Raw genomic sequence first — 288,358 nt, 5'->3', positions numbered from 1 at the left:
ATTTCTAACACTTGATTACTTGTTAAAATTTTGTGTTGAAGAATCCTGAAATCGCTGTTCAAGGCTGCTAGATCAAACTGCTATCTATCCTCAAAATATCTCTCCACTTTTCATCAGCAGACAAGTCCCATCTCTGGATAGGTTAAATTTTGAACTGACAAAGCTACAGCACAGCACACATTGAAGCAATGTACTTTTTGACTAGTTCCTACATTCAGTAGAAAAAGTGTTTTCCCAGACCTCATGTAACACTATATGAGATTCTTAGTGGTTGCACAAGACAACACAAGAAAAAAGAATAAACAAAATAATCTGTAGGATAAGCATTTATAAAGCAATATTTGCAGAAGTAAATTGTTAGTGAAATCAGTGCTGTAGAATAAAAAGCTATGGTATCACATATATTTCTATTTACATATATACAATCATTCTGCATATGTGTATATAAAAATATATAAACGATTTCCTCAGAGATTAACTGTATTCTTTATACTGTAGATTTTCACAGGGTACACAACATATAATTCATTTATGGATCATGGAATATGTTACTCACTAGACAGTTGGTACAAGAAATTAAAAATAAACAAACAAACAAAGAAAAAAAACCTTTTGTGTATAAAAAGCTGCATGGTCACATTTTTCAGAATAAATTTATATCATACAAAAGAATCCATCTGTTCTTACAGCATGGTTGAGGTAGGTTCATCACTTTTTGAGCGCAAGCAATATATTTTGTGCAGTGGAGACAGAAGAGGAGTATGCCTTGAGAATGTATTGCAAGGAAGAATTTGTGCTGTCTTAAGGCTTTAAAAGTTCTTTTTTTGCCTCCCAGAAGGGGAATCTTTTTAATGGGATTCTGTGGAAAAACACTGCTGGACATGTTGGTTATATGACTACAGGGATCAGTATTGTCGACAGAATGCATTTTAAAAATACATTTTCAATTCTTTTCATTTGTGTAATGGTTTTGGGCCTTCAGGGTTTACAGTATCAAAGGTTTATTTCTACTCCAAGCACTAGAAAGTTTACTCTTTCATGACAGTGGAGATGCTTCTATATATAAATCACTCTGGATGTTTGAAATAAAGGAAGATGTATTTTTGTAGTTTACATGCAAGCTTACACATTTATAGTAGTCATGTATATATTTTAAATAAATGTATTATTATATATATCTATTCTAAATTTCCTAACAGACATGTGAATATAGGATTACAAGTGTATCTATTAATACAAGTATCTCTCTCGGTGATAATTTACTCATCACCATCACTATCACCTTCAGAAATACCCTTGATCTAAATGTCATTTCTTCAAAATCAGTGTAAGTAGTGGTAACAGCAATTTTTAAGGCTTCAATTTTGACAGAAAAAAATATTGATTTGATTTTGAATACTTTGATTTTCAAAGTTTTTATAGCATTCTAAGCTCATATAATTACAAAAGCCTAAGGGCATAGTATAGAACTGTCATAAACAGTTGTGGTTATGACACTAATCATGGCTGCTATTTGACTAAGCTGCCTTCGAGCTCAGCTATAACAGTTATTTTCAGATAAGAATACGTAATTGCTCAACCGTTTTACTACTTCCTGAGCACACAATACAGCTTCCATTATTATTTCTCTTCTTAGAAATTAATATTTTGGTAGGAGGCTTATTATCTTGGAAGAGAGTAGACAGGATTTCAGGAAAACAAAATATTTTCTTCTGCTATACTAACTGAAAAAAAACATAACTAATTACTCATATTTACAGTCTTTTCTTTCCTACATCCTTAAATCATCACAGGTGATACAACAGTTCTATACACTTATATCTTCACAGTTTATTGTGGTTTAACCTGGCAGCTGCTTGACACCACATAGCTGTTTACTCATTCCTCCCCTACAAAAAATGAGGGGAAACAAAATAGAAATGATAGAAAACATAGAAATCATAGAAACTGCAATTGTATGTATGCCTATATATATAAAATATTGCATATTTTACACAAGAAAAATTGATCTTGAAGAAATTCAGAGCAAAAAGGAAAAAAAATAGTATTTTAGTTTTGCTATTGAACCTCCTCAGTAAGAAGAAAAAACAATGGTGAAGGCCATTTAATTACTATGACCTAAAGCAGAAACTATGTATTTTGAAAGAGTTCAGTCATATAACTTTATTTACAAGTTTTAGATTCCAAAAAAACAATTCTTGTTTTCAAACAATATATCTTAGTATCTATCATTACTTAAAAAACAAAAAAGAATTTAAAAAAATCAACAACATTATTTGGGAAAAAAACAAAAGCAAAAATAAACAAACAAAATAAAGAACTCTTCAGTTGGGGGGGAGGAGGAAACATTTGAAGAGTGTAAAACAGATGTTAGATAAATATCAGTATTTTAATTAGACATAATTCAATATACTATTCTAGTCTCAAACTCACAGATGTAGTTATTTTCCTTCCCCACCCCTCTCCTGGCCTTTAAGTAAAGTGTAGACTACTATAATCCCTGTTAAATTGAAATTTGTACACAGACCTTAAATTAATAATAATAATAATAATAATAATACTTTTTTTAAAAGCTAAATATTTTAATTTAATCATTATTCATACTTAGGTGCCTTTCCCATGAAGTATTTACAAGGAAAAGCATCCATTTATAACAAAGAGAACAAAGACTTGCTAATTTTTTGAAGATTAAGCCTCAGATAGTTGTCACAAAATATTTGAGATTTAGGTCTAACTTGTCGTACAGGTAATAGTTGTCCTGTTGTTATTGTTGTTGTTACTAGCTCAAACTTAAACAACAACAACAAAAAACATCAATAAAGCACTAAACTTACAATCTAGAAGATGTTTGATACAGTGGTGAGATATTTCACTTTGGATACCAGATCATTACCACCTGTTTCAACATTTACATTTGCTCAGGAGTGTGTTCTCTAGTAACAGTTTGCAATATCTTAGAAGCAAAACTGCATGTCATTTGTGTTTTATGCTGTTGCTGTTTTTCTCCCCCTTCAGTGGCTTTCAGATAACAAAAATAAACTTACATTAATTTCACAGGTCAAAAGACATTCTGCACTTTTTTTGTACTTGTAAATGTTCAGAGTACACTGAAATGTTCAAAAACAAAAATAAAAATCTCTAGATATTTAAGCGATCTGTTGTTATTAAAAGATGAAATTCCCAGTACTCAATTAAAAACTGTAATCAGAAGTTTTATAACCAATTATTTGTAACCAAATGCACAACAAACAAAACCAAAGAACTGTTTGGACTACTAGAATAATTGCTGTTTACCTTATTAATTCAAGAACAAAGTTAGAAAACTTCAAGAACTTGACTGTGAAGTATATATCCTCTCATATAAATATATGCCTCTAATTTCTTATGAGCCAAATGGAACTAAAAAAGTACAAGTAGAAAATTTGAATTGCACTAAAATAACTTAATATACGGTACTGAACACCTTAATAAAACACAGGAAAAAATATAAATGTTGGCTGGATTACTTTTATGTTCAGAACTATAAAATTAATCAAAGACTGGAGGAAAGTATTGTCAACAAACTAACAGAGCTGCTAGAAACAACCATAAGTTTTCCTAACATTTTGTGTATTTCATAAAATATGAAATATTTTTGTAGTAGTTTTCGTATTTCATAGTAAATAATTTTTAAAAAATGCAACCAAATACAGATGTTTCTAACATAAGTTATTTGGAAGTTACTCACATCTGAAGAAATAGAAAAATAAAAGATTTTAGCTTCCACAGAGATGTAAATTTTGTATGTGCAATTGTCATTGCATATACAATTGAAATTACTGAACACTTCATATTAGAAAATAATAATAAGCTAGGGTCATATGTTACTTTGCTAAGTAAAAGGCATTTATAATGAAAATTTCCAAGTTGCATGTAAGTCTCCATTTGGAAGCAGGATTTCCCTAATTTTGACTGAAGATCTTGATATTTTATATGATAGTAAAGGAGTATTCAGGTACCACTGGCTCTAAGGTCTACCTATTAATGGATGTTCTTTGTTTTTTGCAAAACTAACAACAAGGGGATAAACTTCTGGGTTTATTCTTCAAGGTTAGCATCATAGAGATCACATCTACATTGCTTTCACATTTCCTATTTGCAGTTGAAAAGGTGTGAGGATATTAACAAAACATTTAACAAAATATCTGTGAACTTTTAAGTGATATCTGAATTGAAAATAAAACCAGATGCAGAAAATCAGGTTATTTTTTCCCCCATATTTCCATCTGTCCTGACATTCCAGCTGAAAGATGAAAAATCCTGAATTCAATATAACGGAATTCTTAAGTAAAAAGCATTTTGAAAAGGATGGAAGACTTTTTGCAGGAAGAGCGTAGGAATATTTGCAGAATGCAATATTTATGGGAAAGGCATGAAGGAAAGATAAAAATGTCAATTACAACTAGGTGTGCTGAAGAGAAAATAGTTTAAGAAAACTGCAGGAGAAAAAAAAAAAAAAGATAATGGAAAGGGATTACAACACAAAATCAACAGCTGTAGGTACTGTTTATGCTCCTCAGAATCAAGAAACAATTAAACTCATTGGGAAAAAAAAAAAAAAAAAAAAAGGTAATTTCCTTTTTAAAGGTGTACAAAAAGGAGTTACCAAGTTATCTTTGGCTAAAAATTTAACCATGTTCAGAATAACATTCTTCTATTAACACCGGTTTCTAAGGTCTTAAGGAGAAAACTATCCTGCTGTGATTATTATTTTCCAGTTCCTGTTAGTAAAAGATTTTTCTCAGAGCAGAAAGTTTTTATTTCATTTTTCTGTTATACAAGTTACTTTTGCTTTTGGAAAACAATGTGATAGTAAATGGGTTGAAATCAGATCATAAAGCTTTTGAGGAACCTTACTTAATATTAAAACATTTATTTAACTGTAAGATTTTGAGACACCCTTGTGCCAAATGAAACTTTTTGTACTACAGCTGAAGCTTAAATTGAATAGGGACATACAGTTTATAACAGGGAGTGGAGTGGTCCAACCATAATAGCTGTAGAATGTATCATCTATCTAACCTCCAGTTCTGGCCTCTTCCAGAGACGACATATTGCTGTGAGTTGCAAGAAGACTGACTGCTGTTGTTTGTCTGGAAAACTATCATGGTTTTTAGGTGGAAGAAACAATATTGTCTATGTTTCACTGTATGCGGTGCTAAAATGGATAAGATTGACCTCTAAAAAGTAACAGAAAATAGTTCTGATGTGTCTGGATTCAGTCTGCTTTATAGCAACTTGAGATGATTTGCCACCATGCACTGTAGACTGAATGAAAAATCACACCTCTGACAATCCAAGCTCTGCAAATTAATTATTTATTATAATGTACAGCTCTATAAAACTATTGTTAGCATAGAAAATCTACTCAATTTTTGAACTGATCTGGGTTTGCAGATTTATGAGATATTCGATCAGAATTATAGATGTTCATAGCCATGGATTAGCCTGTAGTCAGAGAAGACTGTAGATGAGAAATAACTTACATCATGAACAGTGACAGGTAGCAAATAAATGTGGGTGCAGATGAATGTTGGAAACTGAACTTTTGAACTCTCAAGCACAAGTTTATCACTTGCTAGCTGCAACCAAAAATGCTTGTTTCTACATTGTGGTAACACCTAGACTGTAAAACTGGAACACAGAGGTCTCCAGTTAATAAAGAGACCACAGATTAGGAGGCTGACCATACACTGTGCCTACATCTACATGCAAGTTTCAAGGAGACAAATATTTGGGATCTCCAAGATTTGAGACTGGAAATTTCAAGTAGCCATGCAGCAAGAACCAGCATAACCTTTTGTCTGACTTTCCTATACTTTCAATGATCTCTACGATAGAGGGCAGTTAACATGAAGCGAATATGATTTTGATTTGGAAAGTGATTGAGAAATCTGACCATCAGGTAGGGCAAAAGTTATAATCAGAAAGAAACCTCAGCATCCAGAGCAGCTGTCATTTACTCTATCTTACCCACAATACTTTGTATACACACTCATTATCTGTTCCAAGGTAAAATTTGTACAGAAAGTAATTAGCACTGTTCACATAGAAGGCAAAGAGTAAAAAAAAAATAATAGTTGAACACCATGGATTTTCATAGATACAGTTATTAAGATTATTTTGTGGATGTATTTATTTAGCAGCACAAATATGATCATTGGAACTACATCGATGAAATGAATTCCATAAAATGACAGACAGAGTACAATAATCAGAGTACAAACCGAGAAAACCTGCTTTGCACAAAATTAGCATACTTTTCTGCCCTGAAACAACAGATCTCAATACAACAACTAGTGAGGGACTCTGAGAGGGGACAAATCCCCAGTGTTTCTAATCAAATGTCTCCAAGAGGGAACAAATTCCATTACAGTTTGCAACCAGAATCTAAATATTAGTATATTTGAAACAGTTTGCACATACCTTGTAAAGATAATATAAACTGTACTCTGACAACATCTGACAGTACACCTTTTTGTCCTGTTTGACAAGGTAGAGAAAGAAAAGATAATTAACTTAGATCAGATTTATTTTACTTTTACAATTTAATGTTTCTTTTTTGGTCTTGTATCATTTCAGGGCTTTCAAACTCTTGCCTGAGCTCTGTACGTTGTTCTTTCTTCTTGCAGCAGAGTAAATCTGAAGAAAAGAAATGAATTCATTAGAGACATGCAGATTTTAAGTAGTATTCCTCTCCAGCTTTGAAGAATGCAGGTCTGGAGCGAAGATTGAATGGACTGCTAGCAGTTGAAAAAATATGAATATTTTTTCTTTCCTATACTAGCACCTAATGGAGATTTATTATTATTTACATTAGAGTAGGAGTATTTTTCCTCTAAAATATAAAATTTTATTTCTTTCTTCTCATTCATCATTTCAGAGACCAAGCTGTCACAAAGTATACTGTCAGAGCATTATGGAGTTGGAGTGAGGATCTCTCTTTAATATTAGATGGAAAAAAATAGTTTTTTTCCTGGTTATTATAGTACATAAATCTATAGTATATTTTCTGATGAGTTTGCTACTTTTCTAAAAATGTATTTCCCCTTGAATTTAACTGCACAGAAACAAATTAGGACAAGCCTTGTGTATTAACCAAGCTGACATTCTACCATGTAGGCAGATCTCTGATGTGCAGCACAGAAAATTGTCCTCCCTTACCAGATATTACCACATTTCCACTTACTAATGAAATATCAGAGATGCAATATCTCATACTGAATAGCCTCAAACTTATTTAAATTTCAAATTTTAATTTGTCAGCAATATTCTATATTGGATGTACAGCAATTTCCAAGAGCATTATGACAAATAAATAAATAAATAAAAAGAACCCTCAAATCTATCCTCTACCATCTTTCCCTTGGAAACATGTTAAGAAAAAATTATGTCTTTTGCATATACCCCAAATTGGGCAGATTATCTATTCCAACATACACCATTGAATTCACTAATATGGAGAATGTGTGAAGGTTAATATATCTTATTTTCTGTCCTTTCTATTGGTATAATATTATTATTGACATACCTTTATTCATCCAAGAGATTAAAAGTCTTGTAGCCATTCATTATATATCTTAAAAGAAAGTATAATATGCACACAAGTTTCACAGAAAGCTTGAAATTCAAGTAAATACTGGCAGCTGAGGAATATGTTATATTTAGTACTTCATTTATCTAATTGAAATGGCATTTCAAACTTTTTACATATAGCTGACATTGCAGCAATAAAGTTTTCTTGAAAATATGGTTTTGCAGTCAAGGAATGCATTTCTTTGATTTTAGTCCTGTCACATCATTTTAAAAAAATAAAGATAACCTATTTCCATTTTCTCAAAGATTGCATAAAGTTTAAATGAAGCTGTCATGACAGAAATGTAAAATGTGAACAACAGTCTAAAATATTACAAAAAACTTTCACTTATGCTGTGTCTCTGCCATCAGAGGCTATTTGTTCCAATTTTCATACTAGTCGATGATGCAGTGCATGTCATTGTGAGTAGAAAAGGGACAAAATAGATATGCAAGTGGACAGGAAGAAGAAAATTGCATAGGATTTATCTGAAAACAAATCAAAACAATACTAACAAGAATAAAGTTGTTATTAACAACAATAAAGTTGTACTTAAATACAATAGCTTCTCTCAAAATAATTATACTTCTAGGAATTCCCAAATGTAAAGAAATTAAATCAAAATGCAAGGGCCTGATTCTGTCATCATTAGTCAACTTTAAAGTTCTTTCTCTTGAAACACAGGATTACATGTTTGACCTGTGCTTGAATGTATTGAGTGATACCTGACTCCAGCATAGTGATACCACTTCCCTTTTGCTCCATTATTGTGCCTTTACACCTTTAGGTACCTCAGTTTCACAACAGGACTAACTGCCCCTCAAAAAAAAAACAAAAAAACCAAAAACCAAAAAACTGGAAATGGGCTTATATCATGCACTGAGATAAGTACAGAACAATCAATCACTAATTAAAATCACAGGTGAAAAACATTTAGCACAAGAGAGATTAATTTTATTACATATTACTAACAGACTACAGCAGCAAGAACAGAAAGCCTCTTCTACCTCCTCCTTCTGAATGATATAAAGGAATGAGAAATGAGGGTTGGAGTCAGTAATAATCCTTTGTCTTCTGCCAATTTGTCACTTTTTTTCTCTGCTTCCATGGGATGTTGTCCTTCCCAAACTGATCATGCATGGGTTTCCCACAGGCTGCAGCTCTCCAAGCACTAATCCTCATGCATCCCCACAGGTGGCAGCTCCCCCAGCCCTCCTGCCCCACTGCAGACTGCTCTCCATGGGCTGCAGTTCTGGTCCACCTCTACCCCATGGGCTCCTCCATGGCTGCACATGCAGATCTGCTCTGTGTAGTGCCCATGTGCTGCAGGGAACAGCCTCCACAAATACATTTCTTTGCATTCTCACATGTATTTTAAGTTCCCTATTCTGCCTTATTTTGTAGCCAAGTAACTGAATTATATGAAGTGGTAGAAATCTCTACAGTGACTTTTTTCCTAATTTTCTTGAGTATCAGCTACTGTGTTGGAGGCAGTACTGCTCAGGAACTATGTGTTGCCAGTATCAGGACTCGCAAAAGGATGTGATTTCTATTGTCTCAATTGTATGATTTTTGTCTTGTCACAGTGCTTCCTGAACTGAGCGTGGAAAGACTACATAACACTGGTAGCCATCAGTGCATTCATTTAATAAGCATTAGAATCCAGTGAAATCAGCTTAGGAGTATGATTTATTCATCAGAGACACTGCTCAAAAGACTATGAACACTACTGTGAGTGAAAGGTTTTATAAAATGTTTTTTCATCGAACACCAATCTCATTGTTAATTCTGAAATTCAGACAAGAGTGACATGTTCTTCATCAGAAAGATAAAAATTTCCATCAGGATGCATCTTAAGCTGAATAAAATAAAATCCATGTGGCTAGATTTCCCTTTTACTACAAAAAGGACTCTCCGTATTTTACTTACTTTTAAAAGGGAACTGGAAAGAAATAACCCTTTTCCCACATGGGAAAAGTATTGCACTGAATAGATTTCATGGAAATTAACTCATAGTGAATCTAAAAATAATCATAATTGGTGTGTTTAGTATTGACAGTAAGACCAGCTAGCTTTGAATAGTCTGATATGCAATTAAATGAGTTTAAATTCTGATATCTGAAACACAATCTGTTATTATAATTATTCCCTCTACACAAAAGAAAAGAAAAACAAAACAAAACTGGCGTATTCGCCAATTAACCCGACTTATCCTGGGACCTCAACTGTCCGGGGGAGAGAGACACAAACATGGATGCCATGATGTCTTCTCTCAATTTATTGCTGTGTCACACTCCTTATATGCCATCCTAAATCCTGCGCAGATGCGTACAACCGCTACACAAAACCTGATGCACGCGAGAGAACCTATACACAAACCTACCTAAACCCCCCGCCCACTAACTCTTAACCTACAGGCCTAACTCAGCTATTCTAGAACACTCCATCTACTCATCTACTGTATGCACTCATAAATTCTTGCAAAGACAGCTTAGTAGCCCAACACTAAACAAACAAAACCAACCAAACAACAAACCTTTCAATATTTCTGAGAATATAAAGCAAGCAGCCCTAAGAAACTTTTGATAAAATTGCAGCTGAAACATACCCAGGGGAAAAATATATATGTGCTGCCTTCCAAATACCCTATTCCTAAACACAGCTGTTAGGCAGTCAGGTATTTTCCCTTTAAAAATAAGGGTTTTTGTTACATCTCTTTGCAGCTGTATGCAGAAAACAGAAAAGCCACCAGACATAGGAACAGTATCCTTTTGACTCATGGTCTCTCACTTTATTATATTTCTTTTATGTAAACTCTGTTTTATTCAGTGACTTTTTTGTATAACCTTTAGCTTATACTTTGGAAATTGGACTGATCAGAAGAATTTTTGTAGCATTTGACATTTCAAAATGCTTTATTAAGCTCTGTATCAGCTATTGAGAAACAACTACTTAGATATTTCCAATGCAAGCCTCTCTATGAACACATGTACAGATAATACCGTATAATAATATGTGTAGATAATAGACTTAAAATATACAAGTTTTTCATTTAATTGATAAAAAAGAGAGATACACATCTGGCTTCCAACATATATTCTTCTACAGATACAGTCTGGGAACGAAAGGGGTAGAATATTGTTCATCTAGCACCCACAAATGCTAGATGTATTTATAGTCTGAATATCAGGTTAACTACTTCACCATTTATTGTTAATGGCAGTCATTAAATTTAAGTCTTCTAAATGCAAGAAATTAAAGAAAAATTAAAAACCAAACCAGGCTGCCTTCACAAATTCCTCCAGTGTGACTGATAAGTTTTACTACCCTCTCCATTGGGTGAGATAACCAGCAGTGACTACATAGCACTTGGACTAGGAGTGCAAACCTCCTCTGCACAAAAACATACTCCTTACAGAGAAATCATTCTGCTGAAGGCTCTCTTTTCAAATCTTTCTCATTATTGAAAAATGAATCTGATATGCATGGGAAAGGTGTGCAACACATAATTTGTCCCTACATATGACCAACAAGCTCATGTCACTAAATACTGCTTGACATTGCATATCTCCAACTTCACAGAGGCCTCTGACAGATTTTTTGCCTACCTGAGCGATGTCATTACCTTAACACAAAGGTATGTAACATACTCATTCTGCAGACCATTAAAATTTAAGAAGGCTGATTCACAGAACTTATGACTTCTCATGCTAAGGTGATCTCTGAGAGATTCTAGTCACAAACTGACAAATTAGTAGAGTGACTAATAGAACATGGTGGCCCATTAGTACTGTTTGCAAAAACACATACTCTTTAACTAAGGCATTGTATCCTGGGATGACATCCTGAAATAGCATGTGCAGAACTCTTGCTGAACCTCAAAGGAGCATGTATTATTAGCTAACTATAACGTAATAGGAAAGAATAAAAAATTAAAGGGAACATTTATAGTAACATGTCCATAATGCTGCATGCTGGTATCTTTCAAAAAAATATTTGCTGTGTAAGTTTTAAGGTCGACCACAACTCACCATGACTCACTGTTACTCATCTTCTTCCTTTAAAACATTCTCTCTATAAATGAAAAATCTTCCACTTTCAAGACTCTGGTGGCTATCTTTCATGCCTCAATTTCTGTATTTTTATCCACTACTTAATATTAGTTCTTATATTTTCTTCTGGACTGTCATTACTCTTCCTTAAGAGGAATCAAGCTGACTACTTTTTCCAGTTGACTAAGTACTGTCTTGTGGCTATGCTATACTCCATTTAAAACATGGATTTTCAGCCACTCTAATGTGCAATTGCATAAATGCAAATACATAGGCATTCTATCTAACTGTCCAAAATAATAGCTCACTTCTTATGACATTGTTTTTCTTCTCTGGGGAGATTACTCTTATTTTCACATTTTATTTGTTATTATGTGTTAGATTTTTGTGGTTTCTTTCTTTTCAGTTCCAATGTAAAAAAAAAAACAAAACAAAACAAAACAAAACAAAACAAAACAAAACAAAAAAAACTTCTGTGTTATTTGTCAGAATATATATATTGCTTCTATCAGAAAATCAGAATTCTCAAGTAAAATCAAAGGAGTAAGTATCTTTTTGTATTATGTACTGAAACAAACAATAAGGTGAGAGGAATGCACTCGCTTGTACCAGAGCTTTTATTTTGCCATTTCCTGTATTTAATCACAACATGTAAACATTTACAGAGCTGGTAAACTAGGCTAACCTGTTCAGAAATTTTTTAAAATGAAAACTGTCTTCCCCCAAACATTGTTTTTACCAATACCATTTAATGCTTCAAATTCCACTTTTCAAATCTTTCAAAATAATTTTACCAGAATACTTTTAACAGAAGCAGAAGTGGGTGCGAAGGCAGTACATGCCAATGCCATGTGATATAGATGAAGTTTCATATCTGTTCAACATTCTTAAATTATATCTATTCCAGGCTGTACAATCTGAAGAACAAAGATATGTTCTAGTTCCATTTCTTGAGTTCTTGTTTAAATACAAACAAAGTAATCAACCAGGTAGGAAATGATTCATTAAAAAATGCTGCTGACAAATGTGTGTCCGTAAACACAATGGTAGTTTAAGTTATTTTTCATGCAACTTTCAGTAAAAGAAGACAGGGTGAATTAATCTGGGACAGAATAGGTGGGAGAGATGAGATGAAACTTATTTAGGAACTCTGCATAACTGTTTCTCTCTTTTCCTGATAGCACCTGTGACAGAAAAGCCTAAGCATACTTATAATAATTCCATCAGCATCAGTGGAGATACTCTGTGGAACAATTTGACCTTCAGAACCTGTTTTCCATTTCCTTACACTTTTTTGATGGCATGCTTTGAATGAACACAATAATTCTTGTGTTTTGATTCTTTATATCTACTTCCCATATGGGTGAAATTAAACTATATGGAGGTGAGATTATTAAGATGTGAGGCGACAGCATCACCTGAAATCAAACCACCCTATGCTACCTCCAGTTTCTCAAACAGCACTGTATATCAAATCGTTATCAGACTTTTGCCTTTTGTATTCCACATTTTTTTTTTCTTAAGTCTGCTATTTGCTCACTTTTACTTTGCTTGATAAAGAAGTGTTGCATTAATTGTTTATGAATATTCTATTCTCAATCACTATGATACTGAGAGTCACTGAGATCTGTGGTAATTCCAAATGATGAAAATCTGTTCAGACTCTTTAGGATATGGTTGGCTAGAGTTGAGAGACTGGATGTTTACATTAAAGTCGGAAATCTAAATTTATAAATCTAAATAAATTGTGATTCACTCACTTTCTAATCTACTTTTGCACAGAAGTAGAAAATTATTTTGGATGCAAGTTATGAAAATAAACTAAGAACATAATGTTTTGTATAGCAGATTCTGTTTATTCAATGGGAGAATAATCAAAGTAAGATACATGCAAAAAATCTTAGCTTGTATAATACTTTGTTCATTCTCTTTTATTTCTCTTTCAAAACGGGACAGTAGGGGAAAAAGTTAAAACTACTGACAGAAAGTCATGTGTCTTAACTCAGGAAATAACAAGAATAAATGTATTATGTGATATGTAAATAATACATAAAATTTCTTGCATCATATCAAACGTCTATTAAGAATTTTTCACACATCCTCAAAATGATTTTATGTCTTTAAAGATTAGAGTTGAATTCATCAAAACTCTGAATTTTGATTTATTATCCGTTAATGACTCTGCTTATTAGCATACCATAACTCAAAACTATGTTACATGGTTTTAAAGAATAAATATATATATATATATTAAAATAGTTATAGAAATACCATTTATGTATCTTATAATTACCATTTCTTGTAAAGGAAAAAAAAAAAAAGTCACACTAAAAAACAAACAAACAAACAAAAAAACCAAAAACTAATTGCAGTTGTATAAATAACATGTAAACAGAAGTATTTTGTTCTTCAGGCCTATAATAATCAATAATGTATTTACAGAGATGCACCACATTATAACCTCCTGATAGTAGATAGTGATTGTGAACGGAAAGACTTTCCAAAATGTTGTTTCTTTTTTTCCTATATACCTTGAAAGTATATTTTAGTATAAGTAATTCTACTAGATTTAAGTACTCTACAATTTAATAAAATTACACAGCTATATGTATATGTTAATTCTAATTAAAATTAATTCTAATTATATAAGAGCTGCTCTCAAAGTAACACGTGCTTCAATACGTCGACTCACAAAGTCAGTGGCAGGTGTTGGTAGTATGGTAGTAGACTGTTACATCTGGCTGCTGTGCAACAGATGTCAGCAGAGGGGCAGCCTGACAAAACAGCATCTGACATGGAAGTGTGTATCAAGAAAAGTTGTGTAACTGAATTACTACAAATGGAAAAAAATTACACCCTTGGCATTCATTGATTCTTGCTGATCATTTATGGAGACCAAACAGTGAATGTTAACAAAGGGAAGGGAAAAAAAAAAAAAAAAAAAAAAAAAAAAGTGAATAGTGCATTTTAGCAGTGACCAAGACTCCTTGTTTATCACTTGCAAAACCACACAGCTAAAGATGGTGACTATGTTGAATACTAGTGTTTTGTACCCGAGGAAATACTTTATCAAATATTAATATTCTTGTTTTACCTGTTATGACAATGGAAATGAAAAAGAGGCATTATTTTTGGAGCATTTCACTCACTATCATTACAGCCACATGGGCTGTGTTTTTATATTAAGACTCTAGCAGCCCAGAATTCATGTTCAGTACAGACTGCAAGAGAAGTCACTTCAGCTCCTGATGGCCTAACACATTTTATGGGATTTGTTATGAAATATCTTATTTCTTTTAAACTATTGCCCATAGACAAACTGACTCCTATTTTAGTTCTGAGGTATCTTAGCAATGTCTATAAGTTCCTGAAAGGAGGGTGAAAAGTGGACAGAGACATACTTTTTCAGTGGTGGCCAGAGCTAGGACCAAAGGCAACTGGCGCAAACTCAAACTTCTGAGGTCACATAAAGGGAACTAGATAAAGTGCAGCCTCTGGCCATTTGGAGAGACTAACATTGTACCTGCTACCAATAAAAGCAGGAGTTGGAAAGTCAGATTGTCAGTAGAGGGCTTTTAGTTAATACATAAATGAATGAATAAATAAATAAGCCAAGTTGACAACAGTCGAGCTATGTTTGATATGTTAAACCATTTTAGAGGAGACTGCACAGAGATTTTCATCCTGGTATTCTGCCTTACAGGTCTGAGATAACATTTGTTAACATATTCAAACTTCAGCAGACTTTTTCAAGCCAAATGGATGCTGTGAAACTTTAGAATATTACCTGTCACTGCTTGAATGTTCTTATTTCCTTGGATTTTGAAACTTCACTACGATAACTTCACATCTGCTATATTTCATATGGTAAATTAAGGCAAACAGTTTGGGTGCTGTCATGTAGCCATATAGCAACACTTAAATTGCTAAAACGTATTCAGCATGTCTGTGGACCAGAGAGATACAGGGCAGAACTAGCAGGAAAATGGTGCCATCTGTGGGTAGCAGGAATCAGGTATGTTTGTAAGCGTATGTATAGCACCCTGGTGCTATATACATTTGCTTTATTCATTATACTCCACTTTTAGTAATAATCAACAGAAAACAGAGGTTAACATCAGTTACTTCCCAAAGTCTCCCTTAATATTAGGATTTCTATCTCTGCAAATAGTGATTATATGAGGATGACTACACATTGACTCAGTGTGCACAAGTTGAACTATAATCTAGGCATCTGCAATATAGTACTAAGAAGATAAAATAACACAAGGTGTGGACAGAAAGCATGCTTGTTTCCAGACTACAAAGACTTGTCTTTAGATAGCTGTTTGGACTTTGTAAACGGCACAACTTCAAAGCCTACAAGATGACCTTTCTAAAATGGCACAGTGTGCTGATGTGCATGACTTACCACACTGTAATTCAGGTGTGATATCACTGAAGTTATTACAAATCCAAGCCACTGACAGAATTAAAAAAGAAACAGATGTCATGACTTGTGCAAAAGCAGCAGTTCTGCTTCAATCAGTATTACTCTGCATTGAGTTAAATGTTTCTGAACAAATAGTTCAAGATTTTAGCAACTGTCTGGATGCACTGCTATGTACTTCCTTTAGTAGAGAAGGTAATTAATTTGTTTAAAAATAGTTTAATTTAATTAAACAAATAAACTATTTTCCATGTCCAGAACTATGTTGAGCAGATTATATGTAATAAGGAAAAAATAGGAGCCAAAAATAACAAATTAGTTAAAGATTGTGCCACTCTCATGATTAATATTCTTACAAAAAGGTATAATAACGTATCATCAAAATATATAACGTTTTGTACTGGCAGTAGAACTATTTTTGGATCCAGGCATTTTATGTCACCTAGATAATGCTATCATTCAATCTTGATAATCAAATGCAGTCTGTTCTCCCCCGACTATTAATGTCATCCATGTGATATCTCCTTAAGACACTAGATTTCCCAGGAGAGTAAGAGTAATGACTCTGAAGATTGAATTTGTCTGGAAAGTTTAGAAAAACAACATAAAAAGAAACACACAGAAAATCAGAGAAGTTTGCCAAGATGTTTTGCAGCTACCCTAGATGACTTAATGATGTTCTTAAACTGCTATATGGAAAGATAAGTAAACAGAATTATTTTTTGTACCCTAAGCCAGGACCAACCACATAGCTTCCATCAAAAGGAAACATAATCAAAAAGTGCATCAAAAAGAAAACATCTTTAATGGTAGGACTTTAGTCTGAAAAAGTAAAGAGTATCTTTCTTCACTAGAGCTTTCATAAAGTTGTAGAATGGTTTGGGTTAGAAGAGGCCTCAGGGATCAGTACCTTGATACTGAATTTTCTCATATTACCAAGGTACATAATTTAGGTTTTACCTGAGATTTCATCTAACCAGGTGAGGTTAACCCTTCTGAGCCTTTGCAAATTCCTCTCTTGGATTTTCCGAGAACTCTATGTCTCAGACTATAAACTATCCGGAAGACTCCTGGAGTGCACTGACAATAACTTCATCTCACTACTAGATAAACTAACCAGAGGTGAAGCACTACTGGATCTGGTACTCACCATGCAGAGATCATTAAAGAGATTAAGATTGGAGACTGTCTAAATTGTAGTGATCACATTCTATTGAATTTCTGAAATCAAGAAATATGGACTTTGCAAAAATCAAAGTCAGGACTTTGAGCTTCAGAAGAGCAAACTTCCAACTTTTTAATGAATTAGTGGGAGAGGTCCCATCAGGGACAAAGAAACTGAGCAGAGATAGCTCATCTTTAAGGATTAATTCCAGAGACTGTAAGAACCCTTTCACAGTTGCTGTATGTATTTTTTAACCATTTTTTAACTGTATTTTTTAACTCATGAGGCACCATCATATCGGCTGCTGGGTTCATCCTCGCTTTGTAGTGGAGTCATTAGAGCCAGCTGGAACTAGCAGCATACAGGACAGCTCCAGCTTTTTCTCTCAGAGGCCACTCATGTTACAAAACCTTCATTAGAAGAGCCAGAAATATACAAGATATCCAGAAGTGGACTAAGTATTTTAAGATGTGTGTTTTACAGTATGTAAAATAAAGAAAGATGCAAATGAACTAAATTCTGATATCTGTTTCATCTGTCTTTCCAGTAAGATACACTGAGACACTGGCTATGCTATCAGTAGGCCTCGAATGGAAACATGGATACGGATTCTGAACATTAATAATAATGATAATATAATAATAATGATATAATAATAATAATAATAATAATAATAATAATAATAATAATAATAATAATAATCATCATCATCATCATCATCATCATCATCATCATCATCATCATCATCATCATCATCATCTTAACAGTTCTGGAAAGCAAGTAGTTTAAACGTTATCTTCACACATCAAATAATAATCTATAATACAAAGTGCATATTTAAGAATCACAGAATCACAGAATTATCAAGGTTGGAAAAGACCAAGAAGATCATCCAGTCCAACCATCACTGATACTTCCCAGTTAAATCATATCCCTCAACACAACATCCAAATGTTTCTTGAACACTCCCATGATCGGTGACTCCACCACCTCTCTGAGTAGTGCATTCCAGTGCCTGACTACTCTTTCTGAAAAGTAATATTTGCTAATGTTCAGCCTGAATCTCTCCTGCTCTTCACTGCTGCAGCTTGGAACCATTGCCTCTAGTTCTATCACTGTCTACATGAGAGAAAAGGCCGACCCCCAGCTCACTACAAACTCCCTTCAGGAAGTTATAGAGAGCAATAAGGTCTCCCCTGTGCCTTCTCTTCTCCAGGCTGACCAATCCCAGCCCTCTCAGCCAGTCCTCATAAGGCCTGTGCTCCAGACCCCTCACCAGCTTCATAGCCCTCCTCTGAACACTTAATATATCATTGTTGTTAATAACCACTTTCAAGTGTTTTCAGAAAGGACATAGAAACTTTCTCAGATATCTGTTTATTATGTTGAAATTGTATTGTTTATGCAGGAGTAAATAATATACTACACCCATTAATGCATTAGGGCATACTGAAGAGGCACTCTAGAATCCAATGCTTGCTCAGAGTTGTCTTCATTTCTGCAGCTGTAAAAAGCAACTAGAAAATATATAGAGACAATGCAGGAAAATAAAGGTTACAGTTTATATTCCATATGACTTAGATGTACAGCCCAGGGAGTTCTCTTAAGTTTACAGTCGTAGACATGGGAAATAAATAAATAAATAAATAAATAAAACAGTGAAAAAAAAAATTCTGTAAAAGGCAAGTCCCTTTTCAAGAGTTGCGGAAGAAGAGCTCTTTACCTGAAGAACAGAGGGACTTGCCTTTTTAAAGTTTGAGTATCTTGATTTATTTGAAGTAGGAAATAGGAACAAAGAAGGTCTAATTCAATCATTTCATTGTCAGAAAGCACTTTCAAAATGTAGAAGGTAGTATTACTAAAATGGTTTGCAAAGTTTTGCCAGTGTTTGGTACTGACAGCTAGTAAGTTGTTACTGTTTTTAATATAAGGTCACATTCTTCATGGGTAAATTCATAACTTTTTTTTCCCTAAAATTCTAACTGAAGTATTGTTGAAAAACTTCAAATAGTTCAATATACGAAAAATAAATATACAAATTGAGAGATAAGTTACAAGTGAATTAATTACAATTACAACTCCCTGTTTACAGATTTTATAGATTTTTGTTTTGTTTTTAAACTAAATGATGATCTTTTATCTTCTCTCCAAGATATGAGCAGTATAAAGCACCACAACACTAAAGTATGGACACAATACAGATATTATTTGAAACTAATTATCCTGGTATTAAGGATATGAGTCTGGTCTTAGAAGTCTATGGATTTTGACAATGGAGTCACTAATCTCAAATGTTATATTTAAAAGGAGGGAAAACAGTCAGAAATAAGGCAATGTACTGTTAGAAAGTGAATCTGTTATAAACTCAAATAGATTATATCCATAAAGAAGGGAGTGAAAAATAAGCAATATTTTTATTATCTTCAAAGAAAACCAAAACAAAATAGCTGATTGGAGATTCAAGATTGAATTTACGGTGTGGAATTTACAATCAGTAAATATTTCATATTTTATGGTTTACAGCTGTGTTTAAATAAATCTATCTAATTACATTGTAGGCAGCTTTGTAATCACAGGCTAATCCTGTTTGCCTGCCTAGAACATGATAACAACAAGCTCCATTGGGTTATTAAGATTTACAAACGTAGCAGACTCTGCATTTATCCTGAAGTTCCTTTCTTTCCTTTTTCTACTAAACGTGATTGACTTTCTGCTTCAAAAGAATTGTGTTTATGACCTTAAACTGAAAGTAAGAAAGATAAGTTAATTCCTGACACCTTCCCACAAAGACCAGGCCATCTGGACACTTTATAACTGGTGCTTCTGGGACTTGGAGCCTAATTCTGGCCCAGACACTGTTCTGTGTGGATGACTCCATCAGTCTGTGCAACTGCGCTTTGCATTAATTGAAGGGACTCAAAAAGGCCAAGTACAGCAATTAGTCAGTTGGTCATGCAGAAAAGAGAGTAGTGGCTTAATGCCACTGAATGCTGAATGCACAGATGTACAGCACCATCAACTTTTGCTCTCTGTGGTACTCTGCTAATCTCTGGCAGGTAGAGCAAAGATTTGTCTTAGTCCAGGTTTTCAGACTCCTGGAAACAACAATATAAATTTTACATCCACCTGGGAGAGAAAATTGTGTGTTTGAATGACCTGAAAGGAAGCCATATCAGCATAAAATTATCAGAATAGTAAAAATGCCAGATGGGCTAATTAGACTTTGAGATTCCAGTCTGAGCTTTTTGTTCTCTCTAACAGGAACTTGCATATACAATAGAAGCTATGATAGTTATATATGGTTTTAATTTTAGATGCTTGCTTTTTAGAAAAATTCTTCTTTACTTTGTACGTGATGAGCTTTTCACATGCCTGTTTATTCTGATGTAGTGATTAGTGAGGCCAGAGATTATCAGAATTGTTATCTAATATTGTCTGTAAAGGTACGAACATGTCTGTTGTGTTCACTATGTTCACTGAGTAGTACATCTAAATTTGGGAGACAAAGGAGTGATAATGAAAAAAGGAATGTTTTGGTGAATGTGTTTTGGTCTGCTTTTGTTTTGTTTTGTTTTGTTTTTTTAAATGCATCTGTGGTGGCTGAAATATGTACCACTGTGCTAAACAGAGAAGGTTGACTAAAAAAATATAGGAAAATTGCATTGCACTGGAACGTGAAATTCCTAGACTGAACCTTCTTTCCAAAAAAACTGAATTTTGGCTTTATGTAGAATCACTGTTATGTTTTCCAGGAATTTTTAAACTGAAATCATGGTTCCGTTAGGCCATCATTTTCAGTATTAAGTTTTAGCTAAATTATCCTAAATTTCACTGAATGTAAAAGCAGTGTGCATCTGTCACATTGCAATACTTCAATAGCCTTCACTCATAGTCCTTACAGAAAAAACTATAATAGTAAAAAGTCTGGAAACCTACAGTTCTAAATTTTCTTTGAAGAAAAATGTTGCTGACTATTTTTGTAGGTAATATTTTAGTCATTTTACTTCAATGATGGTAAAATAATGCTGAAGTTTAGACTGGAGTAAGTCATTGCTGATATAATTCTGTCTATATTGCTTCACTCCAGTTATGGATTGAATTTAGAAAATTCATCTTCAGATTCATATTGTCCTTTCTTTTCCTGTGTAAGCATCTGAGAAATCGAGAGTTTAAGACCCTGGAGAACCTGTGTTGGAAATACTGTCTTATGCAGCATCATTTACTGAAACACAAAGATTTTTCCTACTTGTTGCATTCCTAAATTATCATATGATGCACTCTGTACATGAAAATAAATGATGTTATTTTAAACTTCAAATATTAACATGAATGAACAATCTATAATTTGTTATTGACTTATTCTAACTATCTTTGCATGCTCGGTACAACATTTAAAAGCAAGAAGAGAAAATTAAACAAGTGATCATGATCATACATATAGAATGCCCCAAAACTAATGCCTCCCATTTCTTTCCATGGAAACTACAAGAGACACAAAGAGCGCAATGACTACTGAGCAAATTCTCAATTACAAATCACTAGTTTTCATCTTTCTTGCTGCCATTAGATATGCATTTTTGCCAGCAAGGAAAAAGAGCCTGCATGCTGCACTTGTAAATCTCTGTGTGGCCATACCGGACGAGGTTTGTCTTTCACATTGCTCTCACCAGTGCTGAAATTCACCAACACATTGTACTCACATCCTCTATTTGTTTAGTGTCTGTAAACAATGCAAGCATTAACGAAAGTCAAAGGATGACATTTTTTCTGCATGGAAGAATTCAGTTGTTACAGTTCAATATTAATTCAATGAATTTCAATTGAATTTAGTTCCATTTCAGTTTTTCAGAGGGACCTGGATAGACTGGATTGATGAGCCAAGGCAAACTGTATGAGTTTCTGTAGGGCCAAGTGTTAGGTCCTGCATTTTGGTCACAACAACCCCAGGCAACCCTACAGGCCTGGGGAAGAGTGGCTGGTAAGTTGCCTGATGGAAAGGGACCTTGGTGTGCTGATGGAAAGTCAGCTGAACATAAGCCAGAAGCGTGTCCACATGCCCAAGAAGGCCAATTGCATCCTGGATTGTATTGGGAATGGTGTGGTGAGCAGGACTAGGGATGTCATCCTGCCCCTGTACTCTGCACAGGTGAAGCCTCACCTTGAGTACTGTGTTCAGTTTTGGGCATCTGAATTCAGAAAGGACATTGAGGTGTAGGTCCAAAGAATAGCAACATGGCTTGTGAAGTTCTTGAAGAATATGCCCTATGAGGAGTAACTAAAAGAACTGGGGCTGTTTTGTCTGGGGAAGAAGAGGCCAAGGGGAGACCTTATTGCTGTCTTCAAATAACTGAAAGGCAATTGCAGCAAGAGAGGGATTGGTCTCTTCTGACTGGTGACAGGTGTCAGGATGAGGGGAAATGGCCTCATGTTGCACCGGGGTGGAGCTTAGGTTGGATATCAGGAGATTATTTTCAGAAAGGGATGCTAAGCACTGGAATAGGCTCCCCAGGGGGGTGGTTGATTTGCTACGACTGAACGTGTTTACAGTCTGGATGTGGTGCTCAGGGACATAATTTAGAAATGGGTTGTTAAAGTTAGTGTAGTATGGTTAGGCTGTAGTCAGACTTAATGATTTTTAAGATCTTTTCCAAATGAGCAATTTTATGATTCTATGATACACTGACACAGCTTTCATTCATATGTACTTCCACATCAGACATGATTTTTTCAGACTGTCCCTCTGCTACCATCTGTCACACAGCAACTAACTTTAACAGAATATTGGTGGGAAGGTTCAACGTCTACTACCATACAACCAGCATCCGCCTCTGACATTTTGAGTCATTGTTATGAAATAGGTGGCATTACTGTTGTATTATCCCTCATTTTTTGTTGATAGCTATAGAAGAAATAAGGTCAAAACTAATTCTGTAGAACTAAAGTGACATATACAAGAATTCAAAATACTGTTCCAGTTTGATGCTATAAGCTTTACCATTTCTCACCTGCTTTGCTTATTTAATTTGCTTGAGCAGGATGGAAAATCAAATACCCTGGAGAAAAACATTCATAATGCTCATCATCATGCAAAATTTCAGTGGGAGCAGTACTTATTTATTTCTGAGAATTTCTGGGCATTATATGTTGCATTTTTCGTCCCTATCTTATTAACAGATAAAGGTAAAGGACAGAGCCAAGAGCACAAAGTGCTGTGATATGTGGCGTGATTAAAAAAACACAAAATTTCCACATCTCACAAGCTCTCAGAAATTGAAAGTTCCTAGTCCATCTCTTTTTTTTTTTTTTTCTTTTAAAAAAAAAATATATATATATATATATTTATTTATTTATTTATTTATATCCCTAGCACATAGTGTATGTTTAAGTAAATGTATCAGTTGCTTTGAATGGATAACAAATAATACTGGAAATAAATTTAGACTTTGATTGCAGTATACTTTACCATCAAAAATTCATAAAGAGGGGGCAAGTTATTACTATAATTTAAAATTTACATTAATCTTCAGTAATTAATCCTCTTTATCAAAGTGTAACAGTTGCCATGAAATGCCTGATTTATTTTTTTTTTTAGATGGAAATGAGTAAAATTTTTTTTTTTTTTGTGGGGCAATGAGCACTTAAGGTAGCCTACCATTATATTCTTTTCATTTTTTAATTCTCATTTTCTGTGTATATTTTCCAAATTTACTTTCATGTTTACAGTTCAAAATATTCAACACTGAATCATAGAATATCCCAAATTGAATATCCCTCACCTTGAAAGTCTCCAGGGATGGGGCATCAGCCTCTGGGCAACCTGTTCCAGTGTCTCACCACCCTTGCTGCAAAAGACTTTTTCCTAATATCCAATGTAAATCTAGCTTCCTTAAACTTGAAACTATTTCCCCTTGTTCTTCCCCCCCCCCCCCCCCTGCTAAAGAGTCTGTCCCCTTCTTTCATGTAGATCTCCTTTAGATATTGAAAGCCTTCTATCGGGTCACCTTGTTGCCTTCTCTTCTCCAGGCTAAATTTCTGTAATTTGTAAGTAACTCTAAATGCGGCAACCACAAATTAATGATGAAGTTAATAGGAGGACTAAGGTTACATAAGAAAATATTTCATTGGCAGCTATCAGTCAATACCAGTGACTGTTAAATATAAAGACTATCTTGCCAGGGAATCCTAGCCATACAAATACTTACTTTTCAAGTGACTGGAACTTTGGTGGTCACCAGAGGCATTTTGTTACATCACCCATGCTGTGAGTTCTGGAATGACGTGGCTAACGGATCTGCCACCATATGCCAGATGGCTGAGTGATTCAAGGATAACACAACAGTAAGTGCCATATGATCTCCTTCATTTATCATACTTGATACTCTACAGATACTTACACTCTCAGAACCCCTGGAGATTTCTTCACATCCAGCTTTTCATCCACCAGAACCCCTAAGTCCTTCTCAGATCCAATAAGTTCTTCTCACAGTTTGTATACATAGCTGGGTCTGCCTCAATCCAACTGCAACATCTCTCAGTTTTCACTTATTCTGAGTCTGCTTTGCCCATGACAGTAGTTGCTGAGTAATTTCTCAGACAGAAGAGAGATACTTATTCCCTGCCCCTATGTCCTTATTTCAACTTATGAGTGTTTTTTCATCATATTTTCTTTCTCTTTCCTTTTGAGGAGTGGGAGTGAGAGAGTGGCATGGTGGAGTTTAGCTACTTACTAATGTGAAGCCACCATAGGTGTACAAGGTCACAAAGACTAAATAATAAAGTTCTAGACATGGTTCCTAAATCTCAGAGAGCTGAAATTGCAGGCAACAGGGAAATGATGTTTACCTAGCACCTAAGATAAACAAATAATTGTTTCTTTTTCACTATTAGGAATTAAATTCTGTGTTATTGCTTTAAAAGCCATAGGGGTTTTAGGAAGTTCAATACAGTGCTATGCTAGCTTGAGAAAAGATTCTTCTTGGAAGGTCTCACAAGTGTGTGTGACTGTAAAGATCCCGGAATGAACAAGATGATCCACATTAAAACATGTAGATTTTTTTTTTTATGTGTTCATCCAAAATTTGAGACTAAGACTTGACAAATTTATGATAGTATTATTTGGAAAATGCTGCATTTAGTAGCACTTAGATTAGGGATTATTTCCATTGTGGGTTTCAATATTTATATAGTAAATAAATATAGAGCTTTAATTAGTCTTTATAGTACTAATAACTTAAATTTACTTACACAAATAATTATTTCATAAATATATTAAAAACATTAAAAATAATTGTGTGCAATTAGATACTTCACTTATGATTAATTGGATTAATTGGGTTTTAAAGTCTTGTAAATTAGACATCAGTTTCTTGTGGAAAACTAAATTTCATTGTGACATGAAAAGTGATAATAAATTTTTAGCTAAATGTACATAAACAGCCACACAGTAACTATTGTGTGATGTTGAAGGTCTTGAGTAGTAATCAGAAGAATGAAGATCATTTGAAGGCCAGTCACCGTGTGCACCAAGGATTGATACTGAGGCCAACAGTGTTTAACTTCTTCATTAATCACTTAGACAATGTGGCAGCATGCACCCTCAGTACTTTGGCAGATAATACAAAACTGGAAGGAGTGGCTGACAATGGGTGTGATGCCGTTCAGAGGGACAGGCTGGAGAGCTGTACAGGCAGGAATTTCAATTCATCAAAAGTGAAATGCACATTTCCAGGGAAATTCCTGGTGTGGAATAACCCTGTGAGCCAGTAAATGTTTGCGGCTGATAATCTGTAAATAAATTTCACTGAAAAAGGACGTGAGGCACTGAAGGAAAACAAGTTGACCTGAAACCAGAGATGTGCCTCTGTGGCATGGATGGCTAAAAGCATCCTATGTTGCATTAGAATGGGTATTTCTAGCAGGTCAAGGGAGTTGATCCTTTCCCTCTACTCAGCACCAGTGAGTCCACAGCTACATCGCCCAGAGCACCTCAGCATAAGAAGCAAGTCCAGTAAAGTGCCACTAAGATGATAAAAGAACTGGAACAGGTTTATGAGAAAAGACTGAGAGAACTCTTCATCCTGGACAAGAGAAGGCTCACAGTGATCTGCATGTATAAATAGCTGATTTGGGGGTTGAAGGAGTAAAGAATTTGGAGGAAGACCATTCTCAGTGTTATCAAGTTAACAGACAAGAGACAATACTCAAATTTTAAAACAAAGAAATATCAGTAAAACATAAGAACAAATGAACTGTTTATGATTAATGTGATCAAATGCTGAAATAGGTTGTTCAGTGAGACTATAGAGTCTCTATCCTTGGAAATATTCAAAACCTGATTGGATATTTTCTTGGACAGTCTGCTCTAACTGATAATGTTTTGAGCATGGTGTTAGACTTGAATGATCGTCAGAGGTTCCTGATTAAAGAACTCTCTCTACTATTCTGTAGCTTATTGTACCTAACTTCAAGCTTTCTTTGACGACTATCAGATGCCTTCCACTTAAAAACCTACATCATTTTATTCTCATCCTGAATGGTTTGTTTAGTGCCAAATGCTGAATTTCGATGTAAAGGTGAAGCATGAGTTGAAAATTGTGTTTATGAGTATCAAACAGATTTCCTTGCACTTTGTATTCATTTTTATTACAAAATAACTCTTCAGAGAATGCTTCCAGATGAGAAATGCTTCCATTGCACTCAAAGCATCATATGTGTGGATTGTACTGTGACTAAATGATAGTAACAGTAGACAGAATTTCAAATATTAATCAAAATGTTATGCATCCTATGGGAGACATAGCAGTTCAGACATTAACTCACAGTCCAGTGGCCCTTGAGAAAGAGCTTAGATCTCTAGAAGCAGAATCACAACAGAGATGCAAACAGATGAATGCCTTTCTGTGGGCTTTTACAGAGTGAGCACGATAAAGAAGATGGAAGTACAGCATTGAGAGGAAGACTTAAAGCTGCTGGGGAAGTAGTTAACAAGAAAAGTACAAAAAGATGCTGTAGGAACTGAGACTGTAGAGAGTTTATAGACATATGCATGAATTAAACACTTGTTTTTAACTTAGACAATTTTAAGAAGGTTGCATAGTAAGTTGGTGTTAAATTTACTGTATTTTTACTCACTGGCTACTTCTACTTGAAACATAATGCTAACAACACTTCTAAGTGTGAAAAGTTGGCTAAAATATAAATAAATAAATAAATTATATATAGAGAGAGAGATCTAGATCTATTCAGTTCATATTATTTGAGGAAAGAAAAAAACAAAAAGAAAGGGAAAAAAAAAAAAAAAGGTAAAAAGAAAGTATGATTGAAACATATCTTAGATACTGTGTGCCAGAACAGAAGATGTAAAAAAGTACAATTCTCTTTCAAAATGAGAGGTAGGTCAATAAAAAATATACTTTTAAAGTATATCCAACCTCTCTATATATTTAGAATTGAGAACGGAACTAGACCGAACTAGTCTGTTCTAGAACAGAAATGTATTGTCTTTCAGAATGTTCAATAAATGTTTTCTAAGGAAATGTATACTGTATGTCTACTGTACTGATTTCAATGATTATGGAATATCACAAGCTATATAACTTTTTCTAGTTGAGTGATTCTGCCTGGTATTCAGGAAACAAAAACAAACAAACAAACAAAAAAAACCAACAACAAAAAAACCAAACAAAAAAAACAAGAAAAAAAAGATCTTTGTTATGGAGTGAAGGCTTTTATTTCTAATATTTAGTCATTTATGGTTAGAGTGAAATATCAATTAGAGAAAGTGAAATCTGATGATATTTTTTAGAAAGGGAGAAAACTATAAATAAAGACTTTCCATTCACATGATAAATCCCTCAGAAGACAATGTGTTGAACATTAGTGTAACTTTAAATACGTTCCTAATTACCGTGAAATTACATCATTATGGAAAGACATCTGTTTAAATACTCAGCTAAATTGTGGCCTCCTTGTTCATAAAGGGAATGTTGACAGTATCTGATCTGCAGATTAGAGGTGCAGAAGTTTTTTCTGTGTTACATCAAATGTCAACGATTCTCCATCATTCCTGCTCAAAAGGGCAAAACTACAAATTAATTCCTGTCTAGACAGAAGAAATAATGGTTTTTATCTAAATTGTCTTGGGCCACTGGTGGGACATTCAATGAAAAGCTCTACTATTAATGAATAAAAAGACTTTTTTTTGTTTTTTTTTTTTTTAATTAATGAGTCATAGATATTTAAAGCTCTGCAATTCAAGGACAGAAAGCTATTAGATTTAGAGGAAGAATGGAGGAAAATAATGAGATCAGAACGGTGAGCTATTTCAGTACCTGAGAAAGGCTGCTATTCTAATTCAATATTTATCATGTGGTAGCAACTTTTAAATGAGGAATCTAAAGAAAAGATGCTTGGATTGTGGATACCATCTGGAAAATTCAGTTGAAGAGAACCATACATAAGGAAAAAATAACATTAGTAATTTAAAATATGTCTGTACACACAGATGGCAGAATTCGGAAGTGAAGATTAGAAATTAACATATTAATGGCCAGATTCTGCAGTGACTGAAATAAACAGAGCTCTGCAATAGAATTTAATAAGAGTAGAATAAACTATGTTGTCAGAAGTGGTGAGAAAAGGATGTAAATATAAATGATCACATTCTCCAGCTGATGTAGTTTTCTGCATTGTTAGCACAAATTTTACTTTAGGGGGCAAAGCATAAACACTGGCCAAGACTTCAAATCAGGAAAATAGTTCACAGAGGGAAAAAAAAATAAACAAAACAATAAATAAATAAATAAGTAAATAAATAAAATGAAAAAAAAATGCTAGCATAGGTGGTTTCACCATATTGGATTTCAGTGAATTTTATGGGTAAGACTGACAGAGAGAGATACTCATTTGTACTTGTTCATTCACTGACAAACTAGGATAGCACTGTGTCTGCTTTAATCTTCAACAAATCTATGCAGCTCAAAATGAGAAGGAAGACTTAGCTTCCTTATGATCTTCTGTTTTATGAAGTTCAGTCTGCTTTGTAAAAGGTAAGTTTTCTGCCAGTAAGATACAGTTATTGCTACATCACAGCATTTCACTGGTTTACATGATTCTGTATAAAACATTCTACTGTGCATAATTCTCTGTCACTATATTAGGGGCAGAGAGGTCCTTCAAAGGTCCTAAACATATAAACTCACCATCTCATTACAGTTAAGTTCCTAGAATTTGTAACTGAATTCAAAAAGCACTTACTTAATTAAGGGTTTATTCAGTATAAACATTTTTCTATCAAGCAAGCACATTGTTAGAACTGGAGGTGCATTTTCACATTGAATTGACATAACTCTAAGGATCATTGCACAGTGTAAGTGAATAGTGAGGTTTGAAATAGTAGAAAGATATGACCCTGAAAAAATCTTGGTTATTATTTAAAAAAGAATGTACCTGAACTACATACGTGTTATTTACTAGTTACTGGCTTTAATTAAAAGCAAATAGAAATGTGAGTATAAACGAAATTGAGAATATTTAGATAATTTTACATTATTGTTTATTTTTCTGAAATGCCATAATTAAAGTAAACACTAATTACTAAGACTGCTTTTCATTGTAACAGTGAAAAATGCACTTCGTTCTCACGCAGTTATGTTTTTACAAGAGCTCCCTCTTGTGGACATAACTGTTTCTGCATTGCAAATCAAATATTTGTAGGTCCTTTTTAAAAATAATTTTACACTGCAATTTAAAGTAACAGGAATAGCAAGAACCTAACTCTGTGTATCCATTGATGCATATAATTATAACCATAAATATTCATAAATATGAATAAATCATAGATAAAATCAGGGTATTAAAATGGTTGAAAATAGTTTTGTTTGGTTGGTTTTGTTCCATGCTTGATTGGATTTTTAAGTGTTTTTTGTCTGTTTGTTTTTTGCTAAAAGAAATACTTGAAATGATAGCCAGCTTTAAACAGATGGCAAGAACCAAATTTAGTCAGGACACTACAAGGAAACTACTGCTTCTGCTTCCTTTGTGTAGTAAATATACTACTTTACATCATAGAGTCTGTTCCTCTGGAAAAGTACAAAGCAAAGCAGATTTGGACAAATTAGAGTTTCATGATTTCTATCAAGGATCAGACATCTCACCTATAATGTAAAACTTAGACATCTGGATAATGAGAACTAAAGATCTTTAATAGGGAGAAAATAGCAGTATTGAGTCTAGTAGTAATGGGACTTATGCTCACCAATGTTTGGCAAGCAGATTAATTACACATTATTAGCCTGCTTTCACCAAATGGTGATGAAAAATCTTCAGGCAGGCTATCGGGTTTTCTTTGATGTAGTTTTGCTGCATCATGGAGTTGTGTACTGATATGTTGTTGCAGAAGTACTAAATGCAGCTCTCAGTCTTCCATACCTGACTGATGTTTGGATCCATTTATAGTTTTAGAAATTCCTTGGGATCTTCAGATGGAAGATGTTACATAACAACAGGTTATTTTCTCATGAAAGGGATCTGAAAAAGTGAGAAACCAAAAGCTACTAGTTCAAATAAGTCAAATTCTTTTCAAAATACAACAGTTTGCAGTCCAGGTGCCATTAGAATATGGCAAATGTACACCTACCATCTCAGAAATAAAAACTGTGGCAATCCTAGTAAATTAAGCAGAACTCAGAAACTTTCCTGGGCATGGAGATAAGTGGAAGAACTCACAGGCTTTCGTTATTATTTTTAACTACAGAAAAAAAAAAAACAGCTGTATTTAATCTACCAGCTGAAATTTAGATTACTGGAACATTCAACTTCCTCAAATATACACAATTGCTTGATTGCTTTCTAGTTGGTCTAGGTGAAAATTGCTCAAAAAAAAAAATGATCTAAGAACTTAATTGAACTTAATTCAAGCACAACAAACAACGATTATAATGATTCTCAAAAATAAATTACAGTTTGACAGTAAGCATCAGCAAGTAGTCAACACATTTAAATAGACAGTTTCTGAGGCTCTATATCCACTGATTTAAAACGTTCATATTTCATTCTACACAGAATAAAATACTTCTCATCACTATTTATTTAAAACTATATTAAAAAAGACTTAGCTTTGATGGAAGAGAATAAAGATGGGAAATATTTAAACAAACTGTACATACAAATCCACAGGGCCTGAAGTGATGGTTGAACTAAGGAGACATACACGAGTGATGAAGGAGCAATAATGTGAAAGGTATGACGAGATGTTAAACAGCAGTAGTCCTGCTTGTTTTTCACCTCTTAGGCAGCTGTTCCAAATTGTGCTGCCTATCCAAAGATGCTATATCCACTTTCTTGCTGTCACAGATCTTTGAATACTTAATCATTAGATGAGATAGTATGGGAGGGATTCTTTTCAACTGACTTTTGATTTGTACTGCAGATGTGAGTCTGATCAAAAATGTTTATTTTGGGATGAAATTAATCATGTCCAGCAGTATCTATTACTCCTTCATGATGGGGAGGAAATTTGGTGATCACCATATCTGATCAGGTCAAATCAGATTTGTTCTTACTTTACAAACTAGATCTAAACCAAAATGTCATTGCTCTGATTTTTGAGTTCTTTGATTACTTGAATTAATGGGCTAACACATCCATTTACTATTAATTGTAATACTACTGAAGTTGTCAACGTGCAACTAGGAGCATAAGCATATCTTATCATATTTTCAAGTAGCATTTGCATCCTCAAATATTTTAAAAATATTTTTGTCAGTTCACCTCTAGCAGCCTCAGGGTTCTATGCTGCATTTTCAGCACCATCTACATACAACTTTAAGTAGCATCTTACAAAGTGGTCAATTAGTTCACATTTTGGAGAATGTGAGAAAGCAAGAGAATCATATTATCTTACAGATCAAGTGTTTTAAGGTGTTAAGGTTTAAGTAACATGAAAATATTTTTTAAAAATAGATCACATAGGACTATTTTTTAAAAAGTAATTATAACATATATGTCTCGATATTATGTTTGGCCTAGTACTGGTGTATTGTTGTATTTGATATTGCTTCAACCTAGATAACTGTACTACTAATCCACATTTATTACTGTACTGTTTATTTTATTATTTATTTACTGCTGTACCAGATTATTTCCTTCTGCCTGAACCTGCTGGTCAGCTGTCTGTTGGCATATCCTGAATCCAGAACTCAGTGTAGTTTTCTTATGCTCTTAGTCAATCTACTTACACACAAGGATGCACTGTTCACTCATGTTCTGTTTACCCTACATCAGGATCTTCACACCTTTTTTGGAGCAGTTTCAGGCATGTCCAATCTGCAGCCCACAGGCTGCATCAACGTGGCCCAGCCCATCCTGCAGCCGCCCATTGTGTGGCTCCTCCCCACTGAGCTGCCCAGCCTGGCCCAGGCATTCACTTACCACTTAGCTACAATCAAATGCTGGTGTGCAGTTGGTGCTGACTTAGCTAAAATCAGGACATGGTGAAAGTGCAATGCAGAGTTAATGCACTGTTGTTCTTTCTGATAGTTTCTAACATGGAAATACAAATAACTTTTAAGATATAGAATGCAAATGAGGTTTCTCTGTTTAATCAGTGATAGATGAATTACACTATTGGTGGAAAAGAGCATTATTTATTTACAGATTGTTGGTAGAACGAGGCTGGGAGAGAGAAAAAAGGGAGTGGGAAATAGGAGAATAAGAAAGAAAATTCACATTAAAGTAAGCACTAAACCAAGAAAATGCAGAAGACATTCAAGTATCACCAACACGAAATGATAGTTCTGAGAATTCACACTAGGGGTTATCATTCTGAACTGTTGCAAAGCAAAAGAACTGAACTTTTCTTTACATCTGTTCCATGATCATAGATCCATAGAATCAGAGAATCATAGAATTGCTCAGGTTGGAGAAGACCTTAAAGATCATAAAGTCCAATCACAACGTAACCATACTACCCTAACTTTAACAACCTACTGCTGGAGTATTAACTCTTAAATTACTCGTGCTGTAAATGCTGTTATTATGTGGAATACCAATAGCAAAATTACAAAACCATGAACCACCATGGGGTTGTTCATAGAATCATAGAATCATAGAATCATAGAATCATAGAATCATAGAATCATAGAATCATAGAATCATAGAATCATAGAATCACAGAATCACTCAGGTTGGAAAAGAACTTCAATATCATCAAGTTCAACCACAATCTAACCATACTACCCTAACTCTAACAACCCTCCACTAAAACATCACCCTAAGCACCACATCCAAATGGTTTTTAAACAGTCAGGAATGGTGACTCAAACACCTCCCTGGTGAGCCTGTCCTGTCACCTGTCACCAGTGAGAAGAGAACAATCCCACTCTCACTGCAACCACCTTTCAGTTATTTATAGAATCATTGAATCCTAGTCCTCTCATAAAGATCATTAATAATGATATTGAATAGGAGTGGCCCCATTACCAAACCCTAGGGGACACTGCTTGTGACTCGTTGCCAATTGGGCTTAACTCCACTGTCCACAAATATTTGGGCCCAGCCATCCAGCCAGTGTTTCACCCAGCAGAGCATATGCCCATCCAAACCACAAGCAGCCAGCTTCTCCATGAGGATGTTGTGGAGGACAGTGTCAAAGGCTTTACTGGAGTCCAAGTAGACCACATTGACAGCCTTGCCTTCATCCAACAAGCGGGTCACCTTGTCATAGAATGAAGTTGGGTTTGTCTAACAGGATCTACCATTCATAAAAATGTGTTGACTGGGCCTGATCCCCTGGTTTACATTTAATTGGTCCGTGATGGCTCTTGAAATGATCCATTCCATAACCTTCCCTGGCACTGAGATGACCCAGTGGTCAATGTCTGCTTCCTTGGAGCCAGCACAGAAGAAGCTGCAACAATGAATTTTGAGGTACAGAAGTGTTTCAGCAGTTTTCCTTTCCCTCAGGAAACCCCACTGAGGAGAGTGTCTTGGCAGTGGCTTCTACCTCTTGTGAGAGAGGTTGAAGTGGTGTGGGTGTTGCTGAGGTAATGGTGGGAGCTGTAACTACGAATTTTGAGATACTGGGGGGTTGGGGCAGTTTTCCTTTCCCTGGAGAATCCCAGGTGAGGAGAATAACCTGGGAGCATTTGCCAGCTCTCACAAGAGGGGCTGAAGGGGCATCAGTGCTGCCGAGGCAACGATAGTACTTTTAAGTGCCTGAACCCCAGAACTAGAGCTCAGTAGCCGAGGTCTGCTGATTTGGAGCTGGTGCATCCAGACCCATGACAACAAAACTTGTGTTATGGGGGGTGTTTCAGCAGTTTTCCTTTCTGTGGGGACCCCCAGGAGAGGAGAATAAACCGGCAGCAGCTGCCAGCTCTCACAGTAGTGGCTGACGTGGCATGGGCCTTGCTGAGGCAATGGCAACCACACCCATACCCTTACTAAACATCTCAGGGAGACCCACAACTGTTCACCAGGTGTGGAGGGGAGATGGCAGTGTGTGTGCATGTTGTAGGCTGTTTAAATTCATAGAAACCATTAGACACCCATTCACATGAGTGTATACTATGGAGGCTTGTTATATCACCGTGCAGCAAGTGGTAAGTGCAGAGGCTGGTAAGATGGGCCAGTAATGTGGCAAGAGCAGAGACAGCATTACCAGCAACAGGACAGAGCAGTCACACCCCATTAAGGCCACCCTAGATAGTGCTAGTGAATCTGCTGCTCTGCCATGGCTGCACTCTGGAAGAAACCTAAACTTATTGCCAGGAAAAATTTGGAGACCCAGACAGAGACAATTCTTGCAGACCATCTCATGGGCTAATAGGCAATGATTTATGATGTGGGGTGTTGTTCATTTATTTGTTTATATTGTGTGTTTATTTTGCTCTACTTTTTTTTTTTCTTTTTTTTTTTTCTTTTTCTTTTTGACCTAGCTGACATCTAGCTATGCCATACACTGACAGATTTAAATAAGCAAGCAAATGTGATCATGTCGCCAAATGGTCAGACTTGCTGCAGTATGCATTTAAAATATATATAAAATAGGGCATAAATCTGTTGTTCCCAAACAGTTTGAAAACAAATTTCTTTTCAGTAAAATTGTGAATAGGTTTTTATTTGCTCCCTTAGATGTTCTTGGAAAGAGGACTGAGAACTAATGATAGGAAAACCACTGCAGTACTTCTTTGAAAGTACAAAATATAAGTAGCAGTATTTTCTCTGACTGTTAACCTAAACATCCACCAGATGTCAGTGAATACTTACAGAATCTTAAGATGCCCAAAGTTATGTTTCTAATCCAAATCTATATTTCTTTTACTGCTACAGAAGTGCAAAATTGCATATCATTGATGCTGTTGACAAAATAAAGTGGAAATTGAGGGAAAAAAAAAAAAAACAACAAAAACCACACACACACACTTTATACTGTATAAATGACAGACTGAAAAAAATGGATTTTGATCTTGTATTTTCTGTTTATAACACTATATCTTGCTATTAAATGTAACTCAAAGTTTCCATCTGTGAAAACAAATTGCAGGGCAGAAAAGATATGTGCTGTAGACACTTGGACAATTCAGATTCTTGAATGTGAGACAAGAGGAAAGGAGAAGGGCAAAGTTAAGGAGGCCTAGAATAGTTCAATATTAATAAAAGGTTAAGGGATTATTTTATTGCTAGCTTGAAGTATGTGGCATAATATTGTGGAAGGGTTCAAACTTCTCAGAAATGCAGAGGTGTAGGTTATAAAACAATGGTTTTAAGAATCAAGTTGAGAAAATTCTGATTTGATTATAGGGGGAGAAAAAGGTTAAGTGAAAGTAATCAGACATAGGAATGAGTTGCTCAGAAGTGTGTGGTATCTCTGTCTTCAGAGATGCTCAAGCTGTTAATTAAAATTTTCAACTTGAGAACCTCAAGTGTGAACCGTGAGAACCTCATCAAACTTCAAAGCTAGATTCAGCTTCAAAGTTGATCTAGCAGATAGAGAACCAAATGATGTACAAGCATCTCCTCTGGTTTTATTTCAGTTATATCTCCGTTTTCCTAGAAGCAGGATTAAGTCACTTGAAATGCCATTAGTCTCCTATCTACGGACAACAGAACTATAGATTCCACTAACGTTGTAAGTGTCTAAATTTAAATGTCTGTACATAGGGTTTAATTCAGTCTTTAATTCAGTCTATATTCCTAGGTTACAACTTTATTATCACAGAGAATCACATAGAAAGCTTAAGATTAGTAGGGATGTCTGGAAGCCTCCTGGTCCAAATCTCCCTACTCAGGTGTCATGGTTTTGTAATTTTGTAATTACAAAATCATGACATCAGGGGACACTTAGAGCAGCTTGCCCTGGACAATGTCCAGATAGCTTTTGAAGATCTCAACAGAGACTACACAGTCTCTCTGTGTAACTTGTTTCCTGCCACCTACGTTCCAGTTTGAATTTATGAATTTACTGGGGAATAATTTCATTCATGATTGTTTTTCCAGCCTTTTAAAAATTCTTCAGATTAAAATTAAAATTCTGACAACATATCTTCCCATAATTTCTCAAATGTTGGTAATTATTGATTCCTGACATAATAAATCTTACCATATGTTATATAAAGATAAATGTATACTGGAGTGGTAACATGATTTTTTACCATGGTTTTGAAAACAGTGATGAGTAGACCAAAAACCATACTAGGTCAACAACAGTACTATTTTTTGTTTTATTTCTTTCCTGTCTGTTCTGTGTCATACATGGATACATGTTCTATCTATATATTTTATATATATATATATATATATATATATATATTCTATCTATATATTCTATCTATATATTCTATTCTATCTATGATTCTATTCTATATTTATCAGTGCCTTATATGACTTAAAGATATAAGAACGTACACAACCCTTAACTGAAATGTAGGAGAATCCTACATTTTAATATTGTTTGATTCATAGAAAGGACGCACAGTCTTATGATAGTTATCCCTGAAGTAATCTCCATAGAGGCTGTGAACAACTACAGTGATGTTCACTATAGATTTTCTCTAGAGAGGACAAAAATTGCAAAGAGAAGCCATGGAAGTGCTTAATACTAGCTGATAATGGACTGTGTTCTTCTTCAGGGATGTACTCATTCAGAGTAACAGCTTCTATTTGTACACCTCGGGCAAAACATTAGAGGTATTAGAATAGTATCCTGACAAAACCAGAATGTAATTTTGCATCAGAATAATTGAAATCCCATATGATGACTGTTCCAGTCCTTTTACTGTCTCTGCTTATCTGTATGAACAATTCATAGTCTGCTTCCTTGTTTTACTCTGGAGATATAACAATTTTTGTTTGTAACACCTCTTCAAAATCCGCCCATTTTTAACTTCAGTCCAGACTGTCCTAACAGTTTCCAAGAGTGTTTTGACACATAGCTTTTATTTCCTTTTAATAATTTAATAGAGAAAATCTTACCTGCTGTATATTTATTTTCTACTATATAAATAGTGCTTTACAGAATGCTACATTTGTAAACACTTGAACTGTGAAGCACAATCTAAGACACAGTAATATTATTGTCAGTGCTACCTTATACAACCTATGTGTATTTTCCTAGTAAATAAAAATATATATGTACATTACTTAACACTTCTGTGAAATGAATATGATCCAATGAAAAAGGCAGACCTTTAGAGCTTGATTAATTCATTATATGAGGTATTGTGAAGGCTGATAGCTATAGAAATGTTGGATATTCAGGACTTTTAAAATACTAAACTATAGTTTTTTGGGTTTTGTTGTTGTTGATATTTTTGTTGTTTTTTTAATGATATAAACAAATTCTAGGGATCAACTCATTTAGTTCTATATTAAACATATATTTGTCTTTTATAAATACAAAGAAAAAATGTGGAAATTCAGTCAGTGTTGTCAACAAACTGCTACTTAAAGCAATTACAAATGTTTTTGCAGCGGTCATGCTTATATTCTTTCTTCTTTGCACTAGAAGTTTCAGTTAAATATTTGTGAAAGTTCCTATGTCACTTCTAGTTAAGGGTATGGAAATCTATTAATAACATACCATTGTTTTAGTTGTTTTTTGAGCAGGGCTATACAGAGCCAAGTATATTTCAATTTTTCAGCTTCTTATGCTGTCCTGCCAGTAGGGGGGCTGGGAAAGCACACAAAGTTGGGAGGGGACAGAACCAGAATAGCTGAAATAAGCATGCCAAATGGATATTCCGTACCATATGACATAAGATGGAGGAATTGGCTGGGGCAGGGCAGCCACTGCTTAGAAACTTACACATTGGCTGGCAGGTGATGAGTGACTGCTCTGTGAATCACTTGTTTTGCATTTACATATATATATAAACTTATACACGTGTATTTGTTTACATATTCATAATTCCTGTCATTTCTCTCTTTTCGGTTTTACTAAACAATTTTCATCTCAACCTTCAAGTTCTACTTTTTATTTCCCATTTTTCCTTCCCATCCCTTTGTTAGCAGGGAGAGTGAGTAAAAGGCTGTGTAGTGTTTAGCTGCTTGCTGGATTAAACCACAACACCTCAGCAGGTCCCTGCTCCAACTTCCTGCTCAGAGACAGTCAGCTGTGAGGTCAGACGAAGTTTGCACAGGGCTTGATCCAGAAAAATCTAAAAATGTTCAAGACTGAGTTCCGTGTGATCTCTTTGGACAATCTGTTTCACTACCTAATGGTTCTCATGAGGAAAAAAATATTCTCCTTATATCCACTGTGAACCTCTAGTTTGAAAATATGCCCTACTGTCTGTCTTCCTCTTGCCACACACATCTGTGAAATGTCTGGGCAAGGACTCCAGACGTGACCATCCTGGCTGCCCTCTACTGAACTTGCTCCAGTTTATCAATGCCTTTCCTGAAGTGCTGGACCCTAAACTAGTTACAGTGTTAGCCTTAGTGAGTACCGAGTAAGAGGTAATTATCCCTCCTTTGATCTCCTGCTTGTGCTCCTGTTGAGACAACTTCATCACTGCTGCCAGAGCTTATCGCTGGTTAATGCTCAGCACTGTGTTTCCAAAGGGTTCTCAACATCTTTTCCACAGTTGCTCCACAGTCACTGCCATTGCTGGGGGGAATTCCTTCCCAAAAATAGGAATTTACATTTGTTCTTTTTGAGTTTCATGAAGTTCCTATTGATTTACACCTCTATCCTGTCTGTCCTGAGCAGCTACACTGCCTGTAGGCATATTGACTATTCTTCCTAGACTGATGTCATACACAAACTTTCTGTTACAGCACTGTGTCACTGATAAAGATGATGAATGGGACAGGTGCTGATATGGACCTTTCAGTTACTGCCCTCCAGGGAAACTACAATGCATTAACTACACTTTTGGTCTAATTATGCAGCCAGGATTTAATCCATCTATTTGTCAATCCATTCATACTCTAACATCTTAAATTAGATACAAAAATGTTTCAAAATGGGTTGAAAGCCTTGATTTTCAAGTGATATCTGCTTCTGCTTTCTCATCCACAAATCCAGTCATTTGGACATATAAAGTAATCATGTTGTTCAGATCTATCTTATGTAAATCAATACTAATTGTCATTTTTTCATTCACATTCCCAAAAGTGTGTTTATTATTTTTTCCAAGCAGCAAAGTGAGGCTGCCGAACAGGGAGTAAGAATGAGCAAGAAAATGAAAAATTGCAGTTATACAGTTCACAAACAGGAAAACTTACATTAGGTTTATCTAACTTGGCTTTAAGTGTCTCAAAGTTGTGTAACTAAGTCTGATCCTAAAATCTTTACAATCATTGCCTAGAAATAGAAACTCCAGATGATTTTTTCTCTGTAATGCCTTAAAATGGGATGAACTACCCTCCAGAAGTTTCTGTTTCATTAAATATAGAAGGACTTGATGTGGTCTGTATTAGACAGCTGGAGTTGGATTCAATTCATACAGTAGGTGTCAAATGTACGGTTGCACTTGACTCTGTCTACAGTCAATGAAAGCTTCAGAATTCAGTGTATACCCCTCACATAGGGGTATATTGACAATTATGATGCCCTAGGGTATCTGAGATATCTGTAACCACCTGTTATGCAGGACTTATTGGAGTTATTTTTTTATTCATATTCTTCTCAAGTGGTAATTGAAGGTCAGACAGGATACCCCAAGGCATCTCAGATACAAAATACCAAAGTGTAGGCAACTGAATGAGCCACTAATCAACAGTAAAGAGGTCCAGAGAGACATTAACTTAATCTCAAAAGCAAAATTCTGTATGCAGACAATGAAATTTGTTTCCAAAATTTGAAACTGCAGCTGATGCTTAACTTTTACCCAAGTTAAAGCAGATGTATTTCAACTATTACAGGGACCTCTATGTCTCACATCAGCCTTCAGCAGTTCTCATCATGACTTATCATTAACAATAATATAAGCCATAGAATGTTCAACTAGAGATAAAATTCTTCCCCTGACTTCTCCCTCATGCAAAGGACTAAATTGGGATTCACCTGAATGCACTGCTGCAGCAGTGTCACACTAGTAGGTAGTTCAGCTCCACCACACTGTTCTATCACTCCTTTCCCATTACCTCTTTGTCACTGTTCCAAGCTTACATAGTGCCCTAAACTAAGCTGAAGTGTCATCTGTGAGTGCTAGCTGGCCTTGAAAAAGCCACACGGTGTTGGTGATAATCAATGTAGATGACTTTAGGTCTATTCCCTGACACTCTGTAGTTTATCAGTGTGAATATGATTTATCAGCACTTTGACATTCCATTGTGCATAATTTAATAGGGACACTGATTTGCAGAAAAGATTGTCAGTAGAACAGAGGCAAGAATAATATCTGCAATTCATATGAAATCTCTGTCTGGGAGGTTTGTTCTGATTGACAATGGAAATTAATTTCTCTAAAACCACAATTCTCTACAGAAGAGAAAGCTTGTTGTCTGGGCTATTCTCAGAGGTTTCAGAGTCATTCACTTCCTGGAAGTCTGTGTGGGTCAATGTGTAGCATTGTAATTGGAAGATACACTTCATTTTTAATTCAGGAAGAAGGTCTGCACCTCAGTTATATTCTACAGAGTTCTGAATTTTCTGTCAGCTACTAGAAGTGCTCCTTAGACTGTTTGAAGTCATAGATTTCACATTTCCATCTCATTGTAATATAACTGAAGAGTAATGTCATCTCAATCACAGTAGTTCTAATATCATATGTCCTCTCAGGACATTTCTCTACATGAAGCAAGCATCTTTGGTAGATAAGAACACACATGCTTTTTGCTGAAAAAAAATTCCCTGTCCCCCTCTTCCACCCTCTCTCCACCTACCACCTACCCCCCTGCCCCCCCAAACAAACAAACAAACAAAAAACCCAACACTTTTATATATAATATAAATTGTGAAATAACTAAGAAATAACTAAGAACTATATGCAGCATACAAATATGTTACAGAAACAAATGGAATTAAGGAGTTATATTTGTGTTGGATTATTTCTACAGTGCCAGTTTGTTCCAGAGATGCTAACTTTCCACTAGAGGACATGTTATTCCATACCAAAGAAGCAGTGAAGCAAGCATAATGCCATGGGGCTGACAATGCCAACATAGCTGATATTAACAAAATATTTTTCAGAGTTTGTAGAGGAAAAAAAAAACCATATTTTTCCAGTGAGTTCAACGTAACCTTTTTCATCACATTAAAACATGAGATTTGTCACAAATTTTTAAACACTTTCTATAGAATAAAAATTGCGTACCAACAGTGATGGGTAATACTCTGATAGTACTCATCAAAATTTGTATCAAGTTTTGGTGTTGTTTATGGGACATCTGGCTTGTGGTGTGGTTTATGAGACCTAATCCAAGGTATCCCTTCTTCTCTCCCTCTTTTTAATTTCCATTTTCCAAATAGCCTAGACTATTGATTTTTGGAAATGAAATTGGCTATGCCGATATATTCAAAGGTATTATAATTTTTTCCAGCAGTAATATACATTGTTTAAGTAGTTACTAGATAAAAAGGGCTAGTAATGTTACCTAGCATTCACATATCTCTAAGAAAACCAAAAGAAGGTTATGTGTACAACTTCATCATTTAACAGTGACATTCTAGTACTGCTTTGGCATTCTGTACAATTTTTTGTGGCTTTTATTCACACAACTTCAAATTCTGGTGGTTTTACAAGTAGTGAATGGTACTGGTATAGAAAAAGCAGTACCTACATTAATCATTTACTAACCACTGCCTTTCAGTAGTACTCTAAATGATTAATGAGAAATGCGTGGATCTTTCTCAAGTATAGTAGAATCATTTGGAAGACAGACCTTGAATTAATAACTGAATGTAGGTAAACCCCTCATCTTCCAACAAGACAATGTAGTATTGCACCTGTTCACATTAACCTCAGTAACAATCAGTACTAAAAAGTCATCCCTAAAAAGGACTTTTTCAGACCAGGATACCTGAAAAAAATATGAGGATTATATCACAATTAAATCTTAGGATTAGTATTCCATGTTCTCAGGTGATATTTGACAGCACGGAGTGGTTTGCAAGGGCTTGCACATCCATACAGTAAAGAGACTAAATGAGACTTAATTTATACCTAAGATTTCTGTTTGGAGTGCCTATGGAGTAAACTTGACTAAGAACTATACCTGTGTTAAATCTTAAAGGTAATTTGCTGCTTGAATTCAAAGAACAGCTTTGGAGAAAATGAGCATACACTGCAGCTTATCAGAGGTGAGTGCTGTATCATCAAATTATCTGATGGTATGCATGCATACAAAATGCATCAAATATCTTTTATGAAATGTTGAAGCACAAATAAATATGATCAATTTTCTTTAAATGCTGCAAAATTGTGTGTAATTTCAGTTAAATTATTTAAAAGACCTTTATTTTGCTAGGCTATATTTTGCCTTGATTTCCTACATTTTTCTAGTGTTCAGTGTTCAGGTTTTAACATGCGGCACAGTTTCAAAATGTCCTGAGAATAATTGGTGGACTTCATAATTTATGCTTGAAAATACTTACATTTCCAAGATTAATAACTGGCATGACAGAGAACAAACAAACAAATAAAAAATTCATGAAATTTAATTTAATTCTAAAAATGTTATGTGAACTTTAGTAAATTTTTACATTACAAATTTAAAAACTGTTTTATTTATGTCACTACAACTCCTTATAGTATTATTTTTTTCAATAGCCATAGGGTTTTTCTCCTTGATTACCTTAAATAAATAGATACAACTGATTTCAACAAGTTTCATCATTATCACCCTTATCTGTCAAAGTCTAATTATATACCACAGCAGTAAGTGTAGAAAAAGAAAACTTGTTTTCTTTTTTCAACAAAGATGACAGACATTCAGCATGCCATGCACTCACTTAACCAACTGTAGTGCTAGCAACATTACTGAATGTATTTGAAAAATAGAGAAATATGTATGTCAGAAACACATAGGAGAAAATGCGGTATTTTAACATAGTCTGTTGTTGTCTGTCTGAACCTCAAACAGGTAAGAGTGAAAATTACAATGCTATTGTATAATAATAATAATAATAATAATAATAATAATAATAATAATAATAATAATAATAATAATAATAAATCATCCTGCCTATATATATTACTATACAGTTATAGACTGTCTATAAGTGATAGACTGTAACAGCAAGTTTAGATTTACTACACTGAAGAAAGAAGTATGGAATTTAATAATAAAATTTTAAGTTATATGATTAGATTATAGGTACAGCTATATATTTACATGCAGTGAGTCAAATACTTTTTTTTTTTTTTTTTAATTTCTAAACACAAACTTGAAATAGATAATATGAAATTACTATCACAGTGATGTATTAAAATGCACTAGAAAGTTAAAATGCCGTTGAACTCTTAACCAGACTCCTGTTTGACTGCTCTATACCTGCAGCTCCTTGGGGTTCTCTGATCAGCAGGGAGCCTCTCAGAGATGTAAGGAACTTCAGTGTTTCTGATTTTGGCGTGATGAAAGACTCAGGCTGAACAGATACTGTCTCTATATGTCTTTCCAAGCTGAAGTAAGAGCATCTGACAGGCTGATAACCTATTCCCCTCAAAGACTGTCATGTCTATCTTTGCTAGTTTTAAAATGCTGAAATCCATAAACTCCTGAGGTAAAACTTAAGTAAATATTTTGAAATAATCTCTTGAAACTTTTTTGGTTAGTAATAATAATTGTACATATGCAATATCAACTATTGTTACATTTGTACTGATTAATAGAAGGAAATGACAGAGCATACCCTCTTGGCAGGGCAGTATGGTTGCCACGCATATTTCTCAGGTTTAATCTCTACAGTGTCAGATCATCAAACTGCAAAGCATTTGGTTTTGAGCAATCTTTAGGTCCTCATGGGTCCCTAGGGCACAAACTTCTTAAGTTAGAAATGCCTGCAGTAATGTAGCAGATTTCCTCCTTATCTTTTTCTCCCTCCCTTCTCACTTTCTTATCTTTCTTCCTCTTCAGTTGATCATCTGTCTTTCCTTCTGTCCATCTATTTTTTTTTTTCTCACTTTCTTTCCTATCCTTTCTTTCTTCACGTCCCAGACTGCCTATCTTTTATCCCTTCTTTCCCGTCTTCCCTTTTTCTTTCCCATCTTTCTTTGTGGTATTATTGCCTGAGGGGAAAATTTGTTTAATGTCTTTAATGTTGAGTTCCTTAATACAAGTCTGTTTCTTCCTTTTCTTAGTGACTGTTTTAACTGTAATTCTTGTAAATTGTGGGAAGCATGAACTTTTTTTCATCTGCTTTTAGAGAACATATGCTTGTATTTTTTAATGTGAAACATTCTGAAGTCCACTTCCTTGGTATTTAGTGCACTCCAATAAAGACTACATAAGCAAACTGTTGTGCACATAGTGTGGGCTGACAAGAACCAGAAAGACAATCACCGAGAGCTTATTTGATGTACCTGAAGTCATTGCAGGCTAGTTCCCTTTCATATTTCCCCATGTTATCAGCTGGTGAAGGCTGTTGCTATGATTACAATTACATGGAACACAGAAAAAAAGAAATGGATAATGAACGTAACAAGTCAGGACATTACCAAGTAGAAAAAGCTTTGTTGTTGTTTTATTTTTGTTTTTGTTTTAATGCTTTAAATTGGACTTAACACACAAGAGATTTAAAAATAGAGTACATAAAACATTTTCTTTCCTTATACCAGTATAGCTATTGCAGCTAAAGCAAGCATACTCTTTGAGATATGAGCAACCATTAGACTCAGAAAGAAGGATAAACTTCATTGCAATATTGCTGGTTAAGCTGCATGGTTTTCTGAATTACTTGATCAGTTTTTTAACATGTCTCTCACGTAATGAAGTTTCAGGCAGCTCAGCAGGAAAGGCAGTGTAATGCATTCACCATTAATCATTAAAACTTTGGAAAAGTGCATTTTTTTTACTTACTCTTGAGGAGGGATTAGAAACAGTATTATCAACTCTGCAGATGTCAGACAGTATCCTATTCATACCTTGAAGCTTTCTATCCCTAAAGATACGTTCTTTACAGAAACTATTGATTTCTCCATCTGATGTACAGTCACTTTCACAAAGTATTCTAGTTTTCTGTTTGCCTGCATGACTTTTATGGAGGGAATCATTGATTTTTTTATTTCTTTTCCTTTTTTTTACCCCCCCCCCCCCCTTTTTTTTTTTTTTTTTTTTTTTAATAGGCTTTTAGAATAGTTCTTTACAAATTCACATTCCTTCTTCTTTGGTGTCAGAAGAAAGAACGAAGAAGTATATAGAAAAGGTCTACTTTCTACACCAAATCTCTGAAGAATATGGGATGTATATTTGCAGACTTTATGCTATGTTATACACAGTAGCTGTATTTCTCAGGAAAAAAATAAAATAAAAATAAAAATAAAGCCTACGTGAAATGGAAAATTTTCATAAAAAAGGAAATCAAAGTTAATACTTAGGAAAATATTCATTTTTCTTTTACCATACAAATTTCATAATAACATTCATACACTTTCATAAATATGACTTGCTTTAGTATAGCTAATTTCATAGAATAAGACAGATCTAAAGGATATATTCCCCATGAACTTATGTTTTATATCCAATTCTATGGTAGATAAAACACAAAATTGTAAGCCTGTATTCAACTATAAGTTAGGAAGTGTTCCACATTCTTTTTTTTCTGTTTAGATTGTCTTTATAGAATCGTTAATAACACATTCATTCTGTTGATCTTATTCTCTCTCATTTCATAAAGATTAAATTCACCATCCCGCTCTGCTACACAGGGGCTCAAATCCCGGGGGCTGGACTTGATGATCTCTAAGGTCCCTTCCAGCCCGCATAAGACTGTGATACTGTGACACTGTGTTCTTCTGAAGAAAGCTAATACATGCACACTATTTCTTTTTCTAAGGTCAATATAAACATTTACATAATGTTATCGTTACTTTATTGCAAATGCTTGGATACATGGAGAATTTGTGCTTTGCTAATTATTTCATTTTAAATATTCACATATGATAGTATAACAATATGTTAAGCTAGGTGATAAGAAAGAATGAAAAATCTGTTTTCTGTTTCAAATAGAAACCCTAAAGATTAATAATATAAGCAGATCAAGAATCTACTGAACTTAGCTTTAAGAATACTTAAAAAGGTTTTTAAAATTATTTTTATGTTAAGAACACTATATATATATATATATATATATTTCCTTAATACGACATAAATCTATCCCTGTCCACTCTGAAATACTATATTGAACTTTAAAATTGTGGAAGTGTCACTATAAAACATTTTATCTTGAGAAAAATGCAATTTCAATCAGACTCCTTAGATGAATTATTGTGCTGCAGCAGATGACTGAAATTTGTTACAAGACCCCATTTTTTTCTAAAACATTGCTAGATAGAAACACAGTTTAAACTGAGACTTAATAAGCATATTCATAGCTGAGAATGAAATCTTCACTCACAGATTAAGGTTTTATCTGGGGATTCAACTTAATCCTATGGACTATTAATATGATCTGAAAAATATATATCAAAAACATCTCTTACATAATTTTTAACATTTGTTTACAGAATCTGGAAAGTTCCTTCCCAGCACATATTCTTTATGAAGATGTATCTGTGGAACCCTAAATTCTAAATTCACAGTAGCTGTAGCAGATTCACAGAAAGGAGACATTACATGTAAACTACAACCACTGGCTACTCAGTTTTAGTTGACAACCAGAAGATATTTCTATGATCTACTAATATTACAGTTTTATTCCTTTATTTCTGGACATAAAGATTAAGATACAAAAAGTGTTCTTCATATAATCTCAGTCTGAAACTAGCTTGTGCAGGAGCATCCCAACTCACTTCTTCATAGTGGCTTTATAACATAAAGGCTGAAGGGTCTTCAGTAGGTCACCTGGGCCACCAGTCTCTTCAGAGTAATATTGCCATGCAGTATCACTCTGAGAAGATTTGTTTTGTTCTTCAGTAAGTCACATTTTATTACTTGTTTGTCTGTTTAAGGAATCCTGGCTTCTTACCAAATCTTCAAAATTTCTTGCATATTTTTATGTTTTTCTTTCGGTTATAGGTTTAATTATCTAGTTTTAACATGGAAATTCAAAGTCTATTTAAGCAGGGATAAGAACCTGCAGTAGCTTTTTCCCATTCTGAGTCAGAACTCTTCATTTTGGAGTAAATATATTTAAATGGAAAAAATCTTCTACAAAAGCAATTAGTCCTCTTGAATATATATATATATATATGTGTGTGTGTGTGTGTGTGTGTCCTCTTGTGTGTGTATATATATGTATATATATATACACAATATATATGTGTGTGTGTATATATATACACTATATATATACATGTATATATATACAATATACGATATATATATGTATATATAGTGCATATATACATATACATACATACATACATCTATGTATTTATGTATGTATAGTGTATGTATATATATACATATATATACACACACAAGAGGACACATATATATCCAAGTTAATCTACCTTGAATACTCTCCAGGTACATTTAAATTTTCTATAATCCTTTGGAGGTAAAGAATCAAGTGTTTTTGATGTATAACATATTATTATTTCTATTCAAATTGATAATTAGGTCTACCAAGACCTTTTCCATGTCAAGTGAAGACTTGTATTGGATTTTAATTGCCATCTTATTTTAAGTAATCATTCCATCCACTCAAAACGCAAATAGAGTATTTGTACTTGATATTTCATTAGTAGAACTGACCTACTTCAATATTTCTCTATGAAAAAATTATTCCAAAAGAGTACCTTAGGGTACTCTTTTTAAGTTCTCCAGTGCCCAACCACTCTCAGATATTGGGAAATTTTAGGCAAATATAGTGATTGAATTACATTTCCTTGAAATATTCCCCTTCTCTGCTTAGTTTATAAGCATAACAGATCTGAGCCTACTAGAAGGAGTTTATATTTGCTTGGTTTTTTTTTGCTTGTTTGGAAATGGTGATGACCACAGTCTGGTTAATATGAATGTGTGGTATGTCTGGTAATATGTAAAAACCTGTTAAATGTCACATAGATGGAGGGGAAAATAGGAGAAAAGGTATTTTTCTTCATGCAAAGGAATAATTATTTATTTGGGATTGGTCAGTGAACAATGTAATCCATAACAGAATTTTGTCAGTTAATTGTTTTCATTATCTTCTCCACAGTACCAAGTAAAATATTATAGTACCATATGATCCCAGTGGATCCCAAAATTCACGAATTCTGTCCAAAAGCACAAACTGAAAGAAAAGGTTGCTAATTCCCCTCTGTCACTGAGCACTGATATTCTTAACACTGCACAGAGGAGAGTGGTAAATGTCATCCTGTGATAGCTCGTATCTTGAGTGACAGAAGAAACAGATAACTTAGGAGTTTATTCACACTGTCTGTCTAGGACTACTTTAAACACACAACTGAAATGTGATCAAAATTTGGGAATTCGTTCTTAATTCCCTATGTATCAAATAGAGTGAAAGGTAAGTACCAACAAAAGATTAATTTAGAATAGTAGAACTGGATGATTAAAATGAGATGGTACAAACTTTATAAACTGTAAGGCAAGTCAGTATAAATCACAAACTTCTAAACTCAGTGTCATAGGAAAAAATTTTCTAGCAAATTTAAAATACTACTATCACATCATGTTAATTATTCTAATCGCTAAAAATATGTGCTTACTTTCATATGGATTTGGCACTCACCACAGCTGCCTAACAGTAGTTACAGAGATGTAAATAGTGCAGACGTATTTATTTTGACCAGAAGTATTGGTTGTCATTTGTGTGGGTACATTCAAGGGAGAGCCACAAAACAAATTGGAATGGAGGTATGTCAGGTTATATTTCATTCAGTAATGCTGGCCAATGCTGTAAAACTTTTGAGTCTTTGTTTTTGCTGGAGAAGGGAGAAATTAACTACTCACAAGAGGAAACATATAACATCTAAGAAAACTCATGCAGAGCCAATATGTAATTGTCTGGGAAAGAACTGAAATGCAAGAGGTACAAGCTGAAGTCACAACCTAACACAAGGTCTACTGAAATGGCTGAGAACAGGTTTAGATGAGTAGATTTTGAGACAAAAGTAAATCTAAGAATTGTTTTACACAGATACAGTCAAATATTTAAATGGGTGACACAGAAATCCTTACAAAGTTTATGCATTCAGCACTGTAAATTACTTCTATACAACCGTGTCTACGCATAAAATCTCCCCAGAATTATGCTATTTCTTTTATGGCATTTTAACATGTTTTGTTTGCTTTTGGTTTTAGACAGCATTAATTTTCTTCATAGTGGCTTGAATTGTACTGAGCTTTAGAATTTTAATGAAAGTAGTTTTTGTAACGTAATTAGGTTTAAAATGTTGAGCAGTGCTTTTGCAGAGTTAAGGTCTTTTCATCTTATTGTGATGCTCTAGGAGTGAGGAGACTGGGATGCACAGGAATCTGTAAGGGGTCACAGCAAGGATAGCTGACCCATATTCATCAGAAGGACATTCCGCATCATATGATAGTCAGCAGTACCAGATGGAATAATGAAAGATGAACTTTATTATTCAGGGTCACAGTGTTTACCTTCCCAGAAAACCATTACATGTGATAAAACCTGCTTTCCTGGGTAGGAGTTAAAAACTTGCCAACCAATGGGAAGCAGTGAATGAATTCCTTTGCCAGAATGAACAGCTTCTACTTTGTCTAGTAAATTATCTTTATCTCAGTCCATAAGTTTTCTCATTTTAATCTTTCTGAATCACATTGTTATCCATTGGTGGGGGTGGGATGCGGGGTGGGGGAAGCAAAAATTTTCAGCTTTATGAGACCAAACTGCTTTCTGCAGTTAAATCACAACAGTTTCTTTTCCATTGTGTATACCATGATGGAAATGTGGCTCAGTATAGCTATTATAGTATTTTATGCTGAGGAAGAACCCAAGAAGAAAAAGAAGAATGATTTAATGGTAAAAAAAATATCTAAAATCAGAGTAAACTTTTGCATATGGAGATAAATTGAAGCAATATTTCAACTGTGGTCAAATTTTTACACGGGTTTATTTGGGCCTGTAAAAATATATAGACATTAAATGTCTTGGTTTACTTTTTTCAGATGTCAGTAAGCATCTTTATGAAGCATCACTATTAGAAATGTTATTCCCTTCTCTAAAACTGTTTTTTCTATACATACTGAATCTAGTTAAAATGAGAGGATAAAAAAACAGTTTGATGAGGTAATAATATAAATAATTTTCCAAAAATGCCATTCTTCAGGTCAGCCATATACCTGTGTGTGGAAAGGTAGATTAGAAATCTGGAGACTTTTTATAGGAGGGGATTTAAAAAAACTTGTGTAATTATTGACATTTTTACATGTCCGCTTTTGCAATTTATCTGTTGCATTGGTGATGTTGCCCCTGATTGCATGGGTAACTGATAACTAGTAAATTAGTGACACTGATAAATCAAAAAGCAAGCATACAACTCTCAATCCTGCTTTTCTAATGTTTTTTAAAAATATGAATTGAGTATTTTTTTGTACATCAAGTACATTTGAACCAGATCCTTTTGAAGTACTGCTCAATAAACAGTTTAGAATCCCTAATGTGAAAATTTGGACATCAGTATCTTTACAAGATGAAAATGTATTTTCTGTAACAAAGAGTAACAAAACTAAAAAAAAAAAAAAAAAAAAAAAAAAAGAGCTCTCATAGAAATGAATTTCTGGTTTTGTGTGTGTGAAATAAATTATTTGCTATGTTAATACAATATTTTTAATGCAAGCAAAGATGATATATTTGTAGTTAAAAAAAAAAAAAAAAAAAAAAAAAGAAAGAGAGATAGTGAGAGAGAGGGAGAGAACATCAAAATTTACAATATTTTAAGCAGAGTAGGACAGTGAAACAATTAAGTGATTTAAAACCATGGAGATGGCAAGCGCCCATTAAATTTCAGAGAAGAAAAATTAATGTTCCACTGATCTTCCTTTGCATAGGAAGAATATCATTTAAGTATTTTTACCTTTTGACGCGATAGATGTGACAACAGATGTATAGAAACTGGAATATGTTGATTCTAACTAAATATGGGTGTCATTGTCAGCTCACTGAGAAGATAACATTCAGATCTCTCTCTCTCTTTTTTTTTTTCCCCTCTAATTATAACTTAGAAGCAACCTCATAACCTTATAAATAACTTATCACATGAGAATACTATGTTTGTCAGTCTCAAAGAAATTTACCTCTGCCTATGACATGATCCTTTTCCATATTTCTTCAGTTTGCAATGAAGATTTCTTAAATAGTTTATGGACAGCCCTGATACATCTACAAAACAAATGCAAAACTTGAGGGAGTTGAGCTTGTTTAGTTTGGAGAAGAGAAAGCTCCAAGGAGACCTCACTGTGGCCTTCCAGTACTTGAAGGGAGCTTACAAGCAGGAGGGAGATCAACTTTTTACACATTCTGATAGTGATTGCACAGGGGAATTGGTTTTAAAATAAAGGAGGGAAGATGTAGGTTAGATGCTAGGAAGAATTTTTTTTTCTCAGAGAGTGATGAGGTATGGGAATAGGTTTCCCAGAGAGGATGTGGGCAGTAAAAATAAAATTCAGCCCCCAACATCAGTGACAGACTTTTTGTGCTGTACAGAAGTAATATTGTACTGTTAAAATATGCAAGTCTGAAATGCATTTTAGCACAGAATTTTTTATTATTATTTTTTTTTTCCCACTAACATATTCTGTTGTCTTCATCTGAGAGACTTCTTGAAATACAAAGAATGCTATTCTATATTGTAGCATCTCTGCAGAACTGAAAACAGTTAATTTGTTTGAGTGAATTGTATGCTTGACAGGAACAACTGATAATAATACATTTAGTTTTCAATTTCATCTTTTAAATGAGACTAAAATTACCTTCCTTAAGAACAAAGCAAAATATTTAGTATGCCTGGCTTAAGATTTATTACTTATGAGCCTAGGCTAACATAACTTCCACTCTTGTAAACCCTAAGACTAATTGTAGAAAATTAATACACTGAATATGTGAAAGTAATTGAACACAGGAGAATTTGTTTTTCTAGACGATATATCTACATAACATGCTCCTATATTTCATTAGTATAAATAAAAAATGAATACCCAATGAAAGCAGTAACATATTTATTTACCACGTTGTGCATTAAGCCAGTGAAAGTGCTTTGTCACAGGATTTAATTGCTACTGGTACAGGTAGAACTATAAGCGTCTGTATGTGTTGTTGGAAACACATTACTAATTCCAGAAACATGTCTATATTTCACTGACAACTCTTTTGTCTGTTTAAAATACTTTCCAAATACTGAAATACTATCTAAATGTCTAAAAGTCTCTGTGGATTGTTGTAGCCTCAGCTATCTAGCTTAACTTCTAACTCACTCACCTAATTATGCAAATGCAAAGAGCAGTATCTGTGAAAATCCAATAGACTTCAGAGTCAGAGGGAATGTCTCTTCTATTGTGCTATCCAATACGGAACATGCCCCACCAAATCTGTAGCATCAGTTCATACTTCTTTTGAAACAAGGCAACAGTTGTTAATTTATTCATGTTAGAAATACACCAAGTTCAAACACACGAAGAAGCATTTAATCTTGGAAAAGTTCTTCAAAATATTTCTCTTTCTACTAATTCTTAGTGGAATCTGGAGACTCCTTCCAACCCCTACTTCTGTGAGTCTGTGATCCTGTGATCTATCACTATCCTATAAATCAGCCGGATCTGTAAACATAACCAGGCCTATCAGCTACTAAAAGGATCTCAGTATAAACATAAATATCCCACAAGAATTGCAGCATATTAAAACTCTGTGTAATTAAGGAAGTCTATTTCTAGTGGAGCAGTATCTTCTAAATACTGTGTTCTAAAATGTCATTTCAAGAGGTTTGAATGGACTTGATATTTCCAAAGTTCATTCTTCCCACCACAAATAGTAAAGACTATATTATTATAGCTCCGGTATTCCCAAACAAATAAAATATAATCAAAGATATTTATTTCTAGGTTTTAATTTCTGAGGAAAATAAGAAGTGTAAACCGAACATTTTATTTGCTCACGGCAAGCTTATGAAAACAGCTTCAATCTTTGTGACGTTTCTATTGTCTTCTGATTGGTTTTGAAAACTCTCCAAAATAAGCCTAGGTTGCTATCTCTTGTGTAACTCTCATCATTTGTAGCAATCCCCTCTGAACTGAGCAAAATGATATGACACAACTGCACATGATGGCATTCTCTAGAGAGAAATAATAAGAATGTGCTTCAAAGAGAATCACAGAATCACAGAATGACCCAGGTTGGAAGAGACCACAAGGATCATGTAGTTCCAATCCCTCTGCCTAGCAGGGCCACCAAACATACACATTTACTAGATCAGGTTGCCCAGGGCCCCGTCCAACCTGGTCTTGAAAGGGTAAATTGTAAAATACATGTTTCTTTATATTTAGCATCTGATGTGGTAGCTTTGAGACTAAAATAATTAAAATAATTCTACTTAAATAACAACAACAACAACAAAATCATAATCTTCAGTATTAACTGTCAAATCATTATATAGTTTCAGGATAAGTCTGGTGCAGAAAGGAGAAAAAATTGCCAGTTTACTTTTATCTATGTATAGCCTAACTTTATTTGCATCAAACTTTATAGTAATGTAAATGGATAGTAAATCTGCCTCTTTTTATGAAATTTCAAGGGCTTTACCTAGCTATACTTTCAGCTTGATTTCCAACACAAGTTCAGCTAGTAATGAAGTTCTAATTAACTGAAGATCCTGAAGCGATAAAATGGATTTTTTGGCTTTGTCTGAGGGATATTTTTACAGGGTGAATATTCGATTAAGGGTGTTTGATTCTCCAAAAGATTCTTCAATTAACTGAAGATCCCAAGGAACTGTGACATTGATCAAAAAGAGGTTTTTAGCTTTGTTTGAGGGATATTTTTACAAGGTGAATATTCATTAGAGGATGTCCAATTTTCTAAAAGAACAAAAAAAGGGAAAAAGATTTGAGGAAAAGAGAAACCCCTAAAGTCATGTTCTTTCTTGTAAACTGTCAAAAGTATATATATATATATATATATATATATATAGGAATACTTTTCCAAGAAAAAATTCTAAAGAGACCTGCATAAAATCTCCACTTAAATAATCCACTGTGGCCACTCAAGACTGTGATGCTACTATGGAAGATGCAAATCTGACCACTTGAACAGGTTCAGAAGAAAAAAGATTATTATAATCACAAAGATTGCACTTGCACAAACATAAGCCAGTCTCCTACGTGTATCCTGTCATTGATTTCTCTGATTCAGACATGTATAGCACTATCGTAGTCAGAAGGGGTTACCAAGAGTCAAATGTAAAAAAAGTTTGACCCACTGTAAGGTCAACCGATTTTATCAGAATCTGATAAGCATTGGAAAAGTCTGAAAAAAAAGTTATGAACTTACAGTATACTCTCCTTCAATTACAGATAGATGTTTGTTCAGAACATTCCATCATTTTACCCTTAAAGAAAAAAAACATCCCAGATAAAAGTTCATGAGAAAGTAATATCAGGCATAGTAGTGAAATCCTCTGCAGGAGCATTAATCCATCCCAGAAGTCGAATGTTCTTGTCAAAGTACAATTGTAATGTTAAATCCTTCTTTTGTCTTCTCAGTGAATGTAACAATTGGGGAAATAGCCATCCAGCAATGTCAAAGTCACCGCAGTAGTCTATGCAGGGCGCATTTATCTTTTCTTCTCAGATGTTCAGTGAACTGCAACAGCATTAAATCCACATTTATATGTAAGCCTATGCCCAAGATGATCAGGAAGTCACAGAGACTGTATTCATTTTCACTCCTTATTAAAAAAAAAAAAAAAAAAAAAAAATGAGCTGCTCTACAGAGAAAGGGTGTCTAAAGGACAAATGTGTTAGAATCCAAAATAAAGAAAAATTATATAGAAGCAAATGAAAGGAGATGAGGACAGAAGTGCAGGGAGCCCTTCTACTACAGTTGCACTGGATTCAGTATCTTTGAAAATATGATCAATTTCTGATATACTACTCTGCGGAGTGTAATTCCTCTTCAGCACTTGTACAGTACTTACAGAAAGGAGAATAAAGTCCACAAAATAAACATCATCATAACTGGAAATCAAGTATCCATGTAGAGAAGCATATTAATCTACTATTTGCCTTACTTACTTCAATAAGTTTTGAATGACATGTAAACACTCTTTTGTGTAATTGTATGATAGGTATAGATAAGGAGGTAACCTAGCTGTAATAAAAATTCTGATAAAACCATAGCTGAACAAAGAGAGAAGAATATGCCTGCCAGATTGAAAAACTCACCTTAGAAACCAGGCCTAGGAACAAAGGATATCATTGAAGTGTGGCTGAATACCTCATACTGGAGACATCCTGAAGACACCGATGATTAAAAAAACAAACAAACAAAAAAAACAACCAACCAAAAAAAAAACAAAACAAAAACAAAAACCACACAAAACAACAACAACAAAAAAAACAAGATCCTGATTAACAACTTACTGAATGGGAATCAATGGGAAACAATGTAACAATGTGAGAAATAAAGCACTTGCTTTAAAACAAAAACAAAAACAAAAAACAACATCTTTTTGTAGTCTCAGGAGGAAGACTGATACTGCATCTGTTATTTGTTACCTGAGTGGTGGTGTCCTACACCCTCCCATTTCTCAATAATAATAATAATAATAAGGTCCTGATTTTTACATAAGTTGGAGTTTCTCATTCTGAGAAAAATCCTCTGTTGTACATAATCCTTTTTCAGTACTGTTTTTTTTTTCACTTCTTTTCCCTTCTCAAACACACTAAAACTTTTCTGGAATATCCAGTTAATTCTGTGACACTCTAATGTGAACTTTGAAACTCTGTAATAATACAAATTCTGTAATAGTAATAGTAATAGTAATAACAATAGCAATAGTAGTAGTCTCGTGTGGGTTGGAAGGGACCTTAGAGATCATTGAGTCCAACCCCCGGGATTCGAGCCTCTGTGCTGCAGAATGGCACTTCTACCACTTCTACCACAGGGGATTCGAACACCCGGGCCCTGGTGTTCCAATGTGGCATTCCTACCACTGTGCCACTGGGGCACAGTTCTGAACAACTCTGAAGCAAGACTGTCCTTCACTTTAAACCCCTTATGGGCTCCTGACTGGGGGTGGTCAGTCTATGGAAATTGCTTTTTGTCCCTTTGTGGTTGGTCTCTTCAGAATTTGTTCCTAGATTCATGTAATGGTTTTGAGAGTCATGCAGTTAATTTTCTTAATCAGCACTATGTTTCAAATTTTTGGTGAAAAGAGTCTTAGAGTTTAGTAAGACCAAATACCAGGTCCTGCACTTAGTCCACTCAACGCTACAGGCTTGGGGCAGAATGGCTGGAAGACTGCATGGAAGAAATGGACCTCAGTGTGTTGGTCAACTGTTGGCTAAACATGAGGCAGCAGTGTGCCCATGTCACCAAGAAGGGCAATGTCATCCTGGTTTGTATCAGTGGTAATGTTGCCACAAGGAACAAGGAATTGATTGTTCCTCTGTACTCAGCATGGGTGAGGCCACACCTTGAGTACTGTGTTCAGTTTGGGGCCCCTCACTACACAAGAAAGACATTAAGACTATGGAGCACATCTAGAGAAGGGCAACAAAACTGGTGAGGAGTATGGAGGATGGACCTTAAGAGGAGAAACAGAGAGAACTGGGATTATTTAGTCTGAGAAGGCTCAGGGGAGACCCTTTCACTCTCTACAACTTCCTGAAAGGAGGTGATGGTGAGGTGGAGGTTGGCCTCTTCACTTGTGTAACTAGAGACCGGACTACAGGGAATGTCCTCAGGTTGCACTAGGGGAGGTTCAGGTTGTCTGTTAGGAAAAAATTATTCTCCAAAAGATTGGTCAAGTGCTGGAATGGACTGAGAGGTGGTGAGATCACCATTCCTGGAGGTATTCAATCAACTTTTAGATGCACTAATGGGTATGGTTAGTGGGGAAATTGTAGTGGTAGGAGGACAGCTAGACTAGATGATCTTAGGTATCTTTTTTAACCATGGTGATTTTGCGATTTTATGATTCTACTTTTAGTGCTGTATGTATCCATGTAAGACCTAGCACAAAATGAACTGCGTAACTATCTTATATTTTTGTAAATGTCTATGTAAATTCCATCAAGATACAGTCAGTGCTTATACAGAACTATAAGATTTTCTTTTGCAGAAAATCTTAATTTTTGTTCCAAGAAACAACTAGGCACAATTCTTTGGAAAATATTCTGAAACCACCCACAACATGTAACCTTTGCTTAACTGAGAGAATCATGGGTTCCAATTTCATGATTCAAGGATTCATCTCAAGATAGAATTTTTCTTCTTGCATTTTTTATGGTCAAAGAAATTGAGAGATTAACATCTGCAATGAGGAACATATACTTACAGTTCTTGCAATACTTCAATCGATAAAATAATGCTTTGTGCTCTTTGTATCTATTGTAGATTCAATTGAAAAAAATAGGAGGCATTACTTTTGGAACAGCTTATGTATATGTGTATACGGTATTTCTCAGAGTTGACAGAAGGAGTCATGTAAGACTACTTTGGGACTGCGTCTGCAGATATTCCAGTTTCAGCCAGAAGCTTGCAGTGAGTATAATTTATATTCTTACTTATATATTTATTTAGAGTAGTTATATAAATCTTATATAAGGTTTGTTTTTGGTTTTTTTTTTTTGTTTTGTTTTTTGTTTTTTTTTATTTTTTATTTTTTAATAAAACAGTTGAGTTTATCATGGAACTCCATGGTATTTCAGGAGTGGGAATAATGTTTGAGACTATCAGAAGAACAGAAGTTATGTGTCTTTTCCAACAGCTTCACACAATACCTTTCTCATTCCTGTATTATGAATGATTAACCACGCTTTAAATTCTGTCGTGCTGGTTGTCATCTTAATTCTCTAAATGAAATACCAATCTATTTTAACTGTGGTTTAAATTAAGCTCCAAAGAGAGCCAAAGTTTGAGTTAAGTCTTCAAACTGTCTCTGTGTAAATTAATAATAAACCAATATTTGAGAACCTATTGGGACTCACAACTTTGTATTTTCTAGATATAACAGTCTACCTTTATTGTCAGTCTTACAAAAAGAAAAATGTTTTGGTCCCTTCTCTAAAATAGACATACAACACAATATCCCTAAGAACACAATTATGTAAAAGTAATAATATTGTGTTATAGGCTTATTTTTAAGGTATATGTCTACTGTTCTAATTACTCCATTGTCATGTAATAAGTGGTTCTGTGGCAAAAGATTACCCTGGAGTGCTTGCCCTCCAAATGGAGCAGCTAAGCCATTAATTGCTTGGATGAGAAAATAATGTGAAGGACAGAACAATACTGGGTACAACATATATCACTGTAGAAACACAAGTTTACAAATCATTGCACATAAGTTTCCAGCTCTCATTATCTTACTCTATATAAATTTCTGGAGACTGGTTTTATGACTACCAATTTTCCTTACTGTAAATGACTCCGAATACAGACTCTGCTCTGAGTAAAGAGATTTGCTATCAAATGAAGTAGATTTCATTTCTAACGATAGGCGCTATACTGTTTTAATTTTAACCTTAATATAAAAGTTGACATTTAATTCAGTATTTATCTAATTTAAATTTAGCTGTCTACAATGCAACTGTGTGTGTCTGAGATACTTTATTAAGTTGCCTTTATGAACAGTGAAGGGGGAAAAAGAATTCTAGTCCTATCCGTCTCTCCCTAATTAAGTTAATTCACCTGAAGCAACAAGCCATCCTCAGAGAGACATCAGAGATGGAGATGTGGCTAGAACTTATGAACTTTCTAGTTATGAAACTTCTCCCTTTCCATTCTAAGACAGAAGTTTGCCTTGAAGACTGTAGTTTCCCTCCATGCTTTAACATTAATGGACTAATAATATATGTAAAAATATGTTATAAGAGGAACACTAGAGATAGAAACAAGACAATAAGGGAGAATTACAGTGGAATATGGTGTGTCAGACAACACTGTAAATGGTAGCGCACAAATTTTTCATTTCTATTATGAAACAATTTGTTATATTAATTCCTTAAAACACCTTTATAAAAGCCATAGATCCACGACCAACAGGTGACATCAACATTGTTGTTAATATTTTGCTATATTAATTTCACACATACACACACACAAATAACTACATAAGTATAAATATTTGTTTAATGTTTTATGTATGATAGAAAGAACCACATTTCCTGTTACTCCTGTAACACTTTCTCGACTTTATGTACTCCATGATATATTTTAGAAAGATTCAAAAAGTTTTGAAAAAGATTGTGCAAAGAAACTGGTTTTCTGTCAAATGCATTTACTGGGTGCACAGAAGGTATAACACATGGAATAAAAGATTATAAAAGAAATGGGAAAAAAAGAATACTGAATTATTTCAGTGTGTTACATCTGCTGTGGGAAAGTGTTAGAAATTTGCAACATTGAATTCTTTACTAGGAAGGATCTGTCATTAGGTAAGTGTGATTAGATCTAAGTTCAAGTAAGTAGAGTAAACTCTCATGATGTCCACAAGCAAGTGGTATTAATCCAGAAGGCTGAAGGAATTCAAATACTAAAATATTTTGTGACTCTGAAATCACGTATTTAATTGACCATTTTAATAGAAAATAAGGAAGAACTAACATGGCTTTTTCAAAGAAAGTTCTATAAGGCAAATCAATTAGGAATCTTTGAAAGATGTCCTTGATAAAGTATATCATGATTCCAAAACCTCTTGCAAAATTAAATAAACTAAGTCCTCAAGTGACAAAAATAACGCCCTGGCAAAGAACTAGGAACTGGTTGGATGTTGATGTGGTTTGCAACTGAGAAAAAATTATACTAAGCAGTATAATCTAATCCTAGCTATAAGACTGCTTATACATTGGAAAAAGGGCAGATAAAACTACTTTCTATAGAGACTATGCAGAAAACTACATGTAACTATAAAGTCTTATAAGTTAGGTATTTTTAGGAAAGAGAACTTGCATAAATAACTCATAGTAGTATCATCACAATGTGCATCCACCAGCAAAAACTAAGTAAATTACAGCTTGCCAATAAAATAAAGGAGAAATGAGTAAAAATTCTGATGCCACTATGTATCTCCAGGATATATACAAATATTGAGTAATGAATATAATTCTGAAGCTATGATTTCTAATATGAAATCATATTAGAAAAAGATGTTGGAAAAAGACATCCAAGACCATACAGTCTGGTAGTATCATCAAATGAACAGAGATTGTGAGGATAAAGAAAGATCTTTTGTTTGCTAGTGGTCATTAGTCAAACATAAAATTTGAGGCTTGATGCATCTTCTAAAAATATTGGTGTAGATTCTTTGATATTCTTAAAGGAGTTTTATTGTTCTGTTGTTTTTATTGTAGATTACAGAATATGTATTAGGTGTACATGAGCTTCCTCTGAACAAGTAGTTCTGTGGGATTGTGTTAGAATGCCTTAGAGCTTCTTGTGAGAAATCTGAAAGTTATCTATTTTCTTCCTGCAATTTGTAGAGAAGTTAAAGGAACAATATGTCTTTTCAAAGCAGGTCTAAATGTTAGTTTATGTACATCTAATAACTCTGGATCAGTAATCTAGTTAGTATTGTATTGCACAGAAATTGTCAGTACAAAAGTTAATGAGAATCACAAGAGCTGAAAGAAAATGCTGAAAATGGGATGTTGTAGATTCAGGACTTCATTTCATTGATGGTTACATCGCTTAATATTGTCCTGATCTACAAGGATCATAAACTGCAAAATTTAATCCAGAAAGTATCTTAAGCAAAGCCAAAAAAAAAAAAAAAAAAAGAAAAAGAAATTTCTCATGATGAATGCCCAGATAGATTTAGAAAGTCATTTTCTTTTTCATGCTTGTGCTCATGCTCCAGCCCAAACCTTTCATACTTTGCTGTCTAATGATACATTTACAGCAATGTGGAGGCTGTGTTCTGTGCAATCCTCTAATGATAGCTGCAGCATAAACTGCAAGGTTGATGGACATGAAGTTAAAGCTGAAGTTACTGAAGAGAGAGCATAATGAATTCACAATATAAAATTTCTTCAAATCCTTAGGCCACATGAAATTATGGATTTATATATATATATATATTTATATATATATATATAAATTTATATTTTTTTCTTGCAGTTTTATATTCAGCTTATTTTAAACACAGTTATATATGTTGCTCCAAAAGTAATGCCTTCAATTTATTTCCACAGAGACTACAACAGAAAGAACAAGCACAATAACACTATTGGAGAAAGGAAATTCTTAGCAACAAAACACTATTTAACGACACAGTCATCACTTAAATTAGCTATGCATTTTTGCCAGCAATGAACAGCCTGCATGTCATGCTTGTAAAAATCTGTACCAGTGGAGGTGACCTGCTGTTACTGTCACTGTTGCAGAAGCACATCAGCCAGCAGGGGCAGCAGCTGTGTGGTGGGAGCCCGGAGTTCCTCATTTTCTGTTACCTCTCTGAGATCACCATGTTATTGCTGATAGCTGCCAAAGCCTAGTCCCCCTTGAGTAGCTGTTGGTGGGGATGCAGCCTGGGGGCTCTCACAGTGTGGGTCCCTTTCCACCATGCCCCAAAAGCCTCAAGAGCCATTTGGGCTCTGTCCTGCAAGCCCACCCCAGTCTCAGTCACAAAGGAATCCGGTGTCTGAAACACAAGAATTGCCCTCTGTTTCTGTATTCAACTTGTAAGCTGTTGTTTATATTTGAGAGGTAGCAGAAAAAGTCTGAATATTTTGAAAGCTGGTTGTTCTGTTTTGTTCTACTTGCAACAGTCACTGCTTTTGATCATGAGCACTGGAATAGGCTGCCCAGAGAGGTTTTGAAACCTCCTTCACATTCAAGACCCACCTGCATGCTTTCCAGCAAACCTGCTGTAGGGAACTTGCTTTAGCAGGAGGCTAGACAAAGTGGTCTCCAGAGGTCAGTTCCAGCTCCTATGGTTCTGTAATTCTACCATCCACTGTTCAGTCTCCATAAATGTCTGGCAAGCCTAAATGAATGTGAATGGCTTCAATTTTTTAACATTTTAATTTTATTTATTTTATTTATGACACCAGACTGTCATACTGACCTGTGCTGCCATCTGTCACACAGCAACAAAATGTAAGAGTGTTGGTAGAAAGGTTTGACCTCTATTGCCTTGTCACTGCCATCCACCTCTGACATCATGGGCCAACATAATAAAATAGGAAGCAATACTTTTGGAGAAGTCATTTTATTTTCCAATTATGCATTTTTTGGTTAACTTCTAAGCCTACATGATAGAAGGCCATTACAGACTTTAGTTTTCTTCTGCTTAAATGTGTTTTTAAGTTTCTGACTGCAAACTATTTTTAAACACTCCAGCTGTATTTTTTCCAACCACTTATGATACTTTCAAGAGTGTTGTTTTTTGATGTTTTCTTTTTTTTTTTCTCTTTTCCATTCCATTGTCTTTGCATCCATTGTCATAATCCGTGTCATTCTTAATTTCATTGTGCTAACCAATGATTTGCTTCTTACAATAGATTCTGAATCCTTCTATCCATCCCCTTGCAACAGACCCAGCATGAAATAACACCTCATTAAACATTAATACTGAGACGGAAATACAGAGATACAGTAAAAGTTTGTTCTTTACAGATAAAAGATCTTGGTAACAGGGAAACTAAGCAGTGTGATGTGCAGTATGTTATTTTGAATTATGGAAAGTACAAGCAGGAAAGCAACATAGAGCCTTAATGACAGTTTGATTATCGGTTATTTAATTTGTGTGCATGTGTGTGTGTCACAGATGCAGCGGTACCAAAATAAATGTAATTTTACAATACTTAGAATTATAGGATAAGTGGTTATAATATATGTTTCCAATACAACATAAGCAGAACTTCTTGATATGGAATATATGTACACAACTTAGAGGGGAGTGCAGGAATAATACTGAACAAAGAAAACTATGAGCTGGTGTTTAGTGGCATGAAAAAAACTTTGTAACACAGTATGTAAAGGAGACTTATGGACATGTAAGTTCCCCCCTGCCTGGCAGGGCCACCAAACGTTCATGTTTACTAGATTAGGTTGCCCACGGCCCCATCCAACCTGTCCTTGAACACCTCCAGGGATGGGGCAAGTAGTAGTACTTGCAGTACTTGAAGTAGTATGGAAAAAAAAAAAAAAAGATATAAAAAAGAAAGAACTGTAACAATACTAGTTAATTAATTAAGCAACAAATTACCTTTTTTTTCCAAGTCTTAAGATGGCTTTCTAACATGCTTTCTGTATTCTATTTTGTTCACTCTGCCCCTTGTCCTGTCACTGGGCATCACTGAAAAGAGCCTAGCCCCATCTACTTGGCAGTGTCCTGTCCCATCCATAATAGATTCATTAGGGATGACCTTCACAGACATCTGTGGGTTAGATTTTTATAAGCACTGATGAACAGTCCCAGATTTCTCATATCTCATAAGGGAGATGCTCCAAATCCCTCATCACCTTTGTGATCTATGTGAACTCTTACTGGAATTTCCCTATTTTTAAACTGAGGAGACTAGAACTGGTTGCAGTACTTCAGATGTGGCCTCAACAGGGCAGAGTAGAGGGAGAGAATCACCTGTCTTGACCTGCTGGCAAATGCTTTTTTTAATGCACCCCAGAATAACATCAGCCTTCTTGGCCACCAGTGCACATTGCTGGTTCATAGTCAATCTGTTGTTCACCACAACACTCAAGTCCTTCTCTTCAGAGCTCCTGTACAGCAGATCAGCACTTAACCTGTACTGATGAACACAGTTATTCCTCCCAAGGTGTAGAACTCCACTCTTGCCACTGCTGAACCTCATCAGATTCCTCTTTACCCAGTTCTCCAGCCTGTCCAGGCCTTGCTGAATGGCAGCACAGCCTTCTGGTCTCTCATCACAGCTTCGTATCATCAGCAACTTGCTGAGGGTGAATTCTATCCCTTCATCAAGGTCACCGATAATATATTAAGTTAGAATGGACCCAGTACTGACTCCTGAGAATCATCGCTATCTACAAGGCCTCCAAGTAGACTGCGGTTGGGCTTGATGATCTTCAAGGTCTTTTCCAATTTGTGTAATTCTATGATTCTAAGATTCTAAGTAGGCTCTGGTCGATCCACCTCACTGTGTTACACATTCTAAGCTTACCTATGAGGATGTTCTGTAAGACAGTGTCAAACACCTTGCTGAAGTCAAGGTAGGTGTAAGTATATAATTGTATACGTATGCACAGATACATAACTGTAGACAAGCTGTATAATTATATGTCCAACCTGCACTACAGTGAATAATGTCCATAAACCACTATATTATCTTTGAAAAAGATTATGTTAATATGCCAGTCATGTTAGACCATGTAGTTAATTGTCAAGAAGTGACAAGAATTTACATAGAATGTAGCTTATGGGCACTACCAACAGTCTTCTTTTAACTAATTTGAATCATACAAGATTAGCCAATATTCAACTGTATGCTATTCAAGAGCAATGTGAAACAATGAAAAAGTGATTTTTATTACAAGGATTCCTTTGTTCCAAACATTAAAGTCAGCTGAACACAAAGTTCTTGCTTATTCTGTAATGTTTTTCATAAAACATATCTTTGACACTACAGCACTTAAATAGATTAAGAAAAGAAAGAGATTAAGAGAACATCAGAAAAGTATCTTCTCAGCCAAAGTTCTACAGTTTAACTGTCCACCTTAGAAACTCTCATATCAGTTATGAAAAAGTCGTGCTTCTCAGAGCAGTCATGTCTAGACTATTTGTCTCTCCAAGGAGTTTTAAATCACTTAATTCAAATTCTAGTATACGCATTCTTCATGCTTCAAGAGACTCTATTCAAATATGACTTTGGCAGAACTTCTATCTGTCATGCATCCATCGTTTATCTTCATCAAAATGTTTTAGTATGTCTTCTCATAAATGCTGTATAAGGTATATATTATGATCCACATTTCCCAGCTATGGATTTAAAGATCAGGGAATATGTAATTCTTACAGGTTACACATTTAAAGCTTCACGAAAACAAAGGGATTGAATCTTGGCCAGTCTGAATTATCCATCCATCTGAACTGTCTATGTATATGGCAGAGCATGCAGCTGGATCTGTAGGATGAAGTCAGAATAAATCTGAAGTTCATAAATGGGCCAAAGAAACACAAAGTTATCCTAAATGCTATCATATATTTATTTATCCTGGTAAACATTTCAACTGTGATATAAGCCAGCTGTTTTGCCTGAATATTTTCTTTGCCGCTAAGGATTTTTTTCTTATTAATCAATATCTCAAGTAGCAATCACCCACATGTAGTGTATGTCTCTTACTGTAATTAGATCCTTGACCACAGAGTTGCACATGGAGACTCTTTAAAAATTTGTTTTAAGTGGATGAGTTTTGGATTATGTTTCCAATAGGACTTCAGAAAAGATGAAAAACAAAAGAAAAAAAAAAAAAGACAATTTTTGATGATACTGTGTGTCATTAAATTATAGTGCTGATAGTCTGACTTTAAGGAGAAATCACTTCAATAGCAGTGATTATGATAATCTTGTCAGTTCAGTTTGCATAAAAGAAATAAGGTACAGAGAAGCTTAAAACACACAAGAAAAACCCTAATTTTGGTCCCATGTGAACTTAACAGAATCACCTCTGCAACACATAAAAACAAGCATGTTTATTTTTGCACAGTGACGATTTCAGGTTTCAAATTCCTAAAAACAAGTTGTGTCAAACAAAGTTGGGCTACCACAATTTAACATTGTGCTCTATATTTTCAATTGCATTCTGTACACACATGTTCAAGATATGATAGAACCACGATAAAAGCATTACATTTAGTAAATTTCTTGCAAATATTGCAAAACTTGGCACAGCTTAATTTAATGTATTTACAACTGTAGTTGTACATTTTATAACATATTGATTCTCATACATTCCAAATCATTGTACCCTTATTTTACTCTGTAGTTCCTTACCACACTAAAAACACTTATACTGTAGTATTCCAAGATACCAATTTCAATTTTGGGTTCAGACTTCAAAACGGATCAATTGGATGGAAAATTTGAATAATACATCTGCAAACAGTTGCACTCTCAGGGTGAGCACTGGAAAGTTAATATTTAGTTAATATTTATGACATACTGCTAACCACATTGTGCCTACTTAAACTCATCAACTTGTAGGGAAGACTTAGTCCTCAGTTATGTTAATCTATAATCTTAGGTAACCAGGAGCTGTAGATACAACTTAATGAATGATACTTCTCCTTGTTGGTTAATTAAGAGATATATTTGCTTATACACAGTTGATTTTTGTACTTACGTCCTAAATAGAACTCTTGTCGCAGTTATTTGAAATAAGCGTTTGTGTAATCACTTCCTTCTAATTATTCTTCTGGACTTAACTTAGCCTGGAGAAGATTTCAAGAAGACCTTGTTGCAGGCTTTCAGTATTTGAAGAGACTTTATAAACAAGATGAAAAGCTACTTTTTGCAGAGTCTGACATGAAGGACAAGGGAGGACAATTTTAAAATGAAAAAGGGGAGATTTATGTTAGAAGTTAGGAGAAAATTCTTTACTCAGAAGTTGGTGCTGGAACCAGCCATCCAGAGAAGCTGTGGATACCCCTGACTTGGAGGTGTTCAAGGCCAGGTTGGATACGTGACCCTGGACAGTCTGATCTGGTGAATGATAGCCCTGCCTGTGGCAGGGAGGATGGAACTGGATGGTCTTTAAGCTCCCATTCATCCCAAGCTATTTTAGATGTCTACTGTGTGAACAAGCAAAATTTGTAGAGTCATAACATCTGTCACTAAACAAGTGGCAGAAAAATAAATATATTTGTTTGCAGAAGAAATACTATAACTGCAGCTCAAATGCTAAGAGATTTCAAAAAAACAATATAAAATATTTTGCAGACAGTTTCTTATTAGAGAAAATAATTAAAGTAGCATACTTAGGCTTCAGAACTGATTTTCACTTTGTGTCAGGAAGTAAAGATCTCCATGCATGCTAATGCTCTTAAAAGGATTAGATACATCTTCATTTATGTACAAAGTAGGAGACTCTACATCTTTTTCCAGCTTAACTGGTTTGTACTAGGAAAGCTCTTTTAACTGTAACCAGATTTCTTTCTCAAAATTACTAGTGACAGATTACAATGATATTACAATGTATTGACCAAGAAATGCTTCCTAAAAGATGAGGAAGGATTTAAAAGAAGAGGAATGCTTGATAGTTCTGTTCCCAGAACCTGTGCCTCCCTGAACAGCAGAATTTCTTGTTCTAGTAGTGGCCTAACGAATTTAGCTGAGCAGATAGAAAATTTCAGTGTCAAATCTACTGTCAAGGAAAAAGTGGAGTGTACCATTGCTGCTAGAAATGATCAACTCTAGCAGGAAGCACATAGTATATTACTATATAAATTATTAGATAAAATGGTCTATTTTCCCTAATTCCACTTGCATATATTCTCAGTTCCTTATTAGTAGCTAAGAAGTGGAAAGCAATAAATTGATCAAACTAATCAGGCAAATTAGTTTGAGTGCCAGAAAGAAATAACATGTAGGGTTTTTTTGTTTGTTTAATCCCTTTTGAAATTTCATTGGACATGTCAACTGAAATGAGAAGAGACTCTATAGTGTCTTCTGGTTCACCTGTTACCTTAGGTAAAGAAGAAATAGTATCCATTTTCCATCCATTTATGAGCTTTTAATATACAGAAGGTGCATTAAACAACATGATTAGAACTCACATGTCTAAGTTAATATAAAAATAAGAAAGAATTAGGAAATTGTCCTTTTGATTCCCACATTTGCAACAAGACCCCATCATAGCCATCAGCTTGCTTTGTGTATTATTAGATTGAATACTCAGGTTTTTCTCTCATAGACTCTGTATTAAGATGCAAGGAGGTACCATCTGAACAAAAATATAATTGTAGAGGTTTCATTTTATTTTTTTTCATCCTACTGTAGAGCAAGAGCTTAATTGTTACAAATGAAAATTGAGTATCAAGACTTTTTCTGCACTTTAGTTAGATCTAATTGTTTTCCTTAAAATAACTTCCTGTCTAGATGCAAAAGCCATAACCCTTTTGAAGAAAAGACCTGGATTGTAAAATTGCATTATCATCTACTTTTTGCTTAAAAAAACCTAGTTTGAAAGTCATTAAATATACTTTCATGTTTCTACTGTTAAAACTCTTAAATCCATGAAAGCTGCTATTGAATTCCTTCCAGACTCTTCTGTATAGCTGTCCCTTGATGCTTCTAATTATCCAGTTCTCTGGAACACATCAGAGAGAACACTACAGAATGTTACTGAATGCTTATATATTTATGCCTACGGCAATCTGATTATTATTATTTTTTCTTCTTCTTCATAGAATGAATATTTTTTTCTTATTTTATTGGGTATAAACCCTCTGTATTTCTCACTCCTATGTTTCTTCAAATTTGTGATCAACACAGTATTCACTGAGTAAATGCATGTTCATGTGAAGTTGTTCTTGTCTCAATAGAAAAATAATAATTTCACAGTCAGTAAAATCCTAAGCAGCGCTGACAAAGTCATGGTTGTTTGATGACTACAACACAGGCGCCAGCTCTTCCAATATTTAAGGAAGCCATCTGCATGAAAACAAAACAAAACAAAAGATATTAATAATTAAAAAAAAAAAAGAAAAAGACAGAAGTAAACTGAATAGTCTAGTCACGCAAGAGAGAGCCAAAGTGTTGTGCCAATATTAATATATAATATTTTAAACAAATGGGATTAAATACCAAAAATGTGCTAGTACTGTAGTTTTAAATTACTTAATCACATGTTGTATCCTTCACTTGCAAATGTGAGAACAACAACAAAAAAAGTGATTTTAGGGAAAACATCATTTTTGTGGATTTGTTGATATGTCAGTAGTTTCCATATTCTGTTAGATTGTGTCCTTGTAAGAAAGGTCAAAGTTACAAATACCAAAATTCTGTATTTACAGTATTAATAAACAGAATTAAATTTCCTTCAAATTAAGTTTAGCAGATTTAGACACTGTTTCTAGATTCTGCAAGGATTACTTGCTGTGAGTCTGGATCTCTTTACTTGTTAAGAATAATACATCTGAGGCATTTAATGATTAGAATAGTACATTGTAAGTAATGATACTCTGCCTGCTAAAGCAGAGGCATTTCATATTGTTTAAGTATACGTCCAAATGTATCTACTATGATTTCAAATCTTTTCAACCACTATTATGACATTTTCTTTACAGTAAAACCACCAATTGTCACCACTTTCACTGTGAAAAATACTTCTATTCTTATACAGTTCAGTACCAGGAACATACATATATTTCAAAACTTCAAAAAAATCCATCAAAAAGAAGGAAATTACATTGAAGAATGAAATGAAAACTCAGCTCCCTACATACATTAAGTAAACTGTTTTCACATGAAACATCTTCAAAATGTGCCTGCCAGCAATGAAAATTCCAGATTCATTTTGACAATTTTTATAACATTACTTCCAGAGAAGAAAAAAATAAGATGGAATAGATTTGGTCTAGTTTTACCTGAAAGGTAAAAAAAGATTACATCTCTAATGAGTGTTTATTCTGTCTTTTACTGGTTTCTTAGTTCTCTTTTTCCTATCTGAAGAGGAAACTTTTAACATAATAACTGAAAAAAAGAAGTATTAGGAATACTTTTACAGTCATAGCAATCTAAGATACCAGAATATTTTTTGTAGAAGTTGTGGGTTATTTTCCTGGGAAATTATCAAAATGCATGAGAAAAAATAAGGATCTGAAAAATACCTGTGTCCATTCATTAGTTTGAGGGTCATAGGCTTCCATAGTGTTAAGGTATGTTTGCCCATCATATCCACCTACTGCATACAACTTATCACCAAGGAGACAGACACCAACAGCATCTCTAGGCATACTCAGTGGAGCCACCATTGTCCATGTATCAGTTTTTGGATCATACCTAATGAAGGAAAAGGGAAACTGAATGTACAGTGAGAAGCTAAGCACTGACTCATGCTAATCTCCATGTGAAATACAGCCCTTTTGCAGAAAAATAAAAAATCATGAGTATCTTATCCAAAATATTTTTGTAACAGCAGAAATAAAAGATACACATTTACTGTATTCCTAATATATATATTTTAATGTTGATTAGAAACTTCCGGTTAACTATTTGAAAAAAATATAGATTCCTAAACTACTTATTGTGTAAGATGTCATAACAATATCTTAATATATCTATATATTTATGTATATTTGAATTAAATCATTACATTTTTGTGGAATATTAAAGTTTTTGTATATAATATATAAATATGTTTAATATTATTATGTATATATATATATATATATACACACACACACACACACACACATAATATATAATGTTCACAGACAGAAAATATCCCCAGGAATTCATGTTTCTAATTTCATTACAGTTAGAATCTCTCTTCAAGTAAAGAAATTACTACAGTTTCAAAGACAACCATCGCAGGATTTCTAAAACTGAGAGCAGAAGTACATAATGATAGCCATTCAAAAATTAAATATTTAATTTTTGCTATTAAGTTAGATATTCATTAACAATGTAACATCAGTTAATACTGGAGGCCATTTCAGATTATTTAACATCGGCTATAAAGCTGAAATAAATCTACTGATAGTGCCTCTCAGTGAGTTATTAAGGAAGCCTGGAGTATTAGTTAAACTAGATACCTTATTCTTAGATAATGGATATTTCATTCGGATAACAAAATAGATTATTACATTAAAGTATGATAGAAATAGCTTTTCCTGTCCTTAAGCATCTATAGTATATAGTAGAATCACTTTATAATCACTTGAGAGAAATAAACAGTTTAAGGATGAAATATCTTGCACAGACTTCATTTAGTAAGTGTACACTAGCTCGGACTACAAACTACAAAAAAACTCTTTGATAGGCAATATTTTTATTTACAAATTCTCTGTTGTTATGTAATATCATTACATTATTATTGCTACTGAGACACTCCCCTTATGGATAGAATATGACACTGTCTTACCAAAGAAAAATATCCTTTGCATCCCAATCATATCTTATTCATATCATTGCTTTTTGTCAATACGTACACTTCTGAACAACTGTTTTTAAGAATGAAGAACAGGAAGAATAAAATTCCATCAAAAATCTCTTGACAGACACCTTGAGAACTCATGAAGAATTGCAACCACTTCCACTGAACCAGTCCAGTGCATTACTTTCAGAAAATCAAGGTCCCACTAGATCTCACTAGTATTATGGGTTTGAGGGTTTATTTTATCTTTTTTTTTTTTTTTTTAAATAAAATAGTATTTCAAAATAAGTTTTGTTAGTTAAATACAATGACTATGTTATCTGCAGCCCAAGACAATTCCTCTTCACAAAATGTGGCCCAAGCAAGCCAAAATATTGGACATCCATGAGCTAAACAAAATACTTAAAACTTAATTATATCAGCAGGATAGAACTGCAAAATAATTTGGTCAAGGTGTTTTTGTTCATTTGTTTTGTAATTTTCACAAAAAATCTGAGTTTTCTTATATTTTTTTCTTTTGCTAAAAACAATGTACTTTTTAATTTCACAACAAATATGTATTCCCTAGATTGAGAAAGTTTACAATAAAATTCATTAATGTGGAAAGAAATGAATTTGAAATCAAGGTGAGAAAGGGAAAAAAAAAATAAAAAAATCTTTAGATAATTCACTGAACTTCTCAATAGCTATCACATTTAGAACAAGCAACACTCTTTTTCAAAGATTGCTCCACTGTCAAAATATCACCAAATTTTATCATTCTTAAATAGGAATTACTGATTTTACCTTTAAAAAGAGGCTTTCTCAGCATGTGAAAAGCAGACAAATCTAACTACTACTTTGCTTTTAAATACTCAGTTTCATAAGAAATCCTTTTAAAGTTGCGTCAACCTTAGAAGCTGGGAAACAAACTAGATGTCTTAACTAGTATCGAACAGGATTTAACAGCAGCATTCAAAAACACAAATCTGCTGTCACTAGATTTAAGTAGTGTCAAAAATATTTTTACACAAGGTAAAACTTTCAGGGATTTATAACATAATACATCTTATAATAAACACTTATTAGACTGTGGAATCCTATGTCATTAGAAATATTTTTTTTTTTGGCAGGAGGATGAATTTTCAAATGTAAAAGTAGATGCATTGAAGCCATATTATACATCTGTCAGTTATTGGGAGTCCTTTGAGATACTGCCCATTTTCTCATGGAGACCTAGTCAAAGAACACTATATTGTAATTCAGACAACAGATAGATAAAGTATATGTAGTTAACTCATTGCTATTACACCATCTGCAGATGTAATGGGAAAGAGTTCTACATTAAGAAAGTAGTAAAGATTTTGTATTTATAACTATTGTCACTACTAGCTATTAGGAGTTGGACTCCATGATCCTTGTGGGTCCCTTCTTTATGACCATGACTTCAATACAAACAGAAATTTACTTCACAAAAAAATTCTGGGTATTTTTACTTATAGATAGCTAACCATCAAGATAAAGATAAAATAGACATGGGATTTCTCTGATTAAATTTCCATCTGTTGGAGGTAAGGAGAACATAAGTATTTTGCCTTTGGGAAAACATCTAATCACAAGAAAAGTCATATGGAATAAGTTTCAACTTGGAATTTTAGGATTACTTGTTGAATAATTAGTAAATTCCAATATTAAGAAGAAGTCTGCTGTAATTTTCACCATTAGTTTAGTAAGAAAATGATGCTTCCAGAAAATGTAGTTTTAAAATGCATGTAGTAGATACCTTTCTACATAGTCCAGTAGTCGTGAGCAGTGGTTAGAAGCTGGAGCATCATGACCTCCAACTGCATAAAGAAAGCCATCACATGTAGCCACTCCTACACCTCCTCTTCTCTTACACATCGGAGCACACATATTCCATTTATTTGTATGAGGATCATAGTATTCCATTGAACTCAAACACGAGCTTCCATCTCGACCTCCAACTGAATATAATCTAAGAAAACACACAATGAAATATTAATAAAATAACAGTTTAGAACTGTGAACTCACTGTTTACTCAACTGTTCACCAGAATATACTATGACGATTCAGCTCTGTACAGAAGACCTGGAAAACCTCAGAAAGCATTTTAAATATAAAATGGCAAAAATGTAGTTTTAAATAAAAAACAAAACAAAGCAAAACAAACAAACAAAAAAAACCAGTTCTTTTGTGTTTGTAACTATCTGCAAGCAAGATTCTTGATTCCTTCCTCTTTTTGTAATGCTTCCCAGGAGGAAACCATTCTGATAACTCTTACTATAGCCATGCTGCATCCATGTCTTATATGAATCCTTTTGCAGTCTATTGCCTTTTCTACAGTGCCTGAAGATTAACTAATAGATAGGCTATTTGAAAGTCCAACTACTGAATAACTTGGGATGCAGAAGCAGTCTGTTATTCATTTGAAAGCTTTTACTGTCCTGAACAGTCTATGAATTCAGAGCTACTTAAATGTGCATTCACCATTTTATTTCCTTGGCATGGATTCTGATGGATAAAGAAAGTGTAATATCACCACTAAATATGTCACAGAAGTCATGAGATATTTTCATACTGCCTGACAGATATACTTGGATTTGCCAAAGATTCAAGTAGAGAGGGACATATGAGGGAGAAAGCATTAAAGTGTCTGAATATCCAGACTTGAGATAATTACCTTTGTATACAATTATCATGTATCCACAGGTGGGACAAATTCACAATTAAGACTCCTACATGTAAGGGTTAATATGTCAACATCCGCATTTTAAAAATTGCTTTATGTTCAAGGTGACAAGCAGAGCTTAAAGAACAGTTCAGTTGGCCAACCACTGCAGTACTGCTCCTCTTTATCAGAGAAAAAGAGCTTAAGAACAGCACTAAAAGAACATGTTAGCACTTGATCCAAAGCCATTTACATGAATATAAATCTAAGTGTCTGCAAGAATATTACTGTTATTTGCAGAGAAGATGTGGGACTTGGTTCAGTTGCACATAGACAGTGATCGCTGTTTACTGTATGTAGAAAAAAAAAAACATGCCCTAACAGAGAAGACTGCCAGAGTACGAGTCAGTTCAAAAGGCAGCAGTTTCATGTAATTATGTGAATTAATTCCCAAAAGTGGAGACAGTGGTATACAGGCCTGAGATAGAATTCTAAGTAAATATATTTGGACAAATAAACACTTCACATGATTTTTTAAAAATATGAAGTACTAAAACTTCTGCAAGGCTCAGTGAGAAACATTATATACCTAATTTAACTAAAAGAAGGAAAAACAGTCTATTTCTTCTGGCATGAAATTTCACTGTGAAGCACTGCTTTTCATTTGCCTGCTTCAATTAATACAGATAGTAAAATATATCCAAAAGCATCTCTGAGTTGCCGGTTGCTATCATTTTAGGTTTTGATTGTGTTTATATCTAAGCAAGTAACAATCCAGTATTTTGCTTATCCTGTTTGCCTACTTCACCAACTGCGTCCTACACAATCTAGGAACCTATAGGACTGCTGTATTATAGTTCCAGAAGATATCTGGGAAGTTGAAGTCCACCACAAGAACAAGGGGTAGATACCTTGAGACTTAACACAACTGTCTATAACATGCCTTATCCACCTCTTCATCCTGGTTGGGTGGCTAACAGGTGACAGGAAAAGGAGAAAAGGCCTCAAGTTGCACCAGGTGAGGACTAAGTTGGATATCAGGAAAAACTTCTTTACAGAAAGGGTTGTTAAACACTGGAATAGGCTCCCTGGGGAAGTGGTTGAGTCACCATCCCTGCATATGTTTAAAAACCATTTGGATGTGTTGCTCAAGGACATGATTTAGTGAAGGGCTGTTTGAGTTAGGGTAGTATGGTTAGGTTGTAGCTGGACTGGATGACTTTAAGGTCTTTTCCAGCCTGAACAATTCTATGATTCATTTGATTAGCAATAAAATTTTATTTCTCAAAGTTCAAGTTGAGACAAATAAAAGTTGAAAGCTTAATAATTTTTTTTAAATACTGTGCCTGAGCTTGGATCCTTCAGTAAGAAAACATTTCCACTCATCTGCTAAATTCTGTAATCCAGTTAGTCAATCTAGCTGCAAACAAATGAGAAACAACAGCACTGCAGACAGTGCTGAAGGTCCAGGATACTGCATAACTAACTGAGGTTTTTGAGATACTTATATTCCAAGACATTTAGAAATCTTACTCTTTCTTTTTAGTGCTCTGTCTTATTTAATTAGATGACTTTGAATGATTCATTTTTTTAACTTTACCCCTCTTGGTAATAGTTCAGATATAAAAAATTCTTCACAGAAAGGTATAATCGATTTCTCTCAAAAAGTGTGATTATCTGTCATTACTGTGTTAGGATATAAGCCATGCAACTGCAAGGGCTACTCTCATGTCTCTCAGTTAAAAGATACCACATCCGATTTGGGTGATTTGTCAAATATTTGGGTGATTTGTAAGCAGATTTCCATTTCCATGTGCATATATTTTTAGAATTCAGATGCTGAAGACAATTCAGTGATTGCATTTAAGAAATTAGTGTTCCTCATTGTTTTAATTTTTTTTTAATTATTGTTTTTTATTTTGCATTGTTAATTTACAATCCTACCTTAGTAACTTTACCTTATCTAAACGCTCTGTACTACTACCTGCTCTTTTACTGAACCTTTACCAGTAGGATACAAAGTGCACAATCCACAAAAGGTCTAAATTTGCAACCAACGCATCTTTCCTATTTCTCCCAGACAACTGGCAGCTGTAGACTTCTTGCAGATATCATAACTCCTATTAGATTTCAAGTGCCTACAATATCTCAAGATATTATTTTCAATGTTGTATGATTAAGAAGAAAGCTTGAGAAGTAAGCATAATGATAATAATCACATAGTAAGCATATCTTCATTCACTTCTGAGTTGGGAATATTCTGTTTACTGAACTGTATCTCAGTCTACGGAGGTGCACCCTATGAAAACTTTATGAAAACTAAAATTTATTTTATAATTATCACTATTTACAGGAAAAGGTCAACAAGGAAAAAACAACATTCAGTACTCAGTACTTTATCTCCATGGTTCACAATGAAAGTTTTGACTCTGGAGGTGTTACAAATTTCTATTCCTCAATAGACTAAAATTCTGTTTATTTAGATACTGTGAGTAGATGTGAATTTAGTCTCCTCTGAACTGGAATTTTATTTTGTTTTTCAGGATTTGGTGATTTCTTTTTACATTAAGATGGGCATAGATTCCTAAACATACATATATTTTTATATATGTGCATACACCACATACACACTTAAGTCAGTCCAGAAGTAACATCTCCTCTTTATTTCTGTGGAAACTAGAATATAAGAACAGTATTTTATAGAGCAAATTCTCGTTCTCGGCTGCAACACATTTTTTCTTTTCTTTTTTTTTTTTTCCCCAGCAAAGTAGGAGAAAGGAGAAATCATCACTAGTTGGATCAAAAACATTTATCTCAGTACTATCGTTACAAACCTTTGATAACTAATCAGAAAAGACATTTTTAAATTCAGTTTGACAAACCAACCTCAGAAGAACAGAGTGCCTTTGATGTGAGTTTCTATAGCTTGTGAAAACAGTCGAATCATGCCTTTCCAGTATTTCTTAATGAGGTTTGCCTTTCAAAATTCTTTCACCAAAAATATCAAAGACCTTGTCTGGTCTTTTGTTTAGGTCCCTTTGCACCCTTTTCTACCTTTCAGTATGCCTGAAAGAGCAACAGAGAAATACTTTGACAGAAAGGAAATCTGCCATGTGGAAACAAGGGGAAGGCTGCAATTTTCATCAGTGTTAGCAATCCATATCTGACCAAGGAGACTGTGTAGATGAAATCTCTCTATCTACACTGCCTTGGATAGGTCAGCTGTTCACTGGCAAAAGTTGAATATAACAACTTTCTGAAAGGAAAACATTAATGAAGACAGTTCTATCTGTAAACTTGGAATGGTACTTCATGCATTTGGTAACACAGGAGTGGGATACATTAGGAATAAATACAGTTCTGTTTAAGACAAAATGAAGGAAAAAAAAAAAAAGTCATAGAATAAGTGCCAACAATTAAAGAACTATTAACTGCCAGAATCTGAAAAGACTCTGAGAGAAATACCTTTATATGAATAATATAATTATGGCAAAAAAGAAGACTATACAACCACTCTGGGCAGCCTGTACCAGTGTTCTGTCACCCTTACTGTGAAGAATTTCTTATGCACATTTATGCTGAACTTCCTATGCTTCAGTTTGTGGCCTTGTTTCCCCTTGTCCTATTGCCACACACTGCTGAAAAAAAAGTCTGGCCTCATCCCTTTGTCTCCTGCACGTTAGATATTTATAAACATTGATCAGATTCTCTCTGAGTCTTGCATGGCTGAACAGACCCAGGTTGCTCACCCTTTCCTCATAAGGGAGGTGCTCCGGGCCCTTTATCATCATCATGGCCCTCTTCTGGACTCTTTCCAGGAGAACCCTGTTTGTTTGCTTTTTGTACTGGGGAGCCCAGAAATGAACACAATCAGGGCAGAGTAGAGGGTGTAGGTCACCTCCCTTGACCTGCTGGCCACTCTCCTTGTAATACACTGCAGGATACCATTGGCCTTCTTTGCCACCAGGGCACACTGCTGGTTCATGGCCTACCTGCTGTCCACCAGGACACCCAGGTCCCTCTCTGCAGAGCTCTCCAACAGATCATCTCCCAGTCTGTACTGATGCATACGGTCATTCCTCCCCAGATGCAAGACTTTACATTTGCTTTTGTTAAACCTCATCTGGTTCCTCTCTGCCCAACTCTCCAGCCATCCAGGTTTTGCTGAATGACAGCACAGCCTTCTAGTGTGTCAGCCATTCCTCCCAGCTTTTGTTGAAGTTTGAAGTTTGTATCATCAGCAAACTTGATGAGGGTGGACCTCATCAAGGTCACTGACGAAGATGTTGAACAAGACTGGACCCAGCACCACCCATTGAGGAGCACTGTTAAATACAGGCCACCAACTGACGCTGCACCTCCAGGAAAACAAAACAAAACAACAACAACAACAACAAAACACTTTTGTAGATTCTGCAGCTAAGGAAGATGATTTTCAACAAGCTGTCCTTTTCCTCTGGAAAGAAAAACAGTCTAATTTTTTATTTTATTTTATTTTTTGAGAAGAGCTTGATTAAAAGCACCAGTTCACAAACAGAAAACATGAAATATCAGCAATTTCAAAACCATCATTAAGGAGACTGAAATAACTTCTGCGGGATTTAAGATCATGCAGAAATTCATCTGTAGGTCAAAGTACATTCAGAGCAAAATACATTTGGAGACAAGAGAGATGAGACAAGATTTTAAATGTTTCTACAAAAAATATTCCTAAGCTGACAAGCTGTGTTTTAGTATCAGGTAATATATTCATGTCATTCATAAAATATTGATTTAAAAGTATTTCTTTGTAGTCAGTGAGAATACTGTGGTCAGAAAACATGCAGTATGAAACATATTTTCTCTTTACATGGCTGTAATTATGTATGCCAGTACAGTACTTTTCTAGTTCAAATGGATTTGCAAATCAGTAAATGGATCATCAATAACACACAAAGAAACCTGCAAACAACATCAACGAAGAAAAAAAAACAACACTGATGGAGAACACAGTTTTTTCAATTTTTTATTTTTTTTTTTATCTTGTGTTGGCATGAAATTTTGAAGTGTTACTTCAGCTCTAACAATCACAATTATAGCATATTAATATTTAATTTATTAAAGAAAATTGAGCCAATTTCTCATTTATTTTTTTACTGAAGTAAGAAAATTATTATTGCCCTGCAATTATATGGATGACTAGAAAAAAAGTCTTAGATCATTTAGTCTGCGACCTTCATAATGAACAAATCCTTCTCAATTCACAGAATTCAATCAGTAACAAAATACTCAGCTAAAGCTGTTCTACTGATTCCAAAGAAATTTCATTTTATCTCAATAGAAGCTATTGAGAAGTTGATCTAGTTTTAAATTAGAAAGAAAAATAGTTAGCAGTGGATATGACATGAGATTTTGTTGCTGAAAATAGTAGATGCTTCATAGCTTCTGAAAGATCTGTTGAAGTTCATGAAGATACATATCAAATTACATTGGCTTTGTAAAAAAAAAAAAAAAAAAAATATTTGAATGTTTACATATCCTACTTGATGTATAAATATACATTTATATGTACACGTGAATATGGTATCCATATATAGCATATATATAATTACAATGGGATTCTCATTACATTCGAAAATTTAGACTAGGCAGTATGAGCAGATTGCTGCCTTCTGCCATGTATTAGGCTGGAGTGGTGGGCTGACAAGAACTTCAAGAAGTCACAGAATCATAGAATTATCAAGGTTGGAAAAGACCTAGAAGATCATCTAGTCCAACCATTTCCAATACTTCCCAGCTAAATCATATTCCTCAACACAACATCCTAACGTTTCTTGAACACTCCCATGGTGGGTGACTCGACCACCTCCCTGGGCAGTGCATTCCAATGCCTGACTACCCTTTCCGAGAAGTAACACTTCATAATGTCCAGCCTGAATCTCCCCGTGCGCAGCTTAAAACCATTGCTTCTAGTTCTATCACTGACTACATGAGAGAAGAGGCCAACCCCTAACTCACTACAACCTCCCTTCAGGAAGTTATAGAGAGCAATAAGGTCTCCCCTGAGCCTCCTCTTCTCCAGGCTGACCAATCCCAGCTCCCTCAGCCACTCCTCATAATGCCTGTGCTCCAGACCCCTCACCAGATTCGTAGCCCTCCTCTGAATACGTTCCAGGGCTTCAAGGTCTTTCTTGCAGTGAGGGGCCCAAAACTGAACACAGTACTCAAGGTGCGGCCACACCAATGCCGAGTACAGGGGGACAGTTACCTCCCTGTTCCTGATAGTAACACTGTTTCTGATGCAAGACAGGATGCCTGTTGGCCTTCTTGGCCACCCAGGCACACTGTTGGCTCATGTTCAGCCAAGCATCAATCAGAACCCCCATATCCGTTTCCTCAACACAGTCCTCCAGCCACTCCGCCCCAAGCCTATAGCGCTGCCTGGGGTTGTTGTGGCCAAAGTGCAGGACCTGGCATTTGGTCTTGTTGAACCTCATCCCATTGGTTTCAGCCCAGCTCTCCAGCCTATCCAGATCCCTCTGCAGAGCCTTGCTACCCTCAGGCAGATCGACACTCCCAGCCAATTTGGTGTCATCTGCATACTTACTGAGGGTGCACTCAATGCCCTCATCCAAGTCATCAATAAAGATGTTGAAGAGGACAGGCCTCAGCACTGACCCCTGGGGAACACCACTCGTGACTGGTCTCCAAGTGGATTTAACTCCATTTACCACCACTCTCTGGGCCCGGCCATCCAGCCAGCTCCTTACCTAGCTGAGAGTGTACCCACCCAACCCAACCAAGTCCAACAAGTAGAAGTGCTCAGAGTAAATCTTATCAATGTCATGAACACCTGAAGGGTGCGTGCAAAGGGGACAGGTTCATATCAGTGTCATCCAGTGCCAAAAGCCAATGAGCACAGATTAAAACACAGAAGGGGTCAGTCTAAACATCAAGAAGCACTTCACTGTGTGAGCGACTGAACACTGGAATAGGTTGACCAGGCTGTGAAATGATCTTGAAGATCTTCAAAGGATGACTGTACATGGTCCCAGGCAACCTGTTATAGGTATCTCTGCTTGAGAAGAGGAAGTGGATCAGCATGTTTTCTAACAATCAAGGCAATACATACAAACTGCAATTGTGTCGTGCTTTTATGAATGGGTTATCAATATTCCACATCATAACAGCATGAAGTGCACTGAGAGTTAAAGAGTTAATACTCCAGTTCTGGGTACCTGTTGCTAAAGAGAAGCTCTACATCTCCCATAGGACTGTGCACTGTTCTGTTACTGTTTTCCACTCAGAGGAAAAGACAAAAACCATTCACTGATCACGAGATGCCCCTTTGTTTGATCTTCCAGTTTGTCTCTGTTGCGGGTGCTGTACTGCCTCAGCTTACTTAGAGTAAAGCTTTTGGTTTTCAGATACTCTGATTTTATTTGATTTATTATCTTCAACTCAAATTATATTCCATTATACTGTATTATATTGGTTTATATCGCATTCTGTTATCTTACTTAGTATATTAGTTTGTTTCTCCTCAGATGGTTGATGCTGTTTTGTTTTTACGTCCATCTTCCTACCCTTTCCCCTTATCCCCTTTCCACTTTCCCAGGGTGTGGGTCCGTGGGCCCCTCCACCCTGTTTGTTATGCCAGCCCATAAACAATTAACAAAATGAATCTTACTTTTCACTGTGAAAAGTCGCAGATTTACTTAAATCGTACCTACTCTAGTTCTCTTTAGAGCTAACCTAGCAACATGAAAAGAAGCAGAATTTGCAGAGATTCCTCTTTAACAGCCTGAATGTAAAATGCCAAGTTAAATCTTTCTTGAAAAACTGAGAAGATATGATGCATATTGAATTACAATAGACATTCACTGAGCTGTATGGGATCATCACATAGGAAATAAGAATTTGTGTGTAGAAAAGTACAAAAGATCAGAGCAGGGCACTGAATTAGTAACAAGCCTTAATGATTCTGCTACGATAAAATGCCACAGATAGTTTACTATATGAGGCATGAAAGGCAAGGAAGCAGAACTCCTGGAGGAGACTATAATCAGCCATGCAATCACATTTTGTAGGTGGTTATATGAATGCAATACATTACAAATTCTCTTGTGCCAAACACTGAACTGCTATTAAGGACTTAGTGGAATTATTAACCTATGCCTTTCTGAGGTCATTACACAATAAATATATCCCATATGTGTGACTACAAGACAATTTTGAGAACCTTTCATATGCACATGCTGATTTGGATTGGATTTTGCTATTTTCTTGAAAATGAAGGTTCAGTCAGCTAACCTTTCTGATACTCAATTTGCAGTAATGTATAATAGTTAGAAGGAACATATGAACCAAACACAACTGCTACTTGCAACAGGCTCGATTTTAATTTAAATAACACAAGACTTATTTTAGGTTTGTTTCATTATAGGACATGAAAACAAAATATTGCCCTGCACATAAGCCAATATCTGAATTGGCCTTTTCCCTGTTTCTTACATAATATTAAAAAGCATAGAGCTGGAAAAATACTGCTATTAAAAATAAATAAATATATAAATATCCAATTTGTGAGAATACATTACCAAATGAATCCAATTATTGTAAAGCCAGTGGAATTCAATATAACTGAATGAATATACATTATAACAAATATTTTTAAACATTACACTTGATTTCATCAAAGCCTTTCCACAAAGCACTAATTTATCTGAAAATCTAAAACATAAATTTGCATGTGTGTGAAAGGATAAAATAGTAAATATTTATATGTAGTCTTCAAAAAAATTTTAGTATGTTCTATTTCAATGAATGCTTAAGTAGAACTTCCTTCTGGTATCTAACCTAAATCTCCCCTGTCTTGGTTTAAAACCATTCTCTCTTGTCCAGTCACTATCCACCCATGTGTCATACCTCTCCCTGTTTATATGCTCCCTTCAAGTACTGGAAGGCTGCGATGAGGTCTCCCCAGAGCCTTCTCTTTTCCAAGCTATATAAGACCAGCTCTTTCAGCCTTTCTTCAAAGGAGAGGTGCTCCAGCCCACTGATCATCTCTGCGGCCCTGCTCTGGACTTGTTCCAAGAGCTTTGTGTCTTTCTTGTGCTGGGGGCCCCAGGCTTGGATGCAATACTCCAGATGGGCCTCAGAAGAGTTGAGTAGAGTGGGGACAATCAGCTCCCTCTCTCTGCTGGCCACCCAGCTGAGGATATAATTGGCTTTCCAGGTTGCAAGCACACACTGCTTGCTCATGTCCAGCTTCTCATCCACCAGGACCCCCAAGTCCTACTCACACCTCTTCATTTATTTTCAATTGCCCATAAAAGCGTAAATCTTCTTCATTTAAGATATCAAAAAAACAGAAGTCACAATCTGAAACAGAGTTCCCAGGTATCCTTTACAACTGAGGGAGAAAAACAGGCACTTACAGGACATAATTCATGCTGTCCTAGCATAAGCATCTGGACTAAGTAAGACAGACATATGATAACTTAAAAGTATTATTTCTTCAGCTGATCATAAGGTGAGCTTAAGAGGATGATTGACTCAGTTGAAGAAGTCTATCCAAAAGTTATGAAGTTATGAAGTTATGTGTGATGAATCCCTCTCCTACCTCTAAATTTTACAGTTCACATCATATATATATATATACATATATATATATATTTATCAATTTATAAGCAACAAGTAATAATCAGTGTAGGTAAATTGCAAACAGCATCTTATACTATCAGATGAAGAGAACCTTTTTCAAACCCCATGTCTCTAATTTCATTTCAGAAAATTAGATACTCAGAATTTTGCATAAGATAACTGTATTACTGGGATGCAATTTGGCCCAGGTTTCTAGCTTTCCTGCAAATAGCTCCTTAATAAAAAGTGTCAGCACAATATCGTGTTATTGTGTTAATATAAAATGAGTTTTACTGAGCACCACTTAATATATATGTATATATAATTACTATATTATTATATATTAGTATTTTATATATATATATGCATATATATATATATATATAAATGACATTTGACATGAGTGTAAGAGCCACAAGATTTTAGGGAGTGCACAATGTGACTTGTACTTATTTTAAAAGGTACCCTCAAGTACTATAGAAGTTATTTACTATTGTGTGTCACAGTTATTTATCCTTCTAAGAAATGCATTTGAACTGTAAAAGAATACCCTACTCACTTGCCATTTAATGCTGCTACTCCAACAGTGCTTCTGGCAATTGACATACTTGCCACAAATGTCCACTGCTGACTTTGAGGGTCCCATCTCTCAACTGTATTCAAATAGCTCCAACCATCATGGCCTCCCACTGCATAAATAGGCCCTTCAAGCACTGTAACTCCTAAAATGAAGGAGAGAATGAGAGAATTTGAAAGTATTATTTCTCTGGAAATAATAATAAATGTTTTCCATAATAGCAATGCATAAACTTGCATACTCAAAGTGAAAAAGGAAACACTGATTTGAAATTTGATTAATTAAAAGTTAACATATGGAAATAAAATTAATGCCAATAAGCATGGCTTTACAGGGGTCTTGTCAAACAATCCTAATTTCATTCTTTGTGAAAATTGTTTCCTTCATATAATTATCTGTCAATGATGTAAGCATCTTAAGATTTCTGTAAACTTTTTGACCTGCGGCATGTAACTTTCTTATTATTAATTAGCTTTTAGAATATAAGCAAATGACATAATATATAGACTAGAGACTGGTTATATGGTAGAGCTCAAGTGATTGTCAGCCAAAGAGATATCTGTTTAATGGTATTTTCTTCTGGTGCTCCACGGAGGACGGAATGATGTCTGACACTTCCTGAATTTCTATCAATGATGTAGATGAAAATATAAGTTTTTTTGGTTTTTTTTTTTTTAGTATTATTTATTTATTTATTTATTTATTTATTTCCCACTAGCAGAATGGACTGGCATAGAATCAAGAAAAAAAACAAAACAAGACAAAACAAAAAACCCAACATTTTCAAAGACTGGACAAAATGACTTACAGTGAGGAACCTAAACTATTTAAACTGCATGAGCAGTTTTCTTTGTGAAAGCTTTATTTTAGAAAAGAAGTGATAAGTGACAATGACATAGAATGAGTGTCTTTGGAGGAAAATAATGTTGGATGTGTAAGGATTCTTTATCCATCAAAGAAAGGTCAGAGATGATACTAAGTATAATTCTGGAAATCTCAGACCAAATCCAAGCCTACCCATTAGCCAATGTCTTGTTGAATGTGACTGCACATGACCCATTGATCTAATCAATTCAGAACCTGCTGCAAAACAAGGCCAAGTGCTGGGTCCTGCACTTTGGCCACAATAATCCCATGCAGCGCTATAGGCTGGGGCAGTGTGGCTGGATGACTGTGAAGAGGAAAGGGACCTGGGGGTGTTGGTCGATGCTCGTCTGAACGTGAGCTGACAGTGTGCCCAGGTGGCCAAGAAGGCCAACAGCACCCTGGCCTGTATAAGAAATAGTGTGGCCAGCAGGAGCAGAGAGGTGATCATCCCTCTGTACTCAGCTCTGGTGAGGCCACATCTTGAGTACTGTGTTCAGTTTTGGGCTCCTCACTACAAGAAAGACATTGAGGCCCTGGAACATGTCCAGAGAAGGGCAAAAAAACTTGTGTCGGGTTGGAACTACATGATCCTTGAGGTCCCTTCCAACCCGGGTAATTCTGTGATTCTGTGTGATTCTGTGGAGCACAAGTCTCATGAGGAGCGGCTCATGGAGCTGGGTTTGTCTAGCCTGGAGAAGAGGAGGCTCATTGCACTTTGCAACTTCCTGAAGGGGAGGTTGCAATAAGGAGGAGCTTGGCCTCCTCTGCCAGGCAACAAACAGGACCTGAGGAAATGGCCACAAATTGTATTAGAAGAGGTTTAGGCTGGACGTATGAAGGACCTTTTTTTCTCAGAGAGTGGTCAGGCACTGGAATAGCCTGCCCAGGGAGGTGGTGGAGTTGCCATCACTGGCAGTGTTCAAGAAGCATCTGGATAGGGATCTAGGAGATACAGTTTAGGGTTTTTATGTAGGTATGGTAAAGGGAGGATGGTTGGACTAGATGATCTTATAGGTCCTTTCCAACCTTGTGATTCTATGATCCTATGGTGTTGTAGTTAGAAGTAGGAAAAAAAAAAAAAAAAAAAAGCTATTTTAATGTCAGATCCATGTCCTGCTTCTCTGCTAAAAAAAGTGCAAACATAGTCAATGCTACATGACTGAGAAACCTGAAAGTTTATTTTCCTTGGGAAACTTTCACAGAATCACAGAATGACCTGGTTTGGAAGGGACTTCAAGGATCATGAAGTTCCAACCCTGCTGCCTTGCAGGGCCACCAAACTTCCAGATTTACTAGATCAAATTGCCCAGGGCCCCATCCAACCTGGCCTTGAACACCTCCAAGGATGGGGCATCCACAACCTTCCAGGACCTCACCAGTCTCCTAGTAAAGAACTTCCCCCTAACATCCAATCTAAATCTAGCCTCTTTCAACTTAAATCCAATTCCCCTTGTGCTGGTATTACCAGCCCTTTTGAAGAGTTTACTCCTCTCCTGGACATAGGTTCCCTTCAGGTACTGAAAGGCTGCAATAAGGTCACCCCACAGCTTTCTTTTCCCCAGGCTGAACAAGCCCAGCTCCCTCAGCCTGTCTTCATAGGGGAGGTGCTCCAGTCCCCTGATCATCTTCATCGCTCTCCTCTGGACCCTTTCCAACAGCTCCACGTCTTTCTTGTACTGAGGGCTCCATACCTAGACACAGGACTCCAGATGGGGCCTCACAAGAGCAGAGTAAAGAGGGAGAATCACATCCTTGTCCCTGCTGGCCACCCCTCTCCTGATGGAGCCCAGGATACTGTTTGCCTTCCGAGCTGCCAGAGCGCACTGCTGGTACATGTTAAGTTTCTCGTCCATCATGCCCCCCAGGTCCTTCTCTGCTGAGCTGCTCTCAAGGACAACTCCTCCCAGTCTGTACAGATGCCTGGGGTTCTTCCGGACCAAGTGCAAAACCTTGCACTTTGCCGCGTTGAACCTCATTAGGTTCACCCGGGCCCACCTTCCAAGTCTGTTGAGGTCCCTCTGAATGGCATCCCTTCCTCCCTTCATATCAACCGCACCACTCAGCTTGGTGTCATCTGCAAACTTGCTGAGGGTGCACTCGATTCCATCATTGATGTCATTGATAAAGATGTTAAAGACAGATGCCCGTCTGTGTTTAAAGATGTCCCAAGACAGACCCCTGGGGGACACCGCTCGTTACTGGCCTCCACCCGGACATAGAGCCATAATCACTTTATGTGATGCAATAGGAGATTGTCTGCTTGGTTTTGCCAGTTTTCATTGCTTCTATAATAGGAGACTTTACTCACAGAACTATAGAAAAATCCTTTCACACAGAAAAGAAAGCTTCTGTACAAAATCTTCTCTGCTTTTGTTTTTTAGTATGCATGAACTTGCTATTATTTTTCACATTTTAAGTCTCTTCTTTACAGAACAGCAAAAGCACCGGCATCCTTACATTTACTCCATAACAGCTGATCATTTCCAGCTGAATGTATTGAAAAAGTTAGACAAATAGATTCTACAAGGTCAAATTTTGTTCTGTTTTGGTATTGCTTTGTGTGTACCGTCTGTGAGGGCAAATAATGACTTTAGAATACATAAATGCAATTTATTCATGTTCATGAGAATTTTATCTGGGAAAGATGAACTTGTAACCAAAATCTATTCTTTTATTTATTTTAAATAAGCAAAGTACCTTTTAAGAGGAGGACAAACATATATTGTATTACTACAAGATGATTACTAAATCACTAATTTGTTAACCCAGTATAAAACTTGATTAAGTAATACATAGATTTTAATCTAACATTTTATGCTCTGCATTTATTTAGTTTCTACTTAGATGTAAATTATCATTTTTCACCCAAACCCACAGAAACATAAATATCTCTATGCCAATTCCAGCCAGCATTACTGCTTTTCTGGATCCTGTTATTGCGCTTTAGATCACTTTTCTTCCATAATACTGGTCTCAACATTAAAAAAAAAGTAACTATGGTAAAGCATGACATGTTTTATCTTATACACTAGATAATTAAATGTGATTTTTTATTTTTGCAGCCATAATTTTAACTGAGTTTGAAATACCATCATAGTTCTTGGGATACTGCACATAGGACAGCCTTAGTTGAAACTTGGAATTCAGGATGTACTGAACTGGAGAATTAGAGCTGACCTACCTTCCTCAGTGAATATTTAGCAACACATTGTAGAAAATATCCATCCCTATATATATTCAGAGGCTGGTATCAAACCTGATTTGAAGAGTTATGAAAACACCCTTGCGCTCTAGAGCCCAACAATACTACGCTGTCATGTATACATAATACAAATTTATAGAAGTAAAGATCTGTCTGCAGCTTCTTTATTTACATTTAGTATTGTAGATGAGATACCAGATTCCCAGCTCTGCTACAGTATTATCCAGAGAACTCAACTTAGAAATTATTAGAAGTTTTGTCATTATGATTTGTAGCTCTTCAGTGAATTGGGAGATTATGCATGGATGCAAAGTAGAATGACAAAGAATTTTATAATTCAGAAGAAAAAAAAAAAAAAAAAAAAAAAAAAAAAAAAAAAAAAAAAAAAAAAAAAAAAAAAAAAAAAAAAAAAAAAGGAAAAAAAAAAAAAAAAAGTATCTCTGTATGCTCCTCATCACTGGGAGAAGAAGTCCAAAGCAAAATCTAATACACATGCAAATCATTATTTTGAAGAGATACTTTAAATGCTCAGGTCTCTTGTCAAGAAATCTGAAATTACATATTTCCTTTGATATTTCAAGATTAAGGATAACAATAATTCAATAGCATGGAGGTACACATTTCTAATAATGCGTAAAAGAATGATTCGCAAACCAACCTTTCGCTAGCTGCTTCTTGAATGGTAAATAATAGAGCTATGTCAGAGCATTGTAGTAAGCAAGTCTGTTGCAAAAGTATTCGTCTATATTTAATGCTTAGGAAGTCACTGTTATTTCTGAGGATTCAAGATCCTTTATTTTAATTTGGCATGTTTTACTTTATTTTCTCTGAGACTTTGCACAATTTCAGCATATCAGCACACAGTGAGCAAGACTGCACATATTGATCATAGTACTGTTTTGTGAGATGCAAATGTACCTGAAGAGATTTACCAGTGCAGAAAAGTGAGGTGCTTCCAACGAGATACTGACTCAAAGATCTTTTGGGGGGATATATGGCATGAGTCCTTGCTTGAGTTATTTCATTTTAATTCTGGTCGTACTGTTTAAAATGAATCCTACTGAATAATCTTTCTTTTTTATTTATTTATTTATTTATTTATTTTAAACAATTCCTTCATGTTCCATAAATAACAAAGCAGATTCCTTCTTGTTACATAAATAACAAAGCAGTGAACATTTTCTTTACACTCATGAAGCACATCTTTTATAGATGAATGTGTTCCTTCCCAACTGAAAGCATTAAGTGTTTATGACTACCAATTTGTAAAGGTCTAAAAGTACCTCAGGCTCCTTTCATGAAAGAGATACACTCTAGATTTGACATGTATCAGATTCACAACTCTGTTGATTTAAGTTTGAATTAAACAGACATTGTGGTCACTTTTTCAGAGTGTCTAAAAATCCAGCAACTTTATTGTATAAATCCGGAAATACTGAATGTCGTTGCCCAAACCAGCAGGACTTGGTTGCATGCACATATGGTTGTATGAGTGTTGCAGTATTTTCAGCTTGATTACTGGGGTTGAATGATTAGAAATAAACAAATACATGTAAGTGAAATGAGCAACCAATGATTATCAGTATGCTCTACAAAGTAAGATCTAGAAAAGTTTCCTTTATCCTGCATCCTTGCTTTTGTAAGTATAGCAAAGATTCTGGAAAACAAACAAACAACAACAAAAAAAAAACAAAAACAAAAACAAAGCATATTTTTCATGATTTTAAAAAATTGTTAATGGTTGGTGTGCTTACAATACTTTTTTGACAGTTAATCATAAATAATTAGAATTTGAAATACAAACAATTCACTGGAACAGGCTGCCAAGGGAGGTGGTGGAGTCTCCTTCTCTGGAGATATTCAAGACACGCCTGGACGCCTACCTGTGTGACGTGGTGTAGGGAACCTGCTTTGGCAGGGGGGTTGGTCTCGATGATCTCTAGAGGTCCCTTCCAACCCCTACAATTCTGTGATTCTGTGATTACAATTTTAGCATACCAACAGGGTACAACAACATCATTTTGTTGTCTTTAATGCTAATATAATTCTCTGCATTTCACTCACATTGTTTTCCTCTAGACTTTCATCTCTCTCCTGCTGCCCATTAGGACACTGGAGGTTCATATCTGCCTCTGTATCTATAATGAAATCTCAAATTTTCATCCAGCTGTCTGTTGATCTCTGTGTTTTGTCCTCGTAATCTCTTAATGATTTGTTTCATATACACACAGCATACTGAAAAGTCAGAATTATTTTGATGTAAAACTTTCTTTTTTCTTTTTTTTTTTTTTTTTAAATGAAATATGGGAATTTGCAGTTTTTATTTCACTCTTCTGTAGCCCAGTAATTGCAGTTTATAGAAAGAAGACAAACCTCCAAGCTAGTGAAGAAAGAAGAAATGAGAGCTCTTTATTTGCAACAGTTTTCTATTTCACAGTTAACATAGGTGTTGTAGTTAAATCTGGATCTAGCTTTTATTTATATTCTTAAGCTTTTTCCTTTGCCTTGAATGCCTTTTTGTATAAATTGAACATTAATTTATTTACTGGTGCTTCAGAACTATCTAAAATAACATCTTTTCCACAGCAGAGGTTTTTTTTTCAAATATAAGATAAAAGTTAAACTCTGATTCCCTTGAAGTTATCCCTAAATTTAGGTTTAAAGACTGGTGCCACACATCTTTATATTTCCAGTGCTCAACAGCAATAATTTCCTGCTAAACATGTTATGAAAATACTAAACCTGTAAACAGTCTGTCTATAGGCATTTAGCCTATCATACATTGCTACATTCTGACATTCCTGTTTCTCTGATCTGCTACTCTCATTGAATTCTTTAAGCTGTGTTTTCCTAGCTAAACTGTTTAAAAAAACACATGATAACAACACCCACTCTTCAGCAGCTAGATTTCCAAGCAAAGTTTATTTCCCATAAAATGAAGTAAGGTGATTGCTCTCCATATTCACTTGATAAGCTGCATCTTTAATCTGCATGATTTCTGCTATAATCAACACCTGTTTCAGTGTGAATCAGATATTGAATTGTTGTTATGGATCCACAAAGGTGTCTAATATCTGAAACTTTTTTCTGATATTTGCACTGAAGGCACATTTTAAAAATCTTTTCACGTTTTACAAAATTATTATTTTCAGAACACTGAGATTTGAAAAAAAAAAAAAAAAGAAAAAAAGAAAAAAAGAAAAAGGATAATATATTAACTTCTGGAAAACATTCTACCTATAAGTTTATACTTCTTAATAATTCACCCTACTATTTGTTTCCTTCTTGTCATTTTGTGAAGTGAGTGAATGAAATATGATTGCTAGCAACAATGTTACCTTATACTCAATCAAAAAGAAATGAACAAATGGCAACAGATTTAATCTAACCCAACAAGTAGTTAATGGACATGTTGGAAATTATGAAAAGATCTTTCAATTAATCAACAGCAATTACACATAAATGGTAAACATGAGAGATGACAGACCATTACTGAAATAAATGAACTGTGGAGCCAAGTCAACATAATTACACAATAAGTACTTTCCAATATAAAAGTGTTTTTTTATTTGTAACTATATTGAAAGAAATATAAGATAAGAAAACATGTAAATAGATTTGCAATCAATTTCCAGTAGAGATAGGACTGATGTGAGTCTTACTTAATAAATGGATAAATGAACAAATACATTAATACATGCATACAGAAATCAGATTTAGGTAACGGATCTTTAATTCACAAAGTCTCCTCGGTGATTGAAAGAGTCCCGGGCATTTATACAGATCAGAAGGAGCAGTCCTTGAGAGTAGCCCTGCAGAGAAGAACCTAGGGGACCTGATGGATGAAAAACTTAACATAGCCAGCAGTGTGCTCTTGCAGCTCAGAAAGCAAATGGTAACCTGGGCTCCATTAGAAGAGGGGTAGCCAGCAGGGACAGGGAGGTCTGATTGTCCCTCCCTACTCTGCTTTTGTGAGGCCCCATCTGGAGTATTACATCCAGGTCTGGAGTCCCCAGTACAAGAAAGACAGAAAGCTGTTGAAGAGGGCCACAAAGATGATTCGGGGCTGGAGCACCTCCTCTATGATGACAGGCTTGAACTGGGCTTGTTCAGCCTGGAGAAAGAATAGGCTGTGGGGTAACCTAATTGCAGCATTTCAGTACCTAAATGAAGCCTATAAACAGGAAGGGAGTCAACTCTTTGAAAAGGTCGATAGCAGCAAGACAAGGGGAAATGGTTTAAGTTGAGGGAATGAAGATTTAGGTAGGATGTCAGGGGAAAGTTCTTTACTATGAGAGTGATCAGGTCCTGGGACTGGCTGCCCAGAGAGGTGGATGGCCTGTCCTTGGAGGTGTTCAAGGCCAGGTTGGATGGGGCCCTGGACAACCTGGTCTAGTATTAAATGGGGAGGTTGGTGGCAAGGGGGGTTGGAGATTTATGATCCTTTAGGTCCCTTCCAACCTGGTTACTACTTTTACATTATAATATGTATTTACTGCTTAGCACCAGAACCACAGTGACTGATCCCGAGGTACAGGGTGGTTTTGGTTGGTTCTTTCATCCAGGGAACCCCACGATAACAGAGCAGCCTAGCAGTTCTTGTGAGAGTGGCTGACGTGGCATGGGCATTGCCAGGGCAACAGCTCTGCATCCACGCCCCCTGCCTAGAAAAAGCCTCAGGGACAGAGAGGAGGAGTCAGGGTGTGTGAATCACATGGGCTGTTCAAACAAGGAGAAATGGTAAGCCACCCATTCACAGGACTACACACTGAGGAGGGTTGTTATTACTATGAAGAGAATGGTAAGTGTGGGAGCACCTGTTAATGGCCTGGTAATGAGGTGACAGTGGTGCCAGCACTATCAGCATCAGGGCAGAGCTGAACAGTGACACCCCATTAAGGCTATCCTAATAGTGCTAGTGAGGCTGAGGGGAGACCTTATCGCTCTCTTCCAGTATCTGAAAGGTGCTTACAGTGAGAGCGGGGCAAGTCTCTTATCACTGGTGATAAGTGACAGGACGAGGGGAAATGGCCTCAAGTTGCGCCAAGGTAAATTTAGGTTGGACGTTAGGAAACACTTCTTTACAAAAAGGGTAGTTGAACACCGGAATAGGGTCCCCAGGAAGGTGGTTGAGTCGCTGTCTCTGGATGTGTTTAAGAGCCGTTTGGATGTGGTGCTCAGAGATATGATTTAGCAGAGGGTTGTTAAGAGTTAGGATACTATGGTTAGGCTGTGGTTGGACTTGATGATCTTCAAGGTCTTTTACAACATGGGTAATTCTATGATTCCATGTGTCACCATGTATGCCCTGGTGAGACCACATCTGGAGTATTGTGTCCAGTTCTGGGCCCCTCAGTTCAAGAAGGACAAGGAACTGCTTGAGAGAGTCCAGCACAGAGCCACAGAGATGATTAAGGGAGTGGAGCATCTCCCTTACAAGGAAAGGCTGAAGAAGCCGGGTCTCTTCAAAACCTGCCTGGACACATTCCTGCGTTCCTGCTCTGGCAGGGGGATTGGACTAGATGAAGCAGTAAGAAGAAACAATTAGGGCTATTCTCTTTCATTGTCTTATAGACTTCATGCCAAATCATAATGCCATTTCATGGTTCTATCATCAGCAAAGATATTCTCAGCTTTTTATCCAACATTTCTCTAACTTCCAATATTTCCTCTGCCTCCTGAACCTACTCTCTTAAGATTCATTCTCGCACACACATGTACTCATTCTATGTAACTTTAATAATAATCTTTAGACAATTAAAAGTACATTTACTTATGTTTAGCTAGTTCAGAAAAATGGGTTGAAGCCAGAACCTATTACACAAATCAAAACTGAAATTATTTATATCCTTTGGGGTCATCTGGTTAGAGGGAATTGTGCCTTATGCTACAGGCTATAAAAAGAAATCCAAAGCCTTCTCACCAGCAGTAAATGGAAGGAATTTTTATAGCATCTTCATGCAGATGATTTCTGCTGGCAAAATTCTGTCTTCCAAGAATAAAAGAATAATATGATCCCATAACCTTATTCCAATCTAAGCTAAACAGAAGTTTATTAGGTACTATTGTGCATCTTTCTTCCCATTCAGACCAACTTGAAAATATACAGTTAGTTGTGAACTGTGAAATTCATATATTCACAAAGCCAAAACATGAAGTTGAAGTGTATGCCTAACAGCCTAAATCCAGCCCACAACAGAAACTTAGACACCTTTTAAATAGGTAATAGAAAGCACAAGGCAGTTTAGGACACTTCCCTGAAAAAGATGCGTAGCCTAATTTTTTTACAGAAGCATTTATATTGCTTGTTTTGGAATGATAAACTCAGTGTTATTTGTTTGCTCAGCTCCTTCATTTATTAATTTTTTTTTATTATTTTTTTATTCTTCCTGGTTTTGGTTTTGTTTCTGTATATAAAGTTTACATTCAGCCTGCCACTAACTCTTTATTTCTTCCTTCCCTCTTCTTCCTCTCTGCAGCTTCTTCCTTCTTATCCTTTTTATTCTCTGAATTTATCATTCAAGATATATTTTCACATTCCCTCTTTCCCTTTTTGTTCTTTCAGTTACTTTCTACTGTAGCTATGAAAGTTGTAATTTGGTCTTTCTGTTACAAATTTTCATTCATTGTTTTCTAGCTTCACATTACTCTTTTTTATTCCAAAAATGTTTTATGCCCTGCTTGATATTAGATATTTGTATAAAAGACACTAGAATTAGCTATTAGTTGTAGCACATTTTCTGGTACTTTTGAGACAAAAACAAACAAACAATAAAATAATTAACAGTAAAATTGTGGGGAAAAAAATGTGTCAAAGTCAGAACAAAATTTGTGCATGTACTGTTTTAACTTTAACTCCATATTTGCACTGCATCACATAAGTGTGTTGTCTTCCTTGAAGTTTTATTAATCTTGTATCATTATCTTTTTATTAACCTCGTATCATTACATAAGTCTGAGCACAAATATGTATACGCAAATTTTATTCTAAGATGTGATTCATTTCATTTTAGGGAAGATATTTAAATATATACCACACTTTGTAGTTTAGAATTTTGTTGTTGTTGTTGTTTTGTTTTCTTCTCTTTTCTGCATTTAAAATAAATAAAAGTAACTAGCTTAGATGTAAACTTATTAAGTAAACCTAAATTAAGCTTTAAGACAATAATTCAGTTTTTATTTGCATTTTGGATTCTGAAAATCAAGAAAACAAATGGAAATGAGAAATGAGAGTTCAGATATCACATTCAGCTTCTATATAATCACTATAGGCAATTTAGGAATAAGTAGGAAGGAAAGACAAGAGAACAGTACTACAACATATCTTGATTAATGCTGATAGTGGTATGAATGATCCTTGAAAAGCTTAACTGAAGTAGATTAAGGGAACATATGCTCTACCAATCATGATTAAACTATTGCTGCAAATACATTTTAAAGTGAATTAGTGACATAATGTGTATATTTTTGAGCACATTTCTTATCAAGTTGTATAAGTGAAAACATAATACTTTGAAATGAAGTAATGTTTTGATTATTTGACAAATACACCTGTTATCAAATGCTGTGGGGAAAAAAAACCAAAACCAAAAACAAAACCAACCAACCAAACAAAAAACCCTGAACATTATCACCAATATGTTAAAGTTTCAGAGTTTCTTTCCCTGTCTTGTCTTTTCTTAAGTATTCATACATCATTAAATAATAAAACATGTCTTAACCTTCTCTATATTTTTAGTGATCTAACAAGAACAATGTAAGTATTTATTAATACTGATGAATGAGATATGATACCTATTAAACCCTAAATTTTGCATTATCATTTACTTATCTGAAAAAAACGTGTTAGATTTTTAAAATTTCTTTTTTCCTTACCTAAGCCATGCCTATGTGTTGACATTGGTGGTAACACAGTCCAAGCCTTTGTTTTTGGATTGTAACATTCAACAGTGTTCAATGTCTTTAAACCATCACGGCCTCCAATGACAAACAGCTTGTCATCGATGACAGCAACACCAAACTGAAGCCTCCTGCCATTCATCACTCCAGCCTGGATCCATATATTTGTTCTGAGATCATACTTTTCAATAGTTGTAGCACCTGATAAGACACAATAATAAGATAATGTATATAAAATGAACAACCTTTTTTGGCTGTTACAGTTTTTGTTATGAAAGTGAAAAAACAAACAGCTAAATCAGCCCTATAGTATCAAAATATTGTAAGCTGAATAACAGTATGTTTTACCCTTATGATATTCTACATTTCAGCAGCATAACAATCACACTGATTATGTTACATAGTAAATTTTAGCAAAATATTTCAATATTTTCTTCTGAACTTAGTTATTTGATTTACAGATTCACAGGTGAGTTCAAAAGATATACATAAAATAACTTATCAGTTAATCACAGAAGTGACTTTTAACAGTAAATATTAGATACAAAGTGAAATTTATTCATAAAACCAGAGAGATAGAAGAGCTTGTGTAGATCTCAGAAAGTGAATAATTAATACATCCTATTATCTGAATACGATTATGAGAATCACAGAATCATGAACAGCCTTAGGATGAAAGGAAACTCAAATACCACCCAGTTCCAACCCAATGGCAGAGCTGCCAGCCACCAGATCTGGCTGCCCAGGGCCCCATGCAACCTGGTCTTGAACACCATTGGGGATAGGGCACCCATAGCTTCTCTGGACAGCTTTTTCTACTGTCTGACCAGTCTCTGAGTAATGAATTTCCTCCTAACCTAATTCTCCCTTATTTTAGGAAAATGCATAGCTAATGCTGGTGACTTTGTTGAAAGCTAGTGTTTTGTAGCTGGGAATTTGATCTATCTAATAGCATTACTATGTTCTTTGCATTTATTGTAGTTTCCATGGAAATAAATAGGACACATTACTTTTGGAGCAACTTATGTGCAATTTAGCCAGATATATTAAATCCCTACCTGGTTTTATTATACCATAAGTTATATAAACCAATTTTTACATTTGATTAATAGAGACAGGTTTATTTATCTATTTGCCTCTAATTTAAAATTGATTTCTGCAAATGTATTAAATCTTTGGTTTTGAAGGAGCAAAATATACACTGCATGCTGCAGGGCATATTATAGTAAGACATTAATAGAGCTATTTTCTAATGTTTTAAGTTTTTATATGTTGAATGTATTAATGTTAAATTTGGAACTGTAATAAATTAATGCTATAATGCAGTCTACCTTACTGCTAAAGATTGCCATTTTCAAGATTTGTCATTCTGATTTCACAAATTATTACTAATACAACAAATACAATCCTTGATTTATGTTCAGCTATATATTTTATTATATTGGTTAAGTCAGAGTTTGGCACCATGCATTATTAAGTTCCATACTGAACTCCTAATCCAGAAGACTTCCTAGATACATGAACTCAGTTTATCCAGTATGACATTTTGCCTATCTGTGGAAAAAATGAAAAAAAATAAAATCTATCAAAACCTATTTCATCTATTCCTGAAAAATATAAATAGACATGAACTAAAACCTTAACAGTTCCTGATATACTCTTTCACTTGAAGCAGATCTAGAAAAAATAGTACTCTAAAGCCTGAAAACAGAGGAAAGCCTACCCCATGCATCTGTCATTATTACTGTTTTGCAACTACTTTCTTAAACTTAATAGGGCACAAGAACATAAGATGAATAGTTTTAGTAAGTACCAAACCATTCCCTGTTGAAGTCATGAGATTACACTTTGTTCAATAACAGACAGTTGTGCCAGGTTAGATATTTGTCACTGAAAAAATGTCTTATCCTACTGGTGTTCTAATCTAAATTGGTTTGGTTGCTATGACTCTGAAGATGTAATATTTAGCTTGAAAAAATCCTCCGACAGGAAGGTGGTGAAACCACTGAAAGATACAGTCAGTGGAGATTTTAGGATATCTTTAACTGGAGATTATCGACAGGAAGCAAATTTTGAATATTCTAAACTACAACATAGGGGATATGACTACATGAATTTAATCTTCTCTTATAGCCCTAAAGCCATTCATTTACTTTACCCTTGATAGAAGAGTAAGAATGACACTGTTCACATTTTGAACCTAGTTTAAGCTGTTCTTCATCCTAATACTAACTGAGAAGTAATGGAACTGCTCAGTAAAACAACAGAACTACCTTCTTCTACTTTTACCTAAGAAGAAAGTAGCTACTATTTCTGACAAAGTCATAAATTCAAGGACATGTTACTATTTGATCATGAAAGTAAATGGATTTTCTGCACCTGGGAAAAAGGAAGAGACAAAATCTTAAGTCCTTTAGCTCTAATATATTTCAAAAGTGCTTAGCTACTTAAATGCTACGTCCTCTGGGTATATAAAATCAATATTATGCTGGAATATTGATATTTCATTCATCACATATTTTATGATTTCCTTATACTTCAAAAGGAAAGCATTGTTACATAGCTAAATGTTAACATCACAAAAATGCTAAGCACTACAGAGCACTACTTGACCAAAACAAAAGCAGAAGCTCGAGAGAACTTACAAATCTTGTCTTCTAAGTGAATGACAGTGGAATTGTCAAGACAACATGCATTAGCTGAGTATGAAAGTCTTACTTTATAGACTTTTCATCAAAGATTTCCAGTGTTGGGGATTGTAGTGGACAACAAGTTGAACATGATTCAGCATGATTTCTTGATGCTAAAGAGGCCAATGGTCTTCTTGCCTATGCTAGGTTGCCAGCAAGTCAGAATAGATCACCCATACATAGCACTGATGGATGCACCTAGAATGCTGCATCCAGTTCTGGGCTCCCCAATACAGGAGAGACATGGAGCTGCTAGAAGGTCCAACAGAGGGCCACAAAGATGATTAATGTAATGCAGCATGTATTCTGCGATGAAAAGGTGAGACTTCTGGGACTGTTCAGCCTGGAGAAGAGAAGGCTTGGGGAGAATCTCATCAATGTCTGTAAAAATCTGACAGGAATATACAAAAAGAACAGAGCAAGATTTTTCTTAGTGGTGACCATTGCTAGGAATAGACATATTTGGAACAAAATGGAACATGGGAGGTTCCAGCTGAACATCACAAACTATTTATTTACTGTGCAGTTTACAAAGCACTGGCACATGCTCCCCCAAAAGGTTGTGGACTCCTTGAAGATCTTCAAAAAATGCCTGGACAAAAGATCCTGGTACCAGGCAACCTCCTCTACGTGGCCCTGCTTTAGCAGGAGAATTGTACCTGATCAGCTCCAGAGGTCACTCCAAGACTTCAGAGCTCTGTGATACTGTGCATTGGTAGAAAACTGTGAACTCCGTTTTATATTTCCTTCTGCATATGAATCTTAGTTGAACCTAACTCTGAATAGTCTGTCAGAGAGTAGAAAATAAGAGACACAATTTCTGGACAAATAGTTGGAGGTTTATGCTGAGATCAGTGGTGAATAATCTTTCTTTACAGTGCACATCCTCTGATGTATGTTCATCAAGAAGCATATTCACATTTTGATTCCTGGCACTGGTCTGCCCCACTGCAGAGGACACCTTAGCATACAAAAGGCTCCAGGAGATAATTGCCAGATTCAAATCCAAAGTAAATTATGCAATAGTCTGCTTCAGTGAGAAAAGCTGAGAGGTTTTTGCATTACACTGTGGCAGTCACCAGAGATTTTCCAGAGGCATATGCTTCAGAGAACTTACAAAAATCCTAATGCTTAGGACTTTGCCTTATTAACATGGAAGATTTAAAATAAGCTAGTTCTCTTCTTGTTCTCATACTAGATTAATTTTGACTTTGGGGAATTGACAGGAATTTCCAGCATTCATTTTCTGCATAATCCTGAGCTCTTTGTCCTGCAAATCTTTTTTTTTTATTTTTTATTTTTTATTATTTTTTTTTTTTTCCCTGATGCTGATTGGCTAGTCACATTCATATTGGACAAGAATTAGATGAATGCCAGGATACTTCCTGAACTTTTCTTTCTAATGGAAAAAAGATCTATGTTATAGACTGGAAGACAAGAGTTTGTCTCGCTAAGATTGTAATACAAGCTACTGTGTCCATAGCATCCACCAGCTGCTCTAAAGATGTGTCTGCTGTGTAGTCCTATTACACTGTCAGAAAAGGTTTCAGAGAAATGAGATCTACTTTGTGAACGGTAGTGCACACTCCACTGTAGTAGAACACCAGATTTTTGTCAGGGTAGAGCCTGAAAGCAAGACAGTGTATATAAGGTGAAATGTGATGTTAAAGACTAGAGGTTTCAATTCATTTCCATTCTTAAGGTAGTATCACTGTCAAACATTGCTATGTAGGTTGCTGAAAACTTGAAAGCAAGAATGAATTCAAGCTAATATTCAGTATATATTCACAAACTTATGTCTGTATTCAATGCATATATTTTATCTAGAAACATATATTAAAAATATCTGTCATTTTGCATAAGGTGGAGATAATTGTATAACAGAGTATTTGAGTATATCTGTTTCAGAGAGAAATTTAATCAATAACATAGTAACAGAGAACTTCAGAGTTTCTAAAGGAGAACGTCATAAGGGCAATTCCTAATTCTGCTTGCACATTTATTCTTCTGAAACTGGTAGTGGGTGTTGATGTGTGGTGCCTGACACACAAGAGTGACTAGTGCTACCAAAACAAGGTGAACAGATAGAAAAAGAATGATTCATCAGTCCTATGGACTGATTATCACAATGCAGCACAGCACTGTGAAAAAGCTCACTTGCAAGAAGTTCTATTAAGTGCAGTAATCATAAGGGCAACCTTACACATACAATAATATGTATTATGTATTATATAATGTATTATCAAAGTTTTGGTTATCATGGATAAAAGAATAACTGGTAAAAATTAAAAAAACAAAAAACAAAAAACAAAGAAAAAAAAAGTTAAAACAGAAAGACAACTAAACTCTAAGTTTTGGGATCAAACAATTATCATGTTTATAAAATACTAGTTTTTAATTTAAAAGAATTATGAGGCATAACTAGAGATTGCAAGTCTATTTATGTGATTAAAAGCAATGTAGTATCTCCAGTATCTCCACTTTTATATATATAAGTGTTATATTTAATACCTTTCTGGATGTGTGTGAGGGACCTTTTTCCATATTTATTCTGAATAAGGAAAACCCACAAGACTTAGCGGGTCAGTGGTATTGTATGTAATATGGTATTATGCAGGTCAATGTGACAATGACGATTGTCTATTGTCTATCTTTACATGAAGCAATCAGTAAGTAATTAAGAGTAAATTATGAGTCACATTAAAGTTAACCTTTGTATATACTTCAATTTTTCATTGACGTTTCATCTCTCTACCTATCAGTAGGAAGCTGATGAAATTTTAGACCCTCACTCATCTTTAAATACCACTCTAGTTCATAGCATTCACCTCAGCCCAGTGATCCAGCTTACCTAGATCCCTCTGAAAGGCCTCCCTACCCTCAGGCAGATCAGCACTACCTCCCATATTGGCGATATCTACAAACTTACTGAGGGTACACTCAATCCCCTCACCTAGGTCATCAATGGATTGGTCAGGACCCATACAAAACAAGATGGGTCCCAGTAATGACCCCTGAGGGACACACCCTGTAACAGGTCAGCAGCTGGACTTAACTCCATTAACCACTACCTGTTGGGACGGCCCTCTAGTCATTTGCATACCTACCTGTCCAGACCACAGGCAGCCAGTTTCCCCAGGAGAATACTGTGAGAGAATGTGTCAAAGGCTTTGCTGAAGTCTAGGTAGACTACATCAACAGCCTTTCCCTCATCTACCAGTCTGGTCACCCAGTTGTGGAAGGAGATGGTTAGTGGATAAAATAAGCTAAGTACATCATTGAACACTCCAATTTTTTTTTTTTTTATTTTTTTTTTTTTTTATCATTTGTTAGCTTGTACAATTAGGATGTAGTTTTGGTGAAACCTCCGCATGTTCCATTTCAACTACATATAAACGTGGGAATGTTGGCATATAGAAATTGCAAATTGCCTCAGTCACTGAAATGGATGCCTAACCAATCAATTAAAACAAAACAAAACAGAAACAGAAACAAACAAACAAAAAACAAACAAAAACAAGACAAACCAAACCTTGAAAAACAGCCAAACAATAAAATACCATCCTTGTGTTCAAGACAGATATTTTGTTAAGAAAGATTTAAAAAAAATAAAATAAAAAAAATCCCCATGTTTAAAATAATGCCAGTATTTAAAACCATGAAGAAAGGTAGGAGTACTACATTTATCATTTCAAGGATTTTCCTCCCTCCCCACCCCAGACTTTCTGCTGATTTTGCAATTATTAAAACTGTTGCTGATGCACAGTTGTCTGTTTTGCTCAAGATTTAAAGATGCTGCTATGATTAGGTGACCTTGATGTAGTGATCTGCAACATTACATCACAAGCTTAAAGGATAGTTACTCAAGTGGAATGAATGTGACCTAAGTAGGTTACCGATGCAGGTATCAAGGAGAAAACCTCAGTAAAGAAAGAATTATACAAAAACAGAACAACAGTCACTGCTGATCTCATTATTTTGACTGTAAGAAATGCCTTTAAGCACTTAAATAAATAGATATAATAGTCCTTTTATATTTTATTTTTATTTTTATTTTTTTTAATTTTAATTTTTATTTTTTAAATGTGTGTATGTACATTAAAATATAAGGATTTCCCAGAAAGTGACGTAAACAAATATCAGAAAACCTTTGGGAACATTCAGATATTTAATATGATAATATGATAACTGTTAATATTGTTGAGGAAGACATTAAAGGCCACCAGTCCCAGTATTGACCCCCAAAGGACATCACTCATCATTGATCTCCATTTGAACATTGAGCCATTGACCACCACCCTGTGGGTACAAGCTTGCAACCAGCACCTCATCCACTGAAAACTCCATCCATCAAATTCACCTATTTCCAGTTTGGAAAGGACACTGCAAAGGCCTTACTGAAATCTACACAGATGACATCAGTGGCTCTATGATGCAATCATGCTATCATAGAAGGCCAATAGGTTGGTCAAGCAGAACTTGCCCCTGATTAAACCATGCTAGTTGTCCTGTGTCACCTCCCTGTCTTCCATGTACCTTAGCACAGCTTTCAGGAGAATCTGCTCCATGATCTTCCCCAGCACAGAGGTGAGGCTGACAAGTTGATAACTTCTAGAGTCATCCTTTCTACTCTTCTTAAAAATGGATGCTATATTATCACCAGAGACTTTATATGATTGTCATGACTTTTCAAAGATTATTGAGAGTGGCTCAGTGACTACATCAGCCAATTTTCTATGGACTCTGAGATGCAAGTATACTAGACTACCTTGCTCAACAACAGAAGTTACCATGTGGGAGTATACAGGATGAAGATACTAATATATCTTAGTGTATTCTTCCATGGTCTACATATCTCCATGTATTTATCACAATAATAAGGAATGCCTTTCAAAAGCAAAATAAGGCAATATCTGAAACACTGCTTCAGCAGGGTAATTAATATTTCAGATTCGTTTTCTGCACTAAGTTGCTAACATCTGCCAGTTTACAACAGGGAATACTAATCTTAAATTTAGTGTTCCTATGCTCCCTTACATAAGCTACAGTTATGAAATATAAGGTTCTTATTATTCCAGAACATACTTTTGAATAGGCAACTTAAGAAAGTGTTAAAAGACCAGTGTAAGGACACTTGAAAAATATGCAGACATAATACTAATAACAAACAAACAAACAAAAAAACAAAAGGCTTCAGAAATCTTGTTAGGGCTCAGTGCCAACTCTTGATGTGACCTTGGAGAGGGAACAGAGTGTTACTTGCTGGAGCCAGGTTGGACATGGGTGACCTGGCTTGTGTTGGCAGCTGCAGGGGCCATTGGGGTCTCTGTATCAACTCCTGGAGTGTTTAGATATATAGAATCATTTAGTTGGAAAAGACCTCTAAGATCATCAGGTCCAACCATTAACCTAGCATTGTCTACTGCTAAGCTATGTTCCTAAGGACCAAATCACGGCATCTTTTAAATGTCTCCAAGGATGTTGGCTTCCCTGGGGAGCCTGTTCAAACCCTTCACTGTCTTTTAAGTGAAGAAATATTTCCTACTTAATATCAAACCTAACATGCTTTCTTCATATTGCTATGTACACAAAATTTTTCATGGATATTGTTTTATATGTGATAACAACATGGTTTGTAGTAAATTCCAAACCTGTAAAATTTAAGCACACATCTTAGAGACACAAAGAATAATTAAGAGGAAAACCTAGATGCTTTCATTTTTTCTGCCTTAATTTTTAGTATTTCCAGTAAACTCTGAAAAGACTAGGAACGTCAATAAGTTGGTCAGTGTCTCTTTCAGTATTTAAAACATGCCTATATGAGAATGAAAAATTTACAATTAAAATGAATGAGGTTCAGGGAAAGCAAGGAATTCTTTCAAAAAGTGACAACAACAACAAAAAAAAAGACACAACAAAAACAAGAGTGAAAAGAGCATTTTAGTAGTTCACCAGAGAAAAAGAGCAATTTCATGGAGTTATAAATAAGAAATATTGCATATAAAAGAAATAAAGCACATTTGATAAAACATTTTTAAAGAAAAGGGATTATTACAAGTGACTGAGAACTAATACAGAAAAAGGAAAAATATGCAACATAGGAATTAAAGCAGAAGTGACTGAAGACCTCGAAATTTCACATTTCAAAAGCTTCACTTTTTCTTATTGCTATAGTGGAAGTAATAACCTCTCTGAGTGGCCCTAAATAATCATGACAAAATCTCTAAGGTTGTTTGATATAGACCGATGAGGCACTTCACATAATACCAAATTAATTTTCCTGATAGATTTTATATTTAATCACAAAACTAAAGAAAAAAAAACAAACATATTTGATAATCATTAATGAGATGTCATTTTCCTAGAAGAGGTTTTTGCTCAAGTAATTTTTCATTTTTACTCTGTCTTTACTTAAAAACTATGAATCAGCAAATCATAAACTAATCTAGGGCTTTGATCCCCCAAAATATTATATACCAGTTTGCTGGGATCTTTTTTTTTTTTTTTTTTTTTCCTGCTTTGTTTTCTGAAGAATAAACTTTTTCCTTCAGTATTGATGGGCTGAAATATTTCTGTAGAGATCATCCATATTCTGTCATTAACATAATACTATCCAATTGTTAATACAAATCTCCTCTAGCGGTCTAAGTATATTACTCCTACTGTAATTTCATAATGTATTTCCTAAGACTGACTGTACAGATTGTGTTCTACCACATAGCTTTTGTTCTGTGTTTGGGATTGCAAGAGCACTGCCAGTGTTTTTGCATTCTCAGAAATTGACAAATGTCACTTCATGCATTTACTCATTTATTTCAGCCTAACACATGCCTTTTTTAGCTGGACATCTTTATCTACTAATAGATGACTAAATCCTTCTAATTCAAGTTACAGAAGTTAACATGACTAAATGGATGGGTAAGGTGAACAGAGTATTATCATAAGCAAGTACCCAGAATCACAGCATCCTTACACCTACCTCTCATTCTATTAATACAATCCATATAAGAAACAAAGAAACAGATTATATGTGTATTTTAAATCAAAGGAATAAGTAAACAAAAGTGGGTGGAAAGACATTAAACAAGGTTTTCAGAAGTTGGGAATTAAAATTATTAAATGATCTAACCTTGCTCCATTTCATTCTATCCAGTTAGTACTATGCTACATTAACTTTTCATGTCAGGCATAATTCCAGTCACTGTCTGCTGGAGTTTAATTATCCCTTCCTCTATGGAAAGGAGAATAATTATAGAAGAGATTGCAAAACAAACTAGCTTTAGCATGGTAGGCTACTTTTATGTTGTGGGCCACATAACCTTGAAATACTTTCACAATACCAGTTGTTACGCACTGCCTTATATACAAGCTCTAAAATGGATAATGTGCTTAGCTCATCTCCATCTTACGTGTAACTGTTTCATATCTGGTAATGAACACCAAAAGGCATTAAAAACACACCATTGCGAGTAACAGTAATCCATTTCAGCATTTCTTTGGAGAAAGTTGTGGAGAAAATAGTAATTAATAAGGAAAAATAATAAAACATCTGCATCAACTCATGACCTGAAGACTGAGGTGCACTGTACTAATTCACTGTAGTGAATTCACAGTGCAGAAGAAGCAGTCTAGGAGGATTCTGGAGTATATGGAAGATCATTTTCTGATGAAGCTGATGACTAGTAGGAGGAGTCCCTTGGGTTCAGTCTTAAGAGAGTAAAGGAGTCCAAGATGGCTGATCACTCTTCAAGAAGGAAGTCTTAAAGGCACAGGAGCAGGCTGCTCCCCTGAGCTGCAAAATGAGCCAGTAGGGAAGAAGACTGGCGTGTGTAAATAGGGAACTATACTTGAGGCTCCAGGAGAAAAAGAGAATCTACCTCCTGAGGAAGAAGGAGGCAATCAGAAAGGCAAAAGCCCATCTTGAAGTCAACCTGGCCGCTGGGGTAAAAAGGAACAAGAAACTCTTTTACAAATGCATCAACAGTAAGAAGAGGACTAAGGAGAGTCTCCACTCTTTACTGGATGAGGCTGGGAATGTGACCACTGAGAATAAGGAAAATGCAGAGGTTCTGAATGCCTTCTTTACATCTGTCTTTTAAGATCAGACCAATTATCCCCAGGGTACTCCACTCTCTGACCTGGTAGTCTTGGCTGGGAAGCCGACTAACCCCCCTGATGATTCAGGAGGAGACAGTCAGAGACCTACTGTTCAAACTGGACTGCTACAAGTCCATGGGGCCAGATGACATTCACCCGAGTGTGCTGAGGGTGATAGCCGAGCTGCTTTCCATCATCTATCAGTGCTCCTTGTTGACTGGTGAGGTCTCAAAAGACTGTAGACTTGTCACTGTGACTCCCATCTACAAGAAGGGTAGTAAGGAGGACCCAGAGAACTACAGGCCTGTTAGCCTGACCTCGGTGCCAAGGAAGGTTATGGAGCAGATTGTCTTGAGGAAGATCACGTGGCAAATGTGGGACAATTCGGGGGATCAGGCCTAGCCAGCATGGGTTCACAAAAGGCAGGTCCTGCCTGACCAACCTGATCTCCTTCTATGATCCTGTGACCCACCTGATGGACAAGGGAAAGGCTGTTGATGTAGTCTACCTAGACTTCAGCAAAAACTTTGACACTGTCTCCCACAGTATTCTCCTGTAGCAGCTGTCAGTCCATGGCTTGGACAGTGTTGGGGAATAAGGTCAACCGGGGGATGGGCCTGAGTAAAGAACTGCTAAGATAACAGCAGCCAAAGCAGCTGAAGTGGAACCATGGAATGGGGATATGAAGAAGCACTTTGCTGGATGCCCCATGATGACATGATTTATGCAAGGGAGGACTCTGGGAGTGGGAAGGGTTGTGTGTGCATGGGGTTGTGTAGCAGGTGTATGGGATGCGCATGCATGGAAGCCATGCTGGTATATAAGCAGTGTGATGCAGCAGTAAAGTGAGAGAAGACTCCATGGCATCCATGACTGTGTCTCTCTCCCCTGTATTCTCGAAGTTGCGGGACGGTTGGGTTATTAGACGGGAACATCAAGTGGTGACCCTGAAATGATGGATGTGGTAGCATGAATGTGATTTGCAATTGTGGAGTCTGATTGTGTTGTGATTGGAAAGAGAGGATGGTTTTGGGTCCAGAGATAGCAGATGGTTTAGGTCTGGAAAGAGCAGATGGTTTGGGTCTGGAGAGAGCAGATGGTTGGGTCTGTTTTGCTCATTGTGCTCAGGGGAGACCTCATTGCACTCTACAACTTCCTGAAGGGAGGTTGTGATGAGGAGGGGCTTGGCCTCTTCTCCCAGGCAACAAACAGGACCCAAGGAAATGGCCACAAGTTGTATCCGAAGAGGTTTAGGCTGGACATAAGAAGGAACTTTTTTTCTCAGAGTGGTCAGGCACTGGAATGGCCTGCCCAGGGAGGTGGTGGAGTCGCTGATACGAGGAAACCATAATTAACAAGCATTAGACACACATAGAATTACTAACTGCACTCCCTCAGCATCAAATTCCCTTGTGGTACACACTGAACATCCCCATTTTTCTCCATCACCCACCAAGTGCACCCAGGTCCCTGGGCAAAAACAGTTCCACAGAGAGGTTTGCCCTTTCTGGAAGCTGGAAGAACCCAGACTGCTTTCCCCAACATGCTCTTTACATGTACTACAGGGACCTTATCTCCCTCTACAGTATGTAGGGAGCTGGATTGGGTAGCACCATCTCTACTGACAGATCCACTTGTGTTAACTAGCCAGGTGACTTCTGCCAAATGCTTCTCCCAGTTCTTAAATGTTCCGCCTCACATTGCTTTCAACATGGTTTTTAACAACCCTTTGTAGCATTCAGTCTTACCAGAGGCTGGTGCATGATAGGGGATATGATAAATCCACTCAATGCCATGTTCTCTGGCCGAGGTATCCACAAGTGAATTTTTGAAATGAGTCCCATTATCAGACTCAGTTCTTTCTGGGGTGCCATGTTGCCACAGGATTTGTTTCTCAAGTTATAATATGATGTTTTGGGCAGTAGCATGGGGTACTGCATATGTTTCAAACCACCCAGTGGTTGCATCCACCATGGTAAGCACGGTAAGCGAGAAGCAAGGTGATATAATCAACCTGCCACTCCTCCCTGTATTTAACCTTCTGCCATTGTCCTTGCCCACAGAGAAGTTTCACCTCTTGGCTTGTTTAATTCTACTTTGTTGTGGTTTTCTTGTTTTTTTTCTTTTTCTTTTTCTTTTCTTTTCTTTTCTTTTCTTTTCTTTTCTTTTTTTTTGTTTTGTTTTGTTTTCTTTTAATTCTTTCCCACATAAAACAGAAATGAAACAGAATTTCTGTAAAACTAAAACTAAAAGTAAGGTAAATGAATTTTGCTACAGATACTTTGTTTAATTTCTTGGAAATCACAGTAATTTTGAGGAAAGAATGAACTCAAAACTCATTTTCAGTTCTCTAACAACATTACATTTTTCTTAAATGTAAGTAAATCTTAATTAGACCAAAAGTATTGTCAGTTTCCCTGACTTGGATTTTGGTGCCAATTCTACACTGACTTGAATATGCTCCTCGCTACCCTAAACATGAAGTTATTTCACTGTTTTCTAATAAAATAAACACAAAATATAACTTTTATAAGGCAATAAATATTTTTTAATACCTTTGTTGTTATCCATTCCTCCAACAGCATAAAGTGTCCCAACTGTAGATTTTCTAGGTTTGGTGCTAGGACTTTGCATGAGAGTTCGTCTCTCTGGTAAAAGGTGATATTTCATGGCTTCCAGAATAAGTTTCTGGCATTCCAGGTCATCCTTAAAAAGTGCATGGTTTTCTAGGTCAGCCAGGATCTATGAATGACAAGATATGACAAGATAATTAATCAGAAATACCTAGATCACAAAACTGCTGTCATATGTTTATCATTTTAGTACAGAACATAGCCTTTTGTGGTTTTTTTGTTTTTTGTTTTTTTTTTTTTTAAATTTAATTGTTTTTCTGTTTGTTTGGTTTTTTTTGAAAGACATGAAAGGAGAAAATAAATATTTAACTGAGGTTATTCTACCATCCCTAAAGACTGCAATCTATCTCTTACTGATAACAATGAAGAAAATAAAATATTCTCTTGTATGCTTCAGCCTCCAGGAACTGTAGGTTCCCAACATAACACTGAAAGGATGAGAAGGCATCTTTCTGTAATCATCCTGGACATGCAGCTGCACAACATTCCCATGTGACAACATTTTGTAATACATCCTGTTCTTTTAACAAAATAATAATAAAAACCTACAAACACAGAAACGAATGTTTATTGTGCAAGTTTTGAATTTATGGATTTCCTGCATTACAGGAAAAATTAAGGATTAACAATCTAGACGATGAAGTGGATCATCTTGAAGGAAATAAATTGGCATGTGTGGGACAAGTGGGAGATCAGGCCTAGACATCATGAATACTCCTATAATATTCTCCCAGAGAAGCTGGCAGCCAATGGCTTGGACTGGTACACTCTTTGCTGGGTAAAGAACTGCCTGGATGGCTGGGCTCTGAGAGTGGTGCTTAATGGAGATAAATCCAGCTGATGAGACGTCATGATTGGTGCTCCCCAGGGTTGGTAGTGGGACCTGTCCTATTCAATATTTTTACCAGTGACCTGAATGAAGGAACTGAATGCACCCTCAGTAATTTTGCAGGAAGTGTTGATCTATGGTTAGGCTGTGGTTGGACTTGCTGATCTTCGAGGTCTTTTCCAACCTGGGTAATTCTATGATTCTATGCTTCTATGAGCTACCTGAGGGGAGTAAGGCCCTACAGAGTGATCTGGACAGGCTGGATAGATGGGCTGAAGCCAATGGGATGAAGATCAACAAGATTAAGTGCCAGGTCTTGCACTTTGGTCACAACAACCTCAGGCAATGCTACAGACTTGGGTCAGAGTGGCTGGAAGACTATGTAGAAAAAACGGACCTGGGGGTGTTGGCTGATGCTCAGATGAACATGAGACAGCAGTGTGCCGAGGTGGCCAAGAAGGCCAGTGGTATCCTGTCATGTAACAGAAAAAGTGCAGCCAGCTGGAGCAAGGAGGTGATCATCCCTGTGTACTCAGCACTGGTGAGTGTGCATCTTGAGTGCTGTGTTCAATTTGGGTCCATTACAAGAAAGACAGTGAGGCCCTGGAGCTGTTAAGAGAAGGGCACTGAAGCTGGTGGGGGGTCTGGGGCACAAGTCTTATGGGGATCTGAGTCTGGAGAAGAGAATGCTCAAGGGTGACCTAATTGCTCTCTACAGCTTCCTGAAGGGTGGTTCTGGTGAGGTTTTTTCTCCCATGTAACATGCAATAAAACTAGAGGGAATAGCCTCAAGTGCCAAAGGAGATTCAGGTTGGATGCTAGGAAATAATTCTCGAAGAGAGTGGACAGATGCTGGAATGAGCTGCCCAAGAAGGTGGTGGAGTCACTGTCCCTGGAGGTGTTCAAGAAACATTTAGATATTGTACTGAAGGATGTGGTTTAGTGGGAAATATTGGTGATAGGTTGGACTGGATCATCTTATAGGTCTTTTTCAACCTTGGTGATTCTATAATTCTGTGTTTCTATAATGTGTCTGTCTTCTTCATTGGCATATGGATGGGAACTGTAGAATCATGGCCTGAACCACTGATTGATCACCTGAGGCAAGCACTGAGTCAGCTGTGGGAGCATAGGGGAAGACAATTCACCTGTGTGACTGGAAGGGGTGAAGCCTGGCTGCACCTCTCCTATATCTCATTTAAGGGCTGACTGCCACTGAGGAAGGATCTGTTTCTGGATACTGCTGCCTTTGGAGCTTTTCTGTGAGCCTAGGACATGGGTAAGTGCTTCCATTCTTTTTATTTATTTATTTACATATCTTTGTTATCCCTTTCCACTGTGATAATCCTTCTAGTTATATGACCTGTAAAATACCAGCCTAACCATGCCACTCTGCTAATTGTACATTTGTTGATTGTACATTTGGTGAGCCAGGAAAGCCACATATTCTACAGGAAAATGCATGTAATGTATTTCCTTTGGAATATCTATAAATGGGTCAGGGGGAGAACACTACCCATCTAGACAAAACAGTCCTTGGACAGATCCCAGGATTTTGGGGATCAAATTATTATTAACTGACAACCATATTTGAAAAATATGGGGTAAAAATATTTGAAAAATGGGGTCTCCTATGTGTTATGGGAAATATTTCCCCATTCCACATGGCTGATTATTTTCATGGATTGAGCAAAGATATACTGATTGCAAAAGAATGGCAGCTATCTGCTTTTACTGTGGCATGGCTTTAAATCTGGTTGAAATGAGAGCCAATACTTTACAAAATGAAAATCAATTATTGCAAGATCACATAGAAAAGCTAGAGCAACAACTTGGTATACTGACAGGGAAAAGAAAAAAAACAAAACAAAACAAAACAAAAAAAAAAAAAATGAAGCCTGAATTTTCCAATAGGGCAGGTCTGTAACATTTCAATAGATGATAACCAGGTTCCTGAATCAATGGACCTGGTTGATCCAGAAGATAAAACTTCTAAATCGGATCTGGAAGCTCCGCTTGCAATGGATCTCTTTGAGATCTGTCCAGTAATAACTCAAAAAACAAAGAAAATTCAAGATCGACCAGCAGGAGTGCCTCCTGATCAATGGCCCCCTGCCGAATCTGTTTTACATGTAACAGCCCGTCCATATACGCCTACTGAACTCATGGACCTAGTGCAACGATTTAGGCAAAGGCCAAGGGAAAGTGTTCCGGCTTGGTTATTACGGTTATGGGATTCAGGGGCAGGGAGTTTTACGGTCAATGAGACATTTATCTCTAAATTGCGGCAACTTTGACTGGACACCCTGCCCTTAGGCAGAGGCTTCCAGTGTACCAATGAAAACCACTTGATAATAGATTGGTTAATGGCAGCTTGCCGTATAGTTTAGCCAAATAAATTAGACATACCGATTACATACAAACAGATTTATGGTCCTCCATGGAGGGCCTTCAAACTACATTCATGAACTGGATATGAAGGAAGCATTTGAAAGCCCAGATATGGTAAGATTCTCAGCAGGCATGAGAGACTGGTCCTGCAACAGGCTCCTTTCTACCTGTATGGAACTCTAGTTTCCATATTAAACCCCCTACTAGCCTCAGGGTCCATCATCCAACAGGCTGCCCAACTTGTAGCTGATCTGGGGTAGACAGAGTGCTTTTGTACCAGGAACAATATTCAAGAATTGGAAGAGGCAGAGGTCCTTCTAGTAACTAAAACTAGGAGACCAACTCCATCTCAATTAGGACTCATATAGGTATCCCAAAAACAAATGTTTAATGACTTAATCCGGGCTGGGGTTCAATTTGCAAAAATTGATCACCAGCCCAATCATGTCCTCCTCCAGCTATGGAAGCAGCTGAAGGATAATCAAAAATTTCAAAATTACCCCCAAAAACTTAGGCTAAGAGTTACTGACAAATTACCAATGACAACATGGAACTTAGAAGATTTTCTTAGTTTCTAGGGTTGATACAGGCACAGAAACATTGACAATTTATGGGGATTCAACTAAATTCAATAGCAATAGAGTGATGATTGGTGGTTTTGGGGGATAGACCATTCCAGTCACCCAAACATGGTTAAAACTGGGGGCTGAGCATCTTCCCACCCCAGAAGTATAAAGTATCTGTTGCTCCAGGTCAAGAGTACATCTTGGGCGTAGATATGTCTACGCCTAGGGTCTATGTCTAGGGTCTGGCTCTCCAGATGACTGTGGGAGAGTTCAGACTTTGACAGAGATGTATTAGTATCTGGGCGGTACAGGCAATATTGAGAGGCCATGTAATGAGTGAATCTATTTGCCTGATGAAACTGTGCTGAATTACTACTGTGAGACAGTATGGAATCCTGGGTGGACAAGACAAAATATCGAGAAGGCTGCAGGAATTAGAAAAAGTTAGCATAAGACTTGCCAGTGCAACAGTCAGATGGAACATGGAGAACTACAGTGGATTATAGAGAATTGAATAAGGTCATGCTGCCTATTCATGCTGCCTTTTCATACAGCATAAAAGCTGTAACTGGTAGTTACTGCATACAGATGGTCTGTGAATACAGCTGGGGAAAAAAAAATAAAAAAAAATAAAAATCTATTATATTTCTATGAAATAAGTCTACAAATTGTGTTAAGTATTCAAATCAATTGCCTGTATAGAAATATCTAGTGAAATATGAGATGCTGTAGAACACCCCTGAAACTTTCAAGAAACCACTGGATTAAACACCCTGGTCTAACCTCATATCTTATCCTGCTTGAGATAGCATTTTGACTAGAGATCTCATGAGGTCTGCACCTTCCTGATCAATTTTGTGGTATCTCACAAAATGTCCAGAAAAATTTACCTGTTATATATACAGGGTATAGATGGAAGATAAATATATGTATGCAGAAAACAGAAGACATTTCTGTTCTTAGAGTGCAGCACATTTAAATAGGGCCACTGATTGTAGCAAAAGGTAACAGCTTGATATAAATGCTTGCGAGGAATTTGCATGTGAAACAAATTGCACATGAAAATATTCTTAAACATTATTTTATTTTTCCACAGGAAAATGGCCATCTCCCACATTCTGCTGTTTTTTATAAAAATGGCAGTCATTAAAATTTTATCAGGAAGTGTGTTAAAATGTGTACCAGTCTGACATATTTCTTGAACTTGTATTATAATTGAACATATACTATGTTCACATTTAACTTCATTAGTTTAAATATCAATATTTTATTCTCTTCCCTCACAGCTGCTGAGTGTTTTCATACTGACTGAAATGGATTTAGATAAAATACAGTTTATATATTTATGCAGTGCTGTATATTTTTACATTTAATATTTTTGATTTATGGCCAGTACAAAAATAGTAATCACTGGATTTTTTTTTATTTTTTTATTTTACTGAAGTCCTGAATCTAAATTAAGCTATGAGAAAATTGATTCTATAATTACACTGTTTAATTTTTGAGATAATTTTCTCACTATGTCAAAAAATCAATTATCACAAAGGTGTTTTAGACATTATTTTACTATATAAATTATGTAATTGTATATGTGTGTGTGTGTATATATATATATACGTGTTTATATATATATACATATGTAAATTTTCATAATAGCTGGTATGGTGCTGCATTTTGGCTTAGGATGAAAAGAATGCTCCAGTATTTTAGCTGCTACAGAGTGGTGCTTATGCATTGTCAAGGACTTTTCCGCTTCTCCTGCCCTGCCAGCAAGGAGGATGGGAGTTGCACGACTAAGCTGAAGGGGGTAGAACCGGGACAGCTGATCCAGACAGACCAAAGGGATATTCAATTCAATATGACATCATGCTCAGGAAAATAACACTGGAGAAAAGAAAGGGGAAGGGGGATGTGTTCTATGATGGCGTTTGTCTTTCCAAACAACTGTGTGTGTCATGAGCTGTTTTCCTGGAAGTGTCTGAACACCTGCCTGCTGATTGGATGTACTGAATGAATTCCTTCTTTTACTTTGCAGCATGTGCAGCTTTTCCTTTGCCTAGTACCTTGCACTTTAAGCTTTCTGACTCTCTTTTCCATCCCACTGAGAAGAGCGTATGCAGAGGGCTCTGTAGGGTTGACCGCCCTACGAAGGTTAAAATCTATGACAGTTATTATTATGCAGTTCATGGTGCTAACTAAAAATATTACAGTATGCTAGTTAACGATGTTAGTAGCTATATTTCATAACATTAATTTACATTCCATAATATTAAGATTCTTAATACATTATTTTTGTGATCCTTTTTCCTTTGAAGTCCTCAGCACAGTACTCAGTAGATGAAAAATTGAAGATCTGAAGACAAGTCACATTCAGAGTTCTAAATAGGATGAAGACTTTTCTTGCAATATGCTTTAATATGCATATAGTACTATTCAGCCAAATAGTGCATTATGTCAACATTTACTTTATCAGAATACAGGCACAACAAAGCTAAGAAGTAAAATTAATAATTTCCCCAGAACAAATTTGAGTTTATGTTGTTACCTAAACCCATACTATTCTCATACTATTCTAACGCTTAAGGGAATTAATGCAACTGACAATTTTTGATGTTTTTTTTTTTTTTTAAATAAATATCAATAAATAATAAATAAAATAAATATAAATAAAATATCTTGTGCTCTCTTTTCAACAATGCAGAAAAATTCTAATTCCTTCCCTCTTACACACTTACTCTACCACATTGGCTAATTTGTGATAATTACTGGATTTCTGAGTGAAACCCTGTGAAGTAAAAAAAAACAAAAAACAAACAAACAAAAAAAAACAACGAAAAACCAAAACAACAACAGCAACAACAAAAAACAAACAACAACAACAACAAAAAACTGTTGCAATTAAAGTTATTGCTTATAAAGAATAAAGAAGTCCTATAAAGCCCACTGGTTTATCTTGTCTCTTTCAATATTCTTTGTTTTTCTACTCCATTGTTATCTTTCCTTATTACAACAAAATAATCAATGTTTTTATGTAATTAGGATGCATGTGATCAGCAAAATTCTATTAATAAGGATGTTTCCCTGGAAACCAAACTATGTTGACCGTACTATTTCATAGCTATGACATTCTTAATTAAGAGGGAATTATATCTAATATCAAGTGAAGATATCTGGTTTTACTAACATGCTGAAATTCACAGAGCTGTTGCTTCTTAAAAGAACCATGTTTATGATACTCCAGCAGCATTAAATTACAGTGCTTTGGAACATTACTAGAATTTTTCAGACTTATGGTATTCTTGGTATTCTGAGAAATTTTAGTAACTTTCCCTATGCTTATTTTTCCCAGTTAAAAAAAAAAAAAACCAACAACAACCACAAAAAAAAACTACCCCCAAAAAACAATATGAAGTCCTTTCCCAGCTGCATCTCTAATTTACCTTCAAAACAATGCTAAGAGAACTGGCTTGCTTCACTTCAGGAAATCAAATTCATTCTGAGATCTGGAGTGGAAAGTAGCCAAGTACTGACAAAATGAAAGGTAAGTCTAATGACTACAGAAGCAGGAGTTTGGTATTGATTCAGTGACTGACATCAGGACTGACAGTAGGCACGCTGTGAGACTGCAATTGTACTGCTGTGGGCTTTGCCCTACCTGGCTTGCTGTCACCCTTGGATCCCAACTTCTTTTCTGGAGAAGCAGTTCTACTTCTGCTACGCCATAAAAAACTCCCTTGGCCCATTTTTTGTGCCAGTAATTTTCAATTATTATTCATGTGATATGATTAGTTTCCTTGAATAATATTAAGTGAAAACTCACATATTTTACGGAAATCATCATCTAATAGAAAGGATGGGTCCTATCCTCTTCCACTGAACTTCTGATATGTAAAATGAAATTCTGCAGCTGCTAGGGAATAAGAAGATGCCATCCACCTGAGAGAGGAATATTAACTGTCCCTGCCCTTGCTCTCCACTCTTGGAAGAGTCTACAAGGTTATGGAGAGGTACACAAAGAGAATATAGATCTGTCACACCTTGAGGGTGAAATGGTTCCATTATCATCCAAGACACTGGAGAACTGGGAAAGATGACAATATTTTGTTGTAGCATGAATACTGTGGTAATATGGAAGAAATAGGAACTAAAAATCATAGTACTGTCTAAGAACACATGCAGATCTGCAGCACCATCAACATAAGAGTAAATCTTTATTACTAATTCATATACAGATTGCAGAGATATGATTCTCTGCATATGTGCATACCTATTTAGTTTGATTCATCACTTTGAATTGTCCTTAACAACACATGACTTTTCTATACTCCAAGAAGAATTAAATTCAGTACTCAAATTCTTCATTTTACTGTAGGCAGGATGTAACTGCGTATTCTGTAAAAATTCCTCCAGTATCTAGTTATCTTCCTTGTAAAAAACGGCTGTGCTTTCAGTAATATACATTCCAATGTCATGCAGAACGCAGGATTAGCCTTATCTTAATAGTATTGATAATTATAACATAAGAACAAAAAGCTTAAAATATTTTAAATGAGCTGTGAGTAAATGAAATGCAGATTAATATGACACATTTTTAACAAAGCCCACAATTCTCTATCTTGATCCAAAACGTTTCTGAAGTCACTTGACATCCTTGAATTAGAGAAACCTATTACCATATGAAAGAAAACTCTGAAGCAGGCATGATGTAAAGTTTATATATTGAATGATCTTCCAGACAAATATTTGATCAGCCAGCATCATTCTTTTATATGTTTTCTTCCACTGCAGATTTGGTATGGCTGGTCACTGTTGATGATCGTAACAATGAAGCTATTGGGAACAAACTGAGGCTTCTGAAGGAAAGGTCAGGATTGTTCGTTGTATAGATAAAAAGGAAAAACAAATAAATGATTTGCATGAATTCCTGGAAAGTATAGAACTGTTAATTTAAAACTTTTTTAGACAAAATTGTCAGCCCCTTTTCAAAGTCTTATCACATTTATGCTGCTTCAGTGGATAAGAATATGCATCTCTGAACAGTGATGCTTACTACAATACTTTATCTGTCTAAAACTGGAAGAAAAATAAGTAATTGTTCCTATGTCATTGTATTGGTTTATATATGAAAGTACTTTAGTTGATATGAAAGTTTATTTTAGTTCATATAATAGTTAGTACAAAAATATTTTAAGGCAACTGATAGAAATGCCCGTAAATTGTCATAAATGCAGATTTAAACTTAATTACAATTAATTAAACTTAAAATAATCTCTATTAAATTTAAAATCCTGATCAAAACTATATATTTTAGCTATTTTCAGAAATATAAGTTAAGCAGCTGTAAGTGGCCATGCTTTTGCACTATTGCCTAAAAGTTTGCTGAGGATGGACAAGTCCAGGCAAGTCCTGAGCAAGGGGTTGAAAAATCCTTTGTCTGAGGGACACAGATGGACAAGGCCAGTGACAATGAGAGAGAAGCTGCAGATGAATGGCCATGAAGTGGTCTTTTGTGTGGTCTTATCTATCACCATCTCCGGGGGTGCACCCAGGGATGTCAAGCAGGCAGGAATAACAGGAGGATAAAAGAAGGATCAGCAAGCATCAAGTTAGGTTTTCTGACAACAGATTCCTCACTATGTGAACAAGAAGGTTTTCTGACATCAGGTTCCTCACGACCTGACACCTGCGTGCTGAAGAAGATCCCTGCATGTAGAAGAACAAGACATTATCTGGCTTCAGATCCCTGGGTGCTGCTCTACTGCTGCCAACAGACTCTCATAGGCCTTCTGCATGAGACCCTGCTGCTTCCTCCATCACCTGTTCTGCACTGACCAGCTTGCTGCTTGTGGCCAGCCACTATGCTGCTGTTGCTCCCTTCTGCTGCTGCTCTCCCCTGCACTTTTGCCTTGGACCAACAGAACGACGTGTGACGGGACGCTGCTGCATCCAGGTGGTGACTATCCCCGTTTTACACAATTCTTGCTTTCTTCATACCTTCCCTATCGCCCGCTTTCCCCTCCCCCTTTATTTGTAATAAACTGGTCAGACCAACATTTGAACCATTGTTTCTTAATCTCACGCCAGGTATAATATATCAAATAACCTTGCCTCCCTCCTATAAATTGCAGTGAGACAGCAGTTTCTGCTCCACTGTAAGCACAAAAGAATTAAGTTCCATATAAAATACTACTGTTTTTTGTTGTTGTTGTTGTTTTGTTTTGTTTTGTTTTGTTTTTAATAAAAAGAAACATCTCTGAGCTACTTCTGTTCAATACATAATCTTGGATTATAAAGGCTAATTTTTAATAATGTTTAAGCTTCTTATTTTTCTTTAGGCACTTTTGAACACATCAGATAAACAAAACAGTGAATTAATTACTTGCATTTGTTTGATTCATCTTAATAGTTTGAAGAAATGCTCAGTTTTCCTAAAATTTACACACACTTCCTTGACTTATCTGAACATTGGTTCTGCACTTGGCAAACTGATTAGCAGTATTCATTTCATTTTTAATATAAGTTAATTGATCTTGCACATAGGATGTTTTTCAGGACAACAATGAAATGATTTTAAAGAGTTTTGTTATTTCTTCTTATGAGAACAGCCACATGTCAACCTTAATTATTTCCAGTTAAATTTGATCTTACAGCTAGAAACAACAGTATACTGAACTAGTATTATTAACAGCATACTGAATAGGTCTATTTCTGTATAAATACCTTTGGTCATGCTTCATTTAATTTGGCTGAATGAATACGTCCATGTCTGCTCTGGAATTAAAATGATGGATGATAGGAACAAGATCTTTGGCTTAGTCTACCATTATTGAATAGCTATCACTCATAGTTAAAAATTTAAATAAAATTGATGGTAGATAATTTGAATGTTAATCTCACTAAGAAGTTTTAAATCAGTGAAAACAGGCACGGTTTCAAATGCATTGTGACTCTATATTATCATAAATCTTCTTGAAAATTAGATATTGAATAAAGAATGCTACTTTTCTTGATCTAGGTAATAAACCACTTAAAATATTTCTTTTGCGTCAGAAGTGATGGTAGTCATAGTTAATGTTTTAATAAAAGTCCAGTAAAATTGAGAGAGAAAACAGCGTAACTGAGGTTTTTACCTTTTTCTGAAAGTTCTGAACTTTAAGTCAACTTGATTTTCTTTTGCAGAGTCCTAATTTTTAATCTAGATTAACACATTCCAGATCGTTCTCAAATCTTATTACAGTGTTATCCCAAATCACTGTACCTACTTAGTGTCACAATGTATAGCATGAAAATGATACAAAAAATTAAGAAAATGAATATAAAATGCAAGAAGAAAACTCACTTAGCACATACTGCAAGAATAATGAATATTTTTATATTATTTTATATTTATAATTATATTTTAATCCTCACATGGAGGAATTTTTGAAATCATTTACATTTTTCACATATTTGCTCACACTTTAATAAGCATTACAGGTATATTCCATTTAACTCCCTGACATAAACCCACAAACAAAAGTCAACATACAAACATTATCTATAGGGCTCAGAAAGATCTATGAATGAGCTTTTGATTACTAATCAGATTGCTTTTTTACTGTCTCTTACTCAAAATCTGAAAACAATGCATATGTTAAATAAGACTATATATATGACAAAAAAAAAAGAAAAACAATAATGGAAAATAACTTAAAAGTTAATTTATCTTTCAGACAGACAACATCAGAGACTCCTTACATATCATGGGATATTTTGTTTTTGTCATATGTTTTGTAGATTGATTTCTGTTTCATTTCCTAAGAAAACTACAGCCTAGTTTTCTTGCCCCTAGTATTTCAATTGAAAATTTCTGCTAAACATAAACACCCTTGTTGCACAGTTCTAGCATGTAAGTACTTGCATACTTGAAAAATTGGATCAACACATCTCAGAGCCAAGATTTTTCCTTTACTACAAATTATTTCTAAAACAAGTTTTCTTCATCCAGAACTTCATTTGCAGTTAGATTTTCACTAATACAAACTGAAACTGAAACTTTCCCTCATTCCCTCTTTTAAGTAAAAAAAAACCACAAAAAAACAAAAAAACACAACAAAATCAAAAATGAAAGTTGCCATCTCTTCTGGACTCCTAAATATTGAGGCTGCAAGCTTACAAACTGATCGTATAAACAGCTACAGTTTGAAGTTAATCTCTAAATCCCATTTTATCTAACTGAATTCGGTAGTATAACTTCAAGATCTTTCTGTTTTGCAAGAATTTGAATAAATTGCGCTACATCCAACACAGTCATCTGCTTTACTAATTTGACTTTTTTAAAAATTATTTTATTTTTAAGGGGGTCTTAAATTGAATTTTTAAATTAAGCATATACTTATCCTTTATTATTATTTTTTTGTTGTTGTTGTTGTAACAGTTTTTAAAACAACTATTTTTTGAAGGGAAAAGAAAAAAAAAAATTGGAATTATTCTTATCTGTAATTTAGCATGTTTCATTTTGTTTTGTCTCGGACAATTTTCTTCAAGCTCACTGAACATTCTGGATCTTACTGGAATTCTTTCTTTATTCATGTTTAGTTACTGATTTAAGTAAACCAGGTTTTGGCCAGAGATTATTTCTAAGCATTTTTTCTGTACTAATACAAATACTCAGTAAACAAAATTAGGCATTTTTGCTGCTTGCTTACTAAACTATTCATAATATGTTCAGTATTAAATAATAGTAAGAAATCCCGCAAGTTTCTTTGTTTTTGCAGAGGGATTATTTTACCGTGCACTAGAGTAGTTTAAGAAAGTCTAGAGCAGATCCCTCTTGAAATCTACTGCTAACCAATTCTATTAAGAGTAATCTTCTAGAGCAGATCCCTCTTGAAATCTACTGCTAACCAATTCTATTAAGAGTAATCTACTTGTAATCTACTGCCTAGACACGGCACAAGTTCCTTAGTAAGTTTATAATCTATCCTGGTAAGCAAGTGGTATGTTGCAAAGAAATCAGTTGCATAGCAACAATAGTGAATGCTATTTGACTGAATTTGAAAAGAAACCTGATTTCGTTTTCTGTCTTACAACTGAACTCTAACACCTAGTAGGCTGGTGTTTTTGGTGACTAACTCCCTGTAAATATGTTCACTGTTTAACTGGCTGTTACTTCCAACCTCTTCCCCACACATTTAAAAATAATTTCATATTTAGAAGAAAGTCTAAGCTGTCTTTCTACCACACAATAGCAATCACGCATCCTTCCTGTCCACCACCCACTTCATAACTGAAGTTTGTTTTCCCTAAACTAAGACTGTGTTACCAAAGTGAAAATATCAGATAAACAAACAATCACACACACAGTCTCTGAGGCTTTGCATATCAGATACAAATGAAGAAACTTATTTTCTCCCATCTCTTGAATGAACTAAGTAATTGGATTGGAATATTCATTGCTAGCATTTGTGATTAGTAATTAAAATATGGTGTTAAAACTACTTTCACAACATTAATACTTCCTCAATGCTTATGATTTAATGAGCCTGTTTATTTAAATCTTTATATTATTTTATGGTGGTTCCTTATTATCGCTTAAAACACTGTTCAAACTTTACTTTTATCTTAATTCTTAAATACGTTCACAGCTTTTGGTATACACACTGACTTTTGACAGACTAAATGGCACAACTGAGTGTGTCTTTGAAATGGACAGTAATTTGAACAATTTACTTATCAACCTGATTTATTACTGATTCAAATGCTATTCAGTTTAGGAAAACATTGACAGTTTTGGTTTCTTTTTCCAACTAATGATAATACATCTGCCTTTAATTATGTCTTTTGACAATGATTTTATAAATCTACATATTTCACTGCAGTAGCTGAAATATGGAGTACAAAATCTAAAACGCAAGGTTTCTTTATACTTAATTTTATAGATTCCAGAACACATAGTTGATCTCATGTTTTTAGAGCTCTCTTTGTAGTAAATGAGGAGAAAAAATCTTTGTGTCACAATATATCTATAAAAGTCAATACCTACATCAGGTATTTGACATTTAATTTCCATATCTGCAGATCTATGAAATGAATAGAATATCTAGAATATCTTTGCACACAATGCACACAAGTGGCATTCAGTCAATTAGAGGTAATAGGTGTTTTTTGTTGCTTTTTATTTATTTATCTATTTACTTATTAAACTGGAAACTGTTATCTGTAAGCCGCAAGTTAATTTAGTCTACCAAAACTGATATCATTTCAAAAAGAGTAAGTACAAAGAAACAGTGCACAAAAGAATTATATTTTCCCTAAATAATGTTTCCTTTTCCAAACAGGTTCTTCAGGCCTTACTAATAGGTGAAGAGAATGGAGAAGAAAATCTCACATAAAAAATGGAATTGTGTATAACTTAAGTACCTTTTCTATGTAGTATATTTCAAGGTTAAATGTCACAAATGCCTAATATGAATTCAAGTACAAGTTGAAATGTTGGTCGCTCAGAAGAGGAAGACTGTTTTGTAAGTTGTCCAATGTGTTTCTTTGTTATAAAAATTCAACCTAATGGAGAAGAAAGCATGCGGAAACAGCACTACAGTGCAAAAAATAATGACTTATCTCTAGGGAAAGACCCGTCTCTTAGACTTCTCATTACTCTTTCTCCAGAGGACCACTAAAGATAACCAACTATAGCATTCCAAGCATTTGCAATCCCTTTTCTCCTCCTTCTGTACTTGTAATGGATGATTTTTAACTGACATCAAGAATAATATAGATTTCTGTTTTTAAAACTACTAGCCATTACCCACTGCTGAAAATGATGATTGATTCTTGATTTCATTGCTTTCCAAGAATTATGTCTGCATGATCCTTAAAGATATGATCTACAACACCAGCTAACTACAGAAATTGACATATGGAAGAATAGGTTAGTCTTTGTTAGAGTGCATTCTCACGCTGCTACTGTCCTGATAATCTAGCCATTCCAAAACTAGCTTAGGAATCTCTACACTAATTCACAGAAATGATTTCTGGTATAGATGATTTGGCACAGTATACCCTCAGCAAGTTTGCTGATGATACAAAACTGGAGAAGTGGATGACGCACCAGAGGTCAGTGTTGCCATCCAGAGAGACAGTGACTGGCATAAAACATGGCCTATCAGGAGTCTCGTGAAGTTCATCAAGAACAGCAGAGTCCTACACTTGGTCAGAAACAACCTCAGGCACCAGTACTTGTTGGAGGCAATCCAGCTGGAAAGCACTCCATCAGAAGAGTCCCCAGCAGCCCTTGTGAACATTAAGTAGAACATGGGCATGCACTTACCAGAGAGAAGGCAACATACTGTTATGGTCTGGCCACAACAGGAGTACTGTGTTTTTGGGCCCCTAGATACAAGAAGGATATTGAGTTGTTTCATGATGTGCAGAGATGGTCAACAGAGCTGCTGAAGTGGCTAGAAAATATGAAGTCTGCAGAAACTTTTTAATTTTTGTGATAGAACTCTTTACAATTTCTTTGATGCCCTCTTTAGGACAAAAATAGAGCCTGCCACATTGTAAACTCCAAAAAATCATTTACAAGTACAGTGCTACTAGATTTTTGCTGCTGTTGCCACTCCTAAGCAAAATAAATAACTAGATAGTAAAACAACAGTGTTCATTACTTACAGCATGGGTTGAAAAACACTGTAATCATTACATGCATGCTCCTAGATGAACATAGGGGAAGGACGAGGGGAAATCAATATCTAAAAATGTACTCAAAAAGATATTTCAAAAAGCAGTCACAAATTTGCAGCTCTGTTTAGAAACATATACTGATGAACTTTAAATTGCACTTAGCTCCCATTCATTTTCTTTGAAATTACTACACAGATGGGTGTTAAGTACTTTGGCAAGTCATGGCAGATTAAGTAGATGCCTAAACTGACAGTGAATCTTTTCTGGAAGCTATGCCTGCTTTTCATTGCCCAGATCCACACAAGCTATTCTAATGCAGCCTATCTGTACAATAAAATGAAATAAAATAAAATAAAATGAAAAATAAAAAAATGGAAATCTGAGTCTAAACTGGAAAAATGGCAAAAAGTACACCATTATTATTTTTATCTCTTGCACTTACTTGTACAGGCTCCATTGAACATAATAGTATTTTCAAATGTGAATAATAATTTCCTAGCACCCAAATTAGTTAAAATTTATCAAAAGAAAATATAAAAATGTTTCCAAAGAGGATGTCTAAATATTCACATACAAAAAGAACAAATGGGATCCCTTGGTACCATCTACTCCTAAAAAACAGTTACCTTTAAAACAAAATATCAAGATCTATAAACAAAACATAGAGAAATCAGAACATATTATCCCTGTACTGAGTGTTATAAACTAATTGACAATCTCTTCTACAGTGCAAAGCTAATGGAGGAATACAGAGATTCTCTTTGCAGCTTGTCTGAAACCTCCTCTTTCATGGACTGAGAAGTTACTCATTCTTAAATGTAATTAATTTACTTAAGTTACATAAAAATGACATTAAAATTATTCTCAAACATACATTCTCAAGTTTGTATTTTCCTAATACAACTCAAAATCCTATCACATATAAAGGGTAAATGAATTATTCACTCACAGAAACAAACTAACAAGTATTTAGCACCATTTGAGATGCCACATGGTGTCTAGGAATCCACACATGGCCATTAAATATAGCACTGAATTTATGAAGGAACCCTTCCAGAAAATCTGCAGGAAACCAGGCAGCATATCTCAAATTAACACATAAGTTTATTTCTGTGTGATGGAAACCACACTTGGTCTTCACTGCTTACAGTGGGAGGTTAAGATACTAGTTGATGTGGAGAAACCTACTGGTATAATTGAATATAAAACCAAGTAACACTTTAAGTCCTTTAAGAAAAAAAGTTATATTTTCCTGACATCTATTTTACTTAGAAATGATTGAAAGAATTCACAGAATTTTGTAGAGGATAACGGAATATACACTAATATTCATCATTCACAACAGACCAGTAGGTGAGAACCATTTTAACAAAATACAAACAAAAAATAAGTGCTGCTAGTCTGATGTGAACTTGTGTCAGCTGAACTTTGGCAGTGCTAGGGATGTGTAAGGAAATGAAAAAAAGATGGAATGATTGATGCACAGTGATACCCTCCATTTTTTGCTAAGTAAAGACTCCTGCAATTTCTTTATCAAGCCTAAAAAGGTTGATAAGTTTTGAACTAGATTAATCTCAGTATATCGACAATTAACTGTGCTTTTTATCAGGATACAGAAATACTTTTTTGTCACATGACTAATGAGCTGTGCAAGAAATTCACAAGTTTGTATCTCAACGTCAGTCATGCAAGCTAGGATTTACAAGGCTTCTACTTGAGTGTAATATGCAAATTAACATATGCTTTTAAAATCATATATCAGATGTCATGCGAGCATTTGAGAGAATTTAAAGGCTTATAATTTTCTACAGGTTCCCATAAAATATCTCTAGAAATAAGGACATAATCAAAGATCTACAGAAGGTGATTAGTTCACTTTGCCCCCAGCAGCTTTTCAGGATATTTCAAGTACTTCACATTAGAAGGACAGGACTTTTTCTGTCCCTGGGCGAGAAATCTAATTTAGATGACTACATTAGTTTCACCAGGTCTGAGCCACAGTGTATTTAATACACAAAGATTATACATTATCCTACTGAGGTGATCTGCAAGCCTATGAAACAGTATTACTTAAAGCATCACAGAGATAAAGGCAATAATATTTATGATACCTTTTAGCTTCTACAGTTAAACAATCATCTACAAGCCATTGCAAAAACATCCATTATAAACACAGTATGCTGGTGAAGTATAAATTATCTGAACTATTTTTATTTATTTTATGTCTATACCCTTTTAAGCATGCATTTCTCCACTGAAAACCATTAGAACATACGCTTAATATCCCCATTCTTCACTAGACACACTAGCATAGACAACTACTACCATGTTAATTCCTCCTGTTTGTAAATTCCTCTGGTAACCCAACACCATTAGCAATTTCTCTTACTCTTGAAAACAAACAAACAAACAAAAACCATAAAAATAATATTTTGCCTAGTAGAAGCTACACATGTTCTTGGCTCATGTTGAAGCCTCAACACTAACAAGTTTGATATAACATGTCCAGACTCTCAGCAAAAACAATTGAGTTTTTTACATTAGTAAAATGAGGTTACATCAGCACTAGCAGAACATACAGGGCTAGGCAGAAGCTCAAATGTGCTGTTGAATTGCTGGAGGATGTTTCTAGTTTTGTCTAACTTCAGACAGGGAATGAGAGACACAAGCATGGAAGAAACCATTCTCTTTTGGGAAAGGGACATATAAAGATGAGAACTCTGTCTGAATTCTGACTTATTCTGATATCTTATTACTCGAGTCTGACCACATGCCAATGTAAAAGCTTTAGAGTGAAATGAGGTATCATAAACACAGGCTACAAATTTAAGCCTTCAGTTTAAGAGGATCTTAGGGCAGTCTTTTCAATCTGTTAATAATCTTTGCAGTCTATGACTTCATCTTTTTTACTGAATTTAGAGGTACGGAACACAAATCTGTTTTCTCAGAGGTCCAATAATTAGTTTTTAATTTTGACCCTACTTCCCTCCAGAGAGCTTTTCATTTAATTTTCAGTGCAGTGAATCTGAGAGAATGTTTTATTTGATTTATACTTAAGTATAAAACCATTATGGGGGAAAATTAACCTCGTGGTAATAAATTTCCACCTTGTTCTCAATATTTTCTGTTAAAACTTTGTTATATCTTAACTTCAATCTGGAAATAATTTTTAAAATACTTATTTAGTATAACTGCGAAGATTTATATGATGCGATACTCAGTGACAGTGATGATGTGATACTCAGAAAAGCATAAGAATTTGTTTTTAGATTTAATAGAAAAAAAACAAACAAAACTGGTCATCCACCTTCTGGTTCTTCAGATAAATAAATAAATAAGTAAGTAAAAAGTTATCTCCAAAAATTTAACTTGAATCTGAACAAAGAGGTTTTATGAAAAGTTTTCTCAGATTCATAATGAAATTTAGTTTGAGGTTAATACAATTGTATTAGAAGTTTATAGGCACATATCATTGATGCACGATATCAATACATGTTTACATTTATGATGTATCTATGATTAGCAGAGAAAATCTAGGATTTAATTCAATTGCTAAACATAAGATATAGTTATACTTCAGATTATTTAAAGTATCCAGGATATTCCCATGAGGATACCATAAGATCAAGTGAACACAGTTTCAATACATAAAGAAATTAGTGCTATTAGACATGTCTCACGGTGCCCTTACATTTTTAGGCCGCAGAGACACTAAGGGAAACCTAAAAGCAAATTTGAAAATAGCCAGTCAACTGCACAGGGATTTGTCTTTATGGTAAAACACTCAGTTTGGTAATTCAGGGACAACATGTTTATGGTTTATGTGCAATTAGCAGCACAGTGGTAAGCAAAGTATGTGGTGTCTAGATGACTTAGGAGCTTCTAAAAATATTATTTTCATATCTTGCTGATACTTTACCTACCATATTTTATGTTGAAAAATGTTAAGCAAACAAAAACAGAACAAAGAAAAACTCATAAGCCTTCTATGAAACAGTGCCTGTAAATCTTCGCATCACGAGTTACAATAGTTCTTGTTTTAATGATCTCCTTCCTAGTCTTCTTTTCTGCTCCTTCCCTGATACCTCCCAGAGTGTGTATGTATTTATTTATTTACACTGTATGCACAGCAAGAACAGTATTTAGTTATGTTATAAAGGGCCACTCCAATTCTACACTAATCTTCCTTCCCATATTCCTCAAACATTAACTGAAACAGAATAAATACTTGGGCATGTCAGAGAATCATATGCTATGCTTAAGATTTCCATTGATGGGTATCAAAAATACCAGGACAGCTGTCGAGAAACTGTTAAGAAGCATCAGTGGAATTGCATGAGAACCTGGAGGCTATCACTGCACTGTATTCAAACATTCTCTCTTAATTCTACACTAATCTGAGCAAGTGAGATGCATCCTGTGTCTACAGAGAGTCCAGAATAATATCGTTGATTAAAACATCTAATCAAACATTCCCTATTAATAGGAATGTAAATATACGAAAGAAAATCCTTTTTAATATACCTGAGGAAATACATCCCACACTTCTCATTCTCTATGTCATGTTGGTTACTACATGCTGAGTTGCCAACATCCACAGAAAGGTCAACAAAAATTTAGTACTGATTGTTCTATGGGGGTCCAGTTATTTACTCAATGCAATCAGAAGACCTCAGAATCCACAGACTTCTTTGTCTATGAACCTTAAAAGCTTTTGACATATCCCTGCAGAACCTCTTGCAGTAGTTTAATGTTTATAGTATTTATTTATTTATTTTAAAAACAGATATGAAGAAAGGCTTTGTTTATTTTTGTACATATATATACACCAAGTGTATATATATTCCTAGTGTAAGTTTCCAAGAAGGGCGGTGATGGGACTCTCATCAGTAGCCAAACACATACACTTCTTTTCACTGATCTCATGGGATGGAGATAACGTAGAAGGAAGCTAAGAAGGCTCATTATATTAATATGACATTCTAATAGGAAAATCAAAAGCTGTGTGTGTTGGTTAAGCAGAAAGAGGAACTCATTCACAGCTTCTCATCAGCAAGCAGATGTCCAGATGCTTCCTAGAAAGCAGGGCCACCGCATGCATAACAGTTGGTTAGGAAAACACCAGAGATGACCCTCTTTTTCATCTTTTCCTTTTTCTTGCTGCAGTTTTCATGATAACAATGATTGGATCATTATCAAAATAAAATTACCTGAGGTGGAAGCAGTGGTAATCTTATATATGCAAGCAGCATACTTAGGTCACTGCATCGCCTCTGCATATCATACTTCACCCACATCATTAAGGCGTGGAAAATGGTCTCTTCATCAGGAACATTCACATCATCACTAGCAAGAAGTTTATGAAGTTCTTCAGCTGGTAGAAGTAAAAATTCTTGATTTCTTATAACTTCCATTATATTTTCCTGAGAAGAAGAAAGCATCACGGATTTAATAATAGTGAAAGAAAATAAAAGCAGTTGTTAAAGCTAATATAGACATAGAATTGGTCTATCCATTTTTCTTACGGATCATAAGAAAAAAAAAAAAAAACAACCAAAAAACAAAACAACAAAAAACCAACAGATTATTATAATTAACAGCTATATTTATATTTCTTATATGAATATACTAAAATGAAAAGCAGATTGTATAATAAAATTTGGTTAGGCACAAAGGCTAGAGCAGATTTATATATTTAAAAGAAAGTGTTATGTTTTCGTCCTTTACTGGTAGATTCCACAAATGCCCAATTTTGTCACGACCCATTTTTAAACTGCTTGAGTAAATGCCAAAAGGCACAATATATATATATATATATTTCTGGCCTTTGTTTTTATCCACTGGCTCCAAACAAAGTATGTTTAGATTGTATGCTTACAATCTTGGACAATAGCCTATGGAAACAGTTTGCAGGCACTTACCTACAAGTTGGCTTAATTCATTAAAAAAAAAATAAATAAATAAAAAATCACTGCACTTCTCAATAAAATGATTTATAAGGGAAAGTTTAATTAAGGCTGATTAAACTGACATAAAATCCCATTATGAAGGAAATATAACTCAATGTGTTACTAGGAACCAACATGAAACTTTGCAATAGAATATTAATCCAAAGTCCTAATATTATTGAAATGCATTATGATATTATTGAAATGCATTATGATGGTAGAATACATTTTATGAACTCAAAGAAGTTAATTAATTTTGAACAATTTTCAGAACAGGGATTCTGAATAATTTTATTATTATCTTGATTAAGATTTCTTATAATTTTAAATTGTGTTCTCTTTTGGAGATATACTTAAGAAGAACTTATACCAGCCTCTGTACTCTGTACTACCATTGACTGAAAGCAACAACCAACAGTTTTCAAACAAAACATAAGCTTGCTAGGCCCAAATCTTTTCTTCTAAACATATGAATTTCCAGTACTTTCATGTGAATCATGGCTAAGTAAACTTTTGCTTTTAAAAGTTTTAATGAACTGCAACAGCTGTATATGTGTATACATGCATTTATATATTTATGCACATATATATATAAAAGAGCAGTTTCTTAATCTTCAACAACAACAACAAAACTCCCTCCTATAAGTATTTAGCATTCCCTAAGTTGACTTTTGACTGTAAAAAAGCTTCTACATCACAGTTTATTTTTTTTAATTCCATTTCATTTGGAGTGGAAAAGTATATTTCAGTTGTTTGCTGTTCTATCAAAACATAAATAGTTCATTGTGTGTTTCCATTGTTGGAAAAAAAAAAAAAAAAAAAAAAAAAAAGGCCTGTTTCTCTTCTAAAAATCGACCTTCATGTTTGCACCTTATGGAACAGGATACAAAATACATCTCTGATCCACTAGTTAGCATTTTTTGGGATAAATGAAATAACTGTGTTTTAATTCTTCAGGAATTAGTATTAAAGACAGCCAATGAGCTACTCAGTCTTGCACTACCAAGATGCTTTTAGGAATGTTCTGTGAATAATGGTTCTTACCACTTAAGCATGTCCAAAGTTATATGACAGCGGTGTATGAATTTTCTGAATCTGTAATTTTTGACTCCTATACTTACAGAGCTTTGTACATCTGATCTTCAGTGTCAACTAAGTCTCATAAGATTAACTGAGATGTGACTAATACTTCTTCTGCATGAGTTATTCATTTAGCCTTTTGCTTAAGCAACAATTGTAATGCTTTAATTAAGTACTCAATTTGTTTTAAATTAGAAAAGGTAACTTAGAAGAGATAGTAGGAAACTCAGAGAGTGGGTTTGTTTGTTTTACCTTTCACTTTCTCATTTGTTTTACCTTCCACTTTCTCAAAATTATCATGCAGTAACTATTGCTGTAAGGCCAAAGCATTCCCAAGGCAGTGCTGTCTCACTTTTAAATACTTATAGCAGCATAGAGAATTAGAATCACAGAATCACAAGCTTGGAAAGGACCTGTAAGATCATGTAGTCCACCCACTACCACTGCTACCACAAGCCACTAAACCATATCTCGCAGCTCCTCATTCAGTCACCTCTTGAACACTGCCAGGGATGGTGACTTCACCACCTCCTTGGACAGGCCATTCCAGCACCTGACTACTGTCTGAGAGAAAAAGTTTCTTCTTATGTCTAATTGAAACTTCCTCTGGTACAACTTGTGGCCATTTCTCTGGGTCCTGTTTGTTGTCTGGGAGAAGAGGCCAAACCCCTCCTCATCACAGTCTCCATTCAGGAAGTTGTAGAGTGCAATGAGGTCTCCCTTGAGCGTCCTCTTCTCCAGACTAAACAATCCCAGCTCCCTCAGTCACTCCTCATAAGACTTGTGCTCCAGACCCCTCACCTGGTAGTCTCAGCTGGGGAACAGACTGAACCCCCTGTGATTCTGGAAGAAGAGGTCAGGGAATTACTACTCCAACTGGACTGTCACAAGTCCATGGGTCCAGATGAGATTCACCTGAGAGTGCTGAAGGAACTGGCAGAGGTGATTGCTGAGCTGCTTTCCATTATCTATCAGCACTCCTTGTTAAACGGGGAGGTCCCAGAAGACTGGAGGCTTGCAAACGTGACTGCCATTTACAAGAAAGGTTGTAAGGAGGATCCGGGGAACTACAGGCCTGTTAGCCTGACCTCGGTGCCAGGGAAGGTAATGGAACAGATTGTCTTGAGGGAGATCACGCAGCAGGTGTGGGATGACCAGGAGATCAGACCTAGCCAGCATGGGTTCGTGAAGGGCAGGTCCTGCTTGACCAACCTGATCTCCTTCTATGATCCTGTGACCCATCTGATGGATGAAGGAAAGGCTGTTGATGTGCTCTACTTAGACTTCAGCAAAGCCTTCGACACTGTCTCCCACGCTATTCTCCTGCAAAAGCTGGCAGCCCGTGGCTTGGATGGGTATACTCTCAGCTGGGTAAGGAGCTGGCTGGAGGGCCCAGCTCAGAGAGTGGTGGTAAATGGAGTTAAATCCAGTTGGAGACCAGTCACGAGTGGTGTTCCCCAGGTGCTGAGGCCTGTCCTTTTCAACATATTTATTGATGACTTGAATGAGGGCATTGAGTGCGCCCTCAGTAAGTTCGCGGATGACACCAAATTGGCGGGGAGTGTCGATCTGCCTGAGGGTAGCGAGGCCCTACAGAGGGATCTGGATAGGCTGGAGAGCTGGGCCGAAGCCAATGGAATGAGGTTCAACAAGACCAAATGCCAGGTCCTGCACTTTGGCCACAACAACCCCAGGCAGCGCTATAGGCTTGGGGCGGAGTGGCTGGAGGACTGTGTTGAGGAAATGGACGTGGGGGTACTGATTGATGCTCGGCTGAACATGAGCCGACAGTGTGCCCGGGCAGCCAAGAAGGCCAACGGCATCTTGGCTTGCATCAGAAACAGTGTTACTATCAGGAACAGGGAGGTAATTGTCCCCCTGTACTCGGCGTCTGTGCGGCCGCACCTCGAGTACTGTGTTCAGTTTTGGGGCCCTTCTTCGACGGTGCTATAGAAAGACTATTGAGGCCCTGGAACGTGTTCAGAGGAGGGCTACAAAGCTGGTGAGGGGTCTTGGAGCACAGGCCTTAATGAGGAGCGGCTGAGGGAGTTGGGAATGTTCAGCCTCATGAGGAGAGGAGGCTCAGGGGAGACCTATTGTCTCTGATTAACCTTCTGAAGGGAAGGTGTAGTGGAGCTTGGGGGTTGGTCTCTCTCTCTTGTGTAGACAGTGATAGAACTTAGAGGCAAATGGTTTTCAACAAGCTGTGTCAGGGGGAGATTCAGGCTTGGACATTAGGAAAAATTTACTTTTCGTGAAAGGGTATGAGCACTGGAATGCACTGCCCAGGGAGGTGGTGGAGTCACTGACCATGGGGGGTGTTCAAGGAAATGTTTGATTGTTTGTATGTTTTGAGTTGAGGGATATGATTTAGCTGGGAAGTATTGGTAATGGTTGGAGTGGATGATCTTCTAAGTCTTTTCCAACCTTGATAATTCTGATTTCCAGCTTATATCAGGGAAGTTAAAGTCCCCTAAGGGTTGTCGACTGCACAACTTCTGCCAACTCTTTGTAGAATGTCTCATCTGTCTCTTCATCCTGGTTAGGTGGTCTATAACAGACCCCCACCAGGATGTCAACCTTGTTGGCCCTCCCCATGATCCTTACCCATAGAGACTCAACCTTATCATTTCCAGCCTCAAGCTCAACAACATCAAAGCACTCTCTAACAGAGAGCTACGCCACCCGCCCTCCCTCCTTGCCTGTCCCTTCTGAAGAGCTTATAGCCATCCATTGCAGCACTCCACTTGTAGGAGTGATCCTACCATATTTCTGTAATGATAACTAAGTCATAGTTTGCCTGCCACACAACAGCTTTCAGCTCCTCTTGCTTACTTCCCAAGCTGCATGTATTGCTGTAAATGTACTTTATCTGAGTCCCTTGCCTCACACCTAATCCTATCATTGTTCCCTTAGGCTCATCTCCAGCCGGTATGGTTTTAACCCCTTCTCCTTCATATCTAGTCTAAAGATATAGCCTCTCAACAAGCCCTGCCAGCTCAAGGGCTGGAATCCATTTCCCTGTTTGAGACTGGTGAGACTGACATCAGCAGCTATCAGGCCAGGTACCAAGTAACCCACCCCATATTAATAAATAGACAAATAATACTACTACTACTACTACTACTACTACTACTACTACTACTACTACTAATAATAATAATAATAATAATAATAATAATAAAATTTCTTACATCTACATGAGCCTCTCAGCTGTGTATTTATAAGATCCTTGATTGCCCAGATTATCTGTTTTGGAGCCATTCCAGCTAGAACACAGGAACTGATCATGAGGTTTCAGTTGTTTCCTCTTATCAGGGGATTTCCGAACTAACAGAGTGGCCCGGCAGCTCTCATGAGAGCAGCTGACATGGTGTGGGCATTGCTGGGGCAATAGAACTGCATCCATGTTCCTTGCCTTAGAAAAAGCTTTTGGGAGGCTGTGATGTGTCCAGGTGCAGTGAGGAGAAGGCAGCATATATGCAGCACCTGCACTGTACTACAGCAGCAGGTGTGGTAGCTTGCGCAGCAGGCCACAGAAGTAGTGTTCCTCCCTGCTCAGAAGGCCAGATTACTTAATGGCATTCTCCAAGACCACATATTTGCCAAGATCTCCAACATGTAACAAGTTCATCCCACAAAGATTGTGGGGGCTCAGATGGAGGCCCTGCCCATGAATTTGGCTGATCGGGTCTCCAGCTGCTGGGAATGCGTGAGCCTGCTGCTGTCTAGGGAGGGTGGCAGGAACTTCAACTGTGTGTGAGGTGTGAGCAGGTGGAAGATCTGCTCAGCAGAGTGGCAGAGCTCAAGGAGGAGGTGGAGAGGTTAAGGACCATCAGGGAGTGTGAGTGGGAGACTGATTAGTGGAGTAACTCCCTGGCATGCCAGAGAGAAAGGTAGCAGGGAGACTGCCCCCATAAAGTGTTAGTCCTGTACTCCATCACTGCTGGGCAGAGAGGAAACCTGAGAGATGGAGAGAGTTGGAAGACAGCTCCAGCTCAGCATCATGGATGAACCCCTTCCCTGCCAAATTCACTTCCCCGGGTGGCCCTAAGTAATACATTTGAGGCACTGGCAATTGAAAAGGAGGTGAGCAAGGAGGCACAGGCAGGTTTGCCTAAGGCATTACTAAGGGTGAGGTGGTTCACTCTGTGTCTCCAAGCACCGGAGTTTCGCTTCCAGACTGCCTCTGTTAAGAAAGACATAAAGGTTATTGTGAGTGATTACGTCCTCATGGGAATGGAGGGCCCCATATGTAGACTGGACTCAACTCATTGCTGCCACTGTGCTGCCTCACTAGGGCCTGGGTCAAGGATGTAATTCAAAAAAAACTTCCAGATCTGGTAGTAATCTCTGATTACTACCCATTGCTGATAGTTCAGGCAGGTAGCAATGCAGTAGCTCAGAGAAGCCTATGAACTATCCAAAAAGGATTCAGGGAAATTGGTTGAGGAAGTGGGAGCACCACTGATATTTTCTTCTAACCTTTCTTGGGCAGCGAGGGATAGAATGGGCTAGGAAAACCCAGGTAATGAGTAAGTGCCTAAGAGGCTGCGTTTTTCGACCACAGGGTGATTTACTCAGCACCCAGTCTAATGGCAGCAAGTGGGTGTCACTTGTCTCTAAGAGGGAAAGGGATCCTACTCCAAGAGCCAGAAGGGCTCACTAAGAGGGTTTTAAGCTAGGTTGGAAGGGGATGCAATGAGGCTTACTAGGACAAAGCAAGCAGCTTGAAATTTTATACTAGATCTGATGGGGGAAGAGTTAAGTGCGGCAGGACAGAGAAAGACTTGGGGTTGCTGCCATGCCAGAAGATAGCAAGGAAAATACCTCTGAACTGTCCTGTAGGATCTTCTGGGAACTCTTTGAAGGAGGACGGACAACTCTCACAACTAGCATACAGTGATTGAGGGCTACAGGCTCTTCAGAAATCATAAAATAAAATATTCTTTGCTTTTAAAGGATAAAACTCTGGAACAGACTTCTAGTGGGGCAGGCAGGGAAAAGGTCTATTACAGCCAGTATAAGAATATGGGATGCAAAAGGGATTACATGATATAGTTTCTTATTACAGAAGGGAACTGTCTTTGTTTCCTTCTCAGTTCCGTTACCCTTCTATTGAACCTAATAACATTTGTTTTACTGAAGATTGCTTCCTTATAAAGGCATCATCTCAAAGACATCTGGAGATGGATAATTTGCCACTTCTGTGGTAGCTTTCAGAAGTAATCATCCTCAACATTAAAATGTACGTCTAATTTGCCATTTGAACTCATCTGCCTTCGACTCATACATACACATTCTTATTATGAACTTTACTCTGGTTAACAAGTCCATTAACACAAAAAACAAAAAAACAAAACAAAACAAAACAAAACAAAACAAAAACCTAAAAATTAAAAAAAAAAAAAAAAGCACTTAAAATAATCTCTTGGGTCTTTAATAGCTCTAAGGATTTGAGTGGTTCTGGCCTTGCTTTTACAGTTTTCACAATACCGTATCCTACAATACACCATCAAAGTGTTCAGGAGTCAAATAGGATTCTTATTCTTAATCCTTAATATTGTTCGGGAGATTTTTGTGGTAGCACCTACAAATTAACTAGTAATCTCATAACCATTCACTGACCTAACCTAACTCTATTTAGCCTGTGAAATGTGATGGAATAAAGCACAGAGCAAATGCAGTCAGATATATCTGTTTTAAAAAAAAAAAAAGATTCATAAATGGTTAATGAATATTGTAATTAAGATAATGCTCTGAATGAATTGAAACCACAGCCAAAGCATTGAAATATTGTGTTTTGTTTTTTTTTCCTCATACTCCTGTTCTTCAAACTTTAATTAAAAATAAGTAGTCATTAACGTAAAAATGCCTCTAATGAATGATGGAGAAATTAATGATCATAGAGGAAAAACGTTATTATTCTCTTAGTCTCCAAAAATATTTCACATTTAGTAGTCATTTTAACTGAAACCAAATACTAAATAAGAAGTAAAAATAAAATAAAATAAAATAATAATAATAATAATAATAATAATAATAATAATAATAATAATAATAATAACCTTCTAAATATATTTTTTAAATTTGTGTGTGCTAAACTACTTACAAACTCCACACTTTGACCGTCCTAGAACTTCACTGCGGTAATTCAGTAAAATTCACAGTTACCCTGATGAGAGTTTTGGCTTTTGACGCAGTACATTTAAAAAATAATAATAATATATTATTATTATTATTAAATTATAATATTATTATAATAAAAATTACAGTTATATATATATATAACTTCTCTAACATAAAATTACCAGCAGAATGGACCTAGTTTACAATCAGCTGTTTATAGTTAGATGTTGTGTTAAGGGTCATAATTTAGTGAGAACTATTGGTGATAGGTGGATGGTTGGACTGGATGATCTTGTAGGTCTTTTCCAACCTTGGTAATTTTATTATTCTAGGTAGCAGCTGCTGTTTCTTCATAGCTTACAATAATTACTGTATTTCTGTTATATTATTTTAATTACAGAGATGTGAATAATATTTAACTACTAAGGATACTATTGAATAAATTGTATCTTTTATAAGATAGGTGCTTGAAGACTGGAGGATAGCCAATGTCAATCTAGTCTTCAAAAATGGAAAGCAGGAGGACCCGGGAAACTACAGGCCAGTCAGCCTCACCTCTGTCCCTAAAGAGGTGGTGGAAAAACTTGTTCTGGATGCCATCTCCAAGCAATTGGAATTGGTTATCAGGAGCAGTCAATGTGGATTCACCAAGGGGAAATCATGTTTGACCAACCTGATAGTCTTCTATGATGTCATCACTGGCAGGGTAGATGGGAGGAGAGCAGTGTAGAGTCTTGCACCTGGGGAGGAATAACCACATGCATCAGCAGAGGTTAGGGGATGGACCTACTGGTAAGAAGCTTTGTGGAGAAAGACCTGGGGGTCTTCGTGGACAACAGGTTGGCCATGAGCCAGAAGTGTGCTTTGGTGGCTGAGAAGCCTAATGGTATCCTGGGGTGCATTAAAACAAACAAAAAACCACGGCCACAAGATTGAGGGAGGTTATCCTTCCCTCTACTCTGCCTTGGTGAGACCACATTTAGACTACTGTATTTAGTTCTAGTCTCCTCAGTTCAAAAAAGACACGGGTCTGCTGGAAAGAGTCCAGTGGAGGGCCACAAAGATGATAAAAGGGTTTGAAGCACCTCTCTTATGAGGAAAGGCTGAGCAATCTGGGTCTGTTAGCCTTGAGGAAGAAAGACTTGAAGAAGATCTGATCAGTGCTTATAAATATCTAAGGTGTGAGAGGCAAAGGGACAACACTGGAGTCTTTGCAGTGGTGCAAGTCAATAGGACAAGGGTAAATGGCCATATACTGAAGCACAGGAAGTTCTGCCCAAATGTGCATGAGAACTTCTTCACAGTAAGGGTGATGGAGCACTGGAACATGTGGCCCAGGGATGTTGTGGAGTCCAGCAGAATGCCATAAGAAGATGATAAAGGGCCTAAAGCATCTCACATATGAGGAAAGGCTGAGTAACCTGAGTCTGTTCAGCCTGGGGCGAAGACTACTGAGAGAGTATCTGATCTGTGTTTATAGATGTCTAAAGGGAAATGGGAGGTTAATAGATGAAGTCAGGCTCTTTTTGGTGGTGTGCTGCAATGGGACAAGGAGTAATGGCCTGAAATTTAAACATAGGAAATTCCATACTGACATTGCAGAAGAACTTCCATATGGTAAGGGTGACAGAACACTGGAACAGGTTGCCAAGAGAGAGAGGTTGTGGAGTCTCCGTCTATTGAGATGTTCAAGACTCATCTGGATGCCTACATACAGACCTACAGTATGTACCTGCTTTGGCAGGGGAGTTGGAATCAAAGGACTCTTGAGGTACCTTCCAACCCCTGCCATTCTGTGATCCTGTGATAATGGGAGATTGGATAGCAAGTAAGCGTATATGTACAGAAATGCATATACGAATACATAAACTCACACTAAAGACACCCCACTGCAGGGTTTTGAATGTATTCTAAATCATAACACTTATCTCATGAGCAGAGAACAATAAAAAACAAATCACTACTGAAGGAATAAATTCTACTGAAAACTGAAAATCAGAGAACATCAGATATAATACTCAAAAAACAACCAGCTGTGATTCTATTTTCCTTTGATTGGACAGTGATGAAATGCAATAAGCTTAGAATTAATGGCCGTAAAATAGAAACATAACTTTTGGTAGAAAGAGGGAAATGGTCTCTGGTGGCTGCTCAGTCCAAACTCCAGTCAAATCAGGGCTCATTTCAAATGTAGATCAGGGCTTTGTTGAATCTGGCTTTGAATATACTCAAGAACAGAGATTGTTACAATAAACCTGCTACAATGGCTACTCCACCACTGTGAATAAATGTTTTTAAATTGGAAAATTCAGTTTTTTTTTTTTTTTTTTTTTTTTTTCCTATTTCAGTAATACTAACAGTATCACTATACTGTCTTTTAGCTTTTCTCCTATTCACTTGAAAGCAGCTATCTTGAAAACAAAACTTGAATTTGTAACTTTTAAATATAGCAGCAAGAGTAAGAAAAACTTATATATATATATATAAAATATATAATTATATATATATATATATATTTGTGTGTGTGTGTTTGTTTGCTTTTTTCCTAATATCTTTAATCTCCAAATTCATACAAGAAAAGAAACACCAAAGATTTTAAAAGGAAAACCTGGATCTAAGAGGTTATGATACAAAATGGGCCAGATATGCCTTAGTGTCAAAAGAAAAGAGCACCTGCAGTTCTATTAATATATCTAGTTCCCGGATCCTTTCTGAGCATGGCTCTGTCTTGCCATACTCTCCCGGAAAGAGTAAAAGGTATTCCCTGTAAGTGCAGTTTTGTACAGAAGTGTATACAAATATAAGTTCTTATGCCAGGACTACGCCTGTGAAACATTCTGCATTTATGAAGATCAGTTTGTATTATGAGAATTAGAAAATAATATGCCAGAATTAACACAACCTCAATTTAATGTAATTAACTGTATGAAAAACCTTTTCACTGTTAATTTGTTTTTACGGCAGTATTTTTATAAAAGACTGCATCCTGTAACAGACTGAGTTCTTAAGAAGCTTTGTCTAGACAACTCATTCTAAAACAAGTGAATTCTACTGCAGGATGTAAGACAATCAGATACCATAAGCACTGATAGAAACATCTCAGAGAAGGCTCAGTAAGATAAGCTCACTTTCATTCACATTTTCGTTACTACCTTTACAAAAATACAGTTACATAATTAACTAAATAACGAGTGCATTGAAATAAAAAGACAAAAAGCTGTTTCTTTGCACCCCCAAAATGGTTCTAGTTTCTTGCATGTATTTGTTAAATGAATTTATTATACTCTTTCTCATTGTAGGCATCTGTGATCCCAGCATGCAAGAAGCCACTTAGATATAATTTGCATAATTATTAAGTAGTTNCTAAATAACGAGTGCATTGAAATAAAAAGACAAAAAGCTGTTTCTTTGCACCCCCAAAATGGTACTAGTTTCTTGCATGTATTTGTCAAATGAATTTATTATACTCTTTCTCATTGTAGGCATCTGTGATCCCAGCATGCTAGAAGCCACTTAGATATAATTTGCATAATTATTAAGTAGTTTGCATTGTAATACTGGGGAAAGAAGACTTAGTAATAAAAAAACATCTAAAGCTGTACATTTTTCAGACTTACTGCATCCTAAATATTCATTAATATTTATATTTATTTAGAACGTACTCTAGAAAGTCAAATAAAGGAAAAGGACATTTTTTTTTCTAAGCAAAATGAGTATACTATCCTTATACACAGCCAATTACAACCTAGAATACATGACTATTTACAATTTGGTTTGTTTGTTTGTTTGTTTTGTTTTGTTTTTTTGTTTTAATAAATCCATGAAAGCTTTTCTGTTATAAAAGGAAGGAATGAAACTATAATCTGCTCTCTCATAAAACAAATACATGTGCTGAATAAATATTAAATCACAGTAGCAAATAAGAAATCGCAGCTTACCCAACTAATGACAATGGAGTAACTGTTTATATATAACTGTCTGTTTATGTGTACCACTGGAAGTTTCTTTGTTTCAAAGAATTACCTTTTCCAGTGAACACTGTAACTTTGAAAAGAACTTACATATTTTGGCAACTTCTAAAATATATGGGTACTGGAGTATAGTCTGGAAGCTTATGCGTAATGCTTAGATTTTTTACATGCACAAAGCAAGCTAAAGAGGAGACAGATGTGGAACTTGCTAACTACAGATTTGTGTCTGATAGATTGCACTATTTGAGTCTTTCCTGAGACTTTCATTTATTGTAGCTAGCAGTATACTCTTTGAGGAAACAAACAGCACTCATATTTCTCTATAAATGAGGATTTGGAAGCCACTACATTCATTGAAAGTGTTCTCTGAGTATCACGGAGACTGACATTAATTGTACTTTCACATCAATTTCTATCAAACTCTACAACTGCACCAGCACCATATGAAGTAAGTCAGTAATACTTCAAAACATACAGTATGCCCCTTGGTATTTAAAGTTTTTACTTACGTGATTAAATAACACATGCACCAAAAAAAAAAAATTAAACAGCGCTACATTTTGTTTAATTAATTAAATGACTTGTAAAACTCAATCTTTTCTCCATGTGTCATGTATGCATACTTTATGGCAATATTGCTATGTATTCTTTTTAAATTTAATTAGAAATCTCACCAGCAAAATAAATAAATAAATAAATAAATGTATAGATAGATAGATATATTCAATACTTCCTGTAGATAAACATCAGTAAACAATCACCTAATATTTTAATACAATGTAACATTTTAAACAACAACCATCTAACATTCTAAATCAACCTTAACTTTTATTTAATATTATTTGACCAACTGGGAATCACATTTTTCCGAACAACACTTTTGAAACCTAATGAAGTATTTGAAACCAAATAAATCATTTATCTACTAACTTTTCTGCAGTGCACTTTAGCTTTCAGATATGTATCAGTCACCAATTTTTAGTTATCTTCAGACTTTATCTCAGAGATCGTTTTTACTACCTCTGCTATACAGATCAGAAGAAGAAATGGAATTTAAGGTTAAAAAAGGTTCACCACTGATGACAGAGGAAGTCTGGATAGCAAGCTTAGACTAAGCAGCTAATATCACTGTGACTGAGTTATGCAAGTCAACAGGCATTCTGAATTTTCAAAAGCACATATGAAGACTGCACTGTATGAATTTAAGAGATGCCTAATATTTTAGTAGGAAAAAAGTAGTTAATTTCTGACAATTATTTTTGAAATGAAGAGTGAAAATTAGATGTGGGCTGCATGGATATCTTTTACGTTAATTTAGTTATATAAATATATTACAGGAAGCAGTAAAAGCTGTTGATTTCATGTTATATCATTTTATGAAGTGGTTTTCAGCTCCAGATATGCTATTCTAAAGCCATTATAATAGTCACAAGAAAAGAATAGCCATTGTTTTTTTTAGCTTAACAATAAACTATGTTTACCATTTTTATTCTGATGAACTGTGCAGTCACAAGGCTACATAAAATGTGAAGGAATCTCATACATTCATGGTACTGAAATATGAACCATCAGGTCTTCAAAAGAATGGTTAGCTACAAGGAAAGGATATAGAATCAAGTGGGCAACAAATTAAATACCGTACATCTTTCCCTTCATAAACACACCAAAATCAACTAAAGTCCTATTGACTGAACTGCATCATACTCCTGTGCTGCAACAAATTCGACATAGCTCTTGTGAGAAAACTGTATTTTATTCATTATCTCCAACCTTCAGGGAACTGTATGCTTCCTAATAAGCTGAGAATCTTCTGTTCTCTCTGGTACTGTGGGTGCCTTGTTTGGCAAAACCTCTCTTATGTTATCCTAAACTCAAAAATATTTCCTTTCCTGTGCTATCTGTTAATGAGAATCTGGCTTTCCTCTCACTCAGTTCCACTTTACTTGGTATTCAGTATTTAAAATGAATGAACAGAAGCCTTCTTTTCTCTTGTGTTTTTATAGCAGAAAATAGCATATACCAACACTAATAAGGAAATACATAGATTATCATGTCACTGATATTTAGAATTAAATCCAAGAAGACTGTTTAGATCATTAATCTAATTTCTTAAATATCAAATACATTCTGCACACACAGCTCACCAATTACCCTGGTAATGAGAATAATTTCTGCTTTGCCAAGATTTTACTAAAACGCATTAATTCAGTCCTGAGATGACACTATCTAGAGATGAAGAATTCACCATTTCCTCTACAGCTATTCCAGCATTTAAGCACTTTTCTTGATAGAAAAGTGAACCTTAATTTCACTGTATTTAAACTAAATTGGCTCTTGCTATCGTTAAAGAGCTATTTAGTTCACAGCAGTTTCCCCCTGTGGACATTCACCGTAATCAAGTATATTGTCTTCTCTTATTTTTAATATGCTGAAATAGCCCAAGCACTCTCAGACATTCATTGTAAATTATATTATCTTTTCTTGTAATACAGAGTGTCTCTTTTCTTCATGTTCTTCAAACATCAAGTTCTATTTAAAAGTGGTAACATGAGAACTGCACCGAGCATTCCAAAATCCATCAGTACATCCAGAAATAAGCTATTTTTTGCCATAGCACCATATTGAGGCACAAGGGAGTTCTTTATCTATTCCTGTATAGATTTTCTACAGCTAAAATGTCCAGACACATAACACATTTTACTGAAGTCCAAATGTATTAGGCTTGTTCTATTTTTTAGTTTTTTTATTTTTATTTTTATTTTTTCCCCTAAGAAATCTCAGTCATCTTATTAAAATAAAAGATTGGTTATGTCTGACATGATCTTACTTGGTCATATTTTCAGTGTGACTGGGACATGTTCTGCATATATACATGAAGATATGTATAGAAGTATGCACGTGTCTAAATACATATGCATACACCTGTATGTATATGCACATACAAAGGAACACTCATACACACGTATCACTTGCATTTATGTTGAACTCTGTGCTTTACCTTGTTCTACTTTAAACCCAGGTAACAGAACCCAGTGGTAAAAGCAGAAGAACTTGTGCGTTGAAATAAAAGCAGTTTACTAGGGAAAGCAAAAGCCACACACAAAAGAAAAGCAAATAAAATCATTAAATAAATTTAAAAAAAATAAATAAATCCATAACGTGGCCTTATATGAGCCACTACAAAGAAAAATTAACTCTATCCCCATACAAATCATGACATACATTCATCATCACCGTGATAATTTTCTTTTCAGGAAGTTTTCATTGATGCACATCCTGCCTTGTTCCATATGTTTGAAATTAATATAATCATTCAAAGGAATTAAAGGTTTCTTTTATGATTCATAACAGATACTTAATTATTGTTAATCTCCATTTCAATGCAAGAAGTACTGTGATTTTTCCTAGATCAAACAATTATTATTATTATTATTTTTACTCCATTAGGAAGCAATGTAACTCTGAACTTGTTTCTTCCTATTTTATCTCTCTCTCTCTTTTTTTTTTTTTTTTTTGTATCTACTTCTTAATTTTTCCCAATTTATTATATTTTCCACATTACTTGTATACTTACAGCACATTTCTAAGTTGATTTTGTGGGCTTGTTTTTGAAGCACTAAGAACCCTTCTCTCCAACCCACTTCATTATTTCTGGGAATAAAAAATTCTAGGTAGTTTTATATCTACATTTATTTTATATCTTTGGTTTCAAGATCTAAATCTCCTCAATATCTTAGTCATCAAGCTGTTTAATCCAGTAGACTAGCATACAATAACAGCATTTTTCTCTTTTGCTATCGAATGAAATCATTCGTATTTATTTATCCCTCATTTTAAGTACAGTTTGTGTATGATCATTTGAATCAATTCCGTCTTCAGCTACCAGTGTTTCAGTGATGCTCTCACATTTCATAGTCATGAATTCTTTTCAGCATAGTAACTATTTAGTGGTAAGTTGCAACATCCAGAAATGACTGCCTCTGTTTTTATTCGCAACACTTATTTCCCACATTTCATGAATTTGTGAAGTTCAGGTCCCTAGCAATAACTCCCACTCATACAACTTTACATAAAACTGTATCCACTTAAAATTCTAATCCTGAGAATCTCTAAGAGGCACTTATCTCAATTTTAGTATTCTATTGTCCATTTATCAGAAGGTGTTTTATCTCTGTTATCCCTTATTATTTCCCTACCATTTACTCCATTTACCACTTGTATTTCTCTCTTCTTTCCTGTAATAAAGTCATATCCTTTTACAACTGTAAATGATGTCTACAATAATCATGTCGTTATTATCTGTATAAAATCTAGTTTCTCACATGAAATAAGATTTTTAGTTAGATGTGTGAAAACCAGTTTACAACTAATTACATAGCCTACATTTTGAGTCTCTCTTCCCTGTGTTCTAGCTTTCTTTGACTTGGCTGTTCTTACATACAATTCCATTTCACATTCAGATCCTTCATTCTCCATCCCTATGCTCCAGGGTATATAACTTACTGTTATTAAAAAACAATTGGCTTGCTAGTGCTAGGTTTAAAAATTAATCCAGACACTTCTCTGTGGCTGTTGTTTTTCATGATTAATTATTGCCCTAACAATGTTGTAGCATTCACAGACTTTATCAGCAGTGTTTTTCATTTTCTTCCAAATTACAAATGATGAAATCTGACTATAAATAGGACTAAAAACCAATATGCCATGCTACCATATAATAACTAAGTGGACCAGCTCTCAAGGAATTTAGGGTTTTACTGCCCTTAGAAACAATTATCATAGAATAACAAAATCAGAGAATGGCTTGGGTTGGAAGGGACTCAAAGAATCATAAAGTTCCAACACCCCTGCCACAGGCTAGGCAACCAACCTCCAGATGTGGTACTAGACCAGGTTGCCCAGGGCTCCATCCAACCTGGTCTTGAACACCTCCAGCATTCACCTCCTCTCTGGGCAGCCTGTTCAAGCACCTCACCCTGTACAGAACTTGCCCCTCACATCCAATCAAAACCTTCTCTCCTTGAGCTTTAAACCATCCCCCCTTTCATCAAACATCTCTTTGTCTGGTAGGGTATAACAACACTGCATATATGCAGATACACCAGGCATACACTGAGAATCAGTACCAAGATATAATAAACATATGTAACCATCAAGATAAATAACATAGGAGAAATGCTTACTGAAATCTATTTATTAGAGATTCAGAGACTCTATTCTGTTTTGTTAAACAATAAGCCAAGTATGTTCATATTGTTAATAATCCACCAGAGGGAGTTCTATGAATAAAATAAAATAGAAATACTGACGACAAAGAGAAACATTTTACATAAGGGTTTATCTACGTGACTAAACTTAAACTTTCATTCTAAATTTTTTAGGCAAGAATTTAGTAACTAAAGATTCAACTAGAAGCTGATATTTCTGGTGTTCTAAAATTCTAGCAAAGAGAAGAACTAAATGCAGCTATTTGTTTCTAAACCTAGTCTTTTGTGGAATAAGAGTTTTGAGTAATTACTTTAGTATTTAACTGTAAGAGTCAATTGCCAGTCTTTTATCACAGATGACGAAGTAGAATATCCTCATGAGTTCCAGTTATAGCACCATCACTGTTAAGTAGTAGATTTCCCAAACAGTTTCATCACACAGAAAACCCCAAGAAGTGTCCACATGATTTTTTACATCTTGTTCTCAGTAATGTTTCCCTTGTGGATGACACTCAAGCTATATTAAAATCATTTAAACACTGCAAAATGCTAACTATATAGGTTAACACTAAATATGCTGCTAATACTTTCGAACAAATAATTGCAGGAGCTGCAAATGAAGATAATACATATGAGGAGTATACAATACACAAAAAGATATGAGCAGATTTAACAGAGTTACTCTAGAAGTACACATGCTAGGTTGACGGCTGGTATAAAACAGCATAACTCTAATGACTTTAATGACGTTATGTCAAGTTAAATTTGATGGTTTATTTTTGCTATTCTCATCAGTTTATAGTAGTTGATGTAATAATGATCTCAAATTCAAAAAATGCTATTTCCTTTCAAGAAGTAATAGATCCTTCTTTGGAATAATGTTTTAGTTTCCGAAATAATTCAGAAGCAATTATACTTAAACAAGTTTTTCCAAAGACAAATGCCATCACTAAAATAAAGAGGTGTTTTTTGTTTGTTTGTTGTTGTTATTATTTTTTCTCCATAGGCTGAATGTTGTCTATTCTCTCATCTTATGCTCTAGAAAATACTATTTTTACTTGCTCTACCTAGGGGACAGCAAATTATCCATAACTGACAGATTTAGCCATTCCCTGGAAAATGCAAACCCTTGTAAACAGAAACAAATATTGTTTTAATTCAATTTCAGCATGGGTTGTGCTTTCAGAAAGGGACTATTTTATATTAGCTAGTTTCTTATATACAGTTAGAAACTTAACATGAGCCAGCAGTGTGCTCTTGCAGCTCGGAAGGCAAAGAGTATCCTGGGCTCCATCAGGAGAGAGGTGGCCAGTAGGGATAGGGAGGTGACTATCCCCCTCTACTCTGCTCTTGTGAGGCCCCATCTGGAATACTGTGTCTAAGTATGGAGCCCTCAGTACAAAAAAGACATAGAGCTGTTGGAGAGGGTCCAGAGGGTCACGAAGATGGTCAAGGGGACTGGAGCACCTCCCCTATGAGGACAGACTGAGGGAGCTGGGTTTGCTCACCCTGGAGAAGGATGCAGGATGACCTCCTTGCAGCCTTTCAATACCTGAAGGGAACCTATAATAAGGAGGGGTGTAAACTCTTTGAAGGGGCTGATATTAGTAAGACAAGGGGAAACGGTTTTAAGTTGAAAGAGGGAAGATTTAAGTTGGACGTTAGGGGGAATTTCTTTACTAGGAGAGTGATGAGGTGCTGGAACAGGCTGCCCAGGATCGTTGTGGATGCCCCATCCCTGAAGGTGTTCAAGGCCAGGTTGGATGGGGCCCTGGGCAACCTGATCTAGTAAATATGGAAGTTTGGTAGCCCTGCCAGGCAGGGGGGTTGGAGCTTCGTGATCCTTGAGGTCCCTTCCAACCCGGGTCATTCTGTGATTCTGTGACTCTGTGATTTAGTAATTAACAAACATTTTGGTGAATATGGTCATAATAGAATTAGACAATTTACATAAAAAGAGACACATATATGTATGTTAATAGTAGAAGAAAAATATTTAGATTCTACATATTTCATGAGTTTGATCAAGTAATTTTTTTTATTTTTTATTTTTATTTTTTATTTTTTTTTTTTTTTTTATTTATATTCTGGTTTTATCTTCACTAATATGATGATAAAAATAGCAACTTGTATTTAGATGAAGTCATCGGGGTTTATACTATTTAAGTTGCAATTTATTACTGAAGTCTCAAGGTAACAGAATTCAACTAGAATAGAGTATCCAGTAATTCAAGACCTGCTTATAATGCTATTTATTTTTAACTGCTCAAATTGCAAGCAGTAATGAAGATCAGTATTTACCAAGAAAAAATTCCAAACAAACCATCATCTGTACTGAGATATATTTTAAAAAACCCACTGAATTCATTTGGAGTCCCTCAGGAATAGATGGAGGCAACAAGATTATATCATAAAAAGAATAAAATGACAGGAAGTAATGAATGAGTGAGGTAAACAAAGAATGAAACTAAAACACTGTCATTTCTAGTAATCTCTACTGATTTTTTCCTCCATTATCTTCCTGCCCAGCTTTGTTCTAGGGGTTTCAGTTGCACATTCTAAGTGTTGCTTTGAAATGAGAGAGGTAAAACATCTGTATAGGATGTATGTAAACAGAGTAAAGGGAAGAAAACAAAAAGGTAGGAAGGGAAGAAGGGAAGCAGGTAAGGAGAGAGGGCAGACAAGCAGGAAAAAGAAAAATTGAGGGAAGAAAGGACAGAAAAGGAAGAAAGGAATGGAGATAGAGAGGGAGAGAGGTAAAGTGAAATAAGTGCCTTATTTGGCAGAAGAGTTGGAGAGGAAAAGTGGAACTATGTACATTACATATCATTACATTTCATTGCATACAGATACAACACTTGTCCTAACCTTCTCATATATTTTACATGTTGATCTTACTGTTTTTGTATACAGTGCAGCTTTTTCAGAATAGGTAGCATAAAGAAAGCAGTTCCAAAGCAATTGATAAGCTTTTTAAGAAAGATGAAAACACACTTTTCTGATTTTTAAATAAAGGGTTTGGGAATATTTTGAAATAATTCTTTTTACACAATCTGCCTTGTTGAAGACATCATTTGTTACAAAGTCTTTAACAACATTAAGTCCAAATGAGCTCTAAAAATTTAATAGTTTTAAAACATAATATACTGACATTAAAAATAATAATAATAATAATAATAATAATAATAATAATAATAATAATAATAAATATATATATTTTAAAAAGACTCATTTCTGATACAGAATATTAAAGAATATTCCCAGTCAAATTTAGACACCATGGTATTTTTAGTGGCGAGAAAAAGAATATGAGGAAAAATGTTATGGGGAGCGGGTGGGAAAAAGAGTACCAGACGCTGTGACTCTGCAAAGTTCAATTTAATAACTGAACCAAAGCTATGGATAAGCTGTGTTAGGAAAAACTTCACACTCCTACACATACCCACCCACATACAGCTACAGTTACTGAGGCTGTCCCCAACTGTGACTTGGCATAGCTTAGCCTTGAGGAAATGCAACACTCTCCAGTGCAATGTTAAATGCCTGCTCAACAATATCCTCCTACCCCTGTCCTTCTGGCCCCCATATCTTTTAGAATCATATAGAATCACTCAGGTTGGAAAAGATGTTAAAGATCATAGAGTCCAAGCACAATCTAACCATACTACCCTAACTAACAACCCTATGCAAAATCTCTGGGAGGGTGTGCCTGCATTGCTGAGCAGTGGCCTTCTGCCACTGCCCTACACCCCCCAAGTGTTCACTGTTGTGGCTGGGGGGAGGAGAAGACAAGGGGTTCACTGCAGCAGGAACACAGTCTGCCTGCTGGTTCCCCTCTGTTGCCTGTTTGCAAGGCAGCAATGGGTGACGTGCTCCATGTGGAGCCTCAGCTGGCTGCCAAGATCTTGGGGCCGATAGGGTTTGGCACCACCAATCAATCTCCCTCTCACATTCCTTTATGCTCCTCAGCTTCTTCACCTCTTCCTTCAGGTCAACCACAAGTCTGAGTAAGTCACTGAGGTCACTGAGCTGGTCAGGCCAGGCTCTGGCACTCACTGCAGCCTGAGACCTGTGCAGTAGCATATTGTTTTGGGACCTCTGTCTGGGTCTCCACATTTTTCCTGCTAACAGCCTTCTGCTGGGGTGCAGTCATGGTAAACCAGCAGACTCAAGAGCACTACTCCGGTAGCTTTAACAGGGTGTGACTGATCAGCTCTGCCCTGCTGCTGGTAGTGCCGGCAGCGCCCTTGCTCCATTACCAGGCCCTTAACAGGTGCCTCCACACTTATCACTCGGTTCACAGTAGTCCCATGGGGACTGTGTAGTCCCGTGAATGGGTGGCTTCCTGTTTCTCAGTGTTTGAACTGCCCACTAGATTCACACACCCTGATCCCTCCTCTCCATCCCTGCTCCAAGACTTTTTCTAGGAAGGGTGTGAATGCAGAGCAATTGCCCAGGCAACACCCACACCACACCAGCCACTCTCACAAGACCTGCTAGACTGTTGTTATCTTGGGGTTCCCTGGATGAAAGAACTGACCAAAATCCCCCTGTACCTCGTGGTCAGTCGCTGCTGTTTGGTCTGGGACAGCTCTGAAGCAGTGAACCTTGGTGATCAAGGCTAATCTAGGTGATCATTTTACTGCAGAGGTGGCACACAGGCCAAAAAATCAAATCAGTCATGAACCATATTTGCAGCAATTTCAGTTATCTTTTTATTTATTTATTTATTTTCTTTTACCCTCTCACTTGCTGTCCCATAGCCTGTACCAAGCCTTATCACACTGCCTATTTTTGCAACATATTGTTAGTCATGGCTTATTATATGCAGATGCTCAACCCTGATCAAGGCAAGGTCATGATGCTCCCATGACAACACTTCAAACTCTGAAAGATTGCAGTACTATAAGAAATGTTCCAAATGTGACTAAAATAGAACATTTAAGGAACCAGAATTCATAGCAACTCTAAGTCTTAGGATGGAGTACCATGCCAATGAGATCGAAAGACCCAAGTCTTGACCATCCACTTTTTAATTATAGTTTGAGTAAATGAAAACATGGACAAATCTGTTTCTCTGGCACTATAAGAAATATTTCCAGATGATGTTCCCTGTTTTTCCCCAGTATCTCCTTACTACAGTTCTCCAGTACCTGTCTCTACTGTACTGAAAGGCACCTGTACAATGCCAGAATACTGTGAAGTGTTAGATTCTGAAACTGCTTAAGTGTGCTAAACTTTATGCTAAATTATTATTTTTACCAGTACTAAATTTATCATTAGAGATATACTTAGAATATCATCATTGAGAATTACTGTCGTTACCAACAACTGACCCCAGGCCAGACCCCGTCCAGAATGGACCCCATCCAGAGAGAGACACAGTCAAGTATACCATGGAGTCTACTCACAGTTTATTGCTGCATTACATTCCCTAAATACCAGCAATGGCTTCCACGCAGGCTCATCCCATACACCCAATAATGCAACCCCACATGCGCATGCCCCTTCCCACTCCCAGAGTCCTCCCTTGCATAAATCATGATGTTATGGGTCAGTCGGCAAGACGCTTCATCACATCCCCATTCCATGGTTCTGCTTCAGCTGCTTCGGCTGTTGTTATCTAGCAATTCTTGTGCAATCGCTCAGGCCTGTCCCCAGGTTGACCTTGTTCCACAGCTATCACTCAGGCTGGAAAAGACCGTAAAGATCATCAAGTCCAACCAACCATGACCTTACCGTACTACACTAACAACCCTCTCCTAAATCATGTCCCTGAGCACCACATCCAAACGGGTTTTAAACACATTCAGGGATGGTGACTCCCTGGGGATCCTATTCCAGTGCTTAACAACCCTTTCTGTAAAGAAGTGTTTCCTAATATCCAACCTAAACTTACTCTGGTGCAACCTAAGGCCATTTTCCCTTATCCTGACACCTATAACCAGTGAGAGGAGACTCTGCCTCCTTTTCCCCAGACTAAACAGACCCAGTTCTCTCAGCCTCTCCTCATAGGGCATATTCTCCAAGCTCTTGACAAGCCTTGTTGCCCTTTGGACCTGCTCCAGCACCTCAACGTCCTTTCTGAATTTGGGTGCCCAAAACTGAACACAGTACTTGAGGTGAGGCCTCATCAGTGCCGAGTACAGGGGCAGGATAACTTCCCTACTTGTTCTGCTCACCACACCATTCCTGATACAAGCCAGGATGCCATTGGCCTTCTAGGCCACCTGGGCACACCGCTGACTCAAATTCAGCTCACAGTCCATCAGGACACCGAGGACCCTTTCTATCAGACAGCTTTCCAACCACTCCTCCCCAAGTCTGTAGGATTGCCTGGGGTTGTTGTGACCAAAATATAATATGGCGCAGAGGAAGCAGTCCAAGAGGTTTCTGGAGTGTGTGGAAGATAGCTTCCTTACACAGCTGGTACATGAGCCTACCAGGGGTGGTGCCCTGCTAGACCTGCTCTTCACTAACAGTGAAGGACTAGTGGGAGATGTGAAGGTTGGGGACTGTCTTGGGCAGAGCGACCATGAAGTTGTAGAATTCTCTGTTCTTGGAGATGTCAGAAGGGTGACTAGTCAAAAACTGTTCTCTTGAACTTCCAGAGGGCAGACTTTAACCTGTTCAGGACACTTGTTGCAGGGGTCTCTTGGGAGTCACTCCTTTAGGGTAAACGGATACAGGAAGCCTGGATGCTCCTCAAGACAAAAATCTTAAAGGCACAAGAACAGGCTGTCCCTGAATGCCACAAGGTGAGCCGTAGGGGAAGAAGACCGGTGTGGATGAACTGGGATCTATTGTTGAGACTCCAGAAGAAAAAGAGAGTCTATGTCCTCTGGAAGCAGGGACAGGCTACTTGGGGAGATTACAAGGAAGTTGCTAAGGTATGCAGGGAAGAAGTTAGGAAGGCTAAAGCCCAACTCGAATTTAGATTGGCCATGACAGTAAAAAAGAATACAAAATTTCTTTACAAATATATCAGTGGTAAGAGGAGAACCAAGGAAAATGTCCACCCCTTACTTGATGCAGCGGGGAATGTGACCACTGAGGATAAGGGGAAGGCTGAGGTCCTCAATGCCTTCTTTTACATCTGCCTTTAATGGGTAGAACTATTATCCTCAGGGCACTTTATGCCCTGATCTGAAAGTCTAGGATGGAACACAGAATACACCCATAGTGATTCAAGTGAAGACAGTTAAAGAGCTCCTCCTCCACCTGGACTTCCACAAGTCCATGGGACCGGACAGGCTCCACCCTTGGGTGCTGAGGGAGCTGGCAGGGGTAATTGCTGAGCCGCTCTCCACCATCTACCAGTACTCCTGGTTAACTGGAGAGGTCCCAGAGGATTGGAGGATTGCTGATGTGATTCTCATTTACAAGAAGGGTTGTAAAGAGGGTCCGGGGAACTACAGGCCTGTCAGCCTGACCTCGGTACCAGGGAAATTCATGGAGCAAATCATCTTGGGTGAGATCACACGGCATGTGCTTGACATCCAAGGAATCAGGCTCAGCCAGCATGGATTCATGAAAGGCAAGCTGTCCTTGACCAACCTCATCTCCTTCTACGATTGGGTGACCAGGCTGGTAGATGAGGGTAAGGCAGTTGATGCAGTCTATCTAAACTTCAGCAAAGCCTTTGACACGGTCTCTCACAGTATTCTCCTGAGGAAACTGGCTGCCCGTGGCCTAGACAGGTATACCCTTCTTTGGATAAGGAACTTCCTGGAGGTTCGTGCCCAGAGGGTAGTGGTTAATGGAGTTAAGTCCGGCTGGTGACCTGTTACAAGTGGTGTCCCCCAGGGGTCTGTTCCAGGGCCCATCTTGTTTAACATCTTCATTGATGACTGGAAGAGGGAATTGAGTGTACCCTTTTCTGAGAGTAGGATTTCTGATTATTTTCTCAGTAATAGCCTAATGACTAAGAACAACTTTTCTGTCATTTCCTTTTCTTGTATCTTCTTTTCCTCTGTTTTTCCTACTAGGGCTCCCCACTTTAGTTTCAGCTCTGTCACCCTCTCCAGTGTTATTTATTTGCACACTCCCATGGCCCATGTACTTCAATTATGCTACATTTCAGTTGTTTAAACATGCTCCTCTTTGTTCACAGAGATATCCACAGAAAAGTACCAGTAAATTTTCTTTCTCCTTTAAAAGACCTCTGCTAAATTCAGAAGTACTGGGAAAATAATTGTAGGTGCAATTGTATGTTATGTCATGCCATATTTTGTCATTACTGGAACTTCCATACAATGAATTTAGCCTTCAAATTTTAATACTTTACTATAAATGTAACCTATTCATTCTGGTGTTGTTTCTTGTTTAGTTCTTATTTGTTTGTTTGTACTGTGTATTTAACCACTCTTGAATAGCCTTTTGTGAAAACAAACAGAATGTTTATTCCCAATGCAGGGACGTATGCCTCCAGTCTGTACAAAGGCATGCACAAAGGTAAGGTATTCAATTTTATGCTAATTTGCAATTTCAAAGGCTTTTACATTACTGCTAAAAAATTAACCTATCATGTGTTGTTTTGGTTTTTTTTTTCTCTTTTTAATGTCAAGATAATGCCTCAAATTCACTCAACTTAGTATTTTAAGGTTAGTGTTTTTGTTAGTGTGATATCTGTAGTTAGGTATGCACTGTCACAGATTTAACCTAACTGATTTTAGGCATCCACCCATCCTTTTTATGTTAAAAGTCTACTTGATCCAAGCTACCTCTGAGGAGAATAATTTATTAATTTCTACAGATCAGTGAGACAAGGTGGGATTACAAATTGTTATATTCTTCACTTGGCAAAATGAGATGTAGATCTGCTGACCTGACAGAAAAGCCATCACTAAATTCACTGAAAAAAAACGTTATATCACAGTAGTTTGGTAGCATTTTGAAACATTCTAACTATTAACATGATGTGATCCCACCTTTGCTACTGAATATTAAGCTCTCTGGAGCTAGAATAAACTTTAAAGACATATTAAAATATACGTGCATCTAATGTAAGAAAGATCATTCAGGTGAGAATGGAAAGCATCACTCTCTGGGAACAACACAATTCTGCCATAATGACCTTTCTATATGTCATTTAAGAAGAAAGATGGAAGTTCCAGATGATAAAGGAGTCATCAGATTGTGATTAATGCATAATAAACCACTTGCTTAACTATTTTCCTGTAGATTTCACAGCATTTTACTACCAGCAGTTGACTTCTCTATTTCCTGTTAATTATTTTGCTGTCCATATGCTACTTCTCAAAATGCTCTTACTTTCCTGTTCTCCTACTGTTTCTTGATGGAGTGGTACTGTACATGCCATGTCAAAGCTGTATTAAGTAGAATTTATAAAAAAGCAGCATACTGTGCTAAGTGCTGATTATTACATTCAAACAAGCATCTTAAAAATACCAGAAAGGTGAAAAGGTGATCTATAAATTTTGTCTTAAATCTCTGAAAAAATGAAAAGAGAAACTGAAAGCATGAGACATAATAATAGTTAAATGTCCTGAATTGAAAAAATAATAAATAAATAACTAGATAGATAGATAGATAGATAAAAAGGCTCTGCGACATTTTAAGAAAGTAATACTATCAACAAAAATACATTAGTCACAGATTAGTTTTGTACATAAAGATCAAATTTTCCATTCTGGTTGAAAGAAAGATCATGAAAAGCATTTGAGGACTCTCTTTTGTGTTTGCATTCTGTTTCAGTCTTTCTTACTTTTGCCTGTTGCTAGATTAGCTTAAAGAGGTAAAGAGAAAAAAATTGTTACCGTCACAAAATATACTCTGTCTATGTTTTGAAATGTAAAAAAATGCACAATATTTTTTACAGAGATGTTTTGATATGATAAGAAAAGAGTGAGAATTATAATTTAGAAATGGTCACAGAGACTCTCAGTGATCATTTCAGGAAGGTTGTGAGACATCTCCTCACTTCTGTTATCAGTGGCTTGGGAATACAAATATTTTTAAGTACGAACACAGTACACTATATTATATATATAGTTAAATATATATATATATAATATATATATTTAAGGAGAACCCACAATGTAAAAAGCATAAATATAAACAGTTACAGCTTTCCAAACACTTTGAAAAATATTATTAGTGGACTGTCATCCATTTTAGTCACAACTATATGGAGCCATCCTATATTCCTGATTTAACATCCCAAGCAAGTCTCAAGATCTTTTTATACACATGGTTAAATTGCATTCTGAGATCTCAAAACTAAACAGCACTATATCACTTTTAAAACCCCATGCAGTATGTACAATGCTCTTATTACACCAGAAAATGCAACAGTTGAATAAACATTTAACTGTCCCTTTAAAACTAAACATAAATAAATATTGCTGTGTATTTAAATGCTATGCACACACACACACACACACACACATATATATATATTTCTGAGTATTTTCCTCAAAGTTATTTCTATTTTTCCTCTGAGTGTTAAGATAATAACACCTTGCATTATTAAACAAATACTTACCAGCAATATTTTTTTTCCATATTTTCTTCAATACTGTAATCTAACACCATATCCTATTAGGTGGACAAATATTTGAGTAGGAATTTTAAAGAGGCAACAACAGAAAACAGGTAAAACAAATGTAGTGAGAAGTATGTTGCTGTCTGGATTCCCTGTGGTTTTCGATAAACTATCTATCTATCCTTAAAAACAAAATACACCTTACAGATCAAGCTCCTTACTGCTTGAACTCAACCTGCACAAGTCTTATGTCAGATCTATACTTGCTATTTATGGTGCAAGTAGGACATTTTGTACAATAGTATATTTTGGAAATGACTGCCTGACAGCATAAGAAGAAACACAAAAACACAGAATGATTTGAAATTTCAGTATGTCACTGCTAACTTGTTGCTGGCATGTTATCAATAGCTTGTTCCTAATAAAAGTCAACTAAATGTTAGCTCTGGTAATCCCATCTGCTGCATATTGCTTAACAAATAAAAAAGAAATTAAACAACAACACCAAAAAAATCTGAACTTTTGCTCCATGTTTCCCTTGTTATTCAACTCAGACCCACTGGAAGCATACAGGTGATGAACTCAGAATAATTCAGATGGGAAGTGACCCTGCTCAGTGCATATTTAACTAGGTCAGACTGTCCTGCCACATTTTCAGTCAAGTCATGGAATCATAGAATCATAGTCCTGAACATATCCAAGGTAAGGCTGCACAAACTCAATTGCGTTTGCTCTTCTAGTATTTGAGTATGCCTCCCACTCTATAATGCTGTACCTCCTATATCAACTTCTCTCTATTCTCTAACCAGGTAGGTGTAGATAGCAGAAAGGTTTCCCTTACCTCTCTTTTGTCTAGGTTGAACAGTCTCATTTTCCTCAGACTTTTCTAGTATGCTCTGTGTTCCAGAGCCCAGTCAGACTGGTTATGACTTCTGCTGCATTAAATCCTTTCTTGTATTGAGGAACTCCAAACTGCACACAGCCCATCATATGTGGTCTCAGAAGTTCCAAACAGATGAAAATGATCACCTCTTGTTCTTCTAATACGACCCTGGACTCCTGGCTCATGTTCAAACTCCTTGTTGACTGGTGAGGTCCCAGAAGACTGGAGGCTTGCCAATGTGACTCCCATTTACAAGAAAGGTTGTAAGGAGGATATGGGAAACTACAGGCCTGTTAGCCTGACCTCAGTGCCAGGAAAGGTTATGGAGCAGATTGTCTTGAGGGAGATTGCGTGATGACCGGGGGATCAGGCCTAGCTAGCATGGGTTCACGAAGGGCAGGTCCTGCTTGACCAACCTGATCTCCTATGATCTAGTGACCCATCTGGTGGATGAAGGAAAGGCTGTTGATGTAGTCTGCCTAGACTTCAGCAAAGCCTCTGACACTGTCTCCCACAGTATTTTCCTGGAGAAGCTGGCAGCCCATGGCTTGGACTGGTACACTCTTGGCTGGGTAAGGAGGTGGCTGGAGAGCTGGGCCCAGAGAGTGGTGGTGAATGGAGTTAAATCCAGTTGGAGACCAGTCATGAGTGGTGATCCCCAGGGGTCTGTGCTGGGGCCTGTCCTCTTCAGTATCTTTATTGATGACCTGGATGAGGGCACTGAGTGCATCCTATGTAGGTTTGCAGACTACACCAAATTGGCTGGGAGTGTGGATCTGCCTGAAGTTACCAAGGCCCTACTGAGGGATCTGGACAGGCTGGAGAGCTGGGCTGAAGCTAATGGGATGAGGTTCAACAAGACCAAATGCCACGTCCTGCACTTCAGCTACAACAACCCCAGGCAACACTACAGGCTTGGGGCAGAGTGGCTGGAAGACTGTGCTGAGGAAACGGATATGGGGGTTCTGATTGATGCTTGGCTGAACATGAGCCGACAGTGTGCCCAGGCGGCCAAGAAGGCCAACGGCATCCTGGCTTGCATCAGAAACAGTGTTACTAGCAGGAACAGGGAGGTAATTGTCCCCCTGTACTCGGTGTTTGTGCAGCCGCACCTTGAGTATTGTGTTCAGTTTTGGGCCCCTCACTGCAAGAAAGACATTGAGGCCCTGGAAAGTGTTCAGAGGAGGGCTACAAAGCTGGTGAGGGGTCTGGAGCACAGGCCTTATGAGGAGAGGCTGAAGGAGCTGGGAATGTTCAGCCTGGAGAAGAGGAGGCTCAGGGGAGACCTTATTGCTCTCTATAACTTCCTGAAGGGAGGTTGTAGTGAGCTGGGGGTCGGCCTCTTCTCTTGTGTCATTAATGGTAGGTCTAGAGGGAATGGTTTCAAGCAGTAGCAGGGGAGATTCAATCTGGACATTAGGAAGTATTACTTCTTAGAAAGGGTGGTGAGGCACTGGAATGCACTGCCCAGGGAGGTGGTGGAGTCACCGACCCTGGGGGTGTTCAAGGAACAATTGGATTTTGTGTTGAGGGGCATGGTTTAGTGGGAGCTATTGGTAATAGGTGAATGGTTGGACTGGATGATCCTTTAGGTCTTTTCTAACCCTGGTGATTCTATGATTCTATGATTAACTGTGGTTCACCAGAACCCTCAGATCCTTTTCTGCAGAGTTGCTTCCCAGACAGTTGCTCACCAGCCTCTACTCGTGCACAGAATTATTTGCCTTCAGGTTGCAGGAATTCAGGTGGTTCCTATTAGCTTATTCTCTATCCTATCCATACCTCTGTGAAAGCAGTCCCACCCTCAAACACACAGATCATCTTTGCCATGTATTTTGGGGACATCTAGAAACTTGCCCATCCTATACTCTAGGCCATTAATGAAGATGTCAAACAGTATTAAACATAAAAGTGATTGATTTATGTGGAGTGTCACTGTTTGCATGCCTCAGGATAAGCTGCTGTAAGTGAAACTAGATAGGAAAGACTTTGCATATCAGTCCTTACCCTAACCACATCAATAAGTTTTAGCTCTGAAATTTGGTGGCTTACAGAATAAATATAACTAATAACATTATCATTGACGTTCTTCACCATAAAAGATCATTTAATGAATGTGCATATGGCACATTTTATGTAAATGAAATTGTTGCTCCATCTGCAGTATAATCAAAATTATTCATAAGTTAAAGGGTCTTTACAGAGTCAGTATATGTCACTGAGATTACTTACATGCTTATAATTAAGTTTGAATGATGTTTTCCTGAACTGAGAATAATGACCCATGCACTGTGAAGCATAGAACTGTAGCTAAGAAATACTAAACACCTCCTGCATTCAATTCATTCACAGCACTTGCAAACATTCTGTCTCCTAGGCTCAGAACTGTAACGTACATTAGGGTCCTTTATAAATCTAATATTTTGACACATCAGTCATTTTATTCATACGCATTCTTCTACACATGGAATTTTTACATTTGGTTGTCCTCCTACTCAAGAGCGTCAAAGTAATTTTTCAAAGTTTATGTCTAGCAACTCAGAGTATAGCAAAATAAAAATGCAGAATAAAGCTCTATCATCTCACTATTCAAACTAATAGATCATGTTTCAAGATCATAGAATCATAGAGTTGTAGAATGGCATGGGTTGAAATTGACCTCAAAGATCATCCGGTTTCAACCCATGCCATGGGCAGGGTCACCAACCACCAGACCAGGCTGCCCAGAGCCACATCCAGCCTGGCCTTGAATGCCTCCAGGGATGGGGCATCCACACTGTACTCCCAGGTTTTTCCAAGGCAAAGGGTATGAATGTGGTTTTGCTGCCCTGGCAACCCCCAGACCACCTCAGCCACTCTCGTGAGAGCTGCTGGGCCACTTTGGGGCTTTGGGGTTCCCCTGGTAAAGGAACCAACTGAAACTCCCCTGTACCTCACGATCAGTCACTGTGGTTCTGGCTGGGACAGCTCTGAAGCAGCGAACCTCAGCAATCAAGTGCTACTCCTGGGTTTTTGCCTGATGCATATGACCACTTGGCTTTCAGCAGACTTTTTTCACAAGTAGAGCACTGACAGACAGAAAACCTGTAACTACAAGGTATTTCAATTTTCCGTGGACTTTAGTTAAATGACAAATATTGAGATGCAGAAACTGGTAGCACTGCTTGGAATGTCAAATTCTAAACTTCTAAGCATTATCTATGTGTCATAGCACAGGCAGAACCATACTGACTGTGAGATAAAGCAAGTTACGGTACAAATAATAAAGTGATATGTATATATATATAATATGTATATATATATATATACTTTGTTATATATTATTAATTAATTATTAATATATATATATATTATTAATATATAATATTAATATATTAAATATTATATATTTATTATATATATAGTCAGTATATATATATATTTAAGCTTTTCCCATGTTTTAAAGCCAAAAGGCAGTTATCTGTTTAAAACATAATATGACAATTCTTGATATTTACTAGCACAGAAAAGCAGATGTTATAAGAAGAACTATTTTCAGGTCACAGTTTATTAAATTAACAAGGATTGTTCAAATATTTTCCTCTCCCTAGATTTATGAATGTAGAAAAGTAGTTGTTGTGAAAATAGCTAGTAGTACTTTAAGGCCACAGAGTTTATTAAATTAGCCTGGTCTATTACAACACTTCAAAAGTAAATATATAGTGGTTCAAATAAAATAAATGATATCAAGTCATGTATTCAAAAAAGAATTGCATTTCAGAAAGGTTGCCATCATAGGTTGTTCTACAAAAAGATAGATAATATACTACAGCTCTAATTTCTGACAAGTTTGACAGATTTGACAAGTTGATAAACTGTCTTTCAAAGTTATCATCCCTTCACATATTACCAACAGAAGAAACTAGAATAATACAGAACTGTTATTAAAAGTGTTAGGTGGAAGAATGCAGTTGCTTTAGCTCATTGATACTCTCTATTTTGATGGTTTGTTTCTTTAAATAGGCATTACATGTGCAGGTCTCTGTACTATCATGTAACTTGATAACAAATAAGGAAACTATAATTTTAAGACATATGGCTTTGCAGAATGAAAACGTACTGAAGATGATGTGCCAGTAAAAACCCAGATTGTCATTTAGAAGTACAGAAGTCTTAAGTCAGACATGGGTGTCTGTGCTGCAAAATAAGTTAACAGATTCAATTAAGAAAAGAAAAAAAGCAACGCAATTTCACACCTCAGAAATAAAACAGCCCACAGGAAATCTGATGTGCCACAAAGAAAAGGTATCAATGAGACTATGCAATTTTTGCCCTTATTTTTAATGTGTTCAAAATCTTTAATTTAAAATGTGGCTATTCAAGATCCATTTATAAATAAAACAAGGAGTGCAAAGAAAGAAGTGTACAAATTTCATTGCTCACAAACTTATTATTCCATGCTAAGAAATGGATTTTTGCATTGTGGAAAAAATTCTATTCAGGAATTCTCTAGATTTCATGGTTTAAGGGAACTAAATTATAATCAAATTTGACAAATAAACATTATAGAAATTGCTTATCTTTTGAAGATAAAAGAATACAAAAATACTAGTGGTTTGCTCTTTAGCAGCTCTTCTTCTATGTAAAGAAATTTCCAAAGCTCCATCTTGCCCTTTTAGGTTGTTATGTAAAAGCATAATGCGAGCATAAGTACACAGCTCTGAAAGTAATGCCTTCTACCTACTCCCACGGAAATGAAAAGAGATGCAAAGAGCACAATAACACTAATCGATACAGACAATTCTCAGCTACAAAGCACTAATTTTCAACATAGTCACTACCATTAGCTATGCATTTTTGCGAGTGGTGAAAAACAACTCTTATTCCATGTTCATAAAGATCTGCAAGGCCATTTGGAAGATGGTGTGTATTTCATGTCACTGTCACCGCTGCTGAAACGTATCACCCACCACTTCACTGTGCTCACATCCACTGCCTAATCTCCATAAGTATTCAGAAAGTGTGGACGAATGTCAAAGTGTACATTTTTTTCCACATGAAGGAGTTCAGTTCCACCCCTTTGCATCATATGCACTTCCATGACAGACACCATTTTGTCAGACTACCTCTCTGCTGCCGTCTGTTGCACAGCAATAAAATAATAAAATATAGTATAATAAAAGGGAATGCTGGCAGCAAGGTTCAGTCTCTATTGCCATGACACCAGCCTTTGATGTCATGTGCCAGCATACTAACACAGAATGCTATCACAAAATCATAGAAAGGCCTGGGTTGAACAGGACCTCAGATATCATCTAGTTTGAACCCCCTATGCTATGGGCAAGGTCATCAATCACTAGACAAGGCTGCCCAGAGACACATCCAGCCTGGCTTTGAAATAGGAGGCATTACTTTTGGTGCAGCCCTGTAATGTTTTATACATACAAATTGAAAGTTACAGTGTCATTTAGAACTTATGAAATAATCAAGCCTGATCCTAGTCATGGAAATTGCCTTTGAAAAAGTAAGATTAAAGAATTTATGGAGATTCAATCAAGCAGATCATTTTCATGAAAATACATTGATTTCCATGAAAGTGCTATTGTGAAATAACTGTGATAAAGAATGACTTTCTAATCAAATATAATTGATGGAAGAATGTTTTATGATGTTTGTAAGGAATGATACAGCCTAAGGGAGTAATGCTAAGGTTCAAGTACCTTAAATTATCTCAATTAGAGGTTAAGAGCTAAAGAGATGGACTTTTTTCTAACATTTCTAGTCATGTCTAACTGCGTTTTTTTTTTTTAAATAGAAATGTCATTAGCTTAGTTAAAAAAATATTGTGTTTTTATTTGACAATGATCGGCTATATATAAGAAATAAATAATATCATAAATATTATGATATTATAATATAATAATTAATATTATTATATCATCATAATATTATTTCACATTTTAAAAGCTTTTAGAATTCTTTCCAATGCTGTTCAATCTCCCCCTTCCCCCCCCCCCGGTTAAGGATGTTCTCCTTATAAATCTATCAGAAACACTCATGTTCTAACACATTTTTATGAGAAATAATTTAAGTAAATATTTTAGACAATTGGCAAAGGAAAAATAACTTCATGTCTTGTGTTTTTGTAGAGAAAAATTGTTTTTCCTTACAAAGCATGAACACATAATTTGAAAGCTTCATTTATTAATCCATTAGTTGGTCTTCATTCCAGAAGCTTCTTAATCTATTTACTTGATATAGCTTTCAGAGAAATGCAAATTTCTATAAGCCAGCTGGCGGGATATGTCAGAGTTAAGGGAATGTCATTATTTTGTATACATAACAAAAGAGCTTTTCAATGTTACCATGGAAGAGGAGAACTACAAAGCCACATTTTGCAGACTTAAAGAAAACACCTTGAAAAGCTTGAAAAGAAAGAGCTTTTAAGTTCTCATGAGAGCACAAATGCCTTTTTTGAAAAAAAAGAAAAAAAAAAGAATTTACTTATCCTTTTTTAAAGAGCGTTTCTCCTAAAATACACTGCATAAGACAGAATGAGTTTACCGACAACTCTACCCTTATCACACTTTCAGAATTGCTCTCACTGCAGTCCATACTATTTCCTTGGAGTCTGCAGCCAAAATAGTGTTTTTGTCACCTCAGTGACTATGCATCTGCTCTTTATTCTGCTCCCCATTTCTTTACTCCTTCTTCATGCCACAAAGCTTCTGTTTTCTGATCTTCCATCCACCACTCCCAGTGTATCTACTCAGCAATCTGCAAGTTCTTCCTTGTTATGTGTGAGTACAAATTAATCTTTTTTTTTTTTTTTTCATATGTATATTCAGTCCCATCTAGAGTGCTGTGGTCAAGGTAGGCAGTAATACCCCTCACCAAATTACTCATTCATATGCTTTAAAAGAAAAGATTAATTAAAACAGATATCATAGAATCACAAAATTGCTTGAGTTGAAAGAAAGAAATCCTTAAAGGTCACCTAGTCCAGCTCCCCTGTAACAAACAGCTACATCAGGTTGGTCAGAGCCCTGTCCAGCCTGTCCTTGAATATCCTCAAGGACACGGCACCCACCACCTCTCTGAGCAACTTGTTTCAGTGCCTCACCACCCTTACTGTAAAAACAAACTGTAAAAACAAACAAAGAAACAAAAAACCTTCTTCCTTACATCCAATTTAAATTTCTCCTCTTTTAGTCTGACACTATCTCACCTTATGCTATCTCAACAGACCCTGCTAAAGAGTCTGTTCCCATATGAACTCACTAAATGTAATAACATCATGCCTATGAAAATATCATGTCCTGTTCAGATAGACTTTTATGACTATCATTTTAATAAGTTAAAAGTTAAATGATGTATAGAATAAATATTGTTATATCACAACTTAATAGACTTTACAACTTCCTTTCTTATCTATCATATTTGTTGGCAATCTTCTCATTGCACATAATTCAGATTTTAAATCTGCGCATTAAAAGCTATACTGTACTTCAGAATATACCTAATATTTTGGACATTGGTACAGGTCTTTGTTATCCATCAGCTGTTTGCCAGTCTTCAAATGTACTACAGTGTTTCAAACTGTTATTCAACCCCTGAAAATTTTAAAATGATTTTAAAGAATCATGAAAACATTTTAAAAACTAAGACCTTTCCCTATTTGTTTTTTTATTGTTTTATTTTATAATTATTATTATTTTTTGTTATTTCTCATATTTTTTCCTTCCACAATAATATTAATAATAATAATAATTGTAATAAAAACACCAATGTAATACACAAATGTACTGAGAAAAAAAAAATGCTAAAAAGGTTGAAATTATTCTTACATACCCACGCCTGTTCACTTTTTAACACAATCTAATTTTACTAAAGTAGCTCAGATGAAATCTGCTCTGACAGCTTATTTCCCACCACTGACAGCAGAATGTTAAACACACTAGAGTTGACTTGGAAGACTAGCTTTATATGTCTAAAGACAGAGATAAAACCAGCCACAGACCTAACTCCATGTGTATAAAACAGATATAACTATCTTAGCTGCAGATGGAACAAAAAAGCAGTTAAACCCATGAACTACAACATGGTATTAGTTAAGTAAAATAAAGATGTAACTGCTGGGCAAGCGAAGAAAATTTGCTAAAATCTGCTGTATCACTTTAATAATGATTTCAGTCTAGACCCTAAGGGCCATTATTTCTCAGAAATGATAGGTAATCTACTCTTTATGTAAGCTTAATTTCATGAGCCAGATGTTTTTAATTTTGTCAAACTATGCAGAATTAAGTGGCTACAGATATAATTTATTTTCTGAATAAGCAACATATTTTTCCTCCACTGATTCTGATTATTTATAATTTTATGTCATACAAGTTCTGCTAGGTGAAATTGGAAATATATATATATATATATATATATAGTCAGACAAAATTCATCACTGAACTTTTCTTCATACAATTCTGTGTTCAGCTTTGTCTTAAGCTACTTCAAAAATAAATAAAAGGAGGGATATTGGTTGAGAAAAATAAATAACTTGATATTGCATTGAAGTACAATGACAATGACAAATCTTCCCTAAAGTAAAACAAAAGGAACAGTGATTTCAAAGCAAAACAAAGCAAAACAAAGCAAAGCAAAACAAAACAAAACAAAACTGATTTACAGACACTACTTACTGTTATCAACTGTATGAATTTAATTAAGTCACATACATTTCTATCTTGGCATATGGCACATTCATTACCGAAAGCAAGCTCTCATAACTAAAAGAATGCTGAGAACGTTTCAAAAGGGCCACTTGTTATACTAAGTATGAGACAAGTACAGAAGGATTTCAAGCCCAAAATTAATACGATATTTTTACATACAGAAGATAAAGAGAATTAATGTGATCACAATTTAGATGTTCTAAAACTGCCTTACCATTGTGTAGTTGTGAGCCACCTTCATAAGCTCAGTGCATCCTTGCGCATCAGCAAAAGCTCGTATTCCCAAACAGTTGGACGGGTGCAAAAGCTTCATTAGAAAATGGCAGCAAACCTCTACAACTTGTGGAAGCTGGAGGAGGCAGGCAGCTGCTAGAAGGTTTTCAATAGTGTCCTCTTTCAGTTCCAGGCAGCCTGAGAAAAAGACATATGCATCCTTGGTTTAGAAGGAAAAAAAAAAAAAGCAAAACTCTGTGAAGCATTGAAAAATTGTTTTATAAATAATTAAATAATCAATTCAGAAAAAGCAAGCAGAAAGACCATTAGTCTCTGACTGGACATCTCAATTACCTGAATATTTCAGGTGTGTAAACATTAATTCAGCTATGTAAGAGTGTAACAGATGAACAGATGAAGGCTGGAATATAAATAAATAAAGGAAAGGCTTTGGTTTCTATAATGAGATTAAAATCTAAGTACATATATCATTATCAAGTAGACTGAGTCTTATTTATTCATTTATTTATTTACATTAAATTTGGCAATTAAACTTGCATTATCTTTGGTGGTACAGAGCCATTTACCACCTTGCAAAGTGCTGAACACTTGACTATCAAAGTATCACTACAAAAAAAAAACTATATATATTCAAAGTGGTTCTTACAGTCTTCAGACTTCATGGTCTTATTTGTAATGAGACTTTGGGCTATAATTTATCTAATTAATATGCATCACTCTTCTCATAGCCTATAGTTCTCCTGCAGAACTTCATATTTGCTAAAAAAGCATCTATGAATAAACAATAGCAACCTTCCTTTAACTGTTACATTATACAAAGTTGTGGCTTTCATTTTCTTTTATTATTATTATTATTTTTTTAATAACTCTTGCTGACTGATAAGCTTTTTAATAAATAAAAGGTGAAATTAAATGATATGAATTTAAACAAACATCCTTTTCAATAAGGGAGAGCCCACAAACCTGCGATTTTTAAATGAAATCTTTTTTATCATATCTCAGTCTCTAATAACTCAGTCGACTCAATGACTCAAATATCTATAAATTAAATATCACAGGGATAAGTTGGAGTACAGGAAAATAAAACAAGATACAAAAATGTGAAGATATAAATTTTAAGAAACAAACCCTTTTGATTTTATTTTGCTGTGCTTGGAATATAATTTCAGACTACAAGAGGATTAGGTTTAGACTGATCTTTCAGTTCACTGTAATATAGATCAGCTGTTAGATAAACTCACACTTTTCTTTATGCAATGTTTGTTGTCATAGCAAGAAAAATCTACACATCTTAATAGTTTATCACATGGTATTGAGGACTCACAAAATCCTCTACTTCACCACAGAATGCCACAGAAAAAGCATGCTATATTGCACTAGCAAAACAATACAATAACCATAATAATGAATATTTGACCATTTATCCATTTTTGTGTCACATACAGCTTTCAATTTAAGATGGAAAATATAAAAGAATCTTGTAGTGTCATGTGAGTTTCACTTTTATGTTATCTTTTTCTTACCATTGCTGTCCCTCCCCCCCACACATATTTATACAGGACGGTCAGAAGGCACAGTAAGCAGCTGACACTCAGATAACCCAAATAATTATCAGTGAAGCTCCCAAATTTCCAACATGACCGCAGGTAATCAATGGCCCAACACATTACTTAGACTACAGTCCCACTATTCCACGTGGAAGTGAACAATAAATAAATAAATAAATAAATAAATAAATACAGGTTAAAAATTATTATCGAAAAGGCAAAAGGCAGAGAAATAAAAATATGCAAAACAGTTGTGAAAGTTAGACTGACTGAGAAGTGTGATGCCAGAAAACAAAATTAGAAAAAAATAAATCTCCTTTTCCTGTTCATTATTTACTTTTTAGCATCAATTTCAATGAAGTCTCTGGCTTTACAAAGCTGATCTGGATAATATTTACAGGAAGAAATAATTATTGAAAGAATCATCACCCTTTATAAAGAAAGGTTTCTTATCACTGAGTGTAGTATTAGGAGAAGAACCTCAACAAAACAGCTGAAGCTGTTTCAAAGCTGAAGCTCTTTCAATCTCTTTACATTCAAATTAAAAATATTTTGTTAAGTGTAAAGAAAACTTCAGTACTAACAGGATTTAAAGAACGATGTTAATAATGATCATAATCTATTTTATAAAATACATGTTTCTATTTGTAATCAACATTGCTATTTTGAAGGATATTTTATGAAAGAATGTGCAAAAGTTCCTGCCTTACATATCAATAGAGAGAGAAAATATATAATGTTTTCTGGGATCCACAGGTACATGAATATATTGTAAGCTGATAAATTGTAAACCAAATTCTGAAACACCAGTGTACCACTTAATACTTATTGGACAAAAGCTAGAAAATTATACTCAGCTAATGAAAAATTGGAGTTTACTGTGCTTCTTATTTCTTTCAGTCCCACTTTATTCTGATTTATTATTGTTTGTATGTTTTGTTGATTTTGTTTTGCTGTTGATGTGGTTTTTTTGTTTGTTTGTTTTTGCTTTTTAAGTAAACGTGATAAGAAGAAGGACAGATGTCTCCAGGATCCTGCTTTACAAAGCATTAACTTCAATGGCATGGAGCATGTACCAAATCCATTATGATTTTCACTATGTCTTACTTATCTTTGCCTTTAAGCATTAAGGCACCTTCACAAGTTTGGTAACAAATGTTGTATTCCCTTTTTCAGAAGGGCAGTATGACATTTCTATATGAAGTCCTGTGTAATATTAAGTGGTTTAGCATGGTCAGAGTTCGGGGGAAAAAAAAAAAAAAATAGAAGAAGCATTAAAGAGTCTTACTAGTCTTACTATATGTAACACAAACTCTTCAGACAGTTTCATATTGACAGAATATTCAAGCAACGAATCAGAAGATTTGAATAGACTATACAAGGGTGTATTAACATTACTGCTACATCATTTCACCTCACCCTCACACTTCTATGGAATAAGCAGTTTCTACTACTTAAGCATGAAAAGAACAAATTAGCTTAAAATCTCATTTCGTGTTACTTTAATTAGGATGAAAATAGGGAGAAAAAACAATCATAAGAATTTTAATATATTATAATTATTATTCTATATTAAAGTTCTATCTGTGACAAATTTTATGTGCATTGTTTATGCAGAGATTAAAATGCTAAATTTTAAAATTTAGAATGCATTCTTATGATGAATAAATAAAATTTATTACCTCAGTATTAAACTTGAAGCAGAGATACCATATAATTTTCCCTGATATTTTTATTCTTTTGCTAAATCTTTTTCTTTCTTGTGGTCCTCAGGCTACATTTTTACAACTAATTTCATGCACAGGGAAACTTTGAATATCTTGTTAATATGAATCAGAGAACCGTAGAATCATAGAATTTCTTGAGTTGGCAGGAACCCTTAAAGGTCATCTAGTCCGACTCCCCTGCAGTGAACAGGAACATCTACGTCTAGCCTGGTCTAGCCTGATCTTGAATATCTCCAAGGACAAAGCATTTATCACCACTCTAGACAACCTGTTCCGATGCCTCACCACCCTTCCTATAAAAAATTTCCTTACCTTCAGTCTAAATCTCCACTATTATAGTGTGAAACCATTTCCTCTTGTTCTATCACAATAGACCCTGCCAAAGAGTCTGTCTCCTTCTTTCTTATAGTCTCCATTTAGATACCGAAAGGCTGCTATCAGGTCTCCCCAGAACCTTCCCTTCTCTTCTCCAGGCTGAACAGCCTGTCCTCACAGGAGAGGTGTTCCATTCCATGGATCATTTTTGTGATCCTCCTCTGGACATGTTCCAAAAAGTCTCTCCTGTTCTGAGGACTCCACATCTGGACACAGTACTCTAGGTGAAGTCTCACCAGCAAAGAGTAGAAGGGCAGAATCACCTCTCTCAACCTGATGATCACACTTCTTTTGATGCAGCCCAGGACATGGTTGGCTTTCTGGGCTGAGAGGGCACTTTGCTGGCTCATGCCCCACTTGCCATCCACCAGTAATCAAGTCCTTTTTGGCAGAGCTGTTCCCTATCCTCACATCCCCCAGTTTGTCCAATACCAGGGGCTGCCACAACTCAGGCACAAGATTCTATACTTGCATTTGCTGATCCTCATGAAGTTTACCTGGACCCATTGCTCAAGCTTACCTAGCTCTCTCTAGGTGGCATCCTGTCCCTCAAGCATGTTGAACATACCACACAGCTTAGTGTAATCCACAAACTTGCTGAAGGTGATCTTGATCCTACTGTCCATATCACTGATATTAAACAGCATCAGTTTCAGTAATAAACAATATGGATTGTTCACATCTGAGTCTATGCTTCAGATGCTTCAAGGCTGGATGGGACTTTGAGCAGTCTGGTCTAGGGAGTTAGAATTAGATGATCTTAAAGGTCCGTTCCAACTCAAACCATTCTGTGATTCTCTGATTCTATTATAATAAATCTCTACACTGATTCATTCATGCATTAAGAAACCCTGTGAGTAAAGATATACAGAAGACATGGGAAATGTAAAAAAAATTGAAACAAAGGTAAGAACTAATGTCATGGTTTAATAATTTTGTAATTTCGCTATCAGTATTCCACATCATAACATCATATAAAGCATAAATAATTTTACTGAATCTGCAACTTACAGAAGAAGACTACATCTCCCAGAGAACAACACGAGCATAGAGATAGGTCACAGGACCTGGACACTATATTAACTCTGTCGCAGGCTAGACTGACGTCTTTCGAGTTCTGGCGTTCAGGGGAGTGTGTGGGAGCCTTCACCGTTTCGCCTAGATTTACAGTAGGCCTCTCGGTTTCGGGACTCATTCTCTCTCCTATTTTGCTTGATTCGTTAGCTCAATTTTCAATTATATTGTATTATATTGTGTTATCCTGTATTTCGATATAGTATTTAGTAAATAAGTGTGCCTCCTTAGATCGTTGCCGCTGTTTTCTTTTCCTAATTAACTTTTTCCTTTTGGCCTAGGGCCCCTGAGGGGCCCACGGCCCCCTGTCACAGACGCAGGTAGATTTTTCGTTTAAACCGTGACAACTAATTAATTTGTTTTTATTTTAACCTTTCATTTTCATGTGACTTCATTTGTTTTGTTGCATTTTTTAAATTAATGAATAGCATTATTTCCATCAGTTAACCACAATGTCCTGTCTTGGTAAGGTGGCTTCCTTATTAGATCAAAATTTTTTTTGTTATTGTTATTGCTATTGTTATTGTTATTGTTGTTGTTATTGTTATTGTTATTGTTATTGTTATTGTTATTGTTATTGTTATTGTTATTGTTATTGTTATTGTTATTGTTATTGTTATTGTTATTGTTAAGAAAAAACAGGAACTATCATCAAGATAGGACTTTACTAAGATTTTGAACAGTAGATAAATTGCTTTCAATTATAGTTACAAATGGTGCTTTTTTGCAACTGGATCAAATTTCAGTGAAAAATGAGGTTATGAAAAATATGCTACACTTCAAATTGCTATTACAGACCTTTTTGACATTTCCTAGAATTAATCTTACTAAATCTCATGTATCAGCCAAGTAGCCCTCAGAACTAAACATTTTAGATTTCATTTTATAGTCAATTGAGTGAAATACCAGGTTTTAGAGCAGTATTATCTGCTCCACTTTACGAGATTATTTGATCCTTAAGAGTGGCTATTACTTGCTATCAATCACCTTCATTTGACTTGCTGAGTCACTGTTGGTATTTATATTGTATGACACAAATTCAGCCCATCTGCTTCCAAGTACACAGTGACGGAATCATGGAATCATCAGGGATAAGATAAATAAAAGTCTGAAAATGCTTATCACCTTTCTCAACACTCTTTGTGTCCAATTCTGATTTTCATATCCTCTATCACTGTCAATTCCTGGCATTGATATAATAGGCAGTAATTATCTCTTATGTGCATCCATGAAGAGCAATCAAGGAAGTATGCAATCTCCCTCTAGTAGGACACTAATTTCCTCTGTTTTCTGAATTGAATCCTAAGGTTTTGATGTTGACCCATGTCTTAAAATATACATTCTGCACTGTATCATCTCCTATATCTTTTATAAAGGTGAGTTCGTTTCCCAAATAGAAATGACAACACTATTTTGTTTCTGCAGAGTTTTTTTTCCCTGTCTAACTTTTCTATTTCTATTAACTATTATTTGCAGACCACAGTCATCAGCTGCAAGGAAAGAAGTCAGTCATTCAATTGTTTTTTTGTGTGTGTTTACTTCCTTTCAGTCCAGCATTCTGCATCAGTGAAAATGCAAAGAGTCAACTCTTCTTTTTCTCTGTTAATTGTAGCTATTCAAATTAACAAGTACACAAAAATAGATAATAGTCTATACAAGAAGAGGGCACAATTTAAACTGAGGAAGAACTTAGCATCTGACAATTTTCTGTATTATCGGACAATTTATTCATCATACATTAGTGGCCAAATCAAAATTAAAACAAATTAACCCCTGAACCATGCATGACTCTAAGATTTTTTTCACTTGACAAAGCTGATGAATCACACGATATTTTGGAATTCAATTCAGCATTTGCCTTAAGTTAAACCATATCTCTTAACTATGAAAGACCGTTTCCTAACAGAAAAATATTCCTGTCCTGAGAAACTTCAGTCCTCTTCCATTCATGTCTTTTTCATTCCTACAGATAGAACTGATCTCTTTAAAGCGTCAGCTTACTTTACCATTTCATTATTCAAACTACAGTCTTTATATTGTTGTTTATTTAGTTTAAATTTACATTTTTGATAAATAATCTGAAAAAGTTACTATCAGAAATAAATAACACTTTGGACTTCTACATTGTCAGTTTTGACAACAGTTTTTTAGCTAATCAATGCTAGCATGGCTTTGAATTTATGGGAACTTGCCATTTCAAATAAGCATTTTCATCAACACTTTATTCTTCAAAAATAGTATTTGTAAGAAACTACTTTGATAGATGAATCTGCAGGTGGAAATCTTGTCATCTCCAAAAAAATGCTAATACACCAGTCATTGGAATATAAAAAAATAAAAAATAAAAATAAATAAATATGATAAATATAACAACATCTCTCTTTTAACAAACTATGTTGTTATTTTCATCATAACATTGCTCTCTCTTTGTTTGAGTAAGCTGATTAAAGTGGCTAGATCATATGGCCACTGGAATGTACTGCCAAAGTCCACTCTATTTCAATGGTGCAGAAAATTACGACATTACATAGTGATAAGCAAATCCTATTAACAAATTAAAATTCCCCTGAGTGGAAACCTTCTTGAAAACATCTGGCAGAATATCAGAGAAGTGTATTTGCCAAAATATGATGTGGTACCTTTTCATTTCCTGGTCTGAGAAAATAATAATAATAATAATAATAATAATAATAATAATAATAATAATAATAATAATAATAATAATAATAACAACAACAACAACAACAACAACAACAAAACAAACAAACAAAAAACCACACACACAATCTGTTGTGAAACTGAAATACCATATATCATTTTAAATAAAACTAGCCACCTGGCATATAAATACCATTTTTTTAGAGATCAGCATTAAGCTGCTACTTTCTCCTTATGAAGCAAATAACCAAAGAAAATATTTCCAAAATTAACTAAATTTTCAAGAGAACAAATTTTGCATTCATGCAACAAGGTAGGAGAATCATTCCCAGAATCTAACTTCAGATAGAAAGACTTAATTTATTTCAATTCAAGGCAGTGAACTTCAGTGCATAAGTTTGTTTTAAGACAGTAAGTCCTGCTCATTGTGCCATGCAAAAAACAAAAGAAAACAGAAACAAAACAAAAACAAAAGAAAATAAACAAACAAACAAAAAAGGAAGGAAAATCTTCTTCCTATATATATCAAGGTCACTTCCTGGAGGTAGTTATGAACACTACGACACAACACGTGGCTTCCAGTCTGTTGCAGACCTTTCCAGAAGTATCCCAACTGGTCTACTGGTCCTTTTGCTACAAGCAAAACCACACAAGAAACAATATCTTTTCATATTTGTATCTCCGCGACATATAACCTTTCTTTTACATAATCAAGCACTGAGCTCTGGAGAGGAAAAAAAAAAAAAAAAAAAAAGGTCTCAAGGGCAACAGGGTTCAACTAGCAGATTTGAAGGGCACAGTAGTTTATCCTCCACCTGTCTCAAGCTGGCTCAGAAGTGTGGATACTCACCTCTGCCAGACTAAGATTTTCAGCTTCTCAGGCAGTTATTTGGCAGCCTCTGCCATGGCAACACAAAGCAGTTCAAATACACATTTAAAGAACAAAAGGTAACAGAGATGGAAGAATCAGCTGCCAACAAGAGATTTTTGCTTGACTACATCATATGGCCTGCTTTGCTTTAAGCTGGATTCCATTGCTGGGAGAAGCGAATTTTATAGTAGCATCACATTCTGTGGGTACACTTTAACACAATGATTGTGTGACGGGCACAGAATGGAAAGGGAATGAAAGTGTATTTTACAGCTCAGGGACAGGTGCAGCTAAATACATGAAAGATTTTCTTGAAGTTTTTGCTTTCCTTCAGAACTTTGGAATCATAGCTAGTAAGATGACCTTACAAGAATGGGTTTGAGCTCATGTCACCTCTGCAAGAACTTCAGAAAGAAGCACTTGAAAGAAGCACCTCACATAACACTTGACTGCTCACTTCATAGTCTGTTTAGTAAGAAGCATGGCATGCAACAGGTAACAAAAAAGAGGTATGCCACTTGACTGAAAGGAACTATCTCATTATTCACTCAGTACTAATGTGCAGTACTTGATTTATTCTCACTTCACAATTGATGAACTGTGAACAGAACAAGGGAAAGTTTGTAAAACAGTGATGTTGCAATGTACTCAAACTCTTCTGTGCAGTCTTCTCATTGCTTCCCTAGGGATAGTCTGAATTTATTCTGACATCTTATGAGTAGCAGGCTGTGCCACAGCGCAAAGAGACACTAGTGATAGCTACAGCTGCCTATAACAAGCTCTATCATTCTAAATACTCATAATTTATGAATATCCAGTTCAGAGCTCTTTTCCAAGCAAGAACTGTGCCAAAAGAGTGAGGATATAACCAATTCCTTATACACATGTACAAATGTTGTTTCTTAATGGAGTATTTTATTTGTTTTATTGTGTACATACAGAGCAAGGACTTAATTTTCATTTACAGGAAGATCATCTCTGGTCCAGCTGGAAACAAAATCCATGGAGCAGGAAAAAAAGATTAAGGAGAAAATCATGCCCTCATTAGTTCTATAATGATCTTTCTCACAGACCTAAACTAAGTGAAAGCTCCTAACTTGAATGACATTAAGTGTGGGAAAGTACTGAATTACCAGCAGTCTGACATCCACAGATAGAGGAGGATGACAGTTAAGTCATCCTTAAGATGTATAGTCCTACATCTATAGCATGGGACTATGTAAATTTCTGTCACTGTACACATTAAAAGAATAGCTAATTATGCCATCCAGAAATGCTTCTTGGTGTTGCACTTAGGCTTTAGTGATACGTAAGTAAGAACATAATGAGCAACACTATATGGAAATGTGAACCTTGTCAATTGCTCCAGAGCTGGGAAGAAATGTAACTGGAACAGAGGTACATACGACCTTGGATGTAGTCAATGCAGAACATTTATGGACAGACAATATCAATCACACCTATCCAAGTTATTACCAGAACTCCACTTTCTGGACTGAAGAAATTCTGTTAAACAAGGCTGCTCTGAATATTTGCAATTTTCTTTTTTCTGTCAATGACTCCTAAAAATTAGTTATTGACAAGATTTAGTTCCCCAAAGATAACTTCACTGGTGATCATCTATATACATGTTTATTAGAGGTTTGCACCATCCAGTATGACATATAACTAAAGGCGGTGATCTTCAGGATATTAACAGTATCAGGGATAAATCCAGATCTCATTGCAATGAGTATCTCTTAGAGTGCATTAGCCTATAGCACTGCAAGCAAGCTATTATCACCTATGAACCACTAATTATTTATTTGAATAGATGCCTTCAATAACAAACATACAGTCTTAAATAATGTCTATTAAGTTAAACTTGACTGGAACTTCCCTCTAAGGATAACTGGATTGAAATGGCCTGTGTTTCACACTGAAATCCGCCGTCCTCCAAGCCATGGCAGTAACATCCAAATTGGATGTTGAAGAACAATCCTGTGGCTGTGACAACTTCTGGAATGTGTGAAGAAGTATCTTGGAAGACTATAAAATGTTATGTGTCAAAACTAGTCTAAGTATCCTATACAGCCTTTAGTCATTTAGGAAGCAGTTTCACTGACCAAAAAAACCTCCACTTTCTTGGCATATTTGCTTAAACTGCCTTCTCTTCTAGGGAAACCTAAGGGCTACCATGCTCAAAGGTAGTTTCTTTCTTGCTATCCTTGTTGTCTCTCCTGTGTGTGTGATTAGATTTAACACTGTCAGATATGACATTTGAAAGGCTTTCCATTAAAGAACCTTAAATAAACAAATAAATAAATAAAAATAAAAATAAAAATAAAAATAAAAATAAAAATAAAAATAAAAATAAAAATAAAAATTATCTAACTAAAACCTAATGATGATATTGAACAATGAGTAACTGATATGAAGAGAAAGACATAAGAAATTATACAGTGTGGTTCTAATGAAGCTACACAATAGACACAATTTTAATTACACAAATTGCAAGGACATCATTATACACTTAGCCTTTTACTTATTTCAGACAAAACAATACAAAGCTATTGAGCTATCTTTTTATAAAACCAAATTATTCAGTTGTAATTTTTTTATGTAAAGCAAAACAAAAAACACTGTAAAAAGAAATGCAAAACCCATCTAACAGCCTTTATAATATGTGTTTTAAGACAGCACAAGTTTTCAGTTTTAATCAAATTGTGTTTTATAGATGCGTCTAATATACCATTTTTTTTTATAATTAGTAATGTTGCTTCTTCATAGAAACTTTAATACTCTTTACCATATGTTTTTGGCAGTTCAATTTTCTTGTTTTCTTTTTAATACTTCTAGATGGACATGTGCCTTTATTTAGGAGCAGCTCTTATCAAGTCTGTACAGGACTTAATACTCTGCTGGCTGCCATGTAATTTTACCTTGCAAATTATTTAGAAGTCTATTTGCTTATACATGAGTGAACACAGTCCAGTTCCACAGTGTCAGGATTTTGTCTTCTACATATTCAGGGTAGACAGAGAGCAACATAATGTATAAAGTATTTCATGTTATTAAACACACTTTCTTTAATAGAATAGTATCTGTTTAAGAAGAGGATAAAAAAAGAAGTCTGCAAGCGCTGCCTACTTTAAAAGATAAACAACACAACTATAAGCAAAGCAAGTAAAATTAAATGGGCATTGTATCTTGAGCATTTGTCCAACTTTACTAACATGTACAGTCTCAAAAACATGATTGAATTTGAAACCATAGCTTTATTTAATATGCCAGTTCATCACAGATGGTAACCTCTTCCTGAATTTGATTTGAGTTTAAAATATTCACTTTCCTTTGCAAATTAGATATAATCCTGACTTCACACAATTAGCAAAAAGAATTCATTCCTTTTTTCTCTATATATACATACAAGACAATGTATATAATGATAGTAATTAAAGGAACACAGCTTCATCATGAAAAAGAAAAATAAGCACTCTGAAAATTCATGTAGCCTCTATTATGTAGGCTAGCAGAGAAGGTTGTTTGTTTTCCTGTCATGGTCTCTTTTTTAAATTATTATTATTATTATTATTATTATTAATGCAAAAATATACATATATAAATGTATATTTCAAATATCTCATACATATGTATAATTTTATAAATGCAAAGAGATGTAGAAGTGAAATTGTTTAGGATCTACTGGAATGGAAAACTTTCTTGAGATTACTAAATAAGAAAAAAAGATAGTACAGTATTTTGTTATGTTAGTTTCTTATAAGATGAATGAACAGAGAACAATTTTAATTAAAAATAAAAGCTTAAAATATAATTTGTTCAAAATATTTAACAAATTAGCTGCCAAGAGTGATAGAAATGCTTATAGAAGCTAGTGTTACCTTAGCAAAAATAGTATCTTTATTACAGTGGTGTAAAGAATTTCTAAACTGATCAGAATTTTGTTTACAAAAATATAATTAAATTCCAGTGCAAGTTTTGAATAAGGATAGGAGAAATAGCCTTGGTTTTGGAATACATACAATCTGTTCACTTTCACATTTTATTAACACTGTTTTGGTTCTGGATTTGAAAACTTTGTTTTCTCCCTCTCTAAATGCATTCCGTAACCATTAGCTAAAAAGCCTCTGTTTTGGGACAGATCATAAATTTAGAGACTTGCTAAAACTAGTATCTGTTAGGTTATATAATATAAAACAATTAACTTTTAAAAATCATGTTTTAAAAATATTTGCAATGTATTAACACTCTTTGCTTCTGAGGTTTTGCAAACAAGCCCACATTCATGTATATTTTAGTAAAGTGTTCAGTCATCCCTTGAGAAAAAATAAACTTCTCTAAAACAGCAGCACATATACATGAAATAAATGTTTCAGGATGCAAATCTTCATGAAGACAATTACAACTAGTTCCTTGGGCCAAACAGAATTAATAATATTAAATACAATTAACCCAAAATAAATAGCTATATAGGTGTGAGACTTGTTAAAAAGTCAAAAAATAATTAACTGATGATGAACTCTCCTGTTCAGACACTCTAGGAGTTCAAATACTCTCAACTGTACCCATTAGCACAAAAAATATCAGCTTTCAAGAAAGAAGAAAAATACAAGAATTTAGAAGTTAGCAGTAGTGAACATTATTACTGATCTTCTGAAGTCTTTACAGCAGACTTCTGTTCCATTTAAAAATAAGTGGAGTTTGCATCTCTGAAAGAATTTAATACATATAGTTTAGAGATGTGACCTGGTAGGTCAGGTTGTTGACCTTGAATTTGGTAATCGTAAAGGTCTTTTCCAAACAATGATTTTATGATTCAATTCATTTTACCTTGAATGGTTTTTGTGTCTTATTTCTCCAATTCACCTGAATAAAGTATTCCGTTTACATTGTAATTGCTCTGAAAGATCTGTAAAAATGTTATCTTCCACCTATCTTTTTAAAATTAATTAATTTTATTTGCTTATTTATTTAATCTTAGAGAGAAGGAAGTATTTGCCAGAAAAGGGAAATAGATGGAAAAACATAAGAATTACCTACGTATCAAAACGGTTTGCTTTTTCTGGGATAAAGATGAAAGAGCTAACTAAACTTATCACGAATAAATGCTTTGTAGTGTGTTTTTGTTTGTTTGTTTGTTTGTTTTTGTTGTTGTTGTTTTCACGCACTGTGCAGTCAGTAATTAGAATTGGACACCTGAATTCTCTAGATATGGTATCTAGGCTATTTAGGCTCCAGATTACAGATGAAAATTAAAATGTAGTAGCTGTAAAATCATGGGGAGCAGCTCAGCAGCTATTTATTTTTTAGTGTTCTTGCTGACATCCATGTAGCAGAGAATAAAATGATATGGCTGTAAGGAAAAGGGGACGTGAACTAGACTGGGGATAAATAAAGAACCAGAGGGCAAGAAAAGATGTTCCAAATTTATGAATCTAGATAAATCATGAGAGATATTGGAAAAGCAAGGGGAAATGTAAGAATAAGGTTTGAGGGGACAGGCAAAGAACACTGGAAAGTAGAATGATTAACCAAGGATCAAAGACTGTTTACTTCAGTAAATCCAACCCACTGATCTAAGCACTCCCTGACCAGCTGTGAGTTACCACTACTGAACTGTTGGTAGTGCTTTTAAATGTTCTCACCCTCGACACAAGGATGCCCACATCCACAATGATTCTATGCGTTTAGGATATGCTAGAACGAGTGCTGGTTGAGTATGGCTAAAACTGTGTTAGCATCAATAAAAATAATAATGTAATAATCATGTTCGGATGTCTGCAAACCTTTCCTAGTGCTGTTTGCTTTACTTGTGTAACTGTAGCAAGGAAGTTTAGGAGTTGGTCAAGATGCCCAGTGAAGAGAAATGAACAGAGAAAAAAAGAGTCTAACAAGAATTTCAAGAGATAAGTGCAAAAGCTGAAAATAAGTCAGAACAAAGAACCTGATGGATCAGGAATGGAAGACAAACTAATAAAACCTGAAGGTTCTATGGAATCCAAAACATGTTCTCTTTTAGCATGCAAGATAAATGTCATCACTCCTTCTGGTCAACAATTATTTGTGAAATTTATTTTTAAAGTGGACATTTGAGAAGACACCTTTAGAGTTTATTTTGTCTCCAGAATGTGTTAGAACTAAAAGGATAATGGTATATTCCCAGTGCAAGTGTTAGAAATTAGAGATCTTTGTGACCATCTTAAATTTCCAATTCTTCAAGGTGACATTACAAAGGCACATAATGCTGCCATTTTTAAGGTAATTTGGGCTTTCTGTGACATTTTAAATGAAATAATATTACATATGCAAATTCACACAAAGGAAATTAGAAAACATTAAAATTACTATGAAGATCCTTTTTCATCTATTTGTGAATGCTGGTCCTTAACCACCTGACCACAATATGAAACCTCCATGTTTTACAGCTCATATGAGAAACAGAATTCAACATTTTGCAGCGAGAAATCAAACTGAGTGAAGAAACTGAAAACCTTATGCAGGAAGTAGAATATATTAGCTTTTTCCTAGTTTTTTGTTATAACATCCATTCCTCACAGTTAACAAAGGTAAGCAATAAAGTTACGAGATAGCTTAATCTATACCTAGATTTTATCATTTGCTGTAACTATGCTGTGTGTTTATTTGTGACACTGTTAGTGAAAGCTGAGGCAAAAGAAATAAGCTGCGCTTCAGTATTTCCAGAGTTTTGCTCCCTGTGGAGCAACGCTGTCACTCATCTTCCTCTACCTCTAATGCATTTACAGAACTTACTGTTACCTGTAATGCCTTTTGCTACTCTGTCTAATGGTATTCTTGATTTTGCCCCAGTATTCCTCTACTATTCATTTCACACACATACCTAGCAATGTGATTGCATCTTTCTCATGCTTGATGACAAGTACTTACATTTTGTTCATTTCATGGGTCCCTAGCTTGAGAATGTCTGGATGACGTACTGTCCTGAACAGCAAATCTAAATTTGAGTTGACACTGTTCTTTGAAGATACTCTGACATTCCTACTGTCTGAGCTTCTGAAACATTATACCCAAAAAAGAACATTTTTAAAATTAAATTATGTTTGTTTGCTGTTTTTGGTTCCTATTAAAGAGAGTAAAAACGACAGCACATACCCTGATCAAATATTTCAAGGCAAAGAGCATCTTATGACTAAATTATTATTTAGACAGGATTAAAACAAGGTTTTTAAAAAAGGTTCCATATTATCCATTTAAAATTGAAGTTAAAATCAAATGCTTAATAGCAAAATTATGACAAAATATTATTAATTTAAACAATATAAGGATGTCTTTCAGGAAACAGAAAGTAGCTTGCATTTTATAATAGCATGATTTATATGCAAGAGGAGACAAATTCAGACTACAAATCTTGTTGGTACTTCCTATCTTTTAATTACTTTATTTTGTGACCTTATTATTTTTTAGTATTAATTCACTTCAGATACATTGTGCATAAAAGCTTGTTTAAGAAGGATAAAAAAAAAAATAAAAAAAATATTATGCATTAAAGTATAATATCTATTCAGAAGGAAGTTCTGAGTTATTAACTCTGAGTTATGAGCTATTCAGAAATATTATACAACCAAGTATCAGCTTATAATATGAAAAGAGAATGAAAACACCCAGGTCTTAACAAGAAACTTTCAAAAGCTCTATCTGAGTATGTAAACAGGAATTAGACCAAAATAGCAGTGTAGCGTAATCTTCAAAAATATAGGTATTATAGTAGGATCATAGAATTCCTGCACTGAGTTCATGAAATCTGAATTATACACATAATGAGGCACTCATTTTTATGTATTTCAAAACCAAGAAATAGATATCATTTTCTAAACTGTTTGCATGTGCTTATACACCCAACATATTTAACAGATCAGGTACAAGAGAATGTTAGAATTTAGCTCTAGGACTTGTGTTTTGAATGACTGACATTCATTTAAAAAAAAAAACAAACCATCAACATAAAACTATCAGCATCTTTGACTGTAGGAAGTATAATGTGTTCACTGAAATACCTGTATATGCAAACTGAACAAGATCCCATAATGCATTAGGGTCTATGCCTTCCATTTTGATCTCTTCTTGCTTGGCTTCACAAACATCACTTGTAAACATGGCAGCAAAGTAGTCAGAGACAGAACTGAGGACAAGTCTGAAAATAAAGTTGAAAGCCAGTGTTGATACACATCCTAAAATTCCAGATTTTCAAGCACTTAAAAATCTTTCATAATTATAAATTAGCAGGATCAAGATATAACAAATGCATATAAGCAGTAAAATACAAAATGACGTATAATTCTAATTTGATTCTGCTTCCTGTGATATGAATCAAGAGGCATATTAGCATATACATATGAAAAAGACACAGACGTTAGATTTCAATCTTTATGATGTCTCCTATCATGCAGATGAACTTATTGTTAACAAGATAACCTCCCTGTATCAAAGAAAAATTAAAAGAGAAACAAATTTCTTACTCCATTAGTACCCTATATTGGGCTTAGTTTTGATAAATTTTAGTAACATCATGAAACTTCACAAGAGCCTTCAATCTTCAGAAAGATTTTTAATAGCTGCTATTCACTAAATTTAAAAGAAACAATTTCATGATAATACAAAGATGTTGCTTCTCTATTCACGTTAGCAAACATTTCCAAATGAAAATAATTTCACAATACCGGTAAAATATGCATACCTTGTTTGAAGATCTGATTTACCTTAGTCAAAATCATGGCTAGTAATCAGTTTATTTTCCCTTTTAAAGTTGTAAATTCATACATTCTTTTAAACAGCATTTATAGAATCATAGAATGGTTTAGATTGGAAGGGCCTTAGAGATTATTGAGCTCCAACTCTCCTGCATGAGCTAAGCTGCAGCCCACAAGATCTGTCTGCCCAGGGCCCCATTCAGCATGGTATTGAATGGCTCCAGGGGTGGGGCATCCACAGCTTCTCTGTGCAGCCTGTCAGCATCATCCATGGGCATCTAACCTCAGTTTTCCCTCTTTTAGTTTATGATTCCCCCAAAACATCCCCCCTTGTCCTATAACTATTAGACTGTCTAAAAAGATGATCCTGCTCCTGCTTATGTTCCCAGAAAGTATTGGAAGGCTGCAGTAATGTCCCCCCAGAGCCTTCAATTTTTCAAGCTAAACAAGCTCAAATAGTAATATAGTAAAGATATGGTTCTTTGTTAGGAGTGAATATTCACAGATTATTAGAAATGTAGTACAGCTATATATCGTGTACTACATGCTTTCCGCCTTAACTTGAACTTATAATATATAAAACATTGATTAGCAACACAAAAATCACAACCACAAAACTTGTAAGCAGTGATAATATTTACCCATCCGTATGCAGTTATTTTGTATGAGTGAAAGTGAAAGTAAAAGTAAAAAAAAAAAAAAAAAAAAAAAAAAAAAAAAAAAGAACAACAAGTTATCACTCATCAGCCAGTGTAATAATTGATTGGTTTTGCTCTCTTAGATCATCTCACTAGAAAAGTGAAACATGACAGTTTTAATTAGCTTCAGTACTTTAAGCTACTATATTTTACCTGCAAGTAGGGCAGCTTCAGATCATATATATTATCTTTACTTTGGCTTAAATGATGGGAAATGACTAATTTTGATAGTTTAATTCCTTCTGATGGTATACTCAACTCTGGCAATCATGAACTTTAGAAGCTTCTAATGCATAAGAAGTTCATATTAACCTAAGTTACTCTGAAAGTAATACCTCCTATTTACATAATATTTCCATGGAAACTATAACAGCTATGAAGAGCACAATAACACTATACAGCAAATTTTCAGCTACAAAACACTACTTTTAACACAGTAACCACAATTAGCGAATTCATATGGATGCACTGATCAAGATGCTCTTCATTTCATGGTGTGACATATGTGCATGGCCATCTGGAATGTGGCTCATCTTTCTTGTCGCTATTGCTAAAATGTGCCATCTGCTGCCTCACTGTGCTCACATCCACATTTTTTACTCCATAAATGTCCAGCAAAAGACAATCAAAGTGAGTGCCATTGTTTCCACAAGGAGAAATTCAACAACACACCTTTGCTTCATACGCACTTCCATGTCAGGTGTTATTTTGTCAGACTGCCACTCACTGCCATCTGTCACACAGCAACAAGATGTTAGCAGGAAGGTTCAACGTCTACTGCCATACCACCAACATCCACCTCTGACATCTGGGTAAATACTTTCTAAGTTATCTTAATGGACTGCCACTGCAAAAGAGCACTCAGTCCAGATGACCAGACAAGATTCCAAACAAACTGAAAAATCCAAAAAATATATATAACACAGATGTCAAGTTTTTAGTACCTCATTTGTTAAGGAAAACAGTTTAGATGAACAGAAATGTCCTGTGAGGTAACTGCTCACCTAAACAAGCAAGACATGCTTTTGAACAGTTATTTTTTAGTTTATTCTGTACATTACTCACTAGTCCATATAAATAATAAAATAGCTATTTCATCAATGGAGTAAAATCAAAGAGTAAATTGATTTCTAGATACAATGTTTTTCCTTTGGAATTGCTTCAAAGGCTAAACTGAAGTGAAAGAAACTTGCTAATTACACTTAATTCTGAAAGTTGATACTTTTTATAAATCTTGTGCTCCAGGAATATCTAGTGCTGAGAGGGAAAATGAAAAGTAAAAAAAATCAAAGCACTTACAATTAATTTGTAATGATCTGCTGCTTTTTGTATCTTAGAAGGTTCTGCAAGACTCCTAAATCTTGGCTTAAAGGCATTTTGACCTACTCATCAGATGTCTGAGGATGTCGTCTGTTTTCAACTGATGGTCTGTCAGTTAGAATACATAATACACTCTTTCATCTTAGAGAATCACAGCAGGCAACTCATGGCTACAAAACGAATTTGTAGACTCGGAATGATTTTCTCTATAGTAAGGAGTTTCTTGACCTCTACTACAACTGAATTCATCCATTCTCTTTTTTTTTCTGATTTCTTTTATGATATAATATGTAATTTATTTCTGTTGTTGCATTTTTTCCTACTATGTCAGATTTCATTTTACTTTTATTACAAAATACTTAAATTCAATTTTCACCACTGTTTCCAGATCAGCTTCTGATACAGATTTCCCTCAAACTGGTTGGCATATTTATTAATTGAAAGAAAAACCAATCCAAGTCACTTGCATTCTTTAAGCGAGCTCTAATTATATTTTACTGCCAGCTGAGTAGTACCTCAGACAGTATTTCAAAAATTCATAAGCACAGCTTTCTCCCACATATATAACACTGGTTCATACAGAAGCTGATGATTCATTGATTTTAAATATCATTTGTTGCTATGTATAGGATACCAGCTGACATAGGTTGTCTTTGCTGATAATCATGCTCTGTCATTCTTGAAGGAGCCAAACATTTGCTCAAGATATGTGTGTATATATATATACGATTTCATAAATGTTAAAGCTCACAGAACATAAAGTATTCACTTGAAAAAAAAAAATCTCAGGACAAAAAAAAGAAAGACTCTGTCTGACACTTCCAGAACATTTTTTTGTCAGACATACAAGTGTAAATATAGTAGGAAGCTCCTTCTCTCTTTTACGGTACAAAATGAAACACAATTTTGCAGCCATTGCTGCCATAAAACTTTCACAATTTTTATGCAAATCTGACATCAGTATGTGAGAGTTAGATTGTGTTTCTGCAGTGGAGATTTCCAGTATTTCTGTATGCAAGATAGGATAGGATTGCTTTTCACAAATAAAGTTGAACAAAGTCGAGCCTCAGTTGAGTCTGGGGTGTCCCAGCCTAGGTAACATTGGCACAGGCACTAGTTAAGGTAATTATGTAGGGTAAGGGACAGTCCAGTACAGGCCTCTTATCATCGTAGAAGGCACAGAACATATCCTAAGACAGTGGACTGATAACGGGCATTGTATGGAAGTGTAGCATAGGTATGGAAGCATAACATAGCAACAGCATCAGAAGACTATGAGCCTGAGACGCTCAACCAATGAGTATCAGGAGAGGCTTTACCTATGCTGGACCCAGGGTATATAATGGAATGGATTTCACTGACTAGTTGAGCAATTTCTCCCTTGTCAGTAGGGGGTGTGCGCCCATTATTGCAATAATGAATAAACTGCTCTTCACAGAGATCTTTGCCTGATTAGAAATTTTTGATCTTGTGCATGTTTCTCACGAGTGTTTTCACTTTTGTATTTCCGCCAAACTACACAGTCTATAACAGCTTCAGTTATTTTTTTGTTTGTTTGCTTAACAGAGAGCTCAAGTAATACACAGATCTCAGCTGCCAGACTTGATAACAAAATATATTGTCCAAAACTATTTGCAAGTGTCAGTTCATGTCCTTGTGTCAATTTTAAAAGGTATTGGTTATTGCAGTCAGCACTTTGAACTATATGACATTTGAACAGAGTGAGAGAAGACAGAAATATGAATCCAAGCAACTTCTCAAAATTTGGGAATGGGCAAGAGAGACAAAGTGTCACAGCGATGAAGATAAGAGCAGATTTGTTATGACACAAATACAATGCAGAGCTCAGTATTTTCCTCCAGAAGAAGAATCACAAGCAAAGAAAGACAACACAATCATCTATGATCCTCTACTAGATGGCTTAATGACTTTATTTGTTCCCTATTAACTCCAAAAGAAAAAGAGTAAAAAGGCCTTCAGGAGAAAGAAGAGCCCAATTTTAGCTCCTTTGAACTATCAGAAGAAATGACAGAAACATGAAGATTAGGTTTGATGAAAGAACAGAGATCTGTGAAATCATTAGAATAAATGGCTGTTTCAATGCTTTTTTTTTTTTTTTTTTAGGTCTATTTGTCATCCTCTTTTTTTATTCTCAAACTCTATTTTAGAAAGATGAAACAATATGGCATAGTTATTAATTCATCTCCATAACTCATTTCTGCATATAGCTCAATTTGGTCATATCCTTGTGTGTGATCTTCAATCACTTTTTAGTGGTAGCCTGTCAGACAATTTCAGTTATTGCACCTACTTCATTTCATAAAGTAACACCATTAAGGGTTTGGTTTAGTAAGTCTGCATTTTGTTAATAACAGTGTCATTTAACCCCTGAAACTGTCCCTGTATTTCTTTCTCAGGACTTGTATTTTGGTTTCTAAGCATAACTGTAATCCCTACAAGAAGCTATTCTATAGACAGGTAACTGTTACTTTGACTAAAAATTGCATTGCGAATCTTAACACCTTTGCCATGTATACAATATCAGCTGTATGTACCTCAGTCACTGAGGTCTGCTGCTTTGGAACTGGCACAGCCAGAGCCATGACAATTAATCTTGAGGTACAGGGGGATATGGCAGTTTTCCTTTTCCTGAGGAAACCCAGGAGAGGAGAGTGACCCAGCATGGGCCACCAGTTCTCAAGATGCTTACATTGTATGGGTGTCGCCAAGGAAATGGCTTCCACATCCACACCCTCACAAAGAGCCTCAGGGAGGGCCATGACATGTTCCTGCTCAGCAGGTGTGGAAAGGAGGAGTCACGGCGTGCGAATCACGTGGGCCGTTCTACCGCGGAGAAATCCTTAAGCCGGCCATTCACGCGATTGCACAGCAAGGCAGCATTGGCCCAGTATGTCTGTGGCAGTGGGCTAGACTGAGTCTGTCCTACATAAGTGGGGGTGCATGTTCCAGAACTAATGTAGGCAGCACATCTAAACTCAGCACATCTAAACCATTTTAGGCAAATCTCCATTTTTATTTTCATGTTGACCCCTGGGATTATGGCTTGATTACGAATCTTCTTTTACATTTGATTGCTTTGATTATATCACTGCAGTTTTGAATAATGTTTACTCACTTGTGTGTGTGTGTGATTCAAATCCAATCTAGGCAGACATCTAGCTGCAACTGCATTTGGTTGATTGCAAGCAGTAAACAGGAAGAAAGTGCCAACCATAGAGATTTTTTTTTCATTTGTTTGTTTTGTAACAGCAGCGCCCGAGTTCTTTTTATTCCAAGCATACTGAAGTTATAATATGTTTCCTGTCATAGTCCAAATAAGAAATGTAGAAAAAAGGGAGAAGAAAAAAGAAAAAAGGGAAAAGAAAAAAGAAAAAAGGGAAAAGAAAAAAGAAAAAAGAAAAAAGGGAAAAGAAAAAAGGGAAAAGAAAAAAGAAAAAAGAAAAAAGGGAAAAGAAAAAAGAAAAAAGGGAAAAGAAAAAAGAAAAAAGAAAAAAGAAAAAAGAAAAAAGAAAAAAGGGAAAAAAAAAGAAAAAAGGGAAAAGAAAAAAGAAAAAACAAAAAACAAACAAACAAACAAACAAAAACACCCACAGAATTAATGGAGAAATTACGAATTCCATGTTAATAAAGTTTTAAAATGAAGTTGGACTGCTAACAGTATAATAATATAGCTGAAAAAGAATAGTGAGAATATTATTTCAGCATTTCCCTTCTCCAAAACATGTTACGTATTTACATTTGATTACTGTCTCTACAAACTATAGCAAATTCAGCAATAAAACCGATTTTACTCCTTTTTTTTTTTTTTTTTTTTTTCCTCCCAACTTATTATAAATTTCAAATACTTTCCTCTCTGTTAAAGAGATTTACCTGTTTTCTCAGAATCTCTTCTGGTTGCCTTCTCATCATTGCAATTCATGAGCCAGCAAGAAAGTTCAAGTCACTTTAAAGCTGTTTGAGTCACCAGAACAATGAACAGCAACTATAATAAGACTAAGAATTTGGCATGATGCCTTCAAGTGGAAAACTAGACCTCCATGATAATGTTTTATGGTCTACCTCCCAGTGTGACATTACACCTTTACTTATGATAAATTTAAATATATAAAAGAATGAAAATTAGATAAATACAAGTGATAAAAAGTAACTTGGTAGCATTAAGGATATGGCCAGACCTAATCTGATATTCTTCCTCAGAAAGTGACTGGAGAAGAAAGAAAAAAAACAAAAGACTAAATAGAAAGAAACTGGATATGACAGAGATTACAGATAGCAGATCACAATCTTCATTATAAACTATGATTTGTAAGATGTTTTAATTTACCTCAAATAAAATAGTTTTAGGTGGATTTTAGGTGGATTTTGTAAGAGTTTGTTTTATCCAGCATAAAATTTTATAAACTTTGCATGGAAAATCTTCCACTTAATATATATTACTGAATATACAAACTCCACAAATACTGACCATCCTACAAGCAGGACTACAGGAATACAATACCAATAATGTTCATCCTACTTTGAGTAAAACATTAACTGTAGGAGGCACTTTGTTGGTTCTGTTTCTGAATAATCTTGGGGAAAACAGTGCTGGATCTGTGATGCTTAGTGATATCAAACATAGCTGTAGTAACCATAAGATGACACAGTTTAAGAGAACATGGGGATGTGTGTGTATGAGGACATCTTGTGATTCTCTACTTATTCTCTACTTATTCTCTACTTATAGGTAATGTTACAAGGGATACTAGTAACAGCATTCTAATATCTGTGTTTGGAATTTTACTAGCATTACAGGGTGAGATTTTAATTATTCAGTTCCAGTTACTACATACCAGCTATTACAGTCTAATTATACATTGATTCAAGATCTATCGCCTGTTCCTATTGGAATGAATCTCACTTTAGTAAGGAAGCTGTTGCAACATGACTACCTGTACTATCTGCTGAAACGTATCCAAGACAATGGATGGAAAACTTTGATCACTATTCACCATGATACAGAGGAGATACATCGTGTCCTAGAAAGAGTGAAGAGAGATGGAGAACATCACTGGTGGAAGTGCTTCTTGGATGGTCCCTGACGGTGAGAGGACTATTTAATTCTATGCTCCATCCGGTCATGGTGCTGCTTTTCTTGACACTGTTGTGCCTTATGCTATTGATTGTATTGTATATTAAGGTTTGGCGAATGCTTAGACGTGTAGCTCAATTAGAATCCCCTAAATATCATCCTGCATTTATTCCACGCTAGTATAGGTAGGCAATAAGCGCGTATCGTGCTGTAATGGGGCAAGGCTTTACTGAGCATGGGGAGGGGGAGATGTTGCAGGCATTAGTGGGGATTCGGGCTGTGAAGTGGAAGGACCTCCCTGTTCCGTCCCCTGCTCTGTGATGTAAATTTGGCACACACTTCACACTTACGCTTAAGGGGTGTAGATGAAGTAATTAGAGTACTTAAGGTGCTAATTGCGCTGCAATAAACGCCATTTGCTGCATCCCCATATTGGTGTCAGTGTTGCAATGGTCCTAGTGAGGGGAGATTGCTAGCCCCTGGTGGAATGCGCCTCAGACATGGGAGCGTCAGCTGCAACAGCAGTCTTTTTGTTGTTATTGCTTTTTTCTTCATGATTTCTGAACTTCCACGTTCCTGTGCCTAGTGGCAAGATCTATGGTGTATGAAGTATCTCTCACAGCAGAGGAACAAGTACTTAGGGAGCAATATAAGTAAATCAGAAGAGTCCATGGGACCAGAGACAACTGTGAGATGTTTCTAGGGACCAGAAAAATATGTAACTTCCATCTATCCTAAGAAAGATGTAACTACACTCTTGTTTTTCTGGTCACAGAGACCACAAAGCAAATCTTCATAAAATCTATATACATGGTGGATCACTAAGACAGGGAGGATAATCAGAGACAGGAAGAGGCTGCCAAGAGAGGAACCTTCGTAAGTGCCAATATTTAATGACCCTCAACAGGCTAATCTAACTTTGGACTTAAGCCTGCTTTGAATCTGACTCTAGAAGGTCTCTTCCAAATTAAATTATATTTTAGGATTGTAACAGTCAGGCTAAAAGCAAGCAGAAAGCCATTTTCTGTGCTTGAACAGTCACAACTATCTAAATCAAAACAAATAATAGGAAATAAAGAGAAAATTCAGAACACCTTTTTTTTTTTTTTTTTTTTTTCTTATTGGACAAAATTCCAATTTATTCAGAACAGAATCTTATCAATTATACATAATTCAAAAGTTCTTTGACCTATTTTTGATACCCGGTCTTTTGACTGCAGAGGACTATATCAGTGGAAAGTTGTCAGAGATCTACTAGAAAATCTAAATATGATTTTGCTTATTATTTCATGATCATACCTCTCCTTATTAAAGTATTTGCCCAAGTCTAGAAGAATTTAGGTATGCAGCAGAATTTATATGACAAAGGTGAAATTAAATTTACTACTGACAGGCAGAAATACAAACATATACAGCTGTCTTAAGAACAGTGGGAAAAGTGAACTAAATTGATTTATATATATATATTGCAGTTTCCTGTTTCCTTTTCTACGAACTATGCACTCTACTAAAATAATTAAAGATGGCAAAAAATATACAGCTAAAAAAAGTAGTGTATTTTAAGCAACCTATATTCAACAAGGCAAAGCACTAATAATATTTCTACATATCTAGTAAGTATGTTTCCCTAACAGTTTAAGAGTGTAGATTCAGGCATTGCATTCTTTTTATTCTCTACCTCATCTGTTCTGGAAACTGTGAAAAGCAAAAATAGACCAAAAACCTGTCATAGAGGAACAACCAATTTATCATTATTTCTACAAAATTTTGTTCATTCAGAAATGTTCAGGAAGGTATGTAATGTCTCCTATTTATTTCTTTGGAAACTACAACTGGCACAGAGAACACAGTAACACCAACACACAGAGCATGTTCTCAGCTACAAAATACTAGTTTTCAACACAGTCATCACCGTTAGCTATGCATTTTTGCCAGCGATGAACAAGAGCTGGCACGCTGTGCCCATAAATATCTGCATCAGTGGAGGTGACACACAGTCACTGTCAGAAAATGAGGAAATGCACTCCCCACCATCTCAGTGTGCTCACATATGCTGTTTGGTCTCCATCAATGTTCAGCAAGTATCAGTGCACGTCAGCGGGTGCCATTTATTCTGCATGGAGGAATTCAATGACACATCTTTGCTTTATATGCACTTGCATGTCAGATGACATTTTGTCAGACTGCCCCTCTGCTGCCATCTATCACACACCGACAAAACGTAGTGGAATATTAGTGGGAAGGTTCAGCCTCCACTGCCATGTCACCATCATCCACCTCTGATGTTACAAGCCAACATCATAAAATAGGAAACATTACTTTTAGACCTGCTCTCATAAAAATGGACACAGATTAGAAGGCCTTATGTCTTTACCCCTTGTGTTTTCTTCTTCTTGGAACACCGTAAATGCCAATTGACAGAAAGATTGAAATTTAGTATAATTGTCTGTTTACTTTACTAAAGAAAAGACCGTAGTGTTCTAGATAAAAACAGCATCAGATGACAACTGTCAGGGGTGCAAAAAGCATCAGATGCTTAATAGGTTTAATAGGGGCTAAAAGCCTGGAATGTGAGCAAAGCTAGTTAGTAGCCCAGCAGGTAGAAATTACTGGCAACTTTTCTGGCATCTAGAAATCTGAGTGTATTAGGGAAAGATAGGAGAAGGAAACAAAGTCTTAAGAATGATAAATGCCGAAAGGAGACAGATTTCTATGTTTATTCCATCTACTAATCTGAATCTATGAGGACTCTTCTTCACATGTGCTGCAAGCTACCTAGATCAATCTGTTGCTGGTATTTTTTCTCATTTATTTTAATTATTCAGGTTATCTAAATACTTCTACTATCTCAGGAGAGATCTATTACGTTAACTATCTCAGGAGATAAACCAGAGCACAGTCAAGGAAGAGGTCACACTTGGACTGTAGCCTTACACAGAGTTTAAATAAAAAAATACTATCTCTCTAATCTGGAAATTAAAAAGCATTCTGTGCATTTTAATCTAAACTCTTGAAGTGGATTTTCATTTGTATGTATGAAGTCAAAGGATATACCAAAGACAAAAATCTCAACCTACTATTAACTATTTTAAGCTCTAGTTACAGTCCAATATCAAGCATAATTTCATACATATTAGCTGCTTTAATAATAGGTCATCTTGAAGAATTTTGAAAATGATAACGATACACACTTTTTATATTTACTGAAATTATTTTTTTATACTTATTGTAAATTATTAAGACATTTTTCAGTACATTCAAAGCAACCATTCATGAGGAGTTGGTGTTCAGTATTATTATCCTACTGTATGTGTCTGAGAGAACTTGAGTAATATCTTCAAAGACTGAACCTTCGGATATCACCTTTTACAGTCATTTACACTTTTGGTGGGAAGCAAGAAGGAAGATAAGGAGCCACAGAAAATCCTGTTCTTTGAAACAAGCAGATCCCAAATATTTGATGTAATATGTTTACATCTTACCTGTGAGCAGGTATCTTGCGATTCCCAGCAATCAGGATAACATCACAGAGCTGCTGTTGCTTCAGGTAGCTCTCCATTTTTCTGAAGGTTTGCTCAGCATGGTGAACAGCCTGGTAGAATTCCTCAGAGGTACTTGAATCTATGTCACAGTGAGGTGATAAGGGATGGCTAGCTGATGACAGCCTGTAAACCACAAAAGAAGTTCCATGTTGGCAAAGTGTGACCAGTTGCCTAGATGCCATCTCAAACTTCTTGAGGCTGATAAGCGCAATTATTGCATCCTTCAAAATTCTCATCACCAGAAAGAAGTACAAGAAAGGATATGTTACAAGGCTTCTAACACTGAAATATGTGACATTTTTGGTGTTGTTTTGTTTGTTTGTTTGTTTATTTGTTTGTTTTTGGTTTGGCTTTGGTTTTGGTTTGGTTTTGGTTTGTTTTAGCATGGACATAGGAATAGTGTATTTCTTTCCTCTTTAATTAGTTATAGAAACATAAACAAAGACATAAATACAATACAACATAAATAGAAGTTCAGTATATTACTGTTAAAGATGACAGAACGGCTAGGTCATCATTATCAAAATATGATTTCTTTCTTATTTCTAGCAATTTAGAACCAAATTATTCTATAGAATTAAACAAATTGCCTATCTTTCTATTTAATCTTTAACATGACTTCACAAAACAGAAGAATAATGGAAAACGCAACTCTGCCCGACTAGTCATTGAACCAGGCCAAACCAGCTCATAAACCACTGACATACTTCAGTCCCTCAAATTAAATTATATTGTCATTTTTAATTCAAACCAAACTCATAAACTACATATTCCATTGAAAAAAAATATTCAAGATAGAGTAAGTAATTTCAATAATTTACACTAATAAGATAGCAGTTTTGTTATATAAACTTTGCATTAGTTGGGTACCATGTTCTAGGGAATAATATTAGTATAATAATATAATGCAACCCACACTTCTGGTGCTGGAAACATTTGAAAAGTGCTTTTTTTTTTTTTTTTTTTTTTTTTTTTAAATATATTATATATATATACTTTTGATAAACGATCATATAATTTAGAAATAGGGTATTTCCTTTTGACATATACCGGTGATTTATTTTTTGCATTACTTTTTTCCAAAGGTATCCTGTATGTGAAAACATAGGGGAGATGAGGAAAAAATGATCCATCCTTCTGTCACACAGAATAGTTATGCTTCAGAACGCTCCTTTAAAGTAGTTAGAAACCTGCCAAGGTGGCCTGTATATGATCTTAAACAGACCCAATTTACCCCGTGATTTCTATCTCACCTTCTGATCTGTGCCACATGCATGCACTAGCATGTTAACTTTCGAAACTATTACCCACATTAATGTCACCTAAATATAATTAAACTGGATTCTGATAAATCATTATCTGTTTTTAATTAATTGGGATTGCAACTTGTATTGTGTTAAGGTTACCATATATGTGATGATTGTGTGATTTATACTACATACAAACTGAGAGCATGTAAGAAATTGAACTGGAAAAATTCTATTGACCATACTTAAAAGAAACAGTTATGAACTGGTAATTCAGAAAAGGACATTTCCTTAAATATGTTGTATTCATCTTATATGTTCAAAGAGCCTGTGCAATACAGCTCTTAGAAGATCCTTCTAAACTTTAAAATAAATGTAATATTTCCATGAGTGATATCATCTTCTTACCCTCTATCTGGACTGCCAACAACATCAAACGGACATCCAAGTTTAGTTTCACATTGTGGATGATCAACTTTCACATAAAACTGCAATGATGGAGCTAAGCTCATTAGTATTGGTAACAGGAAGAGATTTCAATATTTTCTTTCAGTTATCTTCCCTGAGGTTTAATGTGGCCCTATGCATAGTTCTTCAGTTTTATTGCTGAGTAATTAGAATGACAAGTAATTCACAGTAAAGAAATCAGTGCCTAATAAATGAGGTAGGTAGGGTTAAATAGACTTGCTTCTACCCTTCCTCCAGGAAATATGAAAGTTACAACATCAACAATTCTGAAAAATGAAAGTAACAGATAAGAAACTAATCCTGCCTATTCCTGGCTTTTCAAAACACATTGCACTTCTAAGGTCAGAAAAACAGATGTATCCTTCTGTTTTTTTATGTTAGTTCTATAAACCTAGATTGAGCTTAAGTGAACTTAATCTTTCTTGTCTTTTTGTCTTTGAATAGCTACAGTGAGTTTGCCACAAATTTTGCCCTCTTTTCTGCTTGTTAATTATAAACATTTTTCACCCTCTAAAAACATCAGTCTATCTGCCACATAATGAGTCATTAAATGGCTACTCAAAAACAAGCTCCAAAGGCACAGCACATTTTAAATTACTATCTATCTTGAAAATTAACAAATTTAGTAGATGACAGTAAGTTAATCTTTTATTTATTTTCTAAGAAAGCCCAGATGAAAAATCTGCTATTGATCCTCTGAGAAGCTACCTCTTATTCATTATAAATGCTCTCTCCGCATAATCAATACTTTAAATTCAGTCAGTAGTTTGTTAATGTAAGAACTGCTAAAGACCTTCAGAGAGCAAAGAATACTTGTTTTGTATCAGTCCATGAAAAGCATGAACTTATGACCAACAAGTGATATAAAAGTAACATTTTATGTTTATCTATATTGTAATTTGTTCAGGCACTCTGAACAATTCAGTGAGAATGCTGACTGAGTTCTGCAGGAAATTCAGCATAAATTAATCTGAAGAACTCCTGATTTTTTAGCACTTTTGTACCTCAGTATGGATGGAAGGGCCTATTCTATAGTACAAGAACAGGAAAGACACTTGATGGCCTTTTCCTGTAATCTTTCTTAGTACATACATGCAGAATCTGAACTTACTGTGGGCATCTCAAACTCCCAATTTGAAATGTCAAACACAAAACATGCCTAGTCTAGAGCACTTTTTATCTTTAAGCAATTCAGTGAACAGTACATAAATAAGAAAACAAAACTGTCCAGGCATTTACAACAATGCTACTGAGTATGACAGGATGAAAACAATAAAAGGGCCAAAAATAAAAATAAAAATCAACACTGTAAATGATCAATAAGCTGAAGTGATTCTTTAGAAAATGGCAAACTAGAATGCTTACTGTGGGATTAAGAAAGTCATTACCTTGCAAATGAGTAAACAGCTTAGTAGCTATATATGTAAACACACCTGAGGCGCCTGGTTGGTACATGTGACCAAGGGGTTGGTCTCCGTTCTGCACCAGCAACGGAGTCCATGACTCTCCTCCCACAGATTACCAAATAAAATGGAAAGGAACAAAAATCTGCCCCAGCAACTTCATACAGACTAATTTTCAGATTTCAGTATGCTGTGATGTTTTCAGAAAAGAAATGGTTTGGTGAATGTCAATGGGTGCCAGTTCTGTCTGCATGGAGGAATGCAGTGACACACCTTTTCTTCATCTGCTCTTCCATGTCTGATGCCATTTTGTAGGGATGCCCCTCTGCTACTGTCTGTCCCACAGTAATAAAATGTAATGGAATACTGGCGGGGAGGTCTCTACTGACATACCACCACCATCTCCCTCTCACACGGTGGACCAATAAAATAAAATAGGAGGTATTACTTTTGGAGCACCCCACCTATAAATTGTGTAATTGTACTTAACAAAGTGAGATGGACTATCAGAAGTTGTGACTTTAGTTAGTGACTACTTGCAAAAATGCAGAAGACAAAGTTTTTTATTTTTTAAGTCTTTTAGACCATTTTCTTATAACAACAGAAAATTTTAAATTCTTTTTTTTTTTTCCCCCTTTTTTTTTTCCTTTTTTCTTATCAAAAGGCATTCTTTTTACTCCACTGACTGGAATTGTATCTGCAACAGGGTTTTACCTGGAGTTTCAGGAGATTCGTAAAAATGTATTTTATAAAAGACAATACTGGAAAGAAGTGTCAGTTAAAAAATAATAATCAGAACATCAAATAAGACTATTTGTACCATTTGGGTTCAGAGATGCATTATTGCTGTCTCAGAGTTTCTCTATCTATGCAAAAAAATAAAAATAAAAATAAAAATTTGACAGTCATTGCAGATGACAGATTTGTCGTTCTGAAGATAACATTGTTTCCTTGTAAATGTAATTTGGAGATCAAACTACTGGTAATGTAAGTTATTCTTTGAACACCGAAAGAAAAAAAAAACAGACACCAGGGCACCTGTATGAATAGCAAAAATATGTGTTAACCTACTGCTGGTAGGTTAATTTTGAGAGTATAACAAGCCTCAGTACAGAAAATACTAGTTACCAACCAGTTCACCATTATGACCTCAAATGAGTTGTCTGAGCAGCTCTTTTTGAGAACGGGACAATAAAAAGGGATCACTGTGCTCTACTGAAACTGTTTCTATGGAGAAAAAACGATGTATGTTTTTTTCTGTAGTACATGACAGGAAAAAAATAAATAAAAATATTAAAAAAAAATAGAAGTAGGCTTAAAAGATTTTGTTCAGACCACAGTTTTACCTTTTTTTAATTAACTGTGAATTGCAGTAATCTCACACGGGTAGGTAGCTCAATTCCATCACACCTTTGCCTCTCCCCCCTTCTTCACAACACAGGGAGAGAAAGCAATGAAAAAGAAACCTTTATGTTACCTTTATGGGCAAAACAGACTTAGAATAGTGAGATTAATGTAATTTATGGTCAATTACTAAGAGACTAGAGCAAACTGAGTGACTAGAAGCAAACTGAACACCTTTTCTCCATCCACTCTCTCCTACTTTCTTCCCCCAAGTGGTGCAGCAAAGCAAGGAATGTGGGCTCTGATCTACCCATTGCACTTCGTCTCTGCCACTCTTTCATGGTCACTCCCCACCTCTATTCCATATCCCTGCCATGGGATGCCATCCTTCCCAAACTGATCCTGCATGCAGGCTGCAGTTCTCCAAGCACTGCTCCAATAAGGCTCTGTTCCACCAGGTTCAACCTTCTGAAGCAGACTGCTCTGCACAGGTCCCCAAGGGCAGCAGCTCCTTCAGACCTCCTGCCTGCCACAGGCTCCTCTCCTCCCTCTTTTCCTCCCCTCTCTCTTCTTTTAATATAAGAGAAGCAGACAGAATTCCTATTGCAAGCAATCAGCTTAGCCTCAGACTTAGGTTTTTAAGACATAATTGTCCCAGTCCCACCAAAAATCATTATAATCTTTCACAAATCTGTACTGCTGCACTAATGAAATTCCTTCTATTTTCTCAACTCTTTAGAGTTTTAGTATTTTAGAACAGTTCTTAAAAAATAATGATTATGATTGAATTCTACTTTTGCATGTTTTGTTTTTTGGTTTTTTTTTTCCTTATTCAGAATCAGTTATGAGTAACATTTAGAGTTTCACTAAGTGTGATTTTTAGTCAAGAAAGTGAATACAGAAAATATAACAAGTGTGTAAGGCAAACAATTGAAAGTGACAAACTGATAACAGAGCCTTACCAACTTTTGCTGTCTGGACAAAATGAAGTCCAATGACAGTTTCATTATTTCAAATCACAAAATTATTATGATATATGCAACTGTATTGTATTAACATTAATTTATAATTTTTGTCATTGAAATAATGAATATTGAACATTAATATGAAATGAATATTAAAATGTTATTCATTAAATTAATTCTATGCAGATACATGAAATACAAGGATAAAACTTTGTTCAACTTATGTGCTGTCCAAGCCACAGCAAATAACTAACATATTTTCTGACAAGTATTACAAGGAAATGATATCAGGTAATATTTTAATTCAGAAGCTATGCTCATAAAATAACTCACAGTTTTATTACCACCCATCATTTATACACATATTTCACTACAAAATTAGAATTTACAAACAAAGGCACTTAAAATTGCACATTCAGAATCTGCTGAAGCAAAAACTACCCATGAGTCTCCTCTAATACTCTGTGCAGAGGAAGCTCCCATATCTTTCAGGCAGCTTTGCCTGTAAATTTGTTAATGTTGTGTAATTCTCCAACACTTGCAACTTAATAAAAGTGACAGAGTGACACCAATAGAGTGTCTTCTACATTAGTCCTATAACTGGGACTATGGAATAATTAAGCTTCAGATTCTAAAAAATTAGTCCCAGATTTTCTAGTGAAATGCTATATAGTGAGAGGGTGGGGAAAAAATAAATAAATAAAGGTGCAAAGTACTCTGCAGCTGATTCCACTAAAATTGCTTTTGCTTCCTTCCTGACAAGAGCGCTGTATTTTCTGAATGAATCTCTTACATTATGCAACATTTAAAAGAATTATGACATTACATTAGTGTCGTGTATTAACTACACTGTTATGACAAATGATTATATCTGTATGGATAAACTAAATAAATTAGCCAGCACAAGGATGCTGAAATACAAGGATACATATTTATTTATTTATTTATTTATTTATTGAGACACTTTCATTTAGTATTTAAATTATAATATAGGTACTTAATACAAATAGAAATTACAGGTGTGAATGATCGAAGTGGCATAAAAAATAATAAGCAAGAATTCTATTATTATTGCATTTAGCATATATTTCAGTGCAACAGTATTATGTGCAGAGCTGGAAAACTTAATAACCCCGTGTACGGTGTCACATCTTTCACCGATGCTCACAAATATCATGATTCCAGCATGCATGCTTGCATTTGCAAAGCAGTGGGAAGGATTTATCTGAGATAAAGGCATAAAATGTATCCTGTTTCACCACTCTGTTCTGAAGTGTCAGTACATTTCTTTGATAATCTTGAAAACAGTGACTGGTAATTTGGTGGAGTCTAAAATGAATTTGAGTAATTCAGCTTCTACACTACAGGATTACTTCAACCTTGGAAATTGAACTGGCAAGTAGTTTAGGACTCTATATTCTATAACAACTAATAGTTACTAACCCTGTACATGCTCAAGTGATGCTCTCCATAACATATTAAGATTTAAAAAGACCTAACGTATTTTTCATACTTGCATGCTGGCCCAAAAAATGTAGGCATTAATATTGTTTTGGTCTAATAGTATTTGCAAAAGCAACTACTATTAGAGTCTGAAAACAGGCAGTAAGAGTGATGGGATAGGCCTCAATTCAAAAGGTAATTACACACATGCTAAGTACTGCCCTTAATCTGCCCACATGTAGATCTAGAATCTCCAACCAAAGCCAAAACAATACGCACAGTCACACAAAGCTATGGGGCAGCAAGTGGCGTAATTACTGCTCACCTTCAAGAATAAAGACATTTTTAGAGGGTGGTGAGACACTGGAACAGGTAACCCAGTGAGGCAGTAGACATTCCCTCCCTGGAAGCAATCAAGGCCATCCTGGATGGTGCTGTGAGTAACCCAGTCTAGATGGAGGAGTCCCTGCCTATAGCAGGATGCTGGAATTAGGTGGTCTTAAAGGTCCCTTCCAACCAAATCATTCTATGATTCTATAATAATATAAAAGTGCATTTAAATATTTTGAGTTATTAATCTTTCTTGATAAATATAATATTCATTGAAAAGATGAAAATTAATATTATAGAAACATATTTTTAATCAAGCTACTTTAAAATCTCTGTAACAATGCCTGCATTTACATCACCATGTTAGAAAATATATGTATATATTTGTTGTTGTAGTTGTTGATTTATTCCTCATTCTTTGCATAAAATGCCATTATAACAGCAAACAGCTTAGTTTATTAGCATAAAATTGTACACAGGTAAATAATATATTTTATAAACTAAAAATTCATGCAAACCTATTATCTAATTTAAATGAAAAATGACATTTTAAGGTTGATCAAAAAAAAGGTAATCTTAGATAAATGAAGTTATAGAATGTATTAGAGCTACATGAGCCAGAAATGAGAAATTTTGCTTTCTCCACCTTTTCTTTGTCAGTCTTTCCTAAACAAGAAATTCACAATTGCTTTCAAGTCTCATACTAGAAGAAAAATCTGAAACAATGTGAAAAAAAAAGGTCCTGTAGACTTTTAGAGGTGTGTTTGGATTTCTTCATTTTAATTGGACTACATAAATTTAAATTGAAGTTTCTTGTATATATTGGCTTTGAATGTGTTTTCTATTCCTATTCCAAATTTGAAACTCAAAAGTTCTGATTATAAAGCAATGTTCTACATATACAAGATAGACATTACTATATTTAAATTATTCTCCGAACAAATCAAACATTGGTAATCTGTGTTTGAAGAAGAGATTTATTAAAGTTTGACTAAGATTTTTCTCCAATCCCTTTAAATCTACACAAGTCACAGACACAGTGGTACTATAAAGCTACACTCAACTCCATGTGTATGTAAGAGAAACAAATTCAGTCCTAATTTTACCTTCGACTTTAACATGTTTCATGTATAGCACAGACAGCTACATTATGGTAGGTTATCTATGAGCAACCATTTAAGACTGCTCATTTTTTAATTTTTGCCACCAGGTAAATTCCCCATGTAAATTCTCCAAAGGAAAAAAAAAAAAAAAAAAAAAAAAAAAAAAGAAAGGGAAGGGAAGGGAAAGGAAAGGGAAGAAGAGGAAAAAAGAAGGGAAAAAAAACAACACAGAACGATGAAAAGAAAAAATAAATAAATAAAAATTAAAATCACACAACAAAACACAACCTAAGCATAAATAATGCCTTCAACAGAGTTTAAAGTATCAAGTAGTTTAAATAGCTCATATCAGAATTAGAAGCTTTTGAGTAGGAAGGTACCCTTGAAGGTCATCTAGTACAACTCCCCTACAGTGAATTAACAGGGACATCTGCAGCTATGTCAGGTTGTCTCCATGCCTCCTGGTCCAGCCTGACCAATGTCTCCAAGGATAGGGCATGGATAGGGCATCCAACACCTCTCTGGGCAACCTGTTCAAGTGCCTCACAATGCTTATTGTAAGAAACCATCTTCCTTATGTCCAGTCTTAATCTCCCCACCTTTATTTTGAATTTCTCTCTTCTTGTCCTGCAATAGAGCCTGTCCCCTTCTATCTTATTGTCCCCGTTAGATATTGAAAGGCCACTATCAGGTCACCTGGAAGCCTTCTACTTTCCAAGCTGAGCAGCCACAGCTCTCTCAGCCTGTCCTCAGTGTCTTCTATCCCTTGGCTGATTTTTGTGGCCTTTCTCTGGATACACTCTAAAAAATTCACATCTCTCTTATTCTGAGGACTCTGCACTTGGACACATTACTCAAGGTGAGGTCTCACCAGCACAGAGTAGAGAGGCAGGATCACGTCTCTCGACCTGCTAGCCACTCTTCTTTTGATGCACCACAGGATATGTTTGGCCTCCTGGGCTGTGAGGGCACATTACTGGCTCATGTCCAGCTTGCCATCCACCAGTACCCCTAAGTCCTTTTTGGCAGGGCTCTTCTCTATCCTTACATCCCCCATCATTTCTTGATAGCAGGGGCTGCCAAGACCCAGGTGCAAGACCTATCACTTTGCTTTGCTGAACTTCATGAGGTTCACCTGAACCTCACCACTGCTCAAGCCTGTCTAGGTTTCTCTAGATGGCATCCTGTCCCTCAGACATGTTGACCGTTCCACACAGCTTGCTGTCATCCACAAATCTGCTGAGGGTCCACTCATCAGGACCCATAGACTTATGAATGTTCAATTTCCTCACATTGTCATGAACCTGATCTTCACTTACAGCAGGAGAGGCTTTGCTCCCCCATTTCCCACCTTCCAAACCATCTGCTCAAATGCTGTGTTGAGCAATCGTTAGTGAAGACTGAGGCAAAACAATTATTGAATATCTCAGCTTTTTCCTTGCCCATTATTTCTAAACTGCCTGTGTTTCTCACTAGGGAGGTTACACCCTCCCAGTATTTCCTTTTCCAGTTGATGTACCAATAGAAGCCTCTGTTATTCTTCTTTGCACCCCCTGTGAAGACCAGTTCCAGCTGGGCCTTGGTCTTCCTGCCCCCATCCCTACACAGCCTAGCAGCAGCTTACTAGCTGATGTTCTTATCTACTGCATGCATCATCTGCTTTCATGTATCATTATTTGTCTGAGATTGTCTTGCTGAGAAGATATTTCCAGTCATGACTGAATGCTTCCATATTTTTGGCAGCTCTAAGACACAAAGAAGGCATTAATGCCAAAATTAATAGCCTATCTTCCAGAATGATACAGATGTGACAATTTTTCATTAGTGTAATTGCTGACCAAGAGTAGTAGTTTATACAGTACATAGTTTCAGAGATCTTAATTGTAGAATTAATTTCACTTACTTGTCACTTAAAAATGCAACTTGTATAAAAAGGTTTTAGAACTTGAATACTTCAAACTGTTGTACACATTCTTCAGAGCAGTGTGACAATTAGGCAATACTATATATTTGTCTCTGGTCCCTAGATGTTGGCTGGCTGAGAGAGGTTTATCATTAGCATTTTTTTCCAAACCTGAACAACTTTTACATACAACAGATGAACTCATAACTACAAGCATGCCTTGGGCTTCATTAATTGTGCTGCAAAATGAACATAAACATTTACTTCAATCTTCTTATTCCAAAGTGCAAATAGATTTTCTGCCACTTTACACCAAATGATTTATTTATTTTTTTTTAATTTTTAATTTTGGGCCACTTTAGGGGAAATTTCTTGATTAAGAATTTACTTTATGGTTTCTTAATAAAAGATTGCAACTTTCAGTGAGAATTCAGGAATCTTAGGTAATTCCACATCACTAAACTCTGACTGAGACTAATTGGACTCTTTATTTTCCTTTAAAGCAGCACACCTGTATCTTTTGACTTATCATTGATTACAATTCATCTCCAAACCACTGTATTATGACAAACTTTATACTAGTTCCCACCACATTTTCATACCTAGGAACTGAAGTAGGAAGTATTAGTAAACAAAGCAGTGAATTCAGTGAATCTGCATGTCTTTCCAGTAGAGTATCTGTGGCCATAACAAAATAGCTAATAAGAAGTGTGTGCTGGATAACCACCAGTATATATACTTTTTAATTTAGCATGAAATTAAATACAGTCATATATGTGACTGACTTTTATTAATGAACTACGCCTGCTTTCTGCCAAACTTTGTTGTGATTGAGCATTCAATTAACAATATTAACATGTGCATGTATGCAAATTTCTGGGGTTTTCAGCTGTTTTATTTGGACATTTGTCAAATATGTATTATAATATTGACAGTCTGCAGACAGATTTCCAAGAAATAATATTTCATTGAATCATCTCCATTCTGCTTGACATGATCACATTCTTGCAGTCAGAAAGATTCATGCATTTTTCAATGATATGAAGTCTCTCAGTCATAACATTCAACTGCAGTGTGCTGCAAAATCCTACTTAGTCCTCCTAGCAAAACTCTTTGCCTATTTAAAATAATACCATTGATAAGACATAAGAGCTTATTTCAAAGGTATATGTTACACTAGGAAGAGTAACTAAAGAAATAGCAAACCATTTTGTACATCTCACTTCTTCCTCAAAGCTTGCACTTAGTCAACTTGTCTGCAGGAATTTCATCCCTATAATACAATCAGGATGCCTGACATCCAAAAAATCCTAACTTCCAATGGTTATATTTAGACTTGGTATATTCTGTCTCAGCATCAAATCTCATTTTCATAAAACAGCACTTTATTACTGTGTTCCTTAGTTTTCTAATACCATTAACTTCAGCATATTTAGAAAGAACTCTCCTTTACACATTAAATAAAATCTTTATTGTAACTGCAATGTTGCTGAAACACAGATTAAGTTTAAACTAGTCAATCAATTCAATTGTGCAAATCTTTCACATTATTCCTATGTTACAAATAACACAACACAAATCTACTTTGATGCTTAAACACTTTCAGTCAACTGCTTTTCATCTATATATTCAAATTCAATATTGTTCTGTTTATGACACAATTGCAGTATCTGAACATAGTCTCATTACAGTACTAAACTATGTTTAAAATTTTAGACTGAAAGGTAATAATTCTTACCACAAAGAAAGCAAGCATAGAAAACAAGTGAAGCTTTTGTTGAAAGGAAGGCAAAGAGATTATTTTTTTGCTACAAGATTAATGTGGGTATTGCACACATGACTGAAGTATTATTTCATGACTTTATCCACAAACCTTGATTAAATAATTGGCAAGCTGTGTTACAAGAAATCCCACTGTTTAAAAGGACTTGAATTAATAATGTAGCTTTCACAGGAAAAAAAAAAAAATCCTGACCAATTAAAATTAGTAGAAGGTTGTTTGTCTACAATAAGACAGCTAATTAAAGGTAAGATAATGATAACTGAGTTGAAAACTCTTTGGAAAAACAAAGAATTTGGGAAAATTGTTTTACTGTGTTGTAATGCAGCCCTAGTAAATGATCAGTATGAAAATTAGATGGAAAGCTATCAGTGTACACTACATTTTTGGAAGCACTCTACTATATCTATTATATTTATTGAAAATTAGAAAAAAAAAATGAGTTTAGTTTTTTAATCTGCTGCTAAGAGAATTATTTTTTTTAATATAGCAAAGAATTATTTGTATAACAAGTAAAGCAAACAAAAACAAGACAATCAAGTTTGGAATGAATAATACTTTTTTTTTCTTTGTTTTTGTTGTTGTTGTTTTGTTTTGTTCTTTAAATTCATGGTTCAATCACTGCTTATTTAATAAGTATCTTCTTCATTCTATTGTTAATTTTCAGTTTATCTATAGGTAAATTTTATATATTAATTTTCTAGATTAGTGAACTAAAGCAGAGCGATTATTTTGCTATTGTTTACATATTACATTAGCTTTGCAATATCTGATCTAAAGTCAAAATAAAATATTCTGTGTGAAAATTCCACAGTTATTTGTGTCCATATCATTTACCTTAAAGAGTATTCAAAATTTAGAAGTGGAGAAGTATTAAACAAAAAGATACCCTAACTGAACAAATAGGGGAGTACAACTTCAAAGAGTGAAGCTTACGCAGATGAGATTTTGATGTGCAACAGCTCCTGTGTTGGGCCTAGGAACTGTTAAAGTATTATTTGGGTTTCATTTGCCGTGAATGTTGTTCATCTGTGTTCTTTCGTAGCTGGGCAGGTGAGCTTTCATCACATAACCTAACACTTAGTAACCCAATGGTGAAAAAAATCAACCAGTAAAATATGCGCACATCTCCTTAGCAGTATTTCTATATGCTGAGATGAAGGTCTCATTATACACACCACAGAGGGGCTTTAATTATCAGGTTATTGACTATCCTGTAGAATAATAAGGAAGAGTGAATGGTCGAACTTCATTTCTATCCTCAGTCCACAGACTATAAATGTAGTAAGTATCAAAACATTATCGCAAAAATATATCAACAGCTATCAGTGGGAAAAGAACCAAATTAGAATGCTTCTCCCTCAAGAACAAATGAATTAATCACTAGGTCAAGCCAGATTTCTTCATAATGAAGTTTATTCTTAGCGAAGAAAAAGCATCACCAATTTATTATTATCATTGTATGAGTGTAAATAACACAGATCATATATTTGATATGTGTGTCATCGCTTACATGTACATATGCGTATGTATGTATGTGTATATACACCCACACAAAATATAAACACACTCAGATGTTAGCTTATTTATACAGTTTACTTATCCAAAGGTTTTATGAACCACCTGTACAACTCACTTAACCAGTTTTATCACATTTTTGTGGGGTTTTTGTGTTTTGTTTTTTCCCCTGCTGTCACTGATGTTGAACATAATTCTGCTAAATGGAAATTTAAATTTTAGACAAAAGGTTATCAAAAGGAAAGACAACTAAAAAGAAGGAAAGTAAAATTTTGTCTACTGCTGTTAATAGATCTGTTGCTCAGTAGTGCTGTGTTACATGCAGGAGGAGTTCTGCAAGGCTGGTGGTTATCTGTGAAGCTTCAAATGATTCATTGCCAAGTTCACCTATCCTGTATGCATTTTACAAAATAACTGTGTCTGTAATGGTCAGATAAGATAATGGCTTTGTGATCTCTAGATTGAATATTTTTTTTCCTAAAGATGCTTTGAAGGGAAAGCAAGAACTTTCAAGGATGCACAGAACATTCAGAGCTAATTGCTCTGTGAACTGCATTAGCTGCCTGTACTGGTACAGTCCAAAATGCTGTTACCAATCTCAAGGATTGTATGGTTAGTTCTCACAAGACACACGTAATACACTAGATGTCATTTCTGCCAAGATCAGCTAAGAAACTAATCACAGCAATATCCAGATGTTGTTTAATGTCAAGCTAATTTCAACCGCATTTTTGCTCATCTCAAAGTAAAAAAAAATAAAAAAAAAAACACATATAATTTCATATAATGTATTTTAATATGTGAATCATTTAGGAAAAATGTCAAATGTGTCTGAGTTTCTTAAACTTGAAACCAAAGTAATAAAACTTGCACCACTGTAGCACATAGAACCCTTTTTACTAATTTACTTTTCCATTTTATATCTTCCTACTTCTTCAAATTTCAAAAGGAGTTTATAAACCTAATTTTCCTGTTAAACTCAAATATTGTCTCAATATATTCTCTGCAGTCAGCATCACTGCTCTGAAAAGGACGATGTCATTATTAACTACACTTCAGTGGTGGAGAAACTGAGGCATCAGCATATGAAGTAGTAAATCCAAAAAATCAACTCATCAACAAAAGATGAAACAATAGTCCAGCAACTGGAAGCAACCAGCTGGTAGTGCACTTTTCCCTGCAAACAATCAAGGCAGGTAATCAAATAAACTACAGTAGCTTAATCTGCAGTAGTAAATATGGTATGTCACAATCATTTTTGGCATAGCTGAGAATGGCAAAGTATTCTCACTGTCCTGTTCTTGCTTGGCAACCAATGCACTAAAATGATCTTGCTCGAAAGCATGCTTTTTCCTCTTAAGGAAGTATCCCTGGACTATGCAGTTTATTCTATTATGCTCAGACCCCAGGACAAATTTACATCACAAAACTTGCTAGCAACAAAACAACAGGTGAGAAGAGGCTGCTTCAGCTTGTTTATCAATAGACTGAGCTATACTGCTATTACTTCCCACCTAATTCTCATTTCATGATAGATCACACAAAAAGAAAAAAAGGCATCTATTGAACTATTTATTTTTAATAATTTTGATATAACATATTGAATGAAAGAGCCATGAAGTAATTAACTTAGTGTGTTACAGATTTGAAAACAGATTTTAAGAAAATAATTGAGTGGTATTTCCCTTAGCAATATCATGTTACAGTTTTTATTTCCATTATTTTGATGAACAAATTTAATAATCATAGTATGAAACTTTTATATGCCTTAATTGTATTGGGATCAATGTATTTGTTCTGACTTGCAGTGCCTTGCAACAATAAAAACAGAGGCTTCTGCTTCATATTTCAGCATGGCTTGACATGAGATGCAGCAGAATTCATGTTTTTTTGACAGCAAGATGGTTTGTATTTTAAAAATTCTTTGGAAGTGTTTTACTGAAAGAAAATGGATTTGTCTGAACTGTCACGTTGTGTATTCTTGAGAGCCCATGTGCTGAATTACACAGGCAGTTTAGTCTGAGTTACAAACTAGTTGCAAAGGCTACAAGCAAGTTTTTAAAAGTTTAACTACATTAAACCAATGATCTAATTTAAAGAAGAGAAATAGCAGCAGCTTATGGAAAACAACATTTTAAAAAATCAACACATTTCATTGACAGTATGTCATGGTTTTATGTTTTTTGTTATTGATAATCCACATCGTAACATCATGTGAAGCACTGGGAGTTTAAGAGTCAATGCTCCAGTTCTGTGGACTGCCGATTTTCCAGGTACCTGGTTCTCAGAAGAGAAGAACTACATACCCCAGAGGACTCTGCATTCAGAGGGAAAGATAAAACTGCTCACAAGTCACGAGACTGTTCTCTCTTTTTTGCTGTTCATCTCAGAGTATGTGTTCCCCAGCAATTTCGCCTTCAGCTTTAGAGTAAGGCCTTCAGTTTTGGACACACTCTCCCTCTCATTTTATGTGATCTATCATCCTCAATTCCAATTATTTATTGTGTTACATTGTGTTATCTTGCATTATGATGTTATATTTAGTAAACTAATGTTCTTCAGATTGTTGCTACTTTTCTGTTTTGTAGGCCCATTTCCCTACCCTTTTTCCCTTTCCTAGGAAGTGGGTTCATGGGTCTCCTTGTCCTATTTGTCACAGAATCTAGATGAAACAACCCATAAACTCTTAACACCATACCCCCCCGCTTCCCTTTTTTCAGGTTGGTGGGCCTCTGCCCCTGTCACAGACACAGACAGATCCAGAGATAACTCTGTGACACATTAAAAGACTTACATTAGTCTCTCCTAGTAAAACTGACTTGATATCTCAGTGTTCACACCTCTCTAGAATATACTGTTGTATAACAGGAGCATACAAATACAATTCAAATGTTCCAGGTCTGTAAACACAGCAGAGTAATTTGCAAGGCATGTAGATTTTTGTACTAACATGAAGTACATTTTACTTTAAAAAATAACTTACTGTGTATCTTTGGAAAAGTATTTGACTTCCTTTTTAAAGGAAGAAATGATGGAGTTATTTAACCCATGTGAAAATTCTGGTATGGAAAAACAAACACAAAACACCTCTACTTGTTGACAAAACTGGTATGCATTCAATTGTTTATGAGTTTTATACTAAAAAAAGAAAAAAAAATCCTTCGAAGTACAATGTTGTTTTTCATACAGAAGGAAAAAACAAAAAAACAAAAACACCCTGAGAAAACATCAGCCAAATCTATGTTAGTTCCAGTTAAAGCAAAGAGCAGCAGTAAAAACAAAATAACAACAAAAATTTGGCTACCTTGGAAAGGTGCTTATTATCCTAACAATGTTTGCTATATTCACATTAACCTTTGTACAGTAACTTTTAACCATCAGATAATGGAATGGTGAATCCAAATGTAACAGAATAACACATTTCTGCTATATTTTAAGTTCAGCTACGCATCTTGATTCAATTATAGTTTACCTTGATAAATTATAACTCCAAGTTGTAACACTCTTTAACTTATAGCTTTTAACCCTTCAAACCTATGAAATGCAGAGAGTGCCAATATAACCTTCTTATCAAGCTCTATTACGCTGTCCAAATGGACAGTAATTCACAGATGAAATGTGGTATATGAAATGCGTCCTGATTATCTTAACAGTTGTTTGTTGCCATTCCCTGGCAACAGTGAAAACAAACATAAATACATCCTATTTTCTCCTGGAAATACTGTCTCAGCAATGTCTTCCCTCTTAATTAAATTTGCAAATGTGCACAAGGCAGGCTGATTGATCTGTAACACCACAGAGCTAGTAGGATTTAACAACTAAGACAGAAGATACTATAACTTTGATTGGTTGAAGAGGGCTACAGCTGAGAAGAAAATAATGCCAGGTAAAACCTGTCTCAGCAGTATCAAAATCTAAGGTAAGAGTCACAGAATCATATAATGGCTCATGTTGGAAGAGACCTTAAAGACCATGTAGTTCTACCCCCCTACCATGGACAGAGTTGCCAAACACTAGATTAGGCTGCCTTGGGCCTTATCTGATTTGGTCTTGAAATAGGGCATCCAGAATTTCTCTGGGCAACCTGTCCCAGTGTCTCACTGCAATCTGAGTAAAGAATTTCTTTCTAACATCTAGCCTACATTTCTTCTCTTTTAGTTTAAAGCTCACATTAATGGCCATTCATAATCACCATACATTATAAATGGATGCAGTATAAAGAATCTTGCAGTGTACTTCAAACTCCATCTACCCACTACACATTTTCAAACCATAATCACTTCAAAAGCCTGTCTTGCATTAACATAAATCCTCCCTCTTAATAATACTGTTGAATGTATCTAAATCAAAATATTATTCCAGTAAATTTTCACCAACTTTACCTTTGTTTGCATTTTCACAGTATCACAGTATCACAGTGTGGGTTGGAAGTGACCTTGTCAGTTTTTGTGTGATTGGATTTCAGACTTTTTGTCTAGCACTCAATACTGAGCTCAGTGTTGGCCAAAAAATATATGTATAATAATAATGACAATTACGTGATTTTGGGATGTCTAATTTCAAGATCAAAGATACTAAATAGTTTGCTATTCTACCATGTTCCCTCCACCCACATACTATTTTTAAGCTGCACAGAAGTAAAGCCTTAACCAGCTATCGACCAGGTTTATTTTGCCCAAGGCTTTATTTTTTTATTTTTATTTTTTTAACAGATGTTTGCTTTGGATATTAACTTTATTGATAAGCTGTACATTCCAAAGGATTCAGTTTTGCATTCACAAAAAATCTCTTAAAGCTCCCTAAGCTGTTCAGTAACATCCTGTCAATAGCTGAAAATCTCTCACTGAAACAATCCAACTTCTTTTACAGATGTTGGAAAGACACATTTATTGTTAATTGTACTGCACATACTTAAATGTATTTTTATTCCTCATGAGCATGGACATTTTTTTCTAATTATTTTACTCCACAGCTATCTGCTCAACAGAAGATATAGCATTATTATTTGATTATTTATATGATACATTACTGCCGGTGGCGCAGTGATAGGAATGCTGCTATGCCACACCGAAGGCCTGGGTTCGAATCCCGCCTGTGGCGCAAGTGGTAGAAGTGCCGCTCTGCTACACAGGAGGCTGGAATCCCAGGGGTTGGACTCGATGATCTCTAAGGTCCCTTCCAACCCGCACGAGACTATGATACTATGATACTATGATACTATGATACTATGATACTATGACACTATGATACTATGATACTATGATACTATGATATATACTTCATTCCCCCCTTTCTCCCCCTCCCCCAATTTCCTCACTACCACAGAAATAAGTAAGCCAAAAACTAACATTGCCAGAATTCTGGTTAGTTCTGTTCTTTGTGGTTTTATTGTTGTTGTTTGTTTTGGTTTGTATTTTTTGTTTTGTTTTGTTTCTGATTTGTTTTACATTAATAGTTAATCTAGAAAAACAATATACATGATTATGCTTTGGCACAGAATATGAATAGATAGATAATCTAGAAAAACAATATACACGATAATGCTTTGGCACAGAGTTTGAATGGCACGGTTTAGTATCAAGATGCTATCAAAGGCATATTTGATAATATAAAGCATTCATTAGAAAGTAACAGCTGAACTGCTGCATTTCTTCCTTTACCTCTTTTTTGGGTGCATTCCTCATGGCATATGATTTCATGCTCCTTGAAGGTGCTAACTTTTGAGTAGTATTCCACATCAATTAGAATCCCTTAGCATTTTAAGCACCAAAAATAGTTTTGTGAAACAAAACAATAAAATTGAATCACCAAACCTATTTTACAACTAAAACAAACAAAACTCCACAATATTAATAAAAAAAGAGGTTTTATAAATACTTCCAAGCATCTTTCTCTCTTTCCAATTTGACTGCTTTATTCCTCCCAAATCTTTTTTTCTCTTTTCTTTTTTCTTTTTTCTTTTTTCTTTTTTTTTTTAAAATATTATTTTTCTTTTTTTTTTTTTTTCAATTTCTTCTTGTTCTTCTAAGGTTTTTGATGGGTCTTGAATTGCTCTGATTTATTTCTCCAACATGAGCAAAGCAGCAGTTTGCATTGCACTAGCTTTTCTTCTTCTTGCTTGCTTTTATTTCAGGCAAACATTAATTAAACAAACTCCTTCAATATACAGCCAAAAAGCAGATCAACATACAGCACTTAAAAAATATGACAGAGTAGCCTCCAGTTATATTCTACAGTTTCAGTGGTGACAGAATTTCATTCTGTTTTGTACTTTAAAATTACTCTACTTTGCTGATTTATCTGTTATAAAGAGCATTGAGACATTCAAACAAGTAGAGGATGGCAGAACGCAATTTAAACTGATACCTTCAAGGTGAGAAATTGCTTTTGACTGCATAATGACCTTATCTTTCTCAATGGTAGGCCTTTTATCAGAATAATTAATACTGTCACCAGTACTTCACAAAAATCATGATGTCACCATTCCAGGGAATAGAGTTTTCTCTCTCTCTAAAGTTTTAACAGATTAGTTGGGGAATACATAAGAATGCCTAACAGCATATACATATCAGTATTCAAAGCAACATCCTATGGAAATCCTGATATGAAAAAAAACAGGATCAATCTGTTCAGCCTTGCTTCATAAAAAACTACCCACTTCTAGTTATTTTCTGTTTTTATTTTTTTTTTTTTTTTAACAGTGCAATTTATCAAAATGGTAACACCAGGAGAATATAGGATTTTTACTGTTCTCAATGAGCCAAATGTTACTTATTATTAGAATAATACCTTCTTTGAAGCATAATACAAAGAAAATGGTAGTACCTTTATATTCCAGACAATTTGAAAGCTTTCAGATTAAGTGACTTGCCCACTAAATTACACTGAAAACTTAAGGTGAAGCAAAAAATCTGAACTTCAATCAGCTGTGAGTGAATGCTATTCTTCAGTGCAGAACCATACTTTCTGTTCATCTGTATCTTCTACTTGTCAAATATAACTAAAGACAAATAAGAAAAAAAAAAAAAAAAAGCCTACCTAAATTTTGCTCAGCAGTCATGGGTAAAACACAAAAACTAAACAATCCAATTATTGCTACATTATGAAAATAAAACAATTAATTAAAATTCTATTATCTCCAAAATATTTATTAATCACACTTTCTGTAGTTGTGAAAGCTTTTCAGGACCTTCTGAGTTTAAGTCCAACATCCTTGGTTATGAATGTGTTCATGTGTTCCAACTCCTCTTGCAGAGGAATCAGACCTGGAGGTACTTGTCGACACTCAACTGAACATGAGCCAGCAGTGTAAACAGATAGCCAAGAATGTCAATGGCATCCTGGCTAGTGTTGCCTGTCTCCCTGGAGCCTTCTCTTCTCCAAGCTAAACAATCCCAGTTTCCTCAACCTTTCCTCATAGGAGAGGTGCTCCAGCCCTCTGATCATCTTAGTGGCCCTTCTCTGGACCCACTGCAAGAGCTCTGTGCCCTATATGACGGGTCTGAGTGGCATATCAGGCCCTCAGTTCCCCTCAGAAGGGAGTCCCTTATGTTGACAGCCCTTCTTTTTTCCCTGACTGATGTAGCAAAACAGGGAGCAGACTGACTAGCCTTAGGCAATCTCTCCTACAGAGATGGACTTCCACTGTTATCCACATCCCCCAGTCCCTCCAGCTCCAGAGCCTCACACCTGTTATGTAAGGGCACATGGGAAGGTAAGACAGGCTGAGGGGCAGTCCACTTGTTGCCCTTAACAGGGCCTTGTTTCCATCCCTCACTGTCTTTAAAGTTTTCTCTTCCCACCTGACTGTGAGATGGCAGATACTCCTTGAGGAGCATCTCTCTGCACCTGCATCCTGTACGGATGGCAGAGTGTGATTCCATCAGTCAGTCACCCTCTCACAATCCTGGATGCTCCTCAGCCTTTCTACTTCCTCCTTTAGTTCTACCACCAGGCTGAGCAGATCATCCACCTGCTCACACCACACACAGGTGGTATCCCTGCTGCCCTCCTGTAGCAGTGACAGGGCCAGGCATTCTCTGCAGCCTGAGACCTGAACTGCAGCATGGACATTCATGCTTTCAGTCTGAGTCTCCACATCCCTTTTAGCAGCAGCTCACTGCTGTGTGGTGACCATGGTTGCACCTCAGTGTGTCTAGACAGCAATGAAATGTTGTGCCAAGTGCTACGGCCCCTGCTATATAGCAAGGTGCCCTGCTCTGCCTGCTGGCTGATCTGCTCGGAGTTTGCCCTGAAAATCACTTGCTTCACAGCGAGATAACAACCCTCCTCCCTGTGTAGTCACGTAAATAGGTGGCTTACAATTTCTCCTCGTTTGAATGGCCCACGTGATTCACACACCCTGACTCCTCCTCTCAGTCCCTGAGGCTTTTTCTAGGCAAGAGGCATGGACACAGAGCCATTGCCCTGGCAACGCCCCACCACATCAGCCATTCTCACTGTTACCTCCGGGTACCCTGTATGAAGGAATCAACTGAAACCCCCAAAATCAGTCACTGTGGTTCTGACTGGGAGAGCTCGTAAGCAGCAAACAATCAATATATTGGCAGTCAATGTATTATTGCTCTCTACAAATACTGGAAGGGAGGTGGTGGTGAATTGGGGGTTCAGCAGCCTTGCCAGCACCAGCTACACACTCGGGAAGAGGGGAGAGAGAGAACAGATGATAGTTTTATCAAAGAGAAAAAACAATGACAACAATTTGAGGAGGAATGGTAATTTACTACATTTAACTAAAACAAACAAAACAAGAGACAGGCATACGCAAAGTAGGAGTCAAACCACTATAGAGCAAGGGAAGTACATTCTTTTCTCCACTACGAGCTGAGATGGCCAGAGGCAGAGAGCAACTGGGGTCCAGTCCAGAGTTGCATCCCACTTCCTCTCTGCGTTAAGTCCTCCAGGGATGCTGCCCCTCCCCTCCAGGAACCCAAAATGCCGAAAATGGTGGTAACACGGAATGAGAACATGAACTCTTTAACTTCCACTGGTCTGTATGATGTTCTGATGTGGAATACAGACAACAGAAATCACAACACCCTTTTCTTCTTGCTTTCAAAAATAGTTAGCCATCACTCTGGAATGTTTTCTCCTATCTTATGAATATACCTGAAGGAAGGTTGTAGCAATTTGGGGGTTGGCCTCTTCTTTTGTGCAACTGGTGATAGGACTAGAGGGAATGGCTTCAAGCTGCACCAGGGCAAGTTCAGGCTAGATGTTAGGAAATACTACTTCTCAGAAAGAGCCGTCAGGCAGTGGAATGGGCTGCCCAGGGAGGTGGTGGAGTCACCGACCCAGGAGGTGTTCAAAGAACATTTGGACGTTGTGTTGAGGGACATGGTCTAGTAAGAACTATTGCTGATGGGTGGATAGATGGACTGGGCGATCCTTTAGGTCTTTTCCAACCTTGGTAACTCTATGATTCTATGAAATTTCAAAAGCTTGTATTCAAAAGATTCTCTTGGAAGGACAGGTGGCTTCAGGACAAGAGGAAACAGTTTTAAACTGGAAAAGGGTAAGGTTAGACTAGATATTAGAAAGAAATTCTTTACTGTGAGGGTGACAAGACACTGGAACAGGCTGCCCGGTGAGGAAGTGGATGCTCCCTCCCCAGGAGCAATCAAAGCCAGGCTGGATGGGATTTAAGTACCTGGTCTAAGGGGAGGTGTCCCTGCCTGTAGCAGGGGGGTTGGAAGTTGGTGATCTTAAAGGTCCCTTCCAACCTAAACCATTCTATGATACTAAGATTCGTGTAAGCACAGTGAGGCAGTGCATTTCAGCAGTGGTGACAGTGACATGAAAGACAAGCCATGTTCCAAACAGCCATGCACAGCTGTCACACCATGAAATGAAGACTGTATTGATTACTTCACTAGGGGTGGTGACTATGCGGAAAATTAGTGTTCTTTAGCTGAGAATCTGCTTGATTAAATAGTGTTATGGTACTCTTTGTATCTGTTGTAGTTTCCACTGAAATAAATGGGAAGCAGTACTTTTGGAGTAATCTACATACAATGGAGACTGGTGTCCACATGGGTTTGATTTGAGGATAAATAAGCCTCAATTTCTTTGGATTTTAAAGGGATGACAAAGATTTAAAATATTTTAAAACATTTTAAAATACCTAGGGGGGAAATGCAACTGTTTCACATGGAAAACTGCACTTTTTTTTTTTTTTTTTCTTCTTCTTCTTTTTTCCCCAGCATGAAATTCTCATTATGAGGAATTATTACGGTCAATGTTTCTAAACATTTTCAAGGAGACTGTCGTATCCCAGAGCGCACATACTGAATGTGGGTGGAAAATCTGTTTCATACTGTCTTCAGTAGACAGTCCACTCACAGCTCTGGCTTTCATGCAACTTTCAGTAACTCCCTGAGCCTCCCACAAAGCCCAAGGTCTCATTGAAGCTCAAGTCTGAGCAACCATCCCTCCTCTGTGCTATGCTAGTAGTGCCTGTGCTCAGTCCAGCCTCTGGCCACAACTCCTGGACTGACCTTGGCCCTGCAGTCCAAGTAACCAGTCTTCTGGATGAGCCCCTCAGACTAAAATAGGACCTGTTCTTGGATGGATATTGCAGTTTGTCTCCAGTCCTGCCTTTGTCTATACCTCATTTTGCTCCTACACACCTGAGAGAATTGAGACCCTAGCTCATGGCTTGCCATGTTGGGGATGTCAAACAGCTCTAGTTACCAGCCTTTGGCTTCCCTTATTGTGCTTAGACCTTATAGGGCCACCTTCCATCACTGCAAGTGATGTGCTGTGGTCTTCCTTGGCTCCTGCCTTACATTCCCATGGGTGAAATCCATTATCTCCCTAAAAATGTTAAGATCTACATTCATAACACACTTTGTGAAAATCTACACCTGAAGTTAAGTAAGGTAAGAATTTTAAGATAATCTATTAGTTGTTTTCTGATTGGATTGAAAGATATTTCTATAAAAGATCTAAGATATGAAGGCTAATTTTATTTTCTTCCCTTTTCTTTGGTGCAGTGGGGAACTTCATATATTTAAATGCTGCCATGACATTCAGAAAATCATTACTTTGAAGGAAATGGGTACTCCGTGTTGGAGCTATAGTGTGAGGGAAAAGGTAAACTCTCATTTTCTTTTCTATAGGAAAATTTCAGTAGTGGGGGCTGTGAAGGGAGCAGATGAGAAGAGAGTCATTAGGGAGAATTTTTCATATTTCTGATTAGGGGGAAAATTGAAAGATTTTTCAACTAATGAGTTTGATGAGAGTAAGTAGAAACATAAATTACTTATGACTACAGTTGTTAACATGATCTTGTTATAAAACCGTTACCTACTTTAAAACAAAACTGCATTTATGCTAGATTAATCTAAAACTGCAGCTGAGATTTGCATTCTCAACCAGTGTCCAACATTTAACATTGCTCTAATAAAGAAATAACTACAAAATTATAGATTTATTCCACTCTGACTTTTTTTCAGGGAAAAAACAAACAAACAAACAAAAACAGTCAAACAAAAAAACCCCACAAGCTTCTAGAATGCTCACTGCAGTCTACCTACATCTATTAAGGGGGGTTTATTATTAAGTTTGATACATTTGGCCACAGTTAGGTCTAAGTTAAAATGGCCTAATTAGCAGAGGCCAAAATAATGATAAATAAATGATCTTTTAAGTACTGATTCATTAACTGCAGTTATGGCAGGAATCATGCTGATTCCTGAGAAAATATACTGATCTGAGAGAACAGTTGATCCATAGGTTATTTATTTAACTACCTAACTGTATCTTAAACAGAAGAAACCTATATACTCATTAAAGGATTGCTTCTTGCTAGGGTTTCAGAGATGTGAATTAAACCACAAAATTTACTTTTATGGTACTAAAGCTGAAAACATCCAGGTTTTGATCCAGGTTTATAATACCTGGGGTGTGGGAGCCATAGTGGTGAGTCTGGTCTCTTTTCAGTAGTGCGTGGGGACAGGACTAGGGTCAATGGGATGAAAGTACAGCATAGAAAGTTCCGCACGAATGTGCGCAAGAACTTCTTTATGGTGAGGGTGATGGAGCACTGGAATAGCCTGCCCAGGGAGGTGGTGGAGTCTCCTTCTCTGGAGATATTCAAGACCTGACTGGACGCCTACCTGTGCAACGTGGTGTAGGGGACCTGCTTTGGCAGGGGGGTTGGACTCGATGATCTCTAGAGGTCCCTTCTAACCCCTACAATTATGTGATTCTGTGATTCTGTAATAGCTGGTGTACATTTACCTGAGAGGTATCAATGAGAACACCAAACCTCTAAGTACACATTAAGGTTTACAGGATAAATACTGATAATTAATTGTTTCTACAGCATGAATTAGCTGTTTGCTACAGAAGAAGCCAGCCATCCTCAGCACAGGCAAACCAGTCTATTCTAATTCCAGAAATGGAGATTGTTGCCTGGTGAAAAGCTCAAGAAGACCTGTACAGGTGCAGCTGTAGGACCTGCTGCAAAGGCAAATAGCGAGATTCCAGCTCTCTATGTTCATGGGAAGTTCAAGAGAACTGGTTGAACAACTAACAAGAGATTGATGCAATTACTAAACTGAAATGAATCTTGAAAAACTATTTCACCATCTACCTATTTATAACTAAGTGCACCTAGACAATTACCAGAAACACCTTACTAATTCTCAGAACTTAAAGCTTTTCAGTGAATGAGATTTACAGATAACATGGTAATATCTAGCTGAATTTATTCCTAAAAAGGCACTGCACAACTATTTAAATTTCTATTCTCAACCACAGATATTACAAATCTAGATTAGTTTACCCTTTGTTGAAACAGGAAGAAGTTAATTCAAATTGCCGTGCATTTGCTGTGAGATATATTCATCTGTGATTGCTAAAAATAAATACCCATGGGTAATTTTCATTTGTGTCTAAGTCTAAAAGGACTTCTTTCAGATCTTTTTTTTTTTTTTTTTTTCTCCCTCAAATGTTCTAAGGTTATGGTGAGACAGTGTTTTCAAATATTTCTAGCAGATGTTTTTCATGGTTTCACCTATGAATTCTGTGTGTATTATTTTTTTTAATTATTATTATATTATTCATGGAATTAAAGTAGGGATTGAAACTGGCTTCAGGACATGACTGTGTTAAATGTCATTTGAGTTTGACAACAGGCCTTTAACAACTATTATATGCATGATTTTTAGCAGCTGAGCACTCACCAGAGGCTGATTATACCTCCATTATATGCCATTAGTTCACTTACAAGTGTGCTTAAGAATCAAGCATTTAATTCATCAGGACTGTAAAATATAACAAAGAGATTGATTAGACATGATCTGTTCTTCACCTGCTGATTATAGGTTTTTATCTCTTGATTCCAATCTTAGAAGATTAGTGTTTATTTTCACTACTGTGAAATTCTGTGTACATGCTACACACCTGACTTGCATCAATGCAATGATCCCTTCTGGATTTACTTGCTAAATCACTTCTTTACTGTTTTCAGACACCTACAGTAAGAGGCAGTAGTGTTTTCAAGCAACAAATTCAATGAATGTTCCATTATGTAAACTTCAGTAGTCTAGTTACTCTTTAACATCAAAGGATTCAACAAAAATTTTGTTTCTTAAGTTTACAGTCTCAAGGCATCTAAAGTGACTGTACTGAATGAATAACATGCAATACACTTTGTCAAACAATTTGAAGTAGAATTGTTCATTCAGGTCTTTTAATAGTCAAAATACTGTATCAATGACTGTGTGTTTTATGATTAGAAGGCTGCCTGAAACATCAGTTTGTTGTTTTTTGGGTTTTTTATTGTTATTTACTTACCATTCCAAAGAGAAATCTGGTTATTTTAATGTAACTGTTAAAGCTGCAAAATAAATAAAGCTATACTTTAAATAAATAATAAATAATATTATAGCCTTAATCAATATGGAAATTAAACTTATTATAAAGCAAAATCACATAAGTCCTCTATTATAAAGTGTGTATGTATTTTAAGGCAATCACATTTCATGGCCAGAGGAAACATTAGTTAGAAAAATTACTTACGAACAAAATAGCACACTTAGCTGAATAGATTCTCAATTACTCAGAAAAAAACTTTCATTTTTATAATTTGGATACTGTAACGTCTCATTTCAGTTATATTTTTTAGATAAAAAGTTGTTTTTTCTCTGTGCTTCTGTCCCTTGGTGCCCATTCTATGGATCTTACTGACGCTCGGATGTTAGCAAGATCTGAAACACTTCTTAACTCAAAACGTAACCAAAACAAAACGTAACGTAAACGATTTTAAGAACTCAAAACTTATATCTTTATTATTAAATAGCTTTTCAGTGTCATCACAGAACTTCTGAAGAGATACTGAGATTCAGGTAGAACTGTAAGAAAATATTTCAAAACAGTTTTTAAAAATATTTTTTAATGTTTATGTTTCTTTTCACCATCACCCTTAAGAACTTGTCTTTCTCTTTGAATCATACCTAATCTATTAATTTTACTGCTACACTTGTGGCATATGAGCAAAAACCAGAATATGATGTGACTCATATTTATTTTTCAAAAATAAATTACAGTATCAAAAAAATAAAGTTGCAGTACCTTCCAGTTTCTCTTTGATATTATTTAAAAAATATATAAAAATTGGCTTTTGTTTTAGTTACAGAAGCTGCTGCATGTGTTTATGAACAAAAGAAGGCTTTTGTTTCGTTTTTGTTGGACTGGATGATCTCTAAAGGTCCCTTCCACCCCTACGATTCTGTGATTCTGTGAAGTAAAACATAATCCTGCAGTCAGAAGAACTAAACGAACTACTTTTTTTTACAGAGCGTTTGTGAACTCTGCTCACTGCGCTAACATTATTGTGAAAATTACTCCTCACTGACATGCTTTTATACCTTGCACATAGAGATGCCACATACAGGCATCTGAAACAATTTAACTTGTTCTCGCACATCTCACTTGGTCTTCAGATGGCAACACAGAAAGTACAGTCACCTGTAGATCCAGTGTAGTATCTGTCAACGCATCTTTGCTATCTTAGGGCTTCTAAAATGACAGTAGATGTCTATGAATGAGGAACTGAATTAAGCAATTCCTGGAGGCTGGAGAACTACTTATCTGGATATTTAAAGGAACTTCAGCAATGAGATTTTCAGCTCTCTGGATATCCTTAACGTAGATGTTTCTCTTAAGATGGCAGTATGTGCTACATTATAGGCATGGAAGTCGGGTATAAGGAATCCTAAAAAGACTACAGAAATATTTAAAGATAAAGAAGGTGCTGGAGTAGGTATTATTTTGACTACAAAATGCAAAATAAAAAGTAGAGATTTTGTTTATATGTTCTTTGAATTTACTACCTAAAACTGCTGCATCTTAATCATATATTTAATAAAATTAAAAACCAAAATGAACTGAGGAAGATTGGTCATGTATCCAGCTGCACAATATGAATTATATATAATGCAATATAAACTCACAGCTTTGAATTTGGGTGCTGCCTACAAAAACAAATTCCGCATTTATCCTTTTAGCTATGAAAAGTGCTGAGCATAGGGTTTACAACAACTGCATACAGTGCAATCAGTGGATAAATACTCTCCAAACTGCTCTCATCTCATGAATATTCTTTAAGCTAAACCTCTGCTGAAGCCAGAAGGATCCCACCAAAGCTGCTAAGTGGGAGTAATGCTACTGTGATCTTCTATCGTTATTTGCATTTTTATTTTGGTAGATGGTGGCCCACAAACCATAAGATGTTTGAGTAACAGGCAATGACAATATTATGATTTTCCAGGCATCAATCTGTGGGAGTGACAAATAAACCCATATTTTAAAACTCTAACCTCTGTCTCAGAATCACAAAACTGTTTAAAACCAACACAAAATATAAAAATAAACTTTTGAATATTTTATTTAGATGAATGAAATATTAGTAATATGATTTTAAAACCTTCTGTCTGTATTGACTTAGATCTATCAATGTCTGCCTGATAAAGCATGTTGCGATGAAGCACGCAGCCAACTACATACAACAGCACAACATTCTCAATGCTCAAGGATTTGTCAGCTTAGTGAAAAACTTTATTGTAAGAAGAAATCTGCAGTACTTATCAATCAGGAGTCTCTAAGGCAAACAAGGTAGTGCTAGTGAATGCAGAGTTAATTTGCCTCAGTGTATAAAGAGAAAATTTTAAGAAATTATTGGATGGCTCTTATTCAAGGATTTCCAACATGGTGGTTTAGTTTTATTTAGTTTACATTCTCAAATCAGCAAAGTCTACATAACCCTGTATTTATTTCCCTACAGTTCCAGGAACTGCCTTTTTAGAGTGTTGTTCTTTGGAATACTTTACATACACTCATGCATAAAGATACCCTTTTGCTTTTGTCTATCTTTTCCTTTGACATTAGGCACACAGGCCCAGTTTTTTCTAGTATTACACTAGGAATAAATGCTACATTGCTTTTTCTTATTGAAACTACATGCATACAGAATACTATCAGTTAAATATGGCTGACAAGCTGAATTTGTTCAGTCAAATCAGTCCTTTTTTTTTTTCTCCTGAATATCCAAAACCTTGCAGACTTTCAAAAAAGTGTCTGAAATCTATGAGTTGCAGTCTCATTTAAAGTGAACATAATTAAGCTTTTGCGCTAGTAAGTAAAATCCATACTGATTTGTATTTTCTTCTGTAATAAAAACCAAGCTGTTTCTAAATGTCATTTACAGTTAATCTGTCTAATATTGAATTGTACTTACACCTCCCTTTAATTTTTATGTCAGTCTGGAGGCAGAACAAATGCTTGGCTAAGGAAGGCTGAGTACAGAGTTCATCACTCTCTCCAGCTGCCTGAAAGGAGATTGTAGTGAGGTGGTTGACAGTCTCTTTTCTTGGATGACAAGCAATAAAGCACAAGAAAAGACATAGATTACACCAGAGAGGTTAGAAGAAATGTCTGCAGGAAGTGCTGGGAATAATTTCTCAATCTTTCTAGATCTCCACAAATGAATGGTGATTGTAGACTTTTTAATAGCAATACCATGTATTTCCCCCTCTCTCTCTTTATCCATCTCCCTTTGAAGGACACAGAATGCTAAAGGAGTTGGAGAGGAAAGGCTTGATTCATCATATTGAATTATAGTTTTGTAATACATTTTAAACAAGCAAGATGATCTAGAAATACTCATATTTTCTCACTGCTACTATAAAAAGTTCCTGTGTTCCTCACCTTCATTCCTCAGCTTGGTGTGGTCAGTCGTCGGTAGAGCCATAGGCTTCACTGTGAATAAATATGAAGGCAAACAGGCATGGAACTTGTACTCTCACCTCGTTTAGGAGAATGGGGAAGCCCTGCTTTCAGCCTCTGTATTGCTTTTGGTTAAGATGGAATTCATTTTCTTCAGTGTCATTTTTATGATGAAATTTCAACTAAAATAGCTGACAATATACCTATGTTTGGTTGTTTGGCTGGTTGGTTGTTACTATGCATTGGTTTCACGCAGTTGAGGTCTTTTCTGCTTCTCACACTGCCAGGATAACAAGGAGTCATGGGATGCACAAGAAACTAGAAGGACTCACAGACTGGGCAGCTGACCCCAAATGAGCAAAGATATATATATATTCCATATATAGATTATTGTCTTTTATATTATATAATACAATATATATATTCTATATATTTTCTATACCATACAATGTCATGCTCAGCAATAAAAGCAATAGAAATATGAAAGATGAGGGGCTGGAGAGATGAGACATTTTCAGAGTGTCTTGTAGGAAACTACTACATACGACAGAGCCGTGCTTTCCTGGAAATGACTTAAACATATGCTTCCGTATTGGAAGTAGTGAATTAATTCCTTGTTCTATTTTTGACAGTGAGTGCAATTTTTGTTTTACTTATTAAACTGTTTTCACCTCAACCCATGAGTTTTCTTACCTTTGCCCTTAACACTCCCACCACACTGGAGGGGAGTGTGTGAGTGGCTGTGTAGTGCTGAGCTGCCTACCAAGGTTAACCCACAACAGTGGACTGGTCGTAACTCTGGATTGGTCACAAAGCCTTTAATTAAAATGCCATTACTGTAAGCTCTTATTCAAGAAAACAAATACATTCTTATGTAAATTACTGGAACATTAAGTTTTCATCAAGATATTTCCTGAATGAAGCTTCAGATTTAGCAACAGAGCGGAGTATTTTAGTAAAATGCTTGTTCTGTAGCATAAGCTGTTATTTAAATCAGCTGTGATATCAGAATAATGGACAGGAGATACTGATGTGGCACCAACTTTCAAAGCAACTTCACCCCACTATATGTATTCTGTTCTAAGGGAACTGATAAAAAAATGAAATAATGATCATTAATATATACACGTATACATGAGGTATCTTTGGAAGAATCAAAGTAGCTTCTATAGAAGCAATAATGCCTTTACAAGTTTTACCTAAAGGTATTATCAAGTCTGTGAATATGATATGAGAAGTAGTTAATCTGTTTTCTGATAAATCTTCTAACTTCTTCCACCAAAGTATCTGAAAGAACCTGTCTTGTTATAAAGGAAAAATTAGATTTTTAATGAATTCATAATTAGCTAAAATATAGAAAAAAGGATTGGAATAATTGGTCGTTTTTAATAAAAAATTTATTTAGAGAGAGAGGCACCCCTAAAGAACCTGCATTGCTGGGTTTGTTGTTAAGCATCTTCCTAAGAAAAATAAGAATGCAAACTCTTTCATTTTAATTATTAAGGAGAATAAATATGACCATGAATATGTATAAGTAAAATTATTTAATGCATGAAAAATATAATTCAATATTAAAAAACTAGATGAAATTCAGTATTAATAATTTTACAGTCAAAGAGATGGCAGAAAAATCCAAACACATAAAAATCAACAGATTCTACACTGTCTCTTATCACTTAGAAAAAAATCTCAATTAACTGTAGCTAATTCCTCAAAAACGTCATTGAAATATCAAAGGGAAAACAAGAGGGGAATTCAGTTTTAGGTTTTATTATGAAAGGAGCCTGTAATCAAACATAAAATTTTGCTAAGATGAACGTCTATAACCAGCTATATTTCAAAATTACATGTGCAGAGAATGCCAAAAATCTGTCAACACCGCCAGCATTTATTTTACTTCACAAAAAAAGAAAAAGATGATATGACAATCTTTAATCTTAATCATACTTTTTGTTCAACGTCCATTTTACTCTTATCATAAAGGTTGTTGGTTTTTTTCTTGCTCTTTTTTTCTTTTGTTTTTGGTTTTTTTGGGGGGCAGGGGGAGTACTTAATCACAAAATACAGTAATACAGTTTTGTGGGGTTGTTTTTTTTTGTTGTTTGGTTGTTTGTTTCCAACAGATTTTCAGCATCTGTTTTCTGCAAGAATGGAAAAATAATCTCTTTGTCTAAATGTGCCCTATAATACACAGCATGCCATGACACTGATTGGATTTAAAAGAAATATTTCTTACAATCATCTCTTGAATTACATGCCATAGATTTAAGATGATGCCTTGGCTTCTCATTCCTAGTTTTGTCTTTAATGAATTGTTTATTCCTTTAGGAAGTCAGTTACTGGTAATATCTTTTAACTACACTCCTTCCAAATGAAGAGTCAATTTTTTATAATTTTCTCTAATCAAATCCTCTGAGTGTGAAATTCTCTGTGAAAATCTGTATGCAACCAAATTAGAACCTAACTATTATTACAGAAAACCCCGTAGGTTTTCAGTAATCTAGGCAACTTTTACTTCTACAGAAAACCAAAAGTAGAGATTTTATGAATTACCTAAAAGATTTAAAACAGTTTGTGGTTATGTGACTTACTTGAGGAAAAATTAAAAATATAATTTTCTGCAGAGGCTACACTCTGTTCTTCCTTACAGATCAGTATATACTGAAACCACTAATTGGACATAATAGGAAAGACTGACTTGAGTCATTTGTCATGACTAAAGATTTTACTATGTATGTTCTCACAGTTTATAAAGTAGTGTTTTCATGAGGCAACAATAACAAAGCACAATGCTGTGGAATGAGAAGGAAAAGGAAATAAGCAAGGCAGAGAAAGACAGACAGACAGAAAGAAAGAAAGATCATTTGGGAAGCTGATTTCTTTGTTCTGAACGAATTCTGTCTTACATTAATGCTCTCCTTGGCTTGCACAGTCAGTGGATAGGTGACCTGTATTTCACACTACTGCAATCTACAGAGTAATTGAAGCATGAAGAGGAAGTAAGACAGATCAAAATAAAATCTCTCTCATTTCAGTCTCTGATGCTACTTATGAGAATTAAAAACAAAAATTTTGAATACCATTAATCATATAGTTAAGAAAACTTTTATTAATATGGGAACATAAAACACAGTTTTAAGCACCTTACTTGTAGCTATCCCCAACCAGCCATGCCTAAAAGACTTCTTGTCACACATATAAGCCTTCACCTGAGTTTTCATAGAAGGTTTGCTGCTGTTGTTCAATTTTAGTGGAATCATTGCAGTGAACCAGCATGTTATATACAGTTGCAGTTAAGTGGAAACTATTCCAAATGATGCTATTTAAATGCACATTGAGAGGGGCTCACAAAGACTTCAATCTGAAATACAAATTAATCATCTTCCTCTTACTCATTTGCTTTTAAAATACTATCTGGAAGACAAAAATTTTAGAGTTGCTTATTTCAAAATTCATTTATCTCTGAATGATGATACTTTTAACTGACATTGGAAACATGCATACTGAAAATATAAAAGTCTGCAAATGTTTCCATTACTCCTGTGCAATAAATTACTAATGTAACCTTTTCCAAACGTTATAACTAACTTTTTGATGGCCCTTTTTCCAAAAAAAAAAACCAAAAAAAAAAAAACAAAAAACCAAACCTGAGGGGTGACGCTGAAGCTGGTTCTCCAAACATGAAAAATTCACAAATGATTTCAGTGCTTTCTTCTTTGTGCTAAAGAATCCCTTTCAAAACATTCTTATTCAGCATCTAACTTCTGCTGTGTATTAAACTTTTATATCAGAGTTAAACTTTTATAAGGTTTAAGGTTATAAAATATTAAGACAGGAGTTGAGCTTGTGAGATGTTCTTCTTAAAGGAGGAAAGTACATCTAATAAAAAGGGGAGAAAAGCACATTTCCTTACTGCTTTACAGAAATGCTTTTCTGTTTCACCAGGCTTTTTTGCGTGTGTTCTGGTTGTTGTTGTTTTGTTTGGGTTTTTGTTTGTTTTTTTGTTTTGTTTTGTTGTTGTTGTTGTTGTTTTGGTCAGTGTATTTAATTTTGGCAGAAAAAAAAATTTTCGTTTTTGAAAAGAAAAGAAAAAAAAAAAAGAAAAATAACACTTAAGTTCTAACAAAATGAAATTATTACAAATATGTCTCCAGAATTACAATTAATTTAGTAATAGTAATAGTCTCATGCGGGTTGGAAGGGACCTTAGAGATCAAGTCCAACCCCCGGGATTCAAGCCTCTGTGCTGCAGAGCGGCACTTCTACCTCTTGCGCCACAGGGGATTCGAACACCCGGGCCCCGGTGTTGCAATGCAGCATTCCTACCACCTGCGCCAAAAATCTGGTAAGGCACTCCTGCTCACTAAAGGTAAGACATTTTAGCTGCAATTAGTAGTTGAATTGTCAATAGCTATACTACATTCTAAGTTTAACTTCAGTGCAGCTGGTATAAATTCAGAAACGTTCATCCTCAATACCTCCATATGAAATTTTTACATCTCTTAAGCACTTCTAACATAATATGAATAGATGAATGCAAGTGATTTCATATGTATTTTTATAATATATAGTATATATATTATTAAAAAAAAAAAAGGAGTATTTTAAAAAAGATACCTTCTCCATATCATAGAATCACAGAATCATAGAAACACCAAGGTTGAAAAAGACCTAAAAGATCATCTAGTCTAATCATTCACCTATTACCAATACCTCCCACTAAACCATGTCCCTCAACATAACATCCAGTCACTCCTTGAACACCCCCTCGGCTGGCAACTCCACCACCCCCCTGGGCAGTCCATTCCAGTGCCTCACCACCCTTTCTGAGAAGTAGTATTTCCTAATGTCCAGCCTGAATCTCCCCTGCCACAGCTTGAAACCATTCCCTCTAGTCCTAAAACCATTCCCTCTAGTCCTAGAATATAAATGTTTACTGGATTGCAACTATCACTTTCAATTGAAAAAGTAGCTTAAAATTTCATACTTATCTTCTGATATTTTCAATTTTTATTGCAAATTTACAAGTATAAGAATTTTCATTATAATGATCTGTGATGTGTAATTCTTGTCCTCTTTCACTTTTTAATTAGACCCTTCTGCAAATTGAGTTACATTTTCATCCTAAAGTCTCTGTAGTAGTAGCTGTAATTTCAAGTAGCTCTGTGAAAGTTTATTTTTACTTCAACTGTGTATCTCTTTTAATTCTGCCTATCATTTTTCTTAAGTTCATTCTTCCTTCCTTGTCATGAAACACATCAGAAAGGTAATACTCAGATTCTCTTTCACCCTTGTCTATTCTACACTGCATATGCATATAGAGTATAAATGTACATGTATGTGTGTGTATATATATGTATGTATATATATACATACACACACATTCTATAAATTTTCTCATGGAAACTAGGGATGTGCACTATAAACATCCAGGCACTTCTGAAGCATGATCCATTCGATTTCATAGCAGACATTCAATCATCGATGTATGTCAGCTTGACAGTGGCTGACTTATAAGCATGTGTTTCTCAATCAGCTATAAAGAGTGTAAGAAGATACAGCAAAATAAGTCACCAAAATGAAATGCAGTATTCTGTATTGAACAGTGATACTGTTTCCCTTGTAACACAAAAACTTACTAATGCCTCTTTAAGATAGAACTGAACTTCTAGTTCCTCACCAAAATTAATATTCTGTTTCTTTCAGACCTCACATTCTTCAAAGCAACAAAACAATAAAAAACAATAAACCCTATATAGCATTCTATCTTCTTCAAATACAACTAACATGGAGCGCCTCACAAGTTTTAGAGCAAACTGAACCATCCATATCTTCCAAGCCCAGCTCCTTTCAGGTTCATGGATGCTAAGCTAGACGTAAATCAAAAATATTGGATAAAACAAGACAGCTAACATTTTTCACTTTTCAGTTATATTGAATAAAATGAAACTCAACATTTAGAGTTTTCAGTATTAGGATGTGGACAGATGGTAGATGGTAGCAAGTGAACAAGCTGACCTATCATAAGATATCACTGTCTCTCCACTGACATACAATAACTGTCCCTGCAAATGCTCCTCAATTGATGTAGCTTTGAAGCAAAATGAATTAAACTGCCATGAAGCAGCAGTTCACCGTTACCTCACAGCTATTTTTTATGTTTTTTTATTCTATACTTTCTCAGCTCCCTTATTCTTCAGTTAAAAAATAATTCTTCTGACTTCCAATCAATTTCATATTAAAAAGAGTCCCAACAGTCTCCAGCACACTAGTTTTTAACCAAGACCTGGTTGTTAATATTCTACTTCAATTTGTACATTACTACATTGTTATAAAATTAAAACTTGTACTCCTCATCATAACTAATAGTACTTGATTCCTAATACATTTTTGTTCCCTTAGTTGAAGGATAACAAGATTCCCTGTTATCTGTTCACAAATATATACCAACCTTTCAAAAATAACTTTTTGTTATTTTTATGCCAGCTGCCATGCACAAATGAAGTGTTTTCTAATACCTGTGGGAATATAATTTGGGTACTTATTAATGTGGTATTTGGTGAAGGATGGGTTGCAGGAGGTACAACACAATTTTTTACTGACAAAGTACTGAAATATGAACAAACGAATAAATATTATGTGATTAAAGCATTATGCTCCTTTTTATTTATTTATTTTAAATTTCATAAAGGTATCTTGTCAGCTTTAATTCTGTAGTGCAACTAAAGGAGGTTAATGATAGTACTACTTGAGTAAAAGTAACTTAAGTTCATCCAAATACTTGAACACTCTGTTAATACTTGGATCCTCTGTTACTTGCATAACCATCTGATGCTCTGTCTGGGCTATTCCTTAAAAAAAATATGCTTTTCCTTATTTAACTAATGCACATAATTTCATCATGCAGATAGAAAACTCCTGAGCAACAGATCCCACATTCTCTTTACCCAGACAAACAGCATACAATTGGTAGGTCTATTAAAAAATTGTTAAGTCCGTTAGCTAGTTGACCACTGGACTAGATGTCTTATTTTTTTAGATTAACAAAGGTAAATTGGTCAAAATCCTATGAGCAAATGAATACATCATTGTAAAAACAAGCCTAAAATAGCTGCACTGATGTTAACTGCCAGTAGCTTTATCCAAGAAAATTTGGCAAAGTTGACAAACTGTTTTGGTTCTGATAATCCAACAGTCAGTAATACCACAATGAAAAATTCTTGCAGATCCAAGCAGGATACTAACAATTTAGCACAGTTTCTCTAGCATGAATCTCATTTATCCAAAATGTTCTAACTATAATGTAATACCTACAGATCGTTCTATTCCCAGAAACTTTTCTTATCATGCTTAGTTAAATTAATTTGAGATGAAATGTAGAGATTTAAGAAATGCCATTTTAAAAGGTCATACAGCAGGGCCAATAGATATTTTGAAACTACCGTCTGAACAGAAGAACAATACAGCTCTTTTGGCTCTGTTAAGCTTTTAACTAAAATGGTATTTTCTGATATAAAATAATATGTCTCATTCCCTTTGGAGACTACATCTTACTGAGTATTCTGTAGCAGGAAGGGCTAATAAGCTTGAAATATTATGTTGATAGCAATCTATAAGCTTTAATTTAAGAATAATTAAGCATATTTGTAAAAAGGACAAGAAATATGGTAAAGTTGTAAAGCAGATTAGATCCCAGGTGGTGGCAATGATATACCAAGTATGTGTAAACATAGGACTCTAAAAAAGTAGACAACTACTTTAGTTTTACAGTTGTCAAGAAAACAATTGCCAGATGCTATCAATAATTGCTATAAAAAATATTTCAGAAGTCCTTCAGAGTTGTGACATGTTATGTTGATCTTTCCAAGTCTCCAAAAGAAAAATGTACTTTCTCTAAGCACCATCAGAGTATCCTCTAATCTATTTTTATGAAAAAGGAAAAAACAATATTGGTGGGGTTTTTTGTTTGGTTTGGGATTTTTTTCAGGAAAAAAAAAAATAAAAATGGAATAAGTAATGACCAAACACCAAAAATAAAAAGAAATAAAAATAATTTAATAAAGTATCAGTTAAAAACTATCTATTTGATCTTCAATATGGTCAGAAGGGGAGAAGCATTGCCAAGAAAAAACTATGCATCATACAGTGAACTGAAGGATTCCATTGTGATAAATAACTGCATACAAAAAGATTTAGAAATTTGTAGAACAGAACCATGTTGTGGCTTCTGAAACTATTAGTTTCTCGTTTCCCATCCTATCTGTATCAGATAGAAATATAAACAGTGCAGATGTTGAAATGTGTAGGTTCTTCACCTTTTCCCACGTAAAAACAGACACACTGATATTCTTCTGCTTCATTTAAGCCACTTTCATACTTTTCTTCAAAACCTTTAGCAAACAGTATTATTTGCACAATACTAGTCAAAGCACTTATCATCTGCTTGTAACAGAATGCACAAACCATCTGTTGGTTATTTATTTATTTATTTTCAACTGATGTTTTCACATGCTAACATGAAAACCAAAACAAACCAAAATAAAAACCCTGAAGTATTTTTGAGCTTTTCCTACTGCACAGTAATTACAGGAAGCTCTATTTAGAATACTAGGACAGGCTAGGACAAAAGACTCTGAAGAGTGAAGATATTTGACTTCACATATGCCTAGCCATCCTCTGTTGTAAAATAACAATTATTTTGCAATTAATAATAATAATAAAATTAAAATTAAAAATCCATTCTTCCCAAAATTCACACTTGTGATAAAATAATCTTGTTATTTCTCAGTTTTTCTGTAGCTTAAACTTTTCCATTAATGCTTTAGAAATGTTTGTCTTAACGCATAAGGGAATCAAGTTCAATGGCAGAGAAAAGATTTATGAAGCATCTGTATCAGTTCTTCATCACTGAGATTTGGAAGGAAACCCTCTGATGATTTCCACTTTTAGGAGGAAGTCTTTTAGAAGGCAACACAAATTCCTTCCTTCCCTTTCTCTTCCTTTTTTTCTGACACAATTCCCAATCACCACTACAAACAAAACAGGACACGTCAAAAAGTAGTCTCCTTGATTAGAAGAGATGTTCAGTTCTCCAAATTGCTGTCTCAATGCTCTGTATTCTCTTAGTGTAAGAGAATTATGAGTCTTGCACATAAAAAAGATGATAAACTTTTAATCCCCATACAAAATGTTTGCATTTTTAAAAACTATCAGCATTTGGAGCAAACCTTTTCACAGAAAGATACAGGCTGGTTTTTCATGAAAGATTACTTGATACTCTTCCTGCTTTAAAGAAAAAGGGCTGTCCTTCTTAGACACATCATATGTTTGGTAGATGTTCGTCTGGCCTTTCTTTTAGTCACTTCCATTAAGCAGTCCACTAGGCTCCCAGGAATCTGGTGCTTCACTATCTATAGATTCTGTTATCTGCTGAATGTCTGATTGCAATTTAAGCCCTTTAAGTCTTCTCCCAATATTCCCTTCACAAGAGAAGTAGATCAATACTTTTATCAAATGAAAAAGGAAAATATGTTCCGTACAGCAATTTTTTTTTATGCCACACTTCCTAAAATTCTAGGATTTTTACTTGGAATTTCTCCAAAGACAGTACAGTGCGGCTGAAACTTCCAAATCAGCTTGTATCACAGGTTATGCATCTGTCTGTACATTCCTTTGGTTATTTTTTAAGCTGCAGCATGGTATCATTTACTCATATTTTACTTGTTCTTTACCAATTGAAATTTTTTTTGCAGAACTGTTGCACGGTCATTTGATCCCATTGGGTATTTTTCCTGATTTTTCTTTCAGCAGAATACTAAGTTGAACTGTTCTATATTCACTATTTAGAGTCTGTCTCTATTTTTCTTCAGGGTTATTTTAGATTCTAATTCTGCACTGTCACATACTGACGATACTTCCAAGATTTTTTATTTTTAGTTTTTTTCATTTTAAAGAAGTACATTCTTTATTTCATTATTTAATCATTAGTGACTATAATTAAAGTACTTGCCCCAGAAGAAAAATCTAAAGAATTCCAACTGATATGTACTATGATTCTGACACAAAAGCAACTATCGTTTCTATTTCTGAATGTGAAAAAGATTTTTCACTTCCTTCCCTTTTATAGTAGTTTTGATAAATTCCATTTCCACCCTAAATGAAGCACATACTTTCATCCATGTGTCGATCATCCCAAATAATTTATTTTTCAACAAAATCCATTAATCTTTTATGATAAAATGACAAGATATGAACAACTCAAATTGATAGGCTTAACTGTAAACAAATACACTGTTTAACAAATATTTATTGAAACTTCTTTAGTTAAAACATCTTCTGAAATGTGACAGTATTTTTTATCCTACATCTGCCAGTAGAATATAAAATAAACAAATAAATAAATCAAAAATGTATTTCCATCAAAATACTAAAGACTGTTCATTCCATTTTCTTTCCTTCTCTCTCTCTTGTTATAATCCTATTCTGTGGTTGTGCATGCTATTACTAGTTTTTTACTGTTATTTCTTTTAAGATCTTTTTGTTCTGCAATTCAGATAATTGGTATAAAAACCAGGCTATTACTGGGAGTTAATTAATAACAAAGATTATGACAAAAGAATGGATTAGTAATAATTAAACAAAAATTCAAATAAGTAAAATAGAGCAGGCATGAAAGATACTCTTGATGCATAGTACTATTAAATTATGTGCTAAATCTTTTTATAAAAGAAACCTGTTGGTCATTCACAAATACTCATAATTTGATTGCATGCATGCATATGTGGCTATGAATACTGAATGGATATGCACTAAAATCACTCCCGTTTCCAGTTTAAAAGCAGAGAAACAAGGAATTTGAGAAAAAACGGTGAACCAGATCAGTCTGAAGGCACAGAATAGTGAAACATCTAACCTGTCTATAACATAAAAATAACTTCTGTTTCCACAGGCAGATGTAATTTTATGAACAGAAAGCTGCAAATCTGAAGTTATTATTGTATATTCAGATGAACTTTTTCGCATATCTTCTCCACATTTACAACACTTACCCAAGAAGCTTAAGAGAATTTCTATGCCTTGAAAAAATCTCTTCATCACTAAACTCTAAGATATTCTATGAGACAGTTTCAACAAAAACAAACACAACAAATATATATATATATATATATATATATATATATATATATATATTATGTGTGCATTCTTTATTTCTTCTCCCCACATACTACAACACTCTATTTACAAAGCTGAGGAGTATCAACTAGAACCCAAGGAAGGATTCAGACCTAGGACAATATTAAGATAAGATGGTTTAAATGTCTGGTTATACCTGTCCAGAATGAACATCACCCTCTATTTGTGTTTTGGCCTCTTTTTTGAGCACTGCACAAAGCTCCACTACAGTAGCAGCAAAAAACGATACTATGGGGTAAAAACAAAGCTGTGTTTCCGTTGTGGTTAGAAACAGAAAGAGGATAGCAATAGATGACAAATCCAAGCATTACAAAAGGTAGATCATTCTAGTGTTGATAATACAGAGTAAAACAGAAGGCTTGACTAATGCAGAGAGAAAAGAATGACAAATGATGCATTCCACATAGTGAAGCCAGTCACTATTAGGCAATAAGAAAGTGCCATAATTGACAATCAATTCAGCGTGATAAAGATTACTGTTTTAGATTCAGGAAATGATTTTGAAACAGACTTTTGAAAAAGACATTTCTGTCTTCCAAACTCATTTTTAGATAATAGCAAGCACTGAAACAGTGCCAAAGAATGAAAGAAAAAGTGCCTTATTTCCAATGAGATCTAACAGCAAATGTTTTATGTCTAATATTCATTTTAATGTAGTAAACTGGAGCAAATAATTCCAAATTGTATTCCCATACATATGACATTGTAATAGGTCTTAATTCATTCCCTAAGTGTATTTTGATTTGTTTTTGATATTTAAATACTCATGTTCATGCTTTGTTTTCTATTTTATTTCAGCAATTCAATTTAAGAAATTCTGCTTCATGTAAAATATATATTTAACCCATGAACTCATTTATCTGATCCAAGGTAAAAACATCTTTGTACAGACACTAGGCTAGGCTAGATGTTCTATGATTTTGAGAGCCTGAGAATGAGCAGACCAAAGTTTACCCCTATGGCTTAACTTCTACATTAAAGCACACAAGCATATAAATCCAGCTGGGACAAGTACAATACATAAAACTCCACATGAAGTAGCAAAATTGGAAGTGTAAAGATGAGATATGCCTACGTAAGTGGAAGAATGGATTGTGGATCCTAATTGCTAAAAAAAAGCATACAAGACAGACAGTATCTAACTAAGAGTGGGGAAATTAATGTACTAGGAAATTCTGTGGAGATTATAATAAAAGTTTTAGAAGAAAAAGTTTTCACCTGAGAAATGCAAATCTGAGATATAAAAGAGCAATCTCTTAAGCCATTTGCAACAATGTCTAATAAAATGTTAACAGAATAAAAAGTAGGTTTTAGAAAGCAAAGATCAAGTACTAAGAGTATATTAACCTATATGCACCATACTTATGAATTTAACAGATTCCAATGATATTCTCCATTTTGTTCCATTTATCTGATTTAAGTGAATTTTACTGTTCACAAAAATAGCCCAGAAAAAAACAAACAACAAAAAACCTAAAGCTGATTTTTTAATAACCATATAGGAATGCAAAAAAGTATGTATATATGCATAAAGATATGCATATATGCAGACATATCCACTTTTTACATTATCAAATATTGTGATTTAAAAGAATGCAGATAATACAAATTTAGATGTCTACATGTATACATGTACATCGCACTTCTAGTAAAAACACTGTTTTTAGCAGATTACAGAGTTTCTGCATATTTAACTGCAAGAATTCTAAAATGCTACTCTTCTCCGTACTCACTTTCTCATCAACTACAGAAAGAGCAAACAGCATTTCCTTTTCCTAATGATGTATGAGGAGTTCCTGAAGTCCTTTGGTTTATTCAGTTCAGTTCAGAGGAGACTGAGGGAAGAACTCATGGTGGCATACTGCTTCCTCAAAGAAGTGGAGGCGCTTATCTCTGCTCTCTGAGCTCATAGATGTGAGCCATGCAAACTCTGTGAGCGAGGATGTTCAGGTGAGATATCTGGAAAAAGTTCTTCAGCGACATAGTGGTTGAGCAGTGGAACAGGCTGCCCAGGATAATGGTCATGGCGTCAAAGACTGACAGAATTGAAGAAGCATTTTGACAATACATAAAGACACATGGTTTAATTTTGGGATAGTCATGCATGAAACTGATAGCTGGAGTTAGTGATCTTTGTGGGTTCCTTCAAGCTTGGAACATTCTGTGGCTGAAAAATATAATTTTATCTGATATTTAAATTATATGGATAGCAACAACAAAAATAACTTTTAAGTCTTGGTTTCTTGTGTGTTTACTGTCCCCATTTTTTTTTAGAGAAGCACCTTTGCATGGAGTAGGGTGAGGCGTATGCTCTTTATTCATACTACAAAAATCTACCAAGATTTTATTTAGAACACTTTGAATTTGCAACGGAGACTTCAGATTATGTCATTTTTACTTTTTTTTTTTTTTTTGTCAAATTTATTTGAGTTCTAAACATTCAGATTAAACATTTAGATATGAATTAGTCACTCTAGACTACAGTTACACTCGGTGAAGGAAAGCAGACATGTCTGGATGACAATTTCTCTTATTCTAAAGTGAGTATCTAAGAAAGAGATAAGATAAGACCGCATCACCAAATTACTGACACTTAGGGCCTTACTGACCATTAGATACAGCAAATGGTACCATCAACCTGGCAGCAGTCCAGGAAAGAAGTTAGAAGAACAGGGCAAAAGTGAGCACCAGAAGGAACGCAGGAGTGGAAATTCTCTAAGAATTTCATCAGAACTGACAAAGGAGCTGGAGGAAGCTCTGAAAGACACTGAAATACTAAGAGAAGGAAATAGTGGCAGAAAATGAGAGGTCTGAACAGTTTTTAAACAATTAGAGGACAGTTGGACTTGGTTTGTGTAAGCATCTAGGACAAAATATAAGAAAGAATGGACAGTTCTATAGCAGAGTACATCACAAGAGAAGTCAGGAAGAACAAGTGAGACCACGTGTGAGAAGAGCCCAGGATTTTAATGATATAGTCATGAAAGGTTGAGACTACGCAAAGGAGAGCATGACTAGCATGATCCAGAAGGAGAACAAATAATTAGGACAAAAAGAGTTTAGAGAAGGTGGAATTAATGGAGCTAAGTTTGGGAACAAGAGAAGTATATAAGTGTGCCAAGACCATCTCAAATGAAGCAGAAGGTTCTACAGAGTGCTATCCCTTCAGCTGCCATATCTCCAAATCTTTTGCATAGACCATACACAGTCACCACTGTAATTATCCACACAGCTAAGAATTCCCTTCTGTCATCAGTTGTGCTACTGATTCAAGTGACAGCGAATCCTAAAGTTTCAGACTTGCATCCCAGGGAGGACAAAATAACAACACATGACTTCTCTTCCATTTCCATTCTTCCCTAAAACCAAGTGATCAAACCTATTTGGGGAGAGGGGAGAAACGGAGTTTTTGTGGTAAGCAAAGCCTAAGACTTCAAAGTTAGGAAATTCCATAAATGGAACAGTAGTGGGAGCTCCTGAGTAATTATGTCATCAAAGTGAAGGTTTGACTAGTTAAAAGCAAATAAGGCATTCTGTCACTCAATGAGCAAAGAAAGAATAAAAGTCCGTCTGCTTATTAAGTGAGTACTATTCATTTTGTGAGTTGGTTAATAGGTCATGTAGAAAAAGCTAACATGATCACAAAAAAACTCCATTACAAATACACAGGAACTGATGGCTATATAAGAAATCTTAGAACTGGTATTTTTCAAGCTTTTCTGAGTTGATTTTAAATGTTAATTGCAAATCCATTGTATAGATTTTTTTTCCTGACAGCTTTTTCTTATATAATTAACAGGATCTTTGATGAAATTTCTTATGCAGTCATTTTGAAATTTGACATGCAAGCTGTAAAACAATTTGATACGTAGGCTTTTGAGCAGTTTCAAACAACCAGTGTTTTAACACTAACTGTTCACTATAAAACATATATATATGTATATATGTATATATATATTTTAACAAATACATATGGAATGTAGAGCACTTACTTCAGTATACTGTGTCATGCATAATAATATAAGGTCTTCCTAAGGCCAGTGGAACTATCCATAAACCCCTATTTACATATGAAATATCTGTACAATTAACCCAACAGGATGTTCTTTAGAAGCATGCCAAAACAAATTAATAAAACAGAACTCAACCTTCCTATCCTATGACATAAATCCCATATTTCCCAGAATATTAAGTATTTAACTGCAAATAGCCCCAACAAGGGAGTTCTGCATATATATATTATTGGAAAAAAGAATTCCAGAACAGAATTCGGGTACTGAGCAAAGGTAACGACATAAAGCCAAAACTTCGTTGAATTTCTTCTCACATTACATACTACCAATGCCACACTCCTGGAGATATCCTGCTTACTACATTTGACATATTGTGGGTACATTTCATGTTGAATTTTCATTGTTTTCACAAAACAAAAATGCTACTTTCCCAACAGTTCAAATGTTTTAAAGTAGCTGTAAAATATGTAGTGAAAGGACCAGGGGGAACGGTTTGAAACTAAAAAGGGAGATTTAGATACTAGGAGAAAATGTTTTGCTCAGATGGTGATGAGGCACTGGAACAGGTGCACAGAGAAGCTGTGGGTATCCCATCTCTAGAGGAATTCAGAGCCAAGCTGGATGAAGCCCTGGGTGGCCTGATCTGGTGGGTGGAAGCCCTGCCCACAGTAGTGGTGTAGAACTGGATGATCTTTAATGTCCTTTCCAATCCAAGTTATTGTATGATTCTGTGATTCTATGTTCAGGACAAAATACTAAGGAGGGTATGAGCTAACAATTTTATACTCACTGTACCAGAAAAATGCAGACGTTAGTCAGAAGGCTTGCAGAGAGTTAATATTATGCCTGATGACATATCTGGTAGCATCTATCATTCGGGATTGAAGTGCAGTTATATATATACAATCATATTTCTCCATAATGAAGTATAAAAATTGGCATCATTTATAAAAAGATAAATTCTGCAAAAAAGAGCAGATGCTGAGGCACAGGAAGATTTTTGGAACACGGAATCAGGTAGGCACTGGGCAGTCAAGAACATATCAACATTTTTGCAGTATTTGATCATCTCAGAACATTCAAAACTGATATGTATAAACTTAAAGGTCTTGGAGGGAAAAACAAAACTGAAGTCTCAGACTATAAAATATCTTAAACATTTTCATATTTCAAAGTGGCATTTTCATTAATAATACAATGGCATCTACATTATTTTGACTTTTGGCAAACTTTAGTATATGACTTCAACAAGTCTAGTATCTACTGATTATTAGATGTATTGTTTCGCTAGCCATTAATGAAAAACATGTAAAAAAAAAGTCTATGAAATCACACAAGGAGTAAATCAGATATGTACTTATGTGACATGATGATTTACTGGTTACAGGTGGATGGTTGGACTGGATGATCTTGGGGGTCTTTTCCAACATTTGTGATTCTATGATTCTACAAGGGAGTTCATTCTAGAAAGTCAGCCCTTATGGACAAACCAAGTGGTGCCATCAAAACTCTATAAGCATCTGCCAGTATGTGTATCTCTGAAGACACCCAGCAGTGCACAGACGATACAATCTATACAATGGTATTGAATTTGTAGCAGTTTTTAACCTATTTTGTTCAGAAACCCTGAAGAGTGAACCTTTTATCTTACCTCTCTTCATAGTTTATCTTAATTTTTTTCTACCAAATCCTATAAGCGTCTAATGATTCCCTTCCAACCTAAGCCATTCTGATTCTTATTTAGAGAAACTTGCAGTCTTTACAGAAATTATAGCAACAGCGACCCTTTACCCAATAACATAAACTGTCATTCAACAGCTACTCCACCTTCATTTAAATGATACAGTTACTCAAAAAAGAACCCCACTGCTAACACAATTAAGAGTTTAGAGCAGAGATATTCCCCAGTTAAGAAATTTGCTCTATGAGAAAGAAAAAAAAATCAGTTCAGTTATGTTAATCTAAAAATAAATAAATAAATAATAAAAAATGCAGTTATCTCTTTATCTAAGTAAAGTCTTTGATGTTTTACTTTTCATAAGAAGTCATTGGCATAAGAATGTTAGATGCCTCTTCTCTATTTAGAAATATAAATGTACGTTTATTTTCCACAGAAGAAGCAGTAAGTGACAAGGGAGCTAGCAATAAAATTGCTTTAACCACTGGGAACTTGAGCAGTCAGAATCAAACCAATGAAGAGTTTCTCATCCTCATATGACAGTACTTCTGGAAGCTCTGTCAGAGCTACATTTCCCTCTCCTAATAACTTTAATTTCTGTTTGTGCTGGGGAGTGCGACTGAGAAGAAAGGGTTCAACATTCAAATTGATTCCATTCCATGTGAAGCTACTACAACCTGCCTGTGACTTGCCGGTTCTTAGGTCTTCTCAGGTATTACTCAGTTCACGACTCTAAAATTCTTACCTTTATTTAACACCATTTAGAGGGAGACTTCCAAGAGAGGAGACTATTTCAGCGGTCACCTGACACCTCAAAGTGCAGAACATCACCAACCTCACACTCGCATTTCGGTGAACTTCTCCGTAAGTGAGGTGACGAGAGCTGGCGGCGCAGCAGGCCACGCTCCCCCGGGACCCCAGACCCGCCCTCCCGCTTCTCTCCCACAAACCGCGGCGCCTGAAACGGAGGAGCTCTGTACCCCTGCTCCCAACGAACTTTCCTCCGCTTGCCCCGCTCCCGTAGCTCCTCCCAGCCGCACGGCAGGGGCACGGCAGGGGCACGGCCTCCCGCTGCCCCCGGCCCGCGCAGGGTGAGCCAACGCGCTTCCCTACCTGTGCCCGCCTCCGTCACCTGTTGCGGGGTCCCCGCCGTCCGTGCAGCCCCTCGGCGTTTCTTTCTGCTCCGGCGGCACCAGGGGCTTTTCGGGCTCCCGGGAGACCTCCATCCTGCCGGGAGCCGCCTCCGCCTCCTCCTCTTCTTCCTCCAGGGACTCCACATAGAAGACCGTGCGGGGCGGCGGAGGCCCCGGGCCGTGCCCCCCGCGGGGCCGGCCGCCGGCGGGCAGGAGCGTCCCGTTGGGCGGGCTGGCGGTAGTGGCCGTTGAGGAGGAGGCGGAGGAGGCGGATTTCTTCCAGAAGGCGCCGTTTCCTCTCTCCTGGCTCTTCAGCAGGCGGCTCTGGCTGGGCCCCCAGTGCTCGAAGCTGCTGTCGGGCGGCAGGCAGCCCCCCCCCGCCGGGCCGCCCGCCGGCGAGGGGTGGCTGAACAGTTTCCAGCGGAGCCGAAGGATATGCTTCACGTCGAAGTCTTTCCTGCCAGAGCCGGACATGGTGCCGAGGCGGGCGGAGAACGCGGGCTGAGGCGGGACTCACGGCGGCCGGGCAGGGCCGGGCGGCGGCGGCGGCGGCGACTGCTCCGGGCAGCGCTGCAGGGCGAGGGCTGGCAACCGCCGGCAGGAGGGAGATGCGCGCACACACCAGTGCGGAGATAGAGGGAGGATGAATGGATGGAGCGATGCACAGAGCCGAGAGGAGGTAGAGACACCCAGCACAGGGAAGAGAGAGGAAGAAATGCCCAGAGCTGACGAGAATTGCACGGTGATCAGTAGAAAGGGGTGGAGAGAGAGGCAGAAATGAGAGACACCTCTCAGGGGAGACAGACACTTGCGAGAGAAGAGCGGGTGAGATAGATTGCAAAGAAACGGTAATTTGATGAACAGAGGGGCGAGCGGAGCCGGCTGCCGGAGAGGACTGGCAGCGGCAGCCACAGCGGGAGGCAGGTGGTTCTTCCTCTGCCTCCTGGAGCTCCGTTCCCGGGCGTTGTTGGAGGAGGAGAAGTCACCTGGAAGCCGCTCTCCACCTCCCGCCTTCCCATCCCATTTCTCAGGGGAGTCCCATGCCTGCAGTTATCTGGGATAGCAAAGCCAGAGAGCTGGTGCAGGGTTAAAGCAGGGCTCCTTTATATATGCTGTATGTAGGAGGAGGGGGGTTGGGGAGAGAATCACGCCTGTGAGTCTGTCAAGGTCCTCACTGTGCAATTTTCTGTGTGTCTCAGTGCCTCTTGCCAAGCCGCCCCCTCCCCTCCATGTGACGCAGATGTGCTCTGGGGCCATCAGTGTGAATAGACACAGGGAAAGGGATGCTTCAGTCATCCTCACACAAGTAAGTCGGCAGGTCGCTAATTGTCTCTCACAACCCCTGCATCTCCCTCTCCAGCACCGGGCTATTTTAGTTTGGATTATACTATATAATAACTGGGGGAAAAATATATGGAAACAAATGCAGCAGTAGCAGTAAACACAAGAGCATGAATCACAGGAGTACAAACTTAATAGACTGCATGCTGACTGGATGAGGTTACAGGTTAACGATTTATTCTGCAGGCTCCATTCATTAGCCTCTTGGCTCAGTGTTGCAGCAGCAGTAGAAAACACAGTCTAGACAAACAGCATGTCAAACTGAAATAGTACTACACATCTGTTTCTTACCTTTTATATGTGCTCTTAATGCAGTCTGACAGTGCTAAACCCAAGGGAAGTTCCTTCACAACACAGAAATCTGTTTGGGAACATCTGCCCACATGGGATGGATGTCACAAAGTATTCTGTGCATCTGGGACATGATTGTAGAATTAAAAGCTTCATGGTGAAATGTGGGAGAAGGATACTACACTGCAAAACTGCACTACACATCATTACCTGCAAGCTTATAAATCACAGTGCATGAAAAGTTACTAGAAATAAGATAGCATACAGAATGCCTGAAATCCACATCTACCTTAGAAAGTAGTATTTTAGAAAAAAGATGTGTTGCTTGGGAAGTACTGAAAAAAAGTTTCCTCAAGGTATTCTCTGCTACAGACTGCTTCATTGATGCACTTGTGAGCTTCCAAAAGTTTGTTATACTACCTCATTATGAATTCAGGAATAAAAGTTGAAGGAACTCAACTTTTTCCTCAAGTTGGAACATTCTGACTCCTCATTAATAAAACACTATACCTTTAAAAATCCTCCAGAGAAACAGAATTCAAACATTAATTAGCACTTTTATTTCTGTTCTATTTAGTTTGTCACTGCAGCTGTACTTCTAGTTGCAAATCAATATTAGGCTTCCTGTTTTAACTTTGTTTAAGTTCTATATCGAACAGAACAAGAAATTCAGGACATAAACTCCTGGTTTCTAGGGAAGAAAAAGTTCCACTGTGCATTTTAAATATTGATTTATTCCACAACTGGACTTCAGAGTCCATAGTTTCTCAGTTTTGCTTTCAAATATTCAGTGCTAATAAATAAATAAATAAATAAACCCTTTTAAAGAAAGCAGGAGAGAATGTTTTTGTCTGAGAACTGATGTGAATGAATATGTACATATACACTGCTTGGCAGAACAATGGGAAGAAGAGCATAGAAATCTTCATCTAGAATAGGGTTAAATTTTCATCATTTCAGAAACTTCAGAAATGCACATCTTATGAAAAGGTAAGTGAAATCATCCATAATAAACACCTGGTTACTTAATGTCTGATTACAAGCTATAAGAGATGTCTAGAATATCAAATGATATTTAATACCTTTAATTCATTGGGAAAGACTTGTAGAGAATTGCCTATTTTCCGTATCCTGTTGAAATTCTCAAATAAGATTAATACTTGATTAATGTATTAACACTTCAGTTAATCATTTGATGTGAGTAGTCAATAGATTTTTATTTAGTTTCATCTAAACTGTGTTGAATAGATTTTCTTTATTCTGTTACTTAGATAAATATAAATGACAGTATGTTGTAACTTTTTTATTTTTTTTCTATATGTACTTTAGATGTCACTGAATGAACATATGACAGATCACCCAACAAAGTGATTCAGTTCTTTATCAGCTTTCCATTACAGACTAGCAAGAAAATATAATGAAAAAAAAAAAATTATTACAGATTGTTGCTTCCACTACACCAGTAACTTAAAGTCTTGTGTTATTTTTGTTAAATAGTTGAAGTCTCAGCTCTTCAGTGTATTCTGTGTACGGTTTTGTATGCATTATTAACAGTACTTGTTTTGCTCCCATTTTAGTATATATAAGCATTTTTTGCAACTAGATGATACATTAATTTAGTATATGCACCTCATTTTTCACAAGCATCTTACAGGTAATTTCAGGTATGAAAATGTATGAACATTTCGCTACAATCAAAAGAAATCTAGAAAGCTCTCTTAATCTTATTCAGAGCACATTCACAAGTATAAATAAAGTATTTTGTCAATGTACAGTGAACAGTAGCTACACCAAAAAAAGCTACACTGGAGAAGTATCTGTTGTCACTACATATACTTCATGAATAAATCGTTTTTCCTAGAAAAAAAAGATGAAACTGTTTTCCTTAGTTTTTCAGAATTTCTTATCTTCATGTTTCCCTGCAAGCGCTTTTGACATTTGCCAGTGAGGCAAAGGACATCTTCTAGACTACTGCATGACAAGGTGAACACAAATGTCTTTTAAGTTTCACTTGAAATTTCTGTTACATAATATGATTAATTCTATAGGTTATCCAGACTTAGTGTGGTAACATCTGAACTTTCTCCTCTGTCCAGGAAAAATAAAAGTGATTCTCTGTTGTAGGTCTAGGCACCTTGCTCACATACAGTACAGAGCACAAGGACTTACAACAAAAACATTAGTTTATTAGTCAGTGATGTCTTAGACTATATATAGGGGTTAACATAAACATATAATCAAATATGTGAAAATAGACATCTCTTAAGTTACTGAAGGGAAACATTTTGATATCTTAAGTTCCCATCCTTACCCATGAAGTGTATCCAAGATAATAACAGATGTGGATAAATTGTCAGGTCTGTTACTGTCAAGTCTGTTACATGCTAGAACATACTGTACTGCATTTTTGTTTTGTTTATTAAATGACATATTTCTGAACTCTTCACCTCTTTCATCTTCTCCAGAATAATAACCACACAGAGCTTGAATAACTTAAGTAACCTTGCTTGAAAGTGCTCATGGCTTTTTCTTCTTAATCTGTTTAGTTAGGCTAAGAAATAAAAGAGGATAGTTTTTAGATCTCTGGTGTATCATATTTCTGAAAGTTTCTTTTCGTGTTTCTAATGCTTTGCTAACTAATTAAATTCACTGTTACGTCTGGAAAAAAAAGAAAATAGAAAAAAAAATTAAAAAACCTGCTCATACTTTTTAGGAAAAAATGGCCTAGAGATATATATTCTTTTAATAAATGTTCCAAGCAATAAAAACAGTTCAGTCAAAAGGACTTTGTAGTCAATATCCAAGCTGGTCAAATTTGATTAACCCCCTTTTTTTCTTCTTCCCGTTAGTGGACTAATTCTTTTTTTTTTGTTTTTCATGTTTTACAGTAAGTTACTGATGTGTCCTTCCCCATACCCCAACAAGAATTGGTGGATTGGAAGTACTGATAGATTGTTGTATTATCAATTGCTCAAATAGGCAGCAGATTCTAAACAGAAGAAACTTAGTATAATGTAATCTGCTAACAATAGAGTTAAGGTTCTAAATAGTTATCTCTGTCTGCACATTCAACATGAAGTCCAAACACAAGTCTGAAGGTGATGAGTGGTGATGCTTATCATTGTGCACTAATCATTATTATGAGGGCTGCTCTGAAATCAGCATCTCCTATTTGGTTATGTTGGCCCAGAACCTCAGATGGGAGTGTTGATGGCCCTAGCTGAACTTCCTGCCAATATCCCAGTATGTTTGGTTGCCCTGTGACAAATGGCAGCAGAGGGGAAGTCTGACAAAATGGCATCTGACAAGGAACTGCATGTGAACTAAAAATGTGTCAGCTAATTCTCCCCGTGTGGAAAATACTGCACCCATTGACATTCATCAGCATTTGCTGAATGTTTGTGGAGACCAAACAATGGATGTTGGCACAGTGAGGCCGTGGATGATGTGTTTCTGCAGTGGCGACAGCAACAGTGGCATAGCTCTGTTGGTGAAGACTTTTATTAGTGTGACATGCAGGTACTTGTTCATCTGTGGTAAAAATGCATAGCTAATGGCTGTGGCTGTTGAAAAACTGTGTTTTGTAGCTGAGAATTTGCTCTATCAAATAGTGTTATTGTATCTGTTGTAGTTTCCATGAAAATAAATAGGAGGCATTACTTTCAGAGCGGCATACATAATAAGAGTAATCATGATTAATAAGAGAAAGGATAGAAAGGATGTAGCTGTCAGCAAAATAAAAGCATTAAGGGTAATTTTATGATTTAATTTTAACTTGTCATGTAGTTATAATCCAGAAGAGAGTAGATCTTGCTGAACAAAAAGCAGAAAAAGGAGAAGTTACTGTGCTTAGAATAATGATAGTAGAATGAGCAGTTTTAAAATAGTTCTCACTTGAATGTGAGAATTCTCACATGAATGAATGAGCATGTACTTCAGTTATAAAGATGCTGATTTTGTAGGTGGTTAATCATGCATTCAGGAGCAAGAAGTGTTAAAGTCTTAGAGTGTTAAAAAGTTGCTATGAAAACATACCTATAAGAATACTCAAGCTAAAGAAATTGATGGGACTGGATGTCCACCAAGAGGTCCAGATTTTCTGAAAAAAATGGGAGTATCATGCATGATAAAAACATATTGTATTACACTTATTTTTAAAACTTCTGTCATGTATAAAGCTTTATGAAATTCTGAATCAGTATAGATAATAAAAATGCAGAACTGGGTAAAGATGACAGTAATGAATACCTAAGCAATTGTGCATAATGTATCCCTATAATGCTTTGAAGTTGTTGATCTGATTTTCTTCTCAAAATACTGTAAATATTTCAACAGAAATGACTAAACCAAGGCAAGACAGCCACGCTTAGTGACTATGATTGTTTTCTAATGGAAAGAAAGAACAAAACTAGAAAAATGGTAAGCAAGAACATATAAACTCTTGTGTGTGTTTTATCCATAGTGAGTTTTCAACTGAGATTTCATTTCAGAAAATGAGTTTGTTTTCAAATAAGTTTAAAAGTTACATCATGTTATTTCACAAACTTAACAGGAGTTAGGATTGTACAGGATAGACGTCTAGCTGTGGTCACATGACCAGCTACAATCGTTTCAGAGAGTAGCAAGAATTTTCAAGGCCGTGTTGGATGAGGCTCTGGGCAGTCTGATCTAGTAGCTAGCAACTCTGCCCATGGAAGGGGGTTGGAATTAAATGATCTTTAAAGTTCCTTCTTCCCCTGCTATGGGAAGAGCTGCCAGCCACTAGATCAGTCTGCTTGTGGTTCTATGATTCTGAGTCGTTCTATGATTCTGTTTTGTTCTCTGAAGTTACTTAACTGCCCCCTTAGTAGTGCTGGGTAAAAAAAAATGATTAATTAAGTGATGATTTGAACAGACATTTTATTCTTTACCTCATGAGCCTAGACAAACACTGCAAGTTACCGTGTACTGAGGAACAGATGCTTCTTAAAGTTGTAGAAACACATTGTAAAAAAGCAATTTCTATAGTCAAAAAAATTCACTTAGGAAGAGTAAACGCTACATGATTTGTCAAGGATAAAAAAATTACAAGTAAACTATGTCTTGAAAACATAGCAGTGTAAAATAGTGGAAATAATGTTAGAATTATTTTTTTCTTACTTTTTTTTACTTCTATTACTTTTAGTGGCTTTAAGACATTGTCCTTCAAGTGAAATCAAAAATATTGAGGTTCTTCAATTCCAAAATTAGTTCCCATAGTTTCTCTGTGATAATTATCACTTTAGTGAGGGATGCCTAGTTTGTGCATGCCTACAAACAATTCCCTAGTGCAGGTTTAACAGAGCTTGCACCTTTGCGCTTCTATGTCTTACTCCACCATTTGGAAGTCATTTGTCTGTACCATTTGTTAATCCACATGGAAGTTCTTACTGTCAATTATATGTGATAGCATTTCAGTATCTTTGTAAAATTAGTACATAATCTTTATTTCAATCTTGCATGTTTGATATTGCATCTGTGCGCCATCAACTGAAATTCTGGTGATACAAACAAAATGTTTTTTTCTTAGCTAGCTTCAGGAAATGGCTGTATATTTTTCTTTGACTCTGAACTCTAAGAAGGGACTTGCTTTCATGTTCTGTTCAAAAAAGGTGCAGTTCCTGCTGATCATTTATTTAACATCTATTTACAATCTGAAGTAAAAACTTCTGAAATTACATATTAGAATATAACAATAATAAAGTTTGAAAATAGAATAAAAAGTGAAAAATAAATTAATAATAATAATCATTAGAGTTTACCACTACACATGTATCAATAAATTAATTTAGAATTAACTAGATTAAACAGAGCCAATGGATGTGGCATAAGATGGCCAATACTGTTAAGGCATTATCACATATACTGAAACGCTGAAATGTTTTTTGCAGACTATAATTCTCAGAAACTAGTGCAGGAATTAGCATAGGAAACACACTCAAAAGGCACTTTAGATATAGTCAGAGTTTTAGAGTGTAAGAGCAGTTAGCCATATGGAGGTAAATTGTGCCGTGCTTCTTGGCCTGAGTCCCAGAGACTGAGCAGAGCAGAAAACAGGCATTGGGAGATTTTATTTACTGTTTTAGATGTGACCTTATGATACTTACATTTCTGCTTAAAGGTTCCTGTGAAGTAAAGAAGAAAAATACGTTTTCATGGGTTTTCACCCTTGAGAACCTTTCAGCATTTGACAGAAAATGAACGATTTCTAGAGTTCTCTTAAGAAATTCGGTAAGAATAAAAGCAAATTTGTAAAGCTGTATCATCAGGGAAGTTGTCTTTTGAGCAACTTTCCAAGCTGGTATGGCTTTCAAGGTGCGGGCGTCTGAATAATCAACAGTCTTAATGTCAGAAGATACTGGGATGTAATGTGAATTCAACAGTCACTGAATACAAAATGAAGAAGTTGATTGGTTGAGCTAAATAACAAACAGGATTTCTGATATTTACCCACAACTGATACTAGTTATTTTATAATGTTTCTCTGTGCTTATTTTATTTTTAAATTAATGTTTCTTTTTATAAATCTGATTCATAAACATGGCGTTATTTTACTTTTCAGAATCTTGTCCGATAGTATTATATGCCTTCCATATGGCTTTAAGTCAGAGTAGAAAAGTAGATATGTAGAAAGTAAAGAAAATGAATATTGAAAGAAGAAAATATGAGTATATTGATAGTTTCATTTTGAGGAATAAATGGTTTATAGAATACAGTTGTTCAGAAAAATACTTTCGGTCAAAAATATGGTAGCCTTATATTAGCATACTGACGTTTCAATATTTCAGAAATAAAGTACAAAATTCTGTCATCTGAGTGTTATTGTTCTATGTATTTCTAAATGAATATTTTCCTTCTACAGCCTAAAGTTAATGTGAAAAATCTTGAAGTACAGAGCAGAAGTTAACTTCTTTCAATGTAAACAAATACATTTTTACTTTCTTTTCAGTCGAAAGGTGTAAGCAAAATTATGTTATTGTGCTGTATCAAGAAAAGCCATTAGAAATACGTCTACATTTCGGTTGCACAGAATTACTTAAGGAATAAATCATATTGCTCTGGAAATGTGTGTTTGAAAACATACATTAAATGTTATATGATGTTTGTGATGTCTCCTCACTTTCTCACTGTATCATAGTCTCATTGTCCATTGCAGGCGTTTTCCTGTCTGTATCACTTTTAGTCAATGGATATGTGCACTTCTTAGCAGAGAAGCATTTGGCTGTTTTCAAGTCATTTAAGAATTGTGTTCTCACAGAGGTCTCTTCCTTTGCATGGAATGTTATTTGGCATCAGATGATGCTGCCTTACACTTCACTTATTTTCTGTTGCAGTAGATGGCATTGTAGACTGTGCAAAGTTATATATTTCCAGTTTAGGAAGTTAAGTTTTTGCCACACAAAAATTTCTACCTGCAACTTGTATTTTTGTACCAAGTGACATATTATGGTAGAAGTATTAGTATAAATTCTTACATTTCAGATCTGCAGATAGACCCTCTATTCTTGAGACATGATGGATACTCAGGCTGCTCCTGACTTTGTGATTAAATAGAGGAACATTTATTTATGGGAAATCATCAAGAAATTCATACATAGCAGTGCTGAATCTCTGTATGCTACTTTGATTTATAAGAATCTGTTAATGACAGTGAAGTCTTTATTTGCAATGCATCTCATTGTGCTGCATCTTTGGAATACCACAATCAAATAACTTTTTCAGACTTTGGGGATAAGTTACAATATTTCCTTTAGAAATAAGTTGTTTCTTTAAGGAAATAATTATTTCTGTTGCCCTTCCTCTTGAAAAGTAAAGTCTTGTATTTGTAATTATATTTACATGTGATATTTCATCTGTTCATATCCTGTGTCCTACCAAGTTAAAAAAAAAAAAAAAAAAAAGCCACTCTAGGTGACAGATGATCACCAAAAATCCCTTCCAATAAAATCCATTCTGTGACTCTGTGATTCTTGTGTGCATGTTTTTTATCCCCATTTTAATTAGTTTTAATTCAAACTAGGTTATTGTAATTTCTTTAATGCTTTTGAATGCATTACCTTGTAGTATAGTGTGGTTTCACATAGTTACAGTTATTCTTGTATGCTGAATGGCTTTCCTACTATGATTTCTCTAATTTTACCTTATTAACTGCATTACATTTTTAACCCTTTGGCCAAAATCCTTTATCATGGGATAATGTCATCAATTTCAGTGTCACGAGACCACAATTTCTGTCATAGTGAATATGTTTAACTTCACGCTTTGATATAATTGGTAATCACTTATAATCTGTACATAAATGTTACTGTAGAATTGGGAAATAGAGATGAATCTCAAACATTTCTTAATCTATTTTCTCCTGACATCTGAATCAACTGTAAATGTTTTTGACAAATGCTTTTTTGCTTTTTTTTTAAAAAAAAAAAAATGCTTATGATAGAAAGTTACAATTTCCCTAAATAATTTGTTGCAATAATTTTTATTAGTTACAACAGTTGTGAATTAAATCAGTATGTAAGATGGAGAAATGCTGCCTAAGTCTGATAGTTGGATTGCAGCTGTGTATAACTAATGATTAGGTATGAGTAACAAAGGCAGTGATTAGGCTTCTGCAATGGCTAGGGTCGATGCAGGTGTACATCTATAGATACCTAGATGGCTAGCAGGTCCACCTGTCCAGTAGGAGTGCAGTATCTTTAGACATGCTTGAATTCCATTATAAAGAAACCTACAAAACACTGGAATCTGATGATTTAAAGGTGAGGCCTTTGACTGAAGTAAGCTCTAATTGATAGAATCACGCTTATCAACTTTTTGATTTATAATATTATTTGTGATAAAACTGTGTATACTCAATTTGACAATTAGCCTGTACTTTTTAAATTGAGACAACAGCAATCTTTCATATTCATTCTAGCTACCAGGTTGTTACTGATAGTTGTTTTGCATTGTTTTTGGTTTTGAAAGATTTGAATTTTCATGTAGTTTCTGAAACTTATGCCTGTTTGAAGTGCACTGCCAACTGAATGATGTATTCTGTTTTCTGTACAATTGGACTTGATGATCTCTGAAGATTCATTCCAGTTGTTCTGTCCTATCATGTCATGCATGAGGAAGTTGAAAATGTTAAGGAAGTTACTGTGCAGACTTTGCCTATGCTATGGGTCTGTGTTTTTTCAACTATATGGAAGTCAGTATATAGTTGACACTCATTAACGTAAAAATGAAAAATGGAAAAAAAAGAAAAAAAAAAAAAGACTACATTCGGATATCCTTGTTTTAGCAGGTTTTTGACTGGCATCAAGTATATTGTAGATGTCCTGAGCAATTAAAAGAATTAAATAAAATACATGAAACTCCATATTTTCACCTTTCTATGTATGAAAGTTACAATAAGTTTCATGGGTTTTTTTTGTTTTTTTTTTTTTGAAAACTGTTATTTAGATGACTAAATACATAGCTAGATAGCTGTAGATAGTTACAGCCAATGAGCTACCATGCTAAGTATCAGTGTGTTTGCCTTCTCTAGTGACTGATCCCTGATGAGTGTGATCTCTGGAGCAATGATCCTTCTGAATTAACACCAGTCAGTAGAAATTTTTTATTCACGAGTATTTATGTTAGTACCTTTAGAGGTACCTACCTATTAGCATTCCCAAGAGACTTCCAGAAAATGTGGGAATTAAATGTGTTCCCATTCACAAATAATCTAAGAATTAATCATAAATTTAAACAATTTAAGTAGACTGTATGTCAGTCTTTAATGAACTGGCTCACATACCTTTTAATAATTAATAAAATGTGCATCAAAATCAAATAAGACTTTCAGATATTATTTACATTTTGTTGAACACAACTTATCTATGGCAATAGAAAAAATGTATTATTCATACAAATTCTTCATAGTACTTTATACAAGGGATGTTCTGAAAGCAGTATCTCCTATTTTATGATGTTTGCTCACGATAACAGAGGTTAGTGTTGGTGCTATGACAGTAGACTTCCCAACAATACTCCGTTATATTTTGTTGCCATACGACAAATGGCAGCAGAGGGGCAGTCTGACAAGATGTCTGACATGGAAGTGCGTATGAAACAGAGGAGTATCGCTGAATTTCTCGATGTGGAAAAAGAAAAAGAAAAGAAAAAAAAAGAAGCATCCATTGACATTCACTGATGTTTTCTTCACATTTATGGAGATCAAACAATGAATGTGAGCACAGTGAGGAGGAGGTGGGTGTTGCATTTTAGCAATGGTGACAGCCAACAGTTGATCGCCTTTGCTAGCACTGAGTTTTATGAGCATGGCATGCAGGCTTGTGTTCATTTTTGGGGAAAATGCATAGCTAATTGTGGTGACTGATGAAAAATAATGTTTTCTAGCTGAGAATTTTCTCTAACCAGTACTGTTATTGTGCTATTCATATCTGTTGTAGTTTTCATGGAAATAAATAGGAGACATTACTTTCAGAGTGTCCTATGTAAGCATAGAAAAACTTGTAGAAGCTGGAAAATATGGGAACTTTCATTTTATTAAATCCACTTTTAATTGTTTCTAGTTGAGAAAAGAAATTGTAAGTATTTGAGTAGAACTAGTTCTAGTACTTTCTTAGATAAGTGAAATAAAGTGGCTCAGATCTCAGGCAATTTCTTTTTCCAGTACTTTACTCCATCTAGTACATATGCACTGTTTTGGTTTTTTTATATCCTTTTGCCTGTTTCATATCTCCACCTGTTTGGCAGTAAACAAAGAAGTATCTTGATACTAATTGTTACTTGTGCTTGGAGGAATTCTGAACCATGAATAGTAGTACCTTTTTCAAATAATTTAAGAGAACTATTAATCTGACCTCTGAACCAATAAAGATTCATATCGCTGTTTTCAGCGTGTTCCTCTTTCTTACGCTGACTTATATCAACAACTGAAATGCTAAAATCTGAGTTGCATGAATTAACATAACAAGATTTGTGTCAAAATGTTATTGTTAAACATCCAAACAACTCTTAATTACTTTTTTTTTTTCTTTTTTTTTTTTCTTTTTTCCCTGTTGGTCCCAGTTTTGCTTTGTCTTTAACCAAACTGGATATTTCTACTACCATTCCGTGTGTAACCTTGCAGGTTATTATTGATGTGGCTGTCTAGTCACTGCTGGCCTATATACTGCCATCCCAAAGGTCCCCAGTACTCCTTCCAATTACCTGTGAAGCTCAGCCACATCTCAGATAACTCTGCCTTAACCACCTGTACACACTTTCCATGCCTCATGGTGCTGTCTCTAATTTATGTCATCACACTGTTACTTGTCACATCCAACAATTTTTCATGTCATGTCATGTCCTGCTCAGTTAACCTAATCTCAGGGAAGGGTCCAGCCAGCAGACTTGTCATTGTCTTGCAGTCCTAAGATTCTGAGTTTTACATAACTTCAGAGCTATTTATAGACAACCTTCATTCTACCAGCACTTGTTTTAAGTACAGACGTATTATTATATTTTTAACACAGATAACTGGGAGGACTGAAATGTCAGTGATAAAAAGAGATTAAATGCTCATCACTGTTGTGCACCTCTTCCTGCTTTATCTGTAGTCAGCAAACTTTTATAGTAACGCCACTTGTAATATTTCATATTGAGAGACTTACTTAGATAACTATTATATCACTCTATTTTTTATTCCTTTTATCAAATAAATCAAAAGAATTACTTTATATATATATATTCTGTATCTGGTGCATCGGTATAATCATCCGTCATGTTCTGCTTGTTGCTTGTTTCTTTATGAAGTGTGACATCATCATCTCACTAAAACTTACCCATACTTAAGAAGCGTACTTGAGTATCTATCTTGTTAAAAAAAAAAGCAAAACAAAAGAAAAAAAAGAGGTGTCATGGTTTTATGATTTTTGTTTATTGGTATTCCACATCATAACATCATGTAGGGCACTAGGAGTTAAAATGTTAATGCTCTAGTTCTGGGCATCTATCTGGAAGAGAAGAACTACATTCCCCAGGGGGCTTTGCGGTCAGAGAGGAGATATAACCCCTGGCAAGGTCACCTGATGTCCCTTTTTTCCTTCAGCTCTCCTCCCGAGAACTTGCAATTAATACCTATATTTTAGCTGTTCACTATGCTTTTCATTTGTTTCTGAAACAAAACATAGCTAAAATATAGTTGCAAATTCAATTACCATAATTTGTATACTAAATTAAAAAAAAATAAATAAATTTAAAAACGTGTGGAAGTAACACATTGGTGAACCCGATACACACGTTGCTCCAGACTTGATCCTCCTGTGAATGTGTTTTAATTGCAGGGAAATTTTTGGGGCTTGCTGACCATGCATGGCGCATAGACTGTGGCCTCTGCTTCCTGTGCAGTCAGGAACTTTGATCCTTGGATTTTGGATGTTAAGATCCATCTTTCACTATATTGCTGTGGGCAGAAGAATTAGAATCATAGAATCACTCAGGTTGGAAAAGACCTTAAAGATCATCAAGTCCAATCTCAATCAGTTTGGTAAGACCATAAGACTAAGTAGGCATTGTGTTAAATGAGGTGGGATTTCCCTCCACACTTAACATTACTTGCATTTACCCTTTATTTATTTATTTATTTATTTATTTATCTATTTCTTTTTAATATATGGTATAACAGTTTTAGTATAAATACTAAATTTTAAATTACAGTCAATAGTATTCCTGGGCACCATTCAATTGCATCAGAGTTGAAAGAGATCTAGCAGACGTGACACAGGATCTGTGCCTTAGTCAGGTGACAACTGCTTGGAATATCTGAAGACATCTGCCTTCTGTAGCACTATATTTAAAAAAAAAAAAAAGCAAGAAAGCAAGAAAGCAAGAAAGCAAGAAAGAAAGAAAGAAAGAAAGAAAGAAAGAAAGAAAGAAAGAAAGAAAGAAAGAAAGAAAGAAAGAAAGGAAGGAAAAAAAAAGAAAAAAAAAAAGAAAAGAGTTATTTAATTACCTATTTGTATTATTTTAGATAATACGATAATACTAGATTATTCTTGACGTAGTGCATTCAACTTCTGGAGATGGGGAAGAGTTAGGAAAAAAGTAAAAAAAAGAAAAAAAGAGTGACAAATGAAGAAACTGGATTTGGTTTTGTTCCTTTTGTTATTCTAAAGGCTTATATTGGTCTTGATGAATTTTTAGAACTGTTACTCTGGCAAGGTAGTAGAAGAAAATGGAAGAACAAAAGATGTCAAAAGACTTTAGGGAAGAGAAGGAACCTTTTCATAAAATATTAGAGTCGGTTGTGAGTTTACTGATGAAGATTTATGGAATGCTATTTTTAATTACATTTTGAAAGTATAGGTAAACCTACAGAAATTTTTGACCAGACCCATAATCTTTTAAAATGTAGTGATTTTAAATGTAAAAGATCTACAATTATTATTATGTTTTAGTTCTTATTTAAACAGCCTGAAGAATTACTCTGCCTGTATACAAATTCAATTAATAAAATAACATATAATAACATTACTGTTTTATGTCACACATCACAACCACTAAAGATGGTTTATCCAGAGTCATCCATATGAGAACTCAGAATATGCAAAAATCTTTTTTAATGAAGTCATCTGTATAAGTCATATTTATTAGGTCTCTGTTTAGGGAAGTAAACATAGGTTGAAAATTTTTATTCTTTGATTGCTTGCTTATTAGACAAAAGCAATTAAAGCTATGTACTCAAAAAGATGTCAATCTGATTTCAGGAAATAAACTAGGATAATTATGATAAAAGTGAAATGTATTGTAGGCTCGAATTTTATCATATGACATAATTCCTTCAGGTGAATTACTCATTTTGAAATGATAAAGTTTACTATTTAGAAGCACTGTTATAATAAACACTTTCAGTAAGATTTACTTGCTCCACTAACAGTATGGAATTAGTTCTAGAAATGAATTTAGATGCTGTATTTGTTGCAGTACCTAATTTGTAAGCCTATTTTTCAGATATGTTTGTTGTAGACTGAAATCCTAGCCATTTCTGTTAGACTTCTAGTTTCCTAAACAAGGTTATTTATTTGAGATTGACAAAGATTAGAATGTTGAGTGAGAAGCCAATTAGACAGGCAATAGCAAGAAATATCTATTCAGTGCAATTACACTCAGACAGTACTGATCTCTAGGGAGGCTGCTTTCTCCATTCACAATTAACAGTCCTCATTTTTAATATGTAGACCATAACAAGTATNCCCTCCCCCATCCCATCATCCCATGTCTCCAGGAAGAGCAGGATTTAAAATATTTGTTTTTCTTCATAGAAAGATAAAAGCATTCATAAGCTACTGGATCAATATCTACTTTCTCCATCTATGCAGTACATCATTCCTTTAGAGTTTCTTAATTTGCTGGTATAAACTGAAGAGTTATGGAGATGTAGTTCTCTGTCTGCACCCAAAAGTGTCTTTAAAAATTACTCGTGTTTATTCCTTTGCAATACAAGTTTCCATGCAGTTTCAGAAAAAAAAAAAATGATTGCTTGCTTTTGATGGGAATTCATCTGATACATTCCTGTGAGGTAATTTGTTCTTGTTTATTTATATGTGTCATAGCTACTAATACTACAGTCACTTAATTACAGGCAGAACTTTTGCAGAGCTCTTTTGAGAAAGAATTTTGCTATAAGAACTGTTTTCTTGTGTCAGTTGAACAGATACAAATATATAAAGTTAAGTAATTTAAAGAAACTTAATTTCTATAAGAAGACCGGAGACTTTAACTTTGAATGGAGGACTTTATGAGATATAATTTTGGCCTGTGTTGATACAGCAGAGAGCAAGAAAAACATTTAGAACTATCTTCTAATCTCACAACTGTGCTTGGCTCCCTCTCAAATGTAGTATGTTCAGTATTTCATGACTTTTCCTGCATGTTTTCAGCCTCCCAGGAATTACCTGCAAATTGTTCTTTCAGCTATTATAACTTTTCACTTGGAGGTTTTGTATTATGTTTTCCAGACCATATTTACATACTAAAAATAATTACAACTGTCTTCTAAAACTTTGTAATTTTAAGTGTAATTTTTTGTAATTTTAAGTGTAATTTTAAGTAATTTTTAATTCTTACGGATTTTTTTGTTCCTCAGTTACTGAAAAGTTGTGGGTCTTTCTTATTTATTTGTATGTTTATTTAATTTGGGTGCTACTAATATCTGTTTCTGAGATAACTTTCATGTTAATTCCTACTTGCAAAACAACATAATATTGATTACTTGCGTTACACGGAAGCTACTAACTTCTGAAATTATTAACCTCTGACATGAATGAGAAATAAATGTAAATGCTTTATTTCTAAGGACACTGTAAGTTCACATGTTGAGCTTAATAGCTCATTACGTAAGGAGCAGTGGGCTATTTTTTCTTGCTAAGAACTACACATAAGTAGATACAATTTGAAACATGACAAAATTAATCCCCATCATAAATCACTGCTCTATTGCAATATTACAAGAGAATATCTCAACTCCCTATTCCTACAATAATTAACATCGAGTAAAACAGTGCAGGATACATAAATAATAAGCCTTCCAAGATACAAGTGACTCAAAAGGAAAAAAGAAGCTCAGATAAAGGAGCTGGCTGACTAACTTGATCATATAATTACAGTACATGGGTAGTTTATAATAAGATTAATAAAATTTGACAACTGTTATGTTTTTGGTGGCATTACTGGTTCTGCAAATGCCATATGTTCATTGGATTTTATACTGTGTTGTGCTTAATAGTGTACTTGTAAGTATAAACAGCATTTGTTTATTGTAATTAATCCTTAATAAATGAGTTTCTACACCAGATTACAATTAGATCACCTTAATTAAGTAAATATCTTTTCTCAGCATTACAATAGCAGAAGTAAGACTCTTGTAATGTTCTCACACGTTCATATTTTGTGATACTGAATACAATTTAATTATGCTTCTCTAAGTCCTATTTGAGAGTTATCTACACTGTACCCTATTGGATGCAGTGCTAACATATAAATTTAACTTTTCTAAGCTGATACACAGGTCCATGAATCTCAGCCGGAAATAACTTTACAGAGGCCTTCTCCAAACAATAAAAGTTGGATGAATAACTGTATTACCCAACCTGAAACAATCTCTGCCTCTGAAATGTAATTACAAGCAAGATGCAATAGATAACTTTAGAGTCAAAATTTGGACTTGGTAAATCTGACTTTGCTAACATCCAGTGTTTGTCATGCAATGGCAATGGCAATGCAAATCACAGGATCATAGAATGTCTTAGAATCGTAGTATCACCAAGGTTGGAAAAGACCTAAGAGATCATCAGGTCCAACCGTTCACCTATTACCAATAGCTCCCACTAAACCATGTCCCTCAACACAATATCCAGTCGCTCCTTGAACACACTCAGGGTTGGTGACCCCACCACCTCCCTGGGAAGTCCATTCCAGTGCCTCACCACCTTTTCTGAGAAGTAATATTTCCTAATGTCCAGCCTGAATCTCCCCTGGCGCAGCTTGAAACCATTCCCTCTAGTCCTATCACTAATGACTAATGACATGAGAAAAGAGGCCAACCCCCAGCTCACTACAACCTCCTTTCAGGAAGTTATAGAGAACAATAAGGTCTCCCCTGAGCCTCCTCTTCTCCAGGCTGAACATTCCCAGCTCCTTCAGCCTGTGCTCCAGACCCCTCACCAGCTTTGTTGCCCTTCTTTGAACACGTTCCAATGCCTCAGTGTCTTTTTTGCAGTGAGGGGCCACAAACTGGAAACAGAATTCGAGTTGTGGCCTCACCAGTGCTGAGTACAGGGGGACAATCACCTCTGTTCCTGCTAGTAACACTGTTTTTGATGCAAGCCAGGATGCCCTTGGCCTTCTGGGCCACCTGGGCACACTGTCGGTTCATGTTCAGCCCCAGGTCCATTTCCTCCACACAGTCTCCCAGCCACTCCGCCCCAAGCCTGTAGTGTTGACCTGGGTTGTTGTAGCCGAAGTGCAGGACTCATCATTTGGTCTTGTTGAACCTCATCCCATTGGCTTCAGCCCAGCTCTCCAGCCTGTCCATATCCCTCTGTAGGGCGTCGCTACCCCCAGGCAGAACCACACTCCCAACTAATTAGGTGTCATTTGCAAGCTTACTGAGGGTGCACAGTTTGTTCTTGGTTAAGCTGTGCTGTCTCGGTTCACCTACTCATCCTTTTTAAACCTTAATATCTCTTCCAGGCCGATCTGTTCCATGATCTTCCCAGGCATAAACATGCGGCTCCTTGGGTCTTCCTTTTTTCTTTTTCTTAAAAGTGGAAGTATTGTTTCCCTTTTTTCAGTCACCAGAGACCTCACCTAACAGCCACAGTTTTTCCAATATAACGGAGAGTGGCTTGGCAACCACATCAGCCAGTTCCTCCAGAACCTTGAGATGTGTATTGCTGGCCCCATAGGTTTGTGTACATTTAGTCATATAAAGTCTCAGACTTGCTCCACTCTTACACTGTGAAGGATTTTTCTCCTCTGACCCCAGCTTGGAACCTGAGGTACAAGAGGGATAGGAAGCCTAACTGGTAATGAAGATTCATGCACATAATTCGTTAAGTACCTTAGCTTTCTCCATGTCTGAGTAGACCAGTTCTTCCTTTTCATTTGTCAGAGGGGGCTGTAATCTCCTTTGCCTGTCTCTTCTGCCCAGTATGTCTAAAGAAACTCTTGTTTTTCACATCCCTTTCCAAGTTTAATTCCACCTGTGCCTTGGCTTTCCTGATTTCCTATTCTGAGGAATGGAGAGCTCCAATGCTCTCAGAAAGGCATCCTTGAAGTGCTGCCAGCTCTGTTCTGTTCCTTTGTCCCTAAGGACAGTTTCCCAGGGGATCTCATCCAGTAATTCCTTAAAAAGCCTTCAGTTTGCTCTCCTGAAGTTCAGGGTCCTGACTCTTGTCAGGTCCACATTCGTCAAATCATGAACTTGAACAGGGCATAGTCACTTCAGCTCAGGCTGCCTCCAGTCTTTACCTCTTTCATGATCACCTCATTATTGGTGAGCACCAGGTCCAGCAGCAATTTGCCTCTGATCTGTCCATCTAATATGTGAACCAGAAAGTTATCAATGGACTCCATGAGACTCCTGGGTTGCTTGTATCTCACCATGATGTTTTCCCAGCAGAAATCCAGGAGGGTGAAATCCTCCATCAGGATGAGAGGCTATAAACACGATGCCTCTCGCAGCTGAAACAAGAAGGCTTCATTGACAGACATCCCTTGATCAGGCAGCCTGTAGTAGACCCTGACCACCAGATGTTCTTTATTGGTCCAGTCCCTGATTTTAACAACAGGCTCTCAACCTGTAAATGACTGTTTCTCAGGGGCAGATCTTCACAGTCTAGCCACCTGTTAACACAGAGGGCAGCTCCCTCATTCCTCCAACCTTACCTTTTCCTTCTAAAAAGCTCATAGCCCTCAAACATGGTGTTTCAGTTATGTAAATCATCTCACCATCATTCTGAGATAGCTCTAAGATTATAGCTTTCAAATTGTATCACAGTTTCCAATTTCTCCTGCTTATTTCCTATGCTGTGTGTGCTGGAAGAGGTGCTTCAGTTGTGCTTCTACCCGTATTACCTTCTTGGGGAAATATGTAAAGCCTATAAAGCCCATCCCTCTTTGACTTTAAAAGTCACTGGTATCACTTTGTTTGGATTATGTATATGTATCTAGGGAGTCTCATTCTGATCTGCCTGCATAACCAGAGTCTTGAACCTAGATCCCACATTCTGAATACACTGCCTCTACCTATGACTTTTGAGTGGATGTATAGAAGTCTTAAATAACAACAAGCAAACTTTATTGCCATATAAGTCCCTCATAAATAATTTTCCTTGTCATAAACTTTATCAGTAAAACATTAGTTAAGTAATCCACTGTAATAGTGCAGTAGTTGAAATGCTGAAAGAAACTGAAAAAAAATCCCACTTTTTTTTTTCTTCAACAGGGACAAAATTCCAGCTTGCAGAAGATACAGGAGTTGTGGTACATTCCCTCACACAGGATTGTTTTTTCTATATTGTATAGCAACATTGTTTCAAAAGGAAGAACTAAGAAAATTAAATTATCTGCTCCAAGCCAGCATCTCTTTGTGTAAAGCATTGTCCTGGGAAATCCAGAATGCTTAACTTACCCTGTCAGTGTAAGGTGTGCATTAAAGTATTTGACAGCCTGGAAAATTCCTCTGGCCATAAGGAAATAATACAAAATACAAACAAGACATCAGTTTGTCTTCCTGTGTTTATTCCTTAAAATAATAAATAGATAAATAAATAAATCACTAGTCTTGCCAATGCCCTGGAAATAACAATGTAAGCATACCTTTTATAAGGTCTGAAGGATACATCTACCAACAGATTATCAGGTGTTCACATCAAAGCACTCCTGGGGAAATTCAGAGCTAGTGAGGCACTTAGTCATTTTAGATTATTTACTCAATAGTATTTGTGAATCAAAAAGAGTTGTACCTACAAGATCAGCTACATACTTTTTATCAATTTATTAGTCTGTAGTAAAGTTGAGTATGATATGTTTCCTTACATGTGCCACATAAATCATACTTGAAAACTGACACAAGTGAATGAAAACTGTAAACCCAAAAGAAGAAAGGAACCAATAAATAGCAAGGTGGAGAACATACTGTGACATATTCTACTATCCATTTCAAGTGTTTAAAAGAGCTTATGTTCAAGACTTTTCTGTGATTATACCCTGATACGAGTTTCTACTGCCTGGAAATTAGAAAAGATCTTTTATGGTTAAATGTTTCCATACATTAAGATACTACTTCCTTATTTGTATATTTCTATGGACAAAGGATAGAAGTTTTGGTTAGAAATAATTTGTTATGGTAAATGCAAACTTTGAAAATAAATAAATAAATATTTAAAAAAAAAAAAGAAAAAAAGACAGAAAGATCATGACATCTAATCATTGCCCACCCCTTTATAAGGCCATGTTACAATTTATTTAAACTCCAAATCTGACAGAACCACAAAAACAAATCCAACAGAACCAGCAAAAAGGTCAAAGAAATATATGGAAAATGTAGATTTCTCAGACGCAGCTAAGATCTCCTTCTAAGTGTAGCACTCTTTGGACTGTCTGTACGTTCAACTCCAAAATCCCAGGGGTCAGCCTCGGGTCTCTCCTGAGGCTCTTTGCCACAAACTCCAAGTAGGACCTTTCTCTCCAGCAGCAGTGTAGAGATGTTCTTTGCATCCTGTCCCATCTGTACTGGCCCCAGGGCCATGGCACAGGCTATCTCCTGTTTAATCTGTTCAAAAGCCTGCTGCTGCTCAGGTCCCCATATAAAATCATTCTTCTCCACTGTCACCTGAAAGAGGGGGCTAAAAATGATAGGAAGAACAAAAAACTTAAAACAAAACAAAAAACAAAATTAATGGATTCCAGTGACTTTATTTGTGAGTGTTCATACATAATTTTTTTTTTTTTTTTTTTAGAAATAGTATGTTTTACAAATAATCATTTATATTCTTATTGTACAGTTGCATGACTGGATCTTGTTCTGCCTAATGCACATATTTTCCCAGGCTTCATTCAGTTACACTGATTTCTAAGCATTTGTCAAGTACTCTGCTTTAGTTTAAATCTTTCAACTCTTAATGAATTTTCATATCCTTCTTGACAGTTCTTAAAAGGAAATTTCCATTTCTGTATATAGTGTTTTTCATCTAACAAGTGTGGATTTTGATAATTAAGAGTAGATGCATTACTGAAAACAGTTTAAAAAAAAAAAAAAAAAAAAGTTATCTTGATAGAATAGCCCCTCGTGTTTTACTTCATTAATATTAATAGAATTAATAATTTTCTATTAATAGTAGGCCAGTGTGCATTGCAATGAAAATCTGGCAGCTTTCTTAAATTTTTCAGGACCATATCCAGTTATGCTGGCTAAGGATCTAACTGAATCCTTTTTTTTTTGTTTGTTTGTTTTGTTTTGCTTTACTGTATCACTTTTGTAACCATGTTGCTCTTATACATTTATTTTAAATACCATTAATGACTAAGTCAGGAATATATCTTTGACTCTGTGAGTTTCTTCTAGGTTTTCTATTCTTTTCAGCTTTCCAGAATCATAGAATCATAGAATAATAAAATGGCTTTTGGTTGGAAGGGAGCTCAAGGATTATCATGTTTCAACACCCCTGACACAGGCAGGATTGTCAGCCACTCAGTCAAATACTAGATTGTATTGACCAGGTCCCCATCTAGTCTCTGCAGAGATCTAGTCTCTTCTCTCAAGGAGATCTTCTCCTAGTGTGAATACATATCTGGGATTACCTTGACCCAAGTGCAAAACCTTGCACTTTGCTTTGTTGAACCTCATTAGGTTCACAAGGGCCCACCTTTCAAGTTTATCAAGGTCCCTCTGGATGTCATCCCTTCCTGCAGGGGGTGACCCCGCCACTGCTCCTTGCTCTATCCCCATCATGTTGTGTGAGTTGTCCTGGTTGTGATCCTTCCCAGTCTCTTGTGCATTACTATAAGAAACTGAAAAGTCTTTGACTTAGTGTAAGTAAGTAGTTACTGCTCAGTAACAACTGAAATGTTGCTGTCCTATCAACATTATTCTCGTGCTAGTCTCAGGCTCTTTTTGGCGGTGCCCAGTGACAAAGGACAATGAATAGGACAGGCTGAGGGAGTTGGGTTTGTTCAGCCTAGAGAAGAGAAGGTTGCGGGGTGACCTCATTGCAGCCTTTCAATACCTGAAGGGAGCTTACTCCCAGGAGGGGAGTAAACTCTTCGAAAGGGCTGACAATAGCAGGACTAGGGGAAAGGGTTTTAAGTTAAAAGAGGGAAGATTTAGGTTGGATGTTAGGGGGAAGTTCTTTAGTAGGAGAGTGGTTAGGCCCTGGAACAGGCTGCCCAGGGAGGTTGTGGATGCCCCGTCCTTGGAGGTGTTCAAGACCAGGTTGGACGGGGCCCTCGGCAACCTGAACTAGTAAAGGTGTATGTTTGGTGGCCCTGCTAGGCAGGGGGGGTTGGAACTACATGATCCTTGAGGTCCCTTCCAACCTGGGTCATTCTGTGATTCTGTGTGATTCTGTGAATACAAACTGGAACACAGGAAGTTCTGTCTGGACATGAGAAAGAACTTCTTTACTTTGATGGTGACAGAGCACTGGAACAGGCTGCTCATAGAGGTAGCAGAATCTACTTCTATGGAGATATTCAAAACCCACCTGTATGCTTCTCTGTATAATCTAATATAAGGGAACCTGCTTTAGTTGGTGTTTGGACTAGATGATCTCAAGAGACCTCTTCCAACCTGATGCAATTCAGTGATTCTGTGATTCTGTAAATACAAACATGGTGCCATGCTAGCTGCTAGGAAGGCAGTTAATTCTATTCCAACAAAAGCCAGGGCAGGTAAGGACAGTTCTATGACTGCGCAATTTTTTTCAAGAACTTTTGTAGTTTAAGCATCTGGTAGCTTCCAGAGCATTCACAATTTGGAAAAAAACGATACAAATCAAAAAGATCGAATATGGTATAACACTGTACACATAGTGTTGCAGTAAATAAGGTGCTTTACTTTGTTTATAATTAAACTGAGTGCCACAAATGGGCCACAGAAATATGGTTGAATTTTAGTAGCTAAATGGTACTTGAAAAATTCAACACACAACCTCAGAACATTCTTCCAAATTATTTCAATAAAGCAACTTACTGTGTACACATGGGTGAAGAATTTATAAAATGAAAAGGATGAAGGATGAGGATGAAAAGTCTTAGAGCCTTGTTTGTTCTCTCTTTTGATATATCCTTCAAGTTGCTCATCTTGTTTGTCAGAAAGCACCACACAATATATCTAGAATGATTTTAAACTATTTATTATAATTAGTAGAATGGGAAAGGAGTCAGAAATTGTCCTCTTGTATGCATAAAAAGAGATTTACATGTCTAATTTCCATTAGTAGTGATCAAGAAAGGAATCAAAATAATTATTTTAATTTAATCGTTTCCTCCAAATTTCAGAAATGCTCTCATTTAAAACTGGTAATAAAGTTTCCAGGTTAACGTTATACTCTTCTAAATATACTTGGGCCCTAGGGTAAGGGACATTTACATGGCAGTTCTTAAATGATTTCACTTGCTAATTCTGCGAGTAAAATCAAATGATCTCCCAAAAGGGGAAAACTAATTAAAAATTAGACATTTTCCTGACTTTTTCACTTTGAATAAAACCTCAGAACTAGAATGTCACAATCACTCTGTAGAGAGGATTTGTCAAATCTCTTTTCTTTAGCATCAATGAGCTTTTGGATGTGTAAGATTAACATCTTCAATTCACAGCTCAAATCCTCAAGATATAAATAAGTTTTACACAAAGTCAAAGAAAAGTCCATGTTATCACTTCTGTTAAGCATTTCTTTGCATCAGAAAGATGGGAAGTAGAGGTAGCCATCACAAAACCACTTCACATAGAGCAGTACAGTTCTTTAAGTAGTACTGTATGCACTGCATGTGACACTGCATCTGACAGTAATACTGTTTCTTAAAATTCATCACATTTACAGAAAGCCTCCTAACTATTTAATTGGCTATGTGTATAACCTTTGTAGAATTATAGAATCACAAGGTTGGAAAGGACCTATAAGATAATCTAGTCCAACTGTCCTCCCTTTACCATACCTACAGAAGTACCCCTAAACTGTATCTCCTAGCTCCCTATCCAGACGCTTCTTGAACACTGCCAGTGATGGCGACTCCACCACCTCCCTGGGCAGGATATTCCAGTGCCTGACCACATTCTGAGAAAAAAAGTTCCTTCTTATGTCCAGTCTAAACCTCTTCTGATACAACTTGTGGCCATTTCCTCGGGTCCTGTTTGTTGCCTGGCAGAAGAGGCCAAGCTCCTCCTCATCACAACCTCCCTTCAGGAAGTTGTAAAGTGCAATGAGGTCTCCCCTGATACTCATTCATACTAAACAATCCCAGCTCCCTGAGCTGCTCCGCATAAGACTTGTGCTCCAGACCCCTCAGAAGTTTTGTTGCCCTTCTCTGGACATGTTCCAGGGCTTTGGTGTCGTTCTTGTAGTGAGGAGCCCAAAACTGAACACAGTACTCAAGATGCGGCCTCACCAGAGCTGAGTACAGAGGGATGATCACCTCTCTGCTCCTTCTGGCCACACTATTTCTTATACAGGCCAAGATGCAGTTGGCCTTCTTGGCCACCTGGGCACACTGTCGGCTCATGTTCAGCCAAGCATCAACCAACACCCCCAGGTCCCTTTCCTCTTCAGAAGGAAGCATCTAATGCTAAGCAAACATATTTGTTACGATTTTAGGATGGGACAGAGTTAATTTCTCATATGATAGTGTCTCAGATTTTCGATGAAATGTTAGTAACACATTGATGTTTTTGCTAAGCAGTGCATAGACAAAGTCAATGACTGTTCTGCTTCTCATGCTTCTCATGGCCCATCAAGTCCAAGAAAGGACTTTTTGAGAAACTCACATACTGTTCTGCTGGGTTTATTATGATTTGATTTGTTCTTAAAATGATAAACAAGAAATGCATGAACACAGTGATTAAGATAGACCTCCTTGTACTAGAAGTGTGTAGTTGCAATCAAATCCTAGCAAAACCATTGTAAGCAAGTACATGTATTTTACGTACTTATAAAATTCAAAAGTGTTATTTAGCACTGCATCTGTCCAGGTCATACCTGGCTCTGCAAAGTGCTCAAACATCCCCTCAATTATTTACAACATGGTTAGTGCTGCTAAATGCCTTTACAGTCAATAGTCTCCTGTTCTGGTTCAGCTCTGGCTGCTTAACTCTGCTCTAAAGCACTTCTTTAAAAAGTAAAAATTTAGTCCTGTGAAGGCATGTTTGAGAGGGAAAAAGCAACAACAACAACAAAAAACAAAACCCCACCAGAGTCCTTCCCTTTCACATCAGATTTGTTTACAAATCAACAAATTTTATGTGTGCTTCTATGAAAGTAATGGATCCCATTTTATTATGTTGGCTCTCAATGTGAAAGGAAAGTGGCGGTGGTATGTCAAATTTTAGTTGAATATCAAGTACCCTGGTAAAATAAAGTTTGATAAACCATAACAACATGTAATTTGTTTGTTTATTTATTTACTGTGAGTTATATGTGGAACAAACAAACAAACAAACAAAAAAGTGTTTAGAATAACAAAAGACAAAAACATTATGAACATATCCTATCCAACCCACAAAAAATGAAAAGTTACATATCCTCTTTAATTTACTGGTATCTCTATATATCTTAAGTTCTTGATTATCTGTCATATAATATTTTACAAAACCTTTATATTACTTTTTGCATTTACTAGAAACACTGGTATGCTCTACTTAATACCTTTTCAGGGGGGGAATGGAAAACATTTTAATTCTCATTACATTCAAGGATAATAATTGCATTCTTTCTGAATAATGATGAAATAAATTAGTCACGCATTATAGAAATTCTCCTTTTCCGTGCTGCAGAAGTTGAAATAATTTACAAGGGACTGCTTCAGAAGTCCTTTCCATCTTATTATGTTGGCCCATGATGTCAGAGGGAGATGCTAGTGATATGGCAATAGAGGCTGAACCTTCCCACCAATATTCCATTGCATGTTGTTGCTGTGTGACAGGTGGCAGTAGAATGTCATCTGACATGGAAGTAAGTATGAAGCAAACGTATGCTCTTTGTATCTATTGCAGTTTCTTTGGAAGTAAATAGGAAGCATTCCTTTTGGGGTAATCTACATAAATACTTTTGCCAGCTTTTGTTCAAAGAAAATATCAGACATATGCCACCTTGGATTTTACTGAAAAGCTTATTTAAAGAGAAATAATTCATTTAGAGCTCATATGACCATTCTGTTTTTAGGGACACTGCTTTACAAACACATTAACCCTGCTGAATTTTAAGGAGAAAAATTATGAGAGCTAGCAAATATATGCTCACTTTGACATTTTCTAAACTTTCAAATCTTGACTTTTTGTAAGTATTTGTTGAACATAGGCCCTCAGACTGAATAACAATGTATATGGATGCTGCTCATTCATCAGTTGTGTGCTAAAGCAATCTGCTAGCAAAACAGCATTTGCTAGCTCTTAGCTCTATCGCATCCCATACTCTATTATTGACTATTCTTTGTCCCATAAGGAATGGAAGATAGATGCCTAGGCAGCAATGAAAATGGAGTGTGCTTTAAACAAATTGTAGTCTGCTTATCCTAGCAGTTATTCCTTTAAGAAACTCTGTTTTATCTTGTATTTATCACATTCACTGTAAAGGATTACACAGAATATATCCTGGAGAGGCTCCCAAATCTACCTTTGTAAGAACAGAGCTTATTTCAGATGTGAATTTTCAACTCATGCTGCTCTGTGACTTATCATTTTAAAAGGAATGAAGAAAACAGGTAAGGATTATCATGCTATATCCTCTGACAGAACACAGAATGGAATGATTGGAAGCTATATGATTCTTAGAAGTGCTATATGACAGTCCTAATTCTACTAGAGAGAAAAGAATAGGAAAATAAATGGAAGGAGAAAGTTAAAAATAGATATAAGGATATATTAAGGAAATACATGCTTTCTAATAGCATTAGACTTTGTATTCTGTATTTACTAAACACTAATATTATTAATCATATTATATATATTATAGAAATAAATCTCAAAGTATGCTATGCATGACCACTAGCACAACAGCAGTCTGAGTAACTTAGAGCACATCTAAGAGGTTGGTGGCTACTGTCTGCAGAAAAACAAGGACTGTTTACACACAGCTGATGAAACAAGGGAATTTCTGGAGGTATCATCTGAACAGGCCATTGGAGTTTAAGTTTGATTACCTGCTTCTAAGCTGAGATTGACCTCATGACTGTTGCTCTAACTGTGTAAATATTTGTGCATGTATACGTGAGACAGAGAGAGATTCTAATAAAGATTCACAGAATCACAGAATTGTAGGGGTTGTAAGGGACCTCTAGAGATCATTGAGTCCAACCCCCCTGCCAAAGCAGGTTCCCTACACCACGACTGGTTATGATGATTTTCCTTCAGTCTGGTCCTGTAACACAATAGGGAATTTACCCTTTTTAATGGATACTTAACAGACTGCATGCTGTTTCCTAATCAAGGTGCCAGTACTGAACTGGATGTTTAAAGGAAAGGTTCTCTCCACCATGCTACTGATACCACCTGAAGCAAGTGGATTGCACTGACTGCACAACTTGTTTAGATGGGGATCCTCAGTCATACAAGAATTTTAGAGGTTTGGAACATCACCAGGAGAAGAGGTGTCATGTGCTAAAGCGGCCCCACCATACATCGAACTACCAGAAAATGAAAAGAAATATGCTCTTTTCACTGATGGATCATTTCATATTGTAGGGAAGCATCGGAGATGGAAAGCTGCTGTTTGGAGCCCCACACGACAGGTCGCAGAGGCCACTGAAGGTAAAGGAGAATCAAGTCAGTTCATAGACGTAAAGGCTGTCCAGCTGGCCTCAGATGTTGCTGAACAGGAGAGGTAGTCAATGCTTTGTCTTTATACTAACTCATGGATGGTGGCAAATGCCTTATGGGGGTTGTTACAGCAGTGGGAACAAAATAACTGGCAACGGAGGTGTAAACCTATTTGGGCTGCTGAACTGTAGAAAAACATAACTGCTCAAAAAAAAGATATGATTGTAAAGGTGTGTCACGTGGATGCACACTTGCCCAAGAGTCGGGCTATTGCAGAACAACAAAACAACCATCAGGTAGGTCGAGCTGCCAGAATTGAGGTGGCTCAAATAGACTTGGACTGGCAGAACAAGAGTGAATTATTTCAAGCTTGATGGTTCCATGAGACCTCAGGCCATCAAGGAATGGACATAACATATAATTGGGCTAGAGACTGAGGGGTGGACTTAACTATGGATGCTATTGCACTGGTTATTCATGACTGTGAATCATGTGCCATAATTAAACAAGCCAAGAGGATGAAACCTCTCTGGGGGGAAGGGAGATGGCAGAAGTATAGATATGGGGAGGTATGGCAGGTTGATTATATCACCTTGCCACGATCTCACAATGGTAAGTGTTATGTGCTTACCACGGTGGAGGCAACCACTGGGTGGCTTGAAACATATGCAGTACCCCATGCTACTGCCTGAAACACCATATTAGGTCTGGAGAAGCAAATCCTGTGGCGACATGGCACCCCAGAAAGAATTGAATCAGATAATGGGACTCATTTCAAAAATTCTCTTGTAAATACTTGGGCCAAAGATCATGGCACTGAGTGGATTTATCATATCCCCTACCATGCACCAGGCTCTGGTAAAACTGAATGATACAATGGGTTGTTGAAAACTATGTTGAAAGCAATGGGTGGAGGAACATTAAAGCACTGAAGAAGCATTTGGCAGAAGCCACCTGGTTGGTCAATACTAGAGGAACTGTCAATTGTGATGGTCCTACCCAATCCAGCCCCCTACATACTGTAGAGGGAGATAAGGTCCCTGTAGTACATGTAAAAAACATGTTGGGAAAAGCACTTTGGGGCCTTCCAGCCTTGGAAAGGGTAAACATCTCCATGGAACTGATTTTGCCCAGGGACCTGGTTGTACTCGGTGGGTGATGTAAAAAGATGTTCATTGTGTACCACAAGGGAATTTGATGCTAGGGCAGTGCAGTCGGTAACTCTGTGTATATAGACCTGTGTGTGTAATGCATTTTAATTATTGTTTATTTGTATATATATATATATATATATATACACACACATATATGTTTGTATATATACATATACATACACACACACACACACATATATATATGTATTTTAAGCATGATGTAGTGATGTAGAATAAGAGGTGGAATGTCATGGTTCTGTAATTTTTGCTATTGGTATTCCACATTGTGACATCACGTCTGAGGGCCTCACGGTCAGAGAGGAAAATACATCATAGAAGTGATGCTCACTCTCTCCCTCTTTCACTGTCTGGCAGCAGGTGTCGGTGTGCTTCCAAGCTGTGCACTTTCAATTTCAAAGTCAGCTTACTGGTTTTCAGAAAACACTGTCTTATTTTACTCGACTGTTTTTTTTTTTCCTCGAGACCAGCTCCCATCTTCCTACCCCTTTCTCTTTTTCCATTCCCATTTTTGGGGGCCCAGGGGCCCATGGGCCTACTGCCCCCCTGTCATGGACATAGATTGATCTAGATTACTCTATGACAGTAACCTGTTCCACTGGCTGTCTGTCTTGATGATGAAAAAGGCTCTTAGAAAAACTACTTCATTTTCTATTGGTGAAATGTGAAAAAGAATCTGAACTTTTCTTCTTTCAATATTCCCATGCTCTATAGTTCCTCTACCATGTATCTCTGTGAATAAGTTAGTTTTATCACCTCTGTGGCTTCATGGTGAATTCTTAGCATCTTTTGTAGTTCAGAATCCAAGAATTCATGGACAATTTAGTCCTGTGAAGTTTATTCTGAAACATAGGCTGCTCACATCTTGTATGTTTGATATACAATCATCATATTTGAAAAGTTGTGGCTGTTGGTCAAAGTCACTGGGGACTGGAAAAAACAAAGTATCACTCACATTTACAAAAAAGGGAGGAAGTAGGACCCAGGGAACTACATGCTGGTGAACTCACCTCAGTGTCTGGGAAGGTCATGGAGCAGATTCTCTTAGAAGACATTTTAAGACACATGACGATTGAGCCATTCTATGATTATGTGATTCCCTTAAAATGATACAGGATGAAATATAATTTCCCATGTTTGGGAAAACTACATGGTTTCTTATATTGTCAGGAGAAGGGACTCATGACTGAAATGATTCCTCTCCATCCTGCACAGTAATTATGGTACAGCACTGTTTTTCTTAGAATGTTGGCTATTCTGATATCATTACTTTCTCATAAATTGTCATTATGTTACTTCTGGATATATTCTTTTCTTCTTTATGTTTTTAGGCCTGTATTTTGAGACCTAACTCCAAATACAATTAACAGTTTGTTGCTACTAAGAGCACCATATTTTGTTTCACTGGCAGTAAACAGATAAACAAAACAGATAGTGTATTTTGGCTTCGTATTTTCTTGTATTTATGTCTAAATGGGAGACAGAATTGCTATTATGAGAGATATAATGAATGCAATATGGACACATTGTACCTAAGAGACAGGATAAAATAAGAAGACTTTTATAGACTTTTGAAATCAATATGCATTCTAATTCCATGTGTAACTTTAGAGAATGCATTTGAGAGAAAATATGGTTGTGCTGAGTGATTACTATTCCGTTTTCTACTTTGTGTGGGCTCTATTTGCACAAATTTATAACTAACTTAGTAATATGGCATACAAGCAGCCTTATATAATTCAGACATAATTGAAATCTTACCCTATAATATTAACTTTAAGAAGCTCATCTAGCTATATCTATTTCAGAATATGAATGACAAACATCATTAGCTTTATTACTAGAAATTTATGTTTTAGAAGCTGAAATAATTTTAGTGGTGATTGATAAATCATTTATTTGTTGACCTAATGTTTCATAGAACTTAGATAAGAAATACTTTTTTAACCAAAATTAAAAAAAAAAAAAAGAAAAATGTCTAGGAAAATTATAAAAAGAAGTCTGAAGTCTAGACAAAGAATCCGTAATACTCAGAAAGGAGGAAACAAAGTAAGGAAAATATCCCTTACTATTACTAAAAACAATCAGCAAATATAAACATGAGGGAATTATACGACAAAACAAAATCACCCAGGGGAAAAAAAAAAAAAAAAAAGAGAGAAATTGTGTTAAGATATTCAGATATTCAGAAAATGATATATTTTGCCTAAAAGTAGATCTGGAAAAGTAACATAGAGTAACTCTAACATGGGGAATTTCTGGGGAAGCAACCTTGAAAGATCATTTTTTGTGCAAATGCTGGTAAGTATGTATGTATGCATGCGTGTACGTATATATGTATTAATGTCTCTATGTATTTATCCAATTAAAATTCTGATATAGAAATACCTTGTTTCAACTAAAAAGAAAAAGAATGTGCATTAAGTTGTATTTCTAAAGCTTCTGGCTTCATAGTAATACGGTTTGTAGTGATCCTTCTTAAAAATTCAGCCCTATGTTCCATCAAAATATAACCACAGAACTAAATTTGTAAAAGTAATATGCATGTAATGGTTTTGTTTTAAAATGGATAATTTGAGTTACATTATTCAGCAACATGAATTCAATCAGATAAATAATTCAAAAAATGGCCATTTATAATAGAGATGAGTTAATGAGTATAGTATAATTAAGGAAACTTTGTTTAATCACATATTTAGATGCTAGAAAATATCTTCCTTCCAAATGCACTCCTGAAGAATATGCATGCAATTTTAATTTTAGTCTTGGAGGCACCTCTCCCAACAGATTAGTTTTAAATGTCAATGTCCCAGACTCTAGCCAAATGCAGCACATGAAACTGTGATAGTAACAAATGTGATGGCTGTACAGCATCTATAATGCATTAATAGGCATTGCCTTCTAACATTTCTTACATGTAATATTTAGGTAGAACACTGAGGCTTTTTTCAATCAGGTTCTCATCAATTGCTAATTGGTAGTCAAAAAGATTATTTTCGCCATTATTTCCTCATGCTTTTTCTTTCCATATTTCTGCACAATCTTACTCCTCCAATTTATCATCACTCTGTTTTTCAGAGAAAAGCACAACAAAACCTTTATTTTCTCTTCTCTGTTAAGACCTCTTTCCCAAAGGTGAACTGTCTTGGCTGTCTTCATGGATGAAATGAAATAGCCTCTCTTAGATTATTCTGACGGGAAGGCCACAACTTCTAGTCTCACAGAAACATTTAGTTTTCAAATGCCATCACACATGGGCAACATTTCACAGCTAAAGCTTGTAGTTATCATCAGATATATTCAGTCATTAAACACTGCAGTTGCTGTCTGTAGTACAGTGAGGTTGTTTTTTTGTTGTTTTTTTTTTCTTCTTCTTCTTCAGAAGGGCACACAGACACAGGTTGCTTGAATGTTCCCTCTCCCTGGATGGAACAGATGGTAGAATTCTCCCATTTTACCCGGTCAGGTGAAATAATTCATATAATATAGGACAAGACAGAATGGATGGGTAGGTGTCTTAGTTCCAGCTGGATTATAAGAGACAATAATTTAAACTGTGCACATTAAATTGCTATATAATACTGTATGTCATCATTATTATGGTTGTTATATGTCTTGTTAACAGTATTACAGTAAGAACTACCCAGGTTAAAGAAGAATGAACTCTGATGGAACCAGAACTAGCTTCTGCATGCAGAAGCTGTGAATCATCCCTTCTGCTATGAAGAACTTTTGTGATAGGCAGAGCTAAAAGTTATGAACTAAATTACTGTGTTGGACAATTTAAATGAGTGGCCCACAGACTGTGGAAATAATTTGTGTGTATACGTATATAAAAAAATAATAATAAAAATTAAAGAAAAAAAGGTCATTAGTTAGGATGTATATGGAAAAAGTGGTGGATATCTTAATTTAATCTGAGATGAGATTGTATTATTCAAAGCCTCTGGTATGATTCTCTGTTACAGTACTAGTAAAAAGCTATGTTGACAACATACTGATGTTTGTAGTTGCAGCTAAGCAATATTGTACAGAGCCAAGGCCACTCTCACTAAAAGACCCAAGGAGCTGGGAGGGAACAGAATTAAGACAGCTGACTTAAATTGGGCAAAGGGATATTCCATGCCATGTGATATCATTCAGAAGGAGTTTTGAAAGGGGTACGTGTTCATTTCTCTCTCTCTTCTGCAGCTCAGAGGACTAGCTGGGCATTGACTGGGGAGTGGTGGGCAATTGCTTGTGCATGAATTCTTATATACATTCATATATTTTTATACATATATATAGTCACACCTATTATTCTTTTCCTTTTCTGTGTTATAGTTATATCTCAACCCATGAGTTCTACATTTTTTATGATTCTCTTCCCCATTACCAGGAAGGGGAAGAGTAAGCAACCGACTGTGTGGTGCTCAGCTACTTGCTGAGTTAAACCACAACAGTCAGGAAGGATTAAGTAGGCGCAGAGTTGTCAAAGGACATGTGGAGAGCACTCTGAGTGTATCTAGGAAGCTGTATGGACTCAGTTCCCCACTTTCCTCATTTGTCTTCAAAGTCTATACAGGAGTAAGATAGAGGAGCCAGGAATACTGCTTGCAATAAAAGCTTTATGCAAGACATTTATTGCAAGAGGTCATTACTGACAGATTACTGCAGTGACACAGTTCTTTTGCAAACCTGACAGCAGTGGCTGACTTTCCTTGAGATAAACCAACACAAAAGGCTGCTCTTGTTGCCCCCAGCCACCAAGTCTTTAGATAAAAGACTTCTCCAGCTCTGACCAGGGCTTGTCTGGCCTTGTCCATCTGTGTCCTTCAGACAAATCGATTTCTCAATCCTTGCCCAGGACTTGTCTGGACTTGTCCATCTTCAGCAAACTTTGAGGCAATAGTGCAAAAGCATGGCCTCTTACAAGTATCTATCCAACCAGTATGTGGAATACCTAATGAATAATGATGAAAAAGTTTTCTGACAGGCTTAATACTTATGTACATTTTCTCTTCCCTCTTACAATTCTTTCCATATTTGCTCTAAATTTTGGAGTGTGGTTGTTGAAAAGCACAGTGTTTTGTTCTGACCATTGTCTTCAGCTGTCAAATGCAATCTCACACAAGATAAAAGCAGAGAGAAAAGAATCAGATTAAAATTCCTCACACACTCACAGAATACACTGAAAACAACTCAAAGATGAAGAGCTAGAGGAGTCATGTACTGAGTGGGAAGTGTTTGAAGCCATATGGCAGCTCTCTCTCTTAGAGCTGTTAATTCAGATGAGATCTATTCCCATATCTGTGCAAATTTTATTTAAAATCATTAAGGCTCTAGCTGAACGCATAAGGGAACTAAACATGGCCTGTTAATAAAAGGTAGCTGAAAAGAAGTATCACATCCAACTTTTGTTAGGAAGCCGCTGACAGTGAAATGGTACTTCTGTTGGTGCTGCTGCTAGACTCCAAATGCTAATAGAGGTCAGTGTAAAGAGATAATTTCAGTAATATTCCAGGATAAAATGCATGCTGTATAACACCGCAAGCAGATATATATGCTACATTATCTGTCTGTGACCAGGATGCATCACAAAACACAATCTTTGAAATCACAAAGAATAAATCAGAATATGTTAAAAATATCTTATCATTTAAGAGTTCAGAATATGCTTGAGTCCATGCTGCAGAGCAGTTCCAGTGTCTGGTGTTACCAGAACTTCAAAGCATCTAATTTACGGAACTTGTACCATTGTAAAGAGAGCTGTACAGCTTTACAGATGGGCCCATCATTAAAGGTTAAAAATATTCTTCCTTATAAGTATGATATATTAACTATATCATAACTATGTTTTAGGAAAAAGCATATGGTTTTCTGCATTTAGATTCTACTACAGACTACAGTTTTTATGAAGGAAGGAAAGAGGTTTTTGTGGTTTTTTTAATTTATTATTAATTTTAATCTATTATTTCTCATGGAATCGTATCATAGAATGTTGGGTTGAAAAGAACCTCAAAGATCATCTAGTTTTAACCCCCACGCCTTGGGCAGGGTCTCCAACCACTAAACCAGGTTGCCCAGAGCCACATCCAGCCTGGTCTTGAATGTCTTCAGGGATGGGGCATCCACAACCTCTCCAGGCAACCTGTACCTATGTGTTACCATCCTCACAGTGAAAAACTTCCTCCTAATATCTAACCTTAATCTCCCCTAAGTTTAAAACTATTCCCCCTTGTCCTATCACTATCCACCCATGTAAACAGTTGTTCCCCCTACTGTATATATGTTCCCTTCAAGTACTTTAAGGCCACAATGAGTTCTGCCTGGAGCCTTCTCTGCTCCAAGCTGAACAAACCCAGTTCCCTCAACCTTTCTTCATAGGAGAGGTACTCCAGCCCTCTGATCATCTTAGTGACCCTCCTCTGGACCCATTCCAAGAGCTTCATGTCTGCCCCAGCTTGGACTCCAGATGGGGCTTCACAAGAGGTGAGTAGCTGGCCTCTCCTTTTTTAATGTAGCCCAGGATATAGTTGGCTTTCTGGGTGGCAAGTGCACACTGCTGGCTCATCTCCATTTTCTCATCTACCAGGACCCACAAGTCCTTTTCTGCATTGCTACTCTCCACAAGATCTTCCCCCAGTCTGTATAAATCCATGGGATTGCCCTGGCCCAATATCACCTTATGGTGCAAATATACACAGATTACTATTACACCCTTGCTTCTTTACTCATAATCAATATCCAAAAGGACATGCATGCACAAGTTTATAAAATGGACACCTTTATGTGTATTTTTTCTTTTCAGATATCCCATTCCTGTCTTCATTATCTGCTTTCCCTTTGTATAACCTTTTGCCAATCTGTACGCTGGGATGGATACCAGAGATAGGTTGCTAGGCAACATAAAATGGAAATCATGTTTTGGACTAGCAGACTTTTACAATGGAGACTTCTTAAACCACACCTTTGTCTCCATACCTCGCAAAATAAATCTGGGATTATGTGCTGATATAGTAGGCAGTGGTCTATTGATCAGTAAGAGCTACATGCTTCTCCAATATACGGACAAGTTTCAGGCCAAAAATGAAAGTTATTAATGAATGCATAAAAGACAATAAACAATCACTGGCACAGGACTCAGAAAGCACAGTTATGCCATATGATGTAACAAATTATTTCTTTCTAAGCCTGAAGTATACAATTAAAACACAGGGGGAAAATTAAATATCTATAAAGGAGCCCTTGCTTTTGTCTTCATTAATAAATAAAACACTTGCTGTAGATACTCCTAGATTCTACTGCAAATTCTACCAGACTGTCAGAATGGTCCCTTAAAAGGTTTTGGCTTTTGCCAGTAACAACTTCCAAGGCAGATATTGGGACAGTCGAAGACTTAGCACTGAACACTGACAACCCCAGAAGGCACTGTGGATCTATCCTCTGTGCTTTGGACACGAGGCAGTTTCATAGCAGGTTCATAGCAGAGTTGGTCTCAGTGATGTAAGGAAGTCTGTCATGGTTTATTTGATATCATACACATTACTTTTCAGATTTTGTGCGTTTTCAGCATGGGCAGTTTTCTTGATTCCTAGATACTGGTACTCTATCCAAACATTGTGATTTGCATTTTTAGTTTACTACTTTAATACATCTGGAAACTTTTGATCACAACTAGAGTCCATAATTTTCTGCACATCATTTTCCAAGTGAAACCTATGTGCATTTTACCAGACTGCCTATATCTGCTACTCTATAATGTAAAAGTGGTTACCTGAATAATTCACCAGAAGCATTTCAATTATTTAAAAAGTCTTACTCGTCAGTTCTATTACTCTGTATATTTCTTTTTATTTGCAGTATTGCTCTGACAGTTGTGAATATGCAAAATTTCCATGATGAGACATCAAAGGTATAAGCTCATGTAATTTTGTCATTGATTAAATAACATATAATTCCAGTAAAAAAACTCACAAGATGCCTTTCATTGTCACTGTTTCAGGTGAGTTCTTTTATTGCCTAATTCATTTCCTGCCTTCCTCCACACTCTCTAGATATACCTTATACCTTTTCTGTCTTTCTGTAATGCCTGCTGGAGTTCTCTGCCTTCGTACTGTCTTTCTCTGGTCTGATCTACATTTAAGCAAGCCATACCAAGTTAAATAGTTGTAATATAAAGGAGTGAGAAGTAAGCAAAAATGTAACATGTTGTGTTTTGTTATTCATTGAAGAGATTAAAGATACGTTTTCAAATTTTTCTGCATGAAGGAAGAGTTGGAATGAAGTAACTTAGTCAGTGCTTTGGCAAATTTTCCAGAGGTGCTGCATTTAAATTTTTGTGTAGAATTTTCTTGTTGTATGAATGGTCTTCATCTCAGATAATTTACAACTCTAAAAATCATTTAAGTTTCTGAGATGATCAGTAGAAATACAAGCATCTGCAAAGAAGAGGAGGTAGAATTTATCTTTCCATGCCTCTTTGATGTAAGTATCTACATATGAAGTAATCTCTGGATTAGTCAGAGATATTCTGTTGAGCACAGCCAGTGGATTTTAGGGAGTTGATCATCTTATGGATAAATACCTATGAAGGCTGAGAAGCTATCCATGCCTACTAATTGTCAGGACAGAATGTAATTCTATAAAAAGTAGTCTTTTCTACTTAAGAAATAAATGTTGAGTAGGGTCAATCAATTATTTTTCTTTTAATAAAGTGTCCGTAAAGATTAACTACCTTAAGTTAGCAGTCATGTTTTTTGTGGATGACATGAAGTATGCTTAATTGTCTACAGGAAGAACCAAAAAGATACACAAATGAATATGTGTTGTGCAGTAGTAAGAGCTTAAAGAAGATCACTGAAAGAATACTTACTTTATATGTGAGAAAAGAAGTCAGTGGTATATATTTACATATATATACATACAAATATTAGTACAGAGCATTTAATTGTATTTATCATTTACATTTAAAATGGACAAGACGTTATATAAAAAATGAATGCATTTAGCCTTAGAAGATTTCTTTAGAGGCAGATGTCCTGTGGATGCCTGTCTAGTCACCTATTAATTTTTCATTGGCAATTTCTGCTCTTTTATTTGGACATAAAATCTATAACATATTGATTCTGTAGTAAACTGTTTTTTCTGTTTGATTGTTTGTTTTTTTACAGTATTTAACTACGTTTTTTTTTTTTTTATTTTTATGCAGATTTCCAGAAATGGTTAAATTGCTTGATCTAATCATTTGTGGATCGTTATAAATCATTTTTTTATTGTGTAGAGGAGGCAAAAACATAAAGTTGATAGTTTTTCTATTATGTTTACACTGTTTCTACAGCCATCAATCAAAAAATGTTTTGAACTGTTTCCAGCATCTTAGAACAAATTTGCCTTTCAACAAGGCATATCTTCTCATTCAGAATTTTAAGACCAACGTGTTAATACATTTATTTCCACAACTTTGCTCAAAAGGCAGAAAAGGCAATTCGCATACACATTATACATGGACCTTGAATATAGCTTCTGTCTACTGCCGTTTTTTTTATTCTGTATAATTCATTACTAACACTCTGACACAGATCACAGCACTTTGCGGCTCCCATAAGTCTTCAGAAAAAGATGAAGTATTTACGAAGGAGTCAGCATAAATGTGTCACATTTCCAAAGCAATGTAAGGAATTGTGCTGTAAATAAATACTTGGTCCCAAATATCTAGAAGGTAGGTAAATAAATAAATAAATAAATAAATAAAGTCATTACTAACCATTAAAACCATTAATGATATCTGCAAAAGGTGAATTAGTTTCAATTAGTTTTCTCCCTACTGATCTTTATCACTACTGCTATTTTATTTCTAGTTAAACAAAGTGTTCCAGTACATCATTCTCCTTACTAAGATTCCCTCCTAATCAAAACAACTTTAAAGATATGCAAACAAAAATATCCCATATTCCAGGTTAAGACAGAGATATGCTATTCTGTGAATTAATTTACTTCTTAAAATCGAGCATTAAATATATAATATATCAACATATATACAAATACATAATGTATCAATAACTTCCTTTTTTTTTTTTTTTTTCCTCTGCCTTAACTAGTAACTGTTCAACACACAGCCCTCAAACAGATGGTTCAGAATGTGGGAACAGCAGGAGCACTGACATTCTTACAGTAAGCAGAAATCAGGTTCACAACTGCCTGAGGAAGCTGAATGTCTATGGGTCCTAATGAGATGCATCCCAGAGTCCTGAAGGAATTAGCTGATGTATACCAAGTCTCTTTTGATGATACTTGAAAAATCATGGTGGTCAGATGAAGTCCCCTTTAACTTGAGAAAAGGCACTATCACATTCATTCTTAAGATGGTGTTGAGGTTTCAAGCACGACAGGAAAAGAGGGCAAGAGAAAAAACAACCCAATTAAAGATAAGGAAAGATAATAAATTTACTACAAATTTTAAAAGAATGTAAGATAATATTATCAATAAATCAAGTAAAATGGGAGAGAGAAGAAAAGCTACGACTGTGCTACTTGCTGTTCTGCTGAAACCTGGGAGTGCCTATCACCTTCATCATCCAGAACTGGAGAGTGTGAGAGCATCAGAGTTTACAGCTGAAACCACACTAAAAGAGGGAGAGACTGGGTATAAAAAAAGGTTTTTACAATAAAGATGTTGATGCCCTGTCCTTGAAAACATTCAAGGTCAAGCTGAACCAGGCTCTGAGCAACACTATCTAGATGTTGTCTCTGTTCACTGTAGGAGAGTTGGACTAGATGACATTTAAGGTTCCCTTCCAACTCAAATGTTTTCAAAAATTGTTGTGTGTTACATGGTTAAGCACTAACATTGATAACTATTTTAACTTTTATATACTTTTAAAGCCCAATTCTAAATTTCTTCTGATAGACATTTTCTTAAATGTTATAAAAAATGAAATATTTTTATGTTAAAACAAACAAAAAAGCACCTCGTATTTATGAATTTGCACCTTTTGCACTCACCTTCCATAATGTAAAAGTTGCCCTTTCCATTCTAAGGAGGAGAAAGTACTAAAAGCTGTTTGAAACAATGTGATTTCTAAAAGTACTTTTGTCTGAAAATCATTCCTAATAGGTAAGTGGTACTGCTTTCTCCTATAAGTTATAACCGAAAATATAACTACTAATAGTAACATTTATAGAGTTAAAACCTGATTAAACTGCATAGTGTGGTTTGGTTACAGAAGTAAAATGTCTTTATGTATGTATACATATCTGTTTGTATCTACTGTAGTCAAAACTGGATCTTCTGTCTCAGTAGTTATATTTGTTCTTCTGGTGGATAAACACAAAGGAATTGCAAAGAAGTACCACAGAATCTGATCTGATCTCTTATCAGCTTTTTCATTTATGTACCCTCATAGGGTTTATGGTGTGCATCTTTCATAGAAATTTCCTATGTTGTAATTCACACGATTATAAAAATTTCTATTTCTTTTCTTTTTACTTTGCAGATTATAAATTATTAACCAAGTACCATATGTTCTCAGTATATTTTCATGCCAGATTTTCTTAAATTGGACTATAGTTCATAAACACTTTTAATTTATAAGTAGTAATCCAGAAGATTTGATATGAATTTTGATATACTGATGATTATTTAAATGCTTACTGTGAACACTGCTAAAGTCAAGCTAAGTGGATTTAAAGGAACTTATTTCATCTTACCTGATGGTAGTTCTAGTTGGATGAAACAGTGCAATATGAACAGAAAAATATACATCACTCATTTGAACTATTAATTTTTAATTAAGACAGCTTGAAATTCCATCTATTAGTTATAGAGTTTTTATTATGAATTATGTACTGATTATCAAGACGGTTGAATTTCAATTTGTCCATATGTCTGTAATTTAATTAAATGTGTATTTATCATATTTCTCATAAAGCAAGGCTTCTACTGGACATTTTTACAGGCCTGAGGAATCAATATAAATGTATTTCAATGTATTCATATTGATTATGCTTCTGACATTAACCTCCTGAAATTCAAAGAATGCTCATGTTCTTTCTTCTGTTAAAAAGCACTATTTGACCAAGTTTTTACTAACACCACTTAAGAATTATATAAGTTTGTCAGATCGAGTCCTGCTAAGCCAATCAGGAGATATTTTCACTGTGAGTTTCTCACCGGGTTGTTGGCTGAATTCCATTTCTCAGAAGCCTCTCCTAAAATAAATTAGTTTGTGTACATTTCAGTAATAGCTTTCTTATCTAATTAGCAGTCAAAATGTATGCAGTCAACTTGGATATGGAATATGAAATCAATTTGAAGCATCAGAACTTTTTTTTCTTGTTTGTTTTGTTTTTGTTCTTTTTTTTTTTTTTTTTTTGAAATTAGTTTAACTCATTATTTTCAAAAGTATATTCATGTAAGGATGACATATGCAAAAATGTAAAACCTAATATTTCTATGTTCTTAATTCTTAAGAAAGATTTCTTGAAAAAATCACTGTGGTAAAAATTGCATACCATACATATGTGATAATTGTACCATATTTGTGCTTCTGCAAAGGTCACCTGTCACTGATACCAATTTTCTTAAGCTGTTATGTCATATTCCTGACAGAATTCTGTGTGGATCTCCAAATTTAGAAGAGCAGATCATATGGAAGCATAATTTGAATTATCTTTAACAAATATTTTATGAACATGAGAAATAAGAAGAATATTTCTTAACTTTGAGGACTCATATGTATTGAACAGAAAAATGAAAGTCTGTTCATTGAGACACAAAAACACAGAACTATGTGCCAGAACAGTAAATAAACACATACATTAAAATGTCTGCTCCTTGCAGAACAAATATAAAATGATTAATTTCTGGAAGAAAATATGTGTGGAGATGTATGGCCTTTTATTAGTAAACTTTTAAAAGATTGTTTTATTTTAAAAGATTTTCCAGACAATAATTATTTCACACTTCTCTAAAAGAAGCCATATTAGATATAAACAAACAAACAAACAAAAATTCCCAAACAAAAGAATCACAGAAATCACAGAATGACCCAGGTTGGAAGGGACCTGAGGATCTGTAGTTCCAACCCCCTGCCTAGCAGCGCCACCAAAACATACAACTTTAACTAGATCAGGTTGCCCAGGAGCCCTGTCCAACCTGGGTCTTGAAGCACCTCCAAGGACGGGGCCATCCACACCTCCCCTGGGCAGCCTG

At 35.7% G+C, this 288,358-nt stretch overlaps 1 protein-coding gene and 2 long non-coding RNA genes across 5 annotated transcripts; 2 read left to right on the top strand and 1 right to left on the bottom strand.

Moving 5' to 3' along the window:
• Positions 1 to 24,491: 24,491 nt before the first annotated feature.
• On the top strand, positions 24,492 to 26,112 carry LOC116653521. The gene is made up of 2 exons (XR_004307562.1): positions 24,492 to 24,599; positions 25,728 to 26,112. It is a non-coding gene; the product is annotated as an uncharacterized LOC116653521 (long non-coding RNA).
• Positions 26,113 to 65,479: 39,367 nt separating this feature from the next.
• Positions 65,480 to 245,333, bottom strand: KLHL1 (kelch like family member 1). The gene is made up of 11 exons (XM_015851663.2): positions 244,826 to 245,333; positions 196,012 to 196,194; positions 184,727 to 184,863; positions 168,422 to 168,618; positions 130,988 to 131,200; positions 110,250 to 110,436; positions 96,884 to 97,108; positions 84,922 to 85,084; positions 73,832 to 74,044; positions 70,802 to 70,973; positions 65,480 to 69,623 (listed from the first exon to the last, which is right to left on the bottom strand). The coding sequence occupies exons 1-11, from the start codon at positions 245,317 to 245,319 to the stop codon at positions 69,564 to 69,566; spliced, it is 2,244 nt and encodes a 747-aa protein (XP_015707149.1). The 5' UTR covers positions 245,320 to 245,333; the 3' UTR covers positions 65,480 to 69,563.
• Positions 245,334 to 245,418: 85 nt separating this feature from the next.
• LOC107308073 lies at positions 245,419 to 266,246 on the top strand. Of its 3 annotated transcripts, none has more exons than XR_001552627.2 (4): positions 245,419 to 245,524; positions 246,045 to 246,151; positions 248,367 to 248,460; positions 265,472 to 266,246. It is a non-coding gene; the product is annotated as an uncharacterized LOC107308073 (long non-coding RNA). The 3 variants fall into 3 exon arrangements; XR_004305928.1 differs by lacking the exon at positions 265,472 to 266,246 and adding an exon at positions 253,978 to 255,815; XR_001552626.2 differs by lacking the exon at positions 265,472 to 266,246 and adding an exon at positions 249,366 to 253,133.
• Positions 266,247 to 288,358: the final 22,112 nt, after the last annotated feature.

The sequence above is a fragment of the Coturnix japonica genome, chromosome 1 (assembly GCF_001577835.2).
Source record: "Coturnix japonica isolate 7356 chromosome 1, Coturnix japonica 2.1, whole genome shotgun sequence".
Lineage (NCBI taxonomy): Eukaryota > Metazoa > Chordata > Aves > Galliformes > Phasianidae > Coturnix > Coturnix japonica.
Note: the sequence above shows the minus strand (reverse complement) of the source record. Positions and strands in the feature narration are given on the sequence as shown.

Excerpts from the sequence above, each read along its gene's own strand:
- KLHL1 (XM_015851663.2), bottom strand. The coding sequence starts at position 245,319 with ATGTCCGGCTCTGGCAGGAAAGACTTCGACGTGAAGCATATCCTTCGG. Across the intron at positions 85,085-96,883 it reads AACACATAGGCATGGCTTAG|GAGTTACAGTGCTTGAAGGG; the intron begins GTAAGGAAAAAA and ends CCTTCATTTTAG. Across the intron at positions 74,045-84,921 it reads GTAGCAGCATTAAATGGCAA|ATTATATTCAGTTGGAGGTC; the intron begins GTGAGTAGGGTA and ends GTGTTTTCTTAG.